The sequence below is a fragment of the Myiozetetes cayanensis genome, unplaced genomic scaffold, assembly GCF_022539395.1.
Source record: "Myiozetetes cayanensis isolate MyiCay16 unplaced genomic scaffold, myiCay2020 scf3, whole genome shotgun sequence".
NCBI classification, from domain to species: domain Eukaryota; kingdom Metazoa; phylum Chordata; class Aves; order Passeriformes; family Tyrannidae; genus Myiozetetes; species Myiozetetes cayanensis.
The window spans coordinates 56657241-56945598 of record NW_026087521.1 but is presented as its reverse complement, the minus strand read 5'-3'; the positions used below and the strand labels follow the sequence as shown (position 1 = coordinate 56945598).

Genomic DNA, 288358 nt, shown 5'->3' with positions numbered 1-288358 from the left:
GAAAAGCAAAGGCAAAATGAAATTTTCCTGTCTCTCGTCCATCTTCCCCAGACACTAATCAAACACAAAGAGTTTGAAAAGGAAATGCTCTTAGATCTTCAGTATTTGCCTAGATCCATAAATGTCTTGAGGTAACCAAGAGTAAAATCTGTGGGGTTTAGATATTATCTATCCAGAGTTCCTATATATGTAATCTATTCCCTTTAATTTCATTATGATATAATACCCTAAGAATTAATACCATGAATAGTTTCATTGGCATATAATCCCCTAAGAATTAATACCAAAAATAGTGATGACAGAATGAAAAAAGGGAAGAAATGGAGAGAAGCTTGGAATATCTTATCTCTTAAGGCTTGAGGTTTAAATGAGTCATACTGCCATGCCTCCTATGGTAAAGAAGGCTTTCATAGCTGAGAGGCAAGGCAAGAGGCTTGAAATTTATGTGCAGCAGTCTTGATGTCTGTCCAGACATAGATAGATGGAGGGCTTGGAAGTGTTATTCCAAATAACACAGTCCTATGTCTGTCCACTGTGGTTTTACACAGGGTTGTGACTTGTTTATCCCTATTTCGTTGTCCCACCCTCTATTCAGGGCTGTTCAGAGAAGTTGCGTAATAAAACAGAAGAGTTGGTTCGGCTCCAGCTGGTCCTGGTGCCTCTTGTCCACTGTGGGGTTGGTTTAGTTGTGGGGACAACATTTGGGACACAACAAGAAAGATATAATAATAGCTCAGAGGCTTTTGAAGAGGTGAACATTTTATTTACTAACTAGTTGCTACTGCAAATAAAAATTCTGAGTACCCACAATAAGGTTAATTTTATCTTTTTGCCAGGAAATTTGTAGCGTGTTCCTTTGGCTCAAATACATAGACTATGTGCTTTCTAATAAGCTTTGATTCACTGAAAACCAACTCTGTTAAAGCAGCAACATATAAAACTAAAGAAACCCTTCTCATTTTCCCTGTATGTATAGTCAGAATCCTATCTCCAAACAACCTTAAAAAAAGTTTTCGATGCTACTTTTTCATTCTTCTTAGTTCAGCATAGCCAACAGTAAAGGCCTTGTTGACATTAGGCAAATATGCAATGATGCAGCAAAATCAATTTAGTCACACTGATGCAAATCCCTCACACAGATGTAATGCCTGTGTGCAAAGTAGGGCATTTCTGAGTATAGACAATATTTAAAATGAAGTGAAAGAGAGAGATTCTATTCTTCCCAACTGATGCCTTAATGTGATTCACATAGATAACCCTGAAATGCTAAGCTGAAAGAAAGGGACTTTCCAGTCAAAACTTAGGGTACATTAGGAGTACTGTTGATTGGGAAGGAATATCATGACCTTTAAATTGCAAATTGCAGTAGCTTAACAGATAGAGTAACACTTTAAAAAACACCCTTTACATTTAAATTGAGTATATTTGACCTTAAAATCACTAGGAAAAAATATGTCATTGCATAACTCCATTCTATGGTTCCTTTTCAGAACAGAAGTGAAAAAGAATGCACTTTTGGTCCTGGACTGTTCTTTGTAATTTAATGTGATCTGCTGTCAACAACAGGGAAAATAAACCTCTGACACTCAGTAAGAATAAGAAGAGGACAGAACGTACCTTACTGTGGGTATTCAGTCAAAGATCTGCTGGCCAAAAATGGTACAATTTGTGAAGGCGTAACTGAAAAACAGGTGGGGACAACAAGGGACGTGTCAGTAGGAATACTGGTAATCAGGTAATGAGCATAATGACCATCTTCCTTTGCAATCTGAAGAGGTTTGAAAAATTTTATTTTTCTCTTAAATTAAAAATGCTTCAGAAAACCATGAAGTTGAAGTAAAAGTTCTGGTAATTTGGTAGTTATCTTTTAGGTATTTTTTGGACAAAAAAAATTCTAGGTACTTAATGTTGCAGTATAGCCTTTATTTACCATAGTAATAAATGAAAGATCAAAATCCAAACAAATTATTTGTATTGAAAGCATACTTTTTAATCAAATCAGACTATGTCACAAAACTTTTCTTCACAAAGTATTTTAAAATTGGGGAAACTTTTTCCTAATCTAAATGGAAGCAAATCCTGAAACCCGGGAATCTCTTGTTAAAATCAAACTTTGATTTTCCTTGCAGCTAAAGTTTCACACTAGAGAAGTGAAAATATATCACCCAGGGCTTCCTTTCCATGTACATTCACCTACTACCATTGCTACTGATGCTGTCAGTGACTGTTAAAGCAATATTTTTTTCCTCTTCCATTCTCCCTCAAAAAGAAGTTTAGGAAGTCCCTCTTCTGGAATGAAGTCAGGACAGAATCTCATTCTGGTGGGCTGCAGTTTCCCAGTGGACCCAGTGACTTGAGATACACTGTTTTGTACATAAATTAAGAGGAGTTTGCAGTGCTTCATTTTGTTCTAACAATAGCACTGACGCTAACAAGAACTTGAATAAGAAACCCTCATAACGTAAAGAAACAGGGGCGAGGGAAGTGCTTTAGGCAGGTAGGGAGCTAAGCAATCAATTATTACTGGATTTCTAACCATGGGCAACACAACTATACCCCCTACTTTATAGTTCCTGAGATTACTGAGATTCATCAGCAGAAGCTGTGGTCCCCCCTGGATAATTCCTGAGTTCCTTGAAATGAGTCTAATACCCAATAAGGTTACTTGTGCTGCTGCAGAAAGATATTTCTGGCCTTTTACATGTCAGAAAAGAAACTGGATATGACAGTTTTGGAGCTGCCCTGTGATAATTTAGGAATATGGTCTGTTGGCCTGATTATTTGGTTGAATGTCTGGGTTTAACTCATCAGGGGTTAGCTTCCACCTGCACTCTTAAATTACCAGGGCTGGGCTGGGCGGTGCTTGCTACACTGGGATGTCCCACTTCCATTGTGGTTGCACAGTCAGTGAGCACAGGGAATTGGAAGGGCAGAGAGATTTAATTTTGAACCACAGGATCTCTGCAGTCCTAGCATCCTACTCATCCCTAGGAAAGACAAAGGATTCCAAAGATCCACTGGGGATCAGAGAGGGGACCTGTAACTGTTTGATAAAACAGTTGGATAGAGCACTGTGGGGATGGAGGAATGACACAACGACCTCAGGATCAATAAGTGCGTTCATTTATTGTCTATAAGCAGTCATTTTTATAAGGCACTTAATAAGCTCATACATATTGCAAAAGCCAAGCTCATGATTGGTTAATCTTTAAAACTTACATTTTTACATGTAAAAACTTACATTTTTACATGCTTACATTTGTGCATAGCTATGCCTACAATTTAACTCTTCTTCCCTATCTGCAGTACAGGGTCTTCCTTTTGATTCTTGTTCTACTACATGATCAAGGAGACAACTCCCAAAGAACATTCCATTTCTCAGTGACCCATTTCTCAGTGACCCTTATCTGCTAACCATTCTTGAGCTATGCTGCTCAGTGACACATCCTCCAGAGAGCACTGTTAGGGAACGTTAACTGGGATGTGTTTCTGTTTATCTATGTCATTTCCATGTGTTTGTGGAACTTTCTATGAAAGTGAAGGCTAACCCTAAAAAATACATTTTGGAAGAAAATGGGTTTGTGAATACCACAGTCATTTTCAGCAGTTTTTATCAAACACTGGGCATTCAGAACTGGCATGTTGCCTCACCCCTTGGGCAAGCTCCTTTTCCATAAAAGGGAACCTAATGGGGTGAACCCAGGGTTAATTTACAAAAGCTAGTGTCCTCTCTGAACATGAAACCAATGAAAAACTGTGCAGAGGTGATGTTATTCTATAGTTTACAGTGGAGACATGTTGGGTGGAGAACTGGAAATATTACATGGCAGCTGGCCCACTCCAGGGTGCTGGACCCAGCCTCATCTGTGTGAGCTTCCAGCTGAGACCAAGCTGGTCAAGTGAATCGCTTTTCAATTGCGAAAGAAGAGCACCAGAGGTTATTCGGCAGGTGCCCAAGAAATATTTTAGTTGGGTAAAGAGCATATATATTAGGACACAAAAAAGGTCCCTAACAAACCATTCCTCAATATGGAAGAAAAGGGTTTTTGTGTGTGTGTCTGTATATGTTGGGTGAGTGAAGTACAAAAACCAGAAAGTTGAAAATCCTAAGAAAATTACACAAATCAGGTTTCTTTCACTCTCTCCTGAGTGAGAGGACAAGCAAGTAGTTTACTATAGCTTTATGGGTTCTTGATTGTGGAGTTCCAAAAGGCAGCCTACAGGCCTGAGCCATATTCTGGATTAATTCCTAATTCAGTCATCAGAACTAGGGAAGCAGTATGTTCATTCACTGCTTATTCCAGGTGTTTGGGCATGTAAAGTTCTCCTATACTGTTGCTGGAAAGGCTAATATATTATATCTCCCTAACAGCGAACTCCTGATGCACTCATCTTTACTCCAGTGAACATCTTTTTTATGAATTTCACTCAACAGAAAACCCAAACATATATTAAGATACCCCTTTGTCAAAAGAAGCCAGACTAGTAAATGCTGTGTATTTTGGTACAGATCCTCCCAGTGACTGCTTTATGTTGCCGGTAGTAGAGTCTGGCCAAAAAGCTGCTACATTTACCTCTTGGATGACTATAGTGGCAAAAGCATTTTTTAATGATACGCATGGAATGCTGAGTCTCCTCGCCACTTCCTTCACTGTTGCCACATAAAGGTTAAACTGAGCTGTCCAGATCAAACAGCAAAGCTCCATGGCTTTATTTTGGTCTAAAAAAAACTTTGGGAAGAGACTATTTAGTGTCACATTGCTGTTTCAGGAGGAGGAAACGTGCATGCTGATGTTTAGGGTTTTGGGAAGGGTTGTATTCTGTAGGAGCTGAAGGACTGACTACTACAAAATCTAGAAATACAGACAAACTGAACCAGGGATGAAAGTAAGAAATCAGAGACAGGAAGTAAATTCTAAGTGCAAGGAGCTCCTAGTTACACGCCCTCCGTTGAGAAGTTCTGCTGTGAAGTCAGCAGCAATTTCTTTCTGCAGCGGAAGTTTCTTAACTTCTTATGGAGTATGTTGCAGGAATCTAGATTACAAATGGCAAAGATTTAGATTGCAGTCTCAAAGTGTGTATCTAAACAGAAGGCAGAATCTTCTGGAATTTGCTTTAATTGGGATGTCCAGAAGAAGCACAGGATGTAGTAAAACTCACAAATTGTAAATGGAAGTTGTTACTTGTTAGCGGCATAGGAAGCTTTGAAGTTCTTCTGTGAGTTTGGAAGAGGGAAGCAACTCAGGTTCTAGATGTTCCCTGCACCTAGTCATCTTGATTTCCATGGTTTCTAAGGTGACTATCAGTTTGTCACCATCCTCATTCTTTCTTCATTGCTTTGACTCATCCCAGTGAAACACTGGAGAACCCAAGAAGTCGTCTTTTGTCAGAAACTAAACAAAACCATCAGCTGTTTCCAGACTAAAGAGAGCACAGCATTATTGCCCCATGGCAGGTTTGTTTGCATGACCTTTTTCAAGCAGCCCCAAGTCAGCTCTGCCTGGAGTCCCTGATGGCCAGATGGGCCGTGTAGCTGTGGCCTAAAAGCTGTGCACCCACGTGAGTGTAACAGGGTGCAGCTTCTCTCAGTGTTGTCTGAACAACGCAGTTACACCTAAAAAGGTTTTTCCCCTCACTTCCTTGTCTTCATGTACTGAACAGCTGGTTACCTCAGGGTGATTATTTCTGTTCCTCCATACCCTTTTTGCTCCTGTCCTGAGTACTCCTAATATATGCCACCACTAACAGGAAGGCTCTACATTCAAATTCAAATTATACAAGTTCAAACATTTATTTTAAATCAGATGCTGTTCAGATGCTATGCAACTACAGATTTTACAGCGCAGTTTGAGTGAGCTTTGCAAACATCCCAAGCAAACAAACTTTACAGGAAACATAATCCTATTATTTTACTAATCTTTGGAATACTGGCTCACCAGCACCATCATTTGCAGCAGAGCACCTGCTCAGTTCCTTCTCAGGTGATCTTTTTACTGTTTCCTGTGTTGACACCTATTGGAGAAACAGTTTATACTAGTTTCAGAAATCATCTTATTTGATGATCTTATGAAACTGTGTGTCCGCAGTTTCCATCTATTAAAACTAATGAAACGTGCTTCAGTTATTGCCTGTTTCCCCACATACCCTTTCTAATGGTGTTCTTGATACTTTTTTTAGCCTTAGAGAACCTGTAGCATCCTCCTTAGCTTTAATTCTGGAACCCATTTCATCATTCACACTTGCATGTTCTCAGCGTGTTAGCTCCTGTCACAAGGAATTGTTAGCACATGATCATAATGTGTTGGGTATCCAAACCAGCGTGTGTGGGATCAGAGAGAGAGGACAATGAGGCGCTATCCTACCACTTGGTGAGTCTTAGCAAAGAGAGAGAGGCAGCTGGGCTCAGAGGAAGAAGGTGTGCTTCAAGAGATAGTTTCTGGTGGCATTTTTTCCCAACGTGTAGGAAGGTCAGGGGTTGAGAATGTATGGTATGTCCCCTCCATTGATATTCTTAAGCAGGGAATGACATTCATCTCTTTGTAATTCCTCATTGTAAAGCTAAATCTGCCCCCCCCACCCCAAAACAAACTGTTGTATTGTTCTCCTGTTATCATGATAAATTATGGATGTGAGACACGCTGAATCATGACAATGCTCCTTGTGCTGAAGAAAATCCTCTTTTGTCTTTTATGACTTTTTTATAGTCCTATTTATTGTGGGACCTATGTTAGGGTCTTAATGGGATTGCAAGGAAGCAGGAAGTGTACTAGCTGCTCTGGGATTTTAAGCACAGATGTCTTGAATATTCTGAGGAGCTTGCATCGGTTTATGATTGACCAGCAACCAGCATGTAAGCAGTGCTTTGTGTCTGCATGCGTACTTTATAAATCACAGAATCAGTTTGGGTTGGAAGGGACATTAAAGATTACCTGCTTCCACCCCGTTCTGCCATGAGCAGGTATACCTTCCACTAAACCAGGTGGTTTAGCCCCATCCAACCTGGTTTTGAACACTTCCAGAGATGGGGCAGCCACAGCTTCTCTGGGCAGCCTGTTCCAGTGCTTCACAAGCACAATACTTAAGGCCTTTGATTCAATAAAATGTTGTGTCCAAACCAGAACTGTACTTTTCCATTGTACCTTTTTAATTGTACCAATCACCAATTAGCTTCAGTTAGGTAATGTGGCTGCATGTGGCGGTATAGCTGCAATCCCCCAGACCGAACACAGGCCAAAACTAGACACCCATCCACACAGAATGGGGAGAAGGGTGACCTCTTCAACGCCTGCCCAGGGGACGAATGCCTATCACAGAATGGGTAAGGTTGGAAGGGACCACAGCGTATCATCTGATCCAACCTCCCAGTTCAAGCAGGGTCATCCCAGAGCACATGGCACAGGATTATATCCAGATGGTGCTTGAGTATCTCCCGTGAGGGAGACTCCACAGCCTCTCTGGGCAACCTGTTCAGTGCGCGGTCACCCGCACACTGAAGAAGTTCTTCCTCGTATTCGGAGCCAGGCTGCCCACCTAGCCAGGAGAGAGCGCGGCCGCTGGAGCTGACAGGGCTCCAGCGAGTCGGTGGGAAGCCCGTTCGGCGGTGTGTGCGGGACGGAGGGCAGAGCCCTGGGCAGCGGCGGGAGCTCCGTGGGCGCGGGGTGCGGGCGGGGCGGGGCGGGGCTTCCTCCGGCGGCCGGGCGGGTTCCCGGGGGCGGGCGGGGAAGCGCTGGCCCCACGTGAGGCAGCGGGGGGGGCGTGATGCCGAAAGGGGCGGGGTGGGGCGGGCGTGGCTGCGGGCCCGGGCCCGTGGGCGGGGCGTGCCGCGGGGCGCCGTTGGCGGCGGGGCAGCCGCTGCCGGGGCGGGCACGCAAACACCGCGCGGGGCGGGGGCCGGGCAGGACGGCGGCGGCGGCGGCGGAGCGGGCGGGAAGCGGCGGGGGCAGCGGGGCCGCCCCGCCTCCCTTCGGCGCTCCGGCGGCGGCCGGCGCAGGACAATGGAAGAGGCGGCAGTGGCAGCGGCGGCAGCGGCGACGGCGGGGGGCCCCTGCCCGGCGGATCGACCGGGGGCAACGGCGGCGTTGAGCGGGGAGAACGAGGCCGAGAGCCGGCAGGGCCCGGCGGAGCGCGGCGGGGACGCGGCCCCGCTCAACCTGTTGGATACTTGCGGCGTGTGCGGGCAGCCCATCCAGAGCCGGCGGCCCAAGCTGCTGCCCTGCCTGCACTCGGTGTGCCAGCGCTGCCTGCCGCAGCCCGAGCGGTACCTCATGCTGCCCCCCGTCCTGGCGCCCGCGGCCACCGCCGCCCCCAAGGAGCCGTTGCCGGCGGTGCCCCCTTCCTCACCCGTCCCTCCTCCGGCCTCCCCCCTGCACTGCACGCCCGGTAAGTGCCCTCCTGCCGCCCGCCCCTTACCCTGCCTGCTGCCCCCTCCACCCCGCCCCACGGAGGCCTGTGCGTCGCGATAGGCGCGGGGTAGCGGGGAGCTGTCGCGACTGGGTGCGGTGGGTGAGGTGCAAGTGCCCGTCCGCGGGGCTGCCGGGGCACGGAGCTGTCGGGATGAGCTGTGCTCGCAGCTCACCAGCGCCAGGGCTGGCGGCGGCGTTGTGCTCTGGCTTGGTTTATTTTAATGGTTATTTTTAAATTTCCCACCTCGGAGGGAAGGCAGCACTGTTGTACTTTCCCAGGACCTCTCTGTGCGGATGGAGAGAAGCGGCGAGAGCCGCCCCCCCGATTCCCCCGCCGGGCCGGGTGTGCGGGGCTGGGGCCGGGGAGCCCCTCTCGGGGGAGCCGGGGGCTCTGGCCCCTTGCCTGCGGAAAACCTGAACACGGGCTGATAGCAAGGCGGAAAAACGTAGCGAGAAAGCAGACTCTATTTGAGTGGTGCTTGTAGAGTGTAGCGCGGCCGGACGGGAGTCCTGCAGGTGTCATCCGCTCAGCCGGGAGGGACCCCGCGCCTGGGCGGGGACCGGGGCGGACAAGCGATAATAACACTCGTGCGCCTGATCGGCAGCCCGGATGGGTCTGCTGGTGCATTAATGTACAGCTTAGTTAATTGTCGCGCCGAAGGGAGAGTGCTGCGAAGAAGTTTTGGTAAGCTCATGTACTGACACAGGAGCCTGTGTCAATGTTTGAAAAGTACGTCTTGCTGTAGAACATGTGTAATAAACTTCTCCAGTCTGAAAGTACCTTCCTAATGTTTTTGGTTTTGTTTCTTTTCTATTCCTCTTAGGTGTAGTGGATCACTTAGCTTAGGCATCTAACAAAATCTTCATCTTAGAAAAAGGAGCAAACAAGCATCCTTTACCAGAAACAGGTTAAGATCTTGTTATGATCCAGTTAGTGTTAGTGAGATATACCTGTGCCCAAATTACAGTGCAAAGGAGACCATATGCCCAAGTCAATAATATGGCATTTATTTAACAGTAAATGTGAGGGAGAGAAAGAGGTCAAGCAGAAGATAGTCACCTGTGGATCCAGTGTCATGCCGTTGGTCCTTCTTCACCCTAGGCTTCTTGGTGGTAGGGGTACCATTTTTATACAGTCCAGGTTCCAGATGTCCGTGCAGTGGTCACAGATGCTGTTCCCATAATGTGGAGTGGGAGTGTATGAGCAGTTGCTTCCTCTCCCACAGTTCCCCACAGTGGGAATTTTTGTCCAGATATGTTAACAAGGATGTGCTAACCAGATCTCTTCTCTGCTAGGCTTGGAATAAGTGCCTTCCTGTCATAATTTCTCCCTTCTGTGCTTATCTCAAATTCCTGCAGTAGTTTTATCTGATGGCAGGTTCCTTCTGTGACCTTGACAATATTTGAGACAGACAACAGTACTCTTTAAGTCTTGGAGAAACTTGAATAGAAAAGAGGAAGTGTGATGAAGTGGGGCTGCTCTGTAGGTATTAGTGGAGGTTGTGCTTATTGGGATGTGTAGTGGGCTCAAGTGAAAAGTAGTAACTTGGAGTTGACCATTTTTAAGTCCCTTAAGTGCATTTAGGAAAACTTCACCATCCTGCCAGCAGTTCTGACCAAAAGATTACAGCTTGAATATGCAAAGTGTTTGCAGCAATTCATAAAGGAACACCTTCTTCAGAGAAAGGAATATTTGGAACAATTGGAGACACTTGTTTCAGAATATCCGAGAAACTCCTGAGTATGTTATTAACAGGGTATGCTGAGCTTCTTCATCCATGTGGACGTCTGTGGTAGTATATTCATTCAGTCTTTCAGTTTAGCATGTAGTGTATGTTGCAGTCAGACTGCCTAGTCAGAATTTACAGAATAGGAAAATCTGGGAGACCCAAAGCCTATATACTTAAGCTTGGTTAATCCAGGAGATGTTAATTGCTCATAAGTCTACGAGTAGAACTGTGAAATTTTGCATGGCAGCAATAGACAAAATACAAGCTTTGGCGTATAATGAGATATTTCAGGACGAGATAGTTGGAAATAGGAAAGAGGGCAGAGATACAGCAAACCCAGAGGTTGCAGCATAGACAATATCATCATCTTTTTTGAGGTCATGAGCAGCATAGCCCCATTCCCAGATGTTCTGTTTAAATATAGCAGAAATTGGGGTCTGTAGTTGAGTGAGAAATAAGATACATCATAAGAATTAAAAGATTAGTGCTATTCAAACATCTGCTTGAGAGAACAAATGATAGGTGAAATAATGAATCATAGAAACAGGAAACCTGTAGCTGTGTGTCCCTCCTTTGATTGGGAGTTGGTTCTGTGTGAATGAATTTACAGTACATATTCCCCCTCATTGCAGACTTACTGTATTTTTGGTGACAATTATTTTTACCCTCTTGGCTTTTCTCCCAATCTACTTTCATGCTTCCACACTACCATTCATTGTCCAATAGGAAGAAGAATCTCACACTCTCCTTGAGGCATTTTATTCATCTTTTTTTGTCACGGTTTTGGCCCAGCTAAAATGATAGGGACTATATATTAGATGGCTATGTCCAAACTTGATGATGTGCATTTTCTGCTTTCTGTTTTCCAACTGGGACAAAAAAGATGTGAACTCGAAGTTAGGATTGGGAGAAAAAAACCCTGTCGGTGTCCAAAACTGATTATATTGAGGAAATTTGTTACAGTTTTTAAATTTTTGGAAGAAGGAAGGACTAAACTGTCACCTCTGCTGCTAATATGTTGTACAAAATGCTTATGAGGAATGACATGAAGAAATAAACTGAAGAGTATAAGCTTAGAAAGTTAGATAATAAATGCCTCTCATGATGTAAATTATGAAATTACTGTGACTAAACTGAAGAAATAAACAGCAAGGGAGCTGTTTGTGCTGGAAGGAATGTCCTAAGTAAGGAACACAATAGAATTGCAAACTATGAAAAGCTCCTGAAAGATAAGCAGACTGCGTTTGCTGAGCACTAAGATGTTGCACAAAAAGAAGCCTGAAGAAAGAGTGGTAGAATGGAGTTTGTCTTGAACAAAGGAGAGGATGTGATTTGGAAAGAACTTCACTGAACCAGCCCTGAGATGAAGTGTTGTACCAACATCCAAATTAGTGGAGGAACAGATAGCTAAAGAGGTAATGGAGTCTCAAGTAAAATCTGGAGATGCTTTTTGTCTTCAGCAAACTGTTTCCAAGCAGAAAGAGTCCTTTGCTTTACTAGAATAAAGTGTGTCTCCAACTTCTAACATATAGGCAAGTTTAATTGGGAGAATGTTGACTCTCTATGAAGCTGTGGGGGAAGAAAATCAAACTTGGTGATCTAGAATGAATTAAAAATTCTAGAGTTGCTCACTCGAATACAAGATTCAATATGCACAACAGTAGACAAGTGGCAAGACATGCAAAGGAGTTTAGTGTGGTGGATGATAATCCTGCAGAGGTAGGCTGGTGGCAAGACCAGTTGACATTGATATAATCTATACTTCCACATGAATTTTCTATAAAAAAGAAGACCTGGAGTTTAAGATTTCTGTAATGTCTCTGAAGTTTTAGATGTTGCAAAATCATCTCTGTGTCAGACACGAGTGCTTTTAGCACTGGAGAACTCACTGCTTGCTTTCTGAATGTCCAGTGACAGCTTATTTAATTCAGGTGACATTTTTTTGTTGCATTGCTCAAAAATGTGTTGCCTGACACACAGCATTATGAACTGCAGGGAGTGCTGCGAGAGAGGGTCCGTAAATGTGACACTCGCTTTTGAGCGTCTACAGGCGCCACTACTGAATATCTTGGCTAACTTCATATGAGCTTTCCTTTTGTTTCTCAAATGGCCATTCTTTACTTTTTCGATGGTGTGAGTTGTAAGTGGTGCAAACAAAAAGGCTGTTATTAGAAATCTGCCATTTGCCCAAAGTTTGTGCTGGGCAGCACTTCAGTGATTGGTTGAATAGTAGCCAGTACTTAAAGGACAGTGTTGGTAATGTGGAGAACCTCATCATACTCTTCTGGAATTTTTAGATGTGAAACAGGTACATGAAAACTGTGAAGTTATAGATTGAGATACTATTCCTTTTCAGAACTATTTTAAGTTGTGAGTATCTTTGTTTTTTCTTAATCATCAGTCTGTACACAAAATAGATTGGAAACTGGTGTGAAGAAATACTTCTGAATGGAAACTCATAGCAAAGTTTTATACAGGTATCATGATGAAATCTTACTGGTGTCAATGCCAAAAATAGTAGAAGGAAACTTTTTTTTTCCTGGTAATTTATCTGTAGACTAACCTGCTAGCAAACAAATCTGTATGAAGTTGTTAGAAGCATATGATGTTTGGACAACGCCAGGATATAAATTCTTGTGGAATGTCCACACTAAAAATGCAAATATGTTTGATACTTGCTGTTAATTAAGGAGTAAATACTTCAGAGTTAGGGAGCCCCTCGTGGTCTAGTGGTTAAGGGCGCGGCACTGTTACCGCTGGTCAGGGACACTCCTCGGGCAGATGGAGCTCGTTAACCCTGTAAAGGCAATCCATCTACGTCCTGAGGACCTCGCTGCAACTATCCAAGCTCGCTTGGCCCCGGCAGATGAACCTTAGGATTAAAGGGTGGGCTCAGTTCCGCGCACACTGTGTCTCACCTAAAAAATCCAATGCGCAGGCTGGAAGGTGTAAAGACCTTCCCCGGATCTTCGCTCGCGAAGACTGGCCATTATTACTTCAGAGTTACTAAACAAGGATTTCAGGGATGCTCATGTTTCATATTTCAGGTTAATAATGCCCAGAAATATTTGTTTAGCAAGACAGTTTCAAGTTCTTTAAGGCATGAAGACCTTACCCTTGATATCCCCTCATGTATGTGGATGGCATCTGTTTTATTATGTCCCATAGTCAGTCCTTATACAGATAGCTTTAAATTCTTTCATAGTCTCATCTGATCTGGATATCTGGACTTTCCAGTGCCATCACTACGTTTGACCTTGAAAACACAGCTTTTGACATCAACTTAAATTTTATTTGTCTGTGTGTAACACGTTCTTTCGCTCTTTTAGTTTGATAATGTTTAGGATCCTTCTTAGTTAATTTGAAGGATATAATAACTTCATTTGAGGTTTCTTATGGTGAAGTTCAATTTTTCTTCCATGTCTCTGTAGTCTAAAAAGACGTAAGATTCTTTTTTTAAATCTGCCTGATACACATGATTATTTCCATTTCAGCTTTCATATTGCCACTTGCATGAAGTGAATTCTCTCCACCATTACAAGGAGTCCATGTTTTCATTGTGTGGCTAACACACATTCACGAACATGGTTGCATCTCTTCATCCTTTCACAAATCTTATTTTATGCTGTGGTGCATCAAGAACTGAATTGTTTAACCTCCAGAGATTTGGGTGTGCTAGTGTTTGAATTAGTGTATATTACTGGAATATGTGTAGGAAAGACATGTCTAGTTTTCATACTGGTTTTGATTTGTGCTTGTTTTGAATTCAAAACTCATGGAGCCCCAGAGATTGACTATGTAAAAAACATTTAGGATCGTTACAGTATTATTGTTTTGATAGCCTGTAATGGACAAACTTCTTGGCTGAAAAGTCATGAAATTAGTGAAAGCTTAAAATATTAATCAGTAAACTATCTAGAGAAGGTTCTTATTTTTCTAATCATAATACCCTTTTAGAAGAAGGTATGCTTTCAATATATATGTGATGGAATATGATACTTATTGTACAAGTATAATTTCTGGTAGGGATATATTTGCCAAAAATTACTGCGTTATTTTCTACCAGGAATTCCCCAGAAATCTGGAGACATACCTATGCAGCCTTTATTAAGGTGGACAACCACATGATGTGGAAAGCAGCTTTAATCATGCTTGTTCCAATGTATGATTAATATAAGTATGTAATAGATGTTTGTTATCGTATATATGTATGCAGAATAGTGTTTCTAGAGTAGGTCGAATGCATTTACATACTTGCTTTCTTTCACCCATAGAAACTGGGAGATTGAAAGGCTGAAGCCATCAGGAGTATCAGATGAGTGTTAAAACAACTGCAGTGATGTAGCCCAGCTCATTCCAATTGGAAGCCCTACTGAAGTTAAGCTGTAGAAGTTATCAAAATAGCTGTATTGGTGTGTGAAGCTTTTTTCCAAACCAAGATTTATATCCTCAGAGGCCAACCTAGCTTTATTTCAAAAAAGTTCAGCTTATAATGTCTCTGGTAAGAGATTAGTATTTTTAACAGTGGAAAGGAATCTTAGATCATAAGGAAAGAAAATATATACTAATGTATTAAAAATTCTCAGGTATGTGCTTAGTTGAAAGTGCATTTGGTTGTTTTAATGCTTATAATAGACATATCTCTTAAGAAAATGCCTTGTTGAAAGAGCAAAGGTAAATAGCTGTGCATATGTTGATGAAGAAGCAAGTGGAAGGATGTGTATGCTCTTTGTGGGCTAACTCATTCCTAGGAGAAATTTCCTGAAGAGCTAGTAGGTTATGCAGCAGGATTTTAGGTTGGCATGCTGACTTCCAGGAGTGCTACAAAGTGACCATGTTCTCTCAACTTCACCCAGTCAGTTAAAGTTTAGAAAAATTTTGTTGAAACTCTTGATTCTGAATGTAGAAACTGGTCTTTTGTACAGGGAGGGTTTTGTGCCAGTGTTGTCTGTGTTTGTTATGATGCTGTAGGAGGAATTTCCATATTATTACTGGAATTTCCCAGTAACAGTAAACTTGTGAAGCTGGTATTTTGCTGGTTATATCTAATCTAAAAACAAAACAGGGGAAAACCAAAAAGAACCTAAAGTGAATTTTAAATGTGACTGTATTTCAGGATGCATGACTGACTTTATGAAATATCTGTTATTTCTGAAATTAAAAATTTTCTCTTTTAAAAGTTTTTTGCAATAAAATTAAATAATAGAGTGGTGTGGTGGTTTGACCTTGGGTGGATGCTAGATGCCCACCAAAGCTGCTCTATCATTCCCCTCTGCAACTGCATAAGGGAGAGAAAATAAAACAAAAGGCTCATGGGTCAAGATAAGGACAGGAAGGGATCACTCAGCCATTACCATCAGGGGCAGAACAGACTCAGCCTGGGGCAATTAACTAAATTTATGACCAGTCATGTCGGAGTAGGATAATGAGAAGTAAAAGCAAACTTTATAGAAAACTTTCCCCACCCTCCCTCATTCCAAGGCTTAACTTTATGTCCAGTTCTCTACGTTGTGCCCCACGGTGCCACAGGAGGAGGGGAATGGGCGTTGTGGTCAGTTCATCACATGATGTTTCTGCTGTTCCTTCCTTCTCGGGGGAAGGAAGCGCTGCTTCCTCTGCTCCGGTGCGAGGTCCCTCCCATGGGAGACAGTCCTCCACAAATTTTCCAATGTGAATCCTTCACATGGGCTACAGTTCTTCATGAACTGCTCCAGCATGGGTCTCTTCCATGGGGTGCAGTCCTTCAAGAGCAGACTGCTCCAGCGCGGGTCCCCCACTGGGGTCACAAGTCCTGCCAGCAAACCTGCTCCACCATGGGCTCCTCTCTCCACAGACCCACAGGTCCTGCCAGGAGCCTGCTCAAGGGCATGGGTTTCCCACAGGGCCTAAGCCTCCTTTGGGCATCCAAAGCAGGGCCGTCCACGGGCTGCAGATGGATATCTATTCCATGTAGAACTCCATAATACGGTGGTCAGGCAGGGTTCTTCAGGTGAATATGGCCCTGAAGTGTGCATTGTGGACCTATGCAGGTGATCTGGCTGAACTGTGAATATTATCAAAGTCTGCTATCAGATCTATTACTTCTTATTTAACTTTGATGTGCTGTAACAGTTTAGTGATGCATTATTTTTTCTTTGGCTAAATTAAAGGCCACAGAAAAATTGTTTTTGTAGAAAAATTCCAGTGATGCTTTTAAAACTTACCTCAGCAATTAGGTAGCAATGTAGTTGCATACTGTTTAAACTATGTACTCACAGCTTAAATGTGCTTTGAAGACGCCTGTGTCACATTTGGAATGACTAAATTATTTCCTTTTTTACTTACTGTCCAGAGAGTATGTATAAAAACATAAGTGTTTACCATCAAAGAAAGCATGAAATAGTTGTGTGAAGTAACTAACAAAATGACATTATTTTTAACAAGAAACAGTCTTGTAAAGTCAGCTATGAAGCCAAAGGTTGAGCAAAAGAACGTTCCTAATTACTTCATACCGTCTCTCTAGTGCTTCAAGTAAATGCTTATTTGAAGCTTTTATGTGGGAGAAAATTGTGTATTACCTTGCATACATTACAAACTTATGATCGAGAACTGATGTTAAACAAGCTTTCTAGTTATTTTTGAAGTTTATCAGTGGGCTATGGGGAAAAAGAATGACAGTAAGCAAGGCTCAGCTCTTTGAACTGCACTCATGGGTTTTGAGGGCCCTTGTTTGTAGTGTGGATTTGGGTCACGGAGACATCCTCGTTTCAAGAAAGAAATCTGCAACTCTGATGCTAAACTGTCTGTAATTGGGAGTATATGGACAGGAGAGCTGAGCCATTTGCTTTCTGACTGTAGAAAGATTTCTACTTCTGATTAATAACCAAGTTGCCACAGGCAACTTTTTATTAAAATGGAGAGTTCCCCTTTCAACTATAGTCCCTCAAGTGAATATAGTACAGTTTGAATAAAACAAGACTGTAGCGCAAATACCCTTTGAACTAAAATGATTGCCTAATTTGAAAAGTAAGTGTATAATTTTCCTGGTGAGCTGACACATCTGTCAGTACTGTAAATTGCAAAAAAGAAAAAGGACTAATTTTACCGAAATGTTGACTTGGAAAATCCCCATGTATTTTCTAGGATGTCTACGTGAGCTCAGAAGGCATTTAATAAAAGTTACTTAATCTGCTTCATTCATTGCTAGGCATCTGCTATAAAGTCTGAGCATGATTAAGGATGTGTGGAGCTGAAGTTTGTTGAACTAATGCTATAACGCAGCCTAACCCAAGTTCATATTGCGTTTAGGCGGCTGCTGATGAATGTGCTATGTCAGGGTACTTGTAACACTGATGCTCTTAGGGCAGCTAATGCTGGCAGCTGCATAGGGATTGAGTAGGTGGGAAGAAAGAGATGGAGAGCTGTACTACTCTGCTGGGGCTGGAGAAGACGAGATGGCTGGAGAAGAAGACGACTTTAAAATTAGAAGGTTTTGATTTTAAATGTAAGTTACACTGCCTTGATAAAACAGCCCAGCACCAACAGGTCTGTTACTAGAAATAAGCAGTATGCAAAATTGTCATGAACAGCAAAAGTGTGAATTGAAACACACATATATTTTTTTTTCCAACATGGACCCTGCTTTAAAATGAGTAAACTACTTGCAGATGCAATGTAGGAGTGTAAATTACATGCCATCGTAGTCAGTTGGTTTAAAGAGAAGTGGTAGTCGCTTTGAATAATTTTTGCCTTTTGAAAAACAGCTGTGTCTTGTAAGTATTTTTTCAACAGTTTTCAAGTAAAAGTTGAAATTCATGGCATTGCCCAGCCCCAAAGTGATAAATTAGGATAGCGGTCAGTTAGGAACTGAGATAAAGAAATTTCTGTTTAGCAGACAAGCTTTACTGAATGAATGTAGAGCTATATAATGATAGGTAGTGTCTGATAGCAGGACTTCAGTAATAGCTAAATATCTGGGAACTTTTAAACCCTGGGGGTAGCATACTTCTGTATTAGATTTGTCTCTTTTGAGTGTTTAGAGATTCCTACCTATTCTTGCTTAAGCAGTTGGTTTTCTTCACTCTGTAATTCTGTTCCTTATTTGCTTTTGTCTTCTTTTGGGGGCCTTTCATCACACATTAGCAGCTATTGTTCTCAGTTGTTTATGCCTATGTTTGTCGAGTTTACCAACTGCAGACTATTTGGCCTTCAGTAATTCAGTTTCCCAGTAGTGAGAGAGGACCATGAGGGTCTAATACACTGGCTAGCATATCTTGGAAACCCCTGACTTTAGAGTACTTAGATTGTTGGCTTTAATCAATGGTTATAGGAACTTGATCTCCTTTGATCAAAGGAACTCTCCTTTGAGTTCCTTATAGGAACTTTTCCTTGGTCCCTTCTCTATGCAAAAACTCAAATCTGGTTTCAGAGTTCATATGTTAAATATCACCTGAGTAAGTATTATTTCAGACACGCAATTCTTTCCTGGGATAAACAGAGGTGTGGTTTGCCTCCCATAGTCATATCTGAATATGAGTCCAGAGATGCTAGCAGCTGTTTCTTCAAATATTGCACTCCAAATTGTTAAATAGAATGTTTATTTTCTGTTTCGTGGGAAAGGCAGAGTCCAGCGTTGCGAAAGAGTGTTCAGAACTTTCTGTGATGGAACATGTAATGTAGGAGGGCCTGTGGTCTTCCCACATCTAGCAGTGAAGTTTAAAAAAACCAAAACTGAACACCATAACCTCCACCCCTAGTTTTATGTTACGTTTGTCTTGACTCTCTATCATAAGAATGACCTGCAAGTATTGCTCTTACCACTCAGTAAGTGTTTGTTGTATAGACTGTTGGCAGTGGGGCCATCAGTAAAATTTTATGCACCTGGATGGATTGAGTAGGTTTGCCTGCAGATTGGGAGACAGTCCTCTGTTGCCTTTTTCTTTTTAGAGATGGCCTTATAACTGGACCAGATACAAGTCAGAAGCAAAGCCATGGTTTATGGTAGCTCATGTGTCTTCTAGATTATTGTCACAGCCATTAAAATTCAACAGAAGCAAAGATCTCTTCTCAAAATAATGATTCTGGAAGCCGTTTTGGCAAAAGGAAGATGACTTTGTACGTGGGTATCCCAAACGGATTCAATTGACAGTCCTCTTTGCTGCATTCCACCTTTGTGCAAGAGCTGAATGTAGTTTGGATCCTTTAAGAAGCTAAATGCTAATCTTGCATCCTTTAAAAGTCCATTTGACAACAGTGTTATTGTATTGTGTTCCAATCTGATTGTATTTATTGTGTGTGTGTTTTTTTTCTTTTTCCCTGTTCCCAGTTCCATTGAGATGAGATCAGATTTAATGTGGTTTCTTTGGCTGCCTTTTGACTGATTTAAATTTTTGAGAATATAGTGTAGGTGCTGTGAGCTGCAGGATGTCTTGATTTCAAACTTTTACCAGAACAGCTGTTGTTTTGCCTGAAAGTTGTGGTTGGTTGGCTTTGCTTTTTCATTTGTCAGTATGCCAGCCAAGTAGATTAGGAACCATAATGTCATGGTGGAACCCTCATTAATATTTCTTAAAAATAAAGTAGGAATAGAAATATAGTCCTAGTTGATTCCCAAACTGGTATTTGATGCTAAGTATAATGTTTCCATAACTTCATTATCAAGCCTTTGAGGCAGTATGGTGCAAGAAGGTGGAAATAGATCAAGTGACTCCAAAAGAGAGGTAAATAAATGGCACTTATGAAGGTCAGTTTTGGTAGACGATTCATTTTCTTAAGCTTCATTCTTAGTGCCAAGAGTGTCAGGCTGGGAAAGCACCTTTGAAGGGGCTCTTTGGTTTTGGGAAATGGAGGAAACCATAGGAAGATTAGATTTCTTCAGTGGATGTGGATGATCCCAACAGCCCCCAGGGTCTGGCTCAGGGTTCAGTTGCCTACTGCAGATTACAGCAACAGAAGGAGATATGCCATGAGAACATAAGTAATATCACTGCTGCCTGTGTAACCTGCTGTCTTCTGAAAGCTATGGGGCAGCTGTTGGAAATCCCTCTTGTTCTTAATCAATCATCTCTTCAACCCAGAAGGAATGTGTTTTATTAGTTACATTCAGTAGTTTCCGTATTAATGTAATGTCAGAGCAGAAGATAACACTGCTTTTTAATTAATGCTGGTTCTTGGAGGCTGTATAGTCTGTGTGGGTCTCACAAGCATGTATTGCTCCAGCTTGGTAGTCCTTAAGCTATGTGGGAACTGGAAAAAGCTTGTGTCACGTGTCCTTTTGAACCCTTACAGCTGTGCTGAGGGATACTGGACACATGTAAGAGAGGAATATAAAATGAGCTGTTTTTTTATTCCTGTACATCTACACACAAAAGTGCAGTGCCTGTGGCTTGCAGGTAAATTGCAGATAACTTGGAGGGTATTCTCCTCTCAAATTGCTGGGTTTAGAATATTGGAGGGATTCTTGCAATTGAACTGGATGCCCAATAGTGGGTAAGAGTATTAGTGTAGTAACTGGAAAGAAGTGGATGTTTTTAAGGTATTTTCAACTGACCAAGTGTAGACATCTGTTTAACCATGAGACCATTCATGAGCTAATTGTATTACCTAGGTCTTCAATAACTGTGAAGGGGACTCCTTGTAACACTTAGATGAATCCCACTGAAGGCATTAAAACCTGGCAACACTGCAAAGAAACTTTATCCATCTTTCAGGTGCAAAGTTTAATTCTGTGGAGCCACTTCAGCATAATAAATCAGTTTTGGCTTTGTGCTGCCATTAAGAGTTACTTTTCCATAGGTGCAAAAATTCTGCATGTGACAAGCTTTATTGTTACACAGCTTTTAAATACATCAAGTAGTCAGAATAGACTGGATTTGGGAGTCTTGGGATTGTTTACTTAAATAAATTAAATGGCTTGGATTGTTACTTTTTTATTCCATTAATAATTTCTTGTAGAGCACTCAGACCTGTCTGATGGACACTGCAGGAACTAAGAAGTCTCTTTATTGTTTTCTCCTATTTGACTGCATTTGTTTAGAGTGGGAATTTTCATAAAATATTGTTGTACATTTCATTGTCTCTGTCCCTGTCAACAATAAGCTTAAAAAGAAAATCTAGAAATCGTTAAAATATTGCCAGGTTAAAGTGTTTGTTGTATAACATTTAATTGTAGCACAGATTAAAAATGTATTCAGAATTTATTGATAAGTACATACTAAATTCCTCTTTCTCACTGTTGGGTATTTAATTCTTGGGCATTTTACTTGTGTGCTAAGTGAGCTATTACCGTAATGTCATTGAAGAATATATTGAGGAGACGCTAATTAGTAAAAAAAGCTATTTTTAATAACAGCCCTTTCTTTTTCTTCTCTCCACCCTCTCACTAAACAAAATGACTTAAAGGCAGAGCCTATTATTCTAAATCAGCATATTATTTCTGTGTATTTTTGAACACCCATTCCTTGCACATACATTTTATGGAGTCTTCTATTATATGGTGCATCATTGTAATCTGTATTTTGAGGTAGTTTGAAGGAAACATAATAGAGATATTGATGACTTCAGAAATCTAAGTCTGTCTTTGAGGAGAACTTCAAAATAGATATCCATGTAGCAGAATACAGCCAGATGCAGTTAAACACTGCAAGTAACAAGTTCATGGCTCTGAATATTGACACTTCAGTGATTTTAACCAAGTTTTCCCTTAGAGCTAAAGACTGCAGTTTGTTTGGGCAGAGATTTTCTGTGCTTGAATGCTGTTTTCCACCAGGTATTTAAAATCACACTAGCAAAGATATATGGCATAGAATAAGGTAGGTAAGTTGAGATTCAGCTGTCCAAGCCAGAATATCTTCTGCCAGTTCTGGGATACCTGTGATATTTAAAAAAGGGCTGGTAGCTGTACTGCACAATCCACAGGAGCCCTATTTCCTTCTGCAATATTAGCTGGAAGCCAGGTGGGATATCACCCTCAAATTAGGTATATCTGTTCAGGCACCTAAATTGCTGCCCTGAGGCTAGTGGCTTGAAAAATGAGGACCAATAGGCTAGTTTGCAAAGTTTGATAAGTAGTTTCCAGTTACTGAGCAGTGATCATATTGAGAACAGGAGGAGACTTGTGAAACAACAGATCGCAAGGGTGCATCTGAGCACTGGAAGAGGTAGTAACATGAACTAGCCAAAGGCCTTGAATTGCATTATCTTTCCTGTTTTGGATGACATTAATACTGAAATGCTCTGACTAAAGCCCGTTTCCTACTGCTGTTCCCACTACTGCTTCTAACTTGGTTCCCATAGCGTGGTCCAGATTCTTAGAAGTTATTTGTTGAGACTTTTTTTACCTTCACACCTGCTTAGTGTTGATGGGAACGTTATGGTAGCTGGGGCTAAACAGAGGAAGTGGGTAAAACAGTCTAGAGTGTCACATGTTGAAGTATAGTTTTCATCCTTTCAACAAAGGATTAAAAAGAACCAACTCTTTCAGTGCCTTCCAGAAAGGCTTGATTCTTTGGGTTGTGACTGCCCAAATGATATTGTGCTTACCTGCTTTTTTTATAACTATCATTTCTGGTAATAGATGCATTGTGCTGTAACTACTGAACTATCAGCTGGTGGTAGATGAGAACTCGAAAAGATGAAGACCAGAGCATAAAATTTCTTGCTACAAAGAAATGACTATTAGCTGTGTTGTGCTTGTAACTCTAAGGTATGGGTCCATCTCTTACCAGAGATTCTGGCAACATTTTTTTTTTTCTCCCAGTCATCTTTTTTTAATTAATAATAACATGTTAACATGCTGCTATTCAGGAAGAAAGGTACTAATTTCCATGTTCCAGAAGGACATGGATACAATGGACTTGAACACTGTTGGCAAGAACCTATAGCATCTGCAAAATGGTATTTCAGTAGAATATGTACATAGAGACAGCATTAAATCCGCTTTTAAATGTTATTTCAAAATTAAGTACTCTGGCTGCTCAGAAAAAACGATGGAAGAATATCACAGAATCTTAAAAATCCTTGCATGTTGTATACCTGAATTCATTGCATACCATTTGGAAATACTTGGCAATTTCAGGACTTGAAAGAATGTATTTTAATTCTGATGAAAGAAATGCTCGTCAAAGTCAGCAGTGACAATTGGGTTAATTGTTGGTAGCTTCTGCATCATCATTCAAGCACGTTCATTGCAAGACAGACTTTTTGTTCATCATCTTGTACTTAAACATTGTCTATCCCACAATAGCAGTGTTTCCCTTTGTTACCATTATGACACTTCTTATAATTGTGTTGTTGAAGAAAATGCATTGGACAGCTCTGGATGTGAACATAAACTCTCCCTTCAGAATTTCTTAAGGTATTCAGAAGTGGCTGGAGAGTCAGTCCTTGCAAAATTTACAATTTATGAAGTCTAATATGCGATATCTGAAATGTTTGAAGATTGGACACGTAGAGCAAAAACAATGAACCATTTCACAGAGCAGCTGAAATATTTTAATTCAGCTCTGTAGTGCTTTCCAAGAAAGTCAATGCACTGCAGCATAAAAACTGGCCTGTAACACTCTTCCAGAGGGGGGATTACAGCTAATAGTCTTTGTCTGGCTTTCATTTATTTACATTTTAAAGGATTTAAAATAATTTTAATTAACAACTAATAAATTATAATTTCAATAAACTTTTTTGCTAGATCGGTGGTTGGTTTGAATGCTTATGTTTTGGCAGTAGGTGCCAGTTTTCCCTTGAGATATGCCTGCTTGTTAGTTTAACCTATCTCCCCTCCACTAGCAGCAGCAGGCTGTCACAACTAGATGGGAGCAGCTTTTTCTGGAACAAACTGGTTTGAAGAAGTTGCCAATTTTGCAGCACCAGTAGTGGCTTAATGAGAAACAAGAGGAAAGCAGTAATTATTTTAAAAATTGATTCAGACATTTGTGCACAGGATATCGTCTCTCAAATTAAGTTTTCTAAGTGTTTGTTTTTAACTGGGAAACATGACCTGTGTAAATATAACCAGTTTACCCTCAACCCCACGCATTTTAATGAAAAGCCTTGCCAGAAGTAATGTGTCTGTAGACACAGTGAGAGGAGGGAAGATTCTGTAGGTCAGAATTGAAATGCTCTAATTTTCTGTATAGTTAATGTTAAAAATCTTATAGCTGGCACTGCCTCTAGTCTCTGATGTACCTTTTATTAATATTAACTAGGCTGTCTGTTTTTTTAAACATTTTAACTGCATGTGTGACTCATTGTTAATATTTTTTATTCTGAAATCTGTATAGTTAGAATTTCAAACAAAACATCTGTAAAACTGAGAAAAATTGCTGTACAACCCCCTAATTATTTATTCTATAATAACTGTGTCATTACAGGTAAAACTGCCAGTTGCTTCCATGCATTCGATTTAATTAAGAGAGCTCTCTTTCAGAAAAAAACTAGTGGGTTTTTTGACTGAATTGTACTGAAGAAAGGGAACCATCAAGTCCTCCTCCTTTTTAGTAAAGCACTTTGCATCTAGCAAACAAAAATACCCTCTTGGATCTACAAATGATGATCCAGTGGCTTTATTAAATTGGCTCTGAAACGTGTTCACTACAGTGAAGACGCAAATGAACCAAAACTGGGGCAAACCAGAGCAGCCTCCTCCTATTGTCTCGGAATGCTTCAGTAGTCTGGAATGTACTCCCAGGAAACTGGGAGCCGAGTTGGAAATAAAACTGTATATGCCATAAGTCTTTTGTGCTGAATGGCTTGAGGATACCCTTTCTGTGGATGCAGCATGGAACTTGTGAAGACTAAGAATGGGCTGTGATTTTCCCTACCTGCCTAAAATGCAGGCTAGCATTCCTTGAACTAGGCACACATGGTGGGAGCCTGTAGCCAGTGGGAGCTGTTATGGTGGAACCTCCCATCCTGGCACAGCCCCATATAATCCACATCGCAGTACCTAATCCAGCTCATTGCATGGCAGCGTAGTTCTTTGTGTTGCCATGGGGCAGAATTGAACGGGCAAGGGAGCTAGCACTGTTACTCTGTTAGCAGTGTGGTGTCCTGCCCTGGTTCAAGCCAAGTCTGAATATAAGATTCCACAGCTGCTTGGGTTTTGTGTGAATAGGTGCCGCTAAGAAGGGTGAAGGTCTTCCCCTCTGCTCCTCCTACTCAAGAGCCACATGCCGTACAGCTGCATAAGTGACTCTCCTGGTGTTAAGATCTGATTATTGAGAGAAGCCTCTGTCCAAATTAAGGTGCAAACAAGACCATATACCAAAGTCAATAATACATATTTTATTTAACGTGGAATATGAGATATAGAGGTAGAAAGAAATGGGGGGGGAGGGAAAGAGAAAGAGATCAAGCAGAAGATAACTACCACCCATGGATTCAGTGGCATCCTGTTGGTCCTTCTTCTCCCTGGGCTTCTTGGTGGTGGGGGTCCCAAGCTCGTTCAAAAATCGTCACTATTTATACATTTCAGCAAACAGAGGAATCAATGGTCACTAGTTACGCAGTTCTCTTATTCTGGAGGTTGAATGATTCCCTCACTTCTCGTGCTAATCAGCCCGCATTCTCAGTCTTTTAAATTGGTGGGTTTCCTGGGTCAGCTGGCCATGAGTGAGTGGTTGCAATCTTCCCCTGACAGAATTACCTTTTACCAAGTTGGAGCTGATTTCAGCATAGTTGGCTTTCCTTGTGGCCCATCCTTTGTGTCCATTACCAGGGATTCATTCTTCTCCCTAAGTTTTGATTACCTCCCCCTAGGTCTGAGATAACACCTGGACAATAGTACCACCTTTATCTTATCTCAGGTTCCCAAGGTATTACAGTCCAAGTTCCAGGTATCCATGGAGGCATATTCAGGAAGGGGGCTTCCATGGGTGTAGGTAGTCACAGATGCCATCTGTCCCATAACCTGGGATGATCTTTGTTTGTCCGGTGATGTATAAGAGCAGTTGCTTCTTTACACAGTTTGCCACACTGGGTATTTTTGTCTGGATATGTTAACCAGGATCTCGCCTCCAACAGGCCTGGACTTAGTGCCATCCCATTGCTCCATTCTGTGCTTACCTCATGGCAAAGTCCTTCTGTGGCCTTGACAGTGCTCTTTAACTCCCTAACCTGGCACAAAGGAGCAGATGCAAATATGGGATCTGATCACTTACTATTCTCTCATTATCATGATGGTGATTATGAAACTCCTTCTAAGTTAAGTAATATGTTTTTACCTTCACATGGAGCCCGCTGGAAATGCTTGCTCCATTAAAAAGAAAGAAGAATATTACAGAATTACTTTGACAAAAATAAACCCTGGCACTTGAGATCTTTTACTTAAATCCACCATCCTCAGGTTGACTAAACCTGGTTTAAAACTGATGTATGTAGCAATCTCCAGTCCAGGATTGTAATAAAAGCAAACTTCACCTCACACAGTGGCAGAAGAAAACACTGGCTTAAGGCTACATAGCATAAGGAATTCCAGAAAAAGATTCATGAGGATTTCGAGAGCTGTAGACAGTTTTCCTTTTTTCCTTCTCACATCTCAGTCTAGAAATTGTAAGTGATCTCTTGAACAGGTAGTTGGCAATATTCTGTTGGTGATAATGCAGATGAAACATTTGTTTTATGTTAATACATTTCCTAATTTCTCTCCTTCCTTACCCTCCATGTTTTCAATTCAGCTGATTTATAGACTCTTCTTAGTGCTGCTGATCAGTTTCATGGTTCCATGTTTAATCTTCAGTGGTGGTGGTGTTCTCTTCCCATCCTTGTGCTGCTCATGTTGCTTCAGCATAGGCAGTAGTGCATTTGGTCAGTGAAGCAGAATGGGATGAAGGTAAAGCTTGGGAGAGCAGGAAAAATGCATCCATGTCTGAATGGGTTTGCAGGTCTCACACCCATCTCCCCAACACATGCAAAGACCGACTCAGTCACCTGTGTTGACCCACAGCACTGTGCTTTGTCAGGGTCAAGAAAGAGCAGTGAGGCAACAGGAAGAGGGTGGTTTGTAATTGGGACTGTTGAAAAATGTAAAAAATAGTCTTTTTTGGCAAGTGGGTAGCTTGAGTATTAGGAGGTTTATTTATTGACTCTTGACTGTGATAAATTGATTTGCTTAATAAAAGGAGAAGTTCAGTACTTGGAATTCTGTTAACTACCTGACATACCAGAACTGGATTTCTTAGTGGTCCTTCCTGATGATGGTATAAAAAATGTTACAAAAGTTGTAGCCGAAATATAGAATTTTTATATGAAAGGAAGCTGCACAGATATGTGTTGATATGCAGATTGATAAAATGGCAGTTACAATAAAGCCAGGCTTAACATCCTAGGTGTTCAGATGAAAGTGAAATGCCTTGATAACAGGTGGAAAACTGCTTGCTGAATTTCCAGTGAAGAATTTCTCTAGTAAAACTGGTGGACTTATATTAGAGCACTGCTTTGTAGTGGGTTGCCAGTTAAATCTCAAGTATGTGTTGAAAGAATGTTATGAAGAAGTTACCTAAATCTTGTATGAAGCACTTACAGTAAGGAATTAAGTTCTTCTGCAGAAAGTGAAATATCGATTCTATAGTTCTGCATTTTATTGTAAAAGTGAAACAGGAACAGATTTAAGCTCATTCTCATTTAGTTAAATATGCAAGTGGTGAATTATATACTGGTGTAAAATTCATTGGGTTAAATGGTGCCTGTGATTATCTTTAAGGCCCTGAATCCATGTCTCCTCTCAAATGGCAGCTATAGGTCTAGAATCTCATTGTGGACTTGCATGACTGTTCTACTGTAGGCTTTTTACATGATGACTTCCATGTTCTAAGTGATTATTTCAACCTAACTTCATTTTCATTCCTTTTTTTTTTTTGGATGTAGTGACTGTGGTAATTTTCTTACAGCAAGGTGTGAATGCCTAGCATTATAGAGATTTTTCTTGTATAATAAAAACTGCTAAGAAGATGCTCATTTTCTTCAGCCGGGAAAGGTGTCTCCTTTAAATTGTTTACATAGGTCTTTTCCATTTCAACCAAGTCTACTCACAGCTGAACCCCAAGTTTTGAACTAGACTTTGTCCTTTTCACACTCTTGAGAAAACAAATGTTTTAGTACTTTGTGTTCCTGATTCTCAGCTCTTTCTTCAGCCTGGAGCCCAGTATGTAATTGTCTTAGAATTGTACCCCAGTGTGTCTTGCACAGGAGAGGAGGGAGAGGACCTTGATTGTTTATTCCTTTGTCTTTCTTGCTGGCTTTCCCTTTCTTAATGTGAAAGTAGTCACAATATTAATACAAGTCTGCTCTTCCTCTCTACAATTTGCCTTGTTAATTTTGAATGTATTGCATTTCTGTGTCTCGTATGACATGGTTGAAGGTCAATCATGTCACCCTGCTGGCGTGTGTGTGTATGTAATACCACTCAGTGTCACTAATTATTATTCCACACTAATAAGTGTTTACTTTAATCCATCCTATAACAACAAATTGTCAATGGGACTACATTCTCTTTAGAGTAAAGAAATTAATTTTTTATAAGATTAAGGCAAATTCTTTATGGGATTGAAACAAAATAGTGTTTGACCTTGGCTGAGAGAATATGTCATTGGGGAAAAACATGTAAAGGTTTCTTCAGTGATTAATGAAAATTAGCTTCTTTTTGCCCATACCTTATTGACAGGAAAGTATTAAAACATCCTCTCAAAAGTATTTATCCTTGTAAGCTGTCTTTGTAGTTGTTTAATACATCTTAGTTTGTGCAAGCATAATCAGATTTTTTTTTTCCCCCCCCAGTCGGTGTTATCCGCTGTCCAATTTGTGGTCAGGAATGTGCAGAGAGACACATCATAGATAACTTTTTTGTGAAGGATACCACAGAGGTTCCCAGTAGCACAGTAGAGAAATCAAATCAGGTAAGTGCATTAACATGTAATCAAGTTAACACCTTTTGCATGTGTATGCATATCCTTGGCTTCTTGCTGTGTGGCCTTTCTGCCGTTCATATGCAGATAGAACTCTAAGTACTTAGACATCACATGGGGTAGCTCCTCTAGAAAATCCGTTAAATCTGTGAAAATGCATGCGAAGAAGGTGATTATCTTACTGTATTTCAATTGTTGATAGAAAATTTCATCATGATAGCAAAAGATAAAAATAAGGACTGGGCACTAGAAATGGGAATTTCTATACTTTGGACAGGGTACGTGAGGCACACTTTTAAGCAGAGACTCGAACAACACTGCATCAGGAGATCTCAGTGTAAAATGGAATCCTCTAGTGACATTGACTTTATTTTTCTTGTGTCAGTACTGACAAGACAGCACTAAATAGCTGGAGTCAAGATGCCAAAGAAGAGGCTTAAAATTCTAATTGGGGAAGATGGTATGTTCTAGGAGTTTCTTGTTTGGTTTTATTTATGTAGACTAGCTCTTCTTCATTTTGCAATTGAGTAATAGCTGTCTCATGAAAGCTGCTTGTCTGGAATAATAGTAATATTGGTGTGATTTTTTTCTCATTATGATTTTTAGGAGGCAAGTACCAATGTGGAAGCTGTACCAAATGAATAATCACATCTGTGTAGAACCACAGTTTAGCAATCTCTGTTATCAAAATATTGCATGTCTTCATTTTTAGCTAATAAGAGAGTATCTCATGTATCTCTTTACTCAAAAACTTTTTAATAAAGTCCAGGAAGTTATTGTAAATAGTTCAGCCTCTTTGTATGTTGCTACATTCTTTGTAATAATAGTACAAAAAGGTTGCTATGTCAGTGTGGCTTGAATTTTCAACTCATCCCTTAATATTGGGGTGGTAGTCTCCTTTTATTTTGAAAATGCCTCTTTTTTCCCCTTCCTGTTTTAGGGATACGTGTTACTGGCTCTTGATTTGTTTGTTTGGAGTGCAGTGTCTTAGAGGTCCTTTACTGTGTATTCTGGTTGTTTCAAAGATCAGCTGAAATTTGCGCTCATGTACATGAACGGGCACGTCCCTTGGGAACAGATGAAATTCCCCAGTCAGATTTGTGATACCGGCTCGCTGACTGCTGAAGGCATAAGTGTTGTCATCATCTCTGAGGAGCAGAACATATGTCTGGAAAATGTTAAACTGTTTTCAGTTTATAAGATATTTTGAAACTAGATTTCTGGGAAATAATAGACCTTACCAGAAACTGAAATTGAGTTGTGAGTCTCTGGAAGTACAAACAGTGTTCTTGCAATGTAGGACTGTTTGACCTTTGCTTTCTTTGTGTTTGGGAAGGGGGAGGTGTTAGTTTGGGTTTTTTTGTTGTTTTCCCATGGATATTGCAGGAAATTATCTGAATTTTGCAGATGTTTGAGAGATTTACACAGTCTAGCAATACTGTACCAGTAAGACTGACAAAAATACATAGTCCCTGTTGAAAATTTGATAACTTTTATAGTGACTTTAAAATTAGAATGAGAAGCAAAATAACAAATAACTTTGTTATGCAGAAGTAGTCCTGAATTATTTTGGGGGACTGGGGCTGTACCATATCCTCTGCTTAGTTATACAACAAGTCCTCTAAGATACCACTTTGTGGAGAGGTGATAGGAATGGATTTTTTCTTTTTTCTCAGGGGTGGTGACATATTTTGTTGTCTCTGCTCCCCCCTCACCGTTCCCCTTTCCCCTCTCAGTTTTGCTTTCCTTTCTGTGAAAGTTAAGTGGGGAATTCCATCCATTGAGTGGTGTGAGCAGATGTCAGGGAGGTTCTTGAAAGCCTTTGTGTTTCCTTAGGATGCCTTCTCAAACTTTGGTCTTACTCTTCCATTCCATATTTGTTTCTCCCTCTCCCTAACACAAACCAGCAGTCTCACATTTAGAAAGCAAGTCTGTTCTTCAGCTAGGTTCCCTGGCTGAACTCACCACACTTTCTGCAGCAGTTGAAGACAAAACAGCAGACTTTGCTGAACCTTTGCAGAATAGGACATTAATGTGCTTTTCTGCTGACTTTTTTATAAAAGAATTGGAGCTAGATGTTTGGTTATATGCCTGCTAAGTGAGCACGTACCTTACCTCTTGGAAATGAATGATGTGCTGTTCTCTTTGAATAGATTTATTTTGGTATGATAATGACAGGTTTTGTACATTCCTTTGTACGTTGATGTAAAAAGGTTCTGAAAACCTCTCTGTTTAGTAACAGCAAAGTTAAATCAATAATAGTTAAACAAATTAGTGTCCTGTTCAAGGGGGAATATTACGAGGTTTAAGAATGATACAACCTTCTAATCAGCCTGTCTTGTTTTGGCCTTTCAAGGAGCAAAGAGAAAAAGTAAATTTGCCATTAGCAAGATAGGCAACATAGCAGAGGAATTAAAGTGGAAAAGATACTGACACTTGCAGGATATACTGGATCAGAGATTCTGTCAAAAACTTTGGCTATTTTATAGAATTTTTCTACTGAGATGGTTAATTTGTCTTTGATAGTTTGGCAGCTTTATCAGGATGCTTAAGAAATGAGAATTAGAGGCAGGCAGTAGGTTCTATGCAAATAATGTAGCTTGAAACCATTGGTCTGTATCTATGACTAACCTCTATATGTGTATTGTCAGGAAGGACTAGTTTGTTTTGATTCAAGAGGAACTGCAAAAGATCTCTTTCAAATAAAATGTTTGGTTGTTTCAGATTTAAAATGGTACAAACACTAAAATAATTTTCAGCATATTGAATTAAAACTGTAGGAGTGAATTATCATGGAGCCTGGCATTAAGGGATGAGAAAAATAACTGGAACCCATTAAAATGCTATCTTTTTATCTAAAATAATGTTTATCTTAACCTGATCTGGGCAGTTCAGTACCCTTCTTAAATGGCTGTGCTTTATAGCAATTAGTACTGAAAGCTTCAGAAGAAAAAGAAGTGAGCATAAAGGAAGTGTAAAACTCGCCATTAGGTATTCCACAAGGGCTTTCCTGGCTAACACTAAAGATTTTGTGCTGGCTGTTAGCATGGGAAGCTTTCCAGAAGGAAAGAAACAAACAGGCAATGCAATTGTGATACTCCTGAAAGTAATCATTGTAGGTTGTGGACAGCTAGAACATAAATACTTCAAAAGAGCAGGTGCTTTATAATTTTTTTTGACATTGTGATTTCTTGAAAGACTTGGCAAAATTATCAGCTTCTAAAGAGAAGTTTGAAAATAAAAATTAATTATACTTCATTTCTAAGAATGAGCGGAAAGGAGCTGACCCGAGAGATGGTACTGAAGCAAGTGCTAGATTAGAGTAAGACTAAAGGGTAGATAAGTGAGGTAAACTTAGGAACTTTAACTGAAGAAAATTGTTTGATATGTGGAAAACCATGAAAGTAGAAATGAAGTGTGAGATTGATGTAGCAGAGATCACAGCGATAACATGGGTGTTGTTGCAGCATCCTGAGCCTCTAGGGCATTCTAGTCTAGGTCCTAATTCTCGTTGCTGCTGTGTCCACAAGAGAACATATATAAAAATATTTTTTATTTTTGGTTTCTGTATCTTTACCAGTTACTGTCCAGAGAGTTTTAAATACTGTAGTAGGAATAAAGAACAGCTGGGCTTTATGTGAGATATTGGGAATGTAGTAACAAAGCAAGGTGCGAGCTCAGACCTGATACTTGATCCGAATACTAGCACAGCAAGTCTGACTGGCATAATGAGGAGATTAACGAGGACAATTTAGAAGAATGTTTTTCTAGATTTGTATGGTGTCAGATGAGCCACTATGTGTTTTTCCAAACAAGAACTATATGCTTAAGCAGCTTATAAAAGGTGTACCTGTGCCTAAAATATCTTTGAAAGCCAGTGGTTTAGGGCAGTGGTTCATTGACTCAGGGAGTCACAATGTGGTGGTGTGTGCTTTGGAAAGATGTGGCTGTTGATCGGATGGTGGGGTGAGAAGGCATATATTGATTCATTTTGGGATATCAACACATGGTTCATATTTAGAGTTACATATAGGCAGGAATGCCCCAAAAGACAGCTGCTGTCTTTGGTGAATTTGTATGTACCAAGAGATAGTTATATAACTTTTAACATGGATGGAAAGCATTGCATCTATTTTACACTGGTGAAGTTTGGAGCATTAGTTCACTGAATATTCATCTGGACTACATTGCTCTCTTCCTTTAAAACCTTTGCTTGATTATTTAATCTCTTTAGTACTCAAAGTATATTTAATTGGAAGAGTGGTTAGCTACTAGCTATATAGCTGAGAAGACAGGTCTATTACCTACATTCTTTCATGTAAATCTGAGGTTTTTTCTGTTGCAAAAGCTTGTATATTTACTTAAAATACTACTTATCTGCAACATGCTGAGTAATTTCTACTTTCATTAAATTCAACTGAAGGCTGAAAGAACACTTCCCGGGGTTATAAATACTAGAACTAGTAACTGAATTAAATTTAATTACAAGGAAAACTCAATTAAAAATAAATACCTGTCTAACTAGAATAAAGGCTTACAGATTAACTAGAGAGAGTTTTCTTTGAAATCACTGAAACTCTGCTTGAATGAGTCACAAAAATAAGAATGAAATAAGTTTTGTAAGAGCATAACAAATATTTGCAGTAATTGTACTTCCGTGTACTTTAGCTGTACCACTTATCCTAATAAGTAGGAATTTTAGCAAAATCCAACCTATGTCTGAAATGCGTATTTCAAATTAGAAGTGTATAGAAGCAAATCTAGTTTCTACCTAGAAGGCATAGCTGTTTTGACAGCTTATGTTATGATGTCTATGAAAAGCTTTAGAAATTTATTTCACATCCATTTGGTGGCTTTGAAGGGTATAAAGTTGGAATATATATTTTTGGGCCTACAAAGGAGGAGTTTTGATTCATTTGGCAGCAGCTGATTATTGGTTATTGAATCACAATCTTCATCTCATTCTACATTTAGCAGGTCAAACGAGTTGATACAGAACAATAAAGCCTATTGAAAAAGGAAAATAGACAAAACTCTTGGAATCTTGGAGGAATGAATAACTTAAGAAATTCTTTGAACTTATTTAAATGCCCTGGCATGTAGCAAGTTCATCTGCCTAATTTTGCCAAAGGTGACCTATAAAGACCTGTGGGGGTTTGGTTTGTTTTATTATTTGTTTTTAATTGGGTTCCTACCTTTTTTTTTTTTTTTTTTTTTTTTGTTTTGCTTCTTTGACCTAAAGAATACCTGAAAGACATTTTTTTTTCTGTGCTTATTTTATTTTCACTGTTGTTTACACTAGAAAACCAAATATCCAGTCTGTTATTCTCCAGTATGACTTGCACTTCTGGTTATCTGGGGACATAGCACAATCATACCTCTCTGGCAAAAAGACTGATTTGAAAACTTCTCATCCTGCCCAGTCAGTTCACTGCCCAGTCAGCAGTGCTGATGTAACTGAGCCCTGGGCTCTAGTGATGTAATAAATCTGGTTTTACGCCACAGTCTTGCAGAGGGTTGCATTGGCAAACCTAAGACAAAAGGAGGGAATTTCTTTTATGGGAGTTTCTGCCAGACAAAAGGTAACGTTGAAGTAATGCCTCAGTGATACTTGCTGTTCTGAGGGTTTTTTCCCAACAAGCTGTGCTGAGTCAAGAATACTTTTCTTTCTTTTTTTTTTTTTTTTTTCCCCAAATGTCATTGAATTAAAGGGTTAATAGCAAGTATTGTGGTTTAACCTCAGCTGGCAACCAAGTACCATGCAGCCTCTCACTTCCCCCTCTTTGCTTTATTTTCCGCCCCCCACCTTCAGTGGAATGGTTAGAAGAATTGGGGGTGGGAGGAGGTAAAACTGTGGGTTGAGCTAAGAACAATTTAATAATTGAAATAAAGTAATATTAAATAATTATAATAATAGTAGTAGTAGTAATGGAAGGCGGGAGGAGAGAGAGGGAGGAATAAAACCCACGACAGACAAGTGATGCTCGGTAAAATTGTTCACCACCCACTGACTGATGCCCAGCCCAGTCCCTCCCAGCCAACTCCCCACAGGTTATATATGGAGCATGATGTCCTATGGTATGGAATATCCCTTTGGCAAGTTCAGGTCAACCATACTGGCTGTGCTCCCTCTTTGTGCATGTCCTGACTTGGCAGAGCCTGGGAAGCTGAAAAGTCCTTGACTTTGGATAAGCGCTACTTAACACACTGATGTTCTAGTGGTTGCTATCAATATTATTCTTATAATAAATCCAAAACCACAGCACTGTGCCAGCTGCTAAGAAAAATCAAAACCCAGCAAACTCTATTCCAGCTGAAATCAGGACAGCAAGTAAAAGTTTTCAATTTCCTGATTACAGTTCACTTCCTTTAATTGCTTTATTTCCATTTTCTAGGCCTTTTTTTATGATGTCCTGACCTTGGTATTTCTACCTAGTCTAGTAGTCTGGATAGGACTAAGAATTTTATTGCTAAGAGAAGAGGGAGAAGAAAAAGAAAAATCAAGGAGAAGATTTAAAAAAAAAAAAAATTCTTTTGAAAAATAAAACTTCCAGGCATCATTTTTGTAAAGAAACAGAAAAAGGGGCACAAGCCCAATTTTTTCTCCTTTGCAGGTCACCTTTAATGAAAAGAAACTGCTTCAATCTCCAAGTGACAACAAGAGGGGTCAACAACCCTTGTGTTGTAACTTCATTTCTCAGAAGATAATTGCTTTGAGAGGCAACATGATCCAGAAGAATAAACACATCATTGGGAATCTGGAACTTCTATGTTCAAATTCCAGTTCTGTCAGTAACTTGCTATGTGGCTTAAGGCAAGTTTTGTGCTAATTTTCCTCTCTTTCTTGAAGGGGAAACTGGGACATAGTTCTACATACGTATTTTCTATCTGCATAGGATGTAAATATTTGCTTCCTCTTTGACTTAATCTATATTTACCTTGTGTGGGTGCAGAAGTCATTTCATTGGGTTTTTTTAATCAAATTGAAAACAAAACTAAAATCTAAAATTTTCTCCTTTTTGCACCTGCAAGCAGAATTCTGTCACTGTGACCTGTAGGATATCGCAGTCTTCAGATAACCTGGGGCTTTGGTTTGCAGCAGTGCTCAGTGTTGACAGAAATGGGTGGTAGTTACCTAAGCGAGTATCTGCGTAAGCACGTTTCTATTTTTCACTACCAAACCCCCCTTGAAGGTGGGACTACAGAGGCATTGTAAAGGAGGAGTAAACAATGAAATAATGTTATCAGCGTGTGAAGTGGTGCTGTGTAGCATTCAAAATTTTCAACGCGTTGTTCAAAGTGTGGTTCCATAGCAGTTTTTTCTTGTGGGTGTATTGACTCTGGGAAGAGAGGTTTTGGTCTGCTATCATGTTTGTTTTCCTGAATTCATTTTTTTTTCCCTAGGTCTCTTGGGTAAAGTCCAAAGAGCTCCAGGAATTAACAGGCCACACTTTGAAAACTATTAGGCATTGGTTGCAAATCTGTTCTAGGGTAGCTTTTCTGATAAACTTAACTGGAATACTGTCTTTAAGTGGTGATGCAGAGATTCGTGAGAGGAACCCTGCTGTGTGTGCTTCGTGAAACTCTGAGCAGGGGACCAGAAACTGAAATTAAAGCTGAGGGAGGCTTCTAAAGTCAGAACAGTGCTGATCATGTTCTGTCATTAGTAAATATTTCCCAACAGCATCTTGTATACAGTAAACATTGCATGGCTTCTAAGGGTGCAGTGGCTGGCAGAAAGTAGTGGTTTGACTTTTATCATGTCAGGTCAAGATTTTAGAGTAACACTGGCAAAATGACCTCTTTATTTGAAAAGTCACATTCAGTTACTTTTATGCAGTTATTTATAGTGTTCCTGTACCTCGGGCAGTTTTCCATTCTAATTTCACTGTTTTCAGAAAACTGTAGAAGTGCACTGATGATGTATGAACAAGAGCTTGTATATATATTCCAAACTTATTTTAACAGCTACCTTTTCTTCCTCTCATCAGGTCTGCACAAGCTGTGAAGACAATGCAGAAGCTCATGGTTTTTGTGTGGAATGTGTAGAATGGTTGTGCAAGACCTGCATCAGAGCTCACCAGAGGGTTAAATTTACAAAGGATCATACTGTGAGGCAGAAAGAGGAAGTATCTCCAGGTAACACACTTGATTTATAATTTCCCAAAGAATGTATATCTACCTTGGAAAAATGTACTGGACCACCATTTTTTTTTAACTGATACACTTCAAAAACTGTATTCCTGAACCCTAGTAAATGCAAAAGAACAGATTCATTTTGATATAGCCCTTTGGTGCATATGAATTAGTGGAACCATTTTATTTTTCTGGCTGGTAGTGGATATGTTTTCATAGTTTCCTGCCTTCCAGTCACTTATTTCAATTTTTGTTGCTAAAGGCTGCAATCATTTGAACAAATTATGGTGTTTCTTTGAATCTTCATCTAAGTGGATCTCTTAATTGATGCCGCTAACAAAAGAGAAAACTTTATTTTAAGCGTTAGATGCATAGCTACTGAATAGGAAGACTTCACTAAGGCTGGGACTATGAAAGCTGTTTTTCTGTCATTTTTTTCCCGTCAGATAGGCTGTAAAGTTATAAGAAAACCCTACAGGTTGTTTTTTTCATAGGAATTTTCATTCATAGGAATATTTTTTTTTACATAGATTTTATCTCTCACCTGGAGTGATTGCACATTATTGTCTAGACCTTGAGAGATCAGTTGCAGAAAATCTTCTTTAGGCATTTGGCTCCTCTAGTTTATGTAGAGGTCTACCAGATGGTTTATATGAGCTTTACTGTTGTATTCTGCAGCAAAAGGAGCACTAATAGATTGTATTTTTTTCAACAGTCTTAACAATAAGCATACCCAGTTAGCAATGAAATGTGCCAGAATTCATGTTTTAGCTAAGTATGTTTTAAGTTTGACGTGTTTTGCCATAGAAATGAAAGGGAAGTATGCTATGACTTAGGGTATTTTTCCTCAGTAGAATCTAGGATATTTCAGGCTGGAAGGGACCTCAGGATATATCTAGTCCAGCCTCCTGCTTAAAGCATTCATCTGAGAGCAGTTCAAGTTGCTCTGGGCTTTATCTGTTCAGGCCTTGGGAACCAACAGTGGTGAATGTGGTGTACAGTACAGCCTCCCTGAGAAATCTTGGCTGTTCTGTAGTAGAAAAGGTTGTACCTCTATTCATTGAGAACCTCTTTTGTTTCCATTTTTTCCCATTGTTTTTTGTCTTTTAGTGACATTGTAGGACAGTAATAAACATAATAGGACATTAATGAACAAACATTTTACCCTTTCAAATGCATCCATTGGACTTGCATGATTTTTCTTGTAAATATATGAATTTTTATATGATGTTTATAAATGACTATATATTATTTTAAATATATGCATTAGAACAGAGATGTATTGTCATTCCACCCTATCTAGATAGGGTGAATTTTATGTATAATGTGGGATTTAACTTCTGCAATCTGTTGCTCAGAAGGTATCTTCCACCATGATACTTAGAAGATATACACTGTGTTCTGTATCCCACTTTCACATGGGGTTAGTCAAAAGTGAGTACTGAGTGTAGTGACAAAAGTAGGGGGTAAAAGTGGCTGATGGACTGTTAGGCAGAACATGACGTGGTGGTAGGAATGGTCTCAGTTCATTCAGGCCTCCTTGAAGGATACAGTTCTGAAAATAACTTCCTCCAGATTTCTTGAAAATAAGTAGATGAATGAGTACAGAAAAGAGATCTTACTGATCTGCAGTGAAGGATGGGCTGCAGTGTGAAGCCAGTTTTCATTACAGGCCATATAATCCTCACAAACTCAGGTGTCCAACCTAACTCTTTGGAAATTAGGCTATGTTGATTAAATTGTTTTAAAGAACAGATTTAACTTCTATGATCTAATAGTGTTACCTATGCTCTTTAATATTTACTCAGTAGAAACTGAAGAGAGATCCCTCACCCATTTAGAAGGGGGTCTTGAAAGGAAGTTAGTAACTCCTGCCTATTGCATTCTGTATGTTTTGTACTTCTGAATGCCTGTGTCTTGATATCCTCAACCCTCCTTTTACCAATTCAACTGAGAAAGAAGACAGAGCATGAATTAAGTCAGCCATCTCCTCATTTCCATTTAAGAAAGGAACTTGCTGGTTGTGCAGTGTTTTGCAGCTGCAGCAGTACTGGCTACTCCTTTTGTAAATAGTTTTGTGAGGCCATAACAGATTATGGTAATAGGTTCTAGACATTTTCCATGAGAGAGGGTGCTAGCTCCATGCTTGAGCAAGAGTGAGACATTGCAGTTTAAGCTTATGGCTGTTATATTCTCCATTAGGTGGCCTGATACACACTTACAGCGTCTAGGGGAGGAATATGGTAAGAAAAACCAGGAGAATGCAAATCTTTAATAAGTTCAGGAGACTGACTAACATCTTCCTTTATTCAACAGAGGCAGTTGGTGTGACCAGTCAGCGACCAGTGTTTTGCCCTTATCACAAAAAGGAGCAGCTGAAGTTGTATTGTGAAACCTGTGACAAGTTGACCTGCCGAGACTGTCAGTTACTAGAGCACAAAGAGCACAGGTATCAAAGCAAAGCATATGTTTTATACATCCCACTTTTAGGAAGACAGCTCGAAGTAGATTGTAGTCCTAACTGTATGGAATACAGTCAGGTGAAAAAAGTGAAAAATGAAATTTTCTGCTTGGAAATGAAGCTCACAAATAAGCAGAGATTGTATCCAAAAGAATGGGACTGATGAGTGTGTGTTAGTTTAGAATAAAACCTAATTCCTCCAGTTGTTAATCCGGTGACTTAAACACAAGACCTTTCTTTTACTGTCAAGTTATTTAGATAGAATTCGTTGCTATGCAGCTCTTCAGAAAGCACAGGGACTGTGTTATGCAACTATACACTTCTGTGTAATTTCTCAATTTGTCCTTCAACAAGATGATTATATAACAGAACATTACCAAACAGTCTCAGAATGGAGCAACTGGGGATTTTTTTCTATGAAGAGCTCTTCCAAAGGAAGAGTAAACCTACGGTTTGGCTAAACTGTACTTTGACCACACTATTTATAACACTCAAATCTTTGTGTTGCTGTTCTTTGGTCATCTCTTACGTGTCATAGAAGCTGAAATGCAGAATTGCATACAACTTCTGAGTTCATGACAAAAATCTTGCTGGTTAAAACATACAGTAGTGGTCTGGGACAGATGCACTCTGGTTAAATACTAATATGCTCTCTATACCTGATGCCAGCACCCAAAAAGCTTGCTTGCCTGACCAGGTGAGCATCAGTAGGTTGGTCACTGTTGCTCCTTGGAACAGGCTAAATGCTGCTCTTGCAGAGTTGCAATCTTCCTCTTGAATTCTCCTTTTCTTAGGATTTACATCCCTTTTCTTTCTCAAATTGTTGATTATATCAGTTCCTTGATTTAAAATGTTTCAGTTCCTTAATTTAAAATCAGTTCCTTGATTTTAAAATGTTTATTTGAAATTAAAACTTCTGCCCACTCAGCAATTTCTTTTCTATTTCTGCATCCTTGTCTTGCACAAAGTAATAGCTTATATGTTTTCTCACATTCAAAGTGATGACTACATCAAAACATTAATTTTTCTTTTATTAAAATTAGGCCATGGTCACACAATATCCTTTTGTATTTATGAAAATCATAAACTCTCCCCCCAGTATTACAGGAAATAGACTGTAGAATCAAATGTACTATAAATAAAATATGTCAGCATTTGCTGACATTTGCTTCCATGATGACAGTTAAATTTTGGACTTCAGCAGCAGCTTTCTTCAGTTAAAGATTTTGTAAGGCAATCTGTTTTTTAGCAAGTATATCACACCTTTTGCATGTGTAAATACTCAATGCTTTTTACTACAGGTACCAGTTTATAGAAGAAGCCTTTCAGAACCAGAAAGTGATAATTGAGACACTAATCACCAAATTGATGGAGAAGACTAAATACATAAAATATACAGGGAAACAGATCCAAAACAGGTATGTATCAGATTTCGAGGTTAAAACTGACTGAGGGCAATTTACATACACTGTAATTTCTTGAAATGTTTCAATGAGTGTATTTTGTACCTCTGTCCTTTTATTCTTCCAGAAAGAGAAATTCCAAAGTCTTCAGTTCGCTGTAGTGACTGGTTCAATGTGCTTGATTGTGTTAGGTAACTCTGCTGCTCAGCCTGTGAACTTAATGGGCAGCAGTTGCTTGGGTGCAACAAAGCAACTTATGCAATAAGGACTGTAAAAGGCAATCTTAAATGCTTCCCCACCATCAGCACACTTACTTTCTGAGTGTAGATCCCTCTTAGAAAGTGAAAGGTTATGACTCATGCTTTCATAATGCTTGTGACACGTATTTGAAGATTTATGTAATACTTTTATGCTTGGGGCTTTATTCATTCAGTACTACAAACCTAGTGATGGCAGAGCAAAGCACAAAAGGCTTAGTTGGTAAAACACCTTGCCCTGCTGAGCCACGAGAAGGTAATTGCCTAATATTCTGCCTGCTTTGCTAGAAGAACACTGTCGGAGCACTGTTTTGTTCTGTTTACTGGACCAAACTTTCATTATAGAAAGAATGCTAGGATGTAGACCGTAAGGTAATAAATCAGATAAACTAGACATTTAAAGTAGGTATCGGAGGCTCAGAGCCAGGATTTTGCAGGCTTGAGGAATGAGGGTCACCAACAAAGTTGAAAAGTTCAGCCTTGAGGAAGACAACTGTGGCGACCACCAGAGGGATGAAGGCTCGCTGTCAACCGCCACAGTGAAAGACTACACATGCACCAGAGAAGATTCTGGAAAGTCTCTGCCCAGAGACTAGCCTACTTATTAATATGTATGTTATGGGATGTAACTATGTACTTACAAGCATATAAGATAGCAGAAGTTGCACTTTCAGGTTGAGCACGGTTTGTGTGGTGCGAACCACCTTGCTCCCAACGTTGCAATAAACAAATACCTTTCTGCTTAAAGATGCAAAGTCTCTGAGCAGTTCTTTTATTCCGAGGTTTTTCGGCATCACTGGGAGAAAAATAAATCTGTAAAATGCGATCTGCAGTGGGCCTTTGTGACTGCTGCTTCAGCAGAGTTCAGAGGCAGCAGTACCCACGGAGATTCAACACAGTACAGGATGCCGAGATGCAACTTGAACTCTTCCTTCATCTTAGCAGTAGAGGTTTTCCCAATATAAGATTCTGCTTTGCTGTTAGGAATTTGAGCACTGTTGTTGAAATTGGACAATCTACTGGTTTTGTTTGTAATGGAGTGCCATTCTGCATTAGATGGAAATTAGACTTGAACAGTTTTGAGTGCCATGGACCATTCCAGAAATGTGCCAAACAGCGGAAAATCAAGAATTTCAACTACAATGAGCGTTTAATTTTTATAAGTAACAGATGTCAGTAATTTTACAGACTTATGGCATTAGAATTTGCCACCAGTTAATTAATTTTGTCATAGGTCACTTACTTGCTCTTTCTGTTTCTCCCAGTAGTATACCTGACTATAAGTATCTGATGATATCTGTATTAATTGGGGCATATGACCAAGAAATATTGTAGTCTCAGCAACAGATTTTTTAATACTGTGTAGAGGGTGGGGTTTGGGAGCTAAAGAACATTATTTTCTGTTCTGTCTCCTTACAGAATTCTTGAAGTGAATCAGAATCAAAAGCAGGTGGAACAGGATATTAAAGTCGCCATATTTACACTGATGGTAGAAATAAACAAAAAGGGAAAAGCTCTGCTACATCAATTGGAGGTAATTTCATTTCTAAGAAACAGAAATGCCAGTTGTAATTTTTTTTTCTATGTATTCACATTAAAGTAAAAAACATTTCTAGCACTAGTCCCCTGCGCATGTCCTGTCACAATTCCAAAGTGGAGAGATGTTCTGTACAAGCAACTTGAGCAGGTGGGATTTTGGTGGATGAGAATTTGGGTTTTGAGGAGCAGTTGCTGTTTTGTTTGTAATTATTATCTGTGTTCTCTGTTTTGGGAGTCAGGCCTTTCTCTGAGCCCGGTTTCTTTCTCCATGCTTTTGCAGGTCATAATTCTGTGCATCATACATGAAAAGTTTTCTGTGCATCAGAAATTTTCATAAATTCAGCAATCCAATAGCAAATCACAAGATAGAATTGCCTAGAATGAATACCTGGAAAAATATTACCTCCAGTTTTATAACGTGTGTGTATATAAAGAAGCTCACACACACACATACACACACATATATATATGAAATGTATTGCAAGAGAAAATGGGAATTAGCACAGAAAGTCCTTATATCTTGAATACATGTATACTGACTTTTCTGTTTGATAGCTGTATCAGGGGGCAGCTAAGAGAAGAGCTAAGTGAAACCACTTTACCATTGTGAACTACAAATGCCTGTTAACTGTAAGTTGAACCCTTTGACTGGAACTGCTTTTCTACTTGCAGACTCTGGCAAAAGAGCATCAGATGAAACTTCTGCAGCAACAACAGGAAGTGGCGGGTCTCTCTAAACAGCTGGAACATGTCATGAATTTTTCCAAATGGGCAGTTTCCAGTGGGAGCAGCACAGCACTCTTGTACAGCAAACGCTTGGTAAGGTTAGGAAGATAGCTCTCTCCATTTAGTTAGAGACTTTAGTTTAGGCACAGATGCTTGTCAGTAGTGGTAGGGTATTAGAATTTTTAATGTCTTTCTACTAATTGGAATATTTATATATAGTTTTTCATGGTTTTCTCTTAAACATAAACACAGAATATTTCTAATAATTTAGCTCTCTGATCATGATTTTCTCCTGTTAGACTGCCATAGAACTGTTGTTGTGGGTCTGCAGAAGTAGGAGCAACTCCTTTTCAGTGGGTTGAAAACTATGAAGCCCTGAAACACTGGGAAAAAAGTTGTGTCCCCTACATCATCACTGCACTTCTTTTCAGTAATTGCTACAGCTTCTAAGTTATAAGCTTATAAGATGGTGTATATCAGTGTCTGATATCTAGCATTTTAATGCAAAAATTGCTGTATTTTTTTATTCTGTCAGACTTGTCTCCCACTGAAAGTCTTCCAAAATGGATAAAAATGAAGCTGAGGCTTTTGTTTTTCCAGTGCAAACAGTTGAAAAGCTAAATATTTCAATGCTATGACACTTGGGATCTGAGTGCATGTGCTCTCGCTAAGCTGACTCCTCATAATGAACAGAAATCCTAGAATATTTGAAATAAAAACCAAACCAAATGCTGACCATGATCTGTCCAACAGGTTACTAGATTGTACTAGCCTGGTAACAGAAACCTGTGACTGTTGAGGAAAGATGCTAGGTCTGTTTTTTATCAGTTCCCATAACTGGCTCACAAAGTTTTTTCTTAATTTTCTCATTTCTTAGTTGAGCACTTTCCAGGGGATTTTGTGAGATTTGTTTGGTTTGGTTTTGGGGGTTTTGGTTTGGTTTTTTTTGTTGTTTTTTTTTGGCATCCTTTGTTGATACTGCAGGCTATAGCAAATAGTGGAATATTACTTGGTTTTATCAACTCCATGTAGTTCACTTGGAGAGACTCTGCTATGTGAGTAGGAAAACCAGTAGTGTTGCAGGCATCTTAATCATATAAACATTATGCAGTTGAAGAAAAAAACCATCTAGCCCATAAAGCCTCACCAAGTGAGAAATATTTTTCAAAATAACAGACTGAGCTTTAGAAAGGTGGTGTTACTTGGGAGCTGAGTAGCTAACCTGTCTGTGGGCAACTGGAAAAATCTAATCCTGAACAGTGATGCATAGAGGAGCATGTGAGACTTCTGCTCTGGCATATCCAACTGCTTCAACCCAGGAGGGAGGAGAATGCCCTTAAGTGCAGTGGTACAGCTCAGAGGCTGTACTTCAGGGAAACAGCACAGTAAACTTTTTGCAGGAAGGCAGTTTCCCAGCCTAGTTCTCCAAAACAAACTAAGCACTGTTAGCTACCACCACTACTAACAGGAGGTAACTAGTCTAGTCACGAGTTTATCTACAGTTGTATGTGTGTGCACAGTAATAGGAAAATAACGGATCAAACTATGACAAGAACTGTGTGTGACCAGTTTTGGTAACGGGACAAAAGACTAGAATTTCTGTAGTGTCGTGTACTTGATTCTGGTAGTGTTCACAGAAATCCTAAGAAATCTAAATTCAAAATACTAGTAGTGCACTTAAAATTTTCCACGGTCATTAATAAAACTTAAGTCTTGCTAATTTTGTTTATTTGGTCTTAAAACTGTCCTGCCTAAAATTGAAAAAAAAAATCTTGTAAACTGGAAGCTCTTATAAAATTCCACTGTAGAAAAACCCAATAGACTAGTATAATTTGAAACAGTTAAGATGATTTTGCTAAGTATGTCTGTTGAAGTTTTCCAGGAAATAATCTATCATTCAAGGAACCAAGTGTTGACCTCCTGAATTTTTTTTTTCTGTATCTGCTGTGTGAATCTAAAATTAGTGCCTGTTATATTTCTGTGTATCAGTGCCTGATATTTCCAGTGAAACAACTACAGGAAAACATTTTCTTTCTAGGAACTAGATAAATACTGAGCATTTGATAGAGTATTCTTTTGTGTAATCATAGTCCAGTCCTTTGGAACAAAGGCTTTGGGAGAATCTGAAAATACCTGTGAATCTGAGAGTTTTCAAAAACAGACTTTATAAAAATCTGTTCTTTGGCTGTCTGAAGAAAACTTAAATCTAGTACAAAGGAAAATTCCCTGCCATGATACTTGTTGCTAAACGGATGGCGTACTTTTCTTTGAAAGAAAAATAAATGGGCTAGTATAGATTGGGGGGATGGGAACACAGCAAGGGTTATGTGAATCTGTATTTCACATGCAAGTAGTTAAAGTCATTAAATGTAATGACCATGTTTGTGGGAGGATATGTATTTCTACAGGGAAGAACTTTTTTGGGTTTTGAGGCAGTAGTTGATTTGTTTTTAAAACTACATTAGAAATAAGGGAAAGAAGTTAAAAATATCTCTTTATATGTAGCTTGGACACATGTCTCTAACCTCAGTTCTCTAGGGGCTTGTTCAGGGTTTTATTTTGGGTTGGTTTGTTTGTTTTGTATGTGTATGTGTGTGTGTGTGTGTTTGGGGTTTTTTGTGCTGTTCAGATACATGGCTCTGGCCTCAAAAGGAAAAAAACGTCTTGTTTTTGTTACTGTTTTAGATTACATATCGTCTACGGTATCTTCTCCGAGCAAGGTGTGATCCTTCACCAGTCACTAACAATACCATCCAGTTTCACTGTGATCCAAGCTTCTGGGCTCAAAATATTTTCAATCTAGGTAAGATAAATTTTTATTAGCCCTTTGGTGTCTTGATCCTATTTTGAAAGCAGCTTTCTTTTTTGTGAAGATAGCCTCTGCATTATTTATTTCTTGATTTACTATGCTAAATTTATTTCCTTACCTGTAGGAAACATTTAAAGTGCATAGCATGGGAAAAATTATTATTTATGAATGCTTATGATAAAGTATTAATGAATTTACGTTGCCTGAATGGTACATGCGATGGTGAAAATGGCAGCTTTCAGTTTTCTGGTCAATGCATATAACTACCGGCTTCTGAAACAAGGAACACAGTCTATAGCCCTACTTCACATCCTGAGAGAAGGGTTCTAGAATTCAGTCTCATTCTGCATCTTTCAGCCCTTTTATTCTAGTTCAGTCCCATCTTCCCAAGCTGAAACCGTAGCAGCAACATAATATAGAATCATAGAATATCTCAAGTTGGAAGGGATCCATAAGGATCATCGAATCCAACTTCCTGCTCCTCACAGGACTACCTGAAATTAAACCATATGACTAAGAGGATGATACAGAGGCTGCATGAACTCTGGCAGACTTGGTTCCATGACTGCATCCCTGGGGAGCCTGTTGCAGTGACCTCAGTGAAGAACCTTTTCCTAATGTCCAGTGTTCATTTGCTCCCTTGTCATGCCAAGCAATAAGCCTTGGAAGACTGGGATGAAGAGAAAGGGGAAAATGCCAAAGAAAAACAGAAGGACAGGGAAGAGAAAACTACTTTTTGACAGTTGTCTGGCTTCTATGTGGTCTTTCCTGAACTTGTGGGGTGAAATTCAGAAGAAGGCATGTTTTTAACAGGGTTGCAAAAGTATTTAGTCTTTATTAATGTAATAGATTTTGAGCTAGTCTCCGAACTGGTCTTTACATTTTATCTTACAGCTATAAATTGCTGATAGGGTTTTATTGTACTGGTGATTTCCAGTATCAGGAAGCTTTGCAATTAACCTACTTGTGTGATAACTGAAAGCCTGAGTTTAATGAATCATAGAATTGTTAAGGTTTGGAAAAGACCTTTAAGATCATGAAGTCCAACTGTCAGCCTAGCACCACCAGCAAGTTCACAATTAATCCATGTCCTCAAGTCCATATCCACACATTTTGTGGAAACTTCCAGGGATGGTGACTCCACCACTTCCCTGGGCAGTCCATTTCAATGCTTGACAACCCTTTCCATCAAGAACTTTTTCCTAAGATCTAATCTAAACTTCCCTTGATGCAACTTGGGGCCATTTCCTCTTTTCCTGTCACTTGTTACCTGCGAGAAGAGACACACCCCCACCTCACTACAAGCTCCTTTCAGGTAGTTTTAGGGAGCAATAAGGTCTCCTCTGAGCTTCCTTTTCTCCAGGCTACACACCCCCAGCTCCCTCAGCTGCTCCTCATAAAGCTTGTGCTCCAGACCCTTCACCAGCTCTATTCTCTGAACATGCTCCAGCTCCTCAATGTTTTTCTTGTAGTGATGGGCCCAGAACTGACCAGGGGATTTGAGGTGTGGCCTCACCAGTGCTGAGTACAGGGGAACAATGACTCCCCTAGTCTTGCTGGCCCCTTTATTTCTCACACTGGCCAGGATGCCATTGGCCTTCTTGGCCACCTAGGCACACTGGTGGCTCATGTTCAGCTGCTGTTGACCAACATCCCCAGGTCCTTTTCCATGGGTCAGCTTGTCAGCCAAGAAGATAAAGCATCTTAGGAACTCAACAGCTTAGAAGCAGGAATTAAAGTTCTTAGAGGTTTTTTAGGATTTTGACTGCTGTCATGGTTCCTTTCTCTCTCCACTGTTAGTTTGATGGGCATTTTTGTTTTTCTGTCATGTGCAAAAGGCTTTATGAGATACCTGTGGGACCTTTTCTGCCTTTCATCAGAAAGTGCTCTACCAGATGTACAGAGGTGCAAATGTATGTTTCTCTACAAAGTCAGAGAAAGAAAGTGTTATGGCAGTACTTTAAGGCAAAACAGCTCCTTTTCCCAGACATGAGGACATTGGATGGCAGCATGGAAGTTCTCCCAAGTTCCTTCTTTATAAATAATTATCTTTGAGAAAGGAATTGAAAGTGAAACGTTTTTCCAGAAACAAACTGTCGAGTCTGTGGTGATAACTATGAACTGCTGCTTCACTGAGGTGATAAATACAACCAGAACATGTTTATCTATCTGGCTGCAGAAATCACAACCTTTAGGTCATTTTGTTTCCAATCAGACGCTCAATTTCTGTAGATTTAAGAATCAACTGAATGAAAAATAAAGCAAATCTGAGTAAAGAAGCAAGTTACTTTAGAAACTTTCGAATTCTGCTCAAGGCTGCATGTTGCTGACAGCGTGATAGCATCTGTACACTAATGGGATAGCTCTCTTATGAATTTCAGAATGTATGTAAGAATAAAACCATCCAATCGTTCTCTGTCGTACCTTTGAGTAAGTAGCTATACCACAGGCATTAAATCAGGAAAGACTTTTGAGGTTGTAATTAGACTTGGAGAGAATAGAACAGAAGTGCAGTATGGTTTTGACAGTTGATTGTAGTACAGTCCATACCATTCTTTGTCAAGGTATATCTTTTTCTAGAGAAAGAAAATAAAACATCTGTTTTGATTGTAGTGAAATATTTCATACAGTCATATATGGTAAAAAGTGTTATTAATTTGCATTTTTCCCTGCTCACTTTAACATTGACTAGACCTGTTACAGACTTAATAAAAGGTACTAGGCAATAGGTGGGGGTTTTCCACTGTATTTACCATATTTAATATTTTTGTTAATGACTGATGTGGTACAATCATGATTAAAACGTATGCAACCCCAAAATTGCCAGGTGTCAATATGAAAGTAGTGTTATTGACGTTGGCTTGCTGCCCTGTTCTGCACCACAGTGTGTTGGCTAACCTCCCTCTCTGCCTATGGCTAGATGGGGAAGTAGAATGATGCTACAAGCACCGTTTCTCAGCTCTTGGGATGAAAAAGAGGAATATAAAATGCAAGAATTTTCCTCCCCCTTCAGATAATCTATCCCCAGCCGAGTCAGGCTAGACTGCACAGGATCCACAGATGGAGGTACTCATGGATATAAGAGGAGTAGCAAAGAGTCGTTTCAAGTTGTTATGTAACAGGGATTTACCAACTCTCATGTGGTGCACCTACCTCATGAGATAAAAACTCCTGGGAAGCAGCCATAAATGTCTGGGAGAGAAGAGAGTATGAGATATTTATCTCCCACTTGTGTTGAAAAGCTGTTGTGCAGCCTTCTGCAGGTCATTGGAATTTTTTAACTCTCGGTCTTGGACCATGTTTTTACCTACTTCACTCTGTTTCGAAGAAAGAAAGTGTCATTGTCTTTTCCTCTACAAGCAGCGGGCTATTTCCTTGAATCAGACAAACTGTTCTAGTTGGAATTCATGTTTCTTGGATGAGGTAGCCAGAATTTTGCCTGAGTTTCATGTAATCACTCTCTATATATCTTCAGATAACATCTCTCACCCACCATTAATCTCTAAAAGTTACTTGTCTAGTCAAATTTCCTTCTAAGTCAGTAGAGACAGATAAAACATCTCCTGGAGGGTGCCCATCACATGCTAGAATTGGTGCTGCGTGCCACTTGAGAATGCCCTTTGAGTATTTGAGTATTTCAATATCCATGATGTTGACTCAGAAGCCAGAAAGGATCACAGTATCTTTAGGTTTTATGATACAGTTAAGTCTTTCTATCAGATGATTAGATCAGGATACCCTTTCCCATTGAAACTTTGCTTCCTTGCTCTTCTGGAGAGGCCAGGACACCTTCCCAGGAGAAACCAGTGTATAGAGGAGGCTGCAGCAGAAGACAGTTTGCTATAAAATGCAACGTTTTTTTTCAGGGGAGCAAACAAAATAAATGGAGTCCCTTATCTCATTCTTTACATTACAATAATGAGTGGTGACCACATGTTATAAAAGGATCTAATTATGAAAAATAGCATTTCTGCTAACTGCCGTACTTTATATTGATTTTATTTATTTTGTTTAAAATAGGTTCTTTGGTAATTGAAGATAAAGAAACCCCACCACATGTGCCCAAGAGCCCTGTGATGGAACCAAACTTGCAGCCACCAGGCAGCTTACCTTCAAACCAGCTATCCAAGTTCCCAACACAGATAAGCTTAGCTCAGCTCCGACTCCAGCACATGCAGCAGCAGGTCATGGCTCAGAGACAGCAAGCTCAACGCAGAGCAGGTCCAGTAGTTTTACCAAATCCAAGAATGCCAGGAGCCATGCAGCAACCTCCTGCTTCTCATCAGGTAAATTATGATTATTTCCAGAGAAGAGTCTCTTTTTTCCGTGGCACTGAAGGAGAAAGTAAGTTAAGATAGGAAAAAAAAAAAAGAAATTAAATCTAGATATATAATTTCAGATAACTTTGTCTTCAGCATGTGGCTATTTAGATGGGTTAGGGAACGTTTTCTTTACTGAGAATTGAATGGGCATTTTAAACTTGCCTGGGAAAATGTGTGGTAGCACTCAGCCTATATTTATTCATTAAAAAAAAATCATAGAGTATGCAGCCTTATATAGTGCTGAGCTACCTTTTTTCATTTTGGTCAAATGATCAAAAAGTGAATCTGTTATTAATTTTTTTCCATGTCTATTTTGCATAATACTCAGTGATTCTCCCACATGACTTTCAAAGCTGGAAACACTGTCACTGGCTCTTGTGATCTATCTTCCTTTATTACATCAGAATAATTCAAAACTATCTACTAGGTTTTGGTTTTAACATTAAAAATCAATGTGTTCTGTGGTCATTTAGATAAATAGTGTGATACTATTTGTTTGCATATAATTTTTGAAGAGTTGCAGAGGTTCAAAAGGACCACTTAGTAAAAAATGTCTGGAACACTGAATAGATATCAGCTAACTCGCAGAACTGGTTTTATGTTTTTATGCAGGCACCTCCGCGCTTGATTCATTATCAGAATCAAAGCCCCAAGCCCAATGGTTCAGTTCCTCCTGCACAACAGATGAGATTTCCCCCAAATCAGAACGTACCAAGGCAAGCAGTAAAGCCCAGCCCATTGCAAATGGCATTCTTGGCACAGCAAGCTATAAAACAGGTAGAGGTTCTTTCCCTTTTCACTCGCAGTGTAGAAATAAAACATCAAATGTGCTTCTTATCATCTTTCATACTGTGTTTCTAGAGTGCTTTTCAATTAGAACAGAGACTGAATTTTTCTCCCTATGACAAGATACCCACAGTTTTCTTAATGAGGAAACTGTCAAGTTTCTTTCATTTTGGCAGTTCTAAGCAGCTGAAGCATTATGGAAGTGATCCATTGGGTGTGCTGTGTAGGTGTTTTATTCTCTTGTTTGCTATTACTGTGGTTTCTGACTTCTTGTGCAAAACTTAGCATGGCCATGGTCTGCACGCTACAATCAGTGAGTAGACAAAAAAAGAAAATCCCAGTTGCGCCTGATGTTAGTGACTTCACCAGGAACCAGGTAAAACCTTGACAAAAAATCTAAAGCTGCCACAAGTATGGCAAATCTGAACTTGAACAGGTGAGGAGAGGAGAGACAGACCACAGTTGTGTCACCTCTGCTAAGAGTAAGACTGATCAATGCCCAGCTAATCAGCAGCTGAACTGGAGCAGAAGTAAAACCACATAATATGTTTTCTGGATGCTCAGGAAGGCTCTTCTTTATTAAACAGCATATTGACACAAGCGTTTTAGGTACGTGGAAGGAAAGAGAAAATCATGTCACTAGAGGTAAGCAAATCTCTGACCTGAAGAGTGGTATAATACCATTCATGTTTGCAATGCTTATGATGTCAGAGAATTAATTCCAACTAAGTTGAAGAAAGCTGTACAATATCTAAAAGAACCTGTAGGAACAAAAACTAAGTCACTTCTATTCTGTGCCTCTGAAAATAAAATTTGCCTGTCTGCAAGGTTTTAAAGAATTCTCATTATCTCATTGTCAGAAAGGTAATGCCTTTCTGAAACCAGAGACCAGTAAATAGAATGACTAAAAAGGAATTGAGGGAAGTAAAATTTTGCCTACCGTGGGTAGCCATGACATTCCATTAAAAGTCATTGAAAACTGCATACATCCAAATGAGAAAGAAATTTAGTCTGAATTGACAGTGCACTTTATATCATGCTGTTAAATGTATCTGTGGTTAGAGATCCAGTCAGCATTTCAAATTCTTAATCACTGACACTATAGTTGTTTACTTAGTAAAATGCTGGAGCAGTTGTGCATTCAGCCTATTACCTGTAATGCTTTTTTTTCCACAAAAACTGTTACATTTTTCCCACAACACTGTCATTGCAGCATGAAATATTAATAGATACTTAGCACTGAGGTATAGCTTGGAATTTAGGAATTTGCATTCATTTCTTCTATTCATAGTTTTCAACTACTTGTCATCTTCCCTTCCGTGTCTTGTAAGATTGGTTCTTGAAATGAGATAACTTCAGAGTACATCAGGATTTTATGTTTGAATTCAGCTTCCTGAACTAAGCTGCTTGTTCTATCAGTATATTCAGTAGATGTGACCTGTTGCAAAGAAAATAATACTTAATTGTGGATTATTGTCTTTTTTTTAGTGGCAGATCAGTAGTGGACAAACTTCAACAGCCCTTACAACTGCAAGCAGCACAACATCGACTCCATCAAGCCCTACAGTCACCAGTGCTGTTGGATGTGATGGGAAGACATACGGTCCCCCTGTGATAGATTTGAGTTCCCCAGTGGGTAGCTCCTATAATCTACCATCTCTCCCTGATGTAAGTGTAACATAGAATCAATGTTTGATGGATTGATTCTGTTTTGAAGTAGGTCTTAATGTTAGTGAGAAGTAGAAACCCTGCAAACTGAAATTCTTGCTCTGTTTGTCAAAATGAGGCAGGTAGAGAAAAATACAATACAGTGTTGCTGGAAATATTCAGAGCTATCCTTGGAAGACAGCTAAGAAAAATAATGTTAGGGTTTGTAATTGTAATTGTATCTGTTTATTTGGATGCTGCATATTTTTTCCCTCCCCCTGTAATGATACTAACAAAAATGTGTTAGCTTAGCTTTCATTTACCAGTGTCCACCGATAGCACTGGTTTGCTGATGGTATTTCTGATAAATGGTCAACATATTTAAAATATATTTTTAAGGAATTGAAAGAACTATCTTGGGAAAGTATTAATGGTTGGCATACTGGATATGTTCCTTCTATCTTTTCTTTTTGGTACTTCTTTTCTTCTTATATCCTCTGACATGCCTGTGAGCTGGTGATAGAAGGAGCACTGTAAGGTCATCTTTTCTTAAACTTCTCTGTGATAGTTTTTCTGAATGGTACGTATTTGTCAGAGGTCCCTGTTGGAACTGTTGAGTTTTAGTCCGTTGACTTTTATTCTTTCAAATATTACCAGGCCTGTTTTTTGTGGTCTAAGGTTTGTAGACATCTGAAATACCATGGTTTTCCAATGGTAACTTGCTGTTCCTTTCCTGTTTCTCTCACCTGTGCTTTGTCCTCGCTGATAAACTGTGTTCTCTTTATTAAAATGGAGTACATAGAGTACAGGGGTCACAGTGTCTGTCAGGTTCAAAAGGTGAACTACACAACATGGTCATAAAACTACTGAGTCTGTGAGACATTTTAGCATGCTTGTTTTTTTTCCCAGTATTATGAACTCTTCTATATGATTGCATTTGTGCTCTTAAGATATATGACCCAAATCACTGTAAATAAACCTTGTCAAGGCTTCTGCATCCACTTGGGATACTTCTAGCTCACAAATAGAAATTTCAGTGATCAGTGTGTTTGAAAACAGTAGATTCGTGAAGTATCCACTGAGAAAACTGACACCAAGGTGAGGTGTTTTCTTATCAAACGTTATCTCTACATACTGGAAGAAACCAAACAGTTCAGAAAGTCATACCTCATTATCAAACCAGAATATGTAATTTTTACGGAAAGTTAAAATGGTAAATTGGGAGCCCCTAAATAAAGTTCAGTTATCTGGCCTGAGCCATATGTGGAAAAAATAAGAGTTGATTTGCTGTTTGCATTTTGAGTCAATATGCATGGCCTCTGTCCAGAAGATATGTGGGACAGATGGGATTGAGTGTCATTTAAAGTTCTTCCAGTCCTGTTAAACACTAGTGGATTAATGGGTAGTTTGTGTATAGCTTATTATCTTTTTTAGAATATATAATGTGAGTGTCTCCAAAGAAGGTGTGGAGATAAAAAAATAATCTCTTAACTGTGTGAAAGCTGATACAGCCTTCTCTGAAGCCGGTGGACAAAAATTGGTACTTACAGAATCATCTGATCTTAAAATGAAGCACTATCTGGACTTGGCTATTCCATTTTCTTTTTAGAGAAAGCAAGATGACCTGTTTAAAAGTAATCATCTCACTTTTGGATGGTTAAAGTTAGATGAAATACATTTGGTCTTCACCTTCAAAATAACACTATATCAGAGGCACAGGTTTTTGTTGTTTTGGAGAGGGTTTTTTTCTCCTTCCAACATTAACTGCTTCCCCTCACTTCCCCACCTTTTAGATTGATTGTTCAGGAAACATCACACTGGACAATGCTGTAAGGAAGGATGGCACTGCAGAGCAGAATCAGCCAAAACCCCCTTCAAACAGGACTGTGCAGTCACCAAATTCCTCGGTGCCATCACCAGGCCTCTCAGGTAATTGAAATGCAGTGCAGTTTTCTGTTTAAGTGGTGTAATTGAAAAGTCTAATGTGGTTGGCAATGCTAACGCTGATATCAGAATTAATTACTTCTATACTTCTATATTCTTCTATCAGAATTAATTACTTCTATTTTCTACTATTTACTTCTATTACTTCTATTATTAATTACTTCTTATTTTCTATAAAAGATTAGAAATAAGAAAATGAGGCAAAGTTGTAGAAACCCTAGTAGGAGGTAAAGTTGAGACAATATTTTAGCATTGTGAACAAAAGTTAAGTGACCACATCTTACAAATATGGAGGGTAAAAAGCCTGTAGATTTTAGCACATTGGATAGAAATCTGTAGAAAAGTGACACTCTCAGGTGTACACCAAATGAAAACCTAGCAGTGTGCTGAGAGTCAAGTATTTAAAAAAGCAAGATAGGATGCAACAGGAGACTATAAATGGTGACTTGGGAAGTTCGATTTGGATATTAGAATATGTGTTTCACAGAAGGATAATGCAACACTGACACAGGTTGAGCAGAGGAGTTGTGGTGATGGGTGGCTAAATGTGGCGGACCTAAAGGATGCAGGGGATTCCTGTCACCATGCCTGGTGGCCATCAGCAGCAATTCCGATATTCTGATCTGGCCTGTAGCAAAGCAAGGCTGTGTGAGTGAGTTCCCAGTGAGCACTCATGCAACATTCATGCACTCACGTGGCATTCACAGACCCAGGCAGGTTACCTGAGACAGGTGGGTAGTGCATTCACAGACAGCACAAACAGCCCACTTGGGTTTCTCAGGACTGATACTCAGCAAAAATCTCCTTCACAAGTCTTCAGCAAAAATCTCCTTCACGAGTCTTTTGGCTCTCTGGTCCTAGTCCCCAGACCTTTGGTCTCTCTCATATCTGTCCCCCAGATATTATTCCTATTCACCAGCTCAAAGTTTCCTGGCAGTTCTCCAGAGAGATCTGCTAGAATTTGATAAGGTAAGACAAAACAAACTGCAGTGATCAGGTGGGGGGTCAGCCAGGGAAAGGTACTGACCCATCAGCCTACTTATGGGTCCCTTCTTTGGCATCTCCTTCCCTGTATTATCCCATGCCTCTCATCCTCTCATAAATATATATTAAATGAGATATAGATTAAATAAATGATGCTGCAGGAGAAATTTTCCCCAAAACCTGTGTACATCTCTGACTCAGACGTGGCACAGACCCATGTTTTGTTCTAACCTGGTCCTTCTATCCTAGGAGGAATCAGTGTGACAAACGTACACCCTCCAGTTCGTTCACCCAGCGCCTCCAGTGTTGGGAGCAGAGAGAGGTAAGGAAAGAGTGGGAGAGAAGAAAATGTAACTTCCACCTCCACAGAACATGCCTCAGTCTCTTCTCTCTTTAATGCATATATAAATGTCAATTTGCCTCACCTTCTCTGTTAACAGGTCAGGCCTGATGGTTATTACAGCACTCTTTGCATTCTAAAAGCAGTAATTTCATATGTAATGTATTAATAGCACATCTAAAAATGTATTAACACTGTAGATGATGGCTAGGTTGGTGTTATTAAAAGAATACCAATTGTAAATTAGATTTTAAATTCAGAAAAATCAGCTAAAGGAAAAGGTTGAATATTGAAAGTCCTGGTGGAACTATAAATTACTTCAGATTTAAGGAACTGATGTTACAAAGAGGGCTGTTAGGAGTTTTCTGCTGCAATACAGTTTGTTAAGTGAGCACTAGATATCTACTGAGAGTCTACGCAAATGTTTTTATCCATTACTGATGGAATATTAATGAACAAATATATTTACACAATGTTATTTGAAGAGTGCAGATCCATTAATGTGTTGCAGTAAACTCAAGCATACATCTGCCATGAGATTAATTTTTCATGCAGAGAAAAATCAGATGACATTCATCCTACTTGAGTTGGAAATGCAGGTGCTTTTTAATATAGAATAGATTTTTCTGTATTCCATTTACATGGCAAATTCTGTGAAGGACTCTTATGAACAGTTTAAATGTTTGTCTGAAGAGTTGTCTACTTGCATTTAAAAAAATCTGCAACTGCTTGAATTAATGTTGTTAGATTTCAAATTCTTCATTTTTATGACTAAATACATGAAAAAAAAAAAAAAAAGATTTAGTTCCAAAAGCAAGGCCCTAGTTTTGGTAGAGCTGCAAGACTGTAAGAAATCCTTCCAAGAAAATGCAAATACGTGTTTTATCTACCTTGTTTGGTTTTGTTGTTTTCAATGATCAGTTCAGCTCTGGAGAAACACTGGTCTTCCCCAAAATACAGCTACATCTCTTCCAATATGGTATGATGTTCAGTGGAAGTCCTCTTTTGTGTGTAACCTGAAAGAAAAGGAGATTACTTGCAAATCTTGCACTAATGGGAAGTCAAACCATGAGTAATTCTCTAGTTCTGGAACTGCACCATTAAAATTTTCCCTTTTGGTAGTGCTTTTCAATATATATCAAAGGAAATAAGCTTGGATGGTGTATTCAATAAAAGGAATTCTGCAATGCTCAAGATTTGAAGAAGCAAAATAGATTTAACATCCTACTTGGAAAGCACCAGTGTACAAAAGTTCTGACTCTTAATTTCCTTTTTTTCCTACCTTTTCCTGTCATTTACAGTTCTGGCTCCTCCAGCAGGCCACCAGGAGCTGATTCGACACACAAAGTCCCAGTTGTTATGTTGGAGCCCATTAGAATTAAACAGGAGTCAAATGCAACAAATGAGAACTTTGATTTCCCAATTGTTGTAGTGAAGCAAGAAACCGATGAGGAACCCCGACCTCGGAATGTAATATTAACAACTATAAAGATCTCCTTTCTTTTTGGAGGGTATTTTGTATTTATGGGGAGTAAAATAATGTACTCATGTTCTGTTGGGAACTTTTAAGGGGAAAACTAAAAAAGCTAAATAAGGGGAAGAGGTGAAATTCAAAATCAGACTAGCCCTACTGCCAGTTAAGGTAACTGTTGTGATCAGACTACTTTTATCCATTGAAAATCTGGGAAGATGGGAAATAGCTTGCAGAGATCATATTTTCAGGTGCCACTAGGAAATGTTTCTAATTGTAGTGCAGTAATATACATAAATAAGGTTGCTGGATTTTGGGGCCATGAAAGATTAGTTGTTTATTAGTGGAGCAGTAAATATCCTTTCATAGTTCATGTCTTATGTTCAGCTGTCTGATGTTATAGTATGTTAGTAATTTTTTCCGTACATGTTGCAAGTTGTATGACTGCTTGCATATAAATTTGTTATTCAGGTTAGTTTATTTGTTGTTAGGACCATGTAGATTGAAGTAAATATTATAGTCTGGCTTTCTTTGTTTCTTCCTGCAGTCCATACTTACCTCATTGCTGTTGGATGGCAATCATAATTCCACTTCTGATGAAGCTGTCTTAAGAACAGATGCACCAGACAGCACAGATGATCAGCCAGGGGTCCTGCAGGAGAACACATTCAGTGGGAAAACGGGATGGGTAGGACCCTCCCATGTTGGGGAGGGCAGAAAAGAGGATGATCCAAATGAAGACTGGTGTGCTGTATGTCAAAATGGAGGGGAGCTCCTTTGCTGTGAGAAGTGTCCCAAAGTATTCCATCTTTCCTGTCATGTTCCTTCATTGATGAGCTTTCCAAGGTAATTATGACCCCTTCAATGCCACCTAAAATTGCACTAAAAGACACAAGCTTTGTCTTGTGAAACCCGGGATAAGAAGTTTCAGTCTCAAAGGAAGCAATGTCTTCTTTAAGGTCTTGAATCCACAAGTTTTATTAATTGGTGAAAATTGGAATTTACATTGAAATTTCAGTTCAATTGTATTTTTTTCTACAAATTGTGTAGTAAAACTCTTTGCTTATTTGACAATTAAGCAAGATCACTTACATCTAGGGCATGAATTATTAAAAGTGGGACACAGAATTACCAATCTGTCATAAAATGTGTTGAGAGAAAATACTTAACATTTCTTAATAATAGTAATGAATAAGTTTTTTTTTTTTTTAAAAAAGGAAAAATTAAGAAATGTCTACAGGAAAAATCTGAAGTAATATAGTAATATCATTTACTCTAGTACTAAATAGGGCTACAGTCCAAGCATGGGATGTGTAGTGACTGACGTATTCTAGTGACATCTCAGCCAGTGTTGAAACAAGCATTAAGTTTCTTTATTGGCTGTTACAAAACCATTGCTCAGTTTCTTGACTTTCAAAATATGGTCTGAACTAGCATTACCAGTGTTTGCTTCTGGAATTAGTGTCTTTGACTAAAATAAATGGCAATTGGCAATGTCCCAGCTTGGAAATGTCATGCAATATGCTTGTTTGTGTTAAAGGATAAAATCATTGGTCATAACATGCTCATTGTTTAATGCTTTTGTAAATATTAGGTTTTTTAATTAAATATCAGCGTAGTTTACTGGTGTAAAACATTTGGATAGCAGCTTAGATTAGCACATTTATCATCTCTGTGCTACTCTGAACAAGCACACTCCTGTGAGTGTACCTGAAATGTCACTTGAAATGGCACGTAAAAATGTTCCTCTCACTTTTAAAACTTCAAATTGCAGGGTTTTTTAATAAAAATGATACTATTTTACAGCTTTGTGCTGTAAGCAAAACCCAGTGAAGTTACAGTAAGCACTTAAACTAATAAATATTTGTGCCATTCTGACAAGAAAAAAAACTTTAAGAAGGCAGAAAACTGTGTATTACAAGACTTTGTTTCTAGTAAAATCAAATATTCAAGAATAAGTCTTTAAAATGTCTCCTTTTTACTGGATCAATGAGGGGAAACTGAGGTGATGATGTCTGAGGGCAAGGGAGTCCAAACCCACTTCCATGACAGGCATTCACATCTCTAAAGGTGCATATTACTACAAATACATTGTGTTCCTGGACTTCAGAGCATGGTTAGCTGAGGTTTCCTCCTGACTTTAGGCATATCAAGTTTTTGTTCCCATCTTTGTGGGGTTACTTCTTTTTTACAGCTGTAATTCTACTTAACAAACTTCAGTCACTTAGCATTAGTTCTTTCAAACATACAAAATAACGTGTTTATTTTTATGTCAGCAGTGACAATCTGCTTCTTTCGTGATTGCTGTTTGTTCTTGCTTCAGGTGGATAGAGCAGTTTCATAGGTTGATGCCATCACAGAATGGTTCAAGTTGGAAGGGACCTTTATAGGCCACCGAGTCCAACCGCCCTGCCATGAACAGGTTGCTCAGAGCCCTGCCCAACCTGACCTTGTTTCCAGGAACAGGGCCTCTACCACCTCTCTCAGCAACCTGTCCCAGTGTTTCACAACCCTCACTGAAAAAATTTTTCCTTGTATCTAATCTGAATCTCCCCTCTTTTAGTTTAAAAAAATGTTCCCATATAGATTCACAAGGTCGCTGCATCTTTTTGTCCTTCATTCCAGCCTACCACACTCTTCCTGATTCTTGGATATTTTAATGCATCATTCCTTTATCCTTAACCGGTTTTTTGTTTTGTTGTGGCACAAAATCTTTAGGTCATGACCTGTATGAATTTTCGTATATCTGCCACATCATTTCTGTGATGCTAGTCCAGGCATAGAGGTGACAGTGTCATAAATAATTCTGGGAAGTTAAGACAGTATAAGGTAAATGTCTCCTGGTAGTAAAATGCCTATTATTCACCAGTGTATGCTAAAACTGGCAGATGGTGAAAATCTTTGCATCACTCTGAATAATAAAGAGTTGTTGTTGTTTTTTTTTTTTTTTTAATTTGGAAAGTCTTCTGCCTTACTATCCAAATGAAATAAAAGGTGCTGCAGAAACTATTTCCTATTTTCAAAGATATTATTATTATTATAACATACCTCTGAGTAAATATCCACAGTTAGATCTCTTTTATTGCTGTATTCTGTCTTCTGTGTAACAATTCAGCCCTCTTGTGGTTACCTTCAAGCATGCAAGTTTCTTCGTTTGTGGAAAACTGTATTAAAAACACAAACTCTTCATGGGTTTTTCAAAACTTTGAGGTTCATAAATTGTGTTAGGGAATCAGTGAACATAGCTTGCAGAACTGATTATGTAGGAATCTTATAATTCCTATATGGAATAGGAATCTTATAATAGGAATCTTATAATTCCTATACATATTATGTAGGAATCTTATAAAGGACCTATATGTAGGTCCTTTAAATCTCCACGGTCTTCTTAGACCAGCTGATAAAATCATGAACATCTGAAGGTTTTAGGGAGTGAAATATTTCCAGTTCTACAAAAAATCTTGTCTAGGGCAATCTATATAGATTAGTAATATGTTATAGATCAGGCTTGTAGAGAATGTCTAGTTCTCACCATATCACACTGGCATGTTTCCTTCTGTTCAGCCCATATGATTCCTTCAGTCTCTCTGTAGATAATAAAAGGGCTCTTAATAGTCCTTTGCTTGAACCCTTTGAGCTCAAGTGAAAAATTTCAGTACTGACAAAGATAGATACCTGCTGTCTATTAAGATAAATCATCTTTCTGTTAGGACACTATTAATGACACTGGTGCCACTAAAAAGGAAAAAAAAGTTGAAAAAAAGCATTTTTACCAGCAGCCTCTGCTTTTTGTAGTGTTTTAAAACCAACAACAACATGACATAGAAAAAAACACACCAAACAAATGAGGATGTTACCCAGAAATATGTGGAAAGCCTTTTGGCAGGGGCGTGCTACCTCACTAAGGTCATCGTGTCTGTTTGTCTTCTTTAGTGGGGAGTGGATTTGTACATTCTGTCGGGATTTGTCCAAGCCAGAAGTTGAATATGACTGTGACAAACCTACTCACAGCTCTGAAAAAAGAAAACTGGAAGATACTGTGGGTTTGGCGCCAATAGACCGTAGGGTAAGGATAAAATTATTATTAATAACGTTTTTTATGCTGAAGCAGTTTTGAACTGTATTAGAAACTTTCATCAGTATTTTACTTGGTTTTGGTTGGCAACTTGTGTAAATACACTGAAATTGGTATTTTATTCGGGGTCTTAGTCTACATGTAGAACCATTTATGGCAGAGTAGTAGAGAGAAGAGTCTTGCTCAGGTGTGAGAAGAATGGCACTGATTATGTGGATGATTATGGTTAGATTTATTGCTAATACAGTGTCTAAATATTACCAGTGCGGTATAGAATGTAAGCAGGTCTAAAGGGTTACAACATAAGCAGGTTTGGTTGGAAATGTGCAGGTTTAGAGCCTTTGGCCTTGCAGAAAGCACAGTTACAAAGCAGCAAAACACCTATGGAGCTGCTTTAGGATTTTATTTCTGTATGTGATCTTAGTACTATAACTCACCTGTCCAAAAGTGAGTGTTCCCCATCGTAGGGCTGTATGTACCCTGCAGGCATCTTGCTGGAGTGGGATCCACCTGGAAGCTGCCTGCAACCTTGGGAGATCAGTTTACCCGGTTGGTCCAGTCTCCAGCAGCATTTTTTATACCCTTTTGCAAACCAGTGTGTACCAAAGTCAATCACAATCACCATGGCTTCCCTATCTCTGGAATGCATTAATTATGTGAGCATCCAGATAGTTCCTCCTGCAATTCCCACCTGGTGTTCTAATCTTAGGACAAATCACATTACCCAGCAGGACACAGTGGGGAGGGTGGGTGTGTGGAGGGCACGCATCAAGACCTGACTGTCTGTGACACCATTATTTATATGTGCTCAATTTCTGTTTTGAGTTAAATGTAAGTTATAAGTCCTGTAAATACTCTGATAAGGGATCAGCAGGCATAAAATCATGCAAAACTATTTTTAGAATCTCTTTCAAGGCTCAAGATCTAGTGTAATATATTTGTTTACACAAAGAGGAAGGGGGAATACTGAGCATCTGTTCTGTGTTTTCTGTAGTTTGTGATTGTAGTATAAACCATGTAGAATTCTCAAATTACTTGAACTTTTTTTTTTTTTGGCACAGAAGTGTGAAAGACTGCTGCTGTATCTCTACTGCCATGAAATGAGTCTTGCCTTTCAAGATCCAGTTCCTCCTACAGTATGTACCTCAATTCTTTCTATTTTATGTTAGTAGCAAATTTGCCATGGTTTTGTTATTATTATTTCATTTTTATGTCCTATTACAGTCTGCTATCAGTAAAGTTCCCCAGACACTGAGTGTATTAAATGTGTTTAATTTTTTAAAACTGTCTGAAGGGGGAAGTTGAAAGTTGAAGGGGATTTACAAGTAAAATTCCCCAATAACTTATTTTACTTAATATTTCAAAAACAGATAAAACGTAAGTTCTGAGCTTGTCTGCTAATATCATGTGCTGAGTGATACCACTAAAAAGGTGAATTACAATATATTTGGGTTTTTTAAATACTACCTGATACTGAGAATTAGGGTACTCCATAGTAGTAATATCAAATTGAATTTATTATTATTAACTTGAATTTTATTAATTTAAAATAGTAAACAATACCTGGATGCATTAGAAGTCTAAGGACACACAGAAGAGTTACCAGTGTGATCAGATGAAAAGATAATTCTTTAAAATAAACCAGTGGGGGAGGAATTCAGTAAGCAATATGCTCCTATGCAGCCTTTATTCTATTTGAATAAGAATTCTGAAGAACAAATGACAGAGTTTAATAATAAGAAATGACACAGGAGATTAATTGATTAATCATATGATGGTCATGTGTTTAAATTCAGATATTAAAGCATTTCTCTTAAAATGTGAATCTAGTTAGGAAAAAAGTATAAAAGTTATTACCATTGCATTTCATATCTTCTTTTCTAACTTCTAATTCTTTCTAAAGAAAAAAAAATCCAAGTCCTACAACCACAGTTTGAGTGTCAAAATCACTGATATCTGTGAAATTTGCCACTATTTCTAAGGACATATTTCATGACCAAACCTCATTTTAAACAACTTGTTTACCATCTCCATTTCAGTTATTGTATGGTGGTCTTGAGAATAAGTCTTAATAGATAGCTTATTTGACTACATCTGAAAATAATGTCCAAACCAAGTCATTTGCTCTACTATGTGTAGTCCTTGTAGGTGGAAGTTTTATTTGTTTATCTTTGATTTTAACATAGGCATTGCAAGGAGTATATTTTAGGCAGCAAAACTGTCATACTTCACTGTTACTCCAGAAACTGTCTGCATGTGTGTTAGAAGTATAATTCTTGTATCTCAGAGTTGTACTTTGAAGATGAGACTAAAACCCTGCCCACACCCTCAGACCCAAAGGTTTATAAAACAATAAGTAGTGAAGAAGACTGCGTTTGGTGAAATTTTTTTTCTCTGTTTAGGTTCCTGATTACTACAAAATAATCAAAAAGCCTATGGACTTGTCAACCATCAAGAGAAGACTTGAAGTGACCAATTCATTCTACACAAAACCAGAAGATTTTGTGGCTGATTTCAGACTGATTTTCCAAAACTGCGCTGAATTTAATGAGGTTAGAAAACTTTATCAGGTTTTGTAGGCTTAGTTGTTTTCAGGAAAACTGTAATGGGGGTAGAATTTGCAATGCAAGAATTTATTGTGTTAAACTTACTTTGATGATGAAACAGCAGTGAAAATATAGATCACATTGAATGCTGCTGTGGTGTTAGATGACTATGCAGTGGAGATCTTTCCACAGAAGGAAGGAGGATTGTAACAATCATGCTAGCTGAATGGCAGGACAGAAGGTAAAGAAAAGAACAATTGCTACAGTGGTGGGCATTTGATTTAAAAATTGGTTTAGTTGTCCTTGCTGCAGATCTTAGATTCAGTGGGATTTTCATTCTGGGAGCTCTGTGCTCACCCTTATGGTTTCAAGTTACACGTTGAGTTATTGTTATTATCCCTTACTGCATGTAAGGTAACATGGTGAAAAAGGGTTGCGGGTACTGAGTGGACCACAAAATGAGAGAGAATTCCACTGGGAATTAAGGCTTCTCTAAATGGCCTCGATGGGGTTCTCATCCAGTGACTCCTGATAGCTGGGAATAATTCCTGCCATGATCTCTGCTTCAGGAAACTGATCAGCTGTGGTGGCTCTGGATAACTTTAGGACTGCATGGTCTTCAATGTCATTGTCTACCAAGTAACATTATCACCATTATTAAAAACTGTAAGCTAGAGAAGTTCTAACACCCTGAAGACATACCTACATATTTCACAGCATAGCACAACTTCTTTCCCCCCCCATGCCCCCCAACCAGGTTTTAAGAGGTTTTAGAATCTCTTCAAATAGCTTTCAGAAGCCAGGCAGTATGGCTTTCGTGACAGGCTTCTATGTTAATCCTTCAGAGAAAAAAGTCCTTGAGGGTGTTGGCTGAGAGATCTACCCTCACACTCTGTTTTGCAGGCTTGTGCTCTGTGGGACCATGTGTTCTACAGGTGCCATTTTTGCTGCTGATTGATGTTTTCTGTAGTTTTTGCCTGAAAGATCTGATGTGATGTAAGTATAGAGCTATTTCATGGTGCACTGATGTTGTTAATTCACCCAACAGCCTGATTCAGAAGTGGCCGACGCTGGCATGAAACTCGAAGCGTACTTTGAAGAACTTCTAAGGAACCTTTATCCTGAGAGAAAGTTCCCCATACAACCTAATGTCCAGAGTGAAAAAGATAATACAGAACTCACTGATGACTCAGATGATGACTTTGTACAACCCCGGAAAAAACGCCTCAAAGGAGAAGACCGTCAGTTGCTTAAATGAGCCACATGTGTTACTACGAAAAGTTTTTTAAAAACTGAGAATATTTATCACTGTTACCACTGTTTTGACTTGTAGGTTTGTGAATATTTACCAGACTTTCTACCCCTTGTCTGAAAAAAACAGAAATCTGTGGAGATCAAGGCATGTGAAGAGCTTCTCTGAAGTTCAAAACTTTCATCTCTTTTCTGGAGCAGCGCAGAAATTGCCATTTGTGTGGGGTGACAGCTGCTTAACTTTGCTTTGAGGAAGAAGTTTGTATAGAATTGAACTTCAAAACATCACATGGGTTCAACATGTGGCTTTCTGAGTTTGAAGAAAATGTGGTCTCACCGGACTTTTAATTTTACCAAAGGCATGTGGCTGGCCATAATTTGTTCTCTTTGTACTGTATTTAACACAAGCCATGAAAAAAGATGGTGTAATGTTATTGTCCTGCACTACTGATTGGTACAGTGAAAGTGTAGTTGCCCCCAAAGAACTTACTTATTGGGAATTTTAAAATGTAAGGGGGGGGGTGTATTAAAAATAACTTCTGAAAAAAGGAAGAAAAGGAACTTGTTTGAGAGTTTTTAATGGAGAAAGTAAAGGACAGAATACTTTGGTTTGCGCCATTTTTCTCACCACCAGCAGGAAACAATGGTATTGCTGTACTGTTTTGTTTAATGAGTGTCTCAAGTGTGATGTACCTCTGTTTAGTGAAGTTGATGGGAAAGTTTGCAACTCTCAATCAGTCTTTCTGTATGTTTAAAGAGGGGGAAAAAAAATCACCCTTTCTGTCCACAAGTTCTTGTTCTTTTTCCAAATTTATAAGTATGTTGTTGTCATAATGCAACCATTGTTGTAAGCAGTGTAAGTACGCATTGTTACTTATTTGGGAGTACACAAGTTTGAAGAGAAAGATACTGCTCTTCATCCCTTTATCTGTCCGTGTTAAAATCACTAGAAGATGAGTATGACTTACCTTGTTTTGTTCGATCTACTTCCCAGAAGCTCTGACGACGTAGATGGTTGGTTTTGCCCTCAGAGATTGCAGAGTTAGAGAAGTCCTTGTGTATGGTTGCCCCAGCTATTGGCTTATAATCTTCATTTATGTAATCTTAAATGAAAACAGAGTGTTCAGGAGAGCAGACAGTCTTTTGGATTAGTTGAGCTCTGATTGTGCCAGAATTTTTCAGCGGGAATTGTGAAGACAGCTGAGTGTACACAAGCCTGCTTTTGACTTGCTGTGTAGCCCTGATGTGATGCTGTGGATACATCACTGAAGAGACTGGATACAAGTGCTGTTTGTGCCTCCCTGCTGTGTACACATTCACTCAGAAAAAGGCCCTGGTTTTGCCTCTCACCAGATAAGATGCTGCGCACCTGCCTTTGTCAGAGGGTGGCACTGTACACTAAAATGTAGCAGACACTCCCAAAGATGACTCAGTTGTGTTTTCAGCAGGTGGATTTTTGATCACGTCGTGGATTTCTATGCTGCCCTTTTTTTCTTTCGTGTTTTCTGTTAGTTCGTTTGTGTGTTTTGTTTTCGTGGGGGTTTTATTATCATTATTGTTATTGCTTTTGGGGAAATTTTTTTATTACCTCAAGAGAATTTCATGTAAATTCTACTATCCTAGAGTACCAGAAAAAAAAATAAAGAGAGGTTAAGGAGCCCAACAAGATAGTGAGGGAGACCATTCTAGCTAAACAAGCGTTATCAGTGCACACCACAGTAGCACAGACTGAAAAAATAAAGAGGCACTGCCATGGCAGTATTCAAAATCTTAGAGATCTAGCAAAGCCTACAAGTCCTAGATACCCTGGCACCAAGTTTAACAGTGTTGCCAGAGGAAGGTGCTGTGTGTTTCTCTGGACCATAAGTTGCAAGCACAGATTCATTAGGAGGCTTCGTGCATTTAGAGGTGAAGTTGGACACCTATTCTGCTCCACTCTCAAGTTGTTGTCCCAGTGGAAAACACTGGGGAGAGGAGAGTACATGTGCTCCTATAGTTCTAGTTACTGCTTGAAAATGTCTCTCTTTAAATAATTCACTGGAAAAAATATGAGTTTTTATCACCTTTTATTTTGGGGTCTTGGACATCACCCTAACAATCCTCAGAAATTGTCACTGCAGTGAGGTTCAAGATAGATGTAAAATTTTTTGTTACTTCATGTAGATGGTATATGCACAGAGTTGAGGAAAGTATTATATTCTTTCAAGCTGCTATGGTGAAGACCATATCTTCTTTGTGTATTTCCCCCCCCCCTTTACCTCAGTTCACTGAACGGGTTTCCTATTTTATTTTAAATTATTTTGTGTGTTCAGTGTCACTACTGACAGGAGTAAGGACTCATCATCTCACTTCATGGGAAGGGTAGAAAGCATCTATTTATTGAATCATAAGAAAAGGAACATCTTTGAGAAATTTGCCATTTTTCTATAAAAATCATAACTTTCACACTGTTCAGTTGCAATTTTTTTATAATGGAAATGGTATGGAGAAGCAATCAACATCAAATGCAGCTCACAGGAAATGACAGATTCCAAAGGTTTATTTTTCTTTCCTACCCAGTCCAACATCAAACACTCGTTTTCATTTTACTTGCTAAAAAGGGAAAAGAAAAAAGTACATAAAATTAATAAAATACATATGAAAACCAACAGAAATGGATACACTGGAAAATAATATGCATTTGGATTTGTCCAAAAGGTCTCGCTTCTGCCAGACAATTCCCTGACTCCTTTAAGAGTGGACTGATACTGTCCTAATAAACCAAAATGAGCAGATCTGCTTTTTAAATGTCAGTGTCTAAATTTCACAAAAAGTTATTTACATAGATTTTATGTAGTTGATTCGTTTTGACCTAGTTTTAAGGAACGCATCTATTGCCTGGAGCCTTAGCACTAAATATTACCATGTTAGAAGAGCTTTTACATCATGTATTTAAACTCCTGTGTGGATTGGATGACTATACTGTGTGAGGCCCTTGGACAACATGTTCAACAGTCCTGATTCATCAATCCCTGAATGGCTACGCAACAGAAATGTGACCTCTTAAATGACCATGAGATAAGAGTCTTAAGTTGAATTTAAGATCTAAAGGGTGCTTCTCTGCCTATACAAGTAGTTCTACAGATTGTTATTTTCCCATTCTTTTGACTTGTGCCATGTAAAGGCCAGCAGCTGGAGTTTATAATTTATTTGTAACAAGGAAGATAATAAATTCATTGAGTTAATGCCCCAGGAAAAGAGAGATCCCATTAAGGAACCATTACACTTGTATTTTTCTCAACTGCTGTTAACCAAAGTTATTCCAGCTGTAGCTGAATCAAAGCTTTTCTTTTATGTTTAAAGTGGTTTTAATGAAGTGTTTTCCTTAGTAATTATTGTAAATCTGACCTTATGAAGGCCTAAGTGGCTCTTTGGCCTCTTTGCATGGGTTTGAATTTCACCCAGAAGAGAAGAATAGGTTGGTTTGTCCATTTCCTTATGTAAACTTCCCCCCCAATCTAGGAAATATTATACAGATACTTTAAATTACATAAAACCATAAAGCACATGCTTTTCTAAAAGACAACCATTTAATGTAGCAGGCAGCAATTAATTTGTTAACCCTTAAAATCCTAATGTTAATTATCCCATGCACCTTGGGGGAACCTTAGAAGATGTGACCCAATGAAGTTAAGTGTGTGTGTGTGTGTGTGTGTGTGTGTGTGTGTGTGTATAATACATGTATGTTTGTATATGTGGGGTTTTTGAAATCTGGTTCTGAAGCCCTCATAAACCAGTTTGATCATGGCAGATGTGGCGTGCTATAGGCTTCTAAAGAATATGGATTATTTAACCCTTGGTGTTCTGGTTTGTACAGGTAAGACTGCACAGTGACACAGAGTGATGTGACCATGCTGCATGCATGCCATGCCGGTATGGATGAATTGACTGGAATCACAGAAAAGCTCACCACCTCCTCTAATTAAACTTGTGTGACTTGCACATGGGAGGCTGAATTTAAACTTGCCTCCTTAATCTTTGTGCTTAATGTTTTGGCTGATTGCTTTATAGGGAATGCCAACCCTAAGGGCTTAGCTAATGGACTGATGGAGATGGGGCTGTAGACTTAAATTTGGTGAAGAAATGGCTTTTGTAGTTTAAAGTGTTGCATGTGTCTGCTGTCCTCTCTCCTTGCAGCACAGGCAAACCAGAACATGTGCCTGTGAAGCAGCAACTTCAAGTCTGGATTGGAGGTAGGATGGAGAGGGGCTTGCACGAGCTAAAGCTATCATGCTCACATGTTAGCTCAGGTGGCTGAGGTTGGCATTCTGGTTTGTTCTTTTACAAGAAATGAGCTTTAGGCAGCTGGGATAACACTGGTTTAAGCTGCTGCAACAGCATGTCCCTGTGCTTACCTATCCAGCTTATGAAACGTCAGGAGAGTTCAGTTTGGATTCTGGCTGAATCATCAGCTCCAATCTCTAAACAGCATTTAGGTACACAGGAGCTGCTGGGGTGGTGATACACACCTGCAGGGCCCTGCCCTTGGTCTCGATGGGCAGTGTGACTGCAGAGATGGCACAGACAACACACACAGATGAGAAAAGACACAGGGCCCCAATGAAAGAAGCGCTCATAAGGACCTGCAAGCAAAAGAACATCAAATACGAGCTTGGTGGTGTGTGGTGCTGGCACTTAATTAGGAACTAAAAGAGCACAAAAAGTCACAAAATGGGTGAGAGACTCCACAATAGAAAAACAATGTCTCATGAATCTTAAGAGTTTTCAGGAAGTAACAAATACTACCAAGACAAACTCCGAGATGAGAGTTATGCAGGGTTTACATCTGTCAGAGACCAGCCAAGTACTCTGTATACGGGGCTGGGGGAGGGGGATTGATTACACCCTTTTATTTGGATGAACATCAGGGTATCTCTCTATATTTGACAGCAATGATCACAACATTTACCAACATTATCAAACATGCTCTTACTTGTGATATAAATGGGGCCACCATAGCTCCAACACGGCACAGTGACCCGCTTGTTCCCATCCCCAGCGCTCGCATTGTGGTGGGATAAACCTAGAACAGGCCAGAAAGAAATTGGATTAGTGCAACACCAATCTGTGATACCTGTACCTTTTTTTTTTTTTTTTTTTAATTTTTGTTTGGAGAGACCTGTTGTGTTATTAAGGGCAACTAGAGGGATACGAAATGAAAAGAAAGAAAGGCTCCTTTGGGTCTCACTTGAGCCATTACAAATCTCTCATTTTTTGCCCCAAATAAAGTTTTAGGGCAAGTCAATCAAAGCTGGATGTGATTCCCCTGCATTTGCTTAGCACCGCTATTGTCACCTTTCTCCCAGCTATGCTGGGCAGCTCACACCAAAGTCAGAGTTGGGTGCTAAAGGAAGAATTCAGTTAATACTGCTGGGCCCATTACTGAAAAGCAGGAAGAAAGGACATTGCAGCCTTCAAGACTGCCTATTCATTTTTATCAACAGCACTTTTGTTTAGAAGGAGGAAAAAGAAAAAACATGTCCCAGTAAGAAACCTCCAGGCTTAGAAGAATGTGGTTTGTGTAATCTTTCACATCTCCCAAACACCTGTCCCAATAAAACACTCTTAGGTATGAATTTTGTATAACTTAAGTCCTCTTAACAGATTTTAGCAAGTATACTCATGTGAGCCTTTGTTTAAATACCTTATTGGGCCAAGTGAATGGAGTAGGTTAATTCAATAAGGGTCCAGGCACATGGCTTGAAAGGGGATTTTCATGTTTGGTTTTTACCATTGATTAAATTATGAGTAGAATTGTTTTATGATGTGGCTGTTGCAGCAATGGTCTTTACATCAACACCAATCAAAACTACTAAAATTTTGGTATTTATTCAAGCCTGGTGCAAGTTTAAATATTACAGTGCACTATTAAAAGAATTATCAGGCCAACATGGGGAGCTACTTGTGTTTGCTCTGTATCAGTTTACTCACTTGCAAGGAAATACATTTAACTCCATACAGTTGTTTAAAAAAACAAAACAAAACCAACCAAAAACAAAACAAACCCACCACACACAAAACCCCAACAAACAAAACACACCAAACAAAAACCAACAATGCATACTTAACTTGCAGAAATTGTGGCTCTAAAGCTGTATGAAGGACAAGCTTTCTGAAGGATTAAAACTATTTGCAGACAGAACACAGCAATTTCCATTAAGTGTGAAGAATTATATACATAACCTCATATACTACCTCAGTACTACTACATCAGTCCCTTAAGTGCTGGAAAAGGTTCCTTTTAGTGGTTGACTATTTTCTAAGTGCAGGGGTTAGACAGGGGAAAGATTGTGGGATTTGAAAGATGGTGGTACCCAATATCCTCAAAAATAGTGGATGTTTTTCAGCAGCTAACCAACAGCTGGCTCAGTAGAGCATTCATCTTCCACCTGCTTCCAGCTGGTTTTCTGATTCCTTCTCTGATCTTGCATGTGAAAACGATGTGGCCAAGAAGCCAGAGATACTTAGTTCAGGAAAGGTGACTAGCTAGTCAATAGACTAGTAGGTAGCATTCCTGGGTAAATGCAAATGGTATTTCAAACCTCCAAGCAGCACAACAAATTTCAAGAACCTACCTCTGCTGTGTAAATGTAGATGGTGTTGAAGTTAGCTGAAACCAAGGCACGCAGCATGAAGAGAAACCCAACCATGCCTGCGCTAGAGAGAAAGCCATGTGGGGCAGAGTTAGTATCACTGAGCAGCAATCAGCAGATACAACCTTATATGTGCACTGTGCTAAGGCCTTTACCAGCTTAATATAAGGAAAAGCGTAAGGAAAAGTTTGCTGACAAGTAGAATCTTTCCTTTGTCCATCGTCAAGCCATGTTTGACAATAGGCTATTGCACGTAAGATTTTCTTTAAGCCAGTGTTAGAGGCTGGAGGAACGAGTGGCTCCGGTGGTGCCCTCAGTGTCATGGTCAAGACTTGACTTCCAACCTGTCCCTCCCTTTGGTTCCTGTATAAAACTTTTGCAAGAAGATATTATGGTCAGGCTCAGCTTTAAGGAAACCTGAAAATAGTTACAGCAGTACAGAAGCTCACTGAATGACTGGAAGCTTCCTGACACCGGTTTATTTAGCTTAACAACTATTTGCAGGCTCCACTCCAGCTCCCAAGTATTCCAGCCAGCCTCCAGGACCAGTGTTCCACGGGGCAGGCAGCAGAGATGTACACTTGTGGTGAGCAGCCTTCAGGTTACCAAGTGGTTTAGAGGAAACTTCAGTGTGAAGCCATCCTGATTCTCAGTAACCATTAAGCTCTGCCAGCTTGAGAGGGATCAATCTTACGCATCCTGACAAATTACAACACTCATGGCAGACTTTCTCTTGATGCTCTCACGAAGGGCCTGACTCTACAAACTAGAGCAGACATATGTTGCATTGCCAAAAAAGAAAGAAAGGGGGAAAAAGTGAATGAAAAATATGACTTCTTTTCTAGACTAGCTGCTAGAAAGCAGCTTGTTATATGCTTAGGTGAAACGATGTGGGCTTAGTAATACAAGTGAGCCCCTTTGCACACCACTGCTGCATATTGAAGCCAAGCAAAGGCCTAAAGAGTTAACTTAGAATGCTTAGTTAGAGATAGAAGCTAGGTCTTAGGCATTTTAAAGGATACCTTGCATCCAAGATAATGCTCACATGCCAGAGAATGCTCACACACCCAGATAAGAACATGAACGAAGAGTTCCTTAAGAGATAAGGGGCGAAATAGGGGCATGAGTCCAAAACCTTGCAAAATTCACCATCAGGAAGTCAGCAAACTAAGAAAGTTGAGAAGTTCAAGCGAGGAAGAAGAGTAAAATATGACCCCCTTGAGGCTGAAGAAACAGGAACGACCATCCAAACAGCACCCCAAAAGAAGACTCCACCCAGACTCTGCCTATTATGAATATTATGATTAGATGTTGCAATTCTATGAATATGCATTAAAGATGTTGTAATCACTCACCAAAACTGTATAAATTACCTGGCTTTTCACTGATAACTTCAGAGCTAGTTTGTCCAGCGCAAGCAGGCTAGTCTCCCCAACGTTGCTTGAAATAAATACCTTTTGCTGCTTAAAGACTCAAAACTGTCTCTGAGCAGTTCCATTGCGCCTTTAGGGGCATCAATATGCAGCATCTGCTGCTGCTGCAGCTTTCCCAGGAAGAGGGGAGAATTCAGAGGCTTTTTTCAGGTCTAAAAGAATTACTGGCCTGAAAGACTGGTAACCTGACGATACCATAGGTCTCACCCTCAGCATTGTGTGCCCCTCAAGAAGACCCACAGTCTGAGTCAGAGTACCTTGAGATGCAGATATTAAGGAGAAGGAAGAACAAGGCTGTACATCCCATGGTGATACACAGGCTCAGGCGTCTTCCGAGGAGATTGATGCCAAGAATGTTCAGAGGATTTACTGAAGATAAAAAGGAAAACCATAAAACATTAGATCACCTGGCTGCAACGAGTGCCTGTCTTGATAGGCCTTACGCAGTGTGCCTCAAAGACACCTCTCTGCATCCCCAGTGCCTACCAAATGTTCTATAAAATGCACAAAGCCTATAATTCTTTTCCTGTACCCAAACCCTGTAATGTGTTCCCATGCTCCTTTTGTCCATCCTTCCCTTCAGGTGATGGAGCCTGTGCTTCTTTGAAATTGCTCTGCTGTGCTGAGGCAGGGCTGCCCTGAGCCATGCAAGGAAGGCACCTGCTGGGTGAGCAGCACAGGCCTTTCAGGCATATTGTGACACTAGACCCACACACCACACCAAGTTCTTTCAAGAGTGCCACATGGATGATTTAGGCCATCCTACCATCCATCCCCCAGTGCTCCCAGGCAGGCTGCACCAGGGAGCATTTTGGTTTGCTGTAGATTCCTGGGCACTTAGCTGTCCTTTACTGTAGTGCTCAGCGCAGGATCTGCTCCCAAGGCCACCATCTCTTGGAAAGTAGGGCACCTGTGTGATACATTCAGTTATGCCAATCTGACTATTTGCAATTCTTGCTTATTTATGACTTTCCAAAATCTGTGTATCTTGGAATTTGGGAAGTCAGGCTCATTTCTGTTAAGTTAAGAGAAATTTTCCCTGGAGTTTAACCAAGGCTGTTGGCAGGTACTAAATGCAAAGGAGGTCTTTGGCTCTGTTCTTGGAAGGGCCTGTGCTGTCATCAGAAGCTAAAATTATTCACCTGGGGAGCAATGCCCTCCATTTCCCCTTTGCCACAGGCTCATGGCCTGTGTCCCAGAAGTTGCCATCAATGCACGCACAGCTAAAACCTTTGGGGTGAGCTCTGGCTGTCTGCAGCCAGAATGGGAGGGCAGGGAGGGGAGAAGAGGTTACGTGCGATCTCTCCGGCTGTGCTGATGATCATGGTCTGGTAGGCAGTGGGCCCGAACAAGTGGCAGTGGCAGGGGCTGTGGCTCTCCTCAGAGTCATCGCCAGAGTCCTGCGCCGGTGGGGCTGCAGAGCCACAGGTGACGTCCCGCTCCAGTAACTCAGCACTGGCCAAGATGACGCCATAGTAAGCGAAAGCTATGCCAAGCCTGTCGGGAGAAAAGATGAGTAAGGTGCAGCTATGATGGGGAAGGTGAGCAAACAAAAATGCAACAGGTTTTGGGTGCCCTGAGACCTGCACTGCTTGCACCAACTCTTAGCCTGAGCAGAGCAGGCACCCACCAGGCCACTGGTCAGCCCACCCGTGGCACACCCCTTGCAATCTAGGTCCTTTCTTGGGGCATCCCACCCAAGCTCATAGTGGAAGGGACTCACTCTGGAGCAGCTCATGAACAACTGCAGTCCATGGGAAGGACTCACATTGGAGAAATTCGTGGAGGACTGTTTCATTTGGGAGGGACCCTATGCTGGAGCAGGGGAAGAGTGTGAAGAGTCCTCCCCATTAAGGAGCAATGAATAGTAAAGACAACATGTGATGAACTGACCAAAGCCTTCATTCCCTGTTCCCATGGAGGGGAGGAAGGGGAGAAAATCAGGAGTGAAATTGAGCCTGGGAAGAAGGGAGAGGTGAGGGGAAAGTGGTTTTAAGATTTCATTTTATTTCTCATTACCCTACTCTAATTTGATTGGCAGTTAATTAAATTAATGTCCCCAAGCTGAGTCTGTTTTGCCCATGATGGAAATTGGTGAGCAATCTCTCCCTGTCTTTGACCCACAAGCAGTAATTCATATTTGCTCTCTCCTGTCCAGCTGAACATAGGATAGATAGAGCGGCTTTGGCGGGTCCTTGGTATCCAGCCAGGGTCAACCAACCACAGTCATTATGCTTGTCATTTTGCTTGCCCCTTCGTTCTGTTTCTTGCTCTGCAGCAGGTGACCTGCTGTGGCCATGCTGAGGAGGGCCTGCCCCTTCAGTGCCTTTCCTAATGCAGGGTTGTTAAGTGGAGACATTACCAAACCACCCCCTTCCTGGGGAACCAAGGAGTCTCAACGTCAGGCCTCAATACTTTCAGCTCACATGAAGCAAATACCCAGGTTATTTTTTGGTCCTTATCCTTTTTACCCAGGGATTTTCAAGAGGAGTTTTCATTAACTGGCTGGAGAGGCTCACATTGCACCCTGGCTGGCTGTCAAGAAAACAGAATTGGTGACGGCAGCCTTGCCTTGTTGTTATCAAGTAATTCAGCATACGTATAATCATCAGCAGGCTGAGAAGTAATTTTCACTTTTTTATCCCACCCTGGCAGTTTCAGAAACAACCATCAGAATCTGGGCTGCCTGGGGAGGTAGGGGATGCTTGGGGCACAGGGGTGTGAGAATGCAAACCCAAGAACATGGCAGAAACTCCTGAGAGGACTAGGAGAGAAAGGAAGATTAAAAAACAAAAAAGATATTTCATAACACTCCTAACAAGTCAAGAAGAAAAAACCCATAAAAAATTCAAGGCCTGGCTAACAACATCTTGGGTCAATGTGTTCCCATGGACCTATTATTTATACATTTCCATTCCAGACAGCAAAGTCAATGAAACATGTATTACACTCACATACAGCTACTGGGAACATTGCATATGAAACCCATCTCTTCAATCTTAATTTTCCCCAGTGAGTGGCACTGGTACTTATTAATATGTTTCTGTCAGAGCCCTGTTTCCCTGGGACTTTGACTGGCCTGCAAAGGTGGTACATTTGTCCTCCTCTTGGGAAGAACAAGTTTACACCAAGAAGGGAAGCGGAGTCGCAGGCACACGGCTGGTGCACGCTGCAGGTGGGTGTGGGGGCTTTCTCCGGTTGCTCTCACCTGGTTCCCAATCAACCTTCCATGAGCTGCCCTGTCCTGAGGAGGGACTCATGGCACCCTGCACCATCCTGGATGTCCAGACCTTTTCTACCTCTCTTAACAGCAACCGGGCGGGGTGTCTGAGGAATGGTCTGAGATCAGGGCACACCTGTGGTGATCCATGTCCTCATACTCCCCTCCAGCTGCCAAGGATCTGCAGTCACCATCTGAGGCAGAATGGTGCCTTGTAATGGCAAAGTCAACAAGAGACTTCTGCTCCCTTCACACTTTCAACAGAGAGAATGAGATGATAAACAAGAGAAAAAAAAATTACCATATGATCCATATCTGCAAAGTGGTTCTGAGGTATTTGGGGTGCATGAGGTCCTTGAATCTTCCTCCCCTTTCCTGCAAACCATGTGTTAGAAAAAGAAGTTATAAAAAGGGCATCTTTTATACAGGAACAAGTGTTCTGTGGCAGCAGCTGGCACCCTAGGCCTCCCTGCCCTCTCCCCGGGCTGCTGATGGCACAGACTGACAGACGGTGCAACACAGCACCCCACCAAACCTTCAGAGAGGAAAGCCCCAGTTCCCAAAAGATGCCCACAGGAGGATGCACTGCAAAGGATGGAAGGTGGGAGAAGGAACATCCTGAGCACTCCCAGCAGGTCCCACAGATCCCAGCAGTCTGACCCCACTGTGACCATGATGGAGCCAGAGGGGGCCTTGGTTGCTGCTTATGGGGCCAGCACTGCTGGGACTGCGTCAACTCCCATTGCCCCATGTGCTGCTCTGCCTGTGAAGCAAGTTTTTGGCCTGAAGTGCTCAAATGCCAATGAGCACAGACACAGGCAGGCACTGGGGACCCTGTCTGCCCTGCTGCTCCCTAGGAGCTGGCAGCTGCCCCAGCATCCCACCACTGAGGGGAGATGAGTTCACAGGGGTGGTTTGGGTTGCCTTTATTTTTATTTTCCTCATCGCTAGTTAAGCTTGAGAGGGTGCACAACTAACAAAACTGCTTCCCACAGCCAATGTGTGTCCATTACATAAATTCAATTAAACTACAGGGAAGCTTTAATCCCAGTTAATTCCAATACAATAGCACCATCTTGCATGAGTTGCTAAGGACAATGCTTGGTGCCTGTGGGATTGAATAAGCAGGAAAGAGGTCCAGGAAAGGGACTTAAAAGAACTGGATACTAATTTTGAGGCCCTGGACAATAGATTTGTCTAATCCTCCTCTCTTGGGGGCCAAAGGAGCCACCTGATTAAGTCCTCCCACCTACCAGACAGCAGGGCCAGACTGAGGGGTAAGGAGGAAAAGACTGGGAGGAGCCTGGCCCCCAGCTCCTCTCTTGCCTGCCCTGAAACACCCATACACACTTTTGGGCATTTCAGTCCAGCAGTGATCAACTCCTGAGATGCTCAGCTGCTTACAGGTGCAGATGATGGTAGCTGTGAAATGGTCTCTCCTGTTTTGATCCTCTTCTTCTGGTCAGTGGCTTCACACTCAGGGAACCTGGGGTGCTGGGACACAGTGGATAAGCTAGGCCAGGGGCTGGGAGAAGCCTCTGGCAGCACTGAGTTGACCTCATGGCAGGGATCCTTGCAGCCTGCCTGGTCACAGCCCTGAGAGGGACCCCAAGGGGCAGTTCCAAGGTCTCATGGCACAGGGAACACCCCTGTGGGATGGATGGGCAATAAGGAAGAATGTGCTTTGCCAGGAGCCCTTTTCATGGTCAAGGAAGCAAATGTTTTCTTAGCACAATATTTTTTTGAGCAAGCACAAATTGAGGAGAAAAAAAGCAGAAAACCCCATTCCATTTTGAGGGCCAAGATTACGGTCTCTCCGAAAGAAAACCCCAGGATGGATGGGCTGAGCAGCAATGCAACCTCAACTTACCTTGGCAGGCTCCCTCAGCACCCCCTCTGGCATCGCTGTCCCGTTCATCCTGGCTATCCTCTGCAGCGTGGCCAGGGCAGCGCCCATGTTTCCCGTGGACACGTTGTACCGTGCCGACTCTGGGATGAACTGAAAGCAGAGCAGCGTCAGAAAGCCTTTCTGCACCCCTCCTGTCACACCCAGGAGCCTATTCAGGTTAGCAGAGGCACTCCATGAGCCAAAGCAGACTTTTGCCTGTCCTCCTCCCCAGCCATGCCCTGGGGTACTGCTCCAGGTCTCCACATCCTTTCCTTGAGGGGCTCACCCTGCCCAACAAACCCATTTCTTGGTCCAGCTCCCAGGAGTCTGCCACTGAGCCATCTGCGTCAACCACTTATGAAAGGTGGGAGCCAAAGACACAGGCTTAACAAAACCAACCCTGAATTAATTGACATTCTAAAATGAGATTAGGCACATGTGACTGACTTAAGCAAAAGTCCTTGAAGACACAACGAAGCCATTTTAATAAAAAGAAAAGCATAGCTGAAATTTAGGAACTAACTCACTCTTCACTAGCATTTACAATATTCACCCACACCCAGTGTTTTTTCCAAACTAAAATACTTTTAAATTAGAAGTAATTACATCTGAAAATATGAATTAAAGACTCCCTTTTTTTAGAGGCACTTATGCTGACTCAGTCTTGTTTTTTCTTCTGGACTAAGAACTTTTGCTATTAATTTTTTTTCTGACAAAAATAATCAGGAAAACCAAACATCAAAGTTATACAAGTGGATGCATTGGCCTGCCCAGGTAGCACCCCAGGTGCATTTGTGCATTCATTCAGCTGCAGGAAGGGCTTTTACATCTGTGTGGCTTCCATCAGCCACAGCTCAGCACTGCGGTGTCTGTGGGCACTGTAAGTAGGGATTTTCCACATCACCCCCACAAATAAGATGTGGTATGTCTGAGGCTGATAGTTCTGAAGCCGAATTAAACCTGGGGAAGCTGTGGTCAACTTTGACATGCATTTGCTCTGTGAGTGCTTTACTGAGGCTGCTTTCCTCAGCCATAGAAAATTTAAAGACTGAAGGGGGTGTACTGTGTCCAGCAGTAGAGTGAGGATATTAGTTGTGATCTTTTGCATACCCTGCCTAGCCTGTCTTCTTCTTGGTACCTGGCCCATCACCCTGATCCCTGGGTACTGCTGGCATCCTGGACACTGGGGTGCTGAAGGACTACAGGGGAGCAGCAAAGCCAAGCCATCCCTGACAAGGTGACATCTCCCCAGCAGCTGGTCTGCAGCCCCACCAGGCCACCAGGACCTTACCAAGCCTCTGGGTGAGAGGGCTGAAGTGGTGAAAGGAGGACCCAAGGACAGCCCCAGCCTTGCAGGGGGTGGAGGGCAATGCCTCTTGGCACCTGGGGAGACATCAGGTCAGTGGCAGTGCAGCGGGGAATGGAGATCTTCCTACCCTGAACACCAGGATGAGAAGGATGCCGGGGATGGAAGCAATTCTGATCAACCAGCGCCAGCCGATGGTTGGATTCACCACTGATGCCAGGCCAATGATCAGCAAAGATCCTGCCAACCAAAACACCTTTCCAAGGGAAAGAAAGCAGTTAAAACATGAACACATGGCCATGATTTGTTTATTTTCTTCCCTTCTGGTCTGATTCTATGGATACGTGGGGAACTGTGCTAGGGAATGCTAAGGTTCAACTGAGCCATCCCATGGCCCTCTGAGAAGCTGGCTTTGGGTGGCAGGAAAGAGGAAAAGACAAGATTTTGGGGAGGGACAGCTAAAGATAGTCTTAATCAGCTCCAGATGAAAACAGATAACTGCTGTGGATACCACTGTACTTAAAGCCACTTCTTTTGTCCTTCCAGTCACTTCTCTGCTAATGCTCATGAATTTTCCTCTTGTGTAAATCTCTGCAGGGAAGCAGCAGATTTACAAGCTCAGAAGGCAAAAACAGGCCAGATTTCCACTGCTGAAAGTTGGTGGCTCTCCAGTACACTCAATGCCAAGTTATACCAACAGAGAATCTGGCCTCCAATCTGCATGTACATTCCTCCCTGTAGTTCACTTGTTGCCATTAGGAGACATCCCTTTCCAGAGGGCCACCCAAAGGAGCTCAGCCAACACAAATTACATAAAAATACATAAAAGCTATAGCAAGTTCATGAATAATCTGTGTGCAGAAATAAGAAATTTCTGGGGAGAAATAGAAGATTGTTCTTTTATAAACTCTTGTGTTTCTGATGACACTTTGGTAATGATGCCCTGGTATCAAAGAGGCTGTAGTGAAAAGTGAATGATCCCTGCCACCAAACACATTTGGTTCAACAGTGAGATGAATCTGTGGGCTCAGTGGGGTCTCCACTGATCATTTGCACATGCAGCAAGTGCCCACTGCAGAAGCCTTCAGTAAGCAATAACACCAATCACTCTTGCTGTGGTCTTTGCCCAGCAAGTGGGCAAAACTCTCACAGTGTGCCTCAGGCCAAATTTGTGACTATCATCTGTGCTAGCCCTGTCCTGTGCAAAGCCCCTTGCCATCCCCGAGCAGGGACAGGGAGAGGCACAGATTAGCACCTTGTCTGGGAATCTCTGCATAAACCATTTGTTATGACTGAGGGTCCACAGAGCGGTGGCGGGAGGGGATAAGCGGGAGGGGCCTGGGAATGCCACTAGCTCCAGCGCCTGGTGGTCCATCAGCACTGGTCCCACTGGAGCAGGTAACCCCATGAGGCTGGCTGGTGTCAGCCATCACTCAAAGTCCCCATACAATGCTTGGAGCATCAAATTATTTGAAAAGATATTGCCTCTCTTCTGCAGCAGCTGCCTGTGTATGTCTTTAGTAACACAGATGCCACGTTCCAGGGTGCAGGAGGCAGCAGACACTCGCTCAGACCCAGACAGGTATGAACAGTCTGGGAGAAATGCTGATGTGCTGGAGACCTGGCTTCCCAACAGCAGTGGGACCAATCTCCCATGACTCACAGCTAGAAGAAACAGTAATGGGCTCACTCTTCTTACCTGAGACAAGGGCAACATGTATCCTCGGTATTTGGTGGGCAAAAATTCTGTTTTTATGATAAGCCTAGCAAAAACAAGAAAAAAGAGCAGAAATATAACAACACTGAGAATTTCCATACAAATCAAGTACAGTTCAGCTCAGCTCAGCCAGTGCTGGATACTGATGCCCACAGACAGAGTACCATCCCCCTTCCACCACTGATCACCCAGAGATGAGGAATCCCTGCTCATTATACCTTCCACTTAGGCAGGCACCGAATTCCATGCAAGGGAAACACAAGGCATGAATCCTTTTCAGCCCACGGTTGTGGGGTACAAGCAGGTAAACGCTGCAGTCTGTACATTAGGAAACCTACAAGAAGGTCCTGTGGGCTGATCAGAGTGCCAGCACAGGCACAGAGTATGTTCATAAAGATGAACAGTTTTAGTGATTTTTTTTTTTCCATTAAATAAAGACAACACTCTGCTCCACTTTTTAAATGGTTTGAAAGCCCTTGGTGCAGAGGGGTCCTGGCACTGGCACCTCTGAAGCTCACAGATGTGAACTGTGCTTCCTTGGCTGGACAGAGAGAGAGGTCGGGAAAGACCCACATTGGCTCCTTCTGTCTCAGCTAGTGAAGTGTTTCATAAAATGTGCAATTTCCCTCCATCCTCAGGAGGCTCATTAACAGCCTCCATGGCCAGGGAATGGGGACCTTCCTGTGAAGGAGGCAGTGCCAGGAGCTCAGGGAATGCATGACCCAGGCACAGGGTGCCTTCTTGTCACAACAATACTCCTCTCCCTGTTTTCCTTCCTTTACTTCAGCAAAGGGCTCTCAGATCAACATGACCAGTTTTGGGCTTTCCTATGTGGGAAGCAACCAAGCTTTGAGGAACCATGGAAGATGCTGAAATGTTGGGGATTTTTCCCCTGAGAGAGATAAAAGAAATAGGGGTTTTTTACCAGGCTCCTAGTGAAGTGGTTGTTAATATTGTGAATTTCTCCTCTCCCTGCCATATCCCCCTTTCTGCCCCAAGAGGACAGAAAGTTTCATTTAAGTGGGAACGTTTTACATCATTCAAAAAGAATTTGCTACTTAAGCAGAATTGTTGTGGCTTTTTTTTACAAAGAAGCAGCCTTTACTAATCTGTTACCTGTCTAATTGTTTTTATATGTGCTAATAATCCCTTTGTCACCAACTTAAAGTAAACCAGCTGTCCCCTCTATCCCAGGCCTCAGGAGTCGCTGGGAACAGCAAACTAGGTCGATTAACCAGGATTTAGTGAAATTACAGAACAGCATTTTGGTAATATGGGAATTTTCTCCCCTTTCCCCTTCCAGCCCCCCTGAAGGCCCCTTTCCCACCATCGACTTCAGGTCACAGCTCAGCCACAGCTCACTGGGCTCAGCGCAAGGAGACCCAGTGCTCCACCAGGGTCAGCCAAAATGAGCTGGAGGGCCTGTCTTGCTGTAAAGCCAGGAACATAGCTCCTCAGGGCCTGTCAGTGCCTCTGTTAACTTCCCTGGGAAGGTGAGCTTGCCGCTGCCCGTGCCACAAAGCATGAGAAACAGCCTTACCCTTGCGCGTGACCTGACACGCCACCTCCCACCATGGCCCGCAGGAACACAAACCAGATGTAGGACGGGGCAAACGAGGTCAGCAGGGAGAAATAGGCTGCCCAGAGGAATGAGAGCAGCAGAATCTGCAAAAGGGGAAAAATTAGGGTCATCAAACCAGAGGCTCAGCCAGGTGCATGGCTCCCGTGGAGCTCAGGAAAAGGTGGTGCAGCCCCCACCACTCACTCACCTTCCAGCGGCCATACCTGTCAGCCAGGAGCCCGAGCACCATGCTGAAGACCATGTAGCCAAAAAACACCATCTAAGGGGAATTGAAACACAGCTGTGGAGGGCCCATTCCCAGTAGCACTGGGAAGCTCTACTCTTTGAACTGAGGGTGAGCTGCGTGCTCCTGGGGCAGCAGAATGAACTGCACTGCCCAGAACCATGAATACCAAGCTATCAGGGGATGACTTCCTTTGTGTGGGCACTCACTGCTTCAGTCCTCAAAGCTGGGGGATGGATGGCAAGGAGAGCAAAATAAGAATATGGAAGTGGGGACTTGTTTGGCATTACAGCTCTGTGCATGGACATCTGCTCTTGTGAGCTTGATTTCTGGTTTTCTACAGTTGTGGTACTGTTCTCATTCCTGAGAGGAGGCCCTAGGAATTTATTTGGCCCACCGGGAAGTGTAGTTTACAAAGCCCATGGTGGTGCCCCAGAAGATGACCACATGGTGGATAACCTGTCTTGGGGATACACAAGTCACTCACCGTTGTGACTAAAGCCACCTGCCAGTCTTGAAGCTGCCACTCACATCGGATGAGAGGGGACACAACAGCTATTAGCATGATCTCCATGGCTTCAGCCACCTTTGGAAACAAGCATACCTGTTAGCAAGAAGGGAAACCAGAAAGAGCCCACAGGGGAAAGCTCCTCAGTCCTACCAAGCCTGCAGTCTTGGCAGTCCCACAGTGACCAAAGACTCCTGTGAAGCCATGGTGCCTCCACAGTGGTCTGAACCCTGCACCTGATCTGGAAGATGCAAGCACTTGGCAACAGGAGGAGGAGGGGAGAAAAGTGCACCTAGAAAGCAGTGTATCTAGGAAGTTTGGAAAGAGTCAGTCCTTGGCAGAGGAGACTCTTATCCTGCTGTACTAATGGAAGACCTTCAGCTACCTCTGGAAACCAAGCTGCTTCATTAGGTAGCTGACTGTGAATTCAGGAATCTAACATAGATATGAACTCTTAAAACTGTTTTTGATTAAAAACTTCATAGGTCCATTGGCTGTTTGACCCAGCAGCTGGCTTCAGTTAGGAGTGAGGCTATCATTTGTGCCTAGTTACAGACTTTTACCCCTCAGATGCAGTGCTTCTCTTGAATGTGCCCTCATTACATCTTTACCTAGCCTGGACTCAGGCTTTTGCCCAAGTTCTCAAAGCAGATACACCATTAACCCAAGACCATGAAAGTTAGGAAATTTTTCAGGTAGCCAAGGGTGAGAAGACGGCAGCTCTCCTGTGCTGTGATGCACAGGGTTTGGGCATCATGGGGATGACATGGAAAATGCCAATGTGAGGCTGGACCTAGCCCTCAGGTACCACTGAAGACATGCCCTGGCAGTGCCTCAGGGCAGGAGGCAAGCCACGGTGCTCTGGGCCATCCTGCTCAGCTTTGCCCTGAGATAGGTCTGATATCCATGTGGCCAATATCTACTTTGGCCAAAGATGACAACAGTAGAAATCCTGCTTGAGAAGGTAAGCGCGTAAAAAAATTGGTTGCAATACGTGCTCCCGGTGTTTATGGTTATTACTGTGTAGTAATAAGGAAAATAAGAACATTTTTTCCAGGCAATGCAGATGGCTGCAGATACCTACCCCAGTGCTGCCCATGATGAGGAAGAGTATGATGTGGAATCTGCCAAACCCAATTGTTTCCACAGCTTCTTCCACTGTAAATGTCTTCTGCCCTGAACACCAATGAGAAATAGAGAGACAAAACCTGTTAGCAGTCAAATTGTACCGCCTCGTCATGAAATGTCAACGTTCTTCACGCTCCTGTAGCAATGAACCAGAAAAAAGGCTGGAAACATCTACCAGTTGTGTGTTCACTGACCAGCCCCAAGGCATTCTGGTGGCCAGGCATGGCAAGAGGTTGCTGAAACAGCAGCCAGTGGTCATGGAGGAATGACAGCCTTGTATTGAGATACCCCCATCTGCTTCAGAAACCTGTGGCTTGAACTGCATCTGGCAATGGTCTACTGCCTTTCCCTGCCCAAACTGTTGCGAGGATCAGTCCCTCTGCACTCCTGGGATACAGACCTGCTCCCAGCACAGGTGGGGTGTAAGCTGAGGGCTGCCCAGGGACCAAGTCCTGCAAGATGAGCACAGCTCTGAGCTCTGGGCTCAGTTTCATCCCCTAAACCTTTATTCCTGACTTCTCCCCTGTCCTCCCCATTTAACCCATTTTTAAATCATTTAATGGGCAAAATGAGCACCTCAAGACCAGGGCTGGGACACCCTTTTAAACAGACTTGGCAGAAAGATTTCACCATATACATACTTTCAGGCTCTTACTTAGGTGAAGTCAGAGCTGCATAATTTTTTCTGCCAGGCCATTTATCTCCAAAGAAGTCATCTCAAGCCCATCAACACTACCTCTGAAATGAAACAGAACTTGCTGCAGAATTTCAGAAGAAATTGGTGTTTTTTGCAAATGCAGGCCCATTTAGATTATTTTCAACATTTTTTCCACTTTAAAATACTTTTAAATAGAATAAAATTTAAATAAATCATATCCAAAATAAGTAAGTCATCAAATCACCCATATAATAAAATGTTTACATAAAGCAGAGGGCTGAGAAAAGCCAAGCCAGCCAGCTCTTCCCACTACTGTAGGTAGCAGTCACCAGCCTGATAGCTGGGATGGGAGAGGAGGGGCATGATGATGCTGTCTGTGGCTCCATTTACAGAGGATTTAGGTAGCTGGAGTAGCAGGACTGAGGACCCTCCCCCTACCCCAGCTAAACGAGGACCCAGGTTTCTAGTCCTGCCAATGCAACCCACCTTTTGGTGATTCTTTGCTCTCCGTGTGGATTTCCTCCAAGCCAATAGCATTTTCTGCCTCTTTTGGTGCAGTGGCCATCTCAGCTCCTGCTGGGATCCACCGTCACCATCAGACAAGGTTAGGATTTAACTGTGGACAGTCACAAAGTCATATGAGCAACAAGACAGCAAGGCAGTTTCTTGTGCTGGACTGAAAACATTTGGATATGGTCAAACAGAGTTTGTTTCATGAAGCTACTGGGAGATATCCCTTCCCATCGTGATTTTGGTGAAGAACACATAGAAACTTCACAAGGCAAGTTAGTTGAACTGACAGAGATCAGTTATCACATTGCTGTTTTTATGGAAAGTTCAGGAAAGAGTAGAGACCTGCTAACACAAGAGAGCACGTGACAATTTTCTTAGCCCAGAGGACAATGAAATGCAGAGCCAGCCTAAAAGATGCTGCACCTCCCAGAGCCAAGACATGATATCTTGGGGTTGTCCCTGATGGAGGCTCCTCCGTGGGAGCTGGGGCTGAGTGGGCAGTAGAGGTGCTGCACCCGGTAATTGCTCAGGCTGAGGGGAGCCCCCAGTGGGGCAGAGCCAGGTGACCCAGCCAACTTCCTAACCCCGGCTGCTTGAAGATGGCATGGCTAGCCCAAACTCCTCCTCAGCCAGCCTACAGCTTGCCAGCACACAGCTTCCTGCTGCAAACCTGATCCTGTGCCTCACCCCCTGCCGCGCTAATCCCCCTCTGCTCAGGGTATCAAGAAACACAGCAAGTGTTCTGGATTGCGACAGGGGGAAGCTGGCTGCCTCTGCTGGTGTTTCTGGTTTCCAGTGCTAAATCCCTTGGCCTCATCACTGCTGCTTTCCCTCATTAGAAAAGCTCATTTTAATCCCAGGGTGGGGATTAAGCACACTACTTGCTTTAACCCGCAAGCTTTTCTGCTGAGTGCATGCTCAGACACTTGGGGGAGCTCAACACATCTTGTTTGATGACCCCTTCTGCTTTGATTACCTCCCTTTAGAGGTATTGGGCTTTGGCCCACGCAGAACTCACAGAAAACCAGCACTGGGAGGCTGCAGTGCAGGGAGAGCCGGAGGAAATTAAAGGCCGAGAGTGTCTAGCCAAAGGTACAAAACCCCAGCTGAGGCAGAGGGCAGCAAAACATGGAAAGCATGGAGTTACAGTGCTCACAGGCTGGATACCCTGAAAGCAGTATACTGAGGTGCAGTCACAAGGAGGTCATTAAGGGCTAATGGCAGATTACTCAGTTGGGTCACATACACTGACCTTGCTGTTATAGATCATTACAGTCCAGTGTGCAAGAGGGTGTGTAGGGTATTGCGTACATCTGTCTCATAGTGTCCTCAGAGGCAGCAATAGCTGGCAGCAGCACACAGTGCCACCAGCTGACCATGATGGCCAGCAGCTAGGGACCATTTCCAAGTGGAACCAGCTCAACAGAAATCAAAAAAAGGTGCTTGGAAGAGCCCACAACAAGAGGTAAAGATTTACTGTGTGGTTGAATCGCAAAAGCCTTTGCAATAACAAAATCTGGGCACCAGCTTTTCTCCTTTTCTGTTCCTTTATGACTATGGACCTGCAAACACATTCTAAGCTGCCACATCACACTCCTGTCTGGTTAAACAGCTACTCTCTTCCAAAAGCCTGTGGCAGGCACAGCCCAGGGTGTTGGCAGAACAAGGATCAAGCCCTGGGCCTTTGCCCATCCCTCCTGATACTGGGATACTCTGCTAATTTTTTGCTGAGGGGTGTTGGAACATTTCATTGGCATTTACCTACTCTGGGCCATGTGCCCTCCTTCTGGGAAGTGCCACAACTGTTCCAGAAGAGGGGAGGGAACCCCAATCCTTGGTGCTGCTGTGCAGAACCACCAGTGAGGGTCAGGTGCTCAAGCAGAAGGCTGCAGTACCACCTCCAACACCTGACAGTAGACAGACACCCTCAGAGGTACCAGGATGTTGGATAGCACCTAATGGGAGAACCACACTACTCAAATAGCAGCAGGTGAGCAGGTGGGATACATTCTCTAGCATCTCAAATAACACTAGAAATCTTTGCAGGCACACTAAACCGCCTAACAGTTCCTACCACACCCAGGATTTCATGCCAAACCTTTCCAGCCCTGTTTGCCTTAATGGAACAACTAGTGTCTATCATGCATCTCTAGGGAGTCACAAATTTCCCACTATTTGTAATTCCCAATTCCTAAATGCCAATTACATGAGCCAGGAGAACAGCAGTGACAAAGCTGCTGCTGGCAGGGAAAATAACAATCCTCCATCTGAAGGGAGCAACCAAGAGCTCAGTGAAGCTGCTGCTGGGACCCATCAGAATGATGCCATGAGCCCACACCAGAGGGCTGTGAGGCACAAAGGGCACACAACATGCAATTCTACATGTGACACCAGGTCGGAACTTTGTCAGTAAAGTCAGAGACCTCCTTCTTGTGAGAATTCCCCTCACAGCTGAATGATCAGATACCATCCACTATTAAGCAAGATTTGATTAAATACTTATTTACTTACTGACGTTTTCTTACCTCTACAGTGTCTCAGGCACGGAGGAGCAGACCTTTCTTCCTTTATGTCTGTATCTTTTCTGCTATTTACTTTTTACAGCGTTGGCGGTGCTGTGGGTTTGGGATCCAGCTCCCAGGAGTCAGGTTTCCTCTTTGCTGGGCACAGGCAGGTCCCTTCCCACCTGCCTCCACCCCCCCCCACCAGAAACAGATGCTGCAGGCAAAGTGCCCAAGTGCTGACCTGTGTTTTTCCCATGACATCTATAGGTCTTCCACAGGTGCCACCCACCACAGGTGTTGGTACTTGCCCACATCTTTTTGTAAGAATGACCCCAAGAAGGCGGAGGGAGGATGCTGAGGAGACCTCTATTGCAACACCAGATGGATTCTAGCTGATGGGTAGCAGAGGCAGGTCCTGCAGCATCAATGCTCATGCAAGGCACCTTAACCATCCCCTGCAAAGCCATGAGCAGTGGCTGGGCATGGCAGCCATCAGCCCTCCTTAGGCCAGATGAAGCCAACTCAGGCGCCAGCACCATGAGAAAAATAAGGTCAGTTCATCTGCTTCATCCTTCTAAATTTCCTGACCAAGTAGCAAAATGCAGGGAGCGCTCATGGTTTGAACTGCCACAGTGATCCCAACCCTGTTGTGCAGCAAATCTCAGTGCTACGATAGCTATGGGCTCTTGACTAGGAATGTATGTGTCTACCTTTACTAGTCAGTGTTGACATTGGTAAGCCAGCAAAGGTGCTGGGAGGTTTTCTGTCTTTGTCTCTCATGAGGGTTCCCCAAATCCTTCTGTTTTGAAATATGTACACTGAGCTGGCTGCAATGTTGCAGTAGTTTTATCAAAGTATGTAACTCCCATGCTGATTCTTACGCTTCCAAGCATCTGGAAGATATTTGCTACCAGCCAACATATGCCCTTTCACAGCCTTATTTTACATCTTCTCCTTAATAATATCTAATATTCAACTGTTATTGGCATCTGCTGAATGACATACATGATGCAGGCTGCCAGATCCATACCATTTTGTTTGCATTGCAAAATCTGAGGCAGCGTGCATGCAATCACAGGAGGGCACAGATGTTTCAGCATTCCAGCTTCCAAGCACGGAAGGGAAAAAATAACCAAAATACCAGTGAAATTCTAAGCCATGAAGATGTGCTTTCAGGCCCAGGTGTTTTGGATTGCACAAAGGGATACTATGTCTATTTTTTTTTTTTCCAGCAACCTTATGATATTGTAATTATTTGTCATGGAAAGGCAAAGGCTGGTCAGAGTAAAGCACAAATGGAAATATCTACATGCATGAAAGGTCCAGGAGAAATAAAAGACTGAGAGTGAGAAGAAAGGTCTCCATGCTGGCCAAGGTCATGATGGAGGGCCATCATCTGGGTAAACACTGAGGAAAGTGTTTGCTGCAGGAGCCAGAGGCTGGACTCCAAGAAACTGACTCCTAGAGTTTATGACAGCTCAGTCCAAAAGTCAGTTCATCATCACCAGCCAGGAGGACCTAAGGGACTGGACAAAAACTCGATACCCAAAATACTCAATACTTTCTTCATCTTCCACATCACAAAATTGTCCTGGCAGGAGGGCCTAGGCACACACAGCAATAGCTCTCATGGGAAGGAGTAAAAAACTCAGGAAAGAATGAGTGTGGGCGACTGAAAACAGTTTGCTTGACTTTGCTATCCCTTTCCCTTCCTACATAGTCATTCACTGAGGGTTTTTTAACATTTGTTTCCTATAAAATGATGTAACTCATGTCACCAGTTCTCAGAAACAAACAACTCCATAGCCACAGGATGAGCTCTGGGTCCAGAAACACCCATTCCACCCTAGGCACCAATCCTGAGTCTGCTGCAGAGGGACATGCTGAGGCCCTGGCTTGGGTAGGGTCACACCTTCTCCAACAATGGGCAAAGTTTAGATAAAGTCACTGGGCTGTTGTACCAAGAAGGCCTACTAGTCTGTAACTGTGGTCTCTGCTGGACCTGGCCATGTATGATGGACATATTCACAGAAACAGTCAGAAAACATGGTCCCATTCAGCTTAGCAGCTGTACAGGGAAATGAGCAGCCCCTGCTCTGCTCTGCTCCAAAATCCCCCTCATTTTCTGCAGGAAAAGCTTTGAAAAACAAGGCACTCTCTGAAACATTTCTAGGTTTTTAAAGAATTCTTTAAAAGCCCCAGATGAAAACCAGGGCTCTCCTCAAAGTGTATCATTGCAACCGTGCCTCTCAGCAATATTTCATCTGAATGCTCCCTGATTATAAGTGGGCTTGGTCCACTTGTGGAGTGGGGAAGTGCCATCCCTCTGTCACAAATGCTCAAGTGAGACACAGGCTCTGCTGTGCTTTTCAGTTGTGTGCAGAAAAAGAGAGAGCTGAATACGGAATTAAGCCCAGTTTTTGAATTGCTGTTCAGTACAGCAAACAACAGACCATTTTGTCACCTGCAGGATAACTTGTTTTTCTTGCTTAAAATGTAAACCTCAGACGAAAAGCAAAACACCAAGAAGCTCTAAGAGGAACAGATATTCTGTTTCTGGTAATCACCTTCTCAGTTACATTGCAATCACATGGAAAGGTGTAATAAAGATAAAATGTGTGTCTGTGCAGAAAATTCACCCACTGTTTCATAAGGCAAATGCTTTTCTCTGTGTTTGGTAGTGCATCAAACTACTTTGGCCTTTCTTGCTGCAAGACTGCTTTTCTCCTGAATAGCAATAAACAAAACAGGCTGGAAGGAAGAAACAAAGGTAATGAGCATACACCGAGCAACTGTGACACCATCTGCAGAGATATCCGTGTGGTTTTTGTCTGTATTTTAGGTTACCCATGCCCAAAGAACTGGTGACATGAGACCATGCAAGGGTCATGGACACGCTCCCGTGCCCACCTCTTCTCAGCTCCAGCTGCTGCTCCTAACCCAAGCTGGTGTTGAAAAAGGCTCGTGGCTCTGTTGGTGACCAATGCCCAACATCAGTATGGCTTCTTGAGAACACAAGAGAAAATTAGAACAAGCGCTTTACCTGGGGCTGTATTTTCTCCCCCGTCACTGTAGCTGAAGGTGACTTTCAAGCCTGAATACTGCAGAAATATTACCTGTGATGAATATTACACCGTGTGTCCTGTGGGAACACTCCCAGGCTGTTTTTTTGGTGGAGCTGGATATCAAGGGTGTGAGGTTTGAAAATAAGGGCTTGTTTGGTCACACCCCATGGAAAGGAGCACTGTCCACTCCAAATCCATTGGTGTGCTCTGTTTTCTTCACATACTTCATGGTTAAAAAAACATAGCTTGATTAACACTCTTCAGTTTGAAAGATCAGTAATTCAGGAATATTTAAGAAGATCACAGTACATCAGTACTTCAAATTCACATCAACTGCTTTGATTCCACTCTTCTTTCTGTTCATTAAGTATTAGCATTTCTACACAAACTGCTTTAACAACCCATCTTGAAAAATACAGCACAGGGGGACTCATCTTAAGTCTCCAGTGAGAAACAAGCCAATAGAGATAAATAAAATGGCTGCCAATGTTGAAACGGGTGCAGTCTTTTGTTTACACAGCCCAAAACTAACACTTTTGTTAAGTGATGATGTGTGCAAACTTCTCTAATCCAGTGCTGTCAAGCCCTGGAGAAAATCAAATAAAAAGAGGGTTATTCTAGTAAAGCATGTAGAAAATTGCAAGGCTGCAATACAATCTGTCTTTGAGCTGGTTTGCATTGTGTGCTAAATGAAGGGCTGCAATCTTGTAAGGGACTTAATCATGCCACATGATCACCCACAGCTTAAAACGACAGCCAAAACATATTTTCCTCGGAAAGAAATATACCACAAAGACAAGGCAGTAAATGGAGCAAAGCATATGTGAGTTGATTAATAATAACTGGTTTAATTCAAAAGCTGCATCTCCTCTTTTCAAGCAAGCAGTAGGCAGCTGACCCCAACGAATGCTGAGGACCAGGTACTTGGCAAAGACATCAGTGGAGATACTCAGCCACGGGTCCAGCCAGACCAGCTGATGCAGTTCAGCTCTCAGCTGATACAGCAGTATATTGGAATGTAGTTATTACATTTCATATACATTTCATCTGCAGCTTCTCTTCTTTCAAGGGCCACATCCCATTCTCTTTCATCCCACTCTGTGGGTGAGCGACCACAGGGAAACAGAGCCTGGTCTGAGGAGTGAAGCAGTGATGCACTGGCTTCACTCCTCTGCAGTGCCATTGATGATGTGCTTGAAGGAGAATGGAGAGAATTTGTACCCAGCTCCCACGTAGAACTTGTTCTGGAACTCCACCCTGGGGAGGAGCAGAGGGAGGCATCAGTGCTGCTCACAGGCAGGATCTACTGCCAGCCAAGAGGCTTATACATGGCACCCACAGGAAAAGGGAGGCCACTATATACAGACAGGACATAGGCTCTTTCTGGAGCCAACAGACTTTCCATCAGCCAGCCTGAAAATGCTTGTTGTGAGGCCAGTCAGCAGAACCTTGCCTGCCTGGTAACCTGCTTCCAGCAGCTCTGAGAGCTGGGATAACCACCTGCTGGTTTAAAACTCTGATGGGAGACAGACATCTCCCGTGCCCTGCAGAATGACACAGCTTGGGTGCTCAGGCAGTAAGTTGAGTTATGGTGGTGGTAAAGGATGTTTTGCCACCTTGGTCTCGCTTACAGTCCCAGCTGCATTGTTTGACAGTAACCTTTTGCAGTAATCTTGTTTGATGGTAACCTTGCATGGGACACACAGCCAGTGGCATGGCTGTGGTGCCTCTGAGCCTTGTCGTGCAGGTCACAGTGGCCCTGCTGGCTCTGCATGTTTACCAGGACAGAACTGCAGGTTGCCATTGGCCTCACATGCTCACAGCCACCACAGGCACAGGAGGACAACAGGTTGCTCCGGGAGCAGTGCAGAGCATGGAGCTCTGACCTCCCTTTGGGGAAATCTCCCTCGCTTCACTTGCCAAAAGCAACTGGTGTTCTCATGCACAGGTACTAGTACAGCATGTACTGGCTGATGGGGCCACCTGTGTCCACAGCCTGATCCCTTCCAAGGACTACTCCAAGAAACCTCCAGAAGACCACACCACCTACCAGTGCAGACGCAGGGCATGCAGGAAGGCAGAGAGCCCCTCCATGACCAGCAGGATGGCCACTGTCAGCACTGCAAAAGCTGCAAAGATGATGAAGATGACAATGAGGCCTGCCCAGCCGCTGCTGCTGAGCCCATTGTGCATCACCATGGTCCAAAGCACCTCTGATAGCTCTGCAGAAACAAATAAAAGGAAAACAGTGCTGAGCAACAGCTATGGACAGACATGCAGTCTGCCAGATGACCATGTTTCCCAGTCAGATGAGCTGGCCTAGGATAAAATCCACAGGACAGTAAAATATACATGACAGTGATCATACATGGCCACCCCACCTCTCCATGATCACCAGGGAAGGAAAGCGGATGCAGTTTGTTTTCCGTTGCTCCTCTTCACTGTGTTAGAAGCTGATGGTGCTGTTTTGGCTTGACTTTGCATCGTAAGTTCATGGAAACACACTAGCAAGACTGCTGTTAGCTTGTCATGATACACTCATCAGTTTACTTTACACTTCCTTGACATGGCAGGTAGGCAGTATTGCAGCCTTCTAGGACTGCCTGCTGCTAAATCCCTGTGAACATGATTGATTGGTATAGTCAATACATGTGTAGATACAAGCTGCACTGACTGAAGCTAGCTAAGACTCACAGGAGACATGTAATTCCCATTTGTTCTCCAAACCACTTCTCCTAGGGTATCATGGAGATTCTGTGGTGGGGAAAAAAAAAAAAAAAAAAAAGGAAGACAATTGGCTGGTCCCACGCAAGGCAGGATGTATTAGTGTTTAGGTTTCTTGCCATGCTCTTAAAGATTTTTTCTTTTCTACACAGGTTTATATTAACATTCACAGCACTGGCATATCTGACATGTACTCTCAGCTCAATAACATATTCCTAACTTAACTACCCCACTCACCCAGGACAGAATCAGAACTGAGCTATTTTTCTCTTGTGATACAGGCAAAGCAAGGATTTAGCCCAGGTCTTCTACTTCTGGAGGCTCCAGCCACCAGCTCAGCCTTATCCCTTCCAGCTGCTGCTCTCAGGAAAAAAAAAAAGTCTTGTTGATGTCATTTTGTAATGCTGCAAAGGAATATGGTGGTTCTTCTGGGCAGAATACATAGGACTGCCCTTAGCTAAGCTCTTTAGTTGGTTTATTTTATTTTATTTAGATGTCTGTCTTCCATGTAAAGCTCATGTGTATTAGCTTCCACTCAACTCCTACTAAGCTCATTTCTGTGCCAAGCAGTACAGCTCACCCCTGTCAACCCATGGCACACCACATCACAAGCCCTTCCCTTTTTGTTTTCATTTTTTTGTGTGCTCAATTCTTTAGGGCAGGTGCAACTCCTAGCCAGAGGCAGTACAGCGATATTAATAAAAAAACATTTCAGAAAAATTAGAGATGTTGAAAACATGAAGTTCCAGCCCGAGGCAGTTTCTAGTATTTGAGCATTTGTTTTTATCATAAATCAAGGCAAAAGACATTGAAATGCTGTACATTTTTCATGGAACGTAAGGTTCCACTGAATGCGGCTGGGAAAAATCCCAGTGAAAATGACAAATTCCAGAAACTCTTGAACCAGATCTTTTCTTTCCAGGTTGCTGAACAAAATCAAAACAACTGTTTCAAGTAATTTTGACATTTGTCTGCATACCCTGAGGCTACAGCAAATGCCTCTTCAGAAAAGAAGCTATGGCTCCCATACTGCCTTTACCTCCACGGACTGGACTACCCATCTGGACTGCACCACCCTCTGTGCCACACACCATGAGGACTATTCCAGAGGGGTGGCTACAGAGCAGCGTGGGAAAGTGGCCTCTGCCAGTAAATGCAGTCAGGAGCTGACTCACACATAGCTGCCAGGGATCACCCCTAAAACCTGAGATGGCCACCGTGAAACACTTGGATTGATCTAACCTGAAGCAAAACATCCTGAGACACAAACGCCCACAAGGAGAACTTGGATTTCGTGAAGAAATCTGCAGGAATACTCAAACAGCAGCAGAAGCAGTGATCAGCATGGATTCACTGATCAGGAAACTGACAGGTGGACAATCACTCACGTGCATGCGCCAAGCTCAGCGCCCAGAGCCGCAGGTAGGATGCTGTGTTGGAGATGCAGCCAAGGCAGTATTCAATGGTGTGGATAGCTTGGTGGACAAATATGTCTCCAAAATTGAACTGAAAGAACATAAAATCAAATACATTTTATTAGTTCCGAGTTCAGGACTTCTTGGCTAACAGCAACACTCCACCAAAGGCTCTTCATACTCCTTCCTTTTCCTTGCTATGTCCTGAGCAATGCAAAGATATTTCCCAGGTAAAGGGACTGCTCTGGAAAGTGTCCATTCTGTATGATCTTTTCATACATTCTCCCTGGAGAAATATGATTCCAGTGAAAACCAAATGCTAGGGAAACAGTTCACATTCCACTCCTACAATTCCAAATCTTTAAATGTCAATCCAATTGCTAACAGTGTGATTTCTGATAGAGACATAAGTCCTTAGGTAAAACAGTGGCTTTCAGACTATCTGCCTGTGGGCATACACATTTTGGGAGATATCACTGAATAATTGCATCTTATAATAATGAATAAGCAAATCTGTGAAGATTCCCTGTGACTGGGAACAGCCAGCAATATCCAAACTCAATACTGTTGATACTCCCAACTGCTAGAAACACTTCTGTTACTTTTTCCTGGGTTGCTGCTTACTGCAGATACAGACAGTATCTGCCAAGGGAAGACTTTTCTCCCTAGTCAACAATGCTGGTTTCCAACTTTTAAATTCTCCTTTGCAAAATAAAGGAAGGAAAAGTCACTGAGTCTTGGAAAAAGGTTGACCTTCTCTGGGTGCAATGTGAAAGTGAAACAACCACCCTTGAGGAAACAAGAGCTTGAGGTTTGTAAAAGCTTGACGTTTGTATGAATACCTGCCACCATTAGGCAAAAACAAAGGAAGAATTCAGGAGAATTAATTCAATGAAAATTCAAACCTTTTTCTGTTTGGAAACACAAAGTGTTACAACCGTGTTTGTTGATATCTTGCTAAAAAGAAGGGCTGGCAACTCTGAAAAAGTCCTCTGCTTGACTTTGTGTCTTCTACTGTTGTGTCTGTCTCAATAATATTATGGCCAAATTTTCTTACCTCTTCCTCATCACCCTCATGTCCTTCATGGCCACCACTGTGGTCTCCTTGGGAAGCTTTCTTGGAGTGGTTGGTCTCTGGGACATCTACCTCATTTTCACCTCCAGGGTTTCCTGAGATGGCTTGAGAACGGATCTTTCAGAAACAAAATGTAATAAATATTTTGTGTCATGCTACAGGCTGATATCAAAATGAAGAAGTCCATGGCACAGAACTCCCTCAATAAATTCATGATGGATAACACATGAAGGATTATATCATCAACACGAAGACAATTCAAAAATAGTCATCATAGGCTACAGAAACTGAATATTCCCATGGAATGGCTAATAATACCTAAATATTTTCCATCCTAGAGCATTTTCCAGTGATTCCAACTATTCTGTAACCAGTTTCTAGTCTCACAATGTACCCTTTGACCCCACTATGGGAAAATCCATCCCTTCTGGCAATTGAGAAAATTGAGGCACATTAAAGCTGATGATCTCAATCAGATTGGTGCAAATCAAAGGAATTAACATCAAGTGAAAGAGCAATGAAGCCGGAAAGGATCGCTTGACTTGATGAAGGTCACACATTTACTGGGATACAGACAAATACAATTCAAAGCTCTTGTTTCACTTTAAATTGACAAAAACCTCATGGCAACCCATCTTCTCCCTGTAATTATTCTTTACAGACATTTTCTAGAGGCCTGAACAACCTGATCTGAGTCTCACTCCAGAAATGACAGAACAGCATAAGAATAGCCCTACATCATGTTACGGTCCTCTTATGCAGCATAAGCAAATATGGGCCTCATGGCTTCTCTCAGGTTCTGTCACTCTTTATAGCTTCCAGGAGGTTTCATGGGAAGGGTCTCATGACAACATATTGTTTCCTGTTGCAGCAGTAACTGCTGTCATACCCGCTTTGTCTTTGCTTTACCTGAATGTCAGCGTAGAAAACAGACTTTGTTGCAAACATATAAATCTGGGGGAATGTAAGATGTGATCAGACAGCTAACATATGAAAATTAGGAATGGAAATACTGGGGCACAATAAGAGGTGGGGAAAACCTGTCAGATGTTGCTAGCATAAAGGCAGGAGATGGAGTCAGCCGTGCCAAGCTTCCATCCAAATCCCGGAAGAATGACAAAATAAGAAATTACAGCACAGAGGCAGGGCTGCAAAGGTCTCCCAGGGACCTGGCTTTCAGTTATAGGTCAGAAGTGATTGGGTGGGAAAAGGTCAAGCAGCACAACCAGCATCTCTTTCTTCAAATGGAAACATCTGTGTCCTATAAAAGGTACTCCAGGCACTAACTCTGACTATAAAGAGAAGTAAATCTTGACAGACAAGTGAAGTCCTATTAGTGTAATAAAGGAGAGAATTAATGAATAACTAGGAAACTGCAGCTGCCAGAGTTATGTGCTGCAGAGCTGGGCAGACCACAGAGCCCAGGGGAAGGAGGGCTCTGTTAATGTGAAGGCAATCACTTAGGGAAGAAAGCACTGCTAGAAAGCAGGCAACAGCTTTTAAATCAAGCTTCTTCTTTAAGCAGTGTTATCTCCCCTATGCTAGGACTATCAGAGATGCTCCATTTCTACAGAGCAGCTAACTGGTGGTTAGTGGTGATTGTGGACTGACAACTGAGGTCCTTGCCCTGCCTTGGCTTTACCAGAACCTCAATCTTTCCAAACCTTCTCTGGTTTTGGATATGACATGTGAAAGAGCTTGATGTCAGCTTAACAAATAGGGTATGGCCTTGCAACCAAAGCTCCTGCTTCCAGGGATATGTTTCCTTCTCTGGAGTTATTTAAAAGCTGACTGGACACAATCCTGAGTAACAAGCTCTAGGGGACCCTGTTTGAGCAGGGAGGATGGACTAGATGACCTCCAGTGATCCCTTCCACACTTAACCATTCTGTGATTCTAGCTTAGATGGCTCAAACACGTCCATATACATGGCCTTGGTGTATGTGGCATAAAGCACACTTTGAACTCAACAGGGAAGGTCTGAGACCAGAGAAGAGCAGAATTAGATCACTGCAAACAAGTTTTGGGGGCTATCTCCTCATCTTTGCCTCCGCTGTACTGAATCACCCTTGACTGATCCACGTCCCTTACCATGCGCTTTGCTTTCTGGTGGTTGGCTCGGAGGATGAAAGGTTTAATTAGGAGCATCCAGGGAACAGCAATCAGAGCAAATATGACCAAGAAACTCTGCACTTCTTTCTAAAAGACAAAACAACAACAAGAGCAAAAAGTTACTTTACTTTCTTTAGCCAACTACATTTATGGTTAGAAATCTGATTCTGTAAAATGGTATTATTTTTTTTATATACAACAGATACATACTCCTTGCCTGTTTGTGTATCCTCTGCTTGTAAGGACGTGAAAATAAATGTATACTGCTTAAGGCTCCAGAAAGCACTTCCAGATACAGATGGCTGGAGATTTGGAGGTGAAAGGCTTTCATGCTGGAAAGGGTTAATTTACCAAAACCCAGTGTTACTGACTTGAACCTGGCTGTCCAGTGTCCCAAGGGAATATCCTAACTGTTGTGGTAGCCAGTCAGTCTGCCTTGCTTTGATCAATGTGGCAATGCTGCAGTAAGAGCCAAGTCATTCAAGTCTTGCCCTGGATTTGCTCTAGGTTTGCAATTCCAGAAGGGAATTGAATCCCCATAGCTTAGGCTTGGTAACACATTGTCCCAACAATATAAGGTGTTCTTACAGTGCAGTGTGGTACCCTTATTGCTGTCCTAACATAACTGCTTGTACTTTAGGAAACAAAATGACACCAAAACAAACAAAGAAACCCCTTAACTACAACTTCTGCATTTTCTTAAAGTTGGCTCTCATCCCAAATCACCTCATGATTTGTCTCATACAGTATTGCATTCAGACTACCCAGGTAGATGGCACAGATTGTTATTGGTGGGGCAGGGGGATAGGAATCTGAGAAAAAAAAATTGCTACCTTGGGAAAGCTTTGGGTTGTTACAAAGCAAAATGCTACCCCAAGACTTTTTGAAGGCTGGGAAAACTGTGTTTTCCCAAACTCCTCCTGAAGCCTTAATGCAGTTACCTGGAGTTGATCAGGACTCTCTGCTAACTCTGACTCACTAGCAGCCCTAAAACTGAGCTTCCATTGAAGTACCAGAGTGTGCAACTGTATAGAAGCAGGTGCACACATGTGGCTGGATGCTGCATTTGTTTGTATATTCTTCATTGATGTTGCTGATATAAAATCAATGAAGAAACAAAAAACAATTCCATGTTTTGACCAAATAAATAGAGGCAACTTTAAAACAAGTTTTGTCTTAGAGGAGTTTTTTGCTGGCATTTTTACCTTTTTTTTTTTTTTAATGAAATCCCTGAAGGAGTTATTTCTGACAAGAAGCTGCCATAAAATCCTCTAGGTGCTTCAACTGTTTTTTTACATGAAATTGTAAAATATTCGAGTTTTCCAAAGAAAAAATAAGAAATTATGAAGGAAGGGAGATGTCTCTAGCATCGTGACCAGACTTCAGGAGAGCACATCTGCAATACCCAGCTTTGCATCTGAAATCACCCTTCTTTCCCTTTTTCACCAAAAGTATCCTCAGTTGCATCATTATTCTTGTAAGGATGACACTAAGAATGAGGTTTTCTCTGCATCACCGATTGATAGCTTCTTTGTCCTACCTGTCTGCAAGGCCAACACAAATACCAGAAGAATAAACTTCACTTCTGTGATGGGCACTTGTGATTGAGCTTCTGAGCCTGTCCTCCATATCCTTATGCCCACTCTCCACAACACCCACTGCAAATACAAACCCAACTACAGCAGATACAAGCTGCTTGATCCATACCTGATGCAGATACAGTGGAGCGTTTGAAGTGTCACTATAATTGAACAGAAACATATTGATGAAGTGGATGAGGATGCTTGGTGCACTCTGGGATGAGTGGACATCAAAATGACACCATTTGAAAATAATCATGAAGACCAGGTAGCCAAAAAGAGAGATAATAAAAATCATCTCTGGAATGAACTGAAGGATAATGTTTATATATTTCCTGAAGTAGCTGGAAAGAATAAGAAGAGATAACTACAATTAATACACTAGGTATTAATACAAGTTTGCACCCAAGTATGGCAGTACTGTACACTACTTAGTCTTTGGAAAACAACCTAATAAATATACAACTGTAATTAGCCAACAAAGAAGTCTGTAATTACAGGCTATATCAATGAAAACTATTGCTTAAATACAAAATCATTGTTGTACTGATTATCTTCAGATTTTTATACTTGACCTACCAGTATCTCAGCACCTCAAAAGATAGCTACGTTGAAATAGAAGCCAATTTTCAAAAATAATTGGCTAGTTTACAAAGTTAACATTATACTTTGAGGAAGGTCAGAACCAGGTGTAGAGGGGCAGCGCTCTCTGCCATCTGCAAACACTTCTGTCCTTGAAGTTCACAATCTCATTTCAGCTTTGGAGAGTCTCTCAAGACAATAGTTTCAGCCCCTCCAGTCTATCACCATGTCTAATTTTTTGTTCCAAAATATAGAGGCAGAGATGTAGACACGCAGACCCACAGATCCTGACCAAAGGCCCACTAAGCCAGGTGAAACTCACACAAGTACTTGGCAAGATTTCACTGTGCTTTGGTTTAGACCAAGGGAGCTTGTCTTTCCAGAGAAAGATTGTCCATAGTGGGAGGTGCTGTGTATTTTTAATTTAATGTATTTCAGTATTTCTGCAGAATCAAGAATATAAGAAAGTTTAAAAGAAAGCTTATCCAAGAAAATATCTGCAATGTAATGGCTATCCTTTGAACTTAGCACTGCATACCAACCATAGTGTGAGTCAGTCAGTGCATGGGGCAGCTCAAGCCATCAGTCACAGATATGAGGCTTCCTTTGAATGAAGAACACTAGTTTAGTGATGAGGACCTGTGTGCTGCAGCAACAGGCTTGGTGAAGCAAACTTACATGTGGTTGAAGAGGCTGAGTATCACCCCAAAAATCATGTGCACAATCCCTATGACAACTGACATCTTCATTTTGTAGGAGTTCAGGAAAGTCAGCTTGTTTGATGCAACATTCCAGATCTTTGGGGAGAGGAGTAGAGAAAGAGAGAGAACAAGATTTTCAGGTGTTTGATCAGAAACAGACTTGTGGCAGTTGTTGCTTTGACATCATCAATTTACTCTTACCACTTATAGTAAGAAGATAACAAGCAATGGAATTCTAATTGTTCCTTATAATACTTTTCACTCTGCCAAGCTTTTCATCTAAAAAGTATAAAGTATTAGCCTTGTTTAATAGAGGAAATTACAGGAATTTAAAATGATTCTGTGACTTTGCTTCAGACCTCCAGAAACCAATGCAAATCTTGTAGTAGAACTTTTCCTGTGTCATTCCTTGTCTTTAGGCTGAGTCATCTTCTTTAGCAAAGGTGGAAAGGCATGAGAAAATCCCTCCTGCTGCTATGGAAATTTGTTCCACCTTCACCAGAGAAATACTGAGAGTAGAGGATTTTCAAACTTTTTGTTTGAACAAAAATTAAAGCTCTTTACAACTCTTTGGTCATGGAGATAGCATATCACCTGCCTCTCTGCAGTAACTTTTCAGTTTTGTTAGGACAGTAACCATATGTCTTCTCAGTCCTGCCTTTTTCATGCTACAGAGCTTCAGGATTGCTTCTGCTTTCCTCTTAAAACTTCCTAGACCCCAAAGTCTTCTGTCCTCAGATACAGTAAGCAGATATCACTTTTCAGACCCTAAGCATAGAACCTGAAGAGAAAGGAGGAAGACAGGGTTATTTGGAAGGTGAAACATTAGCTTATGTGCCTTTGTCCAACATGTTTTGCCTCTTCTATGGCCAGGGGAAGCCAGTGTTTCTTTGTGTGACCAACTGAAATGCAAGAGCATCGTCTAATATGAAGTTTGAAAGACTGATGTTAACCACTACATTTCAACACATGATCAAGACAGAATGGCAAGAAAAAGGAAAGTAGGACTCAGAGAAAATGTGGATAAGTTAACTAATACTGGCATTTACTTCACACTTCATACAATAAACAGACTGCATTAAAATTGGGGCTTTGCCTTCCAGCTGGTGAGGTATGTCTGGAAGGGGTTAAGTACCCAAGTAAGGGAACTGAGTCCATCAGACTGTTGATGGAGTGGAGGCTGTAGCATAAGACCACCCTCCAGCAAAATCGAAGATCCTTCCTTCTTACCATTTTGCTGCTGCCTGTGCAAAACCGTCAGCAATATATATCCTTAATATATATCCTTAATTGCTAAAGAAAGGCATCGGAAGGACTGACTAATGGGAAAAGGGTGGTGGTTAATGAAGTTGTATTGAATAGTGTGGTACCTGAGCATGATGTAAATGGTATGGAATAAGGGGTGGAATGTGCTGGGTTTGTCTGAGGTAGAGTTAACTTTCTTCACCATGAATAGTATAGGGCTGTGTTTCGGATTTGTGCTGAACACAGGCTGGATAATATGGATGTTTTTGTTATTGTTGAGCAGGGCTTACACAGAGCCAAGGCCTTTTCTGTTCTTTTTACTGCTATGCTGGCGTGGAAGTTAGAGGTGCTTTCAAGGTTGGGAGGAGATGCAGCTGGGACAGGTCACTTAAATTGACCAAAGAGGTATTCCATACCTGTGACATTATGCTCAGTATATAAAGCTGAGGCTAAAAAGGAGGAGGGGGAGGTACATTTGGAGTGATGGTGTTTGTCTTTCCAAGTAACTGTTACGAGTGATGGGGGCCCTGCTTTCCTGGGGATGCCTGAACACCTGCCTGCCCACGGGAAACAGTGAATTAATTCCTTGGTTTGCTTTGAGTGGCTTTTGCTTCCCCTGTTAAACTGTCTTTATCTCAACCCATGAGTTTCCAGGCTTTTACCCATCTGATTCTCTCCCCAGTCTCATCTGTGGGGCAGTGGGCAAGAGGCTGCATGGGGCTTGGCTGCTGGCTGGGGTTAAACCACCACAACTGTGTAAAGAACAGGCAGGGAGCAAGAATTGAAAAGCACAGCTTCAGGAGAGAGTGCAGGGAGCTACTGATGTACCTGATACGCAGAAACAGGATTGAAATACAAATTATCTTAGAGCAATTTAATTTAATTACTGGATCTATTCCAAATGGATATGGATTTCCAGAGTAGACTCCCGGGACTGCTGGATCCAACTGCAGCACTGTATTGTCTAGAAGCACCTCCTCACTACAAGAGAAAAGGGAAATGACCTTTGCAGCTTAATCTCTCCATCTAAGCCTACAGTATACTATGTGAGGTGTGCTGAGGACTACCACATGATATCTGTATCCAACTCCAACCTCTCTATGACCTGTTATCCTGCACTTGTGTGCACGTGTGTGTGTAAATGGGCCTCACACAACGACAGTCTCCATCACACTGATAATTCTCTATGCATCAATCCTGGACACCTGCAGATTTTAATGCACATCAGTGCCTGAACAAACAGGCGTGTTCCCAGGGACTCTACATTTCCATTTCAATAGTGAGTTCATCTGTGTGTGTCAGACAAAACCTCTGATTCATTCATGACTGCATCCGCAGCAGGGAGTTCTTCCCTTCCCCACACAGGCAGTCTTTCTTTCCAAGCCTACGTGCTCCAGTTGGTGTGTTTTCACTTCTTTCCTGCATTTAGCCACTTACTTCCAAGTGTTATTTTTAAACATGGGGATGATATGCCAGGAAGAACCAAAGAAGTTGAATGATTTGGAGAAGCAGTCGTTGTAGATGAAGCCGGTGTACATGGAGAATATACCCATGAGCAGGATCAAGTAGCGCCCGCTGAAAAAGGTATTCCAGATCTGCAGGGGGAGAAGGCAGTGCCAGTGACCAGAGCACCCACAAGTCCACCAGACAGTGGCCCTCAGCTGACAGGAGGCCTGATTGTACTAATCTGGGTACATACAATTACTCACAGGAAACTTTGCCTCCCTTAGGCCCATCCAGGTCTCTGTGTCTAAGTAGTCATAATTACTTGACAAATTTCTACCTCATGAGTGTCTTCAAAGAATCTTCACTCAGCCTTTGGGAGGCTGGATGTCCCCTTTATCAAATGGGGCTGATGAGCCTTTTCCTATGCTTAAAGGGCATATCAGCTCCCTGGTACTCACCTCATTAGTGCTTTTCTGGGCCAGAAGGCTCTTCTCATTAATGACCATCCAGAGTGCAAAGCCCAGCATGACAGCACCGTGGCCACAATCCCCAAACATCACCGCAAACAAGAAGGGGAAAGTAATGATAGTGTATGGAGCTGCAGGAAGCAAAGGATGAAAAGCTCAGCTCCTTCTAAAAAAAAAAATAGGCCTCAGCAGAGAACCTGTCTATCCCATCAGGCCATTCCTTACAGCTGCTGCCCTTAAAGGCCTCCCTGATCCCTCTCCTACTCACCAGGCAGTCGGATCTAGCGCAGAACTAGATTTACCATCAGAAAGATTGTCCAGCTGTATGATGTGTATCTACCTTGCAGTTTTATCCTTTGTTTCTCATCTCACCATAATAATCACTATGTGTAGAAAATCACATTCAGTTTTGCAACTGGAATAACGTACTTGAAGTTTACTACCACAGTTTCTCAATCTGTTCAGCTTCAACAATCTGAGTTAATCTGACCCTTTTCTGTGGGCCCCAAATTCTGGGTGTCTCTTAATTTGCAGTGGTCTCTCTGAGATTCTCTACCAATGGTTTCACTCTTCTGTCAGGTCCTTTCGGCCTTTTTTGCCTCAACACAATGAGCTCAACTTACATTTGTCTTATGAGCTTCATTCTTTTCCTCAGAGCTGCTACCTCACTATTTTTTCCCCATCTCTTATTTGTATAGTTCATTATTCCCATCACAAGAATGGGAAGAAGACCAACAGCCAAATTCTTTGCTTGAGAAAATACCCGCCTATGCACCAAAGAGTTCCAATATGGTTCAGATTTCTTAATCAGCAAAGATTACACATTTTAGGATGGTGACAGAGCTCAAAGGCTTAACCTGTCTCGTGAAAGCCAGGTGCAGATAGTTGAATGTTTCTCACCCGGGTTCATCTCCCTGTAGTTGCCCACACCATACGCATCCACAATGTTCTGAAATCCAGCTGTGAACTTGTTGGTCCTGTTGAAGGTGGGTGGTGCCATCCTGGTGTGTATGGCAGTAAGGATAGGGGCAATCGTAGAGCCACTGCGCTCCTGCAAATCCAGTGACAAGGGCAGACACAGTCAGAGCGGCTAGGAGGGAAAAATCAGCCCCATAACACCACAATCTGTGTCCAAACACGCACAGGCAGCAACGTGAAAGCTGGGCTCAGGAGTTTTATATCTCAACCCTTTCTCTAATATCCATATTTTTGTATTTTCTGTGCTGTTGATTTGTTCAGGGAAAGACACCAGTACTGCTGGCTCATGGACCAGTCACAAACCTGCTACGATTTAATGCTGACCTTAAACTCCCTTAGTCCAAGCGATCATACAACAACCTCAACTTAAAACAGAGAGGGGAGCCCCACATTATGGTAACAGACAAGTCTGAACATATGCTCAACATATAAACAATGCAGTTTGGGTGAGAGCTTCAAGGACCCAAAATGTTGGTCTCTTACCATTCCTTGATGGAGAGCTCTTTTTATCCGGTCAGCATCAGCCACTGGGAACCAGATCTCTGCAATGACACACTGCTGGGTGACATCGATGTTACAGCAATTCAGGATGTGGTAGATAGCCTTGATTTTCTTCACTTTGATCCCCCAGGACCACAAGTTGGCTGCTGCCTCATACAGCAGTCGCTGGCGGTGGGACTCAGTTTGTGTTATCACCTGTAAGTACAGCATAGGCAGCACTCAAGATAGAGAAGCATATGGGACACAATCTATTCTGTAGTTAATTGGAGAAGGCAGGTGGAAGAGAGTTGCAGAAAGGGAATGATTTGTATGAATGGGTGGGGTCTCCTGTAGGGCAGCGTGTGCAGGTCTGGACACGGGAGCACTCAACACCAGCTGCACAATGCTGCTCACTAAGGACTCTCCCTGGATGGTCCCAAGTCACTATAAGCATAGAGGAGACCACTGGGAGTTACTGAGCTATGGAACTGGCTCCTCACCCAGTTGCTTATAGACTTGCCACATCTCACTACACACTGCCAGCCTGACATCTCCCATAGGCAGCTCTGTGCCACGAACTTGGGGTGTAATCACACCAGATGTGCTAGAGCTACAATGGCCCTGGAACCTCCGTGCATCGTGTGGCCACCACAGCACTGCTGCGTAAGTGAACGAAGGAGATGATGTGTTAGGAAAATAACCTGTGTGGTCTGCAGGTGCTGAAGAAGTCTGGCTGCCCATGATGCTCAGGAGTGAAAACAGTCCAGTTTGGAAGCAGACTTGTATGCAGGCTTGGCAGTCACAGACATCCACAGGGTGGGTGACAGCAGGATGCCAACTGCCAGATAGACCACGTCAGGAAAACAGGGTGCCCATTCCTTCCTGCTGCAGGACCCACTGACTATCATGTGTCACAATACACAGGTAGGACTCTCCAAAAGGTGCGAAGTCCTGATACAGTGTACAAATAGATGAGCTCCTGAGCACCCATAGCAACTGAACTTGTAGTTTTCAGCCTCCACAATAAATGCTGGTACTTCTATAAGAGCCACCTTTGGTTTCCACTGCTAGTGTGATAAGCACCCCAAGGTTTTCTCAGTAAAGAAAATCTAATTTAAATATGAAAAACTATGGAGTCCCCTCTGAGCCTTGTACTACAATTGTGACTGAACAACTTTGCAAGTTGCTGAGGGCAAACCATGCTTTAAGAACTAGACTAAACCCTCTTGAACAATGTGCAATTTAGTTACAATAGCTGTTGCTTGCTGATGATCTTATATTCCAACCTTTAGCCCCATACCATAAGGTCTAAATCTTTGGCCTTTGCATGGCAAAGAGCAGCAAGTAGTTTTTGAGCCCCTCGTGTGGAATGCTTTCCCCCAGGAGCTCCTGGAGGTTGTAAATGGGCAGAGCAGAGCATGAGCACTGGCTTCTGCAACTGGCAGGGGCGCCACTCCTGGACTGGTGATTGCATTCCTAGCCCCTGGCCAGCTCTACACAGCCAGCTCCCAAAACAAGCCTGGGGTCTGGCCATGGCCAAAGGGTTTCAGACAGGACAAGTACCTGAGCAGGTCCCACTTGCAGGGTTCAATCCTCAGTGAAGCCACTGCCACTTACTGTGTTTAAATCCTCGATCCTTGTGTTGACTCCATCAAGCATTTCTCGGCGCTCGGTGGCAGACTCTGGACAGGGATAGACTGTGGCACGAAATCTAGCCTCAGTAAGAGAGAAGTGAGAAACACCATTTATTTGACTGAATTTTCTTCCTCTATACTCTTCTCATCTCAAAGGCAGGGAAACTGCACTTCATTCCTGACCCAGTAGTATACTCTTCTTACACACTATGCAGATGTGTCTGGTCTCGCAGGGAAGTTCAAAAAGGTACATTTATCACTTCACGATAATAAAAATCCCTTCACCTGTTCCAGCTGAAAAAAACTCCCTGTCTCAGGTGACCTATGGTAGCTGATATCATAGAGGGGTCAGCACTAACATGTAGGCAACTCCCTTACGCCCATAAGCTGCTTCAACTGCAAAGAGTCTCGACAAAAACCCACCCTGGCAAAGGCAGCCCTGCTAACACGGTAGCCAACAGATGTCCCTCTTGCACTGAGGCTGGAAAAATACCGTGTCCCTGTCTCTGCACTACCCTCTCGCAGGCACTGGGAGAAGGCATCAGCTGAGCTACTGCCGCACTGCAAGCAAGCACCCTTTGTGCCGGCAGGCTGCGTAAGTAATTAACCCTGTAAAACAAACAAACAAGGAAACAAGCAAACAAAAAATACTATTTCCAGGACAAAACAGAAAGAGGATGGCTGGCTCTTAGCTTCTGGTCCACCTGTTTGACTAGGCAGCTTGGGAACAAGGGAAGGATATGGGTAAAGGTTTTTAAACACCTGAGAGTGGTATCTGCCAGTTTAGATGTGCCAGGCTAATATAAATGCTTTTAGAAGCTCCCCCAAGGTTCTATTTGGGACATTCAGAGGGTTTGTTTAGTGTGGTATTACAAGGACTAATGTGGGATTCTAATACGTGAGTGCAGGTCTTACCCCCACGCAGGTGTTGTACACTGCTTCATCTATGGTATGCCACATGACCTTCTCTAGTACAGCTGCGAATCATCCTGGTGTAGAGGTGCTTACACTAGTACAGCACACTGCAGTGTCATACAGCCACTGTATGATGCCGGTACAGCCAACTAGAAATTGGTTCCTTATCTCTCTGAAAAGTGTACAGCTACCTCTCCTGCCGGCAAAACAAGTCCCAGAGGACAATTCCTGCAGGACAGCAGGCACAAGGAGCTCCCTCTAGGACCCTGCAGATCACAAGGTGCACTGCTGCAAGGCTCTGCACCTGCAAGCCTGAACTGAGCTGAGATGCTGCAGTAACTAAAACAGCACAAATCCCTCCTTTTTTCCTTACTCGATTTGTTCAGTGATATCTAGTGCTTGTGCCACCCCTGCCACTTGAATATTGCCCAACAGATCTGCAGAAAGAGATCCCTCCTCTTTACAGAGCTGGGATCTTCTGCCCACCTAAGGCAACGTGTTTCCACCATCCTGTCATGGAGCTGCACTGAGTTAGGGTTGCTGAAGGGCTGCCTTTCTGCACGTGAGCTGAATTAAAAGGAGATGTAACAGGGTCGTAGGGGTCTATCCCTGCTTGAGAGACAAAAATGTGCAGGCTCTGTGTACAGATAAGCATCATATTCTGGCTTTGTCTGAGCACAGGATATTTCACCACCTGCTCTCCAAAATCAGTTCCAGCACACATACAAGTGAGGACAGTTGCAAATTGAACAAAACATGCTGCAGTTTCCTAGAGATCAGCCCAGAGCTGTGTGTAATGACAGCACGTGCTCTTCAGCTAAACTTCCCTTTCTAGAATTGAATTTCTCCTCACTCAACACCTGGTATTCGTTTCCAAAGGTTATTCACCCCACCTAATTATTTCCATCTCCTTATTCTTCCCAGCTCTTAGTTCATCTTTAATAAGGATTTTTAATCAAACTTGAAAGCTTATTCCTCCATGCTGTACAGTTCCCCTGTTCCCAATAACGTTATTGCAGCAGTGCTGCTTTGATCTTTTAACAGCCATTTTGCATACCAAGTATCAGCTTTGCCCTAATGGCATAGACATCTCTGAAAGCTCCAGGAGAATTCAGCAGGGAATCCTTACATTGATAAACCCAGTTTAGTATTCACATTAGCGCTGAGGCAGCCGCAAGAAAAGGAGGAAAAGAAAAATTCTTACGTTTTCCTCCTCCCTGCTCCCTCTACATCTTTCACTAATAAATTTGTGCACGGACTTAATACTCATGAAATTGGCAGACTAATGTTACCAATTAGAGTCAAGCAGGGACTACAAGCGTAACCTGAGGCACACAGCTCTGCAAACAAATCTTAGCCTGCCTTGCAGGAAACTGGCTCAGACCAGTCCCATGATTTTTGCAGGATATTTACTTGTCATGAATGATGACTTAGTGCTAAGCAGAAATGTCCTGCTGGGGCTGGAATGACACTGCCATCTGCATTACGTATAGTTAACCCTGCCTTAAAGATGGACAAGATCAAAACGTCTTGGCCTGGGTACCAGGAGCAGCTGATGGCCCACAGAGCACAAAAGAATTCATACATTTAGAAACCTGCCACTCAGCAAAACATCCTTATACGTGTGCATATCAGCAGGCAAAAAACTTGAAAGGAAGAAGAAACATAAAGGATGATTTCAAGTGTAGCCTAATTAGTTGGCAACAAATAAAACCCAGTGCAGTAGGACTGCAAAGGGGATCCTGTGAATTCATCTTTGGTAGGTATGTTTTCCTTCAGTTAAAGAGCCCAAGACAAACCAGTCTAAGTTCCTTTCTATAAACCTACTGCCACATCCACATCACTAGTTCCCAGAAAATGATCATGTCACAATCCCCCTGCAGGGATATGCTCACATTTCCAGCACTGCCTGGCCTCTTGCTCCCAACTGCACCCCACTGCAGAAGGTTGTGCCTACGGTCTGGATCATTTTGGGGTCAATCAATAATGAAAATGCTGACAAGCTTGTTCCTTTTCTTCCACCCCAGAAAAGAAGTCTTGGGCTTTTGGCTGCAGAGAATTTAAAATGCTGCAGGGGGGAAAAAATAATAATCCAAAATGAAGTACCTGCAGCACTCTGTGGGGTTGTTCAGCTGAGAGAAGAGAAGGCTCTGGGGACACCCTATAACCGCCTTCCAGTACATAAAGAGGCCCACAGGAAAGCTGCAGAGGGACCTTTTACAAGAGCATGTAAAAAGGGGGAGTGGCTTTAAACTGAAATAGTGTAGGTTTAGGCTGGATATTAGGAAGAAAATTCTTTACTATGAGGTTGGTGAGGCACTTGAACAGGTTGCCCAGAGAAGTTTTGGATGCCCCATCCCTGGAAGTATTAAAGGCCAGGCTGGATGGGGCTTTGAGCAACCTGGTCTACTGGAAAGTGTCCCTGGCCATGGCAGGGTAGTTGGAACTAGATGATCTTTAAGGTCCCTTACAATCCAAACTATTCTATGATTCTATGATATGCAGGAAATTGTAATCCAGAAAGAGAATGCGACTCGCTGAAAGTGCAAAGACCACTGGCAGGAGCAGACTGGTCCTGCACAGTGGCTATGGCAGAACTCCCTCCATATCTGAGGTTCAGGATCAGAAATCAGTGACTGAGAGCTGGGAGTCTTCCCTCAGCTGTCCATGATTGCTTTATAGACAGATGCCCACCTCAGGAGGGCTGAATTGCACTCAGGGTGGGCATTGCCCTCTGCTGCCTGTAGAGGGTATCTTGGAGGGCCCCATTTCTAGTGCAGGAATTACTAATAGTCCCCAGGATTCTGTCACTTCACAGGACTGCAGTCAATCATCCCAGCTGGATGAAAGATCTACCTGTTTTTATTCTGATTAAAGGCAGAATGTAAGGAAAGACCTGCCCTGAGTGCAGATGTCAGGGAAGAGCAATTGCTCACCCTGTCCCTGTGACCTTCTACAGCCTGCAGGCTGGCCCCTCCTGGCCAAGGGGCCATACCTGAAATGGGTTTGGTGACAGCAGACAGATCCTCTCATCAAATCTGATTTACACTGCAACAAAGCCCATCGGTCATCAGTTTTATGAAAGAGTAACAAAATATTCAACCTGAATTATCTTTTCAAGATGCTTAACGGGGTGGAAACAAGTCAAGTTGTATGAAGCTTTCATTTCTCTCCTAGACTCCTTCTCTGATTACACAGATATTGCTCAAAGGCCTTGGGAAAGGATTGACTAAACTACAGCATCATCTTTTTATGAGGAAATGCAGGAAGGCTTGAGAGCAAGTCAGGTATTACTATGTTTCCAGACCCCAAGTTAGGGCCCCTGATTTTCAGAGGAAGGGTGCTGAATATTTCTTAAACAACAGCCCCCTTTTAGATGTTCCCAATTAAAAACCTAACAACTGAGGCTCCCAAGAGCTGTAAATCATTTTGTAAAATGTAGGATCTCAATTTCAAAGTGCCAGGGTGATGGATATCTTTCATGGTTAGGGGCAGAAGAGCTGAGAAGCAGAAGGGAGGTTCTGGTGTCAGAGCTGACAGCTGGACAGCTGGAGATCTAATCTCTAGTTCCAAATTCAGCCAGCCTGGGCTGCCAGGTAAATACCTCCATGGGAGTCATTGTGGCTTGCCCACAAGCCTGCCTTACCCGTCACAAATCTTCTTGATTTTTTGTTTAAGCTGCTCTCCTTGATAAAAGATAATGAACACGTTCTTCTTCACCTCTTCTCTCTGCAACAAATTCAAGCAGAATTTAATGCACCTGGAGTCCTGTGCAGAAAAGTTGATGGGTTTTTTTTTTTTGGTAGCCTCTCTACTGAGTTGTTCTTTTCCCCCAGCTCCAGGTGAGGACAGCCACAGTCCATCCCCACAGTGGTCCCCATAACACAGCCACCCTGCTAGGCCCCACATGCATCTTAACCAGGCAGGAATAAGAAACCACCTCAATAGCGGCAAAAGGGGAAATCAATGTCAGAGAAACTTCTCCCATTCTCAAACTTTCCCACTTTTCTTCTAGAGGCTTCCTTCAGACACCCAGCTCTGGTGAGGCAGCTGGTGCTGCAGCGTGGCCAGGGCATCAGTTTGGTTTCTGCAGGTCACAGCCATGGACACAGGGCAGCGTAAAGCAAAACCGGGTTGGTACCTACTGTCACAGGGTCCTCCATGGGGGTGTCCATTTCAGTGTATCTCAGGTAGATGTTTCCCCTGCAGGCTCGCCACAGTAAACGCTCAAAGGGGATCATCCTTTCTCTCCTTATTACCCCAGCTGTGAATCTGAGCAGAGTTAAAAGATAAATAAATTACAAGCCCATCCTAGGCCTTTTAGGACCTTGCTAATGCACACAATTTCACAATCTCATGTTTTCTAGCCCATGACAGCCAGGGTTCTGCTGCTGCTGTAGGCACTTTTAGGAAAAACTTCCTTCCTCAAGACTGGCTTTTATCTCAACCTACTGATTTTATCTTATTGTTCTTACCTTAAAAAAAAAGGCTTTCCTAGATCAGCAGGTAAAGGAGAAGAGACAGTTCTGGCTAGAAATGGAAGAATGGATAGATGCTCTAAGTCACATGAACAGAGAGGGCCTGAATGGCAGAGGTAGCAGAGAAATTCTGAAGTGGTGCTTTATCTTTACTCTCTCCTGTTTTCCTTTTCCTGGAAAATATTAGACAACACCTCTGAAGTGCAGCATGACATGTTGGTATACACCCACCAGGGCCAACCCTCTGCAGGCATAATCTCTGCTCATAATGGAGTTGAACAGGACTTCAGAACTACCAGCATAAGCAGCTAAAAACACCAGCCTGGAAGAACAGCAGTGAGTTTCACCACACCTGTCTGATGTAGATGCAAGGGAAAGCTGTTTGAGTCTATGCTGTCCACCAAACTTCCATCAGCAATACGCACAGTGGTGCTTCCACTCTCCTAACTCTCAGAGCCACTTTCTATTGCCGGCAAAGCCCAGTGCAATCCCATGGCCTTTTGCTGTGGTTAGACACCCACCAACCCTGGGGTATCCAGATATTTGAGCCCAAAAGTCACGGGTGAGATGCTGTAAGACAACAATTTTCAGTCAATATCTACTAAGGGGTCACTGGAACTGGTGGCCTGGAAGTAAAAGTCCATTTGTCCCACTGACCCATAGCCTGATGGAAGTTTCAGTGATAATTTCTGAGGGCAGTCACACTTTCAACTTCATGAAACAGCTACACTGAGGAGGCTGCTGAGCAACCTCTGCTAAGAAGCTGAAGGAAACTGTGCCAGTGTCACAGCAATGCAGCACAGGTGGGAAGTCTGGCCAAGCTGTGGGCCATCACCAATACACACCCCAGCTTGGCAGCTGCAGCAGCAGGAGTGCTTCTCAGCTCCAGCAGTCCAGATGTGTCCTCACTGAAGAAATCATCCGGCAGATTGGTTTCTGCCTGGAAAACATTAGTTTTAAAAAACACTATTCAGTATTGCCAGTTTGAAAACTATATTCACATTTTTCTCCTGACATTTTTTCCCCTAAAGGTATCTTTCCACAGAGAATTAGACCAAAGGAAAAACAATAAAAGTAAATTATATCTTAGCAACTGAAGAGCATAAATGCCATTTTCAAAGAGATCTGGGAGCCAAGTTCTTGAACCCCATTGACTTACAGAACAATGCAGGCTCCAAAGTGACTGAGGTGCTTTTGCAAACGTATCTTACTGGCTTTTGATTGAAAATTAATAACAGCAACATACATCAAATGAAAGTGTCAGTACTTTTAAGAACCTTCCACATCTCTGCTGGAAGAACAAAGAGGCCTCTCACCTCAAAGAAGTCCTGGGTTTTCTTCAGCAGATGTTTGAGCTCTGTCAGTTCAAGGAAGTTCTGCTTCAGTGTTTGCTGGTTCTGGTTGGCTTCCAGAAGCTCGGCTTCAAGTTTTTCCAGCACTGTCTGTTTAGGGTCCAAGCACATTCAGGAAAACTCTGAAGCAGATCAATGGCCCTTTATCAAGCTGATATCAAATAGCAAACAAGATATTTTTTTCCAGGGGAGAAGGTAGAAATATTCAATGAGCACTTTGATAAACTCTTTTTGTAGGAAGACATTAATCAAGGCTAATGCATTAGATTTCCATTGCCAACATTTCCTACTGGGTGTGTTGTCCCCTTCTGACACTGGAGTTCTGATGCATCTGACCCAGGCACAGGCAAGTAAGTGGGTGTGTAGTTTAAGTGCCCCAGCCTGTCTTGGTATCTCTGTGGTTCCTCACAGGACATCTCAGACCCCAGGCTGGCTGGATGTCAGTCTACAGGCCAAAAGTTAAGTGAGGGTGTGGGCCCAAGAACACAGTAGGAAACCATCTTGCTTGTGAAGCTGAAGCCCTTGGTAAGCATGATTTTTCTTCCTAGTCACCCAGCTGTGCAGCATTTTTAAATTACCCTGTCAGTAAACCTAAATTCCAGCTGGACTAGAATAAAGCATCTGTTGCACATCCAAATGCAAGGCACAAATATTTGTGTCAGGCTGCAGCATTACGATATCACAACCATGTTCCCACCAGGACAGGCAGTCCTGGGTTTTTTATGCAGTGAAGCTGGTTCTAACATCATCTCTCCTGGTAAAATTCTCTCCTACAGGATGATGAGTGATACTTTTCCATTAATATGTGGGACAAGAGGGTTGTTTCACAGGGGATGGAGAAAAGAGTGGGCTCCTTTAGGAACACGGCAGTAGGACCAGCCTTAACCTAACAGCTGAGACAGCAGCTTGGGGAAAACCTCCTCAGGCAGGGAGGGCTGTGCCAGCCTCAGATACCAGATCCTTCCTTGCAAGGCAGGGCTCTATTGAGCACATCACACAGACATCCCCGTGCACTGCCTTTTCTCTCCTTGATCCATTGCAAATTCTGTACCTCCATATCAATCATCTCCCGAGGCAGGGGGGTCTCTGGGTACTTTTCTCGTTTGACTATCTCAATGTTGTCTTCCATCTCATTTTCCAGAAAACCTGCAAGGAAAGGACACAGAGGTCTCAATACAGAGCCATCCCTCCTGCATCATCCTGGTCACCAGCTTGTTGCTCAGCCAGGACCGAGGTGCCCCATGGAGGTGTGACAAGATGCAATGATGTACAAGGGCCATCACTGCAGTGCATATACACAGCCAGCAAGTAATTACACCCAGCAGCCTCCTTTAACAGTGAAGAGGCTGTTCCTTCTGAAGTCGTGGTGTCACTCCCACCTGGACAGCCCTCAGCCCCGACACTAGTAGCATGACCCCCTCTATTTGGGGCAGTGAGTAAGGCACACAGAAAGCTCAGGTTTCTCTCCTTTGCTCCAGCAATGACAAGTGGTGTCACCGTGGCTACAGTGGGCACCAGCATTGGGGTGGGGAGAGTGCAGAGCTCCCAGGACACATATCCACTGGACAACAGGCATCATGAGCTCTCCTGCTGGGGTTTTAAGGACTTATCCCCAGGCTGAAGCCCTTGGCCACAAGAAGTGTGTGTGCCAACAGCTGGTGCACTGGTGTAGGAGTGAGGTTATTTGGATTAGCCTCCCACCCAGCCCCAAATTTATCTTGTGATTTTATAAAAGCTAATTAACCTCCTTTCAGTTCAGTTAACCATTTTCAAAACAGGGGCAATAATTTATTGCCCATATGGGGTGAAGTGGTAATTAGCTGACACATGGAAAACATTTCCAGGGGCTCAGATGAAAACATCACCATTTTGCCACTAATTCTGCTCCCCAGTGTGAGAGCACTTAAAGAAATAAATCCCACACCACCAGTTGGCAGGAAGCCGACTGCATTTGACAAGCATTTACTTACGCAGGATCCTCTCCAAGGATTCGCACCTTCTCACTTCATTCACAAACTTTCTCTGGAAGCTGTTGACATTCACATTCAGCTAAAAACAGGAGGGAAAATAAGCCTGGGGCTGAAGGCTGCACACTGCTGCGCTCATTTTTGACATCAGCAGAGAATGAATGCCTTTGTTGCAGATGGCAAACACCACGGCATCTGATAGGCTCCTAGTGGCAGGGTGACACCATGGGCTTCCTTAAGTCCAGGGCCATGGTGGTCTTACACCAGGTTCATTGCCACACAACCTTGCTGTGACAGCAGGAGTCACAGAGGGACTCTCATCAAGAGAGCCCCTGTTTTCTGGAATTGTTCTAAGGTTGTGCAGAGGGCATGCAGAGCACTGGATGGAGGGGGGAGGACTTGAGGATGGGGGGGGTTCTTGGCATGATGGTTGTTTTTCAGATTAGCCTTGGGGAAGTCCCACTCTCAACATGGACTTTTTGGCCACCCTCCAGATGCACCTTTTCCAAGTGCTTTGAGGGAAGGACAAGCACAGCACAGGGCACATCTTGCACAGCTCAACATGCCATCCAGGCACTACTCACATCTCTGAACTGGACCAGACCCAGCTCCCCAAGCTCAGCCACGCAGCAGTAGGCAGCCTCCACCTGAAGGAAGAGCTGCATCAGGCTCATCTCCTCACTCCGGAAGACCGAGGCCATTTTGGCTGCTCTCCTCTGGCCTGGATGTCCGTGGGAGTCCTTGTGGCAGCAGCACAGTGTTCCTTGCCCAGGGAGGTGCCAGAAGATGCCAGGCACTGCAGGAACATTGGAAATCACTGAGTCAAAGTGCTGGGAGATAACCCAGTGCTGCCCATCATGTCCTTCTAAAGGGTTTCTTCACCTCCTAAGAGCCTCCTTGAACCCACATGAAGCTTCATCCCACCAGAGCAGTGATAGGTGCTAAAGTATGTGTGTACCCCAGGGAAAGAGGGGAGTCACCAGTCCAATGGTGACCTATTCAGGTCACCTATTCAGGCCACTATAGTCCTATTCAGTCACCCTATGAGAGGTGATGAGCAAATACCCACCCTGTCCTCTGCTGGACTTAAGATCCTTCAGACCACTGCACTCAGGTGCTTTAGTTGGGTTTTGGATGCTGAGCTTGTAAAGGACTCAATTTCTCTTTGCCTTAAACACACAGACAAAAAAAAAAATTAAAGAATCATTAATTTCACCTTGCAGTTAGACAAGTGAAAGAGGCCTGACTGGTTTTTATCACTTTCACTGGTAGTGTGAACACAGCATTGCAAACACATCTGGAGCATGTTATATGGGCGTGAGAAGAGCAGACTATTTTATTTAAATTAAAACAACCTTTGAGATTTCAAAATCATTTTTGCCCCATAAAAGACTGTTTTCAAAATGAGATACATGAAATAACATGTATTAACAAAAGTTCCTCTCATCTCTATGCTTGTTACTATTTACTTAGAGTAACCTGAACATACAAACTGCCTTTGGTTGTTCTCACACAAAATTAACTGATTAGCATGCACAAACACAGTAATTATCCTTTCTCAGAAAAAAACATACAAGCAGATACACTTCTTGCATGCATTTAATTTTGTGGCAAGTCTGCATTTTATAAATAGCAAAACAAAATCCCTTTACAACCTCACTTCTATTTGTTGACAGAGATGGGAAGTCAACTGTATTTAACCCCTTCTCTCTCCATAAACCTTGTCTTTCAGCCTTTTAAAAAAACCTGTGTATTCTATGAATTGTCTTTATAATATATGACAGATTTATCTTACATATGGAAGAAACATTTTGCAAGATATTAAAGGCTTGTTTAACAGCAGCACCATAGTCACAAGTTTGTATTTACTCAATTGTCCTGTGAGTTTTCCTTGTCTTACTCTCTGTACCCATTCACTCAAAGATTTAAGATGTTGCAAATACAACAGATGACAACTAGCAGCTTGTTAAAAGAAAACATCATGTGCCAGCTCCAATAAGTTGAGTGAGGATATAAAAAAAAGAGACAAAAGCTACAATAGTCTCCCACTACTCATGCAATTAAGTAAATCTGATTTTCAAAAAGTTTAAAAGATATAAAAGATATATCAAAAATATCCTGTCTTAATGTCTCGAGACTGTAAAGTGTGAAGGAACAATAATTTAAAGCAGTTTGTATTTCTAAACCTACAGTTAGCTTCCATAAAAAAAAAAAAATGTTAGACCCTTAGAATTAAAAGACCAAAACTGAAATGGGTTATTTAGAAATATCTTAGTTAAAATGCTTCCAAACCATCAAAATCCAGGGTTCTAATTTTCCTTGGTAATTAGTCAGTGAAAACCCCAAAAGCTCACTTTCATCTTGATTTGGAATGAGGGGGAGGGGGAGGGGGGAAGGAAAAAGAAAAAGAGAAACCTCTTTCGAGCCAGGAAACCCTTCCGAGGAAGGCAGAGTGTTTGCCCCTCATCCACTCCTACAGATGCAAGAGGCTTGCCCAAAAGCACTTGCTGCCAACCATGCCTCAAACAACACCACCTCCCACCCCCCGCCAGCCCCCACTCCCAAGTTTTGGCTTTGGCAGAAGAGCAGTTAATTGAGAAATCACCCACATTCCCCCGGTCGCTGTTTCCCAGCAGTATTGCACCGCATTAAAACCCATTAAAAGGCACCGGTGGACGGGCAGGGTAGATCCCAGTGCTGTAAGCTGCTTTGGAGAAGGTAGTCACTGGGGTTTACCTTTCAGCCACCACGCTCCTTTCTGTCAGCCCCTCTGCCCAGGGCAGGGGCGAGCTGTCCCCTGGGTTTGCCGGGTGTCCGTCAGGCGATGACAGCGGGGCTGTGCTCTGGCATCGCTGCGGGCACCGCGCCGGGCGAGGCGGGCGGCGAGCGGAGCGCCCTGTCCCGTCTCGCACAGGGCACGGCAAACCTTTTCTTTTAAGGTCGAAACTGGTCTGGACCAGAGGAGGGAAACCCTTTCTATCCCTAAACAACCCGCGGGTGGACTGTACCCAGCGCTGTCTGGCTCGGTCACAACCTCTGTGTCAGGTGTGTGATGAGTGCGAGGGTGTTGCGGCTTGTCGAGACCAACAGCAGACGGGGCAGTGCCGGCTCACACCGCCCCGGCCGCCCGAAAACGGGCGAGAACCTTCGAAAGCTGCTGCGTGCGGAGCGCCATAAACCCGTAAGAGATCATTTGCAAGCTCTGGATGGAGGATCAGTCGTCGGGCAGGTGGAAAACTTCTGCGCTGTTTCTCGCTGGTTTTTCCTCGCTGAAGGCAGTCTGAGAAAGGGCAGGGGAACAATGGGAGAGTAATGATTTTCCTGCCGCGGGGGGACGGACAGAACGATACAGCAAAGAGAGGGCTAGGAGGGCAGGGGCTCTGACAGTAGAGCTGTGCTAACCTGGGGCAGTGCTGGTAGGGAACTGGATTCGCACTCCTTGAAATAGCAAATGCTGGGGTTGGGGGAAGTGGCTTTATAGGATTTTTGCCACTTCAGCTGCTAAAGCAAAGGCTCCAGAGAGAAATCAGCCCCCTTTTTAAACCAATATCTCCCACTGAGGCAGAGGAGGCACGGTTTCACCCTGATGAGTAAGGCTGGCTGGGTTACTATTAAATCTAGAAGAAAAATTTCATCTCGAAAGAAAAGCTAATGAATATGCATGGCTATGTGCAAATTGTAAAGTACCCCTTAAAGAAATGCTTTCTCAGACCTGTTCTTTCTGAGGTACCCAGTAACCCCTACCCAACAAGCCCAAGGGTATAGTTTGTCCAAGGGAACACTACCACAAAGAGAGCAACAGCAGAGGGTTTCCCAGCACAGGGGTTTTCTATTCAAAAGCAACAAAGAATGGCCTCACTTGGCTAAGTCAGCCAGTGCGAGAGGGGTCCTGCTGCTGGCTCAAATCCATGTGCCTTAAGCTGTGTGACCCAGAAAGGAGGTATCAAAAATTATAAGGTGGGCCTAAAAGTTGCACTCTACTCAGCAAACCACCCAGCTGAACTGGACGTGAGGCCCCCTGGGCTCCCACCCCCTGTGCCTGCACTGTGCTCCTCCTGTACCAGCCACTGCCCACAATTGGTTCTGCTTTCTCTATCAATTCTACCAAAGCAAAGCTGATGAAAGTCAGCGCTTTCTGCTGGGAAATTAGAAATTTCCTTGATAAGGCAGATGTGAAATCATTGCTGTCAACCACACGATTGCCATGCAGGGCTGTGGAGAAACTGGTGTGGCAAAGCAAGGCCTTTGTTTATAACCCATGCAGTAATACTAAATAAGAGGAGTCATCACTCAGTTCTCAACTGGTCTATATTGACACAACAAAACGAAACAGCTTCTCAGGCTACTCCCCTCACCTCTGAACACATTCTTTCCCCAGGACTCATTTGACACTACCAGGATTTGCTTCTGTTTTGCACCTTTGCTGCTCTTACTTGCTCTTATCCAGCCCCATAATTACACTCAGCTACTCCACTAAAAGCTGTCAGGGCTGGGGGACTAGAACAGGTCCCAGCACACACTTTATGGCCAAAGCAAGCTGCACTATGCCAGCTGTCCTGTTAGCCAAGGAGCAAGAAAACATGGAAAGCAGGGATAAAGCCATTTGTCCTGCCCTCCCCCGCACCCTTCCCACACGAGGAGCAGAAAGGAGAGAAGCAGAAAGCATATCCCATTTCATGCCTCTGGCATGTGGGAGTAAGAACATTATATTCTAATAATCTCATTAATGCAGATCGGATGATGACGGCCGATGATGAGGCACCACTTGCAGAAGCCCCATCAGTGGGCCCATTGTTGGTGCCGGCAGCTCTGCCCGTGAGAGCTGAAGGCAGCCCTTCTCTGGCTGCCCTGCACTGCCTGGCTGAGCTTGGGCCCTCTCACTGGGGTCTCCAGAGGGACAGCACGGGGTCACCGCAGGGCCACAGGCTCAACATTTGTCTAATAGCAACCCCAGCCTGGACTGGAAAACACAAAGGGCAGGGTCAGGGTTCTTCTTCAAAATGCTAGAGTTGCATTCCTTTGTGTGATAGAACATCCTCTCTTCCCTTCTTTCATTTAAAGAGCAAAGCCTTTGTGGTTTTGATATTTTTCTCCATTTGCCAAGTTTTAAAAATCAAATCCTGTGTCCACAGGTAGCTTTATCTGAGATGCCTATTTTTCACATCAATAAAATCAGCCCTGTTCCTGATGGACACATTATTGGCATCAGACTTATGATTTTGAGCTTTTAAAAGTAATTTTTAGGGATTTATAAAGACTCTTAAACATTTTTGAGTTTTATAAAGGCCTTTATAAAATAGGGAGTTCATCCCACAATACAAAGACGGGATTGCTAACAGTCAGACCTATTCCACCAACAAATGCCTTTTCCAGAGTTCAACTGTGAGATTTTGCTACTACAAAGAAATTGTCAGAGATAGATCTGCTCTTATGGTCCCACCAAGAGCACAGAACACCTTGGTGTCTAGCATCATGGCCTCAATGGCTGCACACAGCAACTAACCAGCAACTTCAGTGTGCCAACTCACACAGCTCAGGGGGGTTCCTGACACACAACCCCTCCAGTTGGGTTGTCATCACCTTCAGCAGCACTGGGAAGCGTCAGGCAGCTGTAGGTAGCTCTGGAATCAGAGCTATAATCAGTCCATGCTTAGCTCCACCATGCACAGGGTTTGTGTGGTTACATGGGATATTAATTTTTGAGCTCTCTTCTACCAAAAATCCTTTTTGTTGTAACAGCACAGTAGCACCTCAGGTATGCCGAAACAAGAGTAGGGGTGCAGTTATCCCAACCTCAAGTGACAATCAGAAAAAAAAGATTTATCCTCTACCACTGATACACCCAGAGATGATGTGCCTGCTCTGCTCTTGTGGACTGTGTGTTTTGCCCTGAGTTAAATACCCTGTTATGGCTCAATTGCCATCGTGCTGGTGACTGCAGGGATGGAACACAATTGCAGCAGCAATCAGATTTCATTTGGAATGGAAAATACAAACACCTTGCCTATGTAAACAGAATATATAGAGAGAAAGAGACAGAGTGTACGTGTGTGATACCTGTCTGAGAGCCACACCTGGTGGTGACGTGTCAAGGGCAATACTTCGGTCATCAGAGAATCTGAGCTGTGAAGCTCTCCGTGGCACAAAACATATTGCATGGTAGGTATTGGCCTCATTTGTAACCATCAGGGAAAGCTGACCAGCAGCACCTGGCAAAGAGACTCCAAGGGGAGAGCTGGGGAAGTATCTGATTTTAGAGTAAATAGAGAACTGCCTTGAGAACTGCATGAAAATGGGATCCTGAGGAAAGGAAGCCCTGTCTCTGCAGGGACTGCGGCTGAGCCTTGTGTGCCAGGGCACTCTCATGGAGGGAGACAAGTACAGAAACTAGGGGAAGGCTTTGGAGCATCTTATCACTCTTCAGGCAGTCACAGCACTGAAATATGAATGTGTTACAAAGAAGAAGTGAAACAAATCCAAATTTGTGTCAGGAAATGATTTTACAGAGCTCCCATTGTGTCTGAACTTACCAAGCAAAGCCCTCATTTCCAATCTGATCCAAAAATTGCTGAAGCCAAGTGCAGCCTGTTCACCGCTTCAGGAGAGTTTGGAGCAGGCCCTTTCTGATGAACCACAGAGGGAACACATTTTGGAAAGGAAAAGAAATACATTATGTTAATTTTGCAAATGTATTTTCAGCATCCTTTAGAAACGGGTACATTTACCTGCAAGCTGACAAAAAGCATTTAGTTAATAGTTAAAATTCAAAAGACATTTCATTACAAATGGAATCATCCATGCAACAGTAGAGCAGTTTTGTCTTTTCATTTCCCCTCAAGCATTTTGTGCTGCACAGAACACTTTTGTACTCATTACTTTTGCAAAATTAACTGCCAGGTCAACTTTCAGGGGGAACTGTGGTTGAGGAATTCAGGAGGGAAAGATGAAACTGGAAGAAAGGAGAGAGCCTTTTCCTGGTAAAGAGTTGAGGTTTAGTTTTGATGCAACAGGTAGCTCAGATATATACAGTCAAATAAATCAAAAGCAACCACCACAAGAGGACTTAGACACTGAAACGAGGTAGAGATGAAGATCATCCTATAGGTGAACTTGGAGCAGCTCTGAGCACTTGGAGTGCTTCTACAGCATCTCTCCTGCCGTGACTGAGGACTGCCAAGGCCAAGAGCCTTGGGGTCACACACCCAGCCTGGCTGCCAGCCAAGCACAACACACCTTGTGCCACCCCTCAGGTGTCAGCTGAAGGACAGGGCCATGCATCCCGGCAGCAGCAGGAGGTGGCTGTCACGGACCAGCCAGCACAGCCCTGACTCTGCCAGCCCTGGCAGCGTGTTGACATGAAAACAGGGAGACAAGGTGGGTAAACATGCCCGTTTCAGCTGACCTGCCTTCATCTGCAGCTCAGTGTGCCCTCTCTCTGGAGGGAACCTCCAGCTGCCGTGTCCTGCTGCATCATAGAAATATTTGCAGCTGGGTGGGAACAGAATGTTTCTGGCGGCGAGAGAGGACAAGTGGGTTCACCCCACAGAAATGCTGGGCAGGGCTAAGAAGGGCTTTGCTGCTAAGGTTTTTCTTAAATGAAGGAGACCAAATCCACCTCACAGCTTTGCATAGCTGTCCCCTGTTCCATGCCATTCCCATGGGAAGCCTGTCATGTCCCTCCCTGTGGGTTTTAGCATTGTGAAAGGAAAAAAAGAGAAAATTAATAACTTCTCTCCATCCTACAAGGATTGCTGCCCAAGGTGCCTTCCCCTGTGCCTCCTCTAAGACTGGCTGCATATTCAGAACAGGCCCCAGACAGCTCCATTCTAACATGAGCACCCAAAGCCATGAGTGACCACTGCAGAAGGGCACCAGCAACTTGCTCCCTGAGGAGCCCACCTTTCCCAGTGCCTTCCTGCCTGATTAAATGCCTAAAATTTTCTCTAGCAAGTGCATAATCACATCAAAGATAGGAACAAGCACAGCCAAAACAGCCTAGGGAAGAGCTGCAATGTGTGCTGCTCATCAGACCAGGAAAACAACACCAGCACTTCAACAATGTGGCTTTTCAACCATGATTGCGGAACAACTCTCACTCTCCAGCTGGTATCATTTTGCCAGCAGCCCTCTTTGTCTGCAGATAGAGCTCTGCTGGTGGGAAGGCACAACTTCTGGCTTTGCCCATGTCAAGGAGGAGGTGGCAGAACCACCAGAGAAGAAAGAACAGCTTTTCCAGAACCATGCTGCAGATGGCAATGGAGGCAGTGACACCACTGCGCTCACAGGGCGAGAACAGCAGCAGCTTCTTTCTACGTGGAGGCCACAAATTTGAACTGATCCCAACCCAGGCCATTGGTACACTCTGCAATAGCTGTCAGTAGCCTACAGAAAGCCACTGGTTTCACTCCATTTCATGGTGGGAATGTGCCCACACCCTGTGTATCTGGTGTTAATTCAACAGCTGCCGTACCAGCATAACCTAAGGCTGATGTTTTTTAGGATTCCACACAGCCCTTCCAAAAAAGCATCACTGGGAAAGTCAAGCAAGAAAACATGTAAAATCAAAGCCAAATAGGGAGGCAAATTCTCTAACCCAATCCTCTGCTCCTTTTCAGCTCTATTATAACATCCTTACAGGACCAAAAGGAGATTAAGAAGCTACCTGGGACCCTGTTGGGAAGGGCTGGCTCTGGGGGCCTTTCCTTCCTCCAGCTGCAGCATATCCTAGGGAGAAAACTTTGGGCTTAACCTTCAGGGGCCACCTCCTGGTATCCACCTCTCACTGAAGCTGTTTCAGTCAGAGCCCTTCTCTTTCCTCACCTGGTTTTGGCAGGAAAGTTCAAGGTGTCCTGGCAGCAGGAAGCTCCCTTGCTCCACCCTCTGCCCTGCACATGAGCTCTCTGAATTTATCAAGGATTTGCTGCACCAGAGCTGCCAGTGGCAGCAACCTGCTCTGTGTGGACACTTGGGTGGGAGCTGGGCCCCCAGCATGAAGCACTTCGAGCCCTGGGCAGCCTTCACTGTGCTCCTCTTCACTGCTGCGCTCTGGGATTCCTGCTCAGCAGGTATTTCTCTTCTCTTACGCTTCAGTTTTCACACCCTGCCCTTTTCCCCCACCTATACTGCCCACTGGCAGTAATTTGTTCTTTCAAAATGAGGCGGGCTCCCTTTTCTCACCTATGAAGTCTAAAGAGCTGGAATTGATTAATGCTAATGAGAATTACTGGACATGAGTGGTCACAGCATCCTTCTGCAGAGATGCTCTTTTGACAGCTATTTACAGATCCACTGTACGTGTGACTGAGCTGCAGGTTGCTCCACTGAATGGCAAGGAGATAGACCACAGTTACTTGGTCTTCCTGTGCTTGCTGAGGAAAGGACCATTTGCAGTAACACCCAAGGGGCTTGATGTAGTCTGGTTTAGCTTTTATGAGGTGCTTTTTGCAGAATATCTGGTTTTGGTCCCACCTTAATTACAAAAGTTGCCTAAAACCAAAATGCAAATGAGACCTGTGAGCTGCCCTATTTCCACCAGGGTCCTGCCTGCATTTGTATGTCAGCACCAGATGAGACCTGCCAGCTGTTTAAAGATGGGTTAGCTTTGAAAGCCTGTTCTTTGTGCTGCAAAGTCTATAGCAACAAACCAATGCTCAGCATTCTGCAGCACTTCCTTCCACAGGTCACACATAGGTTTTAATGATTCTTCCCAGTGCTCCCATAAGGTACTTATTAACTGAGAAAACAAATTACGGGCTTGGCCAAGGTCATTCAACAAGCGTCCTAACAGAGTCAGACAGAGGAATGGGGAGTACTCAGACCCTTCCCTGGAACACGCTGCCCAGGGACCCACTCTGAGTGTGGCAGAGGCCTGAGGAAAGCTCTGGTATTGCTGATGGTGGGTCAGCTCAAAATGCAAAGCTGAGCAATGGTAGGTGACCCAAGAGGGACATCTCCCACAGGACGATCTCAGTTTATTTGCTGTTACTTGGAAAATACCAAACACAAAGCAAAGGTTTGGTCAAAGATCTTGTTCTGTTTTGTTTTCCTGAGCTGAAACTAAACCTGAGCTATTATTTTGCAGCCTTCATTGAAATCAGGCTGAAACTGAATTTCGTTATCACACTCCTAATTATCAGCTCTGAGCGATGGTTTGACTGGAAATCATTATCTCACAGCTTGTGCCTGGTCCGTGGACAACCAGCACATTAGAGCCCCTGCATCCACGTGCAGCACGAGTCCTCCCTCCTGTAGCCTCCCGGGCCATTTTTCATCTATCTGTGCAGAGGATGCTCCATTCAGCTAAACTTGAAGTACACTGCTCATGGCAGCACAGGAAGAGGTATTTCTTAGATTCCCTTCCTTCCACAGCAGGAGACAGACAGGTGTTGATGTACAGGGACCGCAGCAACCTGTGCTTTTCCCTCACTCAGGCATCCTGAAGCTGTCCTGAAGTGTCTGATCCCGCAGTGCTAGAGGGAACACACTGAAGCTGAGAGGCAAGGCAGGTATTAGGAAGACTAAGGAAGCTTTGGCCTGTGACATGGACAGATTTGGAGGGCTGGAGACCAGCCAAAGAGTTGTGCCCGAGTGTATGTGTGTTCTGACTATGAGTAGGAAGCAGGATAAAGAGGCAAAGCCTTCATCGAATCTCCTGGACCTCTCCCTCCATTACATATTTCTGTATGATGCATTTTCCAACCTGAGCTGGTTACCATGCTGGTCCAAACTGGATTCCAGCCAGAGCAGTGTCAGATGCTCTGAACTGCAGCAAAGCCAAAGCAACCCCCTGGTGCCATGGTGGACCTGCTTAGGCCCTCCCTGGATGGGCCCAGCCCTTGGCTCTGCCTGACTCATGCACACTCTGGAGTTACTGGGATTGTTCTAAAGACAAAAAGTGTGCAGCCTGCTGGCCATGGATCTCCCCATGCCACTGAATGCTCTCTCCCACTTCAGTCCTTGCTTGTTCTGCCCCTGTAGCTTGGGAAAGGACAGTGGTTAATTCAAGCTCTGAGTGAACAGAGCTCACACCAGGGTCCCACTCAGGCAGAAACACAGTGATCCACCACCTCCTTATGGCTGCTGCTACAGCAGATCTCTGGAGCCAGTGTTGGAAGTGGTGGGATAAGAAAGCATACCCTAATGCAGCAATGTTTAGGGGCAGGGACCTACTTTCTCCAAGTTGGTTCCCTCCTACAGACCTCTGCAAGGCCAATGGTTATCAGATTTTCATGTTAGATGCCCAGTATTGCTTTTCTAATCCAACTTGCCTTTTCTCCTGTGCTTTCCTTCTGGCAGCAGCTGAAGCCATCTCCAATGTTTCAGGAAGCTCCACGATCGCAACTGAGATCGAAGCACCATGTCTTAGTAAGTCTTCATAAATCATGTTAAAGTCAGGTGATGAGTCTACACAGGTGACTGAGAGGCTGTCCTGAAAATGGATTTCTCTGTTGTCCAGGCCTATCGCTGTGGATGAACCTTGGATGCATTTCTAAGGCTCCTCCATTGGCATGGTATAGTATCTTAGGTACACTGAGAAAGACGCATAGGTTTGAACAGGCTGATAGCTAATTCAAAGCTCCCTGCCAGACAACCTGCCTGTAGGCACTATATGGATTCCCAGGAGTGCCTCTTTCCCTATCCTCTCAGGTCTTTCCCAAAGAGCCAGCTCCAAGCAACCCAAAATCCCACCAGTACTCCCAGAGTCATCCTCCAGCTCAAATGTCAGACATCTCCCCAGTCTTGCACTTCCTACTATAGTACATGTACCAACACTTGAAAACATGGCAAAGGCATACAGGACAGGCATCCCTCTCCCTTCTCTGGGCACACACAAGTCACATCCCTGTGATGGGAACTGCTGCTCTCTGCAGTGCAGGACAGTTGTACTGTGTGCACTGAAAGCCAACACACAGGGTCGTGGTCCTGCCTGACATATGTGAAAGAGAGCAACTGAGCAGCACCTGCACTTGCCTTTTCCTGGAAACGTGCAAGAGGCTGGATGCCCTTCACCAAGCTCAGGAGGCATTCCCTTTCCACAGCTAACAATTTCGGGCACATCAACATGTAAACTCCTGAGTGGTGGGGTTTCACACTCAGCTTGTGTCCCAGCCCAAGGGGTCAAAACACCATGGTCCTTCAGGCTCCCTTTGATATTTCCACATTACCACACAGGATATAGACAAAGGGCTGGTATCTTCACTGTGCCCTTAGAACAGAAAAAGTAGAGCAGATGCCTTTAAATAACAGTATAAATAAAACAACTAATGAGATACTCCTTAACTGACTTTAGGAAATTGGACTGATTAAAGGGAAAAAAAGATGCAAAAGATACAAGAAAAAGCCCCATGGAATTGTTAAAAATTATTTCATTTTTAAACATGTAAAACAGGGATCTCCCTGATAGTGGTGTGTTTTGCAGTTGTTACACTTAAGTCACACTTAAGAGCCCAGCAGAGAGCTGCCACTGCCCCTATTGCTGACAGAAGTATTGGGTACCTAAACTACTGGACATGCTGCTGAAGGTGTCTCTGCTAGGGATCCTCTTACTCTCTCACATGAGGGTTTCTCTACCCCAGGTTTATTTTTTATTTTACCTAGCTACTTCTATCATCTGCCATTCCTAAAACTGACAGAGGAGATGCTAATCAAAAGATTTCCATAATTAAGGGCACAGTGGTACGAGGAGCTGCTGAGGTGTTTGGCCAGACAGGGATGACTGACTGAAGACATGCAGATGGGGCTGAGTACTGCCACCCACAGGGTTAAGAGCCAGGCTTAGGGGAAAGATGCCAAGGCAGAGTGACAGGCCACAGGGTAGAGAGTGAAGTCACTGTAAAGGAGACCTGTTGTGTACTTGGCCTCCCATCAGCTCACCTCATTTGTTCTCCACCAGACGTGAACTTCTGCGCGCAGGCAGCCGTGTGCTGCCCGTCGGGCATGGACGATTACGGGTGGATTGCAGCGGCCGTTGGCTGGAGCCTCTGGTTTCTGACTCTCATCTTGCTCTGCATGGACAAGATCATGAAACTCCGGCCTGACGAGCCCAAATACTTGGTGGCCTGAAGCAGGGACTGAGGCCAGCAAGCAGCAGCACCTGGGAGCAGTGAGGTGCAGACAGACGGACAAAGCATTTCAAACACTTCCTAAGAAACTGAAAAAGAAAGGAAACATACCTTCAGCCAAAAATGACCAGACCTAAGCAGGGCAGCTGCTGGGGCTTCATCTTCCCTGGCAGGTTGGAGCTGCCGGCCACGGTGAGGAGTAGGCAAGTCCTTGCAAGCCACCACATATGTCCCACAATGCGAAAAAAGAAAATCTTTTCCCTGAGCCCTCTCATGCTTGCTGTGAGTGCAGCAGCAGCAAGGAGAGGGGAAGGACCAGTCAGTAGCCTGTTGTCTTAAGACAACCCAGTGCACGATCTTTGGTTTGAAATGGAAAGTGGGCAAATAAGGTATTTTCTGGAGGATCAATGTTACCAGATCCATTACTGGGCTCTAGGCCAGGTTACATCAGGAGAATGTAATTCATTGACTTTATGGAGTCCTTCTCCCTCACTAACCTATGATATTTAAAAGCCTATTAACTGATGCATGGGAAAACTCTCTTATGGAAACTTAGGGATCATTAGAGCTGGTTTGAAAGTAAAACTAGTTTTTCCAGTGCCATGTATATGTGAACTGTGTTGCAGGAATTGAATGTTTATTCAGCATGAACCTGTCTGAGTAACTAAGCCAAGCTGAACTAGGTTTAAACCAGCATATGCAATTCATGCACAAAACTGCTCCAACTTATACAATATGATAATAAACACTTATTGATTGAAAGATTCTCACTGACTGGTTTATACAGATCAAGCTTATATTGGCAAGGAATTACTCAACCCAAATTGTTAGAAACAGGATTCTAACAAGACATATTCATGCAGGAGGGTTTGCCTCACTGCAGTCAAACTCTGATTTGGGGCAGTTGCACCAGCCTGATTTGTATCCGTTATTAAAATAATAAATTAGTGTTAAACCTATCTAGACCCACAAAGGATTAGCAAACTTGCTAGAGACCAACTGAAATGAAACATAAAAAGTTACTTTTAAATCAAAGAAAGCACCATTGGAGATTTGTATCTCCTAAAAATCATTATGTTCTCCCACCAGCTCATCAATATGTAACTTCTCCAGTGAGAAAAGATAGGTATCAGTTTTAAGACTCTTCACATTGATTCTGGCACAAGCAGATACTTCGATCAGGACAACTCTGTGCCACTTCAGAGCGATGGGCAGTCGTCCCTTATCAACTATCCACCATCACCAGGAACAGTGACAAGTTTGACACGGAGGAAAGGACACCGTTGCCTATCATTAGTATCACTTAAGACAAAAAGCCTTTCAAAGTGAAACACTGAACGGAGATGCAAGTATCAGGCAAGTAAGTTTTAAAAGGGAAGGGCTTAATTCTCAGTATTCTAATATACAACAATTAAAACAAAAATAATTTTCACAGGACAAATCTTGGTGTTGGACCAGCCAGCTCTTTCAACAGAAACAACCCCAACAACCAAACAACAAAAAACCTCTTGTGTATGTACAAACTTACAGAAACAAAGAACTGTCAGTCAATATCAACACTAAAGAGCAGTGAGTTCACAGTTGAAAACAACTGCAAGCACTCATGTGTAACAAATCTTCTATATACATAATTTCTTTCCTATTGTATTAGTGGCAAATGTTCATTGGCCTGAAAGCAATGTGAAAGATACTGTGAAAAAGTCTCCACATACTGCCTTAGTGTCTACCTTCTGCAGACCTCTTCCTACAGTTCTCCAGGCTTGAGGAGGTTGTTCTCCTGGTTGGGAACACAGAAGTGCCTGCTGGACATGGCGCTGGTTTTCACCTTTGAGAGGATGTGCTCCTTAGCTTTTGTATGTCTGAGTTTTAAGTACGTGATGCAAACTTTACCTGTCTTACAGCCAAGTGCAACACCCACAGATGAGCTTTGTAACCACTGGGCAATTCTGGGGAGCTTCCTGAAGCCTGCCTTTAGAAGCACAGCTTGTTTATTTTTCACGCTCTCCAAAATAGTCTGCGTGTGTGCAGCTACCTTCAAGGACTGTAGTAGACTTAAACCTCAGGTTTTGCTTCTTGCAGCTTCTGTCGAGGATTCCCAGCTCAACCAAACAGGGGAGAAAAGGAAAAAATCTGTGTTTTTTTCATATAATATAGTGTCCCAAAGGATTCTGTGTGCCTGTGTTCAAGGGTGAAACCCAAGTCAGATAATTTCTGCTGTGAAAAGCATACTTTTTCTAGACCAGTGACCTGTAAACCTTTGATCTAATATGACAGTTTTGTTTCTTACTGCATCGCCTACTTTGACATCTGACATTGTCAGGTTTGATCTGTAGATGCTTCTCTTCAAGTCATTTGATTGGGTCACTTAGAAGAATTTAGTCCTGTAAAATCTCATGAAGATAGTACTACTCCCAGTGTGTTTGAGATCCTTAAACAAAGTAACAGTGCCCCCAAAACTCAAAGGCTACCAATGTAAATATCTTACCTGTTCTTATGCAATACAGTACAAAAAATAAAACATTAAAGAGACTGTCCAAGGTACACTCTATGGGCTGTACTGATCACAGGCACTATGGGCAATCACAGGTACAATGCAAAGCAACACACAGTGCCAGAGGAGGAGAAAAGCCCTGATGGTATTGTCAGTATTTCAGGGGCTTGTCAATAGTTACAGGAAGCACAGAATAAAAAAGTTGCCTCCAAAAGGCTTGAAAAACTGACATATAGACAGAAATTAGCATGCAGAAATGGATTATGCATACCTGATTTCTAAAGTCTAAAGATTACCTGTAGTCTACTGTTACCCTTTCTGGAATAATTTCAACAAGGGACGCACTGTAGCACAACTTGTGAGTTATAACCCCTATTTTAAGAACAATGAAGTCCCAGTAGAAGGCTGTGGTCTGGTTGTGATGCACAAATTAAAGATGATTGTATAGTACAATGCCTTATAAGTGTGGTCTGTGAACAGTGTTGCAGACTGAAGTACTTTACTAATTTATCATGCATTATTTTATGATTTAAAAATATCACTGACAGGTATAATTGACCTCTAATTGTAGATCCCAACTGATGTAATGCTACCCAAGCCTTGCTGACTTCAAGGGAGTTATACATCCAGCACATGCCTCGTTTTGTTGTTCAGATTTTTTTTGGTATTGTAATTCAGGAAGCCTGTCATTTTTGTTCCCACGGGAAATCTTGGAAACAAAACATAAACTCCTGATTTACAGGTGTGCATAAATCATTTCACCAGTGCTAAACCTGGGTGCCCCATCAGACTGCTACATATAACATTATGCAGGCACTTGCACATCTCACAGCATGCAAGAAGTAAGACGGCAGCTCACGGTGCCTATTAAGCTGCAAATTACCCTCTCAGATTGATGATAGAAATGTAAACACTCCAGTCATTTATAGTCATTGTCTGTCCAGTCAAATTCTATGTCTTTGGACCTAAAAGTTCATCACTGGAATGAGATGGAGAAAAAAAATCTATTCCAGCTCTTACGACTTAGTACAAAGAAAAGCAAGAAAATTGTTGAAACGTGAATGGCTGAAAAAAAAATAGGTGTGACTTGAAATACACAAGTTTGAACCTCAACACTGCTGATCAAGTCAGCAGAGTTCTTCATATTTTCTGGACAAAGTTTCTGAATTTCAGGCATGAAGGTATATAGTGCCTGGAAAGGCAAGAGAGGTGCAAAAGGCACCTGGGAAAGCTGCTGGTCTGAAAACTTCTTGGACAGACAAACAGAGCAGTAGGGACATGTAACTGATCAGCACTTCTAAAAACGAAGGAGAAAAACATTAGCAGCAGCACAGCATTCCAGGGTAACTACTTTAATTTGCCTGGAGATAGTATCAATCACATCCGACTAGTGGTTTCTTAAAATTCTTAATTCAAGACTAAATGGATTGGTACTTGATGCACGAGTCTTCATCTTTTCAGATACCATTGCTCTGGTAATGACTCACATTACTCACTGCCTTTATCCTTGGGGTTTTAGTGAATGAGCTACATATTAAGCAATTGCACTTTACAATGATTACACTTTGCAAAATCACTAGAGGAATGAAAACTGGCAAGCATCAGAGCTTGCCACTCACATGAAGCACACAGACAAAAGGCAGAGGTTAAATTCATAAGAAAAGGTGCTGTGTACTGGGACTATGTAAGAATTTTGATAAAACCATCATAAAAACTAGGATTTCAGAAATTTATTGTCGTTACTTATGGCCAAGGAATGGAATATAGGCATTCTTGGGAAGCAACCACCTTCTCTCATCCTTACACTCCTCAGGAGGAGCTTAAGGATGTGCCCCATTATCCTATTGCTCCCTTCCTCTCCCCTTCCCTGCTCAGCTCACAGGTGAAATAAAGCACCCTTCCAATACAGAACTGAGCTCTCTTACAGCAGCTCTCCCCCCTGGCATTTTGAAACAAATCCTCGGAGGACTGCAGATAGTTTCATGCAATAATACCTTCCTATGACTTTTTCGACTTTTCCCTTGTGAAAATCAATCACTCCTGTTTCTCCCCACCCTACTCTCTCCTACCGATCTCATTTTCCATAAACTTCACATATTCACTACCAAGTTCGTGCATGAACTTAAACACAGTGTGCCACCCTTGAACTACTTCATATGACTATATGCTTTAAGAAAAACATATAGAAAAACATATAGGAGACCAAAGTTAAACTTTCTGTTGCCTCTGTGTTCTTTGGTGGCTGTATATTCCGAACTATTTACACACTTCATCTTTACCTGTATTATTCACTATTGACTCAACATACTAAGTTTCTTCTCTTCATTCCCTGCTCACAGCTGTGCCCAGTATTGGTTGCAACAACCCAAAAGACCTGCCTTGTCCTTTCCTTCTCTTCCCTTTTTAAGTGGGGAACTGGAAATCAAATTGACTCCCAACTGATATTCTGTAAGCTTTGCCTCTTTTACCATTACTTTTCTTCATAAAGTTCTTCTTATTCTTACATTATCAGTGGCTTTTTCAGCCTCTGATTTATCTAATCATAAAGACAAAACAAATGGTACCAACATGCAGAGCAGTTCATGAGTCACTGGGAAAGCCAGAACTACCTTTTCTAGCTTGTAGTTTCCAGATCACATGATTAAATACGCAGCTAATTTTCAGTGTGATTTTCAGAGCAAAAGTTTAAGTATGTATTCAGGTCTTCCACAGTTCTGTTTTGCTTTGCTTAAATGGCTTAATGGAAGAGAAGGGAGACACCTGCAAAGCCATCTCTGCTAGACTGTTCCCACTTTGTGTCATTTCAACATACCGTGCATTTAAGTCAGATCAGTCCAACAATATTCAAGTTCTGACACAGCAACTCTCTGGGCTCAAATACATGAAGAAATCACCATGCTTTAGCTGAGCAATGCTAGCATTCTGTACAGACATGATCACGTTAGGTAACAGATGTTAGCTCATTCTTAAATGAAGAGGACTAAATAATTCTCATTGGCACTAGTGTTGAGTGCTCCTTAAGCTGCAGGAAACAGCGCTCTCTGCTCCCTGGCAGAAGTAAGATTATTGTAGCCAATGCTGTATCAGTGATGCCATCTGCTTGAAAGGACAAAAAACGTCTTGTAACCTTTTTGCAGTTCTACTCTGCAAAAGCAAGAATGTTGTTTCCAGTGACCCACCAAATTCTGTTCCACACAGTAGTGAAGCACAGAAGGATGTAGCAATAACATGAATACGTGGCTGCATATCCACAAGCCCTCTGAACAGGAGATTCCTCACCTTCAACCTTGAATTTTCCAAGGGTTCTTGCTTAAAGGTGCCACCATCAAGCCCAAAGACAGAAACTAACATAAAGATTAAACTCGTCCATGGAAAAGCCTGACAGAAGTGTTCTGTGCAAAATATAAACCAACTTACCTGAAACCATTTTATCCAGGATTGCACAGACTAACAAATGCAGTAATCAGTTCACAAGTCTGTGGTCACTCAGATCACCTGTACTGCACTGAATTTGAACAGTTTCATATTTAGTGACTATGCTGAATTACTACTAACAGTGGCTAATCCATAATTCTCTTTCTCCTGTTTCCTCAAGTCCAATGATAAAAACTTGCTGATTTTTCATTATTGCAGTATTTTTTAAATTTTTATTTCTGTACTCAAGTTCCTTTTAGATCTGTGTTTTGGGACCAAAAGAGCACAGTGCACTGCCATATATAACACCACATTAATTCTCCTTGAATATAAAAAGTAGTTTTTCCTGAAACACAAACAATATGCAGCTACTGCTTTTAAATCATGCACAGCACTAAAACCTTCCAATAGCCTGGATGAGAAAAACAACTTCCAAGAAGCCTTGGGATGGAAATATTTGAGAAGTTTTCATGGGAACACTACAGAGCTCTTAAGAAGTATGTACATTAAAATGTATCTGGAAATGCCAAACAATTATTTTCATCTTTCAGTCTCTTTTCTACTCTCTTAGTTCTCATTTCATTTCACCTGCCCTACACTGGGCAATAAGAGGATTTCTGCAAGTGAACCTGAAAAACACGTCAGGGATCCATGGAGGTTTAGCATTTGTTTCAAAAGATTCTTCAGAGCATTTGTTCAAATGTGCCAACATTTTATTCCAATTAAGGCAAGATGTAACAGCCTAAACACAAACTTCCAGTTATGGAGTAAGAACTACTCAAAACTAAACAGGAGTGGTCACTAGAAAGAAAAAAAATACATATTTGATATTATAAAAGGTATCAAGAAAAAGTAACACAAAACATTCAATTTCTACAAACTATGAAGTGCAAAGAAATGTGGGGGTTTTTTCTAGTACTAATGTAACTTTTTTTAATTTATCAGTCTTCTGTGGAATTCATGAGACTGCAGCTCTACTCCGGAAAAGTCTCTTTAAAAAGGCATTGCAACTCCACAGGATTTTTGCTTCTCAAGTTTCTTACTCTAGGTGAGTAAACTCACCCTGGGACTTGTACATCAAAGCTAGACACATCTTGCCAACTGCATCCCGAACTGCACTAAAGAATCTGTAGGATAAATTCTCCTTCCAAACAACACATGTGGCTAAATGGTTTTCAGTGCAAGTCATGCAGATGCAGCCAGGGGCAACATGCAGACCTACATTTGGATCTGAACTACTAATCCCATTGGTATGAGCTGTCACAAGCCGAGTGAATTCTGCCCTCATCGGATTAGTGTCAGAGACAGAGAAGTAAAATTTTACAGTCCTCCCTCTGAGGAAGCTCCATTTCGAGAGACACTCGCTATAAGAGACATACTGCACTCAAGTGCACTCACACCAAACTACTTCAAAACTAGAGTGAATCGTCACAAGACATTCCAAAACTTGCATTCCCAGTTTCTGCTTCCTCAGTATTTAGGCCCTACAGATAGTGGAATACATGAATGACAGCAGACTGATGACAGCAGAATACATCCTCATTGTATCTCCTTGATTTTAAAATAAAAATCTGACAGGAAGACAAAAAAGACGCCCTCCACAAAAGAGAAGTGGACTTGCATTTCCACATTCAAGCAATTCAAAGCTGCTGCTTTTCTCTGTGCACATCTAAACAGTCCTGGAGAAACTCTATAAGCTTGGCAAACTGCTTTTGGGAGTCTCACCGATGAGAGATGTTCCTCACTTTCATACAAACCAGAACTGTGAGTGCCGAAGGACTGCAGCGAGGGGCTGTATTATGGACTCAGCCTGAGTGGGGGCAGGTGGAGTCCCCACGGCTTTTTCTCTCTCTTTTTAGCACACTTTACAGGTGGTCCCAAAGACCTTGTTGCTGTCCTTTGCCTTCTTACAATCACAGTCACTCTTTTAATATTTTAATCCATTTCCAGCTCTCTGTACATATTCAAAAAACACAAAACAGGTGTTATTTTTAAAAAAAAAAATCAATTTTTTTCTTTGTGTCTGCAAAAATACAGCCCACAACATCCTCCTGCCTCAAAGTCACAAATGTCCTTTGTCCTGCCACTTCAAAGCTCTTGGCCAAAATAGGGTATTTTCAAGGACTGGCACCTTTTAACAAAGAACTCCTAGATAAGGTAGTTATGGAAAGGAAAGGAAAACACCCATTTTTTCCTTGAGCTAAAAACTACTGAAGTTGGAAAAGGGGGGAATGTAGTGAGGGCAAAACTTAAAAAAAAAAAAAAAGAAAAATCAGTTCAACTGCCTACTGCCATCCACATCACACAACTGGTGACTTCATGAGCCTGAATACATACCAGCTTCCTTGTGTAATCCAACAAATGTGTTTTCAAGCCATGAGTTAACACACAACAGGATCAGCTGTTTTGGTTCTTGGGAAGTTACCATCCCTGTACACAGCCTCTTGGTAGGATAATGCTGGAACCCTGCTGTCCATGGTCTAATTTAAAGGCACTGTCCTCAGTGTTTGCTGAGAACACGCACTTTTGGATGATCCATCTTTGTATTTATGTATGTCCATAAAGGTGCATGCTGTACTCAGCACTGGTGAGGCCACACCTGGAGTGCTGTGTCCAGTTCTGGGCCCCTCAGCTCAGGAAGGATGTTGAGGTGCTGGAGCAGGTCCAGAGAAGAGCAACCAGGCTGGTGAAGGGACTCAAACACAGGTCCTATGAGGAGAGGCTGAGGGAGCTGGGGTTGTTTAGCCTGGAGAAGAGGAGGCTCAGGGGAGAGAGACCTCATCACTCTCTACAACTCCCTGAGAGGAGGTTGTAGCCAGGTGGGGGTCGGTCTCTTCTCCCAGGCAGCTGTCAGTAAGACGAGAGGGCATGGTCTGAGCTCTGCCAGGGGAGGTTTAGGTTAGATGTTAGGAAGAAATTCGTTACAGAGAGGGTAATCAGGCACTGGAATGGGCTGCCCAGGGAGGTGGTGGATTCTCCATCCCTGGAGGTATTTAAGAAGAGACTGGATGTGGCACTGAGTGCCATAGTCCAGTAACTGTGGTGGTAGTGGATCAAGGGTTGGACTTGATGATCTCAGAGGTCCTTTCCAACCCATGTGATTCTATGATTCTATGATCTTGGGGTAGCCAACACTCCTTTGGGTGCAGAGGGGATAGGCAGATCTTGTGTGATGCTGCTGCTCCCAAACCACTATATAAGAAGCCTGTTCCAAACCATTGCAAGTACAGTGCATTGCAAAGGGTCAGTCAAATTCCACTTACTGCTTAAAGTGTGCTTATTTAACATGACAAGTCCAGCACCTATGCAATTCACTCCTCCAAAAAGCAAGGTTTTCTTTCCTGAGTCACATGCCCACAGTCACTGGCAGGACCATGTGTTACATCCTGGTAGGGAATATTTTATAGTACTGAAGTGTGCCCCACCTTTCAAATTCAGTGTACAAAAAATAACTGTAACATTTCACTTAGCTCCAAAAATAATCAAGAAGCGGGCTAGGGGTCAACATCTTGGCCACGAAAAGGAAACCAACCAAGCTAAATTATGTAGCTCTCATCTTGCCAAGTTCTTCTATGTGCCAAACTAAACACAGACAAAACACAAATGTCAAGGAAAACTGTGAAGAAAGGGAAGAGCCTGAGGATTCCATGAACCAGATGGTTTAGTCATGGAAATGGATGCAACTGTTGGTAACAGCTTTCTGTGCCTGTACCAACTTCTCATTCGATCAGTGTTTTCAGAAGCTGGTAAATTCATTAACAGATACTTAAATTCAGGATACTTAAAGTTTCAAGAAAAAAAAGGTTTGTTTGGGTTTTATTTTCCTGCCTTTTAATGGGGCAATAAAAAGAACTGGCAAAAGAGCTCAAACCCATGGGGATGCAGAAGCTTACAGATTTTTTTCCCCCTGAATATCCAAGTGGAAACACGCATTTTGGCACATGCATTCCACAGAATCCTTTTTTCTTAGCACATGAAAAAAACCCAGCTTTTCCTGCAGCTACCGAAAGCAAAGTGTGGGTCTCCCTTGTTAAGACCATTCTTGGAACTGGTGCTACTTTTTTCTTACTATATGAAGATACAGACTATGCCATACCACTGGATCAGGTGTCCAGCCAATTTGAGAACATAACTTCCAACACAGCTTTCCAACTTCTTATATTTTACTGTCCTGCCCAAGGTTTTAAAGAGGGATTTTTGTATCAGAAAGCCTCTTTTATTTACCAGTACGTATTTATCCTGTGTCCTTCGTTTTTAGTAAGACTTGGGACTGAAAAGAGAAAGGGTCTTCATCCATATATAAAAAGATGGATTTTCACAACAGCATCACTATCACTAGCAAAAAATGAATATGCCTTAAGTACCTCTAAATTTTGAAATTCTTATTTCACAGTCCCTCTTAAGTAGCTGAAACCAGAAAATAATTTATTTTTTAGAAGACCACATTTTCTTGAAATGAAGCCATGGTAATATGTTAATATTGTAAGCACTGGTGTCTCAGCTCACTGCAGAATTAAGCTGGAGAAGGAAGTGGGCTCGGACACAGATGATTTTAATGGGAACACTTAGGAAAAGTCAGTCTTCAGCACTGTCAAAAAGACCAGATGAACATTGCCTGATACACTCTTCATTCTTCTAAACCTGACATTTTTGCAGAATTATTGGCAACATCCATGTTTACAAACTTGGCAGAAAACAAATGTTTATTTTTACCCTAGAATTGATTATCACATGAAAAAGCTTTAGAAATGCAATCACAATAACCTGTTGGTACTGCTGTTCACAACCATGCTGGTGTTCTGACCCCATTCACATCTCAACCGGTGCCCATGAGGGCTTTACATATTGGCCAGGGAACTGGAAACTAATTTAGACTGCCTCGCTGCACTAAGCCCCTCAAAACAATTTCATACAGCATTTTGACGATCATAAGTAAACAGAAAAATAACTGTTTTTCTTAGTGAAGAGGGAAACATACCACATTTTTTCCACATCAGTGAGCAGCTGAGGTTTTGGCTTCAGCAATGAGTTTGGTGTACCAGCTTCATGAAGAAGGTATGTAGTCGGCTTCTTCCACAGTGTCCTCCTACCTGTTCTCATTCCAGTCTGAGTCAGTCCTGTCACAGTTACTGAACTGTGCACTGGAACCAGGAACAGATTTGGCAGCCCCAGACCACAATACCACACCAGTGTTACATTCCTGTATTTCACCAGTGCCATTTCTACCCCAGTGAGTGAGGCAAACGCAGCCCCTACCCAGAGCAACTGCCCAGTGTTCTCTCTGGCAGAACTCTGTTCCTCACACTTTTTATGACTATAATCTGGTATTATTTGAAATACCTGCACTGGAGCACGTAACACTTTTGCTTTCCATTCTTCTAGTGTAAGGCTCCCAAACATCCTCACAAACACTGACAGAGGGCAACTCTATCTCTGTACCAGGTTGTTAACTTTAGTTCAGTTTGATCTGAAAATGAACACACTCCAACAAATCGTGACTTAAGTAAAATTTCCGTATGTATTATGTCAGTTACAGTTATGCAATGGCCAATATTAGTAAATTTGTAGCTAATATTAAATTAAAACTCTGAAAAAACAGCGACAAACAGTTCCATGGCACGTACCATTTTTACCATGGGGATAATGCTCACCCTTTGTCCAAAGGGACAGTGGAAACAAGTATAAATATAGAAACTGTCTCAAAACTGCAAATCTAAGCCTATGTTAATGCTCTAAACTGTCACTGACTTCCACTAAAATTATTCAGATCCAAACATAAGCAATGATTTAGGACATCAATTTATAATGTAATGCTGGTGACCCTGTACCAGTCAGGCTGGATTGGTTTCTGTCCACAAAGCAAACTACAGAGTGGCAATATTTTATCACTGGTCTTGTAAGAACATTTAGTACATAAATATATTTTTTAAACATATACACACACATTTCCCCAACTTCAGCTGTGGCTGAGTATTTCCTCTCCCAGTTTTCAATAATTTTTAAACAAATTAGATACCAAGCCCTTTCTGTTTGGATGCTTTGTTTTCTTTTTCCAGCCTGAATGAGTCTACAGATATTTTCTTAGTTATACAAGGCCAATGTTTCACTTTGCAAACATTGAAGATGAAGGAACACTTGAAGCTTCAGCACCAGAAGGAAAACAAGGAAGAGTGCAGAGGGTAGCTCCATTTGGAACCACAGAGCTATAACAATTATCGTTCCAGTTTGATACAAGTAACTAAAAAAACCACTTTTATTCTAAGCAGTCCCATTGTTCCTGACAACCAAAGTGATTCGTATGATGGATTGGACCTTCAAGACCCTTGAGCTGATACAGTTTGTAATCCTGCAGAACAGCAACACAAACCAGTTCCCCGTAAGCACTGGAGAGATAAGAATACTTGTAGTCTCTTGAAAAATGTCATCTCAGTTTATTCGAAACTTCACCTACTTCCTTAGAAAAAGGAGTCCATCATACCTGGAGTTTGTTCCTGTCTTTTTTTGTTTTGTTGCTGGAGTATTGAGTTCTTGACCTAAGTTTTATTTATAAGTTAGGCTGAATGAGGGTAAGGAGAGAGAAGGAGCACCGTAATATTAGTAGATTAATTAACATTACTTGCGATGACACTGATGATTTTCCCTGTTTGTCCCCATCTCTCTCTCCTTACTATCCTCATTTTGCTGCCGCCTTCAATTTTTCCAGAGTGTTTTCAACAGAGCTGTGAAAGTTCCTTCCTTTGAGAGAACAACATTGCTGATTTCCAATAAGTGTTTGCTTCCATAGGAAGCAGATACCTGGCAGATTTGCAACGGAATGCTAAATCAGCTATGGAAGTTCTGCACTGTTGTCTGTTTCTGAGAAAGTCGCAGAAGTTCTTCTCTGATTGCTTTGATAAGAGAGGCTGATGAGTGACCTGGCTGGAGGTCCTCAGTGGAACTGGTGGTGTAGCAAAGGCCCTGGCCCTGAAGGCTGTTGTGTGGAAGCTGAGCAGGAGGTGCTGAGGGCTGCCTGGCTGAAGTCCTCGGCATCTGGAATACTGGTGAGGAGGAATATTCTTGGTGTCCATGCATATGCGTCTGGAAAAAGGTAGAAAGCATTATTGTACTTTCTGAATAAACATGATTATCCCAGAAAAGACAAGAAAGCAGAAAGGCAAAGAACAGGGGAGAAAGCAACATGGAGATGCTTCTATCTGCTGCAACTGTTCTTCTGCTACATGAATGAGTGATTCCTCTTATGGAGCACAAATCAACAAGTGTACACAAAATTGTTGGACTGCCTCAAGTCCAGTGATTTTCCAAATCTCTTTCAGTATCCATTAAAAAGCCTTGACCTCCTTTCCAATCTATGGTACGTTTAGAAACTGAAGTGGAAGGAGGTGGGGAGAAAACCCACAGAACTGGAAGTCAACAAAATTGGCTTATCTTTCCTTCCATCTCTATCAACTTCCTAAAAGACCATAGGCAAATCACTGTCTTCCTAGCTGTCATATCTCCACACTATTTAAAAGCACAGATGCTACTAGTTTGACCTTCCCTTTCTCTGCCTGGCTTGCCTGTTCAGACTGTACACTTTTGAGGACCCTGTGACTGACCAGTGCCCAGGAAAACACGGTCAACAGAAGAAGTAGAAGGAGAAAACTACTCAGATTTGAAAGATTAGATTTTTCATACATGAAATCTGTTTTACATATCTGAGAAACACTATCCCACTTTAGGGATAATCACTGTTTCAGGGTAGGAAGGGGTTAATTCTGCATTTGTTCAGTAACACACATTCATAACAAAACAAAACAAAACAAAACAGAAGCCTGAGTTTATGGCTCCTCTATCTGGAAGAAAATCTGCTTACACTAAAACACAGTATGAATTTACAGTACACTGGGGGACTGCACCAACTCCCAGTATGGACACAAACAACGTACATTTTGAAAATCTAAATTCCAGCTGATGCACCAGAAGCAAGTGTTTCCCCTTGCCTCATACTGCTGAAGGCTGAGAGACAGCCAGAAGAAAACACTGGACACAAAGGACTCGAACACACAATTGGGAGCAAAGCAGTGTAATCCCCTTTCAGAGGGTCTGCGCTGGGGATGGAAAGCAGCCACCTGCAGCAAATTCAGATCACAGTCATCACAATTCAGTGAGCACTACCTTTCTCTGTAGATAAGCCTTAAGTAGTAGCAGAGAGAGCAACCTGATGGGGGAAGAAAGGACAGCAAGGTCAGCTAGAAGAGGATTTGGGAGTGAGGGGTAGGGGACGAAGGGATTACAAAGCAGAGCCTGGGAAGGATATGGGGGACCTAGAGCGACTGTGGCAGCAGCGTGCAGGGAACACAAAAATGTGCAGGAATAAGTTCCTTAACATCTCTCATAATATCAATGAATAACATTTAAGCCATTTTTTATAAAGTAGAACTAATAACAGATTCTTGACTTTCTTGCACAGCTCACGTACAGCACTCATCATTTACACAGTTAATTTGGGGAGAGAGATTAAGAGGAAAAGAGGTTTTAATAGAAGAATGATAGGTGAAGGTTCTCCAAGTAACATCCTGTCTTATATCTCATAAAAGAGAGGTGATTTCAGTATCAGAAAGAAATGAATGGGTCTCTTGATTGTTCATTTGGCAGTGAAACCTGAAACTAATTCGTATGTGCAGTCTAGAGTTGGCAAACCTGACAAGTACTCTGTAGGTTTATAGAGAAGAGATGACATTAAAAAATATTAAAAGCAAACATTTCTTGATACATAAGTCTTAACATCATCCTAAATTATGTTCAAGTTACTTCACATTCAAATGATTCAGCTTTTAGCTCACACTGCACTGCATTACTACCATAAGAATGGCTACAGGGGAATTATAAGGGAAGTTAGAAAGAACATCTGATGACCTCAGTGGCTGTTTTTTACTTTAAAGTTATCAAGGTTTTCTTAAATATCTAAGAGAAAGAAAAGTATGTGTTTCTGTGATTTCCCATATAACATCAGAATTAAACAGGCCTGAGAACTTTCAATACCACGTTGGTTTAGAAACCTAACATCTACTAAACTATGACAGCAAAAGAAGGAGAGCAAAACCACTGAATTTTTTTTTTTTTCAGTTTGGTGGTTTTTTCTACTTTTAAATTTCTTTACTAACAGAAATACACATTGGCACATTATATAATATATATGTAAAAATATAGTTTTATATAATATTTATAAATTCTAGATTTTATCTAGAAACTTCTGCAAAATTAACAGCAGTACAAAAAAAATTGACAAAGCCATCTTTACTGAATCTTCCTTCTTAAAAAATGAAGACTTATGAGATCACATTATAAATTTATTAATCTCCATTTAATACCTGTTGAACTCCGGCCAATTTCAACTGAACTGGATATATAAATATATACACAGACATATGCATATATAAAAATATATACGAACAGATATATAAAATTCACAAAACCAGGTAGCTAATTAGACATAACCTGATCTGTGCTACCACTGAATCTGCTTCTGAGTGGCAGAAAGGTCATGTTAGGCTGTGTTCAGGTGGACCTGTCAGCCAGCACATATCTCATAGGGGCCACCTAGGGTACACGACAGACAGCTTTAACTACAGTCAGATTGTTTAGAGACACTACAGTGGGTGGCTGGAGTAGGAAAATAAGAGTGAAAGGTTAAGAGTAGCTTTTGGGAAACACTGCAAACCTGGAGAAGATTTTGGAGAACAGTGGAGATCTATAAGGGACTGTAGATGGGTAGGAGCTGATGCCAGGTGGTGGTAGGGAGGTAGAGATATGCAAGGCATCCATCCATCTGTAAGAAACCAGGCTTTGTTCTGCTGCTCAAATGAGCACTTGCTCAGTATTGTATTTTGTGTCAGCTAAGGAAATGCTGGAATTCTCCTGGTTGCCTAGCTCTTCTACGTGGAGAATTAAGGTGAACTGGTGGTACCCTGCACACTGGCTTTGGGTTGGGAGGTACAAGTGAAAAGTCATATTCTAGCAGAAAATCAGGTATTGGCTTCAGGAATAATGGGTGAAGACACTGTGAAGAAAAGGGCTATTGCAGGAAGACAAATGCAGATCCTTCTCCGGTTTGCGTGTGAGAAGAATGATCTAGATTCTAATCTTCCTAAATGAAGAGTTTAATTTTAGAAACTTGCTCAGAATGAGGGAATGGTAAGACTGCAAAGGATTGAATAGTGCACCATAAGGAACATGACTGTTATTAAGTAAAGCCTCATTTCCAAAAGGAGGAAAGATAGATTTAGAGCTCTGTCCTAGTGAAAAAAATCAAAACTCTGAAGGTAATTATTTATAATAATACAGAAAGCTATAAGACTTAGGCTTTTTTTTTTCCTCTTTAATGTGAAGAATCCTTTGCAAAAAAATAAAATACAGCTCACAGGAAAAGGAAAATGTGGGCAATAGGTGAACTCTCCTACAACTGAATGACATTATAGTCAGATAAATTTTAGTCTGTGATCTCCTCATTTTGCGTGGTTTTTTTTTGTTTGTTTGTTTGTTTTTAATAACTGAAAAGAAAATCACATTGCAGTAATATATAAACTACAGTAACCAGTGAGCAAAAAGTTCTGTCAAAGCTGAGGAAACCTTTAAACTGAGATGAACTAAAAGAAAGTCAACCTGGACTGAAATGACCTGAACACACCTGAAACTGTGACTGAAGGTGCAACCTGCAACCAAATCACATTGTATGGCGCTGTGAGTTTTTGAAAGCTGTGCAAGTAACTCTTTGTATAAGATCTCATATGATGGGTCCATACCTGAACTTTCAGTAGTATGTTAGCAATTCATATAATAAAAAATTAAGAAAGTAACAGTTGAATGTGTACTTGACAGTCCCACAGATTTAGAAAAGTCACTTTCAGAAAAGAGAGACAAGTGTTAAGAAGGGTCAATGAACAGTAACCCAGAGATGTCTCTGAAAATGGAACAGGAGACACTAAGATGTCTCATGCAAGTGATCTTTTCTGTATAAACTGAAGTTGTGATGATCTTGCATTCAAATACCACAGTTTCAAGCACAGAGAGCACAACAAATTAGAAAAATACATCTTTCAGCTTTGACAGATGAAGTTTTTGGATAGTATCAATAGAATTTATTTCTAGTGCATCCAATTCTCAAGAGCTTTATGCTTCTCCTCTCAAGTTCATTTGGAGTGGAGGCAGCTCAGTTCCACCAAAATCTCAAAATAAGGCCATCCTGTTGCATTTCCTTTCTGCAAAGCTGTTTCAAGATCATGCAGTACTGCAAAGCAAATTCAAGTAGTGTGAACACACACTGCTCTAAGCATGCAAAAGGAGGAGATCCAGCCTTCCTCCCTCAAGGAAGAAACCAGAAGAAGATCATTTAAACAAAGAAGCAAAAGAAACATAAAGCTGTCGCTCTCTAGAGTACTACCACAAAGCTGTCACAGGTCAGTCTGCTTCAGGATGCAAGTACACCAAAGGAGGACTGATAGCAGGCAACTGTCTCTCTCCTATCTTCAACCTCACATATCTGGTCGAATCAGAAATGTCAACCTCTAGAAGCACCACTGCCAAGAACTATGGAGTCACCATGGCTGCCTAGGCAACACTGGTAAATGAATGCATATTAATTTACCACATCCTGCTGACTGAGGCTAGGAAAATAACTTGTTCAGAAACACCTCTAATGTTACATGCAACTGTGTAGCTTATGATTTTGCCCTGACTCCTGCTGTTGTGCACCAATACAGAAGACAAAAGAAATACACCCATACAAAGTAAGATGGTAGTCTGGGACAATTTAATTCAATGTTTTCTACTTACAATGATCTCAAAATACAGAGGCATATTTCAAAGAAGAAATGGAAAGCAGTATCCACCTCTGCTGGAGCTCAGAAGCAGAACTGGATGAACTGCAATTAATGGGTGAAGGCCTCAAGTGAGGAAAAAAAAAAGGTTAGGGTAAAATGAGAGAAAGCAGTTAGAGAGAAGCAAAGGTGAAAGAACGGCAAGCAGAAGTTGGAATAACTAACAAGGGTTCGAAGAGCAAAGCAAAGAATGTCAGAGAAGCAACTGAAAGTGTTCCAGGGGTAGAAAGTTCCAAACAGTAATGCAGGAAAAATACCCAAACATATCACTACTTTGGAAACTATGCAAATGTGTAACACAGTACTCACTGCATCTCGCCTAGCACATTCATCCTCTCCACGGTACTGGGGCCACCCTGGCCCCCCCGGCTGGCCATGCCCTGCTCTGCCTGAGGGGATCTCCACTTGTTGACCTCCGATCCTGCTAGCAATTCCCACCTGAGTGAGGTGCTGTATCTGAGAACCTTAAAAGCAAATATTGTTTTTTTCATCTTTATACACAGTCAAGTTTGCAGGGCAGACAAATGACAACATAAAACTTTGTTGGAAGCAGGAGACAAGAAGAAAATGAAGCTCTGTTTCTGTGCAATTAATAAAAATCAGCAGAAAGAAGGCTGTCAGTGTAGAACAAAGAAGGAAAAGTTATGTACATTTTGTGCAGTTCATTTGAGTGTGATGCATTTCATTTCACTGCACTGAAAGATGAGGTTGAGATACATGCATCTCAGACATGGACTACTCTTCTTTCCAAAAACATGCCAGCCCTTTCCAAACAGCGTTTACTAAAAGCTCTGGCAATGCTTTCATGTAAATTACTTAGCAGCAAAGAGAAGACATTTGCTCCTGTGGCACACCTTATTTGCATCACACTAGCAAGACCCTAACTCTCTGCCTTCTGTTCCATCCCTCAGAAGAATAAAATACATGTCTATGTAAGAGCGTGGTTCTTTGAGCTTTGCTTTGTGGTTAAATATTAAACGATGCTGTCATTAACTAACAGGAAGGTCAGAACACACTGTATCTCTTTTCAGTCTGAAAGCTAACCTCCTCCTTTCTCCTTTTCCTTCTCTTCCCTCCCCTCCAGCTGCTTTCAAACACATGCAAGGATAGCTGCCACCATTAATTGCAAGACACATGTAACAACATGCCAGCTTTCCTTCCTCCTGACTTTCCCCACAGAGAAACATAATTTTTTAATTATTATTATAATTATTAAAATAATATTTTATTATTCATTAGAAATTAAACACATTTAACCCAGAGATACATAAAACTGCGTGTATGTACAAAAAAGGAGGAAAAGACAAAAACAACAGTGCGATTTAAGTGATGGACAGTTAGATCACTTTCATATTTTCCTCTTAAAAACCCCCAATATTTGACACATAATTATGCTGAAGAACAAAAACTAAATATATGAATTACCTCCAAACTTTAAAGTAGAATAGATATGAACATTTAGATAATAGTGTGATTCAGTGAATAAAATAACCATAATTAAACTGTAATAGTTGCTATATTACTACCATTCTCGTTCGTTTAACATTTACAGGGAGAGGATAGCAACTATCAAAACTAGGCTTCTGACATGAGTATATGATCGTATTTCCAGTCTTTTTCAACTCCCCAGGAAGAAAACATTTATCTGGGAGAAAATTAACTGTGACATTTGCATAACAATACAATCTTTTATTCTTAGAATCAGTGTTTGGTGCCTAATTGCCATGTGATGTTAGCATCTTATTCGTGATAGCATTGATGAGGGCTATGGAAATTATCTCACAACCAAATCAGGGAAGGTGATTTCATATGGGACAGCAGCAATAGATAGTATAATCAAAAACTAAGAGATCTTGCTTTTATGCATACAATTCTAGGAAAAGAAATGAGAAACATGTAGGAAAGTATTAAAACAATTCTGCTATTTAACATGTTGATTGGGATGCATCAATTAGGTCGTTTAGCAAAAAAGTAGCTGGCAGTGGAAAGTTAGCACACACTGTACTCCTTAAAACAAGTAATTTTCCATTCTTAGAGAATGAGGTATTGTGAAAATGTGCTTTGTGATAACCAGTACCTGTAAGATATTAAAAAGGTGGCAAAGCACTGCCCTTTTCTGCAAGGTCCTGTGCATGTAAAGTTAACCTCATTTTGGGATGATTTTTATTTTGGGCAATGAAGGCAGGGATCACACATCACGTGTAGCAGCTGAAGGAGAATGACATCTTAATGGTGACCTCAGCAAAAGGGCAGATACAGAAAAGGATCAGTTAGTTTAGTGCATATTCAACTTAAGTGAAGTGTACCTGCAGTGCTTCCAACCGGCCGTGGCCGTGCCACTGACGGCATTTCCTCTGAGTACATCCCTCGGGAGGAATACGGAACCTCAGGCGGCGGCTGCTCCGGGTGCATTAACTCTGCGGGTTGAAGAAAACCTGGCCCAAAGTTCTGCCTGTGAAAATGGAGTCCAGATTAAAATAAGTGAATTCCCTAACTAGAAACAATAATGTAGGTGTACTTCATACAACAGCTCTTTACGATGCCTTTTACTGCACATTATAACCCTAAAGCGGAGCCCCTGGTGGTCTAGTGGTAAAGGCGCGGCGCTATCACCGCCGAGACCTGGGTTCGATTCCCAGTCAGGGCCACTCCCAGGCAGGTGGGGCTCGTTAGCCCTTAAAGGCAACCCATCTACGTCCTGAGGACCTCACTGCCACCGTCCAAGCTCGCTTGGCCCCGGCAGATGAACCTTAGGATTAAAGGGTGGGCTCAGTTCCGCGCACACTGTGTCTCACCTAAAAAATCCAATGCGCAGGCTGAAAGGTGTAAAGACCTTCCCCGGATCTTCGCTCGTGAAGACTGGCCATTATTATTATTATTATTATATAACCCTAAATCTTTGAGAAAATATTTACACCCGAAGATTATATTCCTCCTCCACGACCTGCACTGCACAGGAATAGTATAACAAAAGTTTATGCAAGTGTTTTTCATGGGTTGCAGTCTCCTTAATGCAGGGGGAAAAGTCCACAGATCTTGAGATCTTGTTTTCCCCTTGGGGAAAAAAGGATCTTCAAAAACAGAAAGATAGGACTTCAGTAGTGATGTAGCTGCTTACCTCAGCAAGAAAGCTGACTACTCTAGATTTTCTGGGCACACAGTTTTGGTCTAAAACAAACCATACAAAGTGTGTTTCACAAATAATTATTACTTCACCAAGCATTCCAATAATTTTTCAGGAAGTTTATAAATTTTTTGCTCTTGAAGACCCATCAAACTACTCAAAGCTGTAATTAGCACATATGAAGAGATGCAATGTATACTAAAGTCAATGTTTCCTATAAATCAGGCTGGTGTTGGTAGTCACTGTTATATATTTACTGAAAGGGTTAACAACAGAAACTGTAATCGATCTAACTTCACTAATTGTGCCAAGGTAATTGCACTTGTAAAAGAAACCCTATAATTCATTCACTGAACAGGGATAGAGAGGGAGACGGAAAGGCTGCTTTTCTTATGCTTCCTATTAACATATCTTAACCCTGCCATGGTAAGATTGTATTTTAAAGGACTGATGGTAGCTGACTTTTCAAGGGTTATCGATTCCTATCAATATAGTGGAAGTGTGGATGCCCAGACTTCAGGTGCTTAGGTTACTAGGTTCACCTCTCAGCCTCCAGGTATGATCAGAGATACTTCTCAAGAGGTATTAAAAGCAAAATATTACCTTCACTAAACCGCTTTCTGCAGGAGCCTCTCACTGGTGAGTATAAACGAAGCAAAGGGAAACAAACATCATAACTCAGGCACATGAAATCACACGAAGTGAGGACTTGATGATCTTGGAGATCTCTTCCAACCCAGTTAATTCTATGATTCTATGACTAGGGATGACTTTTATATGCCTTTTACCATAATGCCATCTAAGCCCTTCTAAGGTTACAGACTGCAATGTATCCTGTTCCTCAAAACCTCAATTTTACATCCCTTTGTTTTACAGGAAAATCCTGTGACTGCATCTATTCTTGATTTGTGCTTTATGTGGAAAATTACCCACCTTTGTATGACAGTCAGAGAGAAAAGAAAGCTGATGTAATAATGAATTGCCTAATAAAGCCAAATAAGAGCCTATTAAAGCACAAACAAGTAACTGTAAATTGAAGTACTAGGAACTTGGCATACACCATTACTAAATGGAGGAGGTATAAGAGCTTCAAGCTGTAAGAGTCTTGCTGTGGAAGTGCTAGAATTTCCCCAGCTCCCTTATGTACAATCCCACCTGTCCACTCAGCAGATCCAAAGGAAGCCATTTCCAACCACACCTGAAAACCAGTTAAAATATATGCTTGAATGGGTAGGTAATGTTTAACAATATCACTTCTGTTATGTTAATCACTGTAATCAGTAAAGGATGTGATCATCTGGCTTTTTATGCCTGCAGTGTTGAGCTGGAATTTTAAAGCTGATGAATTGCTACCACTTTTTGATGTTTTCTAAAGAAAATATTTTTTCAACACTACTGCAAATGTATTATTATTGTGCTAACTTTTCAGAGGACAGGAAGTATATCCTTTTTTGCAGATGTGTTTGTACTTGAAAGGTACATATTAATAACTCTTTATCCTCTCTTCTCAATCTTAGTTTATAATAGATAGATACAGCTTCTCTTTAAAGTCAGAGATCAACAGAGGAGTATAAAACCAGGATACAGCTCTGCATCTATATCATACAGGCTTTATAGTGCTCCTTCCTATTTCAAGACTGAAACTCAGCTTTCGATTTTTGCACATTCAAAAAAAGAAAATTATTCTCCAGTCATTTAATTAAGTGGGGAGATACCACCCCAAAAATCAATTTTACACCACTAATCCACTATGGCTAAGTAGCTCTATCTCTGTTGCATGATGCAATATCCATTTTCTGGTAAAAACTGCTCACTGTGCCTTTATGTTTGCCTAGCTGTTATGTGACCTAGGTCTTTCACATTTAATTTTTTCCCTCAGGTTGGTTCCACCCCATTAAAGATGCTGACTGCATTAGTATAGAGAAAAGAACAGTATGCTCACCCAACTATTATTCCATGCACTGCATATTTAAGCCAATGGACTATGACATTGATACATGCCCCCTAATCACACTGACCTCAGGTTACTTTTCCTTCCTCTAACTGTTGAACTGGTTCTATCAATTTGTTTATCATTATCTTCAGAATTTGAGAATACCTCTCACTGCACAACCATAACAACTCTTTCCTTGTTTTCTATTGACCAAGCTCTAGGAAACTTTCTATTTTAATGAAAATTTAAAGGAACTCTTTCTGTTAAGGTCAATGACCTTGCAAACTGTTAACTTAATTTGTCCTGGTAAAGTCAGCACTTAAACTTTTAATCATGATGCAATTAATTTGTGATTTACATAAATTCAGAGTGCCTATGTCAAAAGGTGATAAACTTTTGAACAAAAAGTCCATTGCAAAGACACTATCCTGCTCAGGTGTACTAATATGGGCTACTTCACTTTCATGGTTAATTTATCACATTTTCCCTGAATGTGTAACAGGCCAAAGACAAAATCCTCAATAACAAACAACTGGTTATGCTTTGTATTGGCAGTCTCAAAGCTCATAATCTTCAAGGTAACCTAAATTACAGAAAATACACTGCATGTCATGCTGTGTTCCACTTCATGTACACTCCACTCACACTGAGACTGCCACCTCCAGACAGGACCTAGGTAAGAAAACGTGCTTAGGAACTCCTCCTTTTCTACATGGCCTTTTCAAAATCAGGTTGCAGAACAATAAATAATGTTCTTCATATCCATTTTACCATCAAGTCTCCAAGGCAGTGACTACTTCAGGTGAATTCTAATGAATGCCATGGGTACCAGTGGGATTTCTTCTCATATGGCGAGCCTTAAGAAGGTAATGAGAGAGCAGCACAAGGCCACCATTTAACCACCTTGGCTGCAGCAGCTTGGAAAGGGTGAGACAAGTCTGAGCTCAGTGGGTACCAGACTCAAGATCCACCTTGACATGTAGACAAAACAGACATCAAGTGCGAAATTAGCAGTCATCTGGACAACCATTTTCTTCTCCCATAGCAAGGGCAGGAGAAGATGGAAAAATTGTTCCTTCCCCAATTTTATAATAATAGGTCTGCCAGGCAGCTTTCTCTATGAGGGTCACTGTGCTCTGTCCTTTGTTCTCAACTTGGTTAAAAATAGAATGAATCTGTTAGTCATACGAAAGCTTTTGCGAGTGAGTGTTGCCCTGAGGATACAGAAACAGCATGAAAGTCAGAGTATTGGGAGAATTACATGCATCTGAGTAACAGTTTCAGGCTCTCCAAAAGCTAAGTCTCAGTGGTTTACTGAATATTTGGAAGGATATCTCTATAGCCATGGGGCTAGAAACACATTTCTTTTAAACACATTCCATACCACATGCATATGTCATTCATGCTACATAAATAAATTAGAAAGACTGGATATGGACACTTTTTACTTCTCATTTATACAGTACTTTGCATAATAATATGTCAGTGACAGTAAGAAATCTGGAGTAATTGCAAGGAAAATAATAAATCATAATTTTATCAGTGAAAAACTACCTTGGTAGGAGACCTGGTGCTGTTGGCGGAGTCATTCCAAATTCCATGTATCTCTGTCAGAAGAATGAAAAAAAAACAAACCCAAATTAAAATCAAAATGCATACCCTGGGAAGCCCACTGTCAGCCTTTTAAGAGATGAATGGCAGAAATCACTAGGCCTGTATGTGTGACTTGATGGCAGCCATAAGACTCAGTTTTACAAACACAGAAGCACAAGAAGATCTGGGAATCACTGCTACAGCAGGCTACTGTCTAATGCGAGTCTTAACCTAAAAACCTTCAAAAAAATCACTTTCTCTCACGTGCAGAAGGTCAAGGGCTGCTCCAATGTCTACTTAGCTGAAAACTTCCAGCAAACCAAGCTTTGCATTTGCAAATCTCGTTAGACCTCAACCAGCAAAAGACTGCAGCAGAGAGACTACAGGGCTCAGACTCAACAGAACTGGAGATGACCTAAAGGATTATCTGTGTGTCGCAGAGCTCCATTAAATGCAAAAAGTCATACACAGAAATACTGCTTCCCTATCCTCACCTCCTGAAAGCACTTGGATACCCTAACGAAAAACATGACCCAAGTCAAATGTTTCTTTTTCTTGTTGTCAAGTACCACATATATTTAAAACAAATAAAGTTTTACTCTTGGACATAGCAAGACCGATCTGTCTGAGGTCCTAACTGAGAAGAACAGAAAAGTTATCTAAAGGAGAACGCCTGTCTTTTCTTGTGGCTGAGATGGGAAAAAGGGAAAAGAATCCAAATAGCTTAAAAGTTAATTCAACATCCTGTGACGGTCATTTCCGAATTCTCCTGATTCCAGGCACCGTCCCACATTTGTGGTAAGTCCTGACAGAAAGGACACAGTAACAGCGACCATGGCTCAACCGGTGCTAACTACCTGCCCAGAAAAGCCCTTTAACTTGCATCACTCACATTAAAGGGCTTGTTCACCGCCTCAGTTGGACTGTAAGGTGATCCCCCCCTGGGTGCATGTGGTTCCCCTCCCTGCTGGAGCAGGAGTGTTGCTCACCGGCTGTCCTGCAGAGACCCCGGGCGGTGCCACAGCCGTGGAATTGGCGGCTTGGCTGCTGGGAGCCACCAGCGCAAAGGCGTCATCCAGCAGCGAGTGCATGGTCTGCCGAGCCTCTTCAATGGACGGCTGCGGGGGCACGTACTGCGACACCGGGTGGGAGGGCAGGCCAGGGAACTTCCCCAGATCAGCTGAAGATGATGTCTGAGGTTCAGGAGGCAAGTCTGGATCAGACTGGAGGAAAGCGAAAGAAGGTGAAGGGCAGCTACAGGGAAGACGTAACAGCTTCCAAGCCCCTGTGGGCCTTAAGTCTGAGCAACATTGTCTTTGCCAGAAGCACAACGGGATAAATGGCCCAAGTGCTGGTGCTGGACAACACCTGCCCCTTACCCTCCTCACTTCTGCATGCATATATGCGTGCACAAACATAACACCAGCTGTTCAAATACTTCATTCAGTGTGATCTGAAAGACATTGATCTCAGATAAGGCAGCAGAGCTTTGTGCAGGAGTTACTCAGCTATAGAAATCTTGTGGTTTGCAAGCACATTGTGAAACCATGCACTTCTCCACCCAGAAAAAGACAATCAGCTCCATCTACATCTTTGACTTCTTTGCAGCTCTTGCAGTTCCAAGAAATTAATTCAGTCTTTAGCTTATAACTGACCACATCAGCAATAACATTAAACAATTATTACCTCCTAGAAAAACGCACAAAGAAAGCTGTTAAGGAACTAAGTGGTTACCTGCATGGAACTTGAACTTGGGTGCATCACCTGAATGGGATTCATGTAAGTGCTTCATAGCAGCAATGCCTGAGGCATGCATCATAATTACTACCTGGGATCTTACCACATGGGCTTATTGTTCATCAGCAAGAGGAAATTAAAAGAGCTCTGCAGCAGCAGACTTATTATCAAAGCTCATTCCTACAACTGCATGCAGACTGCAAAATCAGTTGTCAAGAGGCACAAGCCTCTACTTTATTAGGAACTTAGCATTCTGAGCACTGTCTCGCTACAGATGCCAAAGGGGCTGAGCCTGCTGTGTGACATGTCTTAATTAAACAGCTTCAGATGATAATTCATTCTGCTGCAGTATGACATTAAAATCATCACACTCATGTTTGAAGGCAGAAGGAAACAGCAGAAACTGACATTGTAGTCACCTGACTGCATATGCAGCTAATGGTGAAATTCTTAAAATCATTAAACCATCTTTCAAGATGAAAACTGTCCAGGGGTTTCCAATATTAGCATTAGGCTTAGTGAAGTCTGCTTAGAAGTGGTTAAAGATGCCTAAATACAGTTTGTGACATGGATACGAGTGAACAGAAGTATCCTCCAGGGTCTGCTTTTTTTTAGACAGGAAACAAAATTGATTTTCAAGACATTGCATTAGAATTGTTTCAAGCTACTATAGTACAAAGACATGCTTCTCTTTCATTAATAATTAATTCCCACATTTTAAAGATGAGAAAATTTCTCACAAAATGAACTGAGTCTTCCACTCTGTGAGAGCAAAGGATGAAGTTTTCTGTAACATATGAATATATAACATCCAGCAAATTGGACTAGAGTGAATCTATGTTCAAGATATTATGGAACATGCCAAGCACACTTTCATGTGCATAACACAGCGGCATTAATGCAAACAAGGTTTTGGTTCTTGGCTTCTAATATCAAGGAATACTTGGCAGAATTTTACTGTTTAATAGTGACAGACTGTCAATTAAATCCTTATTTCACTTTGATTTACATGCTAACTACATGTGACTGAAACTAGCCATATAGACCGTAGTCAGAAGGCCAAAAACCTCCCAGTGTCACAACCGTCATTATGATTGTCAGAACATTCCTGCCATTCACAGACATACATACAATATATGCAGAATTATTGACTCCTGGAGGCCTTTTGTATGTCCCATCACTGTCAGTTGTGATTAGCCTGTCCTTCTCGGCATCAATCGGACTCCCATTTATCTGATGTCGCCGGCGCTGCTTGGGAGAACGTTTTGCACGAGAACTTAATGGGAAGAAAACAAAAAGCAGAAGAGAGAGAGAGAGAGAGACAAAGGTAATCACATTTCTTTTTGCAATTTTTATTCTTATCCCAGTTAAGCTTGAACTCCTCTGTCCATTTCCTTCAAGTCATCCTTGCCTCAGCCTTGTTCCTCCTCCCTTTCCCAGTTTTTCATGCCAGTTCCATTAGGTAGCCCCAAATCTCTTTCCTCGAGTCTCTCCTAACAACGCTCTCCTTGGCAACTCTCCAAAATGTCCCACTTCTCCCTCAAATTCTTTCTAGTGTCACCTCCCTTCTATATTCATCTGTCAAAGTTGCCTGTGCTTCAGTTCCCCCTGCCAATGCCTCTCCAGGACTCCCAGACCAATGTCTGACACATCTGCAGCAGCAGAACAGACCATACTGCCAAGCAGGCTTTGTGTTTGGCACATTGGGTTTAACCCCACCAGGCAAACCAGCTGAGGAACACACACAACCGGAGAAAAGCTATTTTCTATGAGTGCAGAACCAGTCACAGGGTACTAGTGCTCCAGAAACAAAGTGCTGGTATTCATAAGCCTTAAACAGAATCCAGGGAGAACTTTCTCTGAAAATACAAGGCCAGGAAGGTAGATCTGTGAGGCTGACAAATGTGCCTCATAATCTTTTATGTATTCCCTCTGGGTAATCTCACTGATTTGTGAATTTGCCTTTACCATTCAAAATCTTTATGCTTTTTAGGTTGTTCAAGGTTTTCCTTATTTTGCATATTTTCCCCTACCTTTATAAAAATACTATTACTTACAGGTTACATTTTCCATGTATCTTTTTTAGTGCTGATATTGTAATTTTGATCCCTCTACACCATACAAGTATTATTCAAACAAATACTAAATTGTTTTAAGACAGTTTTCATACATTCGGGCTTATTTATCAAGAATTCACTGCTGAGAACTTGTTAAAGAATAACGTGAAAACAAAGCATACTGGCATACAGTGAAATAAATCAAAATGCTCAGAACAACCCAATCCTTCTCACCTAGATAACTCAAATTCAATCAGTGATCAAAACAATTTTAAGCTCTGAAAGTTAAGAAGTACAGTACAGAAAGTTAAGACGCACTTTGGGCACTGACTCTAAAATAAAATTGTTCTTTCCATCTCTGAAATCCATACCTCTTCCTGGGCTCTATGAAGACTGTAGGCACACTGCCTCCAGGGTCCAAGATCTTGTCAATCTGCATCTGTGCCTTGCGATATATTCTGTGCTGTTCTTTGGAGTCCACCACCACCACATCATCCACCACGGGAAATTCATAGTGCCCTTTGCGCTTGGCGCGAAGGCGAATCTTATTGCGGTGATGCTCAATCTCAGATTTATGCCTCAGGGCTGTTTGTATCTTAAAGGAGGAAGGGGGAAGAAAAAAAAAAAAGAATCACATTTTTCACTCAGATATTTTGCAAACTGGATTTTGCTGCTCTTCCATGGCCCTCTCCTCCCCACCTCTCTGCCTGCTCCTCCCTTCCTCGCCCCCCTCCCTCCCCCAAATCTCTGAAGGATTAAAATAAGTCACACAATTAAAAAACACACTTTCTTTCTTGGGTATTTTGCAGCATCCCCATTGTCTCCCCAGGTAGATGTACTATTATACACAACACGATTGCCAGCACAGCAGGTGCAATTAGAGGGAGGTGGCAGTTTGTTAACAAAAGGCAGGAGGAACACAAAAAACTCCTGCTGTCTGCCAGAAGCTACACCGCTCTGAAAAAATAAGACCAACCAGTCTGTAGTTAGCTTTGCTTGTCAAGCAGAGATACATTTGATCAGTAGTGATGAAATCTGTCACCCACTCCCTTTAATGACCTTCATCACCTATGAAGCAAGAACTTAAGGAGCTAACTGAGCTCTTAAGTCAGTGCCTCTGCTGAGCACGAGAGGCCGCCATAAGCTATGAAGGAATGTAGCAGCAACACAAGGGTCCAGGTCCCTGGATGAACATGTCACTATCAGCTCTACATCTTACTGCACGCTGAGTTTTCGTGCCTCTCTCCCACCCTTTTTCAAATTTCCTGCAGTGCATCTCATTATCTGGGGAAAGTTATCGTAACACCACACTTTTTAAGTCCTGGCCCAACACTCACTGAAATCATTCTTATCACTGGAAAACACTTGAGCACCACAGATCAGGTAGCAACAACTGCTCTTGCCTGTGCTGGACAAGTTCTAGAATACATCTGCATCAGCAAATTAAAAAGCAAATAAAAATTGATTTTTATGTATTCTTTCATGAAAATTCCTAAAAATCACATAAGGGACACAAGTTAGACTTAATATTTACATGTATAGTTAGAATTATACGTTTTCTGCCCATATAATGAGATTTCTGTTCTGTGGCTCCTCTTGCCTATATATCCTAGATACATGTGTTTACCTCTCTTCCATAGGGTACTCAGAAACAGAGAATCTTAAAATTAAGTTACAGGTTTCAGTAATCTTCCACTCTGAATTATGAGACAATGTCATTTACACCCCGTACGAAACCAGGATGCTGGTATGTGGTACTGTCAGGCAGTGTATCACCTGTATAGTGCATCCCCTTCTCTCCTCATGCCCCAGCCATGCTTATAGTCTCCTTGCAGTAACGTGAGGCCTCAGAGAAGGCAGGAAGTTTCTGTATGTTTAGTATGTCAGATAAACACATCAGAAGTTGAAAGCAATCAATGTGCTGCAAACTCACACCCCAGCATATTTTGAGGTAACTTCTTTGTATAATCCACATCCTGACCTGCTGAAAATTCAAGACCATAATGTAAAATGAAAACCAAGGTGGGCCATGTGCTCCAATTCTCACACATTAATTAACACAACTCTCATTAAGTCATGTCCTGATGAATAGTAAAAGGATGCTAACACGAGGTATCCTGACCATCAAATTTGCTCCTCTCCCAGTGTTCAATTTTTGGTTTAGAAACCTCTTAAAAACAGGTCAGATTCTTCCTCTGGATGGAAACAGGATAATTCCTGTAACTTATCACAATTGAACTCCTCAGGAACTAACGAGGAACTCCTGAAAACAAGAAACTGGATACTTTTCACTTCCCTCTTGGCTGGGTATACAGTCCTCCAAAAACACTCGAAGCACTTTAAAAATACCTCTTTATTAATTTTGTTGGTCTCTGCCACTCGATCAGAAAGCACTGAGTTCTGAACCGGAGGTGCTGCCATCGGTTGCATAGCAATCAGCTGGATCTTGCTTGGGACCCGTCTGCTGGCATCTGAGGAACGAGACATCCTGTCCACATGTTCAAAGATAGAGGCTGAGGAGTGCTGCTCATTTCCACTGCTGGTCTGAGGGGGTCCTAAATCACCAGAACCAATACAGAGTAAAGCAGTGCTGCCAGGGTTATCTCAGTCACATGTTAAGCTCTACAGATGCTGTGCTACAAGACTGTGCCATGTTTTCCATCTGTGTTTATTTGCCCTACAGGCCTTCCAGCTGATTCACATTTAGTGTACAAGAAGTTTACCCTACGGTTTGCAAATTATAAACATTTTCCCATTATATTTCCAGAAGGTGAGCTGTCATTCTTTATTTCTGTAAATCAAGCTCTTGGCATTTGCAGTCCCCCAAAATCTTAATCTACTTTACTCCATAAAAAGCTGTTCAAGTACATACTGCTAATGGTTCCTCTTATCAGTACTTCAGGAGATGCAAACTGCTCAAATGGAGGTTCAAAGAGCAATGAAAGATGTCTCAATGCAAAATGCATTTCTTAAGTGATAGGAGTGATATAGGGACCAAACAAAAAAACCTCTTAAAAATCCACACAAACCACAAAGAATTTTACAGACATGTTACTGATTAAAGCTTTTAAAGCAGTCTTCTTCTCTGTGACAGGACAAATAGTTCACATAGTAATAAGCAAGCCGCACAAACATTGCCTTGTAATTTGTTGAAAAGGTTAAACCAACTCAAATACGGTCAGTAAAAGACAAAAACCAGCATGTGTGGAAGTTGCACTCCAGGTCCTGCCAACAGTTAATCACTTCAATAGAAATAGGTCATCTCTCTCAAAAGACTTGAAATCTGTAGGATCACCCCAGTGGTTTGCAGTTAAGCACAGATTTGATTATTTTTTTCAAGTGAGACCTGAAACAGAAACTGTTATGTGAATGAGGCTTGCAAAAGCTATTGAAAGCTTGCAAAAGAACCTTTTGTCTTGTCCACATGGCAAAGCCACAAATTTTCAAGCTGCTTTTCACCATGAAATATAAGCTTTGAGATCAAGATTTGTCCCTCTCCTTACAGAGGAACACAGCAGTGTGAAGGGACATAGTCCCACATCCATGCACTGACAATAAGTGTTCTCAAGATTCAAATCAGGAGGTAAATCTCACTTGATTGTAATACAGAATCAGCTGTTGCTCAACATGATCAAACTACAATAGACAAAAGCAGGAAAATAAAATAGTCACTGCTCTGATCCATTTGCAACATGGGCTGGTAATGCAGGATAGGGTTCAGAAGAGGAGTGACTGCTACCTTCTGTAGAGGATCACAATAGATGACTTGCCCTCTTCTAGCACAAAAAGGGAGCAGGAGAAGGAATGAATGGTACACTTTATTATATTCACAGCACATTACTTTTGGGCTGGAAAGCAATCTAGCCACAAGTTGAGCAAAATTCTTATTCTTCATATTTCTCAAACTTGATCAATGGATTGTCAAATGTACCCATTTATAAATGGCATGCACATTTATAAATGTGACTTTTCTGTATGTGCCATTAAAAAGAAGGTAAACAGTTCCTTTCAAGACCTCTGTGTCCCAAATGTTGTGCAAGACACAGAGACTAAATGAAATATACCTGTCGCTCTTCTGTAGCTATTTATATCATCTTTACCATTTGTCATCTTCAAAGCCCCATCTTCATGCATTTCTCTCAAGTGTGCAAGCATTGCCTCTCACAGAGAGGGGCACAAGATATATTAAGCAGTTAGTGTGAATCCCTCAGAGCAATTGTGTAGTCAATAGAAATCTGACCTTCTGCGTCCATCTTTCCCATTTTCCCCATCACACATTAGTAATTTTTTTCCAACCTTTTCACTCTAACAGCCATTCTCAGGCTTACTGACCTCCAACATAAATTTTTAAGGTTATTTTCATATTATTTGGTTAGCAAGGTCCAACATATTCAATTGAACTGAGCATTCACTCTAAATCTTTATAGCTTCATCCATAATCTCCCCTTTTACACACATAAACAAGTGCTTGGCAGAGGCCTCTAAGCCAAAACGGGCTTATATATACTCATTTTGTAAAACTGTCCAAAAGATCCACTGACAAATTTTGGTAAGGTTCTACAGTAACAGTGTATGTTACTCCCTTTTGCAGAAAAGATACACACACACACACACAAAACCCTCATAAGCTGCATCTGACCTTTAAATCCCCCATGTGTGCATACACTGAATGTGTCTATAAACACAAAGCACAGTAAAGTAGACAAAGCCAGGAACTGCACAGCGCTGTACATATATAGCAAAAGGAGAAATGGTTTCTAACTCAATACATAAATAAGCACAGAAGTTTTGACAGAGAGAATAATTCCTCATTTCAAAGTTCTTATATTACACTATTGACCATGCTTAGAAAATCTTCCTTATAAAGCTACTAGATGGCACTACATGAATGAAAATTTGATCTCAGACTAGTTAGCTGAGGCTAAAAAATAATGGAGAGGAATTAATACCCCAATACTGGGCAGAAGACATTTAAGCAACTAGTCCATATAGGTCACATGTCAGGATCAATGTTCACCACTGTTCCCTGAGTTGAAACTACTAATTAAACTGAAATGTCAGGGAAATTAATTGCTCTATAGGAAGCTATGATTTCATATAAAAACCAATACAGTCAAAGACAGAGGAAGCTTACTGCACCCTCTTGAAATAAAAACAAGAAACACAGAAACCCAAGGGCATAAGGTCTCATCCAAAATCAGATTAAGTCAGTGGGATTCTTCCACTGACCCACTGGTATCTGGATCAGCCTGAGTATGCAGTTTCAGATAAATTTCATATTGTTTCTTTGTATCCCAGTAGGTTATGTCCCTAGGATGCAGCTGATGACTCATTAAACCCAACGATGGAATGCATCATAGCCAACCTTCTATCCATCCTTCTCTACTATCGTAAGATGGACACTGCAATCAGAGGACACAGTCCTTATTTTATCATTAGATATGTTATGTATTGTTAAAGACAATGTCAGCTTTCCCCAGCCCTATGTTCGCTATGTCTCAATCCTAGCCAGGAAAACACTAGTTCAGGAGAAAATATTTTGTGCTTTTTTGCAGGTAGCTTGTGTTTGTCTTGGGCTTTCAGTAAAGAAATTAATTCTAACAATATCTCTAACTTGTTTATACAAGCTAGTTTCAGGACCAACAGCTGCCTTAGTTTTGCTTCTTTCACAGTCATGTTTTCCTCAATAATTTGAAAAAATTGGGAGGAAATTAGAAAAATGTGCCAGATGACTATAATTTGTGTGACAGATTTTTTTTTTTAATACTTCAACAGCTCAAAAGCAATTTTGTTTTTTTTAGACTCAAAAGACAAACCCTTCCATCCTTAAGATATAATCACAGCTACCCCAGCACCTCTATTCATATTTATAGTCAACTACCAGCTCTGGTTACTTACCCACTCTGTTTGCTCCTGACAACATAAAGGAAAAAGAAGAGATAACACAGTAATTATGACAAATAATTCAGCTGAAATGGCAACTGGAAAAAACCCCACAGCAGTAAGATGATTACATTTACTTTTGAATGAAATGCATGAACTTGGATCAAACTGCCAAGCCTCAGCTGCACAAAAAAGGGAGCTGAATCTCCCGATTTAACAGAGAGTTCTCTCCAGACAGTGCCTCCAATTCTGAATACTAAAAATAGTCCCTATGATTACCGAACTAGAGGCACCAAATGCTTCAAAAATCCAGTAAGGACACGGTAAGTAGAAAGGACACATTTTACACAGTATCCTTCCTGCCTTTATCAGGTAATTCAGATGCAGCAACACCTAACATTTTTACACCAAAACAAAACGTTAAACCTTACGTAAAGTTTTAAGCCAGACAGAAAATGAAGGGATGAAAATGTAGTTCCCAGGTAAGAAGAAATGGGAGAACACTAAAACAGAGCAACAGAATTGAAGTCAGATAGGTTGGAGCAACTCAAATCATTCTGAGTTCTGTCATAGCATAATTGTTTTCCTATACATTTTCATTAGGGCACGATTTCTGGTCCTTAGAGCAAACCTAAGGCATTGAAAATGTAGCATCAAGACACTATCTTTCTTTATAAATTCTGTAAAGTACATACAGCATACACTGCCTGCTGAATTATTAGAAAGTTTAACTTTTTAGTCATATCAGCAGATCCTGTGCTTTGTTTTCTTACATGTTCATTCCATAAAAAACCCTGATCCATCAACCCTTGCTCTTCCAGGAGTAGGCCACATTATGAAAGTTTAATAATCACACATTATTTAAGTTGCTGTTTAGCCACCCAAAAGCTAGCTGTTTATATAATAAGTTATCTTATATACTCGTCATTTCTGCAACATAAAGAAAAACCGAAGATTGTCTGCTATAATCTTAATTTCACTGGCACTGCATTCTTCAGAAGTCATCTTTACATCTCAGCTGGTATTTCACAGAGTGTGTGGAAAAACACTCAATATATCACATAGACTGCTCACAATGTGGTCAATATTTTCATCTTCTCCTAATTTTCTGTTGCCATCAAGGTCATGTGTATTAAAAACTGATGGGGATATCACAAACTCCTTTACCAGATAATCAGCATCAGAATCTGCTCTAGGAAAACTATTGTGATTTAAGGTAGAGATCTGGTAGCTAAAACCATAAACAAGGAACAAGCCATCTAAACCAAAAGGTTCTCACAAAAAACACTTAAATGTTTTAAACTGGAAAAGATTTTAAAAGAATGTTTTAGTTAAAAAACGGAAGTGCATTTTCACTGTTTTATCAACTTTTCAATGAGAAAAGAAATATATTTTAGGGTACCTCCAAGACAAATGGTGGCATTTTGACTGGAAGGACGATGGTCCTTTACAAAAAACCACCAGTGTTAATAACATATTAACAGTGGATTTTCATCTTTCTACAACACAATCATGCAGGCATTTTCATGTCTGAATTAGAACTTATTTGTAAAATTTTTACCTCTCTGGTCTCTTTTTTTTTAATCTCACTTTTTCAAAGTTACAGTTACACCCATGCAGTATGAAGTCCTGCTGTGACCTCTACTGCCCGTGTAACTGTCTGCAATTCTGCTACCAGGAGCCTCAATTAGGCCTACACTGAGAGAATTCTGCCAGGGGTGTGTGCAGGACAAAAGGAGGGAAGATCCATTCCCGCTAAGCCATTAGCTTGCTGGAACGAAAGGAATGTGTAGCTCTTCAGTCTCACCGGAAAAAAAACCTAAATCAAAAAGGAAAGGGTTTTCTGTGACAAAATTCAGAAAAATCCACAGCCGAAGATGAGTTTAAGGAAAGTTACAGCACCACAGCAACTCTTCAACCTGATTAAAGCACTTGCTAGTGTACACAAGAAAAAAAAAAAGTAACAAACCCTTCTTCACTGCTCTGCGTGGTTTGCCCTCGTTTGCAGTTGATGGTCTTGCAGTTTCCTCTCCAGTCTCTCTCCCGCTGGATTGTTCACTGGCTGTGGAGTCAGCATCTGATGGCGAAATTCTGCCACAAACAAAACAATATTTGCAAGTTTGCAAAGGGGCACAGTTCTCACACACAAAGAATCCTGCACTAAAATATCTTGTGAAGACTGCTAAATTTTTCCTCTATTTTTAAGTAAATTTGTATATACATCATCATAGCCAGATATTCGTTGCCATGATGTTAGTATTTGCATGTGAAAACTGACTGTAAGAGGATTCACATGTGACAATATTACTAAGAAATTCTTTCCTTTAAAATACACAAGAAAAAAACCTCTGCATTCATTAGTAACAGTTTACTCTTCATACAGAAGATAATTATGTTAGGAATAAAAAAACCCATATAGATAACTAGTGTAACATTCAGCCTTGCTAAATTGGTGTTCTCTTGCCAACAATACAAGACCATATGAGAATTTTACTGACTAGTCTAATGTAGGGTCATTCAAAAATGCTTCTTTTATGCATTTATCCCATGCAGTCATGAGATCCTTTAAAAACCATTTTTTACCTAAAAATTACAATCTTAGTGTTCATAGCTTTTGTGGGAGACAAATAAAAATAAAAAAATTAGCATGATTTTTCCCAACAAAATACTTCAACTGTAAAATTATTCAGATAGCAGTATAAAAATAGAAAAAATATAGGGCACACACCACTGCCTAGCTGACACTAAAGCCTGTCTTTTCATATGGGATCAGCCTTTGTGACAGTGTCTCTAGTGACCATTTTGTCTTTTGAACACTCATATTCTATTCTGGCAGGGAGTTAATCACTGAAAGTGTGCACATGTCTGTGCATTGACTTCATTAGTGCAGGATTTGCTTGGGCTAGATGGATATCTGAACTAGTTACTGAGGCTCTTGGCTAAACATCAACCTGCCTAGAGCCCACAGACTAAGATAACTATATCCAGCCTGACAAGTCCATTGCAAGTTAAATCTACTCCTTGCAGCAGGCAACGCTCCAGCTCCAAATCAACTTCCTTATTTTTCCTCCCTGAAGAATGCACTGATCTGCAGGATTATGATACTAATGTCAAATCCCAACTAAAAAAAAAAATTGCAGGGAAAAGAGGATAAATGGTCCTCAGTGAGCTTACAGACCTGCATCATTGCATCTTTTTCTAAGGTGGAAAGTGTGCAGAGCTATCATCTCCATCACCTTTGCCTTGGTTCAGCAGAGTAGAAGGCTGGTGTTCTGCTTCCAGACTTCCCACTAACTTTGTTTCACCTCACTGTGCTTTGCATTCCTTCATACTCTTTCTTCAGTCTATCTAAATGATCATTAAGTTATAGGAGCATGAACAGTGCTGAATCAACATCAGTCATTCCTTACAAGTGCTGAGGAATATGTAGTTGTATCCTCTCAAGCCAAAACAATGGGTCCAATTCTCAGCTGGAGTCTAGAGATGCTGTGCTTTCTGAACTCAGCTGCTCTTGTTTGTTGTTTTTCACAGACACAGAACACGTACTCACATCACCACTGTATTTCCTGGCATGCAACGTACAATCCTGAACTGCACTGTGATGAATTGAGCTCTGTATTTCCTCACAAAACACAGCAACCAGTTAAACCCAACGTAACACAGTATGATATCATTTCATATTTCAACTTCTGCCTCAGGGAATAAATGCTTTAAATCGCAAGCTGACATGGGCATGTCAGCATGGTAGGGAGATGATGGTAACATCTCCATAGTTAAGCCTAAAGGAAGATTTGTTCTTAAGGGAATATGAGGGAGAAGAGAACTACAGGTTAGTCACTCATCTCTGTGCCTAGTAAAGCCATGGAGCAGACCCTCCTGGAAACTACGCTAAGGCACATGAAAAATAAGGAGGGACTTGGTGACAGCCCACATGGCTTCACTGAGACACACTTGGAGACCTTCTACAATGGGGTCATGGCATTGGTGGATAAGGGAAGAACAACTAACATCTACCTGAACCTGTGCAAAGCATTTGACACTGTCCCACGTGGCATCCTTGTCCCTAAACTCGAGATGCGTGGATGTGACAAATAGAAAACTTGGTGGGTAATGAATTGACTGGATGGTCACACTCTAAGAGTTGTGGTCAATGGCTCAATGTCCAAGTGGAGAGCAGTGACAAGTGGCATTCTTCAGGGGTCAGTATTGGGACTGGAGCTGTTTAACATCTTTGTCAGCAATACAGACAGTGGGATCGAGTGCACCCTCAGCAAGTTCTCTAACGACACCAAACTCTGTGGTGTGGCCAACACACTGGAGGGAAGGGATGCCATCCAGAGGAACTCTGACAGGCTTGAGAGGTGGAGGCATGTGAAACACAAAGTTCAACAAGGCCAAGTGCAAGGTCCTGCACCTGGTTCAGGGTAATCCCAAGTAAAAACACAGGCTGGGAGCAGAATGGATCAAGAGCTGCCCTGAGGAAAAGAACTTGGGACTATTGGTGGACGAGAAGCTCAGTGTGAGCCGGCCATGTGCACTTGCAGCCTAGAGATCCAAATGTATCCTGGGCTGCATCAAAAGCAGGTTGAGGGAGGGGATTCTGCCCCTCTACTCCACTCTCGTGAGACTCCACCTGGAGTACTGCATCCAGCTCTAGGGCCCAACACAAGGACAACATGGACCTGTTGGAGTGAATCCAGAGGACAGTCATGAACATGATCAGACGGATGGAGCATCTCTGCTACGAGGAAAGGCTGAAAGAGTTACAGATGTTGAGCCTGGAGCAGAGAAGGTTCCAGGGAGACCTTATCACAGCCTTCCAGTACCTGAAGGGAGCCTACAAGAGAGCTGGAGAGGGATATTTTAAAAGGACATGTGGTGATAGGACAAAGGGGAATGGCTTTAAACCCTAAAAAATAGGGTAGTTTTAGATTAGATATAAGAAAGAAATTCTTTACTGTGGGGGTGGTGAGACATGGAACAGGTTGCCCAGAGAAGCTGTGGATGCCACACCCCTGGAAGTGTTTAAGTCCAGGTTGGATGGCACTCCGAGCAACCTTGTCTACTGAAAGCTGTCCCTGCTAGTGGCACAGGGTTTGGAGCAAGATGATCTTTAAGGTTCCTTCCAACCCAAACCATTTTATGATTCTATACTCAATTAAATCCTATTAAAAAAAAAAAATCTTCATTCCAAATTTGATCAATGATTCACTATTATCTTCGGGGGAATCATTAAAACGTTGGTTTCTGAAATTTGCCCTGCTTAATTTTCTGAGTTATTCTAGATGAAATATAGCAACAATCTCAAATTTAACCTTATTTCTTATGCTGATGTGCATATAAATATAGACACCCTCCCTTTCCTCAGGTATCATCTTTGTCTTAGGCCATTACTGAACACAAAAACACCCATCCTTCTGATTTATATTACTTTGTTTTAATTTATATAAGCTACACCAAAATGAGTTAGCTCATTTTTCTTCTATTATTTTCCAATTTTGCCCACCTTCCCCTGTACCACTGGTAGTCTACTATTTACAAGGCCTGTAGGGAGTTAGGAAGACGGGCTTAGCATCTGGAAGAGGGGGAAACTGAGCTTTATGAAGCCCACATGGGGAAGATAAAGTAAGGATCTTAAGACAACTGGGGCTTTAGAGAAAGCACAGAAGGCTGAACAGAGGAGCAAGCTGTGTCATAAAGATCTCCAGCTCAGCTAGAATCACCATTAGCTTCTTTCCAAGCTCATTCAACTCTGCCCTTGATTGCTTGCTTTTTTTTTTCTCCCACCCTGCAGTACCATGTAGGTATAAGCACAGGGGATGCAGAGCTGGAGACAGACGAGTGCACATATGAGAGTGAGGGAGAGGAAGAATTACTGGAGAGTGGAGCACAGAGGAGCTCATCTCCTCAGAGTTCCATTCTTTTCCCCAGCTTTTACCTGCCCACTCATCTCTTATTTTTTTTTTTGTGCACAGATGCATAGCTTTGTTACAGCAGGTATCCTACACAGTTCTTTCCAGCAAAACACATTTAATTACTGGAAAAGGTTAAGAAATTTGTGCTGCAGGTTAACAGACATTACTCCGCTTACACAGCTGAAAATTATCACTGCTATTTCTGATTAAGGCTGGTTTGCTGTCAGTGTAACCTGATTATTATTGTAAGTAAAAAGATTCATGTACCTTCCCTGAATTTTGGAGATATGGTTTATTACTGGAAATCCCAACTCTTCCTACATGTATTGGTCACTATTAATGTTACTGAAACACTATTTGTCAACGGCTTTCATTTTTTTTAACCATCTGTTGTCTTAGTAGCTAGAGATCACATCAAAGAGATTGCACTGGAAAACATACACTTGGTGTTTCTACTAAACCAGCAATGACCTGACTCCAGTCAACTCAGCAGTGTCTTAAATACCGCTCTTAGCTGGGCACGTTCCCTTTAAGAGAAAAATGAACACTAAATTCTCACAACCTTGCACGAATGAGTAGCGAGGGGGTAACTGACAGCTCACCAGAAAACACAAAGTTTCAGAGTTCTGGAACAGTTATTTGCACTGAAATTGCCCTAAAACTACTATAATCACTAGCCATTAATAAACTGTTGTCTACTACAATTTGTTTTATCTCTGTGAACTGACCTCCCTCTGTGTCGAACAGTCTTTGAAGGCTTTGTGGAAGTCTTGGATTTGGGGCTGGGCACATCTCCATTTTCAGATGGGGTAGTATCCTTAATAGGTCCTGGTAAAGGAGCTGGCTCATGGATAATCAGGACATCATCTTTATTGTGCTGGCCCAGATGCTGCTTAGCAAAATCAAAGCCTTTCACACTGGGGGCTTGTAGCTGTGAAAAAAGAACAAAGACAAAAAACAGGAACCATGAGTGACAATGAGTACAAAGGCTTTGGCTCAGATCTGCAAACAATGGCCACAAGGAGGATGGTTAGGCTATAGCAGTCTCAGGAATGAACATGAGAGCTGCAGGGAAAAGAAAAATAAACTCTCCACATTTCTGTCATCTTACATATGATACACAGTTTAAAACTTCAAATCAGTAAACCCAGTTAAAAAATAGCCTTCTGATGCTGCTAAAACTTTTTTTTGCAGTTATTTCTTCAGATTTCATCACTGTATGACAAGCTTTTTGTGTACTTGTGAGTGCAAAGCACAGTACACCTGTGTACTGACAAACAATTGCCACTGCCAGGTCATCTTTTCATTTCTTCCAGTCAAAATGGATGAAGAATTTTAAATAATTTGAATAATGTCACTGTTGATCTTTCTCATTTTGAGCTCCCCAGATCTGCAGAAGTCTGGGAGTGCTTGTACAAACACCTAGTTCATCTGATGAAAGATAAATAATCTGCAGAACTGCGTTATACAGTATCCTGGTAATGACTTTTTCAGCCAGCATGGATTCCTCCACAAAAGAACTGAAAATTTAGCTCTTAGGAATTTCATACTGAATAGATAGAAAAATATATAAAAAACTATGGAATTTAGAGAAATTATCCAAGAGATCTTATGGAAGGATTATGGATTCAGTGCACATCTTGCTTGAGAAAGACATAGACCTGGGCCTTCGATTCCCTTAACTGTATTTATAAAAAAACCTAATCTGACCTTGTCAATGACTTGATTCAGACTTAATTTAATCAAGGCTCCAAGTTTCAAGTTCTCTGCTGATTTTTTGGGGGCTTTGGAGCAGTTCGAAATTCTGAAGAACTAACGAAGAGAAAGTTTTTCTTCAAATCCCACTCAATTTTACATAGTAGAAAGAAACACTGACAACTCAAGTTTTCGAAGTGTATCCCCAGTGCACATCACATATACAAACCCCTGTGTGTGTGTTCCTAGAGCTGATTTCCTGCAAAGTGAAGCGTGTGCTGGAGTGCATTTATGTGTGCATCAGGATCCAGATGTTTAAATGAACCCCCTTTCATAAAGCTTGGCATGCCAACATAACTATCTGCAAACAGACTCGTCTGATATCATGCCAAAGATAAGCTTGCCTAAGGAATATTCTGAAACAATCTCTTCAAAATATTTTCTCAGTAAGCAAACATTTTCCAAATGGTTCTTAGAAAGGGTGATGCAGTCGAGCAAACTGCATATTTGAACCAGTAGATGGCAATAAAAGCTCTCCTGAAAAATCCAGCGGTGCTCTGAATGGGTGAGGGTTTGGAGTTCATTTCTCACAAAATGAGTAAGCTTATTATTTGAACAGAGCTGGATGTATTCCACTACACTGCATTTGTCTTGGGCTTTACAACAGTCCCTTGAATTCAGCATTATGGGCGATTCAGTTATTGAATTTATGCAAATGACTGCAACCACTGATTCAAAAAGGCACTGTGGAGCTTCAGCAGGTGAAGGTGTAACCGTGTCTCCATTTTTTGAGTCACTGCTGCCTAGTGAAATGTTCCTAAAATTTGCCCCCCTTCAGACATTAAACATTTGTCTTCAAGATCTTGCTTACTTTAAAAAAAAAAGCCTTCAAAAATCACCTCCTCCCCCTCCCAGAATACTTCTGAGGAAGAACTTTTCACTTCCTCTGTGAATTACCATGCTAGCTTGCAGCACTCTTGATTACTGAAACTTCTCTTGGCTACCCCACCTCCCCTGTTTGACCCCATCTGTTTGTCTTTATGCCTATTCTCTTTGAAGATATTCCTGGGTGTGACACTCTTCTTTTGAACCCTTTAGTGGCTTCCCTTCTTCTAACCCTTTTATACTTCCCCCCTCATGTCCACACAGCTCTGCTGCTGATCCCTGATGATAACTTCCTCTGTTTTGCTACCTTCCTCTCTGTTGCCTCCAGCCCCCTTAGCTCCAAAGATGATGAGTCTTCACCATGTGCTGGGCACAATTCTTCTACAAAAAATTTTGGTGGTGCATTAGCCTTTCCTAAGCACCCACGACTTGATCTGCAAAGTTACAGCTGCTTTTTGAACAGTATGATGGGTGGGGTGGGCAAGGACAACTGAAGAGACAAACACTGTAGTAATACTGGAATTACTAGTATGGTTTTACTAAGATTGCTGCACATCTGAAGTATGCATTTCAACCTGTCTTTGAGTTACTCCAGCATACTGAGTTTGTAAACACGTTGGGGAGTAAAGCAACATACAAAAATAAAAATTTTCAATCTTTTAACTTTAAATAGTCTTATTCCTAGCTGCAGTCTAGCACAAATGTTCATGTAAGAACAGTTATGGGAACAGATATATTTATGTGTTCATGCACATACACCACAGCATATGTACGCACAAATGTTTATCTGCAGACAGACCACACAGAAGCTGAATTAAAAGGCTGATAGTATTGCAAAGACTGACACACACACTGTAAGAAGTGGCAGTTCAGATTGTCTGAACAATCACAACTGGATCCTCTCACACACAGGCATTGCAAGAGTCTTGAGTTACGAAATCATAAACTCAGTTCTTCCACAGGAGCCCTCTTGCTCTCTCTCACCCTGCTGCATCCTTGGCATAGACTGAGCCTTCTGCTATTAGTCAAAGTTGGGCAGAATGTAAGAATGTTATTTGCTGAACCAGGATACCCACCTCCTTTCATGCAGAAGCTGGCAAACACATAGTGAAAGGAGGAGGGGACGCAGGATGAGAAAGGATGTATTCTTTCATGCACCTTTGCAGCTAGGGTGGCTGAGACTTTGCCAATGAGTTTTATGGGCACTTGCTGGCAACACAGAACTTGCCAGCCTCAGTTATTACCAACCCAGGTACCAATGAACGTATGGTTGTATTTTCTTAAAGTTGCAGCCTGGTGAACTCTGAGGAGTCTTACTCTTCCTTGCCAGGCAGAACCATTCTCTCTATTCCACTCTCCTGCCCCTCTCTCCCTCTGCCTGCCAGTTGCTCATTCCAGTTTACAGTGTCCAAGAGCCTGAGGCTCAATGCTTCTTATTCTTTGAATACAATCTCTGTGTACAGCAACAGAGAAAAAACCCTCTCAGCTTTTGGTACAGCTTTACAGACCTTATATGCATAGAACAGGTGTAATCCTATGAAAATTTAACTGGTAAATCTCTAGTAAGTCTCTGTCAACCCCATGCAAACAATTTCCTAAAGGTTTAAAATGGAAGTCAGAAATGGTCAGTTCCCCACAGAATCGGCAAAAGAATTTCACTCACACAAAACAACCTTCTGGTTCTCTTTCCTTCCCCATCCTGCACCCCCTTAAGGTTGAGAATATGCACTAGAGCTTCTCCAAGATGTTGGACAGAACACTTTTTTTTTCTTTTAACCTTGGTCTTCTTTGAAAAACAAACTCTTTTTATCATCTTTAAAAAAAAAAGTTTCAGTATGAAACTGATCCTTGAATGGAAAATTTGGTCTGAATGATACAAGTCTTGCAGAGTTCTGTACAACCACGTAACAACATTTCTAGGTATTTCCTGCTGAAAAAATCTACATTGGCACTACCAACTCCAGACAACGTAAGAACAGTATGAGAGACTGTATGCACATGTGTAGATATGTGTTTGAGCATAGAAATGAAAAAAAAGTGATAGAGAAATGTGACAATACATACTGAATACTAAAAAAGTCCTAAATGAAAAAAACGGATAAAATCACTTATTAAAAATAATGTCTATGATTTGAAAAATAGAAATACTAATAGGATTACTAGTGCAGAAACAATGTTGATCGAGTCCCTTTTTTTCTTAAAGGAACAATCTACACTTCTGATACCTCTCCCTGTAGACCATGGCAACATTATGACTTTTAACTGAGAACTGATAGTAGCCAAAATCCACATTTTCAGTGAAAAGTGTCTGAAGTACACTGAAATACAACCCTGCTTTCTGCAAGACTAGATGGTCAGATCACCAAAACTTGGTGAAATGAACAACAGAATATGTTTACTACATTTTCTGATAAATTTTGTGTGCCACCTGCTGCATTCTTTCTTCTCTTTATATCAAGTTATATAAGTGTAACAGATTGTATTACCTCTGCTCATCTTGGGACTGGCAGTCAGAATACCATGTGTGGATCAGTCATCTACTGCTCAGAAATTAAACACCACAACGAAAAGAATGCAGTGTCTTTTTAAGAGCACAGTTGTACTGATACTGTTACCCGCTCAGGTGATGAAAATGAGCATCTTTTCATCAGCCTCAAGCGCCTTTACCCAACACTACACAAAACCAGTCTTGGTAAAGATTCCTTGTTGTAAATGTAAGTTGTTAGAGGTTTTCATTTATCTTTATATATTTGTGAAAGGGAAAAGGTAAACAACTCTGAAACTTACCATCAAAATGAACATGTCTAAATTACTGCATTCATAAGGAATTATGCCATTATACAAACGCAGAACCTGACAAAATCTAAGAGGAAGATGATTTCAAACTGGTAAGTCAAGACAGCGTTTTAATTCTGTTGTTATATGCTGAATGAAAAAAAAAAACCCAACAACCAAACCAGTATTTGAAGCTCAATTCACAGAAAAGCCAAATAATTTTTGTAGAAGCCTACAAAATCTGTGCACCTCGGTCAAGACTTATTCTATAAAAGCAGACAATAATTTCAGTGCTGTTCAAGTCACAGAAATACAAAATGGTTGCCAATATATTGTTTTGCTAGATGCAGAGACACACCAGGAATGTCAACAACCTGTTTTCTCAAGAAAGCAAATACTGCATATACAGGTCAGTGAATAATTTCAGCAGAAAGCAGAAGGGAAGAAATACACTTACTCAATATTCTCCCTGCAATTCCTACAAGCAGCATTTGAATTTGGACATAACATAAAGAATAACGTACTAAGACAATTTTCTATTGATTTTATACCATGATCCTGCCTTGTTCCTTGTAGAGCCAGATGCATCGAGCAGAAGCTGCTGAAATAGATTTCTTAGGAAACAAAGGAGCTAAGCATGTACTTCATGGCTGGCACATAACCCATGAACAGGACAAGAGTCCCTGTAAAGTCCTGCTGACTTATGACCTTATATCATGCTAGGACATAGAACGTTACAGGATGAAGAAGCTTTACAGAAAAAAAAAAAAGTCTTCAAGTTTACTAGCTTAAACACAGACAGTGAAAAGCACTGTTCTTAAAACTAATGTGGATTGAAGATGTAAGAAGTCAAGTGTGATTTAGGATAGCTTAAACCTATTTAACATTGCCAACTGCGCTCACATTACCAAACCCTTCTCCATCTTCCCAGGGCACCATAGCATGGGGTAGTGTGAATTTACTGCATTACTCTCACGATGCATCAGAAAGTACAATTATTTGCAGCTGCTTGTGTGCTTGGTAGCATCTTCCTAATTTTAACTCTTTTTTCACCAAGTGTCTATCTATCATCTCCAAGAAGTCACCTACATTTTCCTCTCACAAGGATCATTCATCCCTGTTGTTTGCAATCACTGGTCCATAAGATATTTAAAACACCTATCAATAAATAAGAATTTAGAAGTACTGAGGTATGTTCACCTTTCACAGTCTCCTTTTCCTGTTCAGCTTTATTCTTCTATTATCATTACTACATATCCTTCCTTATGCACCTAAGTATAACCACAGCATTTTTGTTTGCATCGCTCTCCTTCAACATAAACCCCTTTGTGATCACAGCCAGGGACTGCCTGTAAAGTATGCATACAAATTATACATGTGTTTCAGTACCAATAATGCATATTTGAATTAAATATTCAAAAAAATGTTGTTCATGGAAAAAGTGTACTAGATCACACAGGTGAATTCCAACTCCATAGCCACCCTCAAAATACTGGAAAAAAAGACCCATCTGTATATCTCAAGGTCTTTTTGTGCACTGTCTCTTTTGTGAAATGAGATATGATGCAACCCATTTGTGCCGTAAGCACAAACTCTTTCCTAGTATACTTAAAAAAAAGCCACTAAGTGCCACTGACAAATGTGCAGAGGGGTCCTTTCACTGCTGCTGGTTTAGGAAAAACTTCTAAGGACCAAACCCAAAAAAGTTTCTAATTTAAATACCTTCACTTGCTAATGGTGTATGTATATAAAGAGAAGTGCATCTGCAAAGGGCACTGTGTTACCCCTTAGGTGGGTCACCCTCCCATGACAGCGGTTACAGCCTATGCCCTCTGTGGCAAGCACCATCTCAAACAGAAGCAGGATTTTGAGTTCTGAGGGCCAAAAAGGAGGTTTGCATGTACAAAATGCTGCCCATTTTCTTATCTTGGACCAAGGACCTCCTATACAAACTACGTCTCACATTTGTCATCACAACAGCACATCAGTCAGCTGTCACCGTTCCTGGGAACAGGTGAAGCAGTTGAGCAAATATGTCCTTGTGGAGAAGAAATATGCTTATGGTTGCTTAGGTTTCTCCCATCGAGTTGGGAAAAAGTAGCACACTGTACAGCCAGCACTGGCATGGACAACCAGAATAAGTTTGTGTACAGCCTCTGGTCCTTCTTCCCTCCTCCGAAAAGTTAAAACTGCGTGCTACTGCTTACCACCAAACAAACAGTAACTAAAGCAGGAATCCCACAAAAAATACCACCTCAGGAATTTTGCTTCTGGAGTAGGATTAAAAGCAAATAAAGAAACTCCCAAACTTACAGAACTTTATAAAGCCTGAAATTCTCAAGACACCTGTTCTTCTTAAGACAGATTCTTCTCACGGATTTTCATCATCCCTCTTCTTCTCCTTTGTGCGTTTCTTCCTGCCACACTAATATTACCATGACAGCTCAGTAAATTTCACAAAATACAAGAGGGATCATGTTGTTGAAAGCCCATAACTCCAAGTACATATATGCCCACAGGCTGCTGAGATAACTGCTCTAACAGGCAGAATTTTGTTTCTGAATCACACACAGTTCTAGCTTTCCTTCTCAGACAGAAATGCCGCCGGGTGGATACTATCTTAATCACGGTTTGGTGAGGTTCCTTTGCACACTGGTTGGAAGGAAGTGTCAGGAGTGAGTTAGAAAAAGATTGGCAACTTTACAGGATAGACAGGTCACTGCTGTGCCTCAGTTTCACCGGTCTTTTGTCCTTAAGTTATGTTAAACAATATGCAACTCCAACACCAACTGCAACCTCTGAGAAAGATAGCACAACACATAAAAGAATTATAAATTAAGGGAATTCTCTTCTAAACTTGTGAAGTAAAAGAATGAATTCATAACATGGTTCTCACCATCTGCACAGAGCATATTTACAACAGTCCAAAACCACATCCTCTCTGCAAATAATGAGAGAAGTGCTAACAGACTTTTAAGATAGAACATAGGTCAGCAATTTTCATTTATTTTTTCTGGCTGGTATTTTGTTGAGCTCAATGACTCAAACACATTTATGTACCTAGAAAGGGTTTAATGCACACAGAAAGAAAGTACATTCACATATTCTGCAGAAACATTTTGCTTACTGAAATGAAACTGCAAGTGAGGAGCAACATTAAAACCCTAGGCAACAATGATTTAATGGTGGTGCATTTCCTTGTTCCCAAACCAGCTAAATTCTACAGTAGACATATTCTTATCATCTTTCATTATGAGAGATAGAATTTATTTCCCCAGTATTAATCTCATCTCAGAGGTTAATTATGTTTGGGATGGTATCATACTCATCCATATCTTGAAAATGGATTATTTTTGTTTAACTCCTTTTCAAAAGTAACCACTATAAAAATGTCACTCTATAAATCCATGGGTCACCCACATTTTCAATAGCCTATTCAGTTCTACTCTCCCCCTCTCAAAAAGGATGAAAAAGAATTAGAAAATGTTCAGATTTTTCAAAGGTTCAAAGGCCAGTTCAAAAGAAGGGACAAGAAAACCAGGACCCAGGAACCAGCTGTTCACTGTCCCCTCCAATACAAGGACTAGGGGCCATCACAGAAAACAGAGGTGCCAAGATAAAAGCAAGATGAAACAAGATGGCATGGTTCTTCCTGTAACATGCTGTGAAAATCCCTGTCAGCAACTCAGATGGGTTTAGAAGTACCAAATAAGTTCATGGAAAAGAAATCTACTGAGGATTGCTAAGTATCATCACTTCTACAGAAAATTCTTGAGACACAAGTAACTGGAAGTTGAAGAGTTACTCAAGGCAAAGCATCACGGGTACTTGTCCTGTCTTTCTCCGCTTCTATATGCTTTTTATTTTGGCATCTGGGCAAGCTGGCCTTTTGGTCTGATCTCAAGACACATGCTCAAATGTTTGTAAAAAAGCAGATGGAGACATTTTACTTTTTATACCTATTGGCATAAGCAGTATATCTAAGTGTGGTATTTTATTTCTACCATTTGTGAATAGTTAATCCCCATTGCAGAAGAAGAGTTACTACAAAAGAGCTCTTTCAGAGGAATTGCCACTAGAGAAATGCATTGTTGAGACATAATTAAGATGTTGAATACTGCATTCCTTGTTAGAATCCAGCTATTGACTCTGACGCAGAACCTGTATGTCATCCCAAAAAAGACAACAGTTTGGAGAGTTAGTCAAGGTTGCTATTAGAAATGAATGATATTTGTTATGCAAACAGTAGGCAGACATGAATCTCTTGCATAAACTCATGTCAGTTTTCAAGTAGTTTTTGTAAGATTGGTGTCAGCTGCCTTTCTTAACATGAGTCTCTTTTGACTGGAATTTTTCCGCAATGCAGAGCTGTTGCCTCAACATTATACAGATGAACAAAAGCATTACAGGATGTCAAAACATCACAAGAATTCTTTATATTAGGAGCAGAAGCCTAGTATTTAGCCTCCAGCAGGGCTAGCCTCTGATCCTAGGAACATCCAAGAGACAGTCTACTGAATACACAATAATAAGCAAAACTCTCAATTCAGAGGTGTAAAGTTACACCTGACACCTGACATTTCGATACCAGATATTCCTGCTTGGGGGGAAAAATAAAAATCCACACCAGTGCCATTTAGACTCCTTGCAGAAGGCACGACTCATTACCTGTAACCGTGAGCAGCACATGGAGGGCTGGCTGTCAGGAGCAGTGTGGATCAGAGCAGACACACAAGGGCTGGTAACGGTCCCCAGGTGATGGTGACACATTAGCTGAGGTTTGCTGGCACAAGATGCAAACTGGCAGCCCTCCAGCTCTGGCACTACCTGTGCTGCTGCTCAAGGAGAAGGTGTGGTCCTGTATGCTTTGTCCAACCATCCCACCTCTCCCACATGGCCCTCTCATACAGGAGGGACACTGAGCCAGAAAGACATGACCAGCCTCTAAAAACCACAGTGGCATGCAGAGGGCTCCAGAGAGGAGTGACTTCTGACTGGAGAAGTAGACATTTTCTCCTTACATTTTAGGATGTGCCCTTGAAAAAACAAGGAACTGAGCAAACTGCTCAGAGCTGGCACTGCAAAGGCAATGACTTCAGCATGCCCAGCATTTACAGAATATCCAATACCTTCCAAACAAACTGCCAATTAGCTTGTCTATAGGTGTCAAACTCTTGCCATTAATTCAGAGAAAGGCTCCCTGCTCAGCTGTCTACAGTTGAAACCATCTCCTGAGAAGTCCTAGGAAGGGATTTGACATTTTTCTTCAAATGCTTTTACACAGCAGGGAAAGTGAAATCCCTAGTGAGCCAGGTTCCATTTTAATTTCTGGACATTCACAGAGAAAGAAATAATATTGCTGACTATAATATTGTCAATAAAATAATATTATTTCCATTACAGATAACATATAAAATGGTTTTTTTGCTCTCTGTGGAAGAGGAAAGCAGTTGACAGTGTTTTTGTACAAAAGAATCAGAGGCCCAGTACAGAGCTAAATGCTCGTTTAGGCACTGAAGAAGTTTATCCAGTTTTTCATGAAGAAAAATAACCAATCACAAAAATTCAGTTGCCCAGAAAATGCACAGCTTCTTTGCAGGGAACAAATCTCAGGCTGGGACAATGTTGTGGCAGATATAGGTAATGGCAAGAGAAAAAATCCTGTTATTTAAAAATGCCACCTGTGCATCTTTTTGCTTCCTAAGGCAAAGACATCTTTATCCAATGCAACAACCCAGCTCACATCAAGGTGAATTTCCAGTAGAATGCTACGGCTTCCAGAACAAGTCATGAATATTTGATGTGCCCTTTAAATATCTTAGTACCATCTCTTTAAAAGAATTATCCTTGCACAGACCAATGAATCTTGCATAGAAATTCACTTCTCTCCCCTGCTTCCTTAACTCCCATTTTAAAAAGCATACAAATAACTTTCATCTAAGCATGTTTTCCCATCTAATCTCCAGAATGAAAAAGGAAATCTAATATTTTTCAGGTATTGTTAATCCTGCTTTGACACGGAGGGATGGATTAGCAAATCACAGTCTATTCGAGATCCTTTATTTTCTACTACTTTATGATCAAACCTGGTTTTGCTAGCATCAATTCCCATAAAGGTTTCCTCTCCTATGTACTTATGTTTATATTCACTGAAGCAGCGGACTTCTGAGACTATCAAAAGTAACATATCCCTTAATATTTTCTGAGTTCAGGCTTCTTCTGCAAAGAGTACAGAGAGGGAACCTTCTAAGCAGGATCCTTGTGCCATCCTGTCTGCATGACACTAATCCTGTAATGAAACTAGAAGGGCAGATGGAGAGAGCAGAAACTGGTAGAGCGGTACATCCAACCTGCAGAGTAGGCCCTCACTGCAAATGGTCTACCCTGCCCATTTCACCACCTTAGAAGAAACGTTACCTTTGCTATTATCTGTATTACCTTTGAGAATGACCTGGCCTCGAGAGTGGGGACAAGCAGCACATGTGGACTCAGGCCCAGCTTCAGGGCTGCTATTACACCTAAATATCAGTGCAATCCTGGGTGCTTCTGTGGACTTGTCACAGCAGATCTGAGTACTTTTTGACAGAGCTGTGTCCGCTCAAGTGGGAAATGCTATCACTGACCAACACAAGTGAGGAACTGTGACCCAAATATTCTAAAGGGGCCTTCACAGAGCAGGTGAGGGACCAGAGCCATTACTTATGCAATCTCCATTTACCATACATTTACTGAGGTTCTCTCCTTGATGTTTCAAGGCACCAGCCTTTCAGATTTCTCTCAGCAGCATGAAGAAAGCAGGCATTCCCCTCACCCCATTCCCAACCAAGTTCCAGGATTTTAAATCACAGGTGACGTAATTTGCTATCAGCTGCTACTGTGAATTCTACCAGATTATTATGCTGCCCACTGATCTGCTATGTCAAAATGGCTAATTAAACTCACTGGTGATACCTCTGGAGATCCACCAGTGCAGCATGATATCCGATTTCAGCTGAACAAGAAAAGAGAAACTCAGTTTCTTATCTTACAATCAACACATATTATATACTTATTACAAGGTTGAGAAGTACTGTCTTCTATTTCAGGTATGAATATGCTATACATATGTTAACGAAATACTCTGACATTTAAACATCCCATTTCCATATTTACTTTAATTTTTTAAACATTATTAATGGAAGTCAGAAGAGCTAGCACATTATAGATGCATCTTTATGTTTTTACCAATGAATTATAGATTCCAAGAGAAAGCCCCAGATCTTTAATCTAAATATCTTTCCATTTACAGATGCAGTGCAGGCCTTCACTTTCCTTCAGTACGAAGGTCAAGTTCTGTAAACAACAAATGAAAATAAATGTGGGTGTGGTGAGGGAGAGACTGAGTCCATTTTTAAACTGAGTTCATTTACAGACCTAAATCCCTGACCACATGATGACACTCCTTTGATCATTTCTTTGCATTTACCCTAATAAAAAGTATAAAATACACAACAATTTTAGATGGTAGGATCAGACCAAATGTCCCTAATAATTTGTATGCTGTTGTGACTGGGGGTCTTCAGTGGTTGTTACGTATGTCCTATTCTGACCTGGAATTCCAACCCACTATTTGAAGACACGAAGAAATCCCAAAGACAGCCTGCTACTAAGGAAGCCAGAGTACTACTTTTGTTCTGGGCAAAGGAGTACATGGTTAGTGAAGTAGATCCTGCCAGTTGTTTGATGTGCAGTGATAAAAATTTAAGACACTTCTTATTGATTTACCTCCACTGGCAGGCACAAGGATTGAACTAGATGTCCTTACTGGTTCTTTCTAGTTTGCTTACAGCAACTTCCCTAAAGAAGGCAAAGTGACAGGCTCCCCAGGCAAACCAAAATGAGACTTGCATATAAACAAGCTCAAGGCTTCTGACTCATGAATGATTAAGATGAAGAATATTGTGGAAGCAGTGGGGGAAAAAACAACTGAGCCATTTTCTTAAAAGATAGCAATTCTATGAAGGATGTTCCTGACCTTACAGGCAACCCAAACGCTTTCTTACAAAAAAACCCCCTTGTGACAGCAGAGGTACTGAAAATGTATGTGATGAAAGTGTACCAAGGGTAATAATCCTCTCCTGCCTCTTTTGGATGACCCTTCTCAAATTAGCCAAAACTACTGTGGGGAACTTCTTCAATCAAAAACTTGTGTTACATATTACCACAGGTGAAACAAGGTACCAGGGGGTGAAGTTCATCAAAGGGTACCACTTGTTGCCAACCTCGATTCTGACACACAATCTGAAGTCGCAAGACAAGTGGAAGTTACTATTGATTTGTTCTGACTGCTTTGGAAGTGCAACCGCTTTCTGCTTCTCTCATCTTTCACATCATTAATTATCTTGAAAGAGAGCATGGAGCACAGACAAGGCTTGTTATGGAGAAAACTGTATGACTGAACATGAGGTGACAGTACAAGAACAAGGCTGCAGTACCACAGGATTAGCACAGGCAGATTATTTTGCCTTTAATAGTGCCTCTGAAGGTATAGTCACTAATAAGCATTTCTGACACAAAGACTGGTTCTCTTTGGTTATAAAAAGAAAGTAACCTTTCAGGAACTTTTCCACTCTTTTTACTGAATACACCCTGGATCACATTTTTTTTTTTTTTTAATTTACAGTCTTGAGCAAGAAAAAGACCAAGTATTGAATTTCTCACCATCCTAACCCAGTCCTCCAAACCTCTGTCCAACACACTCACCCATGCAGTCACGTGCAGATCCACTAACTCACGTTCTAGTCCTGCAACAAGCTCTCACAATGGCAACAAGAGCAGAACATGAAGCAGTCAGGATAGGTACTAGCAAATTCTAGTTACAGCATGAGGTATAACAGATATTGCATTTCAGTTGTCAAATTTGGTTAGCAGAAGCTCTCCAAAGAAAAATTCAGCCCTCTGTGGAAAACAAGGTCAGTGATTCAAGACTCAATACATTTCCTCTTATTCAGTCCTAGCCACAGCCTTGAAATGAAGTAATAAAGAAAGGTTCCTTTCAGCCTCAGTGCCCACATTTCAGAAGGATGTATCTATCTAATGCAGTATCATATACCCAGGAGAATAAATAAAACACTGTGGGATTCTTGACTTCAGCTATCATTGGACTTCTTCCTTTTTTTTTTTTTTTTACCTCTAGACTGGAATGCTCTGAAACTGTGTTTACACACGCTATTTAAGGATGCTACGTGTTCCCCAGAGCCTCACATTCATTTCTGCTCAGAATACCCAAGTTCTTCTCAGCACAGCTTCCCCTTGTACCTTCTGTCGTTGCTGAATGTTGCTCATTGCATCTGGTTGAAACTCCAGCTTGTCTGTTCGGCAAAGTTTCCAGTATAAAATAATAACGATCAGGAGCACCACAGCAACTGGGACTGCCACACCAACGATAATCCACAGGTTGCTATTCTGTGACTCTGAAGTGGACTCCTTCAGCTTCTCCACAGCTGTGAAGTTAAAAGGAAGACAGCAGTATTACGTGGTTATATTCTAAACTGAGGACACCTCAAGGTTATGTATTTTTATGCTCTTATAAATGCTAGTTAAGGAACTTATCAGGAACCAGCTGCACATCACAGGAAATGTCATACCACTTAAAAGTTAAGGTATGTCATGCTCAGGAAGCATGGGGCAGGTGGATCGATTGTCCTGGCCCACCTTCTGAAGATCTGTGCTTAAAATACTAATGAAAAGGCACTTCTGCCACATCATTCGGTAACCCAAAGCTGAGCTGACACAGTGAAATGGGTCTTAAAAAAAGACTCTACCACTGATAAAGGTAAGATGGATTTTCCAATGTTTTTGCCTGTTTCCTGCTTAAAGTAGTATTATCAGCTGCCTCTTCTCTTTAGTTACACATTTTGTTACCTTCCCCATCAATAATCACAATCAATTTGCAGTCAGTGAGACCCTCCCCCCTAACATGTATATTTCTGCATTTTTTATTACTTTCTTTTCCCTGTTTCATTGTCAGTGTGTGAGATCTTTTAGCCTCAGACAGAGAACAAGACTACCAGCAAGTGTAATCAAATAAGTCATGCCTGTAAAACATAAGCTGGAGGAATGGATAAAACTTTCATTTGCTCTGTTTTGCACAGTGGTTACATGTGGGACTAAAAACCAGAGCAGTAATACATTTCTAGCCAAACTGATGTACTTCATAAAAATGATGTTTTCAAGTTAATAAGAGTATTTATATGCATTTATTTGTATATACTCTTTTATTAAAAGCCATTCTAATGAAGAACCTAGAGCTTGAAGGGACATATAATTCTTATATTTTATACATCTGACAGCTCATTTATGACATTATGTTTTCTGTTATAAAAATAACCCTTTTTTGTCCAGTTTCTTCCAATAAGAAGCATTTAAAGGCTTCTATGATTCTTGACTCTTAAGAACTTTCAAATGACGTGTCAAAGATAACAAGCTTCAACACGCACAATAAGCTATAAATACTTCATGAAGTTTGTTCAACATATCATTTTTGTAAAGAGAATTTATTCTTGCAACTTTTTGCATTTCTGTCTAACCAATATTATAGTCCATTAACAGATACTAAGCAGCATATATATGAGCTACTGACCTATCTGTACACAACTGTTTTAATGAGGGACAAAATTTAGAAACACATCCAGATGGCTCAATTATTACCATTTTCTTTCTTTTCTTTCCACAGAGAATTTTAAAAATCAGACACATGCTTGTTCTGTTGGCAAAATACCCTGTGATACAATGTAACTCATGCCTCCACATTGCACAGAAAAGGTAATTATGCATTCATACCAACAAGGTATTCTGCAGATCATACTTGTCTGTTCCTGTTTTAAAATACCTTCAAGTGTTCTTTCCTAATTGTAACGTGGAATTTTGAGTAGTCTTCTGTCTCACTACTTACTAAAATTATTCATACACCAAGCCTCCTGAATAAAGTCATTATGTAAATTTATATGACCTGTAATATTTATTCTGATGTGTATCTAGTAAAAGATCACATTACTTCTATATTATATTCACTAAAAGATCACATTAGTTATATATTACTGACGGACAAACAAATAAAGTCAGTCGTATTCAATGCAGGAAATAAATGCCCCAACCAGCATTAATGTACAATTTTCACTCACAGCAAAAGTAATTCAGTCAAAAAAACCCCAGCAACTTGTGCTAAACTTCACTGCTATTACTAAGCTAAAGGAAGTACCCATCTCACACAGATGCCCTCCCATCCCACATTCCTGGGGTTTATGCAAGCTCCTGGGCAAGATAAACTGTAAAGAAATATTGGACTAGCAGGAAGAGACGAAAATGGCAAGAAGGCATTTAGTTAGCACAGTACTTTTCTAGCTCAAGCACTAATGTGAACGCAGTGAGGCTTGACTTAAGGACCCTGTTGCAACCCCAAGCTCAGCAGAGTCTTCAAGAAGCAAAGCGACACCTCACAGCTCACTGCACGGCTGCTAAAATTTATCTCCTCAGGAGTTCAAAGCTGCAGCATTCCAAGAACAAGACACTGCAACAGTGGGCACTGTGCAGTGCCATAACCTACGAAGCTAACATCACCCTTCCTGTTTCTCTTCGCTGGCATCAGCGTGGTTTTGACAGGGCTTACGCTGTGCAACGGTGCCTTCAATGCGGTATCCAAGGATGATTGCAGCCCGCTGGATATCAACTCTGTTCATCAGGTCTGAGCACTTCAGAGCACTCAGTCTCTCTCCATCTTGGTCCTCCACGAAGTATATCAGCTCCACAGGGTTATCAACACCAGCTAACCGCGACACATTCACAATCTGAAAAGAAATTGGAAAGCTTTTACATTTTAAGTTGTATTTATTTGGTGCTCCCATGGTCTTTCAGTCCATACTCTCTCTTCCCTCTTCCTTCACAGGGCCTGCACCTTAGAAACACTATCTCAAAATAAACACTGGTGCCATCTTGGCAAAGCTCTTCCAAGTAGCTCTCTTGTCACAGTGTGTAAACCCCACTGCATAAAAAAGATTTCACCTTGTTTTTATCATGTAGAAATACAATCGATTTTAAGGAAAAACCCTTTATCTCTGACACCAAATAGTATGGTATTATACTACCCATGTAACTGCTGGGAACCAGTACAGTTTGGAAATTGTCAATATCCAGAGAAGTCGGATGGGAAGATATGCTGTGTGTAGTGCTGCAAAACTCTGTACACAGCAAAGGGAACATACACACCAGCTATTTCTCCCACCTGAGAAGAGCACAAGTCAACACCGGACAAACAGAGCTAACATTCAGCAAGAATGATTTGCTTCCAAACTAAAATTCAGGATACTTTCACCTAGCATCTATATAAAAGATTGAGTGGAAGTCATCCAGAGGAAGACAACATTGCTGGAATAATATATCAGTGTCTAATTCCACAAGCACTACTCAAGTGCTCCAGAATCCTGTGAAATTTACAGAAACACCTGTTTTGTAACTGAAAGGAAAATTTCCCAGGAAGCAATCCCTTGTGTAATACATTTTTAGAGCAAATCTGAAATTTCAATTTTTCCCCCCATCATTTGTTTCATAACAACATACAGATCTGATAAGCAAGAGAACTGCTTTCACTCTGAAGATGCCAATACTGTGCCACCCTGGAAGTCTCTACTGCCTGTAGCAATTGTCAGTTAGTAGGAACTACTGAACAGAATAGTGTGACTGCACTTTTCCCTTCTCTAAATACCTACTTTGACTTGATTTGTTATTCGTAACACACTCCTCTTTGTTTCTGTTTTTCCAAACGTTAAGCAGCCACACAGGCGAATATTCTGTTAGCATCAAATAAAACTGTTTGCTCTGCCTCAACAAAAGCACTTGTACAGTCACCTTCATCCTCCAAACAGCTCCCCCTGGCATCCACCTTTCTTCAGGAAGGAATGTATTTGACGCTGTGGGAAGCAATTCTTCCTACCTAGTTCTAAAGACATTAATAATCTAAAGAATGCATGCTATGAGGAAGCCCTGTAGATGCTCTCTAACCACCAAACATCTACATTGCATATGAGAACCACATAACTTTGAATTCCTGTAAAATTACATCTTTATATATGACAACTCTCCTTAGTGTAACCATTTACACATAATGGTGAGCTCAAACAAGAATCAGGCCAAACATGTAGTGGGGACGTATTCTATCATGCAAAACAGATTTTCAACAACTCTAGAAGGAATTGGCACAAACAGAGCAATGTATTTTGGCTTCTTCAGAATTACCTTTTTACTATGAAATAGATATTTAATAAATTCTAGCCTCAAACACTGCCCACAGGCTTAAAGTAAAGTAAACACACAAATGTTTGCATGTCTGAGGCTTACAAAAGCATAGCTTTGTATTGTTTTCTTTCCTGGTCTCCAACTAAACAATCACGTTGAAGGAAAGAAGCACAAGGTTCTAGCTCGGCAGGAATGATATTCTGGTCTCTGGGGACACCATCTCAATATGTCCTAAGAAAGCATTTTTTCAGAATGGTAACAGGAAGTTATATATGTATAAAAAAGGCGGTAAAAACAAAACAAAAACAAACCAACAACAAACAAACAAACACACAAAAAAAAGGGGAAAAAAGCAAGCACAATTGTCATAAAAATCTTCAAGGACAAAGCAAGTGAAAGTAAAGAATATGGTTCAGTATGTGTCACATCTGATGTAAGAAACAGAGTACGTACAAATAGAGCAGAAAAATGTGCAAATCTGAAACACAGCAAGACCTGCTAACAGGACCCATTAACCAACACTGCTGCTCATCTTGAATACTATTCACCACTGTACCAGCTAAGGGGCAACCGATCCTCAACTTAAGGCAGTAAAACAATATCAATAAATAAGGTTTCAACACATATTCAGCAGCTGTAAGGCTGAATCTGGTTTCATGGACCCCAAATACATAAATCGTTAACAAATGTCCTCAGCTTTGTATTATTTTTGATTCAGCTGGGTTGCCACAGCCCAGCCTCAGTGCACAGAGCAGCAGGGTGTACGGACTGGTATTTGCTTTCAGCACAGACGAAACCTTTCTAAATAGCACTTGACTCACACAGAGGCTGAGGGAGTTAAAAGGCCACACGGGAAAAATCATCCTGTTCTTCATTTTAATTTTAGGAAACCCCTCTGTGCATAGCAAAACTAGAGAATCGGTGAAATTTAGAAGATTCTTAACCTGAATTGTCATGTATTTTATGGTGCCTGTGAAGCATACAAGAAGCACTATGACTATGTGTGTTATATACACTGGGTAACAATCAGAAGCTGACTGAATGGGTTCACAAGGAACTTCTCCAATTTTTAACACAAAATTAATACATTTTTTAAAACAATTTTTAACACAAAATTAAAAACATTTTTAATTCAAATTTTTAACACAAAATTAAAAACAACAGAGTATGGCTCCCTATGCTGAGGAACAGGGATGGGTAAAAACAGCCAGAACAGAGATAGGAAGAAGTAGCTGGAGGTATTTCAGCACAGTATACAGAACATGGCGCTAAGAAACTCAGTGGAGGTACAGGCTAGTATTTATGAACTAAGCTCACCATTTAAAGCTTTATGGGTACCCCAGTTTTCATCTCTGTCACACTGATTCATTAGATATTTGTAACTGATGTTTTAACTAATCTCTGTGTTAGCTGCAACACAGAAAACGGCATACTGGATCCGAACTGCTTTAAGTATGCTCACAGAACTGAAGGCACGCAGTCACTGTGCCTGCATTTTACACAGTTTCTGTACACTAAGTTTTGTGGTATATTGTTCCAAATTACACTCTGCACAGCTTCAGGTTGGTTTTGTCTCTACCCTTGAGAGTGCTAAGAATGCAAGCAGAAATACTATTTTCCAGGCACCCAGCAAAGCAGCCCATGTGTAAGGAAGCATTTAAACATTCTAAATTTATGCTCTGGCAGTGAGGGATGACATAGCAAGGGAGGACAGAAGAATTTCAATACATGGGAAGCAGAAAGTGGGACAAAAACAAGAAAGAAAAGAAAATACTAATTCAACTTCTGTGTACATAAATGATACCACTTTTGTTGATACTAGATGTGCATTTAACCTCCATAGAGGAAAGGTTTAACTGTGTTCAGGTGTCAGCAAATTTAATTTAAAAAGTGTTTTCAAGTGAATATCATAGGTCAGTGAACAGAGTTGCCTTGGTAACCAAATCTAGTTCATAATGTAAAGCGGGGAAATCCAAGGGGTAGGGAAGCTCCCAAGGTGTTCTCAGGGGTCAGCCAGTCAGTGGGATGTCCTGGTCAGCAACCCCCATGGGAGCAAGGAACCCCTGGATGAACTGTTTCAGAGTTTCAAAGGCATGAGCACCACTTAGACACTAGCAAACATGCACACACCACCTCCAAAATGCTTGCATGAGGGTTATTTTCCTTATTTTGCTACATTCATCCCCTTGGGGAAAAAAAATAATCAAAGCAGATTCTGCTTTGTCTTTCTCTCTTACTAAAAATAGGATTTGAGTGCCTGGGCAATTAAATCGAGCTGTATTGGGGTCTGAACAGCACACAGAGGTAGGAACAGGATGTGGGCAACCTTACAGAGGGGCTGGTTGCTGCGCAGGGTGGCCACTGGAGGGGTGAAAAGCATCTGAGGACAAAGTGAAGCAGCAGCAGTCCCCAAAGGCTTTATTTATAAACCTGAAAACTCAGAGCAAGACAGGGGCTTTCCTCAGATTACACACTTGGGAGAGACACATAAGCTGTCAGTAGAAAAACAACAGAATGAAACTCTGCCTTAATGAAAAGCTCAGTTCAGTCATTACGTCCCCTCATAGCTGCTACTTTACACACTGCACCTAACATGTTCCCTAACATGTTCCTTAAATCAGAACACTGCTCTTTTTGTCATTTACTGGGATGATCTTTTCATGTCTACTACGTTCAAAAGACGAAGCATGTTGACATGAAGGACAATTCTTTTTTTTTTTTTTTTTTTTTTTAATTAGCTCCTGGTGTGTTTCTTAACTACAATTAAGTAATTTAATTCCTACAAAAAAGTAATGAGAACTGAGTTATTACAGTGAACTATTGACAAAAACACAGCTCAGGTTCTAATCTCTGCAGAGGCAAGGCAAACCACATTAAGCATGTGCCTTCAAATTTGCAGCTCCAGCAGATGCACATTGAAAATATGTATGACTTACTATGTGAAATATTAATATGTACATCATACAAAAATCAATGGAACTATCTCATGTATAACAATCAGGTGTGAGGCTTCAGGGTTTTTGTACATAACAGTTATAGGTTTTTTTCTCTTTTTATCATGGAATGCCACCTTTAATAGCACAGATAGGCAAACAGGAGGGGAAAGCATGATATCTGGGCACCCTCCAAAGATCTTATTCAGAGCATTGAGACTTAAAGCATAATTTTTAACATTCTTAGATACTAACCCATGCCTTTAGAAATGAAATCTAAACCTCACAAGGTATCACTTCTATTTCCTTGGTATGTGAAAGGAAACTAATATGCCTGCAGTAACATTCACAAGTAATTGCTTCACCTTCTGACCCGCAGTCCTGATTTTCCACAGAGCTTAGAAATGTCACATTTCAATACACTATAAATATCTTTCACCCCAGGAAAAACTCTGGTCTATAGGGTCACAACACAAGCAAAATATGAGTCTAGTCTTTAATGGATATATGCACATCCTGTTAATAAAACTATCCAACACTTTGGTGTTGCTGGCAGCTTCTGTTCTTATTTTCACTTCCTTGTGCACTACTCTTATAGCAGTCACTGTCTGGTGTTCAAGAAATATATGTGGGAAGATCCGAGTATAAAGCACAAAATACATTACCAGCTCTCCCAGAAGACACAAACAGATGCACAAATACAACACACTTCAAACAGAGCTTATAAACTTGGCTATGAGGAACAGAATTAGCAGCAGTAAAAGGTTTATGGTAAATGACTATGGATTAGATCCACAAGTGACAGAGAACCATCCTTGAAAGAAACTGTCCTTTACCCAGGAGCCCACTACCAGGTACGTCAGTCCAGCTGCACACAACAGCCTCCAAGGTTACCACACACCTGAACATCCCGCCAAAGCAAGCCACCAGGATGCTACAGGACCTGATAGTACCTGCTGATCTCCTACAGGAAAGCAGGACACCTACCTCAGACACCTCACAGCAAGGTATCTCTTTGAGCCTTCATTCTTCCACATCTCCTTTATTGCAGTTCTAACCCTGTTCAAAAGTGTGGGCTGAGAGCACCTGGAGAAGCCCTGTGTTACGTGAGATGGCAAGATGTGCTGATTGTAATGAAGACAATCTTCCTCTGCTGAAATACAGCAGTTGGTAGACTCTTTGCACTAATTAAGTGGCATAAATGAGCAACACTGCTTACTGGAACGTGAGCTGCAGGCCTCATTTTTTTTGTCCCAGCAAGTAATACAAAGTCAAAAGAAAAATGCTGTCTTTTCACTTTCCAAAATACTATTCTTCAGCTAAAAAGGATATGCCTGTAATTTTGTGCATGCAGAAGTAAATTACCTGGGCTTTATTATGTAAAATCATGAAACCGTAATCTAAATATACACATTTTATAGGCTGTGGTATTTTTCCTAGCAACATAAGGAATATTTGTTTAATTTATATGCAAAGGGAGGACTAAGGCATAAAGAACAAAGTGCAGTAAGAGGTGCTGGGAATAGAAGATCTGCAGCAGACATCTATTTACAGCAATTCAAATCCACATAGAAGAAAAATAAAATAAAGTCTCTATTACAGAAACAGATGTTTCTGAGACAGGAAAACAAAAGTAAGAATATCCCAACATACGGAAATTTAAGCAGTAGCAAAAACTGTAGAATTAAATTAAATAAAGATAATAGGTCTGAACAACTAGAAGGGCATCTGCGAGGTAAACCAACTGTCAATGAATTAGCTGGGAAAGGTAATTTTTAAGAAGATGAGCCATTAAAAAGTACTTTGGCTTTCAGTTTGTAGAACTGACTAGAAAGAACACATGCCAGAATTTAAAACTTAAAATAAAATACCCAAGCCTTCTTGGACTTTATGTGAATAACTCCACCTGTGACAAAACCCTAAAGCAGCACTGGAATCCAGGTAGCAGAAGCTGCCATGTGTGCAAAATCTGACATGATTAATCATTTTTACCTGAAAGCCAGCCCTGTGACCAGGTATATTGTGACAAATAAGAAGTTAAGGGGTAGAATATAGTACTCTACTGTCGCATCAAGCTGCACACCATTCTATTTTGTATTTCCACACCACTACCAAAACATCACAGAGAGCTGTGAAGTAGCTCTTTCAGTAGAGTACTATCTTTCAGATGACCATCCCATTCTCCTTTTGTTAGGTACCTTGTGTAAGTCAGACTACATAGAAAGTTTTTAAAATAGGATTTTGGTAAAATGATTTTCAATGTTGGTTTTTAAGAAGTCACCAGAAATTATTAGTAGGTGCTTACAATAATCAAGTTATTTACATTTGTTATGTTTAGCTTAAAAGACAACAAAGTATTCATAAGAACTATATTTTAGGTGCAAAACAGAAGTATCATCAACTAGCTAAATGTGATACATGCTTCTGAGTTGTATTTCTCAACTCAAAACCAGGACAATACTAGCCTATTCAGTAATTTATTACCCTTTATATTTCTTCCTCTGATTTTGAGCTCTTAATACCTGCACAATGTTGCTTCCTGCAAAGCTGGCTCGCCTCCATATCCGCCCTCTGACCAAAGCCTCGTTCAGCAGGTGAGCAAGTTTCCGTTCCATCTCAGCCCGAAACACCTCCTCCTGAATTCGCTGGTCGACGACACCGAGGAGAACTACATGGCACAGACAGTAAGCCAAGAAAACAAATTAATTAGCAAAATTTTGCAGTGTCTTTTCTGCAACATCAGTTGTAAGCTTTGAGTTGCCCTGTGACAGCTCATGGACAACTCAAGAGCAGTTGTATTCATATAGGAACATTGTCCTGTTCAGCCAGAGGCTACATGTTGGAAAGAAAGACAATGGGTGGGAAAAAGTTTAAAGAAGTTTTAACAACAACAACAAAAAATTGGCAAATGACTTTTTTGGAATCTTAACTGGGCTAGGTAGATGTAGGATATTGAAGAAACAGTTTCAATTTTGAAAATACATAAAATTATGAGCATTCAGTGAATTGTTAAAGAACTAATAAAAGAGAAAATTTAGTCTAAATTGTCTGCTGCAACCAATTTCAGTCAAAGTATTATGTTAGGAGGTGATACAGAGTTGGAGATGGTGAAGGCAAGGCAGAATCATGGAGAAAAAGCACAATAGCAGCACAGGAACAAAGCTGTGCATTCAAGTGCAACTTCCCTACATAAGATAAAGATTAACAAGCATGCCAATCACAGCACAAAAATATGGTTAGTAGCTCTGCCCACTTCACTTTCCAACCCAGGTACCCTGGGTCACTGGGGCAGCTAATGCTGAGAAGAATCTCTGAGGAAACATGAAAAAAAGGGACATTTAATAGCAAGATGGCATCCAGTTAAAGAAATGTGGAGTGAATGAAGCCACAGTCATTTAAATGACCTAACTGAGAAATCCTATAGGATAGTAAACCAAGTCACTGCTGACTGCAGTAACAAATTCAGCTTTAATTCCTGTGCCTCTCCACTAAAACAACTTACATTTTTTAGAAGCCTCTTTTTCAGTAAGTGTTCCCATATTTGTTTTTTCAAGTGTAATAATAATAATAATGGCCAGCCTTCGCAAGCGAAGATCCGGGGAAGGCCTTTACACCTTCCAGCCTGCGCAATGGATTTTTTAGGTGAGACACAGTGAGCCACCCAATTAGATTGAATCAATTAAATACAATTTTAATTTTTTTAATTTTTAAAACAAAAATATTAGAAGCAGTTTTTCAATGTAAAGCTTTTCACTGCATATGTCAGAAAAAGGAAACATTCTCTTGATTTCTCACAGAGATCAACAGCATCTGTCTTCTAAATTCAATCATACACTAAGTATCTCAGAATTAAATTGCAAAATATTTACACAGTGACCTAAGGCTATTATATACACCAAGTTGAAAACTGTTCCTGCCTATGTATTGGATTTCAGTATCAACAAATTATGTTTAATAGCATGAATTGTATTCCACAACTGAGAGGGAGAATTACAGAGAACACTGCATATCCCAGCGTTTTATGACTATTGGGAAACATGCACATATATCTGAGTAACTTGATATTAAAAACCATTACATGCTAAAATTCTATCATTTCCCTGTGTCATGATTCATTACCCTTACAATACAATGCACTGACTGAAAGGGCTGATCCAGCCAAAATCTACGAGATCTTCCCAGACTGCCCTCAAGAATAGGTTTACAAAAAAATTCCTCTACAGCAAAATGAAAAGTTGCTGCAATTAGCTTTCAAAATCTTACAGTCAGGAAGTCTATAAAATCCAAGGGGACATGATTTCTGAGCTGGAAGAACCCTTTTCTTACTGCAGGATCTAAGGGAACTTTCAGCAGCAAGGGACAAACCTAAGGCTGAGCAAAAGTGTGAGGGAGTGTTACCAAAAAAGCCAACATAAATCCCTAAGGAAGGATGGCATTGGATATGAGACACACACATGAGCTTCTCTCCTTTTAGTGAGCATTATCTGAAATTCTAAATCTTTCTTTTGTAAAACAAATTGCATGGGTTTCAGAAATTAAGCTACAGCTTCATTTCCTGCTTAAAAAGTGGTCACTGGTGAGAGAAGACAGGGATGCCTGAAAGAAGGGTAAATCTATACAATAGGTGAACTACAGGTGATAAAGTTGTTGTAACACAAAAGTTTACACAGTGGGGCATCTGCACCCTAAGAGCCTGTTTGGTAGGCACCCCGTGGTCACCATTTAGGCTTAAAAGCGGCAGGGAGGACCTACAGCATGTAGACAACCTCAACAGCCTTTGAGCATCTAAAAGTGACAGCTCAACCACATCTGTGAATAACAGAATAAAACATTCAGAAGACTCTGGTAGGAGGGATCTTCTATGGATGAATCAGAAGAGATCAATGAAATGTGATGAAACTCTTTCATGTACTTATTTTCACACTGTTTTATTCCTGGCATGTTTTGGTAGAAAGTGCCACACAGTAAAATTTTAATTTTCACTTAAAATAAAATAAAAACCTAAAAATCAATGTGGCATATTGACAGCATGCAGAGTAGACACTTTCTGCCTGACAGTCTGAGTTGTTTCCCAAAGAATGAACTGCCTTATAGACAAAAACTGCTTTGCATGCATTATCAAGGAATTGCAGTAGTTAATTCTAGACCAGGGAATTACATTTCCCAGATATTCCAGGTCACTAGGCCTATTTCTTCAGCTCAGACATTTATTACCTCATAAAAATGCAGCACCCCAAGCTATCAATATTTATGTAGGCTAGTTATCCCACTAACAAACATAACTGAACTCTTACTTACTCAGAGACTGTACATACCTGTTCTCACCCAGGAAGATTTCATCAACTGAGACACATTAAGCTTTGGATAATGAAAGGCTGAGGGAAAAACAGAATGGAGGAAAAAAAAATCCGTAAGAACAGTATTCTCAACAACATAACACACACACACACACAAAAAGAGGCCAGTTCATAATTTATACTGTCAGCAAGCATCTTATTTACACAGATGCATTACTGCTCCTGAGGCAATGCAGACACAACGGTAAGGAAAGTGCTCCGAACATACACTCCCCAGTTCGTCTCTAACAAAGAGAAGCTAACTGAAACAGTCAGATTTATTACGGGAAAGATTTCAAGCTGCTGCACTGAGGTCATTGCTCCTAGAAATTTAAAGGCTCACTGTCTGAATTGTGACTCTTACTGAGCTAGCTGCAGGATCAGACTTCTGCTCAAAGGGTAATGAGGCAACTCACGAGTGTCTTAGGATGAAATTAAGACCTTCTCTGAGGCAGAAACCACATGAAGGCACTAAATGTAAAGCAGAGAACTAAATATGCATGATTTGTGTTCCAGACTTGTGCAGGGCGAAGCACTTTAAAAAAACCCATCACTTTGATTTAAAAAAAAAAAAAAGACAAAACAACCACAAATAAGTGCAGGTGGAAACATTGCTGTAGACCAACCTCATGGGCTTTCGTGCTTGGCTTGGTGGGCTCTAGTTTAATTTCTAAATTTTTCCAAAAAAGCTCTGCTCCAGAGTGAAATCCTTGCCCCAGTGAAGTAAAAACGTCTATTTCTACTGACTTCAGTATGGATAAGATTTTTCCCAAGGTTTCCACTGGAGAGCAGTAAAGACATGTTGGGAAAGAACTGAAGGTGGGGGCTGGGCCAACAGTTTCCTCAAGGGAAGTCTTAAGCTTTACTATGGCAATACGGAAAAGGAATGGTCTTAACTTTCTCAAAATATTTAATCCAGATGCAGTTTGCTAAGCATTATACAAAGGTTAATTTTGAAACCATTTCATGGATAGAAAGAATGCAGCCCACAACAATTATATGACCTGGCCCATGCTGGATCAATTTAGAGTAAAGACGTCTTCAGTTGTAGAATAGTTTGCCGCTATCGCATGTTTCAGAGAAGCAGAAAATGACAATTTTTCTAATTTAATGATGCAATAATTTGTAGAGAAGCTCTGTCAGTGTACCTAAAAACTGATTCTTTTGCCCCTTAAAGAACTCAGGAATTTTTTTGCTAAGGCAAAAACTAAAGAACCACTAGTTACATTTACCTTTTATTTTCACAGATTTATAAATACTCCTATCAGAAAAAAAAAAATTGGTTATTCCACCTTCATTTCAATAATAGCACCACTGGCTTCAAGAGATCCAACTGGGGGTACTTTGTGACAGAAATCAGGTATTAGAACATGGTCCATTTTTTCTGAACAGGAAACACTGGCCCTCTATACAATTGACAAGGATGCATTAAATTTCCAAAACTCTCAGACACACAAAAAGCACCTCACAGTCCACTTAAACACACACATTTATTTTTGGTATCCTGCTACTCAGTTCTTCTGATTGTAGCTTTTAGATTGGAACTCTATTTATTCTGGTCACACAATTGTTTACTTCAATTTAGAAATACAACCTGAACAAAAAAGCATAAACTAAACTGAATCTGTTGTTTTCCAAAGCATGGAAAGAGTATGATAAGGAAATCAAAAACCTTACAGTGACCATAATGCTTTGAACTGCTTGCAGTTGTGAGCTATTTCTTCTTTTAAACCAAAATCATGTTTTGCTTCAATACTTAATGTGCTCTTCACACTTTTTCTAATTAGTACTTGAAAATGATTTAATTCATGCAAATTGCTGGGTGACTATTCACTTAAACTTTTCACAGAATTAATGCAATTTAAAAATAAATCAACTTGAGCAGAAAATCTTGACATTGAAAAGGAAGATGTGCTGTGATCATCGGCAACTAAGGTTGAGTTCTAAATATGAATGGACACTTCTACAACTCAGAAGGGCTCAGAAGCAAATCCAGGTTCCAACTCTTACTCCACAGGTCACTCATGTGTCCCACTAAAACACATGTTGCCAGAATACGAGCTCATCTGGAGTCTCAGCACTGCTGCAAGATCATATTTGCAAGATTTCTAATGTCCCCTGGAACTAACAATTATAAACAGCACAAACTGATTGTTATTCTGAGGGGGAAGTTAGATAGACAAAATGCAATTATTAGTTAGATTGCAGCTGGTCTGCTAATGACTATAGATGCATTAATGAAGTAGATGCTAGCATCATTAGAAGATTCTAACAGGCAGCCCCGAAGCACCATACCGTGTAACAGCATCGATTCAGCACTGACTGAAAAGGCAAAGGGTCACCCAGTCACTCAGAGACCTACTGACAGCAGTCTGAAGCACATCACTCAGGCAGCGTGGCCTTTGCCAGATGCTCCAAGGATCTCTGGCTCTCTCCTACAGAGATGAGTGGGACCATGTAGGATAGATCCTGTATTATGTTTATTGTTCTTATTTCTCATAAATAGAGGAATGGTAATAAAAACGTGGAGGGAATGCAGTATTTGGGAAAAGAAGGCATTAACTGAATAATAAGATTCCATGCAAATACCATGGAATATGGTGTGTGAGGGGGGCTGAGCAATAGTAACACACTGTGTCTGTTAGAAGCCTGATCCAAAATCCACTCAGGAAAAAACTGCCAAGTATTTCTGTAGTCTTTGGACCATATCATACAATTTTATATTATCCTATTGGCCTTGTAATATCTCTATGACAGCCAAAACAGATGACACGCATCAAAGTGCTACTTAGCACTGAAAAAATAGCAAGTCCCAAGGCAACTCTCTCTATTTAAAGTCGTAATAAAAACAAAGAGGTTTATTCAGTGGAAGTTCATGAAGGCAAATGCTGCTCATCTACACCACAGCTAGCCCTTGTCTGTCCTTCAAGAAATCTTCCAGTCATAAAGAGATATCAAATATATTATTTCCTATTATTTTTAACAAACTAGCACCCAAAACCTGTGATTAAATTTGGTTTTCTTTCTCCTGACATGTAGGTCATGAGCATCTAGCCAACTTACAATCTGAAATATGAAATACAAGGTGGACAATGTAAAATAAGCATGTTGGAAGGTATAAACCCGACATTTGAATATAAGTAGGTTGCTGAAGTCACCTAAAAGGACTCCACCTACTGCAGGACTCCACCATCATTGGTCTGGAATCATCACCACTGACCAGGCATTATGCAACATGCAGGTAACACAGGGAGAGCTCCTGCTACAAGCATTAAAGAAATTTCAAATTTCCACAGTACCATCAAAAAGGAAAAAACAGAAACATAGAATTGTTTGGGTTGGAAAGGACCTTAAAAGTCATCTAGTTCCAACCCCAAGGAGAGCAGTGTACATGCATGTTCAATAGGAGTGTTTTTCCCCTAAGACCAGCTTCTCTTTCAGGAATACACCAGCCTTGGTACAGAATTGTTATCACTTAATTCCACTGCAGCTCCACTGCATAATCCAGAAGATGGATTTGTAGCAAGTGGCAACCTGCAAATGCATTACAAATATAATTTCAGAATATGTGGACAAAACTGAAAACTTTAAGACACAATGTAGTACAGAAGAAAAAAACCCTCACAATCAAAAATATTATCCAAGAGACTGAAAACTAAATAAATTCTAGGTCAAATGTGTAAAAGAGATGACACACAGTAAACAGAACTGTCTTTCAAGCAATCAAGGGAAGCAACATTTAATTGAATTCAGTGGAAAAAAAAAAAAGACCACAACCCACAACCTGAAACATTTTGTGGCCTCGCAAGAACAAAAGAAATGACAGTCGCTTATGGACAGGGATTCTCAAGACTTTTGGTCCTGCCTCCATGAAATACAGCTACCACTGCAAAGGCACACAATCTATATGAGACCAAATGAGAACAGAAATGCGTAAAGAAAAGTAGTCAACAACCTCTTACACTTTTTAATTGAGGATGGTAGCAGAGGGATCAAAATTACTTAATACATTAAAATAAAAAGTTTCAAAAAAATAGTACTTTTAAATTACTTGTAGTAAACGGGGAAGTATCCTGTGCATCTTACACAGATTGAAAGGTGTTAAGCAGAGCAACTTCTGTTGACAGTCACTCTCTTTATGGTATCTTCACTGGCATACACAGTTACATAATGAACATCAGCCACCATCAGGCCTGATTTTCCACTAGATGTTTCACTGTATTGCAAAGCTCACTGTGTTAGATGTTATGCACCTCTACAGCTAACAGAAATAACTCCAAAAATTAAAAATCTGCACTGGAAAGCAAAGTGACATAGGAGAAACAGGGAATTAATGGACTGAGTTAACAGTAACATCCACCAGCAGGGAAAGGCAAGTACTATTCTCTCATGATCTTGCTTACGTTCATGAGTCATCTGAAAAATCTAACCAAACCTGAGTTGTCAAGGCTGAGTGTCAAGCAAGCTCTGCTAGGCAGGCAGTGTCTATTCATCTAAGTTTAAGATGATGATGGTCTGAAAAAATTACTTGCAACGTAAATTGTCATAAAAAGTGAGAGATATACTTAAAAGATAATACCTTAACACATAATAAACTACTCAAAAAAAAAGTGAGAGATATACTTAAAAGATAATATCTTAAAACATAATAAACTACTCAGAAAAAGCACTGTTGCTGAGTAACAGGTAACTTGGACAGACTACAGAGGCAAATAAAAGCTTATGTGGCCAGTGTCTCAGGCCTTCTAAAAGTCAGAGACACAGTTAAGTGCTACAAAAAGTCCAAGGTAGTAAACCCTTCTGAGAAGTAGAAAAGGCTTCTGTAGACATAATCACAGAGACACACCTTGGCCCAGCACAAAAGGAAAGTATGATGACAAAAGCAACAAGTTGCCATATCACCAATATGTGAGCAGAGAGTGGCACAGATCTGCTCTGCAGAATTCCCGATACAAGTTATGTACTCCAACGTGCATTACCACTTACGCACAAAATTACTTTAAAATTGTAGAGAGGAAATATGCTAGAAAGAAGAATTTTGCAACATTGGCTAACAGCAAATACTCACGTTCAGCAATTTGCTGCACAGGAAAGCCCAGGTAGAAGCTGAACTCCACCACAGACAAGTTCCTTAGCTGCTCACTGACTTCGGACCCATTTAGAAAACCGTATCTATCTCGGATGGCAAAAACAATGCTCACGGGGCCTTGCCGAAATGCTACCCCAGGCCTGATCAGAGTTATGTTCAGTATCTGAAAATACAGGATTGAAGCAGGGTCAGCAAAATCAAGCCACTGGTATTTTCATTCATTCCTTTACAGACTTTTTTCCCCCCACCTAATATGAAAAAGTGACAACTCACATCAAAACAGAGGAACATCTGTTCCAGATTGATTCTGCCTGCTGAGTCTCAAAAGAGGCAAAGTAACATGTGAACTCCTAAGAGTTACCCTTTTAAATCAGTCATAATCCAGAATGATCTGAAAGCTACCACCCAGAAAATGATGAAATAAACCACCTAGCAAGTCAGTCAGCAAAATAGATCTAGTTGTAAAAAAGTCCTATATGAATGCTAAACTGCATGGAACAGACAAGAAGGAATCACAGTAAAGAAACATTTTGAAAATGGATGCTCTCTTGGTTAAAACCTCCTGCACCATGCACACCCAAAACCACCAGTTCTAACCACTGGTTAGAAGCCTTATTTTGACACCAACATATACACAGCAGATGTGTTCATGTAGATAAACCTCCTTTAGACAGTAAGGAAATACTTAAAATAAGTTTTCTAAGCTAATTGTCCATGAAATGGTTCTGCATGTTCTGTCTTCAGTTTATGCAGTCACATTGTGTCATTTATTTGTACAGTTCTGAGTCCTTTTCTATATGTACTATATAGTACATATAGTACCTTAGGTACTATAAAGTTTATGCCATTTTTCCTCCAGATTTTATCTTAGGGTATCAAAGATAGGCATTTATGGTGTCAGTTAAACAACGTGATATAATTTTTACTAATTTCAGTATTGCAACAAAGATTAAATTTGAGAACTCAGACAGAAGAGGAATTGGTCTCATCAAACTGAATTACTGACTTTTCAGGGAGTTTTAACCTCTGCTGTGTGACTCAGTGCCCAGTACATATGCAACACCTGTCATGTATGAAGTTCCAGCAGCAGCTGTCACAGATATCATGTACTGTAAGTATTTCTACACCTCAGAAGCAACCAGCATGTTTGGTCACATGATGGCAGAGTGCATGCAACTCCTATGGTCCTTAACAGGATCCCCTGCATGGCAATGAGACCTGAAAACAGTCTTCCAACAAAAACTTTCTAACTATACCCTACTCTCTTATAGTAAAATCTGATGGGCATTATTTTCATAAGGTTTGGAACGGTTTTTATTTGAAAAACTACAGACCCTATCATATTCAATAATGCTTTTGGACATAAATCATCATCTTTGGATCAGTCTTTCAAAAAGCTTAAAACCATGGGGATATGTGCAAGTTGCAGTCAGTGATCATCTAAACTTATTTTACTGTCTGGATGAAACACAGGACAACCAAAAGTGAGGAAAAAAGGGACAGGCACAAAACGTGCTTATCTCCTTACCTGCACAGTGAAGTTGTAGAACTCCTGGTGTTTGTTCACCTCCAGGAATGCCATTTTCAGCCCTTTCTCAATGCGCTGGCTAAAGTTGCAGAACCCAATATCCATGTTTCGAGGTACAAACTGAAGCACTGAAGACAAAAGGTACACATTATTCCTGTAGTATTTCCACGAGAGAGAACAAAACAAGTGACAGAATCCAAAGGGCTATTTTTTTTTTCCACGGAGCCCAGGACTTATTGAGTGAAACACTGGGTAAAAATACAGTAGAAATACATTTTGTGCTGCTGCAGTAAATTCTCGACTCACTAGTATCTGTTGCAGCAGTAATTAGATTACTGAAAGATACTAGTGACAAAATACCTGCTGTTTCCTCCTGTATACTAAAAGACCTTCACTTTATACATGGGGCTAACCTCACATGACTTTTAACACTAAATTGGCCTCACTGAAATCCCTAGTATCTAAGATCTCCATGAAAATCTTCAGGAAAAAAAGCAATGAATATCTTTTGCTTGTAGTCTGAAATACAAGTATTTAGCTTGTCTAAAAGACCACATATTGGGTTCATTACTACACTGTAGCATCAACCTAACACTTTCAAAACACTAAATTAGCACACAATCTTTTAAATTTAGATACATTTTAAAGTCTTTCAGAAGAGAGAAAGAAAGAGCTCAGGAGAGAAACACTGAGCACAGAGGAATGTGATCAGGCACACAGACCTTAACTACATGCACATCTGTGGATCTCCACATAGTCTTACCCCCAAAAAAATGCCATATTACGTTACAGACCCTAATAGCAATGTTATACCAGGTTCAAGAACAGAAAATATGTCAACTGTCTATCTATATAACCATGTTGAGCAATGGAAAAAGACATCACACCTGCACAATTGAAGAAGCAATGTCTTGCCATACAATTATTAACAAAAACAAAACCAACAAATGAAACATACCCAATAACAGTACTGTGTTGACATTTATTAAATTTCTGCCTGTGTGCTCAGTCCCTGTCTCTACTTCATTACACAGTCAACCAACTTGGCAGGTAGTTTTATCATGCAAATAGGACTTGGAAGCTTTTAAATGACACCACTATGATTCTCAAAATCTGTTACACGAGTACTATTTTGCTTTAAGATCATTAGTAGTCTTAAACTTCACAGAGACTGCTGCAATACAGCAGCCATGGACAGCTAAATACTACACAGGCAATCCTACTGCTCCAATTATACATGAGCAACCAATCCTCCTGCTTACCAGTTCTCTTACATTATGACAACACAAAAAAGTAGCATTTAACAAGAACTTAATTTGAAACTTGACACAGACATTAGAAAGTAGTTGCACTGTGATTTTATGAATAAATATTTCACAGTATATTTTTCTCTTCTCGCCTTCTGAAGCAAGAAAAAGAGTATACCTATTTTGGAATGTACCAAAAAAATTCCTGAAAAAATCATGAAATTATGGGGTTAGCAGTTTACAATTTATCATCTCTCAACCATGGACCCGTCAAGTCTGTCACTAAAAACGCAGAACTAAGATTCACAACAGTAAAACACAGGGTTTTGACTCAATCTTGCATACTTAATCACAAGAGAAGAAGTGTGAATCAATATGAAGCTACCTTTTCCCCTCTTTGTGTCAGGAGGTACTCACCTGTCTGAACCTGAAATCTGTTGTCTGGCACAGTGAAAGAAGGATGCAGCGAGAGGATCACGGGGGCCTCACCACGAAGGAGACTGCTGTTCACAAGCGCATTGATGACAGCTATTGCCGTGTAAACAAAAGGACCTGATGTCACCAAGAAAGCAAATTTGGGGGAAATTTTATAAACCTACCAAAAAAAAAAAAAAAAAAGAATCAGACATTAAAAAAATAAAAACTTCGACGTTAAATTTGGCAACATTTCAGACCTGCATAGTCTCAGACAGTTCAAAGCCACATCATCAAGAGGTAGGAAACTGCAATGTTTACTTTCAAAGAGCAGCAGAAGCACATGCACTCATTAGCGCTGTACCTTGCAGCCTCTGCTCCACTGCATCTGAGAGGCAACTCTCCTGTGCTAGGTACAACTACCAGAAACTCTTCAGCACAACACATCAACCCCAACACTTCTTGATTTATCACATCCCCACACAGTAGCAACTCCCCCTCGCCTGCATTCCCCTGGAGTACATAACATTTTCCATACAAAATTTCTGTTTACTTACTGAACTGTTTGCATAGCTTCAGCATTTCAGTCATATACTGCATAGTGAATACCTCCTATACCATTCATATGTGACACACAAGGAGTAAAATACACATAACCTATGTTTTATGGATATAATTTTCACACTCGAACACTTTCTTCCAGGGACCACTTCTATCTGCTTATTTCAACACAGTTACCACAATTACAATTTTCCTCTTCCAATTCATGTCTTGACTTTGAGTCTTCTTAAAAACCCTGAGGAGCCTTAGACACCAGGTAAAAGAAACGAGATTGTAAGTTAAATATAAACTTTGGTGAATGTTTCCATGCAGACACTATTTTCTACTATTTCTACTACAAACTGAAGGGGGTTATTTCCACAGCGTTATTTTCTTCTTCCTTGGTTTACTCCCCAGTTTGCTTTATTTCCCCAAGGCGGTCACATTTCAAAATATTTTGAGGTGTCCAACACAATGGCCTCACAGATAAAATAACCCGGAGACCTCGAGTTTCTAATAAACATGGACCCCTTAGATGAAGAGATGCTAGCATCTTGTAGGTGCTCTGCTGATGAAGGGATATGTTAGATATTACCTTCAGCTTCAGAATCAGCCTTATAGAAAAGCATAGTTCTGCCTAAATTGTGTCCCACATGTTCCTTACTGGTATTTTAGCTGTAGTATAAAGTGATGGAAACTGCTGTTTAGATGAGCCAGCAAGTAGCTCTTTCCTTTCCTCTAAAAAAGCATGCATTTCAGAAAGCTCATCTTCATCAGAAGAAAGTACCTCAGAAGCAGAAGGAAATGAGAAAAATAATCTATGCTGCTCATTATGCCTTTCTTCCTTCTTAGCCCACAAATATATGCAACATCCAGCTTTTATTTTAAATGGATTTAGACCCATAAAACTCAAATTTGTTTGATATGAATAATGTGCACAGCTCTTTTCAGTTCCTCTTATCTGAAATTTTATTCTTTTATCTCATGATGAAATAATCTCTGCAGCTTCAGTTTGTCAAATGGAAACAGCAGTTATAATGGGGAACACATGGCAAAAGAAGTTGCCCATTACTTGCAAACGAGACTACTTAAAAGGCAAGAAAAAGAGGAATTAGAATTACAAATTTCAGTGACAATTTGCTGGTGATTTCTGAAGGAATATATGCTGAGGAAGAGAGGCCTAGTGCAGCCAGCATACACTTATGCACTAGTTAGTTATTTCAGACATGACAGCAAGCCTCTGATAACTAGCTCAGCTGCCTCCATCTCTGACTGGCTGCACTGCACCATAGAGGCCAGGGTAGCCTGAACATCCCCCCTGGAATTTTGTGTTAACTTCTTCAGCTTAACAGTTAACACTGGTTCCCTTTTGTGCTTCACTGCAGCAGAAAAGCAGCAGGATCTCCAGAAAGGACATAAAAAAAAAAAACAAAAAAACACTTCTAACAGTAATTTTGAGGTAGGCAGATTAGAACAACTACAAGTCAAAACAACAGTTATTTCTGCTTGAGATATTACAGGGTTGTCTAGAGTTAGCTCTCTACAACCTAATTCATATGACAGAAATAACAGACCCATGCCAGCCTACAAGCTAATTCACAGAGAAGTCTACACATTTACCTAGGATAGATGAGCACAGCTCATGACTCTCAATTTGTGATTCATGAAAGAGAATAGCTACTCTTGGCAAATCTCTTAATGGTTCACAAGCCCAGCTGTCCATCCAACTCTCTCTTGGAAGTTTCACCTCTACTGCCAGGACAGCTAGATGCAAGCAAATTAGGTAGCTGAACCATTCATATTTTAGAGTATCACCTATTAAAGTACACAAGCACAGATTTCTTACATTAAACAAGTACAAACCTTTTCGCTTAACACTTTGGGCCAGAAAGTCAGAAAAACATACAAAACTTCAGTGTGCTTTGGAGCCATTCCCACAGCAAAAGCAGAAACCTTCAGTAGGAGCAGAGAACCCCTAGAACACCTAAAGTTAAGTTATCCCTTCTCCAAAGCATGATGTCTAACCCAACTCTGCCGTTTCCAGGATACAACCTATCCCATTCCCAGCTACCCTCACAGGAGAGAGTGCTGCTAGTACAGAAAGCCTCAATTTGTTAGAGGCTAGATGAATATTTAGGAAAAATATCACTGTATCCTTATGTTGTCCCTTATGATGTTCCCTAACCATTTGCTATTGATTATTGTCTGCTAAAATATTTGATCAGATGCACCTTTGCCACAACCTAATCCATGCCTACACTGCACTGTACTATGCTGTGTAAACATCTGGCAGAAAGCATAAACAACCGATTTCCTCACCACCACCTTATTAAGCACCCTGTAAAGAGCCTGCAGAGGGTGTTTAACTTCCTGAGCACGGACTACAAAGGCTTACAGTTTTAAAAATTAAAGCTTCTGCTTCTATGCACTTCAAGATCCTAAGGCAACAATTCTCACTGTTTTTACACACCTCAGCGGTACCAGCCAGAACTTCAGCAGCAGTGAGCAGAGATGAAGCCAGCGCAAGTCCACAAGGTGGCATCTTTGAAAGGAGTATTTAACTGCCTGACAATGAACTGAACTCCTTACTTTGGAGGCAGAGTTTACTGATTTTGGATTACAGAACCCAATAGGTTAAGAACACACCCCAAAGCCCACATTAAATACAACAACAGAGTGGCTGAGGTGTACACTATCCCGCATGATAAAATTTCCAAGCACAAATGAGGCTGGCAAAAACCTTTTTCCTGTTGGCATGAAATTAATGGCACCAGGGGTCCTGGCAGCAAGTCCCTGCCAACACGATTTTATTTCACACCCCAGTGCAACAAGTCAAGTCAAGGGAACATTGTATAATAGATTTTACCCAAGTGTCATAAGGTTTACATTAGAGAAAGTTGACAAAAATTACTCTTATTCAGACAATAGGGTCTTATTCTTTTGCAGATCCAGTATGTTGAGACCAAGGGGGAAGAACTTTGAAATTTTAGGTTATTCTTGCTTTGCTGTAAGGACTTTTCCTAGGAAAAAAATTCAAAAAAGTTTTTTCTTTCACTTGGCAGGATTCAAGCCTTCCTCTTTTTTTTTTCTTCCACTTCAACAACCCACAATGTTTGAAATAATAAAAAAGCAGAGACCAAAGCTGCAACTGAAAACATTAGTGAAAAAAGTTTTAGTTCTTCTTTTAGTGTTAAACTTGTTTCCTATTTAAAGTGAGCAGCAGTTATATTCATCATCGAGTTTTATTTTTAAAGCATATATTACTACAAAGTTAAATTTAACTAGACTGTCTCCTGATTTACTGTACATTACATCACAGCAAGGGAACATCTGTAAGCTGTAATACGAGACACAGTAAAAAAGCAGCTTAGAGAAGTGCACAGCTATACCATAACTTGCAAACACACACATGGTTTCTGAGTACTCTTAACTAAAAAAACTCAGGTCTGTTTGACTAATTAAGTTTAGGAAGATAAACAAATTCTGTTTAAAATTTTGCATTACATCACCATTCAACATGCTGCTATTACAGGCAGCTCTTTTTTTTAAAAATAACAGTTTTGTTAGTATTTGACTGTTAGAGGTGAAGACATTTGCCAGTAATTACTTTTACTGCAAAACCCACACCCAAGGCACCACAAAGAACACATAAGATAGCAGCATTCTAGCATAAAATAAGCCAAACTGATTCCACAGAGATGTTTCTTCCTTTTCATAAAAAAGATTTTGCAAAGAATGAAGCTAGACTAACTTCTGAGAAGTCTTAGACTTCTCAGAAGCTTTTCCTATTGAGAGTTTTACAAGGTAATAGAAGGCATGACAGGAAGGAATTTAAAGGGCAAAAATACAAAACAATATATCAAATGTTTGCTTCAATCAGCATTCAAATATTTAGCAATGGATTTTGTCTTTCTGCTGTTAATATTAAGAAGGTAAGTGCTTCCATATTACTGAGCTGTGTAAGGTCACTGGAAATCAGCACAGTTGTATCTTCATGAACTTTTGACCTCTTGACCATGCCAGTTTGCACAATCTGAAGGTATAATTCACAAACCAGAAGAAAAATCTCTTATATAAAAAAACCCAGAAGCCTCATGCCAAAAGGAGCTAAACTATACATAATTTATAGTGGTAGTTCACTGTAACTGAAGTTTGGCAGAAATTCATAACACTCCTATCTTGACTGAGTATTAGAGAGGCATATTCTCAGGCAGGAGTTGTTTAATTACTGAGTGCAGTGATTATGGGAGGTGCAGAAGTTAAAGGCACCAAGGGAGTCTGTGTATGGAGAAACTCAAGTTATGCTCAACACTGAAATTGCTCCTTGAGTTAATTTCATAATGAAAATGAGATCATTGACTCAGAAAAGATAACGTGGTGCTGGGCTATGATAACTAGATGAATAGAGTCATGAAAAACTGCAAGTGCAGCTGAACCTCATCAATACCAGCAATTCCATTACTGTATTTCCTTTTGTCCCAAGTGTTGAAGGAGATGACTGTACAACAAAGATACACCCAAACTACCTTTAGAGTCTTTTCCTCTCAGACAGAGGGTTTGATACAGAGGTGGGGAATAGAGACTTTAACCCTCATCTCAACCTGAGAGTCACCTGGAGGTTAGAAAACAACACCGATATATTGTTCAAAGGAGATTCCTTGAGTATCAAAGCAGGAGAAGCTTTCAGAAAAACCCAACAGCACAGCAATTCCCAGCCCTATGAGTGTAGGGGAAGGACAAGTGTTACACATATCTAAAGGCTTAAAAGTAATGTCTTACTACTGTACACCTGATTTTTTTCACTTTGCTTTCTTAATCTGCCAAATCTTGCATTTGAGGTTCCACCACCTCCCCTGCAATGTTGATGGCCTCATAACATTAAATAGCACAAGCCTGTGCAGAAGATTTGTTTTTGTTTATACTGCTAAGTATATAATCAGTTAGCAGAACGAACAGAACTTTTAAACAGGTATTTTGAAGGGTAGAAGTTCTTCAGTTCAGTTTCAATTCACCAGCCAAAGGAGGTGAGCAGTAGAGTCTGGACACTGCTTGCTCACCTCTGGCAAAACCAAGAAAGATCTGTCATAGAAAATTATGACACTCTAAAAGTGAAAAAGCTGACATCGTATTCACATTAAAAAGAGCCAACCACAACATGACTAACATTCATGTTAAAATAAACCTCTCTCTGATATTGCACCTCATGGACTGTTTGAATTACCATTTTAGCTTGTGAACTAAACCCACTGTTGTATGACATTGATCAAAGAGTACTTGTGCACACTTCAAACCACTTACCTCTAACTCTACGGATCTCCTGAACTGAACTCTGAGCACTCCTCTGATGGATTCACTGACATTTCGTAGAACAGCTCTTCGGGCCAGCACTAGAAATTAATGTCAGTCAGTAAATACATGTTAGCTTCATCTGTCGGGTTTTGATTCAAAACTGCATTTTCAATTGTGCAATGCATGAAAAAGCAGGCAATGAGATCAGCTGCATCAAACAGGTAAGACAACAGACAAGGAAACAGGTAAAGGTGTGACTGTATCCTAAAAAGTGACTGTACATAAAGTTTAAGGAACTCCAAGTTTATTTTCTCTCCCATTTGGTTTTTCCACACCTAATGTCTTTACCATTCTAGTAAAAGAATCTTCTAGAGAGCCACTGAGGCATTCAAATGGGATCTGAAAGTAACAGCACATTCAGTCTGACCTGTGCACAACAAGCCTGATGCCACAAAACAGTTAAATTTCGTAGGTCACGCATGGAATGCAGATGAGGTCAGAAAAAAGCCACAGAAAATATGCATCTACTTTTCTCCTAAATAAAGAGTAAACAAATGTGACACTAATTAATGAAAGGAATATCAACAGAGTAAGACACGGCTTTAAAATCCCCACATCCCAATGGACATGATGTCTATTACAGTCACGCTTGACACTGTGACTATGGGTTAAGCAAACAACTGAGAAGTGTCATGTTGTCATCCTGCAGTTACTTGTCTACAAAACTACTCAAATTACAGGTTTTAAAAAAGTCTTCCTCATCACTAGCATAGCTAGATCACCTACATACCTGGAGGATGAGATTATGTTCATTCTGCTTTACATATTACAACTAAATCTTAAGGGTAAAATGTGTTGCTTACCACAGAACATGCAGCACTTCTGCAGCTGCCCTGGATTAGTTTGCTGGTATTGTTTTGTTAACAAGCCAGGAAGAGGTAGGAAAACACCAGAAAAGCAAACACAGATGCTAAGACAATTAATTTTGAAACACATTAGTGTCACTTTTTCTGGTTACAAACACACCAAATCCAATTGAAAGTAAGTATGGGAGGAGGGAAGATATAAACATAAGCTAGTAAGGGAAAATTATAAAAATGCTAGTGAAATCCAAACATTTTTTAAATCAGTTCTCCTCTTGCATATTACAACATTACCTCACATGCAGGTGTTTTTTTTACAAACAGCAGCAACAACTGAAAGGAGAAACTTACTCAGTCAGAACATTTACAGTTTGGCAGAACAGTACCATGACAGTAACATTCATTTACAACCCATGAAATGATAAAGCAGCCTCTAACTCAGCATACTTGTACATACGCATCAGCAATTTTAAAAGACAATTTAATTCTCTGTGCAGTGAAAGGTATATGTAACTCACTACCAAAGTGGACTTTACTCAAGTGAATTCTATTTTTTAAGAGTAAATGATAAATCAATGCTTTTGCAGCTCTTTGTCTAAATTTACACCGTATTTCTTTGAAAGGTTCACCTAGTAAATTCAACATCTGCAATTTAGCTAGGGAGTCACATTACCGTGGCCTCTAAAAAAAAAAGCAAGATAAAAATGTTAGGAATATCTTACCTGCAGTGACTAAGTAAGCATCGGGAATGGTGATGTCACAGACATATGGCTGCTTGGTAGTAGTCACAGCAGAAGTTACAACCACCAGTTCAGACAGAGTAGTGGTCACCAGAGGGGTGGAGGAGAATGTCCCCGGGCTGCCTGCAGCAGCTGTGCCACGGCTGCCTGGACCACTGGTGACAGCAGTTGTGGGGACGCTGGTGGCAGGAGCTGAGGCATCAGTGCCAGCAGTTACACTGCTTCCCGATGGAACTTCATATCCAGTGGGAGGGCTAGAAGTTGGAGGAAACTGTGTGGGAGTAAATGCCACAGTCACAGAGAGAGATGCTGTAGGAAAGGGCATCACGCTGATGGTGCTGGCAGCTGATGTGAGGTTGTCAGGGTCTGTGGGAGGAAGGGCTGTGGGAGCACTGCCCTCGCTGCGAGATGTTAAAAGCAGCGTGGGGTAAACTGTAGCACCAATATCCTCATCAGAAGCCAGTGCAGTTGAGAGCAGAGATGAAGATACATTTAAGACAGGAGTTGCTGGAAAGGTAGTAAACAAAGAGATCAGATTTGTTTCGCTGAGCAAGATGCTGCTGGTAGCAGACTGGGTGTCAGAAGTGGGCAGCACCAGGGTAGGAACCACAGAGTGAGAGGTGGAGAGTGAAGGCTCCAGCTGAGAGGTAGCTGCTGTAACAGCTGAGGTAAACACAACTTCAGAGCCCACTGGCAGTACCGAGGGTGCTTCCAGAAACACAGATGACCCAGAGGAAAAATCTGATGATGGCATTATTTCAGGAACATGTGCATCTGGAAGGGATGATACATTTGAATAAATGTATGGTGTTTGGCTGAGATCTAACTGAGAAACCTTGGTGTCAGTGGCAGAGCTGACAGTGGTAGCTACGTCCCAGCTGGTAACATCCTCAGGAAGTACTGATGTCCCAGTCAACAAGATCTGAGGTAAGAGTGTTGATAAACCACTTTGCCTGACAGAGGAAGAATCTAGCACGGTGGATGATAAAGATAAGTAGCTAGATTCAATAAGAAATGGTGTTGATAAAAGACTGGATGGAAAATCTGAAATCTTTAAAGACGGTTCCTCCCTCATAGATGTCTTGTCAAGCAAAACCACAGATTCTGATGGCATTAATTCTGGCAATTCCAGCAAAGTTGTCTGACTGATTGAAAACGACGCTACTGGCTCACTCGGGATGATGGTAGAGTCAAATAGAATGGTGGTGGCACCAGGAAGTTCCACATGAGTGCTTAGTGTCAATGAAATTGTTTCCAGAACAGGGAGGGACTGGGCAACAGAGATATTCAGTGATGTTCCTCCAGGGAGCTGATGGTAGGAAGGAGAAATTGTTATAGGTGTTCTAGTCTCTGTAAAGCTTACTAAAATGCTTGAATCAGGGATTTCTGCAAATCTTGAAGACAATGAAACAACTGGTCTTGATGGAAAAGAAGTATCAAAAATCTCAGGTGTAGGTTCCTCTAATTCATACCCATCAGTAATTATGGTTGTAAATGGAGTTACGCCTTGCACCTCAGAGGCTTTGAAGGACATAGTTTCAACATAATCACCTGAGCCAACATCAGGTTCTGGGGAAAAGCCTGCTTCTGGCAGACTCAGTGAAACTGAGTCACAATACAGGCAGTAACTGTATGATCTCGTGAAAGGCACTGGACTCGTGAGCTCACTGACAAGCTCTGATTGACTTGGTATTTCTGAACCAGCAGGCAAATTTGGTGCTGTAGTGGAGAATTCACGTGTAAACAGGCTGGCATTAAGAACTGTATTAGAGTTCCTGGAAATGGCAGCTGAGTTAAGTGGGAAAGACACAAGTGGAAGACTAATAGGAAAAAAAGCAGGCTCAGCACTGGCTGCTGAAGTTGGCGTGGCCCAGGGAATGCTTGGAGTGGGGTATGTCCTTAGACTGAGAGATTCTGCTGCCCTGCTACTCCCATCGGCGTAAACGTCACCATACAGGTCTGCACTCAGTGCTGTGGCATCTGGGATCACAGGGCTAGTTCTACCCAGCAGCTTGAGAAGAAGAGGCAATCCTTCTGAAGTAGCCCCAAAAGGCAGAGCTGTTAAACTTGCATTAATGTTTTCCTGCGCCACAGCTCCAGTCTCTGAAGGAAAGGAAGTGAAATGAATAGCTGCATTTGGAGGGTACAACAGCAAGTCTCTGCTTGCTGTTAGCATTTCATGATCTGGTACAAAAGGCTTTAGTTCTGTAAGAGTGTTACTGCGTTCAGGGACGGCGCTCAACGGAGTCTTCTGCTGTGCTGGTTTTGAGATATCATATGGTGAAAAAAGGACAGATAATGAAGGTGTTAGCAACACAGTTTCTAACATTTCTCTTGATGGCTCTACTGTATTAACTGAGTGATGATCTGTTAAAACTGCAAAAGATTTCAGCGGAGGAGTCCACTGTGCCTTTGAAAGTGAGCTAACAAATTCGTCGTCACTTAAGAACGCCTCATTGCTCGTTACGGAGACATCTACCAACGGCGTACTTCTCCCTTCTGAAATCCTGGCTGTTTCTTCTTGGCTAAGTAAAGTCACATCAAAGGAAGTGGTAACTGATGATAAAGCCGTTTGAAGCAAATTACTTTCTTGGGACTTCAAATCACTTTTTGCTAAGGCCGTTTGTGTCCTGCTGCCTGATATGCTTTCGTGCACCTTTAAGTCTATTGAGAATAAGGAAAAATTCTGCTGTCCCAAGGATCTTTCATCTAAATAAAGAGGGAGAGAGAAAAACAAAAGCCATAGATTAGTACAAGTAGTAAGATCACAACGAGCTTACCTCACACACAGTATTTCTGGAGATACCTGCCCAGAATTCAAGGGTGAAGACAAAACCTCCATGACCAAGTCAGATCAGACAAATCGTAAGATTCCCTGTGAAACTCCATTTCTTGGAATTGAGCTGGGCAACACACGCTCCTCTCACTCTGCACTGACTTGTCTCTACAGCAGCACCTAACTGAGCCCCATGGACGGGTAGAAAGTGGCTCCCTCTTACCTCTGCAAGGCTACAGTGCATGTCAGCAAATGGTCTCACAATGTAAACACACCAAAACTTTACATAACTTTAGGTATCCTGCTTTTCTTTCCTATCACTTCATTTCCTCCACTTACATTATTTCTTAATATTAGGCTCACTAGAAAATCTGTTCTGTTTCAAGGACCAGATCCTCCCTCAGAAATGAGTGACACTTATGAGAGATGAAGAGAGTTTCCCTTTACAGAAGGCAAATGCAGACCTGGTATCAACTAGACAAATTTGCTAAGTAACATGACCAGTAGTTACACTTTCATTGTCCATCATTCGTCTCAAGTCTGACCTGTTAGCAGTGACAAACTGCTTCATTATACAGTTGCCATCTTTACTCACAGCCTTCTACACTGCTCTGTTCACGGGCCACCTGTAATAAAGCTTTCACTGCTCCAGTTTCCAGAGTTCAAGCAGTAATGGCAAGGGGAGGAGAAAAAGCTAAGAATTCAACAGATACTTTAACAAAATACTCTCCTTTCTCACAAAAGTGTTCTTGGGTTACAGAGAAGATCTGTATATAAGCTTTTCCAACCACAGATGAGTTTTGCAGAGAAATGGTTGATTATTGCTTGAATACTTTCCTGAAATGTCAAGACTGGATTAATAGCATTCAGTGCTGAATTGTTAAAGGAAATCACAGAAAATTGCCACAGAATATTTTTCAAGGACACACACAAAAGGTTCATCCTTAATTCATCTATCCCACCAGACCATCCTGTTTTCATACAGGAGTGTCCAGGTAGTGCTACTGGACACACATTAACAAGGCTGGGAGAGCAGGAATCACATCCAGTTAAACCACCAGGGATGAGTTTAAAATAAAAATGAGCATACACAGAACAGAGGGCTGGACAGTGATACAGCACACAGCTCAACCACAACTACATCTGTAACCCTTTAGAAGATGCCTTGAACTCAGTAACCCACGGAAGGTCTTGCAGCAATAGCTCATCTAATCTGTTACCTACTGTTGTCAGTCTAATACCACTTACCAAAGATGATAAACTGCTCTCCTTACTCCCTCCACCCTGGTCTGCTTACTAAACTTTCTAACAGAACTTTTTAAGTGCTGACACACCAACCTGATAAGTTTTGAAGGTCCTGCTCTGAAAAGCACAATGACAAGAATTAATGCACAGAGCAAATACCACTGTACCACTAATCACACCTAACCAAATAGGAGTGCTGTGATTACATCCCTTATTTGACAGATTTCATGGACCATGTTTTGCAGCACTGCAAATACTATTTTCTCAAGTAGTCCCAGTCCATTTTTAGCTCCTGAAACTCACTGTAGGCATTACCAGCTTTATGATGCTTAGTTGTGGTATAAAATATAATGCCTTACAATGCTCTCAGGTGCAGGAAAAAGAAAAAAAGGAAAGAAAAGAAAAAACACTCTTGTAAAAGCTATGTAAGACAAATACACAAGTCCATCCTCAACCTCTTGCACAGAGGTCTACTGTTTGAACACAGCACAGTGCAGCCATCATGGAATAACAGCTTTCATAAGGAGTTAACATGAGTAACAGTTTCTCACAAGCACAGAACCAAAAACGTACGCTGAGCCATCTCTGTTTGTTGATCAAAAGCCATTCCATGTTTTTTCCTCAACAGAAGCCTCCCTGGCCTTGGCTCCTTTTTTTGACTTAGGTTTCCAGCCTCTATATTTCTCTTTGTGACATTTTGAGTAAGCAGGGAGTTACTAAAGGAAAATACTTACAAAGCTATGAAACAACCACTGTCAAAACAAATCACTTCTCTCCCTATATGCTTGCACAGTTCCTTTTAGCCAGCCCTGTAAAATCCTGTCCACCTTGGTCACACTTTGGACATCCAACCCTTGCTTACCATGAATTCCACATTGCAGGCAAGCATGCTAACAGAGGAAGCAGTTCTTGCTCACCACAGCTTCATGTGCAAATCCCTGCAGCAGCACACAAGGCAGCCGCGTTAGCTTCAACACAGTATATGCATGGCAAGTGCAGAGCTGATACACCTGACAGCTAATATGATCAGGCAAAGGTGAATACACACTAATTAGTAGCTGCACTTCTGATCACACATTTCCACAAATCATTGACTCAAAGCTAGTGGCGATTCCACAACTTTAGTGCCTATACATGCCTATGCTGCATATCAACTTCCTCCTTCACCCATAGAGAGTTCTTTTTGTCTTTGTTCAACTTGATGGGGAGCTGTCATACGACAAGATCCTGCTGGAAGTGACTACATGTCACAGAAAGATGTTCTGAAGAGTTACTTGCACAACCATAAGCTGTCCAACAGACATGAGGAGGAGGCAAGGCCAGTCTTGGTTTTAAATTCTTTCTGACTTTAGAATTAGCTTTTGGGGTGGTTTGTTTGGTTTTTTCTGACAGTCTGATAATATTTTTTCCTTGAAAGACAAAGTAATAGTAAATAACAATTTTATCATAAACTTCTGCCTCTTAATGTAAAGAATCTTGCCATTGATGCCAGGAAGGAAAGAATACAACTTCTGAAGTAGATGTTTCATTTTTAGAAGGAAAACACACTGTGTCTTGAAAAAGTTACAAGCTATAAGACAAGTTAAGAGCAGTGCTACTCGAGTTAAGTGGAATGGGAAAAATTCACCTGTGCATATAGGATTTTAAAACAACTCCTCACCAGCAAGTTGACGAGTTGATGTTCCACACTATTTGCTTTGCTTAGTGTTTTAGAAGCAGGGAGCACCAGTGACATGCCATTAATAACACAAATTGGTGTTTTCTGTCATCTCCAGGGAAAAGTGTACCACTTGAATACTGCTTGTCAGAACTGAGCGTGCCTCTCAGGGAGAGCAGATGGGACGCGTGGCAGATGTGCCTGGGAGCAGCCAGACAGTCCACAAAGAGGAAAGAAAAGCAAAGGAAAAAGAGAAGGAGGAGAAGGCACACCACAGCACGACAATCACCCTCATCAGTGCAGAGTGGCCGATCTGGCTATACCATGGGACAAAGGAAGCAAACAGACTGCACATGTTCTGGTGCATCTCAATGCCATGACTGCATAAAGCTACTGATGAATATCAATGCTGACTTGTTTGTTTGCACAGCTGCTACTGTGGGGTGACAGTTTCCCCTGTCCTGCCGTTGAGGGGACAGGCTGACAATCAGACAAGCCAGACTCCGCCAAGCTGATAACATTATGAAAAAGAATAGATAGCTTAGGGAACAAAGCTGTGATCCCAAGCTACAGCAAAAGGGAGGAAAGGCGAGCACTAGTGGCAGGGACCACAGGAGGCACAGATGGCACCAGTACAATGCCTCAGCTCAGACAACAATGTTTGGACGCAGGAGGAGCAACAAGCACAGGAAATGTGCTGGTGGCTTGGGGTGACGAACTCTCTGCTGCTTCTGTCCTCCCCCAGAACTGGTAGGAGTCACAAGCAATTCACAAGTAATGAAACCTGTCACTGAACACAAGGACCCCTTTAACTGCCGGATCCGTAATTACAGAAGCACATCCCTGCCCCAGTAACGCCGGCGCAGACTTGTGTGAATTGGAGAATCACAGCACTTCCCCATGACTACAGTAAAGGACTGCTGCAGTCTATAGACTTCTTTGGGGACAAAAATATACCATCTCTGCTTGCCAGAAAAATATGTGTGTTCATAAAACAGGAACTAGGCTAGTAATTTTTCCAGAAAGCAATTAGAGGGATGCAGATTTCATCCTTCCTGTAGTTGCAGTGCTGAAAAGTAATGTCTGTTCTATAATCTATAACAATAATTTTAAAAAGTTTGAAATACGTATTTGTAATAATATGTGTATATATTCAAGTGCTTTCACATTTTCTTTAGTTATAATAAATATACTTTCCTGTATTTTTAAATGCAGGATCCAGATGTAATCTCACCTCTGCCACTGATGTCTCATGCGACTTCAAAAAAGTTGCATCATTTTTCTGCACTCTCCTATTAAAATGTACAATATCACAATTCTCAGTATCTACTAAAATGTAGGTAATTGTCTATATTATGAAGATGTTAAGTATAGATGAAAGCTACAAGCATGACAACAGAGAAATCTTTACTTGTGATAAAATTAAACCTTGAGAATTGAACTAGTAATTTTCATTTTATTATTTTTGAGAAAATTATTACTAATAAAGTATACAAACATCAGAAAGTGCCACTAGACTAGCAGCAGAACAGTTCAAAACACACATAATTTTTAAAAAATTATCTTCTGTGTACTAACACAATGATCTACAAAATTAAATTTTAGTAGCTTTATTTTTTAGGCACGAAATAAAATTGCTCTTTTATTGCTGCCTATTGTTTCCAACTGATACATTTTAGGTAGAAAGGCAGCCAATGTTATATACATTCCAAATATTATGGGAAAATTCTTAAATAACTATGTAACAACAACTCCCAGATTACTGAAATTAAAGCTATGAACTCACTAGGCACATTCACCACTTGAAACAGCTCCCTGACTTCAGGATAGAGTAGCATAACACATTTAAGGGAAGCTTTTAATAACATTTTAAGTTTTTCCTTGAGAAATGGAAAGTAAGAAATTGGAGTTACTGAATGTATCATAGGATGAGACCACCCAAGGGTAGAGAGAATGACGGATGAAAATATATCTTAAAAAAATTGTAACTCTTCCTCCCAAAGCTTAATACTTAATAACTTTCCAATTTACTTAACAGCGTTTAGTTCAGCTTCCACCAAAAAGAGCTTGTATGCATTAGGTCATCGCAAAAAATTTACACAGTTCCCTTGTATAAGCCTCTAACTAAATTTCTTAGGTGTCTGGTTTGTAGGAAAATACCAGTCACAGAAACATGTACAGACGAAACGCTGTCTGCTTTCTTCTCTGAGAGGCATTAGGCATGGATTGAACAGTGACAGTAATCACCTCTGGCACACAAAAGCCAGGGAGAGGAAGGGATGGGAGCCTGCACCATTCCTCCCTTCCCGAGCTCCAGCTCACAGCTCCTCTGTAGGGCTCTGGACAGATTTTCCTCAGAGCACGTGCTGCACCCATGCTCAATTCTCCCTCAGGGCAGCACAGGACACAAATCATCCAGAGTTCTAACAGTTCTTTCTCAAAGATGCTTATTTTTTTATTGTAGAAGATACAATCATTTACCAGCTGTACTTAAGAATTTTAACTAATTAAGTTGGTTGTACCACCTGAAACACTAAAAGAAAGGGAAGGTAAAGAAACAGAACAATTATGCTATGTCTTGGCTCTCTTTCTCACTGCAGTCGATGATAAAACTTCATGACAGAAAAAGCAGCGTTATGAGAAAGATGTTAGTGTTCATGGGAAGCAGCATGCAAAGTGAGTGCCTATGCTCACTTTTGCACACTTCAGTTTTTAATACATAGCCAAGAAAGAAGTGGAACATCTTACTTTTCACCCACATGCAACCAGATGTGGCTCAGCTGCTGCCCAGGTGCAAGTAGACAAGAACCTCCTCCTCCTGCACAGCAAACGAGCACAAGCTTCCATCTCTGCATGAGAAGAAAAGGTGCACCAAAGCACAGAGGAAAGGGGCAAAGATAAACCCTTGCTTGCTGGCCAGCAGAGATGATGAAGGCTTTGTACAGGAAAAGTTTTAGTAGAAAGCAGTCTAACTAATTTCAAACCTGAGTCAAAAAAATACACAACGAAATCCTCATGCCCTCTTGAGTTTGGCAACTAATACCAATGAGCCTGCAATACTAGGCACTAGCATATACATTTTCTTCCTTCTCCAACATTAAAACCACCCTCAGAAGTTCCTTTAGGACACTTGCTGGTAATCATCATGTGAAAGAGCTGTAGGCAGTCTCAGATCCCAGCTTCCACTGCATGGCTGATGGAACAGCTCAGGAGAAAACTTGCAATGTGTTCTGATCCAGGAATCTTTCTAACATATCCACTGCTGAAGTAGAACAGGATCCTGTGGTAGTTTACAGTAAATGGCAGACCAAAAGAAAAAAACCCCACAGCTTCCCTTTATTTCATACCACTGTAACACATTCTGGTTTGCATGGAAGAGAGAAAAAAAAAAAAATGCAACCTAAGGGAAGTTTTTTGTAACACAGAAGGAGGGAACAAGCAGACCACCAGATCGGGCGCTAAGGGCAGGAGAGCATACAGAGGAGGTCAGAGGGAGCAGCCCCACCACCTGCTCCATAAACAAGAGCACACAGCAATATCCACCTCCCAAACATTACTACCACCTTTGGAAAAACCATGACTTGGCTGACAAGTGGGTTGGGAACAAAACCCATGCCCAGAACAGTTTGTTATGCCTACACAACACCTGCAAGCCCAAATGATACAGAAATCCTCACTCATGGAACTGCATAAAGCTCTTACAGCAACAAGATGCCTCGAGTTGACAGTCCCTCCCTAGAACTCCTCTGATCAGAGACATCGGGAAGGTGAGGAAGCAAATTAGCCACGACAATTCACACCATTTCCAACATCTCAGGGGGAAGAAGAGTAAATGTTTTCCATACAGAAGCTTTTTATGGCCACTATTTCTTCCTGTAGACCATCACCCACAGCTGAGGAAAGCAATGGCTCCGTGTAGAGCTCAGTGCTCTAACGTGACCAGCTGTCTGGCCACAAACACACACGCACAGAAACCGCAAGTCAAATCCTAGTTCAAAGTGTAGCTTTTGCAGGGAGCATTCACGCTTTTTTTGGCACTTAGCTGTAGATGACATCATCGTGTGGGAAGCCATATGTTAGAGACAAAGTACACACAAACTTGAATTGACTTTACAAATGTTAATTCTAAGAAAAACTCTCATCAGATTTGCTCATCGGGATAAGCAGGTCACATTTTTAAAATGAGAAGGCTTTCTTTCCCCCACATTTTTTTTTTCCTTCGTTTTCACTGCTCTCTGCACAGAACTTGATTTTTAGTCTCTAAAGAGCCAGTGTCAGTTTTCATCCAACTAAATGACTACTGAGAAACTTTATGTTTATACTCAACACTGCACTGTCCACCAAAATGCAGATTCTGGAAGTTTTTGAAAAGAGCAATTAAATTAAATTTCTATTAGCCTTTTTTTAATGCAGATGATAGATCAGTAAGTGGCATTTTGCACACAATGCACTCAAATGTTTTAAGGTTGCATTTTTTGCTAAAATTTTACTTCTTAAATTGCATTAACACTACAAAAATCTCTACAAGCAATGAAGTGACAGAAAGCCTGAAGACAAGAGGAAATTAAAATTAATTAAAACAGAAGCTATGCTGTATCCTAGAAACCCAGTTATCCACGGGGACTCTCTTCATTGACACATATCCTTAACTGTACCATGCTGACAAAGGAAAAATACCCTTGACTGAGCTTTAAGTTGTTCAGGTCAGTAGGCTTGCTTCTCCAAAACTGTATTACTTCAAGGAATAAGTGGAAGTCCCAACCTGCAACACCTAAAAGCAGCTCCTATGAGAGGTTAATTCACAAGGCTTCTGTTACATACACAAAGCACAATGAAAAATCTGAAGATGAGATTTTCAGCTGGCATAGTACAAACACTCTGTATTGAACTCAGAACAACAACCTCATTGCTCCAGGGCCAGATCGTAACAATATGCCTGTACATGCTTAATTTTTCAAACAGCTGTATATGCAATAAGCAAGTAATACTGAAAAGCTCTTGCACAGTCGGATACGAAGGCATTTAGTGGTACTTGCAGTGTCTATCGCTCGGCAAATCTAGTCACATGAGAGAGAATCTGTCAACGCATTTTCATAGGAAAGGGAGATTTCAAAGAAAAGCTGGGAAAGAGAGCAGAACAGTCCCAGCTACCCCGGCCTTTGGAGCTGAAAAGAAGAGCTTCACCAAGAGAGTGCTGAAAACATGAAAAGAAAAGGGACATACAAAGAGATGGAACAGAAAGTCAAGAAGTACTCAGTTTAAGCAGAGCTTTGAAATAAGTTACCTAAGGTTTTTCTTTTCAATGTGCAAGTGTTATTGGCCTTGGCCTCACCTGGAGAAAGAGAAACCTCCTAAAAAATCCTGTAGTAAAGAGAGTAACTGCACAACATCAAAGATCAAACTTCTCCCATAATTTATACACACAGAATTTCCAGAAGACAATTCCCTAGCAAAATTACAAGCAAAAGAAGGCAACAGAAGTATTATTTCAAACCATAAAACCCATACAAAAACATAACCAAAACAAATGAACAAACAAAATTAACACAAAAGCCCCCACACTTTTCTGCCTCTTCTCTATAAACTGTCAAGTTTAGGCACCCACAGCATAATGTAGGCAAATTCAGTGCAAGTATCCCTACTAGAGACTCTGGAACCTCACTAGCTTTAAGAACAATAATATCATCAAGTTGTTTTCCTGTGCAAGTATCTCAAGATTTAGCAATTCATTCTCATCTTTTTGTCCTGTTCTCCTTAGCAACATCCTGAAAACACGGCGAGTAAAGAAATCGCAGTTGCTCGCATCTTAAGAGAAACGAAACTTGCCCAAAGCCTTTTCCTCCCTGTCCTTAATGCAACACATCAGACCTAATCACTGCTCTTGGAGCACTCTGCTGGAAACAGGTTATCCTGAGCTTCTGCTGCCTCAGCTTTCAGACCTGGGGCCAAGCTCATGACCAACACAAACGAGTTCAACTCTGCTGGCGCCAGCAGAGTTGCCAATATTGAAGTCAGCTCTGTGAGGCCACCAGATATCAGCCAAACATACGACACCCTTGATGCTAAGGTGCGAGTCTTCTCTCTCCTGGTACTCGAGGGTCATGTGGCAAACTTAGGAGAAAGAAGCTGTGAACACTGAAGTCCCCAAGTCATGGTAATAAGACAATCCTGTAATAAGTTTCTGCATGGCCCTAGAGACTTCTTAGCCTCAGTTAACAAAGGGGAAAAAAAAAAAAGGAGTAAATATTATGCTAACAAGAGTAGAAGAAATAAAACAGAAAAGGATTTGCTAGAAGAAACAACATATAGATAATCCAAAACCAGAATCTAACCACAGACTACTAGATTACGTATTTCTTACTAGAAATAGGTATAGAAGAACTGGGAAGGTAACAAAACAACTGTCAAAGAATGAAAAATATATGGGGTTGGAAAGCACTACACAGTCCTACTTTATGGTCAGCTCACGGCATTTTGTACAGGAACAATAACTCTTCAGGAACATCACAAACTCATATATTCCTAATTAATATATTGGGAAATACACTACAAAGACAACAATAAAAAGGACAGGAAGGAATGTCCTCTTATCAAAACTTAAAACATATGGGCCAAGTGAGAAACAAACTTGTTGGGAAACAGATCCACTGATGTGCCTTTCCCAGGCAAGACTACCAGCAGAGTGACTGAAACACGTTTCAGAACTGAGCATTGAAGAAACCAGCCACAGCATGGCTTAGAGATGTTTTTGTTATCACTGACATTTATTAGGGGCATGCAAGAAAATACATTTACCTTAAAGCAGCGAGGAGAAAAGGAGGTGGACAAGGCATCATGCATGGGCAGATAACAGCCAAACTCTGACACATTCAGTAATAATCATTGCATACTTGTCACCTTGGCTGCCATAAGGACTTCTCAAGATTCTGTAGCAGAGCACCATGTTAGCTTGGTTGGGAACTGCTGCCAAAGCTATTGACGACATTGAAGAAATGATTCTTCTAAGACCTTACTAGGAATTTCCACAGTCCTTAAGCTCCCTGGGTTATCCCTTCACTCCTCCATAGGCTCTATTGTGTAAACTCATGCCATTACTGTTCAGTAAAGCTACTACATGTCACTCAGTAAGAGACTGCAAATTGCAGTACATACTGATTAAACAAAGACCTATAGGCACTACTCCACCTACCACTGATGGCACTGTTAAAGGAATTCTCCACTGGAAAAAAAAATATTGGGCCAGGATTGGAAGCTCCTCAGGTCAATCTCACATCTGCTTAAAACCATGAAAGCAAATGGGAAACAGGGCTGAGATGCACTCTGGCTGCACAGCAGCCGAGACAAATACAATAAAAAGAATAATATCCCAGAACAGTAAACATAGAAAATGCTTCTCGTGAGAAGAATACAAGCTTCTCTTCCATTCAGACCTTGGTATTTGTTTTTGAGATTGTATCATCTACATTTCAGGACAATCTATGAGTTTAAACCAGTCAAGTGTGATGAGTTCCTTCTTTATGTGGAACCACTCAGCAGAGTACACAATATTTTTAGAAGTTGAAACACATGTACCTTAGATTTTGAACATAACTTAGAAGTGTATGTTTTTCTTTATGATGTGGTCAACGACTTCAGCTTCTAAAAAATATTGCCACATTGAATCTGGTGAAGCACCAAGTTCCTTTCAAATGTGGTACACCTCAGGACAGTACATTATGTTTGGAAGCTGGAACAGCTACCCCTTGGAATCTAAACTGAATTTAGAAGTTGGGCATTGATGTCACTAATAGCTTTAACCTTCCTACTTGAAAAATATCACTGCACTGAAACTGGGGCTGACAATGTTCTCCACACGGTATCACATTTGAACCATTTTCCTTTCCTTTCCAAAATATTTCCAGTGGAAGGAAATAAACTGAGTTACATCTGTAATAAGGCAGAACTGTGGATAAGCACAAGTACAGTTTTATATGGAATCACGACTTGAGTTTCAAGAATAAGAACACAAAGTAGAGGAAAGGTTGATGCATAATTTTTATTAGCATATAAATTGAAGTAGATATGATTTTCCAAGATAGAGAGAAGACCCTTTTCTGAAACAGAGTTGTTCTCCCTTACTGCATGCTTAGTACAATTTAAAATAATTGTAGGCTTCTTCTGTTGATTTTTCAAAAAAAATGGCTTAGTAACACAACGTCGCCAAACAGAATTGAAATGAAAATGACTGTACATGTTATTAACTACTTCTGCTGTTATTCAAATAATGTTAATATACAATATTACTGGATAAAGAAATAACACAGATGTGATCATTTTCACAGTGTATCAGTTTTAAGAAATTTACTGTTCAAAAGAATTCTGTCTGTAGTGAAAGAAAGGGGGAAAAACACAGTAACCTTCTCTAGTAAGTTATTAGTTACTTGAGATGTAGTATTTACAATGTACATAGTGTTGTTTCATACCTCCCTTACGGACCTGGAAAATCCACTCCTGCTTTAAAGGGCAAAGGCTGCTAGAAGACAGCACATTAGGTACAACCAGACATTTTATTAAGAGCTAACCCAGCTCCTGTACATTGGGATCCTTCCCCTTTCTTAGGGGAAGAGCTGAATTAAGATCCTGGTTAACCCTTGATGCATTCTTCTTCTAATAACCAGGAAATAACCTTATAAATAGTAACTATATGCCCACACCTTCGAAACCACCAAAAAGTGCTAACATGAGATACCCCAAATGAAACTTCCTGAAGTAACTACTTTGAGTACTGTCAAATACACAAACGAGTGAAATTCTCTCAAGATGAAATCCTTTCCTTTGGAAAAGAACAGCCCTCTAGTAACAGAGGATAAAGTCTTCTATATCAAGTAGATTTCAATTATTTAAGAGGTTGCACCATGCATATGGCTATCTCCTTCCCTTCTTACCACAGCTTGGCCTTTCACAAGTCACACTGTTAAACTGCCCATGATCAAAAAAGGCCAGTGTTTGTGGATCAGGTCACTGCACACATACTCTCTACTACTTCAGCCTGTATAGCCAAACTAGTATAACATTTCTATTTATGCTAAAGGAAAAGCACATCAGTTTTACACAAGTTATGAGCTACAGTCTACTTATTTCACTCTCTGTGGTTTCAAATCCCCCTCCAACAAACAGTCACTTAGGAGTGGACTTCTAGACCAATTACATCTAACTGCAATATTCCCATTATCCCATAAATACTCCCTTGCTGACCTTATATAGAGACCGGTACTAGTACAGTTATCATAAATTTCTCCACTTCCTGCATAGAAAAAAAGCACTTCAGGGAGGGTTTTTTTTTCCCAAAGAGTGAGGGGAAGAAGTTCTGAAAACACAGAGAAGTTTCTATTTTCTTTATAAGTGGACTTGATGGGGCTCATAAAGGTCTGAAGAAAAGGTTTTGGAGTACATAGGCTTGATTATCCTTTGCTTTTAACCTTACACGGGTATTCAAACATCCATAAAGTGCTGTTATCCTAACCTGGGAAAGCCTACACACAGAGAGTAACTGTCTACAAAGAGAATTCAGTCCACTAACTAATACTGGACTCACCCCAGAAGGGATGTGGTACAGATAGAATCTGTTAATTAAAATGAAAAGAGAAAATGTGCTGGGAGTATGATAGTTTGAGCTTTGTTTTCAAATGCAATATATTTTAACGCTCCCATCTGCAATGAGCTGAGCCTTATTCAACCTTTGAAACAAGATTTTTCTTTTCTCTGCAGACTTCCTCCTGCAGGATCAACATTATTTGGCACCCAGAACAGTGGTATAACTCAGCCCCTTTAGTGTGGTCCTGAGCAAAGCCCCTTGGATGCTGTAGGAAACACAGGGCTTCTCGCCCAGCTGACTACACAGGGTCCTACAGGAAGGGATACAAACCCAAGTCGCTTGTCTCCACTGTGATACTAAAAAAGGAATTAAAAGAGCCTTACATGTGACTTATTGTCCAGTTTTGGATGTTTCATTTAAAGAAAAATATGGTCTAATTATAAAGTATCCAAAAAAGAGTACAAGAGTGGACAGAGGAGCTCTAATGAGAAAACAACTGGGATAAAGTTGAAATTGATCATTCTAAAAGAAAAGTGAGTACAGGGAAGGTACAGAATAAAACATGCCAATTGTTTTTAAGCTTATGCAAAATTACAGCAAGGAGGAATAATCTAGTTTCCATTTCTGTACTGGACAGTTCAGCTGTCCTAAAAGTCATTAGGATGAGTTTTCCAAAGATCAATGTTGCTTTGTATTGGAAACGATTGCTCCAGATGGTCCAGGAGTCTCCATCAATATAGGTCTTTAAGAACAGTTTAAATAACCACATAAGGAATAATAATTACAGCTTATTCTTGCTTTGAGACTCCTTTCAGATCTATTTCCTCTGATCCAAGCTGTTCAGATGGACTGTAGGTGGAAATCAATGTCACATTTTAAAGCTGCAGGACTAAACCTTCAGTTTATCATATACAGCACAGCTGTTATAAAGAAAATAAACCAATAGGCTGTGTTTATGAACATCCAAACTTTCCTTGAAAAACTAATCTCTCCAGGATCTATTAAACCAAAAATGTTAGCTTATATATAGTGAATTTTCACCACAAACATGAGGTTGCAAAAAAAAAAAAAAAAAAAAAGGTCAACTAACACACTTAAAGGTATGCTGAGCTAGGGATTTTAATTGGTGATTATGGGGAATTCCCGAATTCTTGAATTCTAACTGGTAATCTAGTTGCCAATGGGTAGTAAGCAAAGTGCATACAACTTTAAAATCAACAGAACAATATGTTCTGTGTTCAACTGGATAAAAATATATACAAACAACTTCACACCACTGACAACCCAGCAGTGAAAGGGACCACTGTTCAAAAGCAGTATGTGTAGGACTTAGTCACCACTTGTGCATCCTCTGTGGTGAACGTGTTATTTACAGTATCTCTCAACAACCACAGAAACTCATTATAGAAGCACAACTTGTCTAGTTGTGCTGTCAGGGACCTTTCTCAAGTGAGGCAAGCCTCCAAGTTCTCCTTCTTGCCTTCCAGCATTGCCCATTCCTTTTCAAAGGCCAGACTGTTCAGTCCTTGATTACAACTGGAATAAAAATAAGTCAAACATTATGAAAAACTCAACTGAACAGAGCACCATTTCCACCTGTAAGCAAATCACAGCCAACGTTCAACTCCCTGAAATTTGTTTTCACATCTTTTTAAAACCATGACAAAGGAGAAGTTACAGCCACAAACACTTTAAAAGCATTCAGGGCAAACACCTGTACAATTACAGTCAAAGAAGTCATCCCCATCACAGACATACCACTTTTTAATTCATAAGGCTATTTCACTCTCTCTTTCCCTATCCTGCTGCTTCCCACAATACTTACAGCAAGGATAAAACCAAAGTAATGAAAATTTTATTTTGAGCTTTGGACTCCCCTACAGCTAGGAAAGAAGTTTCTTCAGCAGCCCAGACTGTGGTTATCCTCAGCTGCACTTCCAAGACCTACTTGGGCCTTCAAAACTGAACATTTTTATCAACTAGTGCTGGCCTGCTAACTGAGATTAAGAGCAAAGTAGGACAGTTCCTGCTGCTGTGGAATGCTTTAAATTCCTATCACTGCTGACAAAAACTGTGTGAGATAAAGTTGTGAGCATATACTGCACACTGCACTGAAAATTTTTTCCTCAAACTTATACTAAATGACGCTTCCACCTGAAAAGACTCAGGTGAAAAATGGGTATGGACAGTTACACTTTTGTGCTGTAGGGTCAAGGTTCTGGCATCTGCAGCAGTGTTGGATGTTTCAGCCTCAGCTGGGAAGCCAAGAGAGGTTGTTCTTTATGTGGAAATAAAACTGGAGGAAAATCTATACGTGCCTTGCCCTTACAGATAGAGCTGCTCTAACAATGCCATCCTAGGATCAAAGAAGTGTGGTTTGCCTCCTCTAGTTTAATACATTGACACCTGATGGGTAGAACAGTTAAAATGGGAAGTCTTGGTGATGCTTTGGGGTATAGCAGGTGACAGATATTTGCTGTTACTTGCTGTTTTGTGGCATGTACAAGCCCCTAACAGAGATCCAGACTCCACACCCTGGCAACACCTGTTCCTTGACAACCTGCTCCATAAAAATTAAGTACTGGTAGGAGTTCTGCCTCAGTCATAATTTTCTACATTAAATTTCTTCCCAACTACTGAAACTAGACCCAAAAGATTTATTTTTTTTCCTCTAGCTTCTTATTCTCCCTCCCTGCAAAATTAACTACTTGGCATCTCTTCTACCTGAGATGACTTGGATTTTATTCATTCACACACATACACACATTTATTCTTTATTAATTAGGATTTGGAAAAAGATAGAAGCATATGGCCATGTAGGCTTCTACAGATTCAACAGTAACACTGAGATTATTTCCAGAAACATTTTTCATTCTGGTCCAGGAGATCACTAAATCATTTAACCCACAGAGTAGATTTGCTTATTATTTCTCCAAATGAATGACATAAAAAGACCAAAACATTCAGTACCAAACTCAGTTAAGAGATGCAAGCAGCAGTGTTCCCATCCAAGAAAACTTCATTCGAAAATAAATAGCCGTGTCTAGTATACATTTCAGTCAAACCACAACCTGTTTAATAAAGAAACAAAAACTATACAGAAAATGAGGTATATTAGCACAAGTATTCACAAAGCCAGAGTACAGTCATCTTCACAGGTAGATAGGTCACCAAAGCACCCATTATAAGCTTCCTTGAGACCCCCAAGGTCCAGGCATCCCTGTAATTACCCCTGTAATCTTCTTATGTGCTCAAAAGTCCCTGTTAACACCAGTTGCCAAAACAAAAAAAAAAAAAAATCACTTTCACATGTCTTGCAGCACTAACTCAAAAAATAGTAACCACACTTCGTGGTAAAGGACCAGTTATCTTTTTAAGGGATAGGAAAAAAGTATTGAAACTCAGTGCCCTATCTGCAGTCGTCAGTTCTAGTTTTAGCAGTTTCCATGCCCAGAGACATGGGATGTGCCTTCCTGTTTTCCAGGTCTCTGAAATGTCACATTATACAAGCCACCCTAAGATGAATGCAAATGGAAAGTGTCTCATGCCATGAAAATATAAACAGCTAAAGGTCTGAAAAAAACAGATGAAGAGAACATTAAACATATATACACACATATAACATGTATATATTAAATTGAATATATACATAGTACATAATACATCAACATGTTCCAGGTCAGTTCTAAGAGTCCTCCCTCCCACCCATACTGCTGAGCTTAAAGCTGTGATACTTTCCCAATTTCATAGCCTGAGACTCAGCTCTTATTTCAGTAACATCTTCTTCACACTGTCTTCACACCACAGATAAAAGTACAGGGACTCACATAATGCTCGTATCCAAACTCTGCTATGATTTCATGGAAACTTAAATTCTTGCTTCCATCTCTCCTTTCCCTCCAGTTCTCCAATTCTCACTCAGCAACTTAAGTCAAGATGAAGATCTTAATGTTTTTGTGAAGATTTATACCACCCTGACCTATCTTAAAAAATTCTAAGGGCCTTTGGGCATAGTAGGTGAAATTATCACCTTAAGGAAGGCTACAAGAAAACCAGCCAGCAATAACCATTGAAGGAACACAAACAAAGCATACTATTGCTCCTGTCAGAAGGCAGCATTGGAAATGGACAATCTGAGGAACAGGATTCCCGGCCCAGTCTCTGGGACACATTGTAGCAGCCTCCTTTGCAGATCTGCTCCTAACAGCTGCCGATGATGCACAGTTCTGCACAGACCACAGTCTAAAAATCGCTATACTAAGCTGATTTCCTAAGGGAGTAGAGATGAAGTTATTCTACTTCTTCTCCAGTAACTTCCGAATCCAATGGCCAATTCAAAAAATACTCAACAGAAGTCTAAAAACTCAGAAATAACCAGTTTCATTCATATTTCATGAACATAAGCATCTGAGAAGAGGAAAGTATAAATTAATCATTCATCATCCCTTCTCTCTACTGAGTGAGGTTCAGGCAAAAATCATGTTTTTAACATGCCTTTTGGGAGCATCTGGCTACTGAACTTGCATATCCTCAGCTCTACACATAGCACCACATATACTGTTTCCTCCCCAGTTCAAGTATCTTTTTGATATTGATCTGTTATGACTGCCCTGCTTGGACAGAGATAGAGTGGAGGGAAACACAACACTGCTGTCAAGGTACTGGGATTCATAAATTCTGCCCATCATGGAATATATTTATTTCAGTCCAAGGTTCCCTTCCATCCACCCAATTCTGTCCTATGTAGAAACCCCCAAATCCACCTAGTCATGCCAGGTTTTCAAAACACTGAACCCAATCACTTTAGAAAAGGGATTCTTCTTCCACATTACTTCTGCACATGGATTGAGCAGTCAAACTCTTTCAGATTCAAAGCTCAACTTGACAATCAATCATTGAATTGGTAGTGTTAGGTTAATGGCCTGACTCAATCTTTAAAGTCTTTTCCAACCTAATCAAGTCCACCACTAAAACATGTCCTTACGTGCCACATCTACACGTATTTCAAGTACCTCCAGGGGTGGTGGTGATTCAACAACTTCCATGGGCACCCTGTTCCAGTGTCTGACAACCTTTTTGGTGAAGAAAGTTTTTCTAGTGTCTATTCTAAACCTCCCCTGCACAACTTGAGGCCACCATTTCCTCTTGTCCTGTTACTTGTTGCCTGGGAGAAGAGGTCAGGCGATAAGGTGCCCACTGAGCCTCCTTTTCTCCAGGGTAAACAATCCCAGTTTCCTCAGCCACTCCTCGTAAGACTTGTGCTCTAAACCCTTCACCAGCTTCATTTACCTCCTTTGGAGCACCTCAATGGCTTTTTAGTTCTGAGGTTCGTTCCCAAAGTCAGCCTGCTCAAGACAAGTTTAAGAAGGAAAAGCTGCATAGGTTCAGCCCACAGTGCTTGGGTCACTCCAGGGCTGCCCAACACAAAGAGAAAACAGCCAGTTTTCACCCAATGAGAAAAAAGGAAATCTTGGTTTCACTCGTTAGATAAGTAAAATTATTAGAACAATTACTTGACAACAATGATGATAACATTATGAAATTGTTACATTATTCCAATTCTGACTCTTGTTCCCATTACAGAAAGAACCTCCATGCAGTGATGCCAGTCCTACAGCAGATTGCACATAAGTCATAACAAAAATTTTCACCTGAAGATCATATTTGACAGTCCCCTCTCCCACTAAAACTAATTCTTGTATTACTAGGAAAATATGCCCTCTTCCAAATCCTGTTTCCAGTTCTAAATATTGCAAAAACTTGAGCACAAGCATGGTTTCCTTCTTGTCTTAATAATAGAACAGTAATACATAGCCACAGAATTGCCTACACCTCACTCTGCAGCTTCAAGTCCTCTTAAGATTGATGTCCTCTCATGTTGAACGTTTCATTCACTTCAAAAAGAAAATAATTTGATTAATACAAAAATGTAAAATAAGTGAAGTAGGGTTATAAACCAAAAAGGTAAAGTAGACTAACTACAGTAATGACTTGGTCTGAAGACTGGAGTTACTGATAACAAGCTAAATGTTCTTCTGTGCAGGTCTACAGACATCATGAGTCAGATTTAAGTAACAGTTGAGAACAGAAAGCATCACTATACACTAGTTGGGGCACTTCACTCAGCATCACTCAGGATAAGAAAAATAGACAGAGGATAAGCATCTACATTACTCTCCAAAGCCTTTTGGCCCCTAATTTATGTGCACAATTAAATTACGTGTATATTAATGCATTTTAAGTTATTTAATAGTTTGACTTACAAAATCTATAATAAGGTTTAGCAGTCCACATTGCAGAGTTGTCATTTCTCGATACTTAAAGCAGCACTGTATTACTGCACATTTGGAATCTAGTCAGTCCTCTTAATGTCTGAGGATTAGAAATTTTACTTCTATTTCCAAGCCATAAGCTAAAATTTTGCACAATCTGTCATTGGATCTTGATAAATCATAGAGTTGTTAAGGTTGAAAAAGACCTCGAAGATCATTGAGTCCAACCATCACCTAGCACTGCCATGTCTCCTAAACCATGTCCCTACATGCCACATTCACATGCTTTTTGAAAATTTCTAGGGATGGTGACTCCATCACTTTCCTGGGCAGCCTGTTCCAATGCCTGACCACTCGTTCAGTGAGGAAATTTTTTCTCATATCCAATCTAAACCTCATCTCGCACAATCTGAGGACATTTCCTCTTGTCCTATCACTTGTTATTTGTTACTGTGTCAGAAGAGATTAAACCCCTCACCCCACTACAACCTCCTGTCAGGTAGTTGTAGAGTGATAAGGTGCCTGCTGAGCCTCCTTTTCCTCAGGCTCAACACCCCCAGGTCCCTCAGTCACTCATCATTGGACTCATGCTCCAGACGCTTCACCAGCTCCACTGCCCTTCTCTGGACATGCTCCAGCACCTCCATGTCTTTCTAGAAGTGAGGTGTCCAGAACTGAACACAGTACTTGAGGTGGAGCCTCAGCAGAGCCAAGAACAGGGTGACGATCACCATCCTGGTCCTGCTGATCACACTATTTCTGATCCAAGCCAGGCTGCCATTGGCCTTCTTGGCCACCTGGGAACATGCTGGTTCATGTTCAGCTGCTGTTGACCACCATGTCCAGGGGTCCTTTTCCACCAGGCAGCTTTCCAGCCACTCTTACCCCAAGCCTGCAGTTCTGCATGGGGTTGTTGTGTGCACTTGGTCTTGTCGAACTTCACACAATTGGCCTCCTTAGCCCATCAATCCAGCCTGCCCGGATCCCTCTGCAGAGCCTCCAGCAGACCAACACTCCCACTCAACTTGGTATTCCCTGCAAACTGACTGAGGGTGCATTTAACCCTCTCATCCATATCATCAATAAAGACATAAAACAGGACTGCCCCCTGAACACATCAAACAGGTCAGATCTGGCCTAAAGGCACGGTGTTCAGCTCTGCTGCTTGTGTTACATTCTGACTCAACTTGAACTTCAATATGCACAGGTTAGACTATGGAACTGAGAGAGAGAGTTTTGGGAGGCAGAAGTCTAAGATCTATGGGCTATTTTCCGAAATCAAGTCACGTACATGCAAGTGATAATAGTTGGAAGCTATATAAAAACAGAATTACCACCATCATTTTGTCTATGTCGTGTCAGAAGCCAGGCTGTCAATACATTAAGCAGTAAAACTGAACAAACCCTTGAAAAGAATGTGCTAAGACAGGGAAGAAAGCAACACACCAAACCTCTGGTAAGCACCTGCTTAAAAAAAAAAAAAAAAAAAAAGAAAAGAAAAGAAAGAAAGAAATATCAAACAAGGCCCTGACAGAAAAAGATATAGTGTAACAGATTGGTTGAGGTTGTTTTACTTTTAATTACTTAGAAAATTATGTTGGTGCAGTACTATGACTAAACAGGGTAATGGTCTTTTCTTTTAAAAAATACAGGATTTGGCAGACACCAGCATGCCAGCTATAAGTGAGCTTTGATTAGCAATCCCACTGTGGTGAACTTTTCATCCAACCGGTAATTTAATTCCCAGGAGGAATCAGAAAGGCTAATGAATTGAACAGCTGCATAGTGCTATCCCCTGCATTCTCAGTGCATGGATGTTTCTAATGCTGCTTCCCATCTGTGCAAGGACATTTTAGCTGGAAGAAGAAGATGACGAGTAAAAGGCTGAAGAAAAGGAGAAAGTCAGAATTTTCCTGCTGCACTTTGGTCTAAGAGAAAATTAAATTATGTGAAAAGCCATTCATATGTTGAACATTATAAGTGAGATAAAAAATTTCTGGACCCTCTAACTTTCTACTATTTGAACTTCTGAAATAGAAACAAATTATTTTACACTAGGAACAGTTTAATTAAGTTTTTCTTTTAAACATATGAAGAAAGTATCAACTCTTGAAATTAAACTGGCGATAGAAACTTCTGTAAAGTAGGTTATTACCTTCAATTAATACTAGCACTGTGCTTACATTTAAAAGAGGATAGAAAAAAGGACCACAATGCTTAAAACACTCCACACATCCACCTACAGCAGCTTGAAGTCATATCATAAAATGAAGCTGCTAATTCTTCCCCAACAGATAACAAGGCGTGAAGAGAGGAGTGAGACCCAGTACAAAAGAGAAGTCAAGGAAAACACGTCACTTTTAAAATGGCATGGAGCAGCAAGATAAGACAAAATCCCAGGAGAGAACAAGACTGAAGAGATGCTCTGTCATTTAATTATGTAGCTGAATAGCTAGCTAAACATAAGTATAATTTTAAGCTTGATATCTGTCCAATAAACCACGACAGCAAGGAAACACAAATTGGATGTAATCTCTTCCTCATTTCCTTACACGCAGAGGAGTCTGAGACATGCAAGATGAGATGGAGAGGAAACATCACAAAATGTTTATTGAGGTGCCAAGAACGGAAGTACTGAAGCACTGCAAATACAATGAATGTGAAGTCCGAAACTGCACAGCATTTCAGATGACAGTAACCAGGAGGACACCAGGCTCAGTCTGGCTAAGCTCAGTTATGAACGTGAAACAAGCACAATTGGTGCTTTACTGATTAAAAGCATCTCCATCTCAACAAACTTGCTTCTTCTGTACTTGATTTCAGAAACTGAGCAAAGATCTATCTGAGGATACCTGTAACTGTCAACTCTTGATCTGCAACTTTCTTCCACGTTCTGGTGCTCAATTTTTTAAAATCTAAAACCAGCATAGCAATTCGTACAATTCAACAGCAAATTCCACTTGTTCTGGGCGACCTACAGTGCCCCCCAAAGTCAGTTTAACTACTGCAAATTTTCAAATTTTGCAAAAGAGACTTTAATGTCCTGCCTTCAAGAGTAGCTATGACATAAAGGAAAAAATAGGATGCAATAATTTCAGCAAAACTGTTTGAAAGGCATTAAGCAAGTCCAAGGATAGAGTTAGGTTATACAGGTGAGTAGCCTACAAACGGTATAGAAGTAGTAAAAGCAGAATTTTTGCTGTGTTATTTGGATGAATTGGCTCAGTGGGGAGTCCAAACTGCACCAGAACAGTTGAAAAAGTGAAGTTGGGCAACAGTCTGAGCACTGGAAGGAGGAAGTCAAGTAAGATGTCCCGTTTCAGCAGTAGTAAACAGTTCAGTCAGCTCACTACCCTAAGCACCAACAGAATGCCAATACAAAAAAACCCAACCCAAAACAAAAAAAAAACCAGCCACCACCCCCCCTCCTACCCCAAAAAGAACCAACCAAACAAAAAAAAAACCCACACAAAACCCAAACCATCATCAACAAAAAAATCCTTAAAAAGGGAAAACTAAATGAGGCCAGTTTCAGGTTAAGTAGTAGAGCAGACAAAATCTGTCTCACTTATGCTCTACCTGTAGAGAAATGTAAGTATCTGATCTTTGTTTTTTAATATGAAAATGTCCACTTTGATGCTAGATCACTTGGTACACATTTTTTGGTAGATCAAGTCATTGTGCAGTTGTTGGATTTTGCATCTTCATCCCATTAAGCTGTATCCTTGACATACTTCATCTGTATCATAACTAAATTCTGCTGATCAATATAACCTTCAAGTGCTACATGCTTCAATACTGACCTGGTTATCAACAGAGCTATATCCCAGTATCTTCCTGCAGCTATCATGCCAGGCATGAAGGCTCCCCATCATTCACAATTTGCTGGTTTCTAAGCAAAAATTTGAGATGCAGTCCTCAGGGTTACCCTTGGCTAACTCAGCAGGTCCAATTGAGAGTGCACCACACACGAGTCTGATTCCGGGAACACAGATTTGAAGTTCAATAGCATAACTCAAGCACCTTAAACTCAGTAGGTTTATCAGTACCTCAGAATAAAAACTTTAGAATAAAAAAAATGAATAAAATCTCTGTGCATTTTTTTGACTCACAACTCTCATTACTCCTAGGTTGCCTGAACTCCACACCTCTGGCAGCTGAAACCACAAGGCAGATGAAACCACATCCCTTAGACCCCTCCACCCCTCATCTTCCCCCTCTTTCTCTGTGTACCTCCATCCTCTCTTCAGACCACTCTCCTTTATCTCATCTGTGAACTGGGATATCTCCTTTGATTCCCTACTTAACTTCAAAAAAGAGTAACATCTTGGTTTGGATTATGCCAGCTCATTAAAGCTTCTCCCAACAGTTGGTAACCCAGCAAGTGTTATTTTAGGTTCTTTAAAGCAAAGCTCCTACAAATACTCATCCTCACCACCATTTTCTTTTCTAGCCCTGATAGTGCAACCACATGGCATTGCTCATGAAAAAAAAACAGAGCTATATAATAAAAAAAAACAACATGGATTTTTTAATTTGTGTCCAGTTTGTTGCAATCATCCCAGAAGGGCTGAGAAATCTTTCTCAAGACAGAAGTGCTGTACAGGCTGCTCTAACTCCAGATTAACTTCAGTACGTTCTACATTTAATGCTCTGCAAATTGTGAACATTTTATTTTGGGTTCTCACATTCCACTAACTCATTAAGATCATAAAGTAAATATTAAACAGTTATTCTTTTTTAATTTGTATTTATTTATATTTTATTTATTTATATTTAAAGCTGTAACACATGTTAGAACAGGATGTTAAACCCTTGGGAGCTTAAAGGATCGCTTGATCTAATTCTTTCTCCCCTCCTTCAGTATTGCAATGTGACAGCTGTGTTGGTGATACATCAAGATGTAATCCCTAAGACTGCACAAAATTATGTATTCTTTCTTCCTAGCCTTCCACCTCACACTACAAATTCAAACAAAAAAGGGAGAGGGAAAATTGTTTTCTGAAGTCTTAACTCTTGAGATCTACCTGCCACTCTACTCTTCCACATGAGCAAGAATAAATCTGTTTAAATCCAAGTCAGCTTAGATGTACTCACTTGTATTCATCTAAATATTCAATGATGCAGCACTTCATCTTTTGCAACAGCTTGTCAGCTTTATAACACAAGAGCATATGATGTTTATCTATTTTTTTAATGCATTAAAGGACTTTAATTATGCTACCCTTAAGCTGATAAAGAGCTTCCAGAAGAGTCTTACAACAAACAAAAATAAAAAACCACCATCCTTGGTTACCATGGTAAAGAATATCCCGAGTATTACATAAGTATCAAACATGTACATAATTCTAATGAATATATCAAATGCAAGCTTTCACTTAAGTACTAGGCAACCTGTTCCAAATTAAAGGTTCCTTATAGTCATTCACTGGAAGACACAGACATCTGAACAGAACATACACATGGCTCGTCACCACTTTGTGAAACCTGCAATAATTTCCATTCAAAAAGATCCAGTTATTAGTGGTTCAGATACGAAGTAAGTGTCACTGTTCTTCCAGAAGACATACTAATCAGTGCCTAGAGAGCAAATGCATTTCCCTAGGAGCTAATCAAGGTAAAACCTGATTGCTTTTCTCCATCTACATGATTATTTCATAACTCCACAATAATACTTTGATATCTGTATAGCCCAAAGGGCTTTGCTTTTCACAGACAGGTTTAATTTACAGATCCCAGCATTACACGGTTAGAAGTTCAGCAATCTGGCACTCTCCAAGCCCCTCCTACTCTTTAAAAATGGGAATAAGAAGACGAGCAGCATTTCTTGATTTTTAGGTATTCATGTATGTTGAAGAAAGAATGAAACAATAAGAGAACTATGCAATGAGAAGCACATGTTATTTCAGAAAATGTTTTAAGTTAGAAAAAAAAGAAACAAAACTCATGCTATACTTGAACTCCACACGCAAGGTTTTTGTTAAAGGCGGCAGTCTTTTAGTACATGAAGTTTACTTCCATCCCTTCCCCTTCATCAGCGATGGTTTGAATAACCAGATGTTCTTATACACTGCAGTTTACAGCTGCCCCATATGGAACTGCAACACTAAGTATACATAACTATGGAAACCAAAGCAAAGGTCGTGAAAAATGTCAGTAGTTTAATAACCTGATACCACAGTTTTAAGTTACTGAACCTACGTCTTTCCCGAATGAAGCTGATTACAAAATATGTCAAATGTATTTGGCATTCAAATGCCTCTCTCTATTCTTAAAACCTAAAGAATACTTACTTTTTACTGAGAAAAACGTAATTTGTGTTAAGACTGAGCTTCTTCCTACAAGCTTCCAAGTGCTTTCTGCTAGAAACAAAGTACATTAAATCCTCACTGAATTCAATAGGTTCTAAGTGGTACACCTCAAAAACTAGATCTTACTGAGCCACATCTTCCTTTAAATAATCCTATGGAGACACTGTTGATACAGCAAGGACTTCAGTGAATAAATATCATTTGCTTTTTCTTTTTCAAAACATCTCCCTCCTTTGGTTACAGAACAAAAAGCGGACATTAGTACTAACAGCTCAGTAACGCTGCAAACATAAGCGCTCTTACCTTTAAAGTTAAAACTAATATTAAAGAATATTTGCACATGTCACTACATAATCTTTTGGTGAGGAACACAAGTAAAGCACACCTGCAAAAGCATGTTCAGCTACTTGGTTTATTTACTAAACCCACCAAATCTGTCATTTATCCAAAGCTAACAAAGGATCTAATTTGCGCCCCCAGAAATACACACAAACTCACTTCCTTGGTATTGGCAGGAGGTAAAAATCAGGAGAAATAGTTTACTACAAAAATATTTTGCTCTTAGCTGTTCTTTCCTTGAGCAGAAAAGGAAGTTTAAACTCCAAGTTCCTTCTACCCCTATATTCAGTATTCTCTCCTCCAAAATAAAGCCTCTCAGACTTGATTGAAGGTAAGTGTTTGAATATGCACGGTTCATGATTTTAAAAGTAGCACTGTCAGATACCACCCAGTTGAAATTGGGATGAGGGGTTTTTTTGTTTGTTTGGAGGTTTTTTGGGTTTTTTTTAGCAAAACTGTAGCTGTCTTGGCTCTGGTGCACATTAGAGAATTAACGAATAGCTAATTGAATAAGGTTTTTAATTCCAAAACCTATACGGTAATTAAGCCACTTTACATAAAAATTGAAGCATTTTCTAAGTGGTCCTGCCCAATTTGAATGACAAACTTCAAACAATGGAGTTCTTCTTATAACAATAAGGTTGGGGCACAATGGAGAAGTTTAAATATTTAATTTAGACTGAGCTGTAAATCATTAATTTTTTATTGCTGCAAATCTGCAATTCAGCTAGAGTTAGACAGTTGCAACCTATTCTGGGTGAATGCAGGGTGAATTTGTCCAATACAGAACGGGATATAACCTTCCTCTTCCCCACAACATCAGCTACTTTTACGTGGAGATCTCAGGCCATGTTGGAGTCAAAACAGCATCCGGGCCTGGATGAAAGTGCATCTGCTGCTCACCATTCTGCTCACTGTTCAAAAAAAGTGCCCCGATCATGCATCTGGAATATGCATTTACACAGAGCTGCCAAGAAAACTCTGTGTTTTGTAAATGTCATAGGCAGTCAGAAGCTACTTTGGACTTAGTCCTTGTTGATGGTGACAGAACATCACTCATCCCAAGTCCAAGACTGAGTAAGCAGAGATATTAACACTGAAAAATTAAACATATCTACAGTTATTTATGCACAGTAAGAGAGGTTTTAGCTGTTAGCCCATCTACAAGCAAAAGCAGTCTACCTAAAGTAGTTTAGGTTTTTTAATCCAAAAATGTGTCAAAAGTGGGAAAATTCTAACCTCTTCCAAGTCTAGACAGTATTAAGGGCAAATTAATTTTTTATTTTCTTTTTTAATCAATCTTAAATATTCTGCCGAAAGTATATACTTAAAATTTAAGCCAGCCTTGCTGCAAAGTACTAACAAGTTTTGACATTACATATCCTTCATGAAATTTAGTTCTTTTTTTGGGAAGAGAGGAGACCTGATACCTGGTCATACTTTTTCAAAAAAAGCCTTGTTCCAACTTCAAAAGCTCAACACTTTGTCAGGATCAAGTTTTTCAAGATTAAGTCAAATTGGTCAGCCAGCTAGTAGTGGAAAACCTGAACTGATGACATATGGTATACTGCTGTGCTCTTAAGATTATACATAAGCAAAATGAAACATTTAGTGACCTCATTTTGCTGCCACACAGATATGCATAGCCAGCTTTGTTAGGAATCTGTTTATGTGCCATTTTCACCAAAAATTCAGAAGTGACACATGTCCAGGAGACACTGAAAACAAGAAGAATGTACATCCTTAGCACCATCCCAAGAGGAAGGAGCTCACAGTGACATGCTACTGCTGCGCACCTGGAGGTGTTACTTGGTTAAGCTGCCTCCTTCCAGCACTGTGGATGCATTGGTTGGCCAGGGCTGGGAGCAGAAACTGTTGGGTGGAAGGATGAAGATTAAGATACAAAGTGAAAAGGAAGAGTGAGAACCTCCTCAAGCATTTCTGAAAGAGTGGAAGGGGAGTGCTGCAGGCCAGAAGATTCAATACATGCCTGCCTCCCACACTGAAGAAGAGGGTGAAACACCTCAACTCCACCAACAGGGATTTGAGGAGGTCTGCAGACTTGGGGATGAGCAGCAGGACTATCCACCATGCATGGTGGGGGCATTAGGGGTCAGACAGAGGGGCTGAGTGAGGTCGCTTGGTTGCCGTGGGGCAACCACAGTGTGCTAAGATTGTGAGACTGCAGTGGTGCATGCAAGAGTATCACAGAAGGAGGAGAAACAGCAAAGGCAGCTCTGGGAAGTGAATTCCAACATGACAGAAAGAAAAAAGTGAAACTACAAAATCCAGATGCCTGCGACAACTTCTAGAACATAATCTTTTAAATATTTAAGGTTACTTACTTACAAAAAAAACTTAGAAAACTTTGCAGAGTAGGAAGTTCTCAAGTGGATAATAAATGTTTAAATTCATGAAAATTTACTGCATACACACACCTATTAAATATATATTTATACATCTGTATACATATACAGAGAAATAGTTGGAAAAAGAAAAACTGAGCCATCAGTACAGATAAAACAAACAAAATTTTCTGAGTAACTTTTTAAATAAGAGTTACTTTTATACTTTGGGGATTCCGTCTTACAAACGTCTTGATCGGGGACAAGTCATTAGATACTTGCTAATAGCACTTCAGTTTTATTTATGAACTAGGAGGTACAACAGGACACGTGGAGCATGCTGCTGAGATATAGGTGACCTGATTTATTTTCTAATGTATATGGGCCTGCCACCCACTGAAAACCAGAAAAAATAGGACAGCTTTTTAAAGTTCAACTGGACAAGACTGGACTTTCTGCCTTGAAATCAGAGCTCTGAAAGCCAGAATTATTTTGTTCACAGAAGTTGTTTTTCTACACTCTTCATATCAGCATTTAAAAACCAGGCTGCATCACAGGTGAAAAAACTTAAACACTGAAGGGTAGCAAGATTTCTCTAGTTAGTAAAAAACACCAGTTTCAAAGAATTTAAGGCTCAATAATGCTAAAAAAATCGTAGGAAGTTAGCTGTGCCAATGAGGACAATGAATAAAGATGACGCACTAAAATAGTAACTAATACTAAAATACTAGCCAGTTCCTCGCTAAGAGACCCTCATCATTTCTGAGGTGTGATCTGGTGGTCAGCAAACCAGGCTACCAGGGAGGCTCAAGCTGACTGTGGGTTAGCCCATCTACAAGAAGGGTCAGAAGGACACCAGGGCCTGTCAGCCTGACCTCAGTGCCCAGGAAGGTCATGGAGCTCAGATCGTGAGTGTCATCATGCAGCACATAAAGGACAACCGGAGGTCAGGCCCAGCCAGAGTGGATTTGTGAAAAGTAAGTCCTGCTTGACCAACCTGATCTCCTTCTATGACGGGGTGACCTGCTTAGTGCATGAGGGAAAGGCTGTGGATGTTGTCTACCTGAACTTTAGTAGAGCCTTTGACATCATTTCCTGCAGCATTTCTAGAGAAACTGGCTGTTCGTGGCTTGGATAGGTGCACTGTCCACTGGGCAAAAAACTGTTTGACAGCCTGGCCCAGAGAGTGATGGTGAATGGAATCATATCCAGTTGGAGGACAGTCACCAGTGGTGTTCCCCAGAGCTCAGTACTAGGGCCGGTCCTGTCTATCAACTTTATCAGTGATCTGGACAAGGGGATCAAGTGCCCCCTTAGTCAGTCTGCTGATGACACCAAGGTGGGAGGAAGTGTTGACTGCTGGAGGGCAGGAAGGCTCTGCAGAAGGACCTGGACAGGTTGGATCGATGGGTCAAGGACAATTGTATGAGGTTCAACAAAGAAAAGTGCCGGGTCCAACACTCGGGCCACAACAACTCCATGCAAAGCTACAGGTTGGGGTAAGAGTAGCTGGAAAACTGCTCAGCGGAAAAGGACCTGGGGGTGCTGGTGGACAGCAGCTGAACATGAACAGCAGTGTCTCCAGGTGGCCAGGAAGGCCAATGGCATCCTGGTTTGTATCAACAATAGTGTGTCCAGCAGGACTAGGGAGGTGATTGTCCCTCTGTACTCAGCACTGGTGAGGGTACATCTGAGACCCCACTGTGTCCAGCTCTGGGGCCCCTACATAAGAAGAATGTGGACCTGTTGGAGCAAGTCCAGAGGAGGGATGCTCTGAGGGCTAAGCCCCTCTCCTATGAAGAAGACAGGCTGAGAGCTGGGATTTTTCAGCCTGGAGATAAAAAAGGCTTCAGGGAGACCTTAGAGCACCTTCCAGTACATAAAAGGGGCTGCAAGAGAGCTAGAAAGAGACCTTTTATAAGAGCATGTAGTGATAAAGACAAGGGGGAATGTCTTTAATCTGAAAGAGGGTAGGTTTAAATTAAACATAAGGAAGAAAGTTTTGAGTGTGAGGGTGGTGAGACACTAGAAGAGGTTGCCCAGAGTTGTGGATGCCCCATCTCCAGAAGCGTTCAAGGCCAGGCTGAATGTGGCTTTGAGAAATCTGGTCAAATGGAAGGTGTCCCTGCCCATGGAAGGGGAGTTAAGACTATCCAAGGTCCCTTCCAATTCAAACTATTGTATGATTCAAATGTACATTATAATATAAAACCAGATTTGATGGTGTTAAATAGTTAAAAAAAAATAGACCAGAAGCACTGAGAAGCTGTATATGAGGTAATCCTCTTTTCTTTCAAGACCTTAAGACTGCTATTTTACATTTAAGTTTTCCTGCATATGTAAAATGTAATTCCAAGCATTTCGTTCCCAATGCAAATGAACTGACAAAGAAATCCACAATGCTGCTGAGTTGCTACAAAAGCCATCCTGCCTCCTACAGCTCCAGGTCTCACCACAGACATGACGCACTTCTAAAAACTGAATGCTCATTATCTCTTCCTTCCTCACTATATGATGGTCTGAATTTAAAAGCACAGTGGAAGTCATACTTGATTGAACCACTTCTTCACCGAGATCGGCTCCATCCATAGGAATGACAAGAAGGTGATCAGGAGTACTCAACATGTATTCACTAAAGGTAAATCATGCTTGACCTACCTGATTCCTCCTATGACGAAACAACTACCCGGATGGATGAGGAGAGAGTAGTTGACCTTGTCTACCTCTACTTCAGCAAGGTTTCTGACATTGTCTCAAAATATTCTCATAGGCAAATTCAGGAAGTGGACTGGATGAGTGGACAGTGAGGTGGACTGAGAACTGGCTGAGTGGCAAATCCAAGAGAGTTGTAACCACTGGCACAGGGCCTAATTGGAGGCCTGTCCCTAGTGGTGCCCCTGGGGTTCAATACTGGGCCCAGAGTTGTTCAACTTACTCATCAGTGATGTGGATGAAGGTGCAGAGGCCTCCTCAGCAAGTATGCCAAGGACATAAAGCAGGAGTGGCCAATACCTCGGAGTGCTGTGCAGCCCTTCAGAGAGACATCGACAAGTTGGAGAGATGAGCAGAAAATGGTCTGATATTCAACAAAGGCGAGTGCAGGGTCCTGCACCTGGGGAGGCATAACCCCAGGCACCAGGACAGGCTGGGGGATGATCTGCTGGAAAGCAGTTCTGAAGCAAAGGATCTCTGGGTCCTGGTAGACAACAAGCTGTCCATGAGCCAGCAATGAGTGTGCCCTTGTGGTCAAGAAGGCCAGTGGGATCCTGAGGTGCATTAGGAACAGCACTGCCAGCAGGTCAAGGGAGGCGATCCTGCCCCTCTACTCAGCCCTGGTGAGGCCACACCTGGAGTCCTGGGCTTCTCAGTACAAGAGAGACATGGAGCTCCTGAAGCAAGTCCAGCCAAGGACAACAAAGATGATTAAGGGATTGGAGCATCTTTCTTACAAGGAAAAGCTGAGAGTTCAGCCCATTCAGCCTTGAGAAGAGATGACTGAGAGAAGACCTCATTAATATCTGTAAGTACCTGAAGGGAAGGTGTCAAGAGCATGGACCAGGCTCTTCTCAGTGGAGCCAAGCAATAGGACAAGAGGCAACGGGCAAAAACTGATGCACAGGAAATTCCACCAGAATACGAGGAAGAACTTCTTCACTGCACACGTGACCATGCAGCGGAACAGACTGCCCAGAGAGGTTGTGGAGTCTCCCTCAATGGAGATATCCAAGACCCATCTGGATGCAATCCTGTGCCATGTGCTCTGGGATGACCTTGCCTGAGCAGGGAGTTTGGACCAGATGACCCACTGTGGTCCCTTCCAACCAGACCCATTCTGTGATACCATAACAACATTAGAGAATGAAGCAAACAATACTCAGGAAGGGTGCAACTGCCCTCTGGCTTCATAAAGTTATTATTATTTGTATTTGTGCTTATAAAAATGCCATATTAAACATACCAATATAAAAATGCATTGAGGAACCAGTATGCTGCTTTAATGGTAATAATATGTCAGACAGCTTGCATCACTTGTCAGTAAGTAGATGCTTTTCTGTCAGTATAATGTCAACTCTTTATCCATGCCCAGACTATCTAAGTTACTGTGATAGGAGAGCAAGTTAGGAGAAAAGAGGGAATACAGCCTGCACCAACCTTGCTCTAGGTACCTCAGGCTCAGCAGGACATGCGAGCTCAGTGGCAGGGCTATGAAAGCAGAACTATTGGTTTTGGAACCAGCAGCACAGCAGGTTTGCATGAACTAGTAAACCCTTCAACATCCAAGCCATCTTTGCACAGAGCCATCCTGGACATAACCAAAATGTCAACTTTTAAACACAGTTACGTTGCTGAATTCCTCTCACTGAAAGGAAAATATAAAGGTAAATAGTCGTAACAGGAAAACCAGCGAAAAATGGTCTCTCTCTCCAGGTTTTGCAAACGGACCTTGGACAGACAGGAGCGACACCCCTCTCTGTCACCCGATTTCCAACATTGATCCAACAAAATGTCTGTCTTGACAGAAGTGAATCTTCAGAAGGAACTCAGGAGTGCCCTGTGGATGACCACTAAAAAAAAATTTCCTTAAACGAAGCATACAGCCACCTCCATAAAGAGCTCAATAATTAACACCTATAGCTAGAAACCAGGAAATTATAAGGAACAAGAAATTAAATGAGCTTTTTCAGTGTTAATGCAAAGCTCTAGAAAGTGGTTTGTAAGATAATTAAAACAGTGGACCCCACCCTGCAGTAAAAGAAGATAAATAATGGAGCAGTTCTCTCCACTGCATTTAAAACCCAAGAAAACACTATGTAAATCATCACTCTAAGCTCTAATTGTTTGTACACAAAAACACAAGTTATTAAAATCTGCATTCTCTTCCTTCCTTCTTTGGAGACTCAAGAGAATGTCTCTCAATCCAATTACTAATGGAATAACAATCATATTAATAAAAAGCCTTTTTGAATAGCCAATCTACAGAATCCATTTTCTGACTAATTAAATGGATAAAGTGTTTGTGGGGGCAGTTTTTCTTCCCTTGCTAGTACATCAAGTGTCTCCTTTCAATACCATTATTATTTATTCAGTATTTTCAGCCAAGCAGATGCTTTGGGAAGATGTGACTGTCGATTAAAGCAATAGATATAAATCAGGGGGTACATGGAGAGGTCTGTAAAAGTCATCTCTGTAAAGCCATTTTCAGGAATCAAAGGCCTGGAGGACATATTAAATGAGACAAGCTGCTATGAAAACTCAACCACAATTTCTTCTCCCAGGATTATTATTTCATCTGAGTCTCTCTCTCAGGCCCATGTTTCTCAGATGTAAAACTATCTGTAAGACAAGAAGATGACACACACTTCTTGAGGGGTAACGAATGTTTCCCTCACCTAATCCAGGACACTCACCAGTGTTAAGTATTACACAAAGGCCTCGGCTCCACCTCACTGGGAACACTCTGGTTTAGCTCACAATTAGTGGAGCAGCATCAGACCTGCTTCACATATCTTACTTTTGCTAAAGGAAGAGTGTTATTGCTCTACATTGATTCTCATTCCCTCCCAGGTCTTCCAAAATATCACTCTTGGCCAACTAAGTTTCAAAATTATTGCCTGTATATCTTGAACACTTCACTGCCCAGAAGGATTTATTGTGCAAACAAGGCACACTAGTCATATGAAGTGAAATTTAACCTACTATTTAGAAAAGCATTGCCTCAGGAGCAAAGACAGATGGACTCACATTGCCTTCACCACAAGATATTCAAAACACTAAAATAAGCTTTATGGTGCAAAGAAACAGCTTTTGCTCCAATGCTTGATCTCTCACGGGATTCAAAGTTTAAGTCAAGAACCTTCAGCTGTGATACAAACAGTCTCCAGCAAACAGAAAGAAGGTACAAAGCAGGGCCTGAAAAACCTAAGAGTCTTAGCACTGCAGTCTTCCAGACACTAAAAGCGCTAACAAAGGTTAGTGGTACAAAGATGTCTAAGTCCCCAGCATGGATGAGGACATCCCACTGTTTCCTATTTACTATAACGCTTGGGTATTTTGGGAGAAGTACAGTTACGAGCATATAGACTTGTCAAAATAAGACATTTTGGGGGAAAATTACCCATTTTATAAAACACCATTTCCACAAAATGAATTCATTTAGTACCTGAAGTCCATTTTCACCACTAGATCAATGACCAGCAGGAGTGAGCCAGCATTGTTGAGAATACAATAAGCTGATGCAAAAGGGAGCTAAACCGACCCCACCCTCCCCTCCAGATTCCCCCAAGATAAGGTTGTGCCAAAATCCTATCAGATGTACTTTGATCGTTCTTAATTCTTTAGTGTTTCAGACAGTATGAACTCGGGCACATCTGCATTTCTTTATTGTCAGAATAATGACAGGATAATGGTGCTGGCACTAGGCCAGCCACTTTTTGGAACATTGTTGGCACAGACCATATTTGCAGTACAGAGAGTAAATGGTCTTGCCTGACAGTTATGGAACAAGTCAAGGAAATATCGTAAAACAAAGTTATCTCTAAGTTTCCTGAATTTGTAAATAACTCCTTATTAGTTAAAATCTTTGTTATTGAGTAGTCCACATAACTTTTGAGACTTTTCTGGAAAGTGACACCACCTGTACACAGAGCTAAGAGTACTGTGAAAAGAGAAAATGGGTCTCAACTTCCAACACTTAAAAACCAAAGCTGTACCTGCAGAAACACTTGAATGAACTCCCTAAACACTTATGAACTGACTTAATACCAATGTATTTTTGAACTGTGGGAGAAGAAAGCTGAAAAAGATTTCAGTCACATACAGAATCTGTTCTTGCAATGCACTGACAGCCCATACATATATTAAATAAACTACAAAGTAGAAGGCGTTCTCTCTCCTCCCTCAGGACTTCAGGGAAGAGCTTGTGCACTTCAGGTTTTCTTACCTTTCCCTCAGAAATAAGTGTATACTGCAAAGGAAATGGCAAAGCAGTAAGTTCAAATCAATGCCTACCTAAAAGGCCATAGGACTCTGAAATATGGAAAGCAACTGTGCCAAGGCTATTTGTGAAATTAAGAAAGTGACAGCCAGGCAAAGCAGATGCTTTTAGCACCAAGCAGCCTTCAGACTTCCTGCATATGAAAGTATTTCTTATTCATATAATGGCTTTTAAAAAGTTACGGAGATGCACAACCTAAATAAGCTTTTAAGAGAATCATGTCTAGGTGCTCTTATTTGTAACAGGTTTCTGCTACATGTAATAGTCTTGTGCTCAAATAAGGCTGTCATGGAAAAGTCTACAAGTCTTTGCTGTTCACAAGCAAAATATAAAAATCAACACAAGCTGGTTTGATTTTAAAATGAAACATTTAAAAGAAATATTTTAGCATCTTGTGGTTTTAAATTACATTAGAAATATTACTGTGTTTAAGATAAGAAGTTGGTCAAGTCATCTGATCTAATATAAGAATAATTAATGAAATAGTATTTACTTTTGTTTGCCTATACAGTCACACCAAAACTACCTGTTTGCTATAAATTACCACAATACACTTCAGCTGAAGTTGGTTCAGAAGCCTTATGAGCTCTCTCCAACTCTTGAAATAAACAAGGATAAAGATTCCCTGAAACAAATAGGCTTACCTAGTTGTAACAAAAGTCTCCTAGGAACTCTCCACAGCCACCATGCTGGGAGCTGTAGACATAAGAATTGGCTGGAATAAAAACCAACAGGATTCATGGAGAGAAGAAAAAAAACCCCACCAACGAACAGCAAGAACTAGCATAGAGGATCAAGTGCCATTCAGGACTCACATCAGAAATGTCAATACCATTGCACATGCTTCAGTCTGTGTGTGTCTATCTGGGAAGACGCAAAGATGCACATACATTTTCTGGAAGTTTTTTTAGTTTAGGTAGCACCAGAGACGTATCTAGGGAACTACTCCCAAAACAGACCTACTCACTATTCCCTATCTTGCTAGTTTGAAAAAACTGCACCCTATTTCACTGATGTGTCACCAATCACACCAAAGCTTACATTAGGGAAATTTCTGGTCTCAGAGCAAATAATTGACCCTTAATATAAAGGGGACAGGGACCAGGTCATCTTCCACAACAGAGAAATTATAGGTAGCTGTGACTTTTAAATGCCCTTGAGCCTGGGATCTGCTTGGCCTGGTTCTGCCAAAATACATCTCAAGGATCCCGCACAAACACTTCTGTGGGGAAAAAAAGAGAGAGTCACCTCATACAGGCACTGTGGTCATGACTCAGAGAAACAAAAATGCCTCGTTCAAGAGTGTATAAAGGCTTTCCTTAGATTTTCCTTTCAACATGATAATAAACCATTTATGTGCTCCACAGATAGCAGTTCAGGCACTTGGTTCTTCTAACTAAGCTTAATAACTTCATTTGGTCCAAAATGTACTGCTTAATTTTGAACACAGCTTTATATTGATTCTGAAGAAGATGAGACTGAGCAGCTAAAGTTAGGTATGATTCAAGGTTTCTACAGAGTTACTGGTGAACTGGCAGTACTGAGGATAGATAAGAGTCCTCCCACGAGTTATAACCATCACTTTCAAACACAGTAGTGTTTACATTCAAAAGCTCTCAAGAATTTGACCATGATGAAGAGCCTGCTATAATTTGGGATCAGTTGGCACCGCACTTCTGGCAGTACTGCAAGGCATTTTCTAGTTCATTTCACTCTTCCATGCAACATCTATGTATTCCAGTACCAGAAGCTTCCCACTGCAATGACTTTGGTGGCTCACATCTCCAAATCATTCCTTGGGATAGGCAACAGGGAACAGACAGGTAAGACAGCGATAGAAAGACATCAGGATGTCCCACCATATCCAAAGCATACCAGTGGTCTCAGTTCAGTGCCTTGAGGGTTAGTGACTGTTATCCACAATCTTCTTCTGTCTTTTCAATCAGCATTTGCAGTGAAAAATCTATGGAGAATAAGGCCCTGAAAATACCACTCTCTCCCACCCTATCACATGAGACAAAATTCCCATCAGCAATATGCTGTATGGGGGCGTTTTCCATCCCCCACTACACTGCAGTTAATTAGGAAGCACACTGCTATTAATAGCAGCATTTACTGTAAAGAGTTTACAGAAAAACCAAAGTTAAATGCATGTTATTTTACAATTAAAAACTCACTAGTTGCTTTAAGATATATTTCATTGTTCTATGAGGCAAGTGCAAGCTTATGTTTAAACAATGCACCTCCAGGAAAAAATCATGAACAGACAAGTGCAGTTCTTCACTCAGAAAACCATTACTGGAGAGAGCTTTTGATGTATTTTCCTACTCAAAAAAGTACTTGAGAGGGAGGCTTCCAGGAGGAAGAGGGTGACAGCCTACCTGGATCTTAGCCTTTATTCATACAACTGTGACAAATATGAACTCAACATTTAAAAAGTGATACTGAATTGCTGGGAGGTACAGAAAACTGCAGGTCTTCAAGCCCTCAGCATCTGTGTGATATGAATGCTATGTTCAATACAGACACAGCCATGGCATATCCAGGAAATGGACGTTTGAAAGGAACCTCTTAAAGAACAAACTAGAAGTTATCAAAGCTACCCAATTGGGTGCTTGTGAAAATACAAATAGCGAGAACACCTTCAATTATAAAAGCCATGATAGATGTAAGATTTTATTTAATAAATTCATTATTGCAGAATCTTTTTTGGAAGAGGGTGGGATTTTTATTTTCAGTGAGGAGTAAGCTGGTTGAAGAAGACTAAGTTTATTAACATTTTTAAAACAGTTTTCAAGTGTTTATAAAATTAATTGCTCGGCCTTATTCATCATTCAAGCCTTAGTCACGCAAGAGCATTATTCTTCCTCTCTGCCATTTGAATTATCATAAACCATCAATATGTGATATAGTTATGAAAAGAAACTGGGTCTTTTTCTTTTTTAATTTAGATATTTAAGTGTTTAAAAAACCAACTTGGATCAACTTACAGAAGTAATGGTATAGTTAATATAAACATGTATGTCAACAGAAACAAAACTGTGATTTTTGTTTAGTTGAAGTTTCTGGCAGAGTTTGAGCTGACAAATTTAGATAGCCACAAGAATGTAAAAGGCACTACTGGGAATTGTAGCTGAACAGAGAGCACTAAGAATCCCTTGCCTACCTCTGAAATATTTATGTTATATCAAGCAATATCTCAATTAACCTCTCAAGCAATAGCCAGAACAGCAGCAAGTTACAGTTTTGCAGTACTGCCCATTATATAAATCTAAAAGACAATTTACCTTATCTTTTCCGACACGTTAGGATATCTGCATCACTCTTCCTGTAACTTTAACATAGCAACAGTAGAATCAGGCTCTCTCTGGAAACTGAGTTTAATAAGGTTCCCTATATATTTTGACCCATTTTAATAGTTACCATTTACAGGATGGATCCTCAGTCCCAAAAGTAGTTCCTACAGAAGTTTTTTATCAGGGTTTGGGTTCATGTCCCTTTTATTTTCTGATGTTATCAATAAGAAGACATTTTAACAACTAATTTTTAGAGGCAGGTTACACCCTGATGCACAACAGATACTCTGCAGGCATATCCAAAGCCAAAATTGTTCAAAAACGCTCACCAGGCATGATGAAATACATTGCTTTAGACATGGAGGCATGACTTGCTAGTTCACTAAAGTTGTCCTTTCTATAACCCACTGTTCACTGTGCTCTGGTAAAGCTAAATAAAGTTTGCATTTATTCAAACTACACATACGAAATGACTAGAACTCATTGCAGCTCAGGTTTCAAAGTATTTCTGGACTTCCAGAGAAATGTATTAAGAGGAAAAGCAGGTAAAGAACGGGGGCACATAAATGACAAAGCCCTGCCTCCTTCACACATTAGATCAGGTCAAAAAGTTGCTGTAGTCCTTTTCTCTTTCTTGAACTTCCATGACAGGGTAAAGGGGAAAAAAAAACCACAACACACCAACATGACAGTTCTTTTCTTTATATCATCGTAAAACCGAGCGAGTACTAGTGCAGCCAGATCACTTCTCATTATCTCCCAGAGAGCTGAAGTCAAAATAATGGTGCTCAGTTTGAAAAAACAAGCACTTATATGCTCCCTTCTCCAGTTCTAACCAAAGCAGCAGCTTTAGCTTATAATGCACATCTCACAAGGGAAAAAAAAAAGACACAAACACACACCAAAAAAAAAAAAAATCAAGAACTGCCATACATCTCAACATTTCAGGAAGTTCTTAACTAAAATACTTAGATAATTCCCTGTAGGACTGTCAGTACGAGCACTACCACCACTCCCTCCCAACACTCTAAAGGAACAGTGGGATACACATTGTAGATTACATACTTGAAACTACCATGCCTGGTTTGACTTTCTCTGCTTTGGTACTCGCAGATCAAGAGTTGGGAATCTTTTCCATACTGGAATCACCTATTAAAAGACTCCTCTTTTAAAAAGGATCATTATTTCACATGCCATAATCTTAGATTAGGCCAAATATGGTCATTCCAAGCTTTTAAAAAATGGGAGTGGATAAAAAGAGATGACTTATCTTCCTAGGAAAAACACCACTTCTCCAAGCTTTCTTTTACTTCATGGCAACAAACATGAACAGAATGACAAACCTCTCCTTGTTTAACAATTCAGTTTAACTGACAACAAAATGCTCCCTTGCAATCACAGATTAGGTTGGAAGGGACCTCTGAAGGTCATCTTGTCCAACCTTCCTCCCTCAAGCAGGTTGCCCAGGACCATGTCCAGATTTTTTTAATATCTCTGGGTGCTGGCACAAGTTCCCTGAGAAGGTTGTGGAGTCTTTGTCCTCAATCACTCTCAAACTAAAAAGTGTTTCCTTATGTTCAGGGGGAACTCCCTGTGTTCCCACTGCCTTTTGTCCTGTCACTGGGCACCACTGAATTCTGTCTGTCTCTCTCTTCTTTGCACCCTCACTTCAGGTATTTATGTACACTGATAAGATTCCCCCCCACCCCACCCCCAGGACTTCCTTTCTCCAGGCTGAACAGTTCCCAGCATTCTCGGATTGGAGAGATGCTCCAGTCCCCCTCATAAGCTTAGCAGTCCTTTGCTGAATTCTCTCCAGTATGTCTGTATCTGTCTTGTACTGAGGAGCCCAGAACTGGACTCCATACTCCAGCTGTGGGCTTCCCTGTGTTGAGTATGAGGGAAGAATCACCTCCCTTGACCTGCTGGTAACATTCTGAATGCAGCTGGGGAGACCAACAGCCTTCTTTGCCTTTGATCTCAAAGGCCAGCACCATCCTCTCTTTTGTGCCTGCATAGTTAAAAAAAATACAGTGACAGAAAGAGAGTTCACAGTGAACAAACATCTGTGGACCTAATTTTCTTTAAATAACAAGTTTCCTTGAAAAGAAGTAAGTCCTACCAGGACATTGTACAGTATGCATCTTTCACACACCTATACAAAATACAATGTTAGTGCTCAAGGTTACAGAGGAAGATGAAGCTGGTCACTTTTCCAATTAAAGGAATTCGTGCCATATATAGTGAAGTATTTCTCAAACAAAAGTGATTTATAACAGATGACCTCAAAATTACCTCTGAACAGTCACAGTTTTTTTGCTATGAAAACCCAGAAATAAACAGGAGTGTTTACTCCTAAAGTAATCTTTTCCTATTAAAAAAAAAAAAGAACAGAAAACACCTTTTGACAAATCCTTTCTCAAACTCAGATTTTCCATTACCTTCAAAATGGACATGCAAGAACAAACAAGAGCTTTAACTTTCTAGCTAAGATTTTAAATAAACAGAAGTGGTAAAAGATGTCTCATATCCTGTGTGTTCCACCCGTACACGTACTGTTTCACTGTAGGTTACTGTGGTGCTTTTATCCCCACATCTTTTACTGCTTATTTGTTCATTTTAATTTTATAAATGGACTGTTGTGCTGCAACTAATTCCCTCAAGGCCAGCCACAAGCTAAGGACATTTTCCTTGTTCCACCCCATCTCTCTATTTCAGTGTACGACTCTTGCTTATGACTAGTAGTACATGAAGGTTTCCCACCCCAACTCTGGCGTTTAAAACTCCTCAATTCTTGTGAATTACTAGCTGCTGTTTAGCCAAGCCATGCACATGGCATTTAGTCATTTTATTAAAAAAAAAAAAACAACAAAAAAAACCCCAAATCCCTGAAATTACTGAACTGGAATTAAGTTAATGCAAAATCCTTTCATAGGAGTAAAAAAAAAAGTAACAAAAGCCTGGTTCAAAAGCAACCTGGTGCTCTGACAGCTGAAGCTGTAAACAAGCCTGCCATTAAAAGGGACTGTTACAGCCACCAAGTCATGAACAATGGAGAAACATTTATCAAAGTACTACCTAAAATTGGATGCACTTTTCTTTACGACAGTGCTTTGCTTCTCCATCCCCATCAGAAGCACAAATTGGACAGGAACAGGACAATGTAACGACAAGAGACTTATCTGATACGCCTGATCATCCAATGTGTAAAAGAGACACAAGGAAACTGCTTTTGTGCTGATAATTTGCCCCGAACTGACATATTTAATACCCTACAGAATTACCTGTTATGTAACATGTCGTTCAGTCAAATCTTCCAAAGCAACATAATGTCTTGTTCCAAAAGTACTAAATAATTTGCTTTTTTCGTACATCTCCTGTCACATTCAGTAAATCCACTTAAGGTTTCTCTCCATGCAACAGGAAATTGCCTTAACTCATGCATTCCATTAAAGCAGACAGCCAGTGCTTGGCTTTCAATTGCTCCTTTGTAAAAAGTCTATGAAACACTAAAATGAGAACTCTACTGTATCAATATGCACTCTACAGGCCAAAGGAAGTCAGATTTAAGCAGATGACTCATGATAAAATGATATAATATCAAGTCTGCTTTGCAAAGAAAAACGTAGTTTAACAACTGCTATTAGCAATTATGTATCTATATAGATATATAATTGAATCCTGAGGATCCCAGAAAGTCATTTTCAAATAGCAGATGGAAGCAAAGCTTCAAAAGGCTTCCCCCATACGCAAACGTAATTGATTATGTACAATAAATTCTTGCATTTAATCTAACTATACCTCAATTTTGCACTGTGAAATCAAACCCCTTTTCTCTTCCTAGAGCTTAAGCAGAATAATCTGTTGGTTTATATTGCCCTGCCATGCCCCAACTGCCCTTTAGCTCTTAAACTGCCAAGTCTTGATAGGCAGATAAAACAGCTCTTAATAACTTTCTGGTTTTAGCTTTTTACCTATTAGAGTCTTGCATTTTCAGACATAAGTTTTACACCATATTTATATATATTTCACAAAATGGTCTGTAAGCAGGTTGTGCACAGAACTTTGACACAGTTTGCCAGCTCTGCAGCAAATGTGTCCCCTTTGAAGTTTCCCTAACAGTAGGATAACAGCAATATGAACTACCATTCTCCAGAATTCAGAATATCCTGTTTCTTTATTAATTCTGTAAAACTTCGGAAATTTAAGACATAGTGACTAATTTAGGGCTCACATGCGATGAGGAGGCCAATAGCAGTTCTTGGGTTTCAGCTTAAAGCAAAGACAATTTTGAACAATGGACTTAAATGACATGGCTCACTAAGTAATTTACAAGCAAATGTCAATAAAAAACAGAATCATAGACTTCATGTAAGCTTATATATACTTTGAAAGCTTTATGACAGACCTGAAACCAAAATTATTCTGTTCCCTCTCTGTACATACTACCATTGTCACTTCTGGTTATGTTGCTTTTAGCCATACATGGTCCCCTTTCTCTTACTTTCCAAGAGCTGTGAAGTACATTTCCAGAGGCTACAGTATTTCACAGAAGCAATGCTTTGCAGTTGCCTATGCTACCCCATCATTCAGATACACTGATTTATACAAGAAATCAGAGCCAACGTCTTATATTCTTTCAAATACACATTCTTCCAGAAGTCCGTGGTTTATAATCCAAGTTCTGGGAGGGTCAGCTTTGTCTAGCCAGCAGCAGTCACACATGGACTCCACAGTTACAAACCATGCCAGCACACCTCGTGTAACTCCCTGTGAGACCAAAAGATAGGGGAGGGGATATCTCATATCTGGGACCCTGTTAAAGCCTAGACAACAGCCACTTGTGATCAAAAGAAAAAGTCCACTTAGAAAGCACATACACAGAGGCACAAACACTCATGTCCTTTGCAAGACTACACCAGCTACTGTTGCTCTGCATGTTCTCAGCATCATTGTAAGGGTTGTACTTTAAAAAGCTGGATAACCTGCAACGTATGGAGATTCCTTCAATTACATTCCATAAGCTAGCAAGCAACCTAATTAAACAGATTTCCATCAACACATTTTTATTCCCAATTCTGCAGTCATTATTTATGCAAATAATCTTATCAGCTCTAATAGAAGTTACTACATGAGACAGAAACAAGTATTACACTACTTAAACACAGGTCTCACCTATCTCCCATATTAAGGATACAAAATAATATAGATAGAGTAGCTATGTTACTAAACACAGCTAGTATATCTTAATTTCTCTTTGCTCAAGGGTTACAAAAGAAAAAACCCACATTGTAATTATTATACAGTATATACTATATATTATAAAAAGTAAGAACCCTGCCATCAACAGTGCAATTTGGAAAGAAAGGAGAATGATGCCTTGGCAGAAGCTCAGTGGGAAAAGCTAGTCTAGGTCAGTGCTTTGGGCAACACTGAAGTTACATTCTGCTGCCCAATTAAACAGCAACAATCACAGCCCTAACCAGTCTCACCATATTTATACTGAGCAGGGAACTCATTCACAGCTGAGACAACAAAAAGCTTCATCAATACCAATGAAAAATTAACCTTAATATTTTAATTCCAGTGTATTAGGACTTATTATGCAGCCAGGGATACTCAAAGAGATCCCAGTAGGATTACCTTTCTGCAGTTAAGTATTTTCACAATGAAACACAGGAACATCTGTATGGGCAAGACATCCTGCTTGGCTGTTATCTTACACAAAGTCAACTGCCCTGAACGAAATGGAAATTTCTCAGTATCTCAGATACAAATAGAGATTTAAAAATACTACTTTCAAAAAGGACTTTCCAATTAGGATGGACACGTTTGACAAGTCTTCATGAACATAATGTAATACTTTCACAGAAAGTGTGGGGGCAACATGCAACATAAAAGGGACCAGGAATACTGGCTTCTGAAGATTTTCTAAATGTAGGGAAATAAATACAGCTAACAAGTATACAGAGATGTTACAGTTTCTGATGGGTGATGTTTGCCCAAGTTTTATTTCTCCTACCGAAGCTGCTACCTGCTACCCTTGAGAACTACAGGATTTGGTTTCACCTCAGTACAATCATGTTGTTTCCAAAAAATACACAACACTTAGCAATAAATCCCATTCAGACTAATTGTCCTGTTGTACACTACATATGTTGACTTTACCATTGACAATGAATGCAGCCATGAACTAGAACACTAACCAGCACTGCACCAACTCTATCTTTTTTTTTTTACTTCCAAAGTGACAGAATGCAAGAGTTGAAGATGGATATGCCACTCATCCCATATGAACTGTTCCCACAAACCACCCATGGAATCTTCCATTCCATTAAAGTTACCACTGGACAGTTTAAAATTTCAGGTATGTGATTTAAAGAAGGACTGTGCTCTAACATCCCTCTTATTTCAGTCAGTCAGAACACACATGAACAATATCTTCAGGCACTGACTTCTCACACCAGAATTTTAAGGCTCCATTTGGCTGCTATGTGGAAACTGGAAAAAATAATGACAAACTGTACTATTCAATTAATCTTTCTTCTAGTAAACGCATTATATTCTTTGACACAGTTCACAGTTCTGTAAGAGCAAGGTCTTGAAGACAGAACAACAGAATAGCTCTGATAGTTTGAGGACATTTAGTCTGGATCATTTTGCTTTCTCTCGCATATTATATAAGTTGCCAGAAACTAAAATTTGAGTTTCATCCAGACAGGTCACCTGCAAAACTGTACACAAATGCCAAGATACTGAAAAACATCCAAGTTCACAACCAAAAAGAAATTCAACATGCAAATTATTTTCAGAAAAAAACTGCCAGTGTATTGCAAGTCAAGGTCTGTAATAAACTCGATCTTTAGTTAGGAGCCTCACAGATAAACTGTAACACCTTGAAAATGTATATTATCTCCTTACTGGTACCATTAAGGATCTGAATTGCATAGATGCTGACAATATGTTAATATTCAGCTGTTCCTGTATGAGTCAGCACTTACTGATAGTTATGTCAGAAACAACAATAGGCAACATGATGCAAAATCTTCTATAAATTTTAAAAAGGAAATTTTATTAAAGAGAAACACTAGAGGCAAAAGGTCAAGAGGTAAAACCAAGTCATCACTTATACTTTTATGACAGAAAGAACTAATACACAATGATTCCTCTCCAGTCCAGACAGGTATTTACAGTCCTGATTCTAAAGCATAAACTTCAAGTGGAAGTACCTTAGGCAAACACTTTTTAATGTTACAAATAAACCAACAAACAGTAAAAAGACCTTGCAAAAAAAGCCACTGTCTGGCATCTCAAAAAAAAAAAAAAAAAAAAATTGCCGTTAGCAAACATGGCAAGAAAAACAGAAACTGGGAATTTTTTATCTCATCAAGTCCTCCTAAGGAAAACAGCAAATTCCCAATTTCAGCTCTCTATATGGTATCAACCCACAAACTATATGGTCAGATATAATTTAAAAGCCCTGACAAAATAAATGCCCAGCTTAGCCAGCTGCACAGTTTATCAGCCTGCTGCCATCTGCAAGGATTGTAAACATCAGTTGGGATGTTGTATGTGGTTTGTAAGGAAATTATACGTCCCTGAACACAACCTCCCCTGTTATTTCAAGAGAAGATATGGCTACCATTTAAAATGCTCTCCCAGTCTTTCTGTTATTAAGCAAGAACAGATGAAGGTGACAACTAAGTTTATTATACATGACCTTGTTCGTAAGTGGCCTTGACAATCAATCTATTCAGTCTTTTCAGTGACCTCTCTGGTGCCTTCATGATTAAGACACTTATAATGGTTACAGAGTTGGAAAAAGAATGCTTTGCATACTGTCTTCACCTCTGGCACATCTCTAGTTGCTGGGACATGGTAATCCTCTTCCTAATTACTTTCACTCCTGCAGCAATCCATCTCAGATTCCACAAGTTTTGTTTGCTAACTTCAGCCCCATGTGAATAAGCAATCCCGCTCCTTCCTCAGATCATGGGAGAACCATGTATAGCCAAAATAATTAATCTAATAATGATGCAAAAATGTTGAGCGCATCATTCAGAAATAGATAATAAATCATAGCTTCACTGCTTCCAGACATCTCCCCCTGAAAGTTCCTCCAACAGCATCAGCTGACAATATTTGGATGCTATGTATGCACATATGCTGCATACCTGAGATAAACAGATCTCCTATATCAAGAGTTGCAGAAAATAGAAAAAACCCTCACATTTTTAAGAGAATGATTTCACAAGCAAATATCCACCACTTAGAGTGATCCAATGAACCACATCAATTCAGTAGCTTAAGGATCATTGGAAATTATTAATAATATATGCATTATTAATTAAAATTATTAAGCATGTATGCATTCTCTGATTTTAAGCTATGATACCACAATTTCTTGAAAATATATGGGTTGTCAGTAGACACAGCTTTTTTTTCTGGAATCTTAAATTCATGGGTCATGTTGCATAATACCATACAATTCTTAAATTCACTGATAAAGCATTTATATCAGAGAAACACAAGAAAATCAATTACAGGATATGTTGAGCTCAGATACACACAGTATCCTGAGGTTCAACTATTCACTTCTAAATAATTTCAACTATATTCCACTCAGCCTCCTGAGAACTGGTATATTAAACATACTGATTCTTCACATCTTTTGTTTCATGGCTGGGCATACACATTCGTGCAGAAAGAGAAACGAGAACATTTTTATTCACACAGATCATTTTCATTCTTTTCTAGTGGTAAAAGTAATTCCAAACTGCTTACAAACTGAATGCCAATCAGATATGGCACAAACCAAGAAATAAAACGTTTGCAAATGATTGCAAATCCCCAAGAAAGCCAGAACAGCAAGACGTCTTTTTTCTCCAATGATAGTAGCCAATGCTTCAAAGGTAAGTCTCATGAGATGCTTTGCTCTTACTCTTACATCCCTGTGCTAGGTGTACAACAACAATAATATACAGCCTTTTCTTGGAGGTGGATTTTACTGGTAGCAGACAAAAGCCTCCATCCCAAGCTTATCCTGAGAATACCTCCAAAAAAAAACTACTTTTGGAATAAAGCCACTTAACAACTACTCTCATTCAGGTTGTTAGTTTCAAGAGAATAGAGTTCCTTATGTTCCCCATGATCCATCAGCATTCCTGTCTTGGATCTGCTACTTAATTGCTTTGCACAGATGGACTAAGGACAATGATCTGTGAAAGAGTTAATAGTTGCCATCTCAGAGGTTCCCAAATAATTTTAGTAGAAGCAAACTGCCTCTTACATATCAGTGACAGAGCAGTGTCTACACAATATTAATTCACCTGAAACAATTTTAACTGGATTTTCATAGCCTTTAACAAGGCTCTTAAGCAAAACTCTTGAATTTAACTACTGTGGACTAAGTTCAAGACGTCAGCAGGAATCAATTAAAAGCTTTAGAATGCAAAAAATATTTCCAGCAGTGCTGCAGCTACAATGCTTCATTATCCTCAAAATGCAATCAGGAGCAGAGAGGTGAGTTTACAACATCTGCCAACAGCGTTTCAGAAAAGCCCCAATTGAAAACTGACACTCAAAAGCAGTGGAAAGCTCTTCCAACACCACAGACTTACATCAAGTTCGGTTAAATTCAAGACTGGTGAATGTGAAGTATAGAAAGGAGGGGAAAAAAAAAACTACCTACAGAAGCAACAATAGGTTCTTAGTGAGCTACTACCAACTTGGGAAAAGAGACTGTGAAGTACCATCCACCATGACTTCAAAACATCAGTTCAGCGCTCATCAGAGATCAAAGACACGAGCAGAATACTAAAGCCCACTAGGAAAGGAACAGAACAAGAACAGAAACGTGTTATTATGCCACACTATATGCAAACATTATGATTTCATCTCAAGTGCTGCACAGTTATAATTATCACTGCTGAAAAGGAATAGAGAAACAGAGGTGTCACAGAGAAGATTAAGGAAAAAGTATAGCCCACACTGGCTCCATTATAAGATTTTTCAGATTGAAGGAGAGACAACAGAAGTGAGACTATGAGAATGAGGATTCTAGAGGCCCAAGCAGGAAAGACGAGATGAAGTAAAGATAAAAATTATGACATTTCAGAGTAAATTATTAGAAAATTCAATAAAGGTATCAACTAGCATAAGTTTAATAGCAACAGAAGAAATGTTTTCCCCTCAAATGTGATGAAATTGTGAAAATCACTGCCATGGGATGTTAAAAGTCCAAAGAGCATAAAAAGTTTAAAAAAAAAAAAAAAAAGCTAAGAAATACTGTATTCATCCTGCATTCAGTTGCAGAAAATCAATCATCAGAGAAATGAATACTACAAGCTTGTTCTGTTTCCTTAGCTCTGAGAAACCAGAACTAATTTGACCTTCACCACAAAAACGGCAGAAGAGTAAAGCAGAAACAAATTTCAGTATCTGCAATGTGGACAAAGCACATTAAAGACACAGCCTCAGACATGGAAGTTGCTAGGTATGTTATCAAAAGATGTAGTGGTTTTTAAACTATCCACTAAAACACTCCCAACACGCTTTGGTAAGTAAACTTTCACTAGTAAAACGTTATCTCTTCCTAGAACTGCTTCCTGAAATTAATCCGAACCTTTACAGGAATATAAACCTCACAACTGAGTGGAATCACCATCCGCCTTTAAGAAGTTTGCAGTTGATCAGTGGAAGTTACCTTTCTCCTCATGTAGCCATTGCAAGATTTGAGAACTTTTGCTCAAGTATTTTATCAAAACACTTGCTTGAGAACTTGTCCCACAATTTCCATGGCAGCATCATAATTCGATTTAACACTGTGTATCTTGACACAGTCTGATACACATCCCATGAATTTACATTACTTTACAATACGCTGCTCTGTATGCAACATATTGCAACACAAGTTACAGCCCTCACTTTAACAGGAATTAAGGTTTCACCAAGTCACAAACACATCCCTTAACTTTAAGGGTTTGTCAGGTTTTAACTGACGATTAAGTTCTTTGTCATTGCAAGCGAAACATAAGGGACACAGACTTGCCTTAGTTTCTTCCACATTGGCAAGTTTTTCTCATCAAAACTTGTTCTATATGGCAACTTTTCTGTCAGACAACTCCTGCACATTAACGTATTTGAATGGTGGGATATTTGAATTGAATAATTTTACTGAAATGCACCACTACCTACTGAACTGCAGACTTCAGTTTCAAAGGAGCACAGATTACTAGATTAACTGGTTTTGAAGATCCTATTTTAATTCTCTTTTCTTTCTTTTGTTACTCTTTTTGTTCTAGTTGCACCTTTATCTGCCATGCCTTTTCAAGTCTTTCTCTGCTCTGACTTCTCATAACACAATCCTGTTCAATCACACCATCAGACATCTTTCCCCTCCCACTTTTCAGGTTGTTGCACAGTTTTCATATTTTATGTCAACTGTGAATAAAATAAAGGACACCATCAGTAAAAAGCACTTCTTAAACTACATTCATTTCTGTAAGAAAAAGCAATTAAAGTTGCTTCCTTTCCATTCAGCTGGTCTTTTTTCCATCCACTGCTTTTCTTGGTCACCCACTGCCCTAAGCTTGAAATCTGGTGTAAACCTGGATTCAGGAACCCTCAAAGGTGATTACAGCAAGATTTTTCAAACATTACTTCCCAGTTTCGTGGGGATACCATATAGTACTACTTCTAAAACATGTACAAAAGGAAACTCAGAAGGAAAAAGCCTATCACCATCAACTTTTCCTAGCTAGGAGGAGTCTACAAGTTAAAAAAGAAAAACAGCTCTGCTGCATATACCTTGTAGATAAATAAACACAGTAAGGATTTCTGAACATGGTAGAAATTCAGCAGCGAACAACTAAGTTGAACAAACACAAACTAGTTCAGGTAGCAAACAGTAAATGGGCTTGGCCCCAGGGGTCCAGATCAGATGATGCCATCTTCACCAGACCAAGGACAAGATCACTAAGACCTCTCCTCAGAACAACAGACAATCCCCTCTGCTAGCAGAGATCTTAAAGGTCACAGCTGAAAACCACAAACAAAACTACTGAGATGTTGTTGTGTCCCTTTGTTCCCCTTTCCCGTCACAGTTTAAAATGACAAATACTCCAGGTTAAATGGCTAACATAGCAATGAAGCGAGAAAGAACCGTTAAAATGAATGATATTGGTCACCACAGATATCAGCTTCCATAGTGCTGTGTTGAATTATTTATTCAAAAGTTTCCATTGCTACAGAAGTGTCAGCTGAACTCACTCCAGTTTCACCCCTCTGCGCACACCAACAGTTGCCAGCCTGCAAAACATGCTTGAGGAGAGTTCTACTATAAGTAATACTGGCCAGTAACATTTAAACCTTTATGCCCATGCCAAAAAAAACCTTTTTGTTTGTTTGTTTTTAATAGTACCAAATATTGCAAGGAAATTAAACCTTTGCTATAATGGAGTCAATAGAGAAGGGAAGAAGGTGGTGTAATCTGGACCCTTTCCAGTTTTATTTCTAGAGCTGCCTCTCACTTGTGGTAGCACACATCTCTGGGGAACTTCTTGTTTGCTGGAAAAGTTTCTTTTCCTTTCCTTCCTTCTTCTTGCCTCTCCATGGAAATTCAGAATATCATCCAAACACAACCATCTGCTTCTACACCCACAGAACCCCTCCTAGTACGGGAATACAGCAGGCTGTGTAACACCTCTACTCCTCTCTGGCACTTGCTAGAAAAAAGGGAGGAGCAGTGTCAGTCTGGGTGGCAGTGACGGAGCTCAGCTCATCTCCAGCTCCCCACTGCTGAGATCGCCACAGCACCACCAGCATCACGTGTTGTACCTTGTCACCCTCCAGAACATTGCACGTTCCATAGTGACACTGTAAAACTGATATAAAAGCCGAAGTTTTATTTACCAAATTGCATGTTATGCTTTCAACATCGTATTCTATAAGTTTACTGCAACTCCTTACCATCTTGACTTTTTTTGGTACAGAAGTGGATGTTTTTAAACCACTAAAAACTGTGTATCAATCTCCTCTAAATCTCAGGCAAGGGAGGCAAGCACAACCAACATGCTTAGAGCAGGTTTTTCTCATGTATTCCAACAGAAGTTGACTGAAGGCAAAGGAAAGGAGAATTAGATTCCATGCTACATGATTAGACTACATAATGTAGTTCTTCCACACCACATAGCCAAAGGTTTATAAGGACAGAAAGTGACAATGTGGTCTCCCAGTCCCTTCTCTGGCCTAATTTTGTTCATAAATCTTGCCCAAATTAACTCCTGCTTTTTAAAGGTTACAAGTTGCTCTGCAATTAATTTTTGCTCATTGTTACAATAACTGCATGTAACTTCTACTCTAATGTTCTTAAGCTTCAATTTCCCCTCACTGAAAATCTCTCCTGGTTCAAGGGCCCTTCCACTACAGAATTAATGTTGTCCACAACACAGAAATCTAGTCATCCCTCCTGCTCATTTACAGCAAGTTAACTGGGCTGTTCTTTTTGACATTTTCACCTGGAAACATCCTTTCCTCAGAGGGATATTCTCTAAGCCATTCCCAGTCAATCAATATCCTTCCTGAACAGCTGACCACCCAGACAGGTGAGAAAAACATTAAACATATGAATGGGAGCTGGAAAGTTATTTCCAACCACACCAATGTACAGTGAGTTCTTCTTCAACAGCCTACCAAACTTCCTCCTCCACATACAATCCCCTCCAGCCCTAAATCACTGTTTTTCAGAAGTTTATTTTGTTTTGGGTTTTTTTCAGAGATCTTGGCTGTTTATCCCTAGACAAATCAGCTTAGCCTTCCTCTGCTATTGGTACAAAGGAAAAAAAAAAAAAAAGCCACTGAAATGAAACTTCCTACAAATATTTATTCAAAATATTAGTGAATAAAGCCTGGTACACTGTGTTAGTGTCTGCTCCATGGCATCTTTAAATAAATGGGTTTAATTAGCTTTTTAATCTAAAGCTAATACCTAATCACAACAGGTGCCTTTGTGGAGTACACTTTCAAGGACTCAGCTCCCAGTGGACACATCACTCCCAATATCCAACAACATCCCTGCAATCCAGCAAGTCACTTCATGTCCTTTTCACACTGCCAGACAAAGCAACATCTCTGACACACTTAATACACCCGAAACAGGCAACATCACTCCCACGTTTGCCAAGCAGCGTCCTACATTTACCATGCACTGGTCTGATGTAGTGTGTGATAGTTTATAATAGTTCATGACAGAACTGCAGTAATGCTGTATAAATGACAAATGACTGCACAGAACACTGCCTGTAAAATGCTACCCAGGGATTAATCTAACAGAAACCACTGGAGTTGCAATAGTAGGTCTTTCCATAGTCATAAAAGAAGAGGTTATACTCTGAATATTAAACTGTTCATTCATAAAGCTGGTCTAAAACCACTTTAATAGAAGTGTAGATGCTGTTATAACCTAAAATTTGAATGATCCCCTCCCCACAGCTGAAAAAAGAATGGGAAAAAGTACTCAATGTTTTTCACTATCAATAGCTTTTGTAAATTAAAAGTGTTTGCAGAATCTTTCAATAAGCACAACAACACTTGTTCCTCACAGTAAATATGAAATTGGGTAATGCCAACATGCCAACAGACACCTGCACAGGATTCCTTCTTCCTTCTCACCACCATTTTGTTCTATCAACTTGGATTACTGGGGAACAAAATCACTTAAAAAGGGATTTAAACAAGGGGAATTAAAAAAAAAAAAAAAAAAAGGAAAGGAAAAAGAAAAACCTTCCTTCCTTTGTTATTAGGGATCTAAAAGAGACCAAATCATGACTAAATATACTTACCATTTTTTATCCTACTGTAATGCTAAGATTCAAGCACGGTCCACTTACTTTCTAGTATGTTAAGCCAATCAGCAAGATGTTTAATTTCCTCTGCCCTTCCTCCCCCTTACCCAGTTCACTTCCAGGTTTACAAAACCAGAGTATTTCAGCAACGCTCCCTTCTCCCTTTCATCAAGAAGCATTTCATTTCTAAGACTCAACATACAACAGATATAATCATGAAGAGTAAGATCGAATTCCCTGGAAGACACTAGACCTTTGCATAGAAGGCAGTTTCCAAAGGCTCTAAGTTGGATAAAATAGTGAAGATTATTTAATTTTAAGCATTTCTCAGGTAAATTATATTGCTTGGAGTGTTAATCTCATCATAAACTGATGTATACATGAAGTGAAATAAACTTTTGCACTTAACCAAGCTGAAACCATACCCTCAAAACATTAAGCCTCTAAAAAGTAGCCCCTGGTTATCAAATACCAGTAGTATGCCAGCATCTGTATTGTGGGTACCATAAGGTGATGGTGTTGACATAATGAATTTTCCTTATCTGAAAAACCAGCACCTGTATATCTGACTCAGGCTTGGTCTAGGAAGAAGAAACCTATATATTAAAAAACAAGATGTTGATACTGTTTCTCTACCGAACACCTGGGACATCTCAGAGCACCCTTACTTCCATGCCAGCTCCACAGAACTCAGTGACTGATGAAAAGCCCCTCACCACATCAAGACTGCATGACAGTTTCACTACAGAAGACTAGTAAACCTGCATTTAAGTCCTCACACCTTCCTCAGATGCATGTCATATACCACTATATACCACTATTCCTGTAACACAGAAATGGGAACATGCAGGGCATTAAAAAAAAATACTTAATATAGTATTGCTTTACAGCAAAGACTCATTTTGGTGTTTTCTTTACTGTAGAAAAGGTTCAAGTAAAGTCCACTTCAAACATCCATCTAAACCCCAAAAAATCTAATGAAACCTGGCATTTCCAGCCCTTGCAGTTTTCTTTAAAATGTCAGCACATTCAGATTTCTATGGTGCTCTTGAGCCTCCCGGGTTGGTTTTTTTTTTTTTTTTCTCTGCAAGGGATTAAGAAACTGAGAACCTGTCAGTTCCCAAACTGGTTTACATAAACCAGCTCTAATTAGACCCTAAGTCTGCTACGGTCAGCATCATGAGAGATCTCCACATTTCCCTGAGTATCTCAAAGACCACTATATTGCCAGACAGGATGGACAGAAAAACACCTATTACTCATCTTCAAACAGTTACTGAAAAGAACCCATGAAAATTATGAGTGTGAATGAAGTGAAATATGACTTCGATTCTATGTTGAAATACACACCTCTGGACAATTTTCTTAGTGGCAGTGCAAAATTTTATTATCAAAGTTAACTGTGCAAAACAACAAAAGGTCTAAAGCTTTTACACCATTATGGAGGGACATATCAGGAGGTCTGTTTTTCAATAAGAGCTTATTCTGGCAAAAAAGTCCTCTTCCATTTTAAGTGCCACTTAGAACTGCAACAATGATTTTTTGAAATTCAGTCCCAGAGAGGGTTTACGATTTTTAATGCTTTACATGCATGTGATACTTAAATCATAATTAAAGAAACCAGAAAGGTGACACTTCCAGTTCAATACAACAGCCTGTCTAAAGTGACCTACAATATGCAGTCTCCATAATTCACTTCTGTTAGTTTCTCTCTGATGAGGCTTCCCCTCCGCAAGACACTGTTCCATCATTAAGCCAACACACAAATTAAACAAAATACTGAGTTCAGTATCATTTGGCTTAAAAAGATCACAAAGACAAAAATAAAAGTCATTTACATTGCAATAACCAACATGCTGGCTTATCTGTTTCTCCACAGTATTTCAGTACTCTTTTCTGCTTCCAGCCCTCCACAACATCACAACTCCTGCATTTTCTACTGTAAAATGCATTAGCTTCCCTCAGAATGGGTTGAGAACTGATTTGCCACCATGCAAAACATTCCTGCTGCCCCTCCTGCTCTGGAAGGCAGCACCACAGGCCCCACACCATTAATCCAACTCTTCTGCTCACATGAAAGCTGCCATCAGCAGCAGCTGCCAGCAAGTTAGTGCTCATAAAACTCTGCAAAAGTCTGCTGGAATTGATGAGTGTGTTCACTACAAAATATTTTGTCTCCAGTACTGACAGTGTTTTCAAATCCTGTCTCTCACATGCTAATATTGAATCAGACAAGAAAATAAACATTTCCACTACCTACTTAATGCTGAAGCTCACTAATTGGAATCTTGCTCTCTCTTGGATGATGCAGAAAACATCTAAAGCAGCAGCAGGTAGACAGCATGATATCATAGGTACTCTATAACCTGATTTCAGTCAGGAGCTAGACACTTAACACGTGGGTCACCCAAATGTGCACTCCCAACACCTTCTTGCTTTTCACATGGTCCTGAACAGCCTAGCTTGCTGAATCAAACCTCTACAGATGTATTTGGGCATTCACCTCAGAACACCCAGGCATGCGTCTGGTGCCCTGCAGACAAGCGTGGCTCGTCAGACCGGAACAAATTTATAGTCCGGGCCTGATTTGCACACACAGGAATACAGGTGTAACTACAAGGTGGTTTTCCATTTGATAAATGAGTGCACAGAAATAGAAGAGAGCCAAAAATGCAACAGTGATGCTGGTTTAGCCAGTACCTCAGCCAGTCCTTCAGGACCACAGAGCAGGAGCTGCTGCTCAGGGAAGCAGATGGAGGAGAGCCGAGCATGTTGGCAAAGCTCTGGGCCCATGAGGCTGCACAGGGAGAGCGTATGCAGAAACAGTGTGAAGAGAGGAACTGTTCACATGGGGACTGAACAGTAAATAACTCTGATGCTAGAGCAAGTGTTGAAGCCAGTCCTGAAACAGAAGGCATCAACTGTAAAAAAGGATCTACTAAAATGCATTAGCAAGGACACTGGTTCTCTAGACCTGACAGTTAGAAAAGTGAAAATTCTTTATCTAGACAAATCAGGGAGCTTAAACTTTCTGTACAAAGCACAGTATGACTGAGGACCAAGGAGACATTTTAATCCAGTTATTCATATAAATGTTTCCTTAAAGAAAAATATTTTACTGTGTACTCCAAGTTGAAGTATTTAAAAATACAAAGCTCCACTTTTCTTTCAGTGGATAAAACTTCCAGAAAGAGCAAAAAAATCATGAAAATTTCTCATTTGAACTCCATTTCTTAATAGTAAAGACTTGGTGTTAAAACAAAGGTTCCTCAATAGTAGAGGCTATTTAAGATCAAGCCAGTTCTAATCCAGTTGCTCCTTAACAAATTAATTTCAGAGTAAAACAGAGCTGTGGTGCCATTCTGTCAGTGGCAGCTGTCTTTTGAAAGGTTCTTGCCACTCCCTTAGCCCCCTGATACTCATTGCTGCGCTCCAGAGGTGCCAACACAATTGTTTGCAAGACTGTGCTCTAAGTCAGGGTTTCAAGAATTATCCCATTTAAAGGGGAAAACAATGCCAAAACAGTAAAAGTATCCCAATAAAGTACTTTTTAAAATAACACAGGCTATACAACAACCATCTAAAAAACTGATGTGACAAGTTAAGACAGAACTAACAGAAACATCTTAAATTGAATTTTCGCCTCCATGGAATAACACAGTCACAGCTTCATAAGAGGGAAAATCATTCACGTCTGGCAAGAGACTGCACTCCTGCTTTCTTTCTCCTCCCCTTTTTTCCAAGTCTTCCCTTCCCCAACAAGAAAAAACCCAACCCATGCGTAACAAGTTCTACCCTCCTCTTTAAGAGCTTGGAAGAAGTACTGCGTACAAAACCAACATAAGTTAGAATCAGGTAATTTTTTTTTCTGGTTTTCAGTAGGAGGTAAGATGGAACTCCTTGCAACTCTCTTTCCAAGACAGACACATAGCAAATAGGGTAGAATATATGTGGAAAAATAAGAGAAGCACTGAGGAAAGTACAGAAGGTAATGTCGACACATTTGTTCAAAAAAAAAATAAATTCCCATAAGAGGATTTTCTTCCAAAAAGGGGGAAAAAAAAAGAAGAAAAGGAATTGAAGTTTACTACATTGGTTAAAAGAAATCATGTTGCCACATTTGTGAAGCAAAATCTCTTGGTCCTGTGTTTCTGCTTGAATAGGTACATATTATGACAATTCAACATTCCAGAAAAACAACATAAAACATTGATATGAAACAAGGTTGAGCTCAAAAGACTAGCTTTGACTCTATTATTGTTGTGTCTTCTGATTAAATATACATAACACCTGCTGCAATGTGTAAAAACGGGGGAAATCTGGAGGGTTTACTTGTTTAAAATAGAAATTCATTGCTTCATGAACAGCCCACTTATCAAAGCATGATTTTTATTTAGAAATGTGTGATTTTCCACAAACACCAACAGAGAACACTATGAGGAAGCCTGCAAGATTTTTTGGATGGCAAACAGACTATTGATATGACTATCAGAGACTACATCATCCTAAGTCATGCTACTCTAATTCAATTACACAGCCACTGAACAATTTCTGCATGAACACAAGCGTTTAATTAAAAACAAAATTACACTTACCATGTCCTTTTCAACTGCTCAATACAAAAACTATCCCACACACTGAGAAAAAACCATACCTGTTCCCCCTAAAGACAATGAAGAAGAATTTGAGACATGAACAACGTTTATTGTTAATAACATACCACAATGGCTTTGATATTCTTTCAAGAAAGTAAATCAGAAAAAAAAAAACTATGTTCTTTTAAAATACTGAGAATTCAAACAAAACTTCTACTTCAGTATTTTCCACCTAGCTTGAAATAACTCCAACTTAAAGGGTCTACTACATTCTTTAGACTGGAAGAGACAGGATGAAATTCCTTCTTTGACTTAACAGTTTTACCTTCACCACATTTGAGTTATCAAGGAATCCAGTCCCAAAAGTTACAAAGGATGCAATAATGTTATTTTTCTTACACTGTAGCAACAATTCAGAAAGCACCCTGAAGCTTACGACCTGACAAAGTTTCCAGGCAAGATGAACCATACAGAAGTTAGCACAATAAAATCACTGCAGGTTTTAGAGGTAACCAGTCCCATGAGAGCTTTAGTCATTTGGGTTCCCCACCTCGGAAGCTTCAAACTGCTCCCTATTCTTTCCTGCTGACAGACTATGTTCATTCTCCTTCACATTGTAATAAAAGAAATATTTAAGAAAGGTACTGTAGAATTACCAGAGTAAACTGGAATCAGATTAATGGATGATGTAGCTCCTCAGGGGGGCACAACAGAAACTTGACGTAGTAGTCCCAATTAAACTTGGGCAGAGTTTATACAGGCAAACTAGCACAGATAGCCTCCAACCTTTACGCATTGTTCAATCATGAAAATAAACCATCTAATTTAATATTTTCCCTTATCTCCCAAGTGTGTGTGGGGGACCCAAAACAAACAACAAACCAAAACACACGCATGTTGCTGCGTTATGAGGACAAACCAGTACTACATGCCTGAATATAGATATATATATATATGAGTGTTCCACAAACACCTGCTGTTTTGGGTTGTTGCTTTCACTGTCTATGACAAACTATATTTAACATGCACCTGTGCTTTTCACCTGTCCTCCTCCAAAAAACTCCATCCACCAGAACTGATCTTAAAAACACAGAGGAAACCAAATAGCTGTTACTTTAATTCATTACTTTCATCCTACTGGTAATCTCTTTTTTTTTTTTTCCCAAACTCTCTCAAAACTGAAAGCATGAAATCTCAAAATATTCATTAGAATATTCATTAGAAATGTAATTTCTGATTAAGAGCTAGAAGGATTCAATCAACTGACAATGCTTGTCTTCATAGAGTACATTAACTCTCACACCTCCATTTGGAAGATGTAAAACATACATTTCTACTTTTGAAAATATCAAGAAAGCTATTTAACATCATATTTACAAGAACAAGTTTTAGATGTGACCTCCAAAGTTGACACTATTTAGGAATGAAGGAAAGTACTGCAGAATATTTCTGAAGCACCTTACTTAAATGACTGATATTCATACTGAATATAGGACACAACACAAGGCACTCTATTCTTCAGGGGCTGTGTTTTATTTTAAAATATAAAATACAACCATTATAAACTGTCAGTGCAACTTCACGCTTCAATAGCATGTTTCAGTGATGGTTTTGGCTCATTCAAAAATACACAAAAACACCCTAATTGGAGTGTTATTTTAGAAAAAATCTGAAATAACCTTTTTAAGGCTTCTAGAACCACCTTCACCTGACTTCTGTGATTACACACAATAAACAGCACCAGTAAATACTAAATCATCGTAAGAATACGTCAGTACAGAGACTATATTCAGTTTTGTTTCTAATACTCCCAGGATTTTAAGGAGATTATACTTTCAAGTGACACCGTCTGCTTGGAATCCAGTCAATTTGGAAAGAAAGAAAATGGATTTACATTCATTTCACATTCCTCAGCTTTCCTAATCCTGCTGACAAATTTTACAGTTTTAAGAACATGGCTGCAGTAGAAACAGCAAAACAACTACTCACAAAGGCAAACAAGTAAACAGACTAATACAATTTATTTTCTTGAAACTTCCTTGCTTGTACTAACACTGCATAAAATATTTGAAAAAATTTGATTACCATCCTGATAAGCAGTTATGTCATTTTTTAAACGAAGTTACTATAAAAAGAACATGCACTCTGGAAAGACAAAGGAAAATATTTTTTTCTTTTTTTTCTTTTTTTTTTGTTCTTTCAGAGTGGAACAAATTACATCTTCTAAAAATTGAATGTCAATGGCTGAAAGCCCAAATCTGTTTCATCTTTCTGCATAAGGACAGGAAGTAAGGTCACTGACAGATTCTAATGGAAAACATCTTCAAACCAAACTTCTGTTCTTGATCAGGATTTTGTTCTGTGACATGCAATTTCTATCCCAATACATCACCCAAGTTATTCCCAATTCAGCAGCAGCTTCAGTTTTAAATACAGACGTCCACTGGAGAAGTTACCTAACCAGAATCCAGTGTAGCTGATAAACAACCGTCTGTCTCCCATTCAAAAAGTAACCTGATACTAGCCCAGAGGAGTCTGCTACATAAATGCTTGGAGCTTTGTCTCCAAATAATGCAGAACTATATCACTGTGGCTTTGTGGCTGAGCATTGCTCACTGCAATCTGAATACATGTGGTGGAATTTATTTGCAATAGAATTCCAGGCCACAGGAGAAGGTGAGACAGGCTCAACATCTAATCAAGTTCACACCCAACTAGAAGGAGAATAAACTTTCCTGCACCACCCTGCAGCATCTTTACTTAGAGACTGTCCACAAACTAGTTTAATACATTGTTGGCTGCGATGCAAACAAAAAGAAATCCTTCTTTTTTCAGACATCATATCAATTTAATTTTCTTATTCAGTATGAAAACACTAAGTAATTCAGACCAACAGAGTGTGAATTAAGAAAAAAATAGGTTGGAAACAAAATATGTAAATTGTATCGATACTATGTAAGAAAAAACAACTTTACTCGTATTGTCTACCAGTCCTACATGACCATTTATATTCAGGTGCATTTAGAGTTCTTAAATACATCTTACCAGGCACCTGTGAGTATTTTACTGAAACTGAGGCCACCTACTCATTTAGAAAATGCCCTTCTGCATAGTTCTAAGTCAAGCTGTAAAGTGAAGATGCTCAAGTCAAATATTTAGAGAAGCCACAAAACCCCTCCAACTTAGCGGTATCAAGCAGCCCTCCTCTTACCACAACACTTCCCACCTCAGCCTTCCACTATCAATACCCTAATCCATATTCTCAATTTCAACCACTCCTCCAGTAGCCTCTGCCCCTACAGTTATCTTTGCTGTTCCTTATTTCAGCATCCTCCTGATCACAGCTCCTATCTTCTCCCTCTCTCTCACTCTGCCATGCCAACCAATTTCAGAAAAAGGGCACAAACACAGCTCCACACTGCCTTAACTGTCCAGAAAACCTTTGTCAGGACACACTCAGTGCAGAGCTGAGAAGTGCACACACCTGAGCCGAGGCCAGCCAGCACACAGCTGTGTCCAGGACACCTGAGCAGCTCCAGTCAGGAAGCTCTGCCACTTCCCAATCACCAGCTGAAACACCCATTGTCTCTCAGCTACCTAAGAACCAAAGCTTTGCATTCTTCCTTCCACATAGACCCTCAGCCAGCAGCACACCCAGCACAGGCAGCCAAGATTTCATCCAGTGCTGCTTATTTGCCCAGTCTCCCAATTACCTTGCATCACTTAGGACCTCTTGCTTCCACCATTGCTCCCTTCCCTAAGGACCGGGGCAAACCCTACGTTCTGTGCCACAATGAAGTTCCCAGCTTGCTCAACTACACTTTTCATAGAAATAGAAATAGCAATGAAGTGTTTCGAGCATAATACTGCCTCTCTTTCCATCCCACCTGTGAGATATACAAATGCTAGTAATAATTCAGTCGATGAATAAAGACATGCAGACACACATCCACACCACTTAGTTGTACCTGTCCTCTCAGTGATAACCTATGGGGTATTATGAAATACTTCACAACCTGAACTTGCATGAAGAAATAACTTACAAAATTAGTGTGTTCCTCCCGCCTGTTAATTACCACAGATAAAGTCACTACAGCAAGGATTACAAAGTGTTATTTGAAACCTTACAAAACTGTTAAAGCCTAAAAATCAACATAAACCACACATTGTTTCTTCACTTGATCAGCACACCAAAGTTCTCAGAAACAAAAAATTCCAGTGTTGCAGTCTGCACATATTTATTTATTATTTTATTTATTTATTATTTTATTTATTTATTATTATATTTATTTATTATATTTATTTATTTTTAGTTTATTTATTTATTTATTCTTTATATTTATTTGTAGTATCTCACAAAAACAGAGTTGCAAAATATTTCAGGAGGTCCTCTAATTCATCCTTTTACAAATGACTGTTGCAATCCACTTCTGTTAGATCATTCTATAAGCTCATTTTCCAATTCCAGTGACACATTACCTTATTGCCCCAATCCATTCATTTCTGGGTTTCATTATCCCACTCTTAAAAAGATCAGCAGTTAGAAACCTGTCTTGTTCACTACAGTTTAAGTCTTCTTTCCTTCCTCAACACAAACAACTGTTCATTACACTTCTCTTTATATTTATCTCTTATATGTTTGAATGAAGTCCTGTCCACCTGGATATTTTTCTAGATTAGGCAGTTCCAATGATTCTGTGACCTGAGCAGACTCTAGTAGCCTGTCTCTTCCTTGAAGGACAAGGCCCCGTCTAGACAAAGCATTCCAGCTGGAGCTCTTCTGCCACAAAAGAGAACTAACAAGTTATCACACAGGATATGTCTAAGATTAAAACTCGCGTTCACAAGAGCCAGCACCGCTGTGATCCTCTTGAATCATGTTCTGTCTGTGACCCATGATAAACACCAGGTCTCCTAATGCAACACTGTTGCATTGCCTAGTCCCCATCCTACAGCCATGCAGGCTTTCAATCCCTTCAGTATGATACTATTATGCATGTTCCTTGCCGAAAAGCATGGATTTCAGACCCTTAATTTACTGTTTCCACTATTCCTCTCTCCTCTTCCCCTTACTTGCTGGTGAATTTTAGCCTCTTACGTATCTCACACCACAAGACCTGATGTGCTGTCTTGACCAGATGGCTGAAGCCAATTCAAAATTCTACACAGGATATTAATTCATAGAAGAGAAATCTCTCTAAATCAGAGGGGAGAATGGAAGAGGACTAAAAGGATTAGAAAGCAGTTTATGCATGAAGAACAGACAGACAGGCAGGGGATGTAGGCTGAAACTGCTAAAACTGAAAGTGAGCAAACATCAATAATCATGAGCTCTTTTAAAGACTATTTTATTAAAAAAAAATAAAATCCTAGTACACTTTGATATAGCACAGTACATCTTCCCATTTACAAGTCTAATAAGCTCGCTAAAAAAGTCTTAATATGGTAAATGCACACTGTTACACTACTACCTGTTACTTTCCATTTGCTTACAAATAAGTTATTTTTTACACTTATTTTCTGTGGATTCAAGTTCTGCAGACTGGTTTATCACCCACTGCATCTTCACTATTCTAAAGACAAAAGTTTGACTTTCTGATGAACTTTCATTTGCACTGTTACTGCATCTGCACATTTCATAGTATTTTGAAAACCAAACAAGGAACTGCATCTGAAAAAATCCCATTTTACAAATGGTGAAAAGAAGAAACATCAAATGCCAAGAGCCTAGTCTGAAACATTAATTAGTATTTAGAATTAGACACAACATCTATTCAAGAACTGCTCCTCTTGACTTCTTTGGCAGCTGCAAGCACTCAGCATTTCTGCAACACAGATCCCAGAGGTCTCACATCCAGTAAATGAGAAACACACACAGCTAGTGACCACCTGTGGGAAGCTTGGTTTAAGCAACTTGAGCATCACTGAAACTCTGCAACAGCAACACAATTCAATTGTCTAGGACAACATTTAATTACATTAACAGTGAAAGCCTTATTCAAACTTTCCTGTCCCTCACTTCATTCACGTCACACCTCCAAACACCTGCTACAAAAGGAGCAAGAGTCCCATGGATAACTTCTTCATTTGTTATCCAACAGCCATCTCTCCCCAGAGTAGGATCAGTTTTGTACACTGAACGCAATGATGATCTAGTCTGCGTGCAGGTATTTGTATGTGCAGTTATGTGCAGGTGCCTGTGTAGCTATAAATATTATCTATATGGATATAGGCTTTGTGACCATGTGAGCATGCTCTACTGTAACTTACAGGCATAGAAGTTCAAATTGCACAGGTTAACAGGTTATTTTAACATCAGTATTTCCAACTTGCTGATTTTTGCCTTTGCAGTCTTCATATGCCACCACAATTTCTGTGGAGGAATTTTACCAGTTTGTAAAACAAACTTGGAAAAACCCTTCTGTCACAAAGATGAAGCATACACATTCATGACATGTTCAAGGACTAGCAGCAGATTATCATGCTCCTGGCTGAGAGGAGAAAAGGGTCAACACTCTGAAGCCCTGGGTTCTGTGCCAGATGCTGGAGAAAGTGTCCCAGAGCAGTGGGTACAACGCACTTTCCTATTCCTAAATTCCAAGCTTGATGCTTTTGGCATATCTCCACCAGTCTTGTCCCAGTCCCTTATCTTCCCCACTTCTGATTCATCCTTTCAACACTATTTTTTTGAGGCTTATTTTCCTTTTTTAAAGTGAGTCCATCTGTGTTTCCCAGCGTGCTTATCCTACTACCAGACTGCACTGCTTACTTCATCTAGGATTAATTCCTGCATTACAGTTTCCCTTATCCACAGACCTATTTTCCACTCCTGACCTAATGTCTTGCCTCCTAGTCTTCGTGCCCTGCCAGTTCCAGTTTCTTTTATCTCATAAAACCTCTTGCAATTTGTGTCTCTACTCCTACAACTTCCAGGTTTCTGAACACATCTCATCAACGAGCAGAACATTGACTGGAAAGATCCACAGGCCCTTCTCTTTACCTTAGACCCTCACCATAAACTAAACCCAAGTCCCCTGCTGGCTCCTTCTAAAGCCTTCTCTCTCTGTTTTGACTCTTAGGCCTAATGCAATCAAATACCACCACACACCACCACACCAGAAGGCAGATGCCCAAGTTCCCCTAAAGAAAGTAAAGCACTTCAGTACACAGCAGAGACATGTCCTTAAATACAGGCAGGCAGGTAGGTGCCAGTTCTCAGTCCTAAAGCTCATTCCAATCCCACTTCTGGAGCAGTTTGGATAGACTTTCATAGCCAAGTCCAATCTTTTACATAACATTTTAGGCTATGGGAAGCCTGCTGAGTACATCTGCCCAGGTGGCACTCCCTGGTCAGTACTAATAAGTAGGTGAGGTCCCATGAAAATAGGCTACATTCAAGTTTTAGCAGACAAAAAAAGGTATCATCTCTATCACAGCCATGTCTGCCTAAATTCAGCTGTTGCAAGGTTTTGAAAAAAAATCACTTTCAAAGCAGCACTGAATAAAACATCCCCTTCAGAGCAGACACAATCAGCCAAAGTTTAACTGTATGCTCCAAAGCATAAGGGCTCTTTTTCAGAAAAGAAGCTGGCAGAACTCAAAGCAGAAACAATTGTTTTCCTCTTGCCTCAACATCAGAAGTAGCTGAACTCTTTCAACTGACATTTTGCAAAGAAAAAAAAAGTTTCAGCCCATAGCAAAATGCACAGTTTATAAAATTTCAATTGAAATATTTAAGTTGGTTCTCAATGCCACTGCAAAGCAGAAACACTTCTTAGACACATAACATCTTAAAACTTTAGTAAGAGCTAGCACAATTAGGCCAGTTTACCATTTTTCAGTGTTTTTTCTGAGCATTTTATATACAATTAATTACACCAATGTATCAGGAATAAGAGTACTGATACTCAGTTTTATCTTCCCCACCCCATCTCTAATCACTAATGCATTGCTCTTATGAAAAGTTTTCCCTTAGTCTTCCAAAACAGCTGTCTCCAGTAACATCAACAGCTGAAAATACAGTACATATAGGGAGTGTCAATCAAATTTGTTATCGAGCTCATGTGTGTTCAGCAATCACTAAAAAAAGCATAGAAATATATGAGTTTTCAAGGGATTAAAAAAGGCATCATATCATGTAACTCCAGAGTGAAAAACACTGTCCATACCATACTGAAAAGGACTCCATGAAAACATGATTCTTACACATGAGCCAAAACAGAAATTAAGTCTGCATTGTTTATTTAATGCTACCATTCGACTTAAATTTTGCCTTGTAATCCCATAGTTAAGGACAACCATTTCCTTACAGCTTTTTACTTATACAAAGGTTCCCAGGACACAGTGTATTTAATAACTCTTATGCAATTAGTGCTAATGGTGCTGTATGCCACAACGGGCCAGGCTGGAGACACACTGGTAGTTAAGGGTATCGTCCATAGTGACTTACGCAACTGGTGTTATTCATACTCTGTGCCACAATGGGCAAGGCTGGAGACTCGCTGGTAGTTTAGGACATCAGCCACAAACAGATTTACTTTCAAATGAAGGAAAGCCATGTCTCCCACAGCTGAAGTGAAACTGTATTATTAAGAAGTCTATTCTGCTTCATTTCTCTCCCAAGCGACTCCCACACACGCACACACACATTCTGAACTGACAAGTAAGAACTGGGATGTCAGAACCTGCCATTTACCACAATCATCAGCTTCCCAAGATTTCTTGGAAAAGATTTGTGCTGCAGCAAGAATCACTGCTCTTTAATGTGCCCAGTTCCTGAAATCTATTACCCAAGGTAGGTCAAAGCTGTTAAAGCCTACTTTGCTAAAGGCACGCTGTATTTCATGTCCCAGCCCTGCCTGAGAAGGCTAAGACCTTGCTTCACAGAAAACAAATGTCACTCACAAAACAGATAGAACTGAACAAAAAGCTGCACTGTCCACTAGCTTGTTGAGCATTCTAACTTCTTGAAAGAACATGCAAACAAAAAACACATTTCCTCTGGCAAGACTACAAGTGTAGCTTGTAGACACGAGGCTGACATAAATAAAGCAAGAACAGCATAGAAAGCAGTCTTAAAGAGAAAGCTCCAACCATATGGGTCTTCTGTGAAAATGAACTGGAAGCAAGCTTGACAAGCTGAACAGGCCACAAGAGACGTGATGCCAACTCAAGTGTCTGCAGCAGACTCATGCAATTAACTTGAATAAACAATATCCTGCAACTGTCCCATAAGGCAGCTACATCTGGTACATTGCCTGACCTCCACAACTCGTCTTTGGTCCTTGAGTCTCTGAGGAGACTCACTGCAGTCTTTTCAGAGTCCAACATACAGCTCTCCTCCCTCTCATGAAAACAGTGCAGTGAGACAAGATAAACCCTCTTGATTGTCAGTGCGGGAGTTGCACAGATTGTGCAATGGAACAAAAGCAAAAACACAGCCTGGGCTGAGCAGCAAGACATGCACAGAGCCTGGACAAAATCCCTGCTTCACAGAGGCGCTCAAATGCAGACCTACCTTTAGCACTCTGGCAGTACAACCACATATTAAGAGTTCAGCATCTGCTTAGCTGTGGAAGCTGAAACCCTGATTCAGTGACATGTGACTTCAGTGGGAGCTGGATCAAGCATTCCAAAACCTGAGTTGATTAACTATTAGATTTTCTTAAGTGCTGACGTTGACTTTGCTATTTCAACTGTGAGCAAGTGGTCATTCCACTCTTACTGTATGCCTCCTCTGCATAACTCAGAGCTGTGGGAGAGTTGTTCCTAGACTGGTCAAGACCAAATGGCACTGAAAAGCACATGAACTGCACCCTAGGGAGATACACAAGAGTTGGAAATCTGTTGATCAGGTAAGTGAATGCTGTCCAAGCCTACTGCATATGGTCAGTATACAGGTCTTCTGTTTCACACCACCCATTACACCATCAAAACATCTCAAGGCTAAAGAAAAGATTCAAGACTGTGTCTGAATTTTCTAAACATAAGGGGCCCCTGACAGAGAAATCAGGCTCCTGCCACACTTTTTAATAAAGCATTTCACCTTAACCAAAAGGAACAAGACATCCTTGTTCTCCGTAACCTGCAGACTTTAAATCTCTGCACTCAGTGGACCATTTCTGAGATGCCTACGAAAAGCATCCTCTGGAAGAGCAAGTTTGCTCTTAGTATCCTCAACTTCATCGTACATGATTCACATGCCCCATGGGAAGAGAAAACTTAAAGGGCTCTCAAACCAAAACAGCTTGAAGGCTCCTGCCCTAGAACAAGCAGGAAAGCGTCGCTTTGGGCAAGATCTTTTGTCTCTGAGTGCTCTCTTCCAGTAGCCCTAACACTGGCTGAGTTACATAACATTTCTACTGCTGTTTTTAAGTTATACAAGAATGCACAATAATCACAGAAATGTTTACAGAAATTCACAGCCATGTTTAAGTAAGAGCTATGATGTATTAGAGAAACAATTAAACAAAAGCCTTCACTGACTTACTATGAAAATACAGAAGAAACCCAGCCATTCTATTAAAGAGGGAAAAAACCCCAAGCAAATCTCCAACTTACGAAACTACTGCTTTGCCTCCTATTTGTATGCAAAGCCTGTTCTATATAAGAAAAAGAACCGCTGAAGTTTACTAGAAATTATCAATTTTCACGTAGGCTGGAATGGAACATCTCTTGTTGGCTACGAGGGGAGCTGGAGGAGAGCACAACTTCTCTGAAAACACAGCTAGTCACCACCAGAACAGAACTACTTTCAGAAGTGAAATGAAGGATTATTAAAGAGATAAGCACGTTTTGTAACACCAAGGGTTCTTAAGCACCCAACAATAATCACCACAATTCTCTTCAAGTAAGAGTCAACACTAGTTGGTCCACTTCGTGAAACAGGTTAATGCAGGTTCTTATCACTTCTTACCCACTTACCAACAACTTCCTGATGTTGATAAAAATGTATTACTTTATACCTGCTATCTAACAAAAAGAAAACCTATATTGACAGCAAAACTGTACCTTTCCAAGAAATGGTAGTAGTTTCAAATTTGAAAAAAAAAAAAAAAAGAAAAAAAAAAGAATTAAAGATGAACCAAGAAGTGCTATGGGAGCAGAACCAAATGAGACATTTTTGTGATTAAACCGTCTGCTTAACTACAGACTAATTTTGATATCTAGAGCCACTAGAGAAAAGAAGAGAGAAAAAAAGGGGGTCACTGATTCATGGCTTTTTCGAAATACCTACAGAATACACCACCCCCTGGAGCCCAAACCATTTTCTCCAAACACAAGTCATGCCACAGCGGTGCTTGGAAAGTCGCATTGTCCGTTTCGAGGGGCTCCGGTGCTTCCTCACTGGAAAGGCAAAGGAGAGCCAGGCTGCCCTGCACCCCGCAGGTGCTCCCACCGCCTAACACGGGTCACCCCAAACGCCGCGGGCGCTGCGGCCACAACTCGGGGCGCTCGCCTGTAGCACAGGACACCCCATATGCCCGAAACGCCGGGTCCCCCCTGCCCATACCGCTTCTCCTCTTCACTCCCGCGGGTCGGGTCCCATCCCCCGAACCCGGGGGCTGCCCGCGGCCCCGTGCCGGAGCCTTCGCCGTCTGCCTGCGAACAATGCGCGCCTTTTCTGGTGGAGCCCCCCGCGCTGAGCCCAGCCCGGCCGGCCCCCGCCCGCCGGCACCGCCGCATTGTTACCGGCACTGCCGCCCTCCGCACGGCCCCGCTCCCAGCACGGCCCCGGCCCCGCACACCTGCCCCCCGGGCCCCCTTTGTTCCCTTACCTGCGGCGGGCGAGCCCCGCAGAGCCGGCACGGCGAGCAGCAGCGGCAGCAGCGCGGGCAGCGCCGGCCGCCACCGCGCCGCGGCCACCACGGAGCGTGTCATCCCCTCCATGGCACGGCACGGCCCGGCCCGGCGTCAAGTCATCGCGGCGGCCCCCGCGTCCCCCCCGCGGGGGGCTGGAAGGGCTGGGCGGGCTCGGCGGCTCCTCCCGGGCGCATCCACCGCCGGCGGGGCTGGGACGCCCGGGGACGAGAGGCCGCCGCAGCACCCACCCTTCCCCACGCCCACCCCGTGGGGAGTGTTCACGGGGGCAGCGCCACGGCGCCTCCCAGGAGCGGCGGGCGGGGGCGAGCGGCGCGGCTCGGAAGCGGAGGGGCAGCCCCCGCTGCGGGACAGGGGGCTCCGCGACCGGGCGGCTACGGCCCTTCACGTGCGAGGAGACGGCGGCGGTCAGTACCACCAGCAGCAGAAGCAGCAGCCCGGACCCACCGCCCGCTCCCCGCCCACCGGCGACGCGCTGCCCCGGCGGAGCCCGGCCGCGGCGGCGCGCACAGCCGGGCCGCCCGCCCGCCCGCCACCTGCGCGCTCCCGGCCGCGTCCGCGTCTGCGCGGGGGCGCGCCCGGCCCGCCCCCTCCGCCGGGGCGGTGGGGAGCGGAGGGGCGGGGCCGAGGGCGCGCCCCCGCGGGAGCCGCGGAGGGCGGGGCGGCCGCAGCTGCTGCCGACGCCTCCCGCCCGCCTCGTCCCGGGAACGCGGCTGGAAGTGCTGAGGGGCCGTCTGAGTCACCCGTGGCTCCCGGTACCTTCTCTGTGAGCAGGGCGGCCCCAGGACCAGCTGTTTCCTGACTGCGCTGCCCTCGTGGCACAGCGAGGTCGGGAGGATGGTTATGCCGTCCCTCAGCCCCCAGGGCAGGCGGAGTGGTGCCTGAGGTCAGCCCCGTCTTCCCATAGGCTGTGCACGGAGTTTCGGAGATGAAACAGTAATACAGGTGCCAGCGGGAAAGGCGAAGGCTCAGCAATGAGGACACAGCTATGTGGCAGGACATCCACGCATTAGCGTTGCTTTGGGGGATATCGGGCACAAAGACGGGGGACCCTTTTACCACAGAGCTCTTCCTGAGCCCTGCTCTCCTCAGGCGCACGGCTGAGTACAGCAGTCATAAAACTACAGAATATCCTGAGCTGGAAGGGACCCGCAAAGCCACCAAAGTCCAACTCCTGGCAGGACAGCCCCAAGAACCCCACCACGTGCCTGAGAGTGTTGTTTTCAACTCTGTCAGGCTTTGTGTTGTGACCACTTCCCTGGGGAGCCTGTTCCAACCCTGTCTGACAACCCTCTGGGGAAAGAACCTATTCCTAATACCCAACCTAAACCTCCCCTGATACAGCTTCATGCCGTTCCCTCGGGTCTTGTCCCTGATCACCACAGAGAGGTAAGGTCCAGCCCCTCCTCTTCCCCTGGTGAGGAAGCTCTGGACTGCAGTGAGGTCTCTCCTCAGTCTCCTCTTCATGCTGAACAGAGCAAGTGACCTCAGCCACTCCTTGTATGTTTTTCTTTCTAGATCCTTCACAATCTTCATGACCCTCCTTTGGACACTTTCTAATAGCTTTACATCCTTCTTACACTGTGTCACCCAAAACTGCACACAAGTGCTCAAGGTGAAGCTGCACCAGCAGAGTAGAGCAGGACAACCACCTCCTTCAGCTGGCCAGAGATGCTCTGCTGGATGCAACTCAGGACACCTTTTGGCTGCCAGGGCACACAGTCACTAAGGAGCACCAGTGACAGCTGGGAAAAGGTCCCAGCACGAATTAGAGCTGCGCTCACAATTAAATAGACTATCAGTTCATCAGGGGACTTTCTTAGGCTTTTCTCGGCACACATCAGTCGCAACAGAAACAACTCACTCCCAGATATGGATGTAAAGAGCAAAGGATTCATTTTGCTGACAAAGAGAAATAAAGCAATACGTTTTAGCTGGACATACAACATAGTATCACTCAGACAGCAAAGGAAAATAAAGCATGGCCAAACCTTTGCAAGCAAAGCTGAAATCACATCAGCTGAAGCTGTGGCTCAATATAGACACAGTGAGTAAGGGGAGGGCATGAAATCTCAAAAAAAACCTAGCTGGTTTTGGGTTAGACATTTTCAGAGTTAAAATGCCCATGTATGCCCTCTCTTTTATCAAAGGCAATTACTCTGGTGAGTATTTCAGGCCTTCTAGCACAAGACCTACACTTTCATTCTAAAAGTCTCAGTCAGTACAATATAATTTTCTTTCATTTTGTACAGTGGAGCGATGTTTTACAGAACATTTCATGGGTGTTTACAACCCATATCTTAAAGCTAAGCTAAAAATCTAAGCTATAAAATCCCATGCAAAGATGTTAAACATTGCAAGAAGAAGACCACAGTAGGACAAAAAAACCCCAACCCATGGTTTTTGAAACATTTAACAGAAAACTGAATGCAGAAAATCTTGCATAACATCCACTTTTTTTTCTTTTATCTGAGCAAATAACAAAAAACAAAACAAAACAAAAAACCCAACAAAAAACACAACAAACAACAAACAAACAAACAAACAAAACAAAAACACAAAAAATACCCAAACAAGGCCTGAGGATTGTTTCTGCTGCATTACATTGCTGATAGAGAGAAGAATGTCTTTGATGTTCCTTTTAATTTTCTAAAACCAGAACCCACTAGGACACAATTTTTTTTTCTTTGCTAGTTGTCAGGCCCTGAAAACAGCTCAGCTCAAAAGAGCACTCTAGCCTTTTTTTATGATTACCTACCCACCATTTGTGGATACGTGCCGTGTCAGGTGCTTCCTTGCTGCCACCTCCCTCTGTTTCTCTTGTCCTTCCCAACCTCTTCTGCAGATCTGCAGTGCAGGCTAAACAATAGCCACCTTGAACTCCACCACGTTACTCCAATATGCCTTCATTTTAAGCATCAGTGTGCACGTGTGTTTGGCATTGGAGTGTGCAGGCACATACTCTTTCTGTTTGCAAAAAGTGGTTTTCTTTTTCTTTTAATAAGCTAGCCCTCAGAAGTATTTAGCAAGAGAACAGGAAAATCCATCCGTGCTCCAGATTCAGTGGGAGCTCTGGCAGTTAAGACCCTTGAAATACTTAATTACAAAACATATTTCAGACCCTATCATCTTCATTGAAAGATACCACATTTTGTCATCCTAACAGTGCCTTTAGTAATAGGGCCCGTAAGGCTGCCTGTAGTACATTTCAGATTGCATGTAGATAATTTGTTTCACCGAGATACAAAGGTAAGTTCCCAGACTAAAGTGTGAGACAACTTCTCTCACATTTCTGAGATGTTATCCATAATGAAATACACCGTAACTGCTAACTCATTCACTGTCTCAGCTAACACGATTTCCTGCTCCAGTTCCCTGAGTTCAGTTCACGAA

The 288358-nt window shown here is 41.1% G+C and overlaps 5 protein-coding genes and 1 long non-coding RNA gene across 11 annotated transcripts in view; 3 read left to right on the top strand and 3 right to left on the bottom strand.

Moving 5' to 3' along the window:
- Nucleotides 1–7091, top strand: part of LOC126645007 (uncharacterized) — a 30670-nt gene extending 23579 nt beyond the window's left edge. The window contains exon 7 of the long non-coding RNA XR_007630059.1: nt 1–7091. This exon is cut by the window's left edge and continues 7505 nt beyond it. This is a non-coding gene — a long non-coding RNA (uncharacterized LOC126645007).
- A 903-nt stretch (nt 7092–7994) lies between these two features.
- Nucleotides 7995–69187, top strand: TRIM24 (tripartite motif containing 24). 2 transcript variants are annotated; one of them, XM_050324416.1, is made up of 19 exons: nt 7995–8379; nt 28880–28998; nt 36999–37146; nt 39460–39592; nt 40906–41022; nt 42684–42798; nt 43476–43622; nt 46215–46332; nt 50359–50624; nt 51273–51437; nt 52935–53114; nt 54887–55022; nt 56271–56343; nt 57663–57831; nt 58380–58678; nt 61766–61898; nt 62969–63043; nt 64310–64459; nt 65502–69187. In XM_050324416.1, exons 1-19 carry the CDS (start codon nt 7995–7997, stop codon nt 65709–65711), a joined length of 3138 nt encoding a protein of 1045 aa, XP_050180373.1. In that variant the 3' UTR covers nt 65712–69187. The 2 variants fall into 2 exon arrangements, with proteins under 2 accessions (XP_050180373.1, XP_050180374.1); XM_050324417.1 differs by lacking the exons at nt 7995–8379; nt 28880–28998 and adding an exon at nt 35760–35821 and having other exon boundaries at nt 65502–69186.
- Nucleotides 69188–69920: 733 nt separating this feature from the next.
- On the bottom strand, nt 69921–84291 carry SVOPL (SVOP like). Of its 2 annotated transcripts, XM_050324362.1 has the most exons (12): nt 84193–84291; nt 83670–83741; nt 83441–83565; nt 81883–81946; nt 80314–80439; nt 78860–78988; nt 77291–77364; nt 75064–75266; nt 74027–74138; nt 72319–72400; nt 70677–70766; nt 69921–70326 (listed from the first exon to the last, which is right to left on the bottom strand). In XM_050324362.1, the coding sequence occupies exons 1-12, from the start codon at nt 84277–84279 to the stop codon at nt 70165–70167; spliced, it is 1326 nt and encodes a 441-aa protein (XP_050180319.1). In that variant the 5' UTR covers nt 84280–84291; the 3' UTR covers nt 69921–70164. The 2 variants fall into 2 exon arrangements, with proteins under 2 accessions (XP_050180319.1, XP_050180320.1); XM_050324363.1 differs by lacking the exons at nt 83441–83565; nt 84193–84291 and having other exon boundaries at nt 83670–83683.
- Nucleotides 84292–92948: 8657 nt separating this feature from the next.
- ATP6V0A4 (ATPase H+ transporting V0 subunit a4) lies at nt 92949–119751 on the bottom strand. Its single transcript, XM_050323841.1, has 22 exons — nt 119648–119751; nt 118302–118401; nt 117817–118028; nt 117236–117314; nt 116317–116411; nt 115230–115355; nt 114759–114853; nt 113581–113707; nt 113082–113164; nt 108504–108597; nt 106890–107102; nt 106329–106479; nt 105420–105559; nt 104953–105110; nt 104403–104496; nt 102248–102366; nt 101115–101331; nt 99387–99494; nt 97278–97412; nt 96194–96311; nt 94132–94303; nt 92949–93338 (listed from the first exon to the last, which is right to left on the bottom strand). Exons 3-22 carry the CDS (start codon nt 117931–117933, stop codon nt 93245–93247), a joined length of 2535 nt encoding a protein of 844 aa, XP_050179798.1. The 5' UTR covers nt 117934–118028; nt 118302–118401; nt 119648–119751; the 3' UTR covers nt 92949–93244.
- Nucleotides 119752–126221: 6470 nt separating this feature from the next.
- On the top strand, nt 126222–130294 carry TMEM213 (transmembrane protein 213). Its single transcript, XM_050323842.1, has 3 exons — nt 126222–126297; nt 128528–128596; nt 130125–130294. The coding sequence occupies exons 1-3, from the start codon at nt 126222–126224 to the stop codon at nt 130292–130294; spliced, it is 315 nt and encodes a 104-aa protein (XP_050179799.1).
- A 10440-nt stretch (nt 130295–140734) lies between these two features.
- On the bottom strand, nt 140735–285257 carry KIAA1549 (KIAA1549 ortholog). Of its 4 annotated transcripts, XM_050324616.1 has the most exons (21): nt 284923–285257; nt 212881–215607; nt 211305–211393; nt 205470–205647; nt 203806–203933; nt 202257–202440; nt 197168–197227; nt 194375–194520; nt 187298–187475; nt 184948–185132; nt 171024–171226; nt 166350–166471; nt 160847–161052; nt 158869–159092; nt 157572–157716; nt 155693–155926; nt 154665–154717; nt 150360–150505; nt 148363–148517; nt 144353–144395; nt 143136–143275 (listed from the first exon to the last, which is right to left on the bottom strand). In XM_050324616.1, the coding sequence occupies exons 1-20, from the start codon at nt 285032–285034 to the stop codon at nt 144372–144374; spliced, it is 5499 nt and encodes a 1832-aa protein (XP_050180573.1). In that variant the 5' UTR covers nt 285035–285257; the 3' UTR covers nt 143136–143275; nt 144353–144371. The 4 variants fall into 4 exon arrangements, with proteins under 4 accessions (XP_050180572.1, XP_050180571.1, XP_050180574.1 ...); XM_050324615.1 differs by lacking the exon at nt 148363–148517 and having other exon boundaries at nt 140735–143275; nt 284923–285255; XM_050324614.1 differs by lacking the exon at nt 144353–144395 and having other exon boundaries at nt 142704–143275; nt 284923–285254.
- Between the last annotated feature and the right edge of the window lie 3101 nt (nt 285258–288358).

Bases quoted from the DNA above. Each gene is read 5' to 3' on its own strand.
- TRIM24 (XM_050324416.1), top strand. From the start codon at position 7,995: ATGGAAGAGGCGGCAGTGGCAGCGGCGGCAGCGGCGACGGCGGGGGGC. The intron at 37,147-39,459 runs GTAACACACTTG...TTTATTCAACAG, and splicing joins GAAAGAGGAAGTATCTCCAG to AGGCAGTTGGTGTGACCAGT. The intron at 53,115-54,886 runs GTAAGTGTAACA...CCCACCTTTTAG, and splicing joins ATCTACCATCTCTCCCTGAT to ATTGATTGTTCAGGAAACAT.
- SVOPL (XM_050324362.1), bottom strand. From the start codon at position 84,279: ATGGAGATCATGCTAATAGCTGTTGTGTCCCCTCTCATCCGATGTGAG. The intron at 77,365-78,859 runs GTAAGTTGAGGT...CATGGTTTGCAG, and splicing joins TGCTGAGGGAGCCTGCCAAG to GAAAGGGGAGGAAGATTCAA. The intron at 75,267-77,290 runs GTAATTTTTTTT...TTCTCCCGACAG, and splicing joins TTGCAGATATGGATCATATG to GCTTGGCATAGCTTTCGCTT.
- ATP6V0A4 (XM_050323841.1), bottom strand. From the start codon at position 117,933: ATGGCCTCGGTCTTCCGGAGTGAGGAGATGAGCCTGATGCAGCTCTTC. The intron at 115,356-116,316 runs GTACAGAATTTG...GACCCTAAACAG, and splicing joins GGGAGATGATTGATATGGAG to ACAGTGCTGGAAAAACTTGA. The intron at 113,708-114,758 runs GTGTGTATTGGT...AACTCTGCTCAG, and splicing joins GCTGCAGCTGCCAAGCTGGG to ATTCACAGCTGGGGTAATAA.
- TMEM213 (XM_050323842.1), top strand. From the start codon at position 126,222: ATGAAGCACTTCGAGCCCTGGGCAGCCTTCACTGTGCTCCTCTTCACT. The intron at 126,298-128,527 runs GTATTTCTCTTC...TCCTTCTGGCAG, and splicing joins CTGGGATTCCTGCTCAGCAG to CAGCTGAAGCCATCTCCAAT. The intron at 128,597-130,124 runs GTAAGTCTTCAT...GTTCTCCACCAG, and splicing joins GATCGAAGCACCATGTCTTA to ACGTGAACTTCTGCGCGCAG.
- KIAA1549 (XM_050324615.1), bottom strand. From the start codon at position 285,034: ATGGAGGGGATGACACGCTCCGTGGTGGCCGCGGCGCGGTGGCGGCCG. The intron at 161,053-166,349 runs GTTTGTTACTTT...CTGGTGATTTAG, and splicing joins ACGCAGAGCAGTGAAGAAGG to GACCCCCTCAGACCAGCAGT. The intron at 159,093-160,846 runs GTATTTTTAAAG...TCCTCCTTTAAG, and splicing joins CCAACAAAATTAATAAAGAG to ATACAAACAGCCCTGAGGCA.